Source organism: Emys orbicularis, chromosome 9, assembly GCF_028017835.1.
Source record: "Emys orbicularis isolate rEmyOrb1 chromosome 9, rEmyOrb1.hap1, whole genome shotgun sequence".
NCBI lineage: Eukaryota > Metazoa > Chordata > Testudines > Emydidae > Emys > Emys orbicularis.
Window position 1 is genome coordinate 49942815 of NC_088691.1, and position 278735 is coordinate 50221549.

General features: G+C 46.1%; 6 protein-coding genes across 8 annotated transcripts; 4 read left to right on the forward strand and 2 right to left on the reverse strand.

The window, feature by feature from the left end:
* The first annotated feature begins 698 nt into the window (after window positions 1-698).
* BOK (BCL2 family apoptosis regulator BOK) lies at window positions 699-37086 on the forward strand. 2 transcript variants are annotated; one of them, XM_065410890.1, is made up of 5 exons: window positions 699-915; window positions 1840-2224; window positions 12837-12965; window positions 28172-28335; window positions 35867-37086. In XM_065410890.1, exons 2-5 carry the CDS (start codon window positions 2002-2004, stop codon window positions 35990-35992), a joined length of 642 nt encoding a protein of 213 aa, XP_065266962.1. In that variant the 5' UTR covers window positions 699-915; window positions 1840-2001; the 3' UTR covers window positions 35993-37086. The 2 variants fall into 2 exon arrangements, with proteins under 2 accessions (XP_065266962.1, XP_065266961.1); XM_065410889.1 differs by having other exon boundaries at window positions 1926-2224.
* Window positions 37087-41834: 4748 nt separating this feature from the next.
* On the reverse strand, window positions 41835-103973 carry THAP4 (THAP domain containing 4). Its single transcript, XM_065410902.1, has 6 exons — window positions 103841-103973; window positions 95699-96858; window positions 73780-73939; window positions 71427-71536; window positions 70016-70119; window positions 41835-42126 (listed from the first exon to the last, which is right to left on the reverse strand). The coding sequence occupies exons 1-6, from the start codon at window positions 103915-103917 to the stop codon at window positions 42007-42009; spliced, it is 1731 nt and encodes a 576-aa protein (XP_065266974.1). The 5' UTR covers window positions 103918-103973; the 3' UTR covers window positions 41835-42006.
* Window positions 103974-104643: 670 nt separating this feature from the next.
* On the forward strand, window positions 104644-140419 carry ATG4B (autophagy related 4B cysteine peptidase). Its single transcript, XM_065411136.1, has 13 exons — window positions 104644-104726; window positions 115559-115657; window positions 116277-116348; window positions 125885-125983; window positions 127131-127232; window positions 128430-128502; window positions 129385-129464; window positions 133268-133464; window positions 134622-134700; window positions 135243-135388; window positions 137300-137356; window positions 138673-138766; window positions 140346-140419. Exons 1-13 carry the CDS (start codon window positions 104717-104719, stop codon window positions 140417-140419), a joined length of 1182 nt encoding a protein of 393 aa, XP_065267208.1. The 5' UTR covers window positions 104644-104716.
* A 4404-nt stretch (window positions 140420-144823) lies between these two features.
* DTYMK (deoxythymidylate kinase) lies at window positions 144824-171780 on the reverse strand. The gene is made up of 5 exons (XM_065411137.1): window positions 171567-171780; window positions 170298-170406; window positions 161489-161579; window positions 145991-146188; window positions 144824-145486 (listed from the first exon to the last, which is right to left on the reverse strand). The coding sequence occupies exons 1-5, from the start codon at window positions 171778-171780 to the stop codon at window positions 145376-145378; spliced, it is 723 nt and encodes a 240-aa protein (XP_065267209.1). The 3' UTR covers window positions 144824-145375.
* A 1064-nt stretch (window positions 171781-172844) lies between these two features.
* Window positions 172845-200600, forward strand: ING5 (inhibitor of growth family member 5). Of its 2 annotated transcripts, XM_065410325.1 has the most exons (8): window positions 172845-172943; window positions 186911-186982; window positions 188829-188995; window positions 191382-191493; window positions 192612-192705; window positions 193914-194049; window positions 196026-196087; window positions 197375-200600. In XM_065410325.1, the coding sequence occupies exons 1-8, from the start codon at window positions 172907-172909 to the stop codon at window positions 197415-197417; spliced, it is 723 nt and encodes a 240-aa protein (XP_065266397.1). In that variant the 5' UTR covers window positions 172845-172906; the 3' UTR covers window positions 197418-200600. The 2 variants fall into 2 exon arrangements, with proteins under 2 accessions (XP_065266397.1, XP_065266396.1); XM_065410324.1 differs by lacking the exons at window positions 196026-196087; window positions 197375-200600 and having other exon boundaries at window positions 193914-194199.
* Window positions 200601-207175: 6575 nt separating this feature from the next.
* On the forward strand, window positions 207176-236952 carry D2HGDH (D-2-hydroxyglutarate dehydrogenase). The gene is made up of 10 exons (XM_065410973.1): window positions 207176-207266; window positions 210669-211078; window positions 215841-215898; window positions 217933-218072; window positions 218779-218972; window positions 228886-229054; window positions 229845-229988; window positions 231459-231601; window positions 233546-233711; window positions 236631-236952. The coding sequence occupies exons 2-10, from the start codon at window positions 210676-210678 to the stop codon at window positions 236888-236890; spliced, it is 1677 nt and encodes a 558-aa protein (XP_065267045.1). The 5' UTR covers window positions 207176-207266; window positions 210669-210675; the 3' UTR covers window positions 236891-236952.
* Window positions 236953-278735: the final 41783 nt, after the last annotated feature.

Here is a 278735-nt window from a genome sequence, read left to right on the forward strand (position 1 = left end):
TACCTCAGGCCTTTCACAAAAGCAACCAAACAGCCATCAGATGGTGATAAATACGTCTCTTCTGACCTGGTTTGGACAGACTGTGTCTCAAACAATCCCTGAGCCCAGCCAGTCTCACTGCAAATTCAGTTTTGCTTAGTGGGAGGGAGGAAGAAACCCATTGAATTTCTTGACCAGCTCTACTAATAACCTTTTGGGAATTAAAACTGATCTGGTCTGTTTCACCTCAGTGTTGTTGAGCACCTGTGTTGCTTACAGTTCAACTTTACAACCTGTTCAAAATCTAGCATCACAGTCACCCACTGCAGGTGCTGCCGTTCCATGATTTGGCACTTTGGGGTCTATGGGCAAATAACTATTGCCGATTCTGCAAAAGCGGTCACAGGAATACACCCTTATCAGGGAATAATACTTCTCCTTGGTAGTGTTCTCAGCGGTACATCAGAGCATGCTCTCCCTGGAGCTCAGCCACCTGTTTAAGCAATGTTCTGTTTGGGCTGGAACATCTTGAAAAAAGTCCCTCTTAACCTAGCAGTACAACTGCTTAGAGCCTCCTTAACTGAGGAAGAAAAGGGAGGGGAGATTGTTGCTAGCTGGCTTGCATAACCCCGCCCCTGGTTATTTCATCTTCCTTACAAGGCTAAAGCAAAAGGCTTTCCTTTCTCTGGCTGCCCCAAGCTCTCAAAAACAGCAGAACAAGTGGTAGGATCATACTGGAGTGCAGACGGGATGTGGAGGCTGCCAGAGATGGGGAGAGAATAAAGAACCGAGCAAGCAGTTGCGCTCTAGCTCCAGCAGAGGATAGGAGCAGAGAATCATTATAATCTTTAAAAAGAACCAGTTCTTCCAAAGAAATATGAGAAGCAGCTGAAACCGACAAAAGATCATTGAAAGGAAGGAAATGCAACATGAGAGGTAAATATGTCCTTTGCTTGGAAGTTTTTAAGAATTTGGTGTTGTTTTCTTTATGGTAAAAACTTTCAAATATGGGTTCCTAAAATGAGGGTCTCAAACCCACCTGACTAAAACTTTGGTCTGATTTTTTTTTTTAGGGGTGTTGCTCACCTGCAGCTCCATTGAAGTCAGACCCAAAGCTTTCATTCAGGTCCTTCTAAATGGATTTTAGGTCCCTTACTGTAGGTACTGGCACTTCTGCTTTTCCACTTTGCTGAGACAATTGCAGTTGAAAGGCTTGGGAGAAAAAGCTGGTAGAGTGTATCTCTTAAACAAGTCACAGGAACAAAAACTAATTTAGGATTGCACTAAACAAGAAACTTTTGTCTCTGAGGATAAGGGCTAGTGGGAGATTTGAAAATTGAAACACTATTGTAGCACAGTATTTATGGTGTATAGGTGACCTCCTTCCTTCAACATCCACATTCTGATGATCTGGAATTCTTGTGTGTCTGCCTCTGCTTGAGGTACTGTAGCTGGAATGTGGGACTCTGGTTTGATTTCCTAGATTATTTAATTGAAGCAAGCTGGTCTTGTCTACACATTCTGAAAATTGTTTCCAGATTCTAACTATTTAGTCTCTTTGAAATTAAGATTCAGCAGTTCTGAAATTAAAAGGGGGAAAAGAGAAAATATCTTATTAGCGCAAATCTTGCAGTCCATACTCAGGCAAAACTCCCACACTGCCCTCAGTGGGCACCTAAGGACTGCAAGATTTGGCCTATTCGCTGTAAGATTCAATGGATGTGATCTTCAGCTAGTGTAGATTAGTGTCGCAGCAATGACTTCCATGGCACTATGATTTAGATTGCTAGGGGATCTGGCCCTATGTTCCTTTTTCTTTCCGGGTGAGCTGATGGATTTCCATATGCTCTTATCCACCAGGTAAAGCTAATGAAGGTTAATTCAAGAACTTTGCTGGGAACTGTGACGAATCACGAGCCCAGTGTATTATTTCCCTTAAACAATAGCTACAGATTCCTGTCAAAGGCTTCGGGGCAGACTTCAGATAGGCACACCCTGAGTCGGTGAATTCAGCTGTCAGGGATGGAGGTGCTACGCCGTTCCTCAGTCTTTGCTGCGGAGGTGATGGAGGTTTTTGATCGGTCTCCCACCGACAAGGAGCTGGTGTCCCAGGCTAAGGTGCTCTGCAGAGACTACATACATTCCCGGCTGCTTTGGGCTGGCATTGGCTGGAGCAAACCAGAGCACAGTGCACCCATGCCTGGCGGCAGACTGGCTGAGGTGTCCAGCGTGCTTCTGCGACTAGGTAAGCATCCATGCTGTGGCTGCGGCCAGGGGTCCTGAGGGGGTCCCTTCGGGGCACTTCTGACTAGACCAAGAACGGGTGAAAGGCAGGGACTGCTGAGTGCCAAGAGGGGGTCCCACACAGCCAAGACCTTATTTGCTTAAAGAATGAGGTGTTATTCTCTGCACTTGGAGAATCCAGACTGGTTCCCATTACACCTCCTCATTCTGCCCCTATCTCCCACCTGGAGCAAGGAGCAGCTCCTTGCTCATCCCAGTGATTCTGGAGAGACTGTTTCCTGTAGGTCCCTGGGGAAATATAAGCTTGATCCTGCACCAATTAAAACTTGATAAGAGTTTTGCCTTTGACTTCAGTGGGGGCAGTATCAAGCCCTTTGTCTCTGTGTTCATTCAATCCATGGCTTCCCCAGACTAGCACCCCAACAGAGCTCACAATCTCTTCTGCATTCAGCAGGGTGAATTGGCCTCCATGACAGCCCAATGCTGGACTGCAGTGACAGTCTTATCTGTATAATTCTGCTAGCAGTAAACTTCTGTTTCAATTGCTCACCTAGGAAGGGGGTGACTGAGTTGTAGGGATGCTTCATTGGGGGTCTTCCACTTGGACTGTGTGCATTAGAGAACCTTGTAATGGCTGCATTTCAATAACAAAGTGTGACAGTTAATCCACTGCCATCTGCCTTAGACTGTCTCTCTCTGATTCGCTCAGTTGGACAGGAATCTTCTCTATTACTTCTGGCATTGGGGCCATCCATGCTTGGAGGGGTGTGGCCAAATCACTAGTCCAGGGAGCTTTGCACAACCTGGCTTTGCCTGTGGAGTTGTGCAGGAAGAAAAAAGATGCAAGGGGCAAATATGTGGTGGGGATGGTTAGATGGCATCCAGCTAGCAAAGCACTAAAGGCTGTATCAGCTGAACACCATTACTATGTATAGTTACCAACAGGGCCGGCTCCAGCATTTCTGCCGCCCCAAGCAAAAAAAAAAAAAAAAAAGCCGTGATCGCGATCGGCGGCGGCAATTGGGGGAAAAAAAAAAAAAAAAGCCGCGATCGGCGGTGGCAGTTTGGCGGCAGGTCCTTCGCTCCTAGAGGGAGTGAGGGACCTGCCGCCCCCGAATTGCCGCAGGTGCTGCCCCTCTCCCTTGGCCGCCCCAAGCACCTGCTTGTTAAGCTGGTGCCTGGAGCCAGCCCTGGTTACCAAGATCTGGATGTTGGATTGTAGGAACACGTGGGGGGGGTGGGGGGTGGCCATAGGGGCTAAGGTGTGCGGTGCTGGCATCAAGTGCATATGCTAGATGGCACCACTAAGGCCTTGTCTACACTAGGCAGGTAAGTCCACCTAAGTTACACTACTCCAGCTACATGGATAATGTAACTGGAGTCGACGTAACTTACGTCGACTTACCGCGGTGTCTACACCTAGGATTGCCAACTTTCTAATTGCACAAACCCGAACACTCTTGCCCCGTCCCACCCCTTCCCCAAGGCCTCTCCCCTGCCCTGCCCCTTCTCTAAGGCCCTGCCCTCCACTCACTCCAGCCCCCCTCCCTCTGTCGCTCGCTCTCCCCCACCCTCACTCACTTCCACTGGGCTGGGGCAGGGGTGTGGGAGGGCTCCAGCTGGGGGTGCAGACTCTGGGGTGGGGCTGGGGATGAGAGGCTTGGGGTGCAAGAGGGGGCTCCAAGCTGGAACCAAGGTGTTTGGAATGCGAGAGCGGGCTCAGGGCTGGGGCAGGGTGTTGAGGTGCGGGAGGGGCTGCAGGCTTCGGACGGGGGTGTGGGCTCTGGGGTGGGGCTAGGGATGAGCAGTTTCGGGTGCAGGAGAGGGCTCCGGCCTGGGGCCAAGGGGTTTGGAGTGCGGGAGGGGGCTCAGGGCTGAGGCAGGAGTTGGAGTGTCAGAAGAGGTGCAGGAGGGGGCTCAGGGCTGTGGTAGGGTGTTGGGGTACAGAAGGGGGTGCGGGCTCTGGGAGGGTGTTAGGGTATGGGAGGGGGTTCTGACCTCAGGCAGGGTGTTCAGGGTGTGGGCTCTGGCCGGGTGGTGCTTACCTCAGGCAGCTCCTGGTCAGGACTCCCTGCCTGCCCTGGCTCCGTGCCACTCCTGGAAGCGGCTGCCATGTCCTGCCCCTTGGCCGGAGGCATGGCCAGGCGGCTCTGCGCGCTGCCCCCACAGCTCCTGTTGGTCATGGTTCCCTGCCAATGGGAGCTGCGGAGCCGGTGCTGGGGGTGGGGGCAGTGCATGGAACTTCCCTGATCACTCCTGTGCCTAGGGGCCACAGGGACATGCCGGCTGCTTCTGGGGAGCTGTGCAGAGCCAGGGCAGGCAGGGAGCCTGCCTTAGCCTGACTGTGCCGCCATCTGGACTTTTAATGGCCCAGTCAGCAGTACTGACAGGAGCCACCAGGGTCCCTTTTCGACCAGATGCCTGGCAACCAGCGTTCCCTCTACTTTTTCCCATACATGTGCAGAATGAATTTTGTTATGTGCACCAATATGGTGGTAACACATCACCTCCATATTGGTGCACATAACAAAATTAATGTGATGGGGGGTGGGGCTGAGGGGTTCTGAGTGTGGGAGGGGGCTCAGGGCTGGGGCAGAGGGTTGGGGTGCAGGGAGGTGAGGGCTCTGGTTGGGAGTGCAGGCTCTTGGGTGGGGCCGGGGATGAAGGGATTGGGGTGCAGGATGCCCCAGGGCTACGGTGGGGAGAGAGGACTTCCCCCTCCTCCCCCCCCAGCTCTCTCTCCCTGCAGCAGCTCCAGGGCTGGGGCCACAGGATAGGTGCCTCTCCCCCAGCCGCGGCAGGTCCAGAGCTGAGGTGGAGGCAGGGGAAGGGCGCCTGGCTGCGGCAGGGCTGGGTCCGGGTCGGGGGAGGGGCACCCACCCCCGGCCACAGCAGGTTGGGGGCTGGGCTAGGTTGGGGCCGGGGGAGGGGCGCCCCTCCCCCAGCTGCAGCAGGTTCTGGCTGGGCGGGTTCCCTGAGTGCCTGCGCTGCGCTTAATAGGCTGCTGCTTGGCCACGTGACCATGCAGCTTACAGGGAACATAGCTGGCAACCCTATCTACACTGCGCTGCGTCGATGGGAGACGCTGTCCCGTCGACTTCCCTTTAGGGTTGCCAGGTGTCCAGTTTTCGAGTGGAATGCCCAGTCGAAAAGGGACCCAGGTGGCTCCGGTCAGCACCACTGGCTGGGCTGTTAAAAGTCTGGTCGGCAGCCAGGGGGCTCCACACACTGTTCCCGCCCCAAGCACCAGCTCTGCAGCTCCCATTGGCCGGGAACTGTGGCCAATGGGAGCTGCGGGGGCGGCACCTGCGGACAGGGCAGCGCGCAGAGCCACTTGGCCGCGCCTCCGCCTAGGAGCCGGAGAGGGGACATGCCGCTGCTTCCGGGAGCTGTCTGAGGTAAGTGCCACCCGGAGCCTGCACTCCTGACCCCCTTCCATGCCCCAACCCCCTGTGCCAGCCCTGATCCTCTTCCCGCTCTCCTAACCCCTCGATCCCAGCTCAGAGCACCCTCTTGCACCCCAAACCCCTCATCCCCAGCCCCATCCCATAGCCCATACCCTTAGCTGGAGACGGAGCCCCCTCCCACACCCCAACCCCCTGCCCCAGCCTGGATCCCCCTCCTGCACCCCAAACCTCTCATCCCCAGCCCCACCCTGGAGCCGGCACCCCTAGCCGCAGCCCTCACACCCTCCCGCATCCCAACCCCCTGCTCCAGCCCGGTGAAAATGAGCGAGTGAGTGAGGGTGGAGAGAGCGAGCGACAAAGGGAGGAGGGATGGAGTGAGTGGGGGCGGGGCCTCAGAGGAGGGGCAGGGCAGTGGGGGCCTCGGAGGAGGGGTGGGACAGGGGCGGGGCAACGGTGTTCAGTTTAGTGCGAGCAGAACTTTGGCAACCCTACTTCCTTTACTTTTCTCAATCCAGTGGAATACCGGAGTCGACTGGAGAGCGCTCTGCCGTCGATTTAGCGGGTCTTCACCCGACCCGCTTAATCGACCCCCGCTGCATTGATCACAGGAGCGTTGGCCTCTGGTAAATGTAGACATGGCGTAATTGCCAGCATGTTCTCCTGTGGAGAGGAGTGATAAGAAGGGGAGCATGGTTCATTGGGCCAACCAGTGGCATCCTGCCCTATATCAGTTTGTACTAGATGCACCTCACAGGCATACTGGGGTACCGACAGCTGGCCATGCTGCATGACTTTTTGCCCATCCTATTAAGATTTAGCCTTTGTCTTAAAGTCAGCCAGTTCTCTCCTAGTCTCCTCCTGTCACTGTGGTTGTGGAGAGTATTTTAGTACCTAGTCGCCCTCCTTGTCCAAATGATCTTCAGATCACTTTTGGCCAGAACATTACCAATAAACCAGGGATTCAAAATGCTGCCTGAAGCAAACTTCCTATAAAATAAATCCTGTGGACCTGACCCTCTGCTGGTCTACTTCCATAGACTTCACTGTCAGTCTGCTTGCAGTGTGCTTCGCTGACATACATGTACTGGGAATTTAGTCCAGTATCTCTCCCTCTTTTCCCTTCCCTTTCTATATCTTGGTGACTTTTCTTTGGTCTTTGTTTTACAGGCTGAGATTTTCCCCTCAGATGAATTTTTCATCCTTTTCTATTGTTTCATTTATTTATTTTCCTCTAAGTTCCTCTCTTCCCCAGACATATTCTTCTCTCCTGTTTTGGTTTTTCCTCTCTTTTGCCATCTGTCTTTTCTTTCCTTTTCCTTCCATTCCCTTTCACCTTTTTGGTCTTCTCTCTTTCTCCATCTGCTCAGGTGGGGTCAAATGTAGGTGGCAGAAGTGTTTTGGAGGGTGAGCAGATGGCAGAGTGAATTTGAAGGCGTCTCCTTGACGACTATCCTGACTCTGTTACTGTGCTTATGTTCAGATGGAAGGATTTGGCTGATAGTCCTAAGAACTTGGCTTCTCTAAGCAAACCTGATTGGAATGGAACCACATATAAGGGACACAAGGGGAAAATCATTCTTCATATTGAGCTATACAGTCATTTCCTGATCACTTGTTCAGAAACATTGCTGCCCACATGGCCTTTAGCTCTTCCTTCCCTTTTCCTGTTGTAAATAGCCAACTGCAGCAAAAGGTGTTAAACCACTGTTGTTTCCCAGGCACATGCCAGGAACCTGAGCCCCAAACTTCTGCATCAACTGGTACAGCCAGCTAAACCAGTTCTCGCCCAGTGACAGTTGCTGGGAACACTCTGTATATGTGAAGGAACAGAGCATTCCTAGTGCTTGTGCTTATGCATATGGATGGTAAGGTGAGCCGGCAAGTGAGCATGATGAGCCAGCAAGTAGGCCTGGACACACAGTGGGTAAAGGGAATTCTGTACGGATGCTCTTATTACAGAGCTCACAGCTGAGGAATAGTGGCACTGAGCAATGAGACACTGTGGCTGCTAATAGGACTAACTGGTGACAAACCTTAAAAATAAGTGTTCAGCTTTATTATAAAAAAACTCCTACAAACCAACCATCCACCTATGTCTGGAACAACCACCATCGCTGTATCAGCCTCGCCACCAGCCAGCTGCATGTCCGCCTGGCTCCTGGTGTGAACAGATGAAGGGAAGACCAGCAGTGCTCACGCTGGAGTACGGTCAGTGAAGCCTCTGCTGCCCTTGGGGGCAAGGTCCCCAGCTGCTGTAAACCACCCTGGTGCCATTGATGTCAATGGCATTGCATCAGTTGACACCAGCTGAGAAACTGGCCTTCCTGAGCTTAACTGGAATCAGTGCAGTGCTTTGAGCTAGCCATGCACTGTAAATCCCCTATGTTCTGCTGGCCAACCATTAGTTGTTGTGTCTGTTCTTCCTTGGCAAAGGGAAGATTTTGGGGACCAGCACAGGCCCTTAGAGTTCTCTATCCTACTGGTTCCCCTGCTGCCATCTGTTGTGGCTTCCCTCAGCATTCAGTGCTGTGTAGATGTGCCCATCTACTTTCTCACAGTTTTCTTCTCAAGGCTGCTGGATCATGTTTACTTCAGACCCAGGGGCAATTGACCAGAACAGCTGCTCAAGTGGATAGTCTATTCCAGAATACAGAATTCTGGAATGAGTGTGCTTCCCACTTGTTCCAAAATAAAGTAACTTTTATTCCAGAATAAGAGTGTCTACACCGGAAGCTATTCTGGATAAGCTATTCTGGGCAGTTTCCCCACATAGACAAGCCCTTATTTGTTGGGAATTGCCTCCAGCCTGGGATGAGGGGGGGATGTAGTTCTTCAGCAAGAGAAGAGGAATTTTAGGTCCTCAATTCCCAGCACCAGTTTTGTAACTCAGAGCCCAGTCAGACTCCTAGATCCACAGACAGAGGGTCCTTCCATATGTGGATCTGACTTTACCTCGTGGCAGATTGGGGTCAGCCTCTCCACAGCACACAGTCCTTCACTAGGCCCTAGAGAGGGTGCTTTGTGGGTCCTGGGATCTGTATTTTGGATGAGGGCAGGCGGAGGCAGATACGTCCCCCGCCCCCACTATTAGCACTCTTAAGTACAGGGTGGGCAGATAACACAGCCATAGTCTCTCCTCTGCTCCACAATGGGGTTATGTGTCCTTGGGGCAGCTGTTGACTGCATTGCCAGGGAAAGGGTTGCTGAAGTTGGCTTGACACCTCCCATGGGCTCCATGCACCTGGGAAATGTTTGGACACCCCTTCATCCTGCTGGCATGTGACATTAGTGGTGTATGCTCATTCTCTATGGCCAAGTCTACACTACAGAGCCTATGTTGGCATAGCTAAGCCGGTACAGGCCTATGCCACCAGAAGGAGCTCTGCCAACATAACACCACCTCCCCCAACAACATCAGCTAAGATGAAAGAAGCACTCTTCTCTCCGCACAGCTGCATCTACACGGGGGGTTTTGTCACCATAGATACGTCAGCTAGGGTTTTTTTATTTTTTTTTTCCACACCCCAACTGATGTAGCTATGCTGACAAAATTTAGCTGTGTTGACCTGGCCTAACGCTAGCATGGGCTTTGCAATTCGGGTGAAATATGCTCCTGTATTCAGGAAACTTTTTTATCTTAAAAGGATAAAGGCTAGATTCTAATCTCTGTTAGGCCCATGTGTGTTGGGAGTAAGCCCAGTGATGCCAATAATTATTCCTGATTTGACGTTCATGCGGCTGAGACAAATCTAAGTTAGGTTTCCTCAGTGTATCCTATGACATGGAAGTGCTCTCATCCTGGGGCGTGGGGGGGTGTTCAAGACAATCCCCACTAAATAAAAATCTCAGGCACCAAGATATGCAGCTTTCGGTGTCTCACGCTATGACAGGAGACAATGTGTTTTCACTGAGTTCTTGTTACACTTAACTAGCTAAGGAGTAGTTGCCACCTTTACCTAGGAGTGGAGGAGACATGTCAAGAAGGGTGAAATATTGACCTTGGCAGTGTTTCTTTGAAAACAGCCATTTTAAGGAAACCTTACTTTATGGGGAACAACTTCTCCTGCTTACTAACATTGGCAAATCTGTGCTGAAGGGGGATAGGATAGCCCAGCAATTGGTAATGGGAGATATGGAATCTTTCATCTCTTAGTTACCAATTCAAATCCATCCCCACTCAGAAGTTAGAGTAGAGGGAAGTGAGATGGGACTTCTGTGTCCTTTACCCAGCTTTGCCAATGGCTTCCTCTGTGACTCTGTCAGTCACTTATCCTCCCTGCCTCGGTTTACCCAGCTGTGAAAAGGCTATAATACCTACCTTGTAGGACTGTAGTAAGGCTTATCTAGGCCATGCCATAAAGCACTTTAAGAATCTCAGAGAATAGGCGCAAAGCAGGAGAGGTTGGAAGCCACAATCCATCTGGTAGCAGTTCAGTGACCTAGGGGAACTTCATGGCATTCTTGGTCTAGTTCCATTACACTGGGCACTGGTCCTAGGAAATCTAGTACAGGGGTAGGATCTATATTTATTCAATAAGAATGGCAGCGGAGACTAAATATAGACAAAGCTTAGGCCTGCCAAGGTCATTCAAAGTTACGGCAGTTTAGTTAAACAGGTGCAAGTAGTGATTTGGTTAAAACAGTGTGGACACTCATCATCTGATTTAAACCTGGTTTATATTGGTTTTGCTTACTTCAGTAAGTGATATAAACCACATTTAAATCAGATGATGAGTGTCCATACTGCCTGGCACTAGTTTAAAATAGCTTTCGTTGAACTGGTCCCACACTTAATAGAGCCAAGGCCTCAGAAGGGGCCCCTCTAGGTCTATGTGACGAAGCTGCCATCGCTGCTCTCCATGCTCTTTCACAACTGTGGGGGGAGAAATGCTGACAAGCTGGTCGCTGAGATCACAACACTCCAGCTGAGCATGGAGAGAGAAGGCTCCCTTGCTCTCAGAAGCAGCGTGACCTCGTGGGTAGGAGCAGGCTTGGGAATAAGACGACCAGGGTAATGTCCCCAGCTCTGCCCCTGACTTGATGTGTGACCTTGGGGGAATCGTTCCCCTCTCTGTACCTTTGTTTTCCTTGTCTATTTATTTAGCTCCTCAGGACTGGGACTCTTGCTATGTGCATGTACAGCACCTAGCACCATGGGCACTACCTTTAGGCCCTCCTGTAATAAAACCAATAGTGAGGAATAATAGTGCTCTGCCAAGTGCTTATCCTATTCCCCTCCTCCATCATACAGATATTTCAGCTAGCCCAGGGTGAGGCTATCCCTTTGTTCCTCATGTTCAGAGGGTAAGGCTGTGTAACTCTGAGACAGAGGAACAGTTCTCCCATATCGTATGCAACATTCCCTCTTATCAGCCTCAGCCATGCATTGCAGGGTTTCCTTTGTTAATCAGATTGCATGGAACAATTGAACCTCAGAAGTGTCAAAACACTTTATGGAATACTGTGAAGGTTGCCTGCTTAAATATTTAAAAACTAATGTCAGAGGTTGTATAAATTGGGTAAGGTTTAGTAGCTAATAATGACGCTTCCAGAGTCCTTAATTTGGTCAGGGAAAATCCTGCCTTTTCGATCCCATCTATGCTACAGAACCAGATGTGCAGGAGGATCTGGTCACACCACCATTGTCCCCCAGACAGTTGAGACGTGGTTCTGCCTTGCGGTGTAAATGTGACCTGAACATGTTTTAAGTGTTTGTCCAATGCCATGCACACACAACCCACCCCAAAAGTTTTTTGCACAGTGCTGGAAGTTGAGTAACTCCCACCTAGACTACCAAGGTATGTCCACGCTGCGAGTGAAGATGTGACTGTAGCAAGGGTGGGCACACCTGAGTTAGCCCTAGCACAGGTACCAGTAGCAGTGAAGACATGGCAGCATGGGCTAGCAACCAGAGTACATATGGTCCCCAGTGGACTTGTACACTGGTTGTTAAGCCCATGCTGAAGCTTGTGCCACCACATCTGCACTGCTATTGTTACCCAGGCTAGCTAGATTAAAGGCAGCACAGATATACCTCCCTGTGCTATAGTCAGACCTTCACTTGCAGTGTGGACATGACAGAAACCAGCTTGGGGACCATTTATGTTCTGCAAGGGTCCTACAACACAGTTCATTGACATTTGTAATGGAGACAGGACTTCATTTTCTCTTGGTGGTCTTCATGCCGATACATGCCTCGGGCTCCCATCCTGGAGAACTACCCGGAGGCCTGAGTGTGTTCTGAAGTTTAAGAGTCAGCCATGCAGATGGCAAACCATGTAGCCCTCTGAAGAACACACAGGTCTCCAGATCTTCCTCTGTGCCCATGTTAGTGTAAAATAGTTGAGCTGACACTCTTCGCTCTGCCTTTTGAATGTTTCACAGCCTCAGGCCCGTTCTCAGCTTTCATCAGCTTCCAGGGCTAGTAAGGCCCTTTCCTCCCAAGGCTTTTCTTATTGCGTAGAAAAGGGTGTGCCCCAGGAGAGCTAAAATAAAGGGAGGCACCTGCGCCTCTAGTATAAAAAAATCAAGTTATTTTTGCTTCTGTTGATCCTTCTCCTGCCGCGAGAAGAAACCACAGTCACTGTAGTCAGCACTTGTGCTGCCAGGCAAGAGAAAAGGCGGATGGGGTCCAGTGGCTTAGCAGAGGATTAGGATAGAGTTCCTGAGTTCAAATCCCACCCCAACACTGACTCCCTCTGCGGCCTTGAAAACACCACTTGGGCAGCAATTCTGCAAAGGAACTGGGAAGCCGATGTAGGCCCCTACCCCATGAATACCAGTAGCATGGGGCGGGGGGCTTTCCGCCACATGCAGCACTGGCACCTCTGATTGTGCTACCCCACAGGAGCCTTTGCTGCGCAGGAGGCAGCGGAGGCTTGTGGCGATCAGGAGGAGGTGGGGCTGGCTGTGGCAATACACTCACAGGAGCTACCAGTGCCAATGGCCAAGCGGCCCCAGAAATGTGTGTGCATGCAACCAGCCGCCCCTTGGTCCTTGGCCTGGCCTCAGCACCAGTGTGGGGATGGATTTCCTTTTTCACCCCTGTTCCCTGACTCAGTGTTCCCATCTGCAAAATGGGAGCTGAGGGGGAGGAATATCCTCTCCAGAGGCATGGTGGCCTGGTTGACATCATCTCCCTCAAGGGGACGAGTGAAACGCAGTGTCTGTGCTGGCCACGTGCTGACTCCAAGCCCTTGTTTCCAGGGGACGAGCTGGAATACATCCGACCAAATGTTTACCGGAATATCGCCCGCCAGCTGAACATCTCACTGCACTCTGAGACCGTGGTGACTGACGCCTTCTTGGCAGTAGCGGCCCAGATCTTCACGGCAGGTACAGATGTCTGTCTGGACTGGGGGGGAGCAGGGATGGGGCTGGCTTTGGGTGCAGGGCTAGACCAGAGGGTGGGGGCTGTGTTGCAAATCTGCCAGAGCTGGGCTCTTTTGTAGCACACACTGAACTAGTGATTTAGAAAAGAACTCCTCTGGACTGTCTCTACCTAGCATACCACTGGCTGGGAAATGCCCCATTATCTGGGAGGGCTCTCTCATTCCAGAGGGCCTCTCCCTCTCCTTCCAGGAGGAGCCCATATTGCCTCATCACCCCAGGGAGTCACTCTGATTCCAGGTTCCCCTCCCCACTGCTGGCATCTGGAGCAGCCTCATTACAAGGGAGTCTCCCTCATTCCAGCCCTTGCTCTTCATGCTAGGACCCAGAACTGACCCATTGCAGGTGTCTCCACTTCTCCTGGCTTCCCTTCTCCTAGCTGTAGCCAGCACTTCCTCCTTGCAAGGGAGCCTGCTTCCATCTAGCTTCCTCTGCTCTTGGGAGCAGCCAGAACTGTTCCACCACATGGGAGCCTAAGACACTCTATGGTGCTCCGTCATTTCATTAGATTTGTTCCTGAATGAGTTGGTGTCTGGAGACTTTTGATTAGTCAAATACGAGTTAGTTAGTGACCCGGCCCATGTGGTGTTGACGGAAATGTAGGCACAATCTGTGCTGTGCTCCTTCAAGGGAGCCTCAGTCCCCTCTGAAAACACCCCCTCCTTCACCCCAGTTCCCCTTTGGTGATAGCTGGCTGGTGTGGAGATGGACTTGACAAAGCCTTCTGTCTACTCTCTTTCCAGACGGCCCTGGCATAACCATGGGAAGTCTGCAATGCCCTGCACATTTTGTGAGCAGCCTAGCAATAACTAAGAGGCTGGTGGAAATACTAGCAGTGTATGAAAACAGGGGAGGCTGAAACAAAGCAGGGCTGGCATGCAACTAACCATCAGCAGAGCTGTGTGAAACACTTGCGCGGGGGGCACCTAGGTGTGAGTTGGAGTGGATGGTTCTGCTCCCCAGGCTCCTTTCTTCATGCTTGAGTAGTGGCTTTGAGCTGGTGCTGCTGTGGGGAACCTTGGAAGGGGACAAATAAAGATCCCAGATTTCTAATATGCCCTCAAATAAACTTCCTCCACTACTCCAGAAATCTGTCTTCACCCCCAAACATGCACAGCTGAGTGGGGACCCCAGTGGGGCCACAGTCACCGTGTGAGAACCTGCACTCTGTAACTGAAGCACACCTTGATGCAGTGCACAGACTGATTTCTTCCACAAAACAATACCAGCAATAAATAAGAAAGGGGAATCTCATTCCCAGAGATTCCATCAGGGTGAATCCAAAATAACCTGCAGAGCTCTTGTACTGTTCACCAAGAGGTTTATTCCATTGCTCCGGGAATTAAAAAAAATGGATGAGGTGGATTGCAGTGCTAGCCTGAAAGACTACACGGTGTGCTTGGAATGAAAAGACTTCCTGTGCACAGTGAGGTGGAGCACTGCTGGCTTGGAAAGATGAATGGAGCTGGGCAACTATGACAAAATGTCTGAGTATTGGTGTGGATTGCAGAATAAATTCACCCAGGCCGTGCTCATGCCTCTTTGTGCTCATTTGAGTAGCTGAGCGTTCCTTGCACTGAGGCTCACAGAAAACGAGTGTTGAGCGTGCACGTTCAAGTGTTTGCAGGGGAAGTGGTTATTTTATTAGCTTGGCACTACTTACTACAGCAGGGGAATGGGGGGTCTCATTTTCCCTGCTCCAGAGCTCTGACCCACAGGAAATTAAACAAGCCAGAAGAGAACTTGACTGTGCCTTTGGTAGCTAGGACTGCATGCACACAACTATTTGTGTGACTGTGACAGAGGAGAGAGCCCCAGTCATTGCTGTGGGTCCCAGCATTGCCAATGCTTATGACTTATTGTGAATCTCATGATACTGGGTGATCTTAAAGCCCCAGCTCCTGGAGTCCAGTGACTAGGTGAGAACCTTGGATGGCTTTTTAAATGAGTTTCTAGAAGCTTGAAAATGTGCCCCAGCTTTTCTCCAAAGGCTCAAAACCCAGAAGACAAATAAAAAGGCCCCCAAATTGGTGGTTTTTATCATGACTTTTTAAAGACAATTCCATGATTTTCGGGGGAGGGAGGGAGCTGACTCATGATTTTTGAACAGGGGCTGGCAATACTGGAATCCCCAACTATACAAACTAGGCCCAGCCACTTGGGGAGCAGCCACAAGGCGCATCACCAGGGTTTCCCTAAGCTGTGTGCTTGTGCAGCCACACCGCGCTAGCAGGCACCCCCTATGATTACACACCAGCTGCACAGGGGAGCTGCCCACCATTGGGCTCGCCTTTACCCTGGCTGCTTCCAGTGCCACTGGCAGAACTCAGGAAGGTGCTCCAGGGTTCTACCCTGCCCCTGCCTCAAGTGCTGCAGAGAGGACAGCCTATGAGCAGAAAAAGAAGCCATATTTGTTGAGTGAGTTATGTGCTCCTCTCTGCTACTCACACAGATTTCTGGCTGGGGGAAAGGAGCAGATTCTGCTAGTTCTAACATTCCTGGATTCAAATTACAGTTGCAAGACTTGCTGAATCCAGCAAAATTAAACGTTAAGTCTGTGGCTGCCGGACATTCCATTTTTTGGAATGCAGAGGAAAGAAGCCTTGATTCGCAAAAGACGACAGATCTCAAATATTGTCTGAGTTGTCAGAGCCAATCACTGATGGCTCAGTGCTGGAAACAGACTGAGATATAAACTCTGCTACTTAGCGTTCAGCTTATTAAGAAAACAGTCCAGGTCTGGGACTACAGACCCGCTCAGCTGCCCACTCTCTGTACCTTCCTGCTGGGCAGTTTTTTTCTCCCTTTACCCCTTCTCCTTTCTTACTCCATTCTTACTCCTTCCTCAACCCCTAGTACAGCACCGAACCCCCCCCCCCCCGCCCCTAAAACAAAGCTTGTATATTATAAATAAAATCCCTATAGTCAATATTAGAGAGACAAGGCAGGTGAGGTAATACCTTTTTTTCTTGGACCAACTTATATTGGTGAGCGAGACAAACTTTCGAGCTTATACAGAGAACTTGCTGAGCTTGTTTCTGTATTTGTGATGTGTTGAGGTTTTTGAAAGAACTGCTGAGTTTGGACAATAATGTCTACAGGAGATCAGTAGATACCACAAGATGACCACTGGCAGCCGGGGTGAAATGTGAGAGACTTCCTTAAGGTAACCTCCTGTTACTATGGTGATAAGGTAATATATATGTTAATGAGTATAAGAGAAACTAACCATGAAGAATCGGGCATCCCAAAAGCAGCAGAGTGTGGAAGTTCAAATAAGGGAAAAGGGTTAAAACTTTCATAAATATGTCTGAACCCTGGTAGGTGTCAGCATAACACATTATTTAAGCTGTGTCCTGGCCTGCATGCCTTGGGGGGAGGAAACCAGCATGCTGCTCTTAGTAGTGGGGCGCATGGTGAGGATGGTGACTGACACTTTTTGGGTTTCTCCGCAAGGACCAGTGTGAGTAATGCAAATGCCAGATGTTGTGTATTGTTGTTTCTCTTCTTTACCAGATTGCAGGGTGTGTATTGTCATTGGTTGGTTAATAAAAGTTATTAGTACAGAAAAAGCACCGTGTAAGTCTCTGTTGTGCACCGGGGGGCTCCCTTCTATTGGTAACCTCTCGACTGTAGTTGATTTGGGGGGCTGAACTCTCACAGATTAAAGTAGGTGTGAGCCCTCACCTTGGGTGGGTAATTAGCTAAAGTAACCCAGATCCACAGATACAGCAGTATAAACTATGGCCCAGGGCTAATGCTCCCCCACAAACACACTCTGGTGCTACAGTGGCCCCAGTCCAGCTCTGCAACAGCTTCAGCTCTGAATTTGGGGCTTGACCCAAAGCCCGTTTGGAGTCAGTAGGAGACTTTCCCTTAATTTCAGGGAGCTTTGCATCAGGGCCTGGGTTAGCTTTAGTTTACCTTCAACATTTTTCAGCAAAATAAATCCCAAAAGGAAGGTTTTTTCCATGGGAAACTGAAAGGAAAAATGGAAAAAAAAAAAAACGTGCTTTTTTCCCTCCTAACTGAAACACCTGATGGTCGCTACTGGTGGGGTAGGCAGGGCTGCTGGCCCCTAGAACACAGAACTTTTACTCTCTAAAGGGGCATTATGGGGAGGGATAGCTCAGTGGTTTGAGCATTGGTCTGCTAAACCCAGGGTTGTGAGTTCAGTCTTTGAGGGGGCCATTTAGAGATCTGGGGCAAAAATCTGTCTGGTGATCGGTCCTGCTTTGAGCAGGGGGTTAGACTAGATGACCTTCTGAGGTCCCTTCCAACCCTGATATTCTATGATTCTTGTTCTGTGGCACGTTGTTTCCTGTGGGGTTTTGATCAGGAATCTTTGGGCCTATATGTCCCATTCCCTTAGTCCTGTAGGGTCTGCATGACTTCAGGTTGCCCCCCAAACTGCCAGTGGGGTAAATGCGCACACCTTCTAGTGGGAATGCAGTAAGAAGTGGTTCTCTCTCTGTGCTGTCTCTTGTTTTAGGCCATATGAAACTGAGCCTCCAACCAGAATCCCTTGTGTATTTATTTACTGATCTCCCTCTAGCTGCAATAGACATCACCAGAGAGGACTGTGCTGTGTCCGTACATATTCCCCCAGCTGTTGAAATGTGGCTCATGATAACGTTGCTTTTAGATCTGAATTGGGAGTCCTGCTTTGATGCTAAAGTGGGGAGGTTTATTTAAATAGGCAAAGGAAACACTGCAGAGTGAGCTCTGACACTGACCAGACCCCCATTGTCACGTGGCCTCCCGAGTTCTCTCCAGCAGCAGGGAAGATGGTATGCAGCGGGAGAACTCTCAAAAGCAACCCTTTCTCATTAGTTCATTTTTCCCTTGGCTAGCCAGTATTTACATACCTACAGCTCCACAGCTGGCTGCAAGTCTGCTACTTAAAAAAAGAAAACAAACAAATTCCAGGCAGCTTTTTCATGTCTTCTGTGTCCTTTTGAAGTGGAGTTCTAGTTCCACTCCAAAGGGCAGATGTGTGCAAGTCTCACCTTGGTTCTAGTGCTTTCCTTTTTGGACAGATTTTCCATTCACTTCAGCTCCAAGTCACACTGAAGATACAATCGAACTTGCCTGCGTTTCCCACAGTTGGAGGTTACTGACGATCTGTTTGATTACACTTGTAGATGAGCAGCATGGTCCCCCCCCCAGCATGGATGGGTGCCGTAAACATTCTGTAGGACATGGGGGCCAGAGTGTGTCTGGCTCAGTGGGGTGTGCAGGGGGCAGAGACAGAATGGGAACCTTCTCTGCTCCTGACCAGTGCTCAGATGCAAGCCCAGCTCTTGTACTCGGGAACGTGTGATGGGTCCTGATGAGGTCACAGTGGCTCTAACATAGTGAGAAGGGAGGAGCTGGTAATCTATTACCCTCAATGCCTCCATACTGCCAGCAAAGGCGGTTCCATGCCAGGGGGACTGGATAGTGGATCCTGTGAAGGTGGGGAATAGGTACTTCTGTGACCTCTGCCACACTAGAAATCCTGGAGCAATTGTAAGCCCAAGTCTGCAGCATGGGGCTGCTTGGGAGCTCATGCTGGGAGAGTGAACTTCTCCATATCCCACCTTGCTGCTAGGGCACAATCTAGTCCTTAGTCCTTGGAATGGCCTAGGGTTTGCCAGTCGGGGTGAGGAGCCAAACCCTGTCAGTCCCCACCCCTCTTTCGGCAGGAATTCTTAACTGGAATCAGCAAGGTGGACACAGCACGGGTATTGTAGCTATTTGTACCGCCAGCATTGCTATTGCATATAGTGATGGCTGAACAGATGCCATGTGGCCTGGCTGTGCCTTCACCATGACAGCGGCAAACTGAGCGAGGGGCTGAGTCTACACTTGCAGGCTGTCTGTTGGAGGCATGGGGGAGGTGCGCAGCACAAATACACTTTCACCTGCCTTTGTAACAACTCTTTTCCCCCTGCCTGCAAAAATTCTCAGCCTCTTCCTGGTTTGCTGGTGCTGTCCCGGAACACATCCCTCTGACATCACAGATATGAAAGGCTGGTATTTGAAACAAATAATCTGAATCTAGTATTTGATGTGAGAACATGTTGCAGTCTGGGATATCTTCAGCAAACTAAGAGGTAGCCGAGAATTCCCCAGGGCAGGGAAAACCTGTTTATAAAGGTAGATTTCTGTGATGAATGTCCCTTAGCTGGGAAGGCACTGGGTCCCCGGGACCCCTGTGTAAAGTCAGATGGTTTAGTTCTTTCTCACCTGGGACTAGGCCCCCAGCCTTCCTGTTTATCTGGCAGTCCTACACTGCATCCTGCTAAATAGAGGAGCCAGGTAGAAGGCTGGGGTGCAAGGCAGGGAGATGGCACAATGACAAGCCTGTAGTGTCAGCCTCAGACTGCAGATGGACGACGAAGGAACAAGGACAAAGGCCACGGTGGGCATGGCTGTTCTGTGGCACCTGTTGCTAGAGATGTCCATTGTTCTGGGAGGGCTGAGTGCAGGGCCCAGCGCCCCCATGGCCTGGCTGGCGGAGCATACATCTGTGTGTGTGTTGATGGCAGGGGCTGGGTTGTAACATGTCAGTAACCTGGGTACACTATGCTGTGTAGACATGCCATAAGATGAATTCAGCATGGCTTTGGAGTTCACCTTTAAGTGGGGACTGACTGGCTAAGCAGCAGTTCTGCAGAAAAGGACCTGGGGATTACAGTGGATGAGAAGCTGGATATGAGTCAGCAGTGTGCCCTTGTTGCCAAGAAGGCCAACGGCACATTGGGCTGTATTAGTAGGAGCATTGCCAGTAGATCGAGGGAAGTGATTATTCCCCTCTATTTGGCACTGGTGAGGCCACATCTGGAGTATTGCGTCCAGTTTTGTTCCCCCCACTACAGAAGGGATGTGGACAAATTGGAGAGAGTCCAGTGGAGGGCAACGAAAATGATTAGGGGGCTGGGGCACATGACTTATGAGGAGAGGCTGAGGGAACTAGGGTTATTTAGTCTGCAGAAGAGAAGAATGAGGGGGGATTTGATAGCAGCCTTAAACTACCTGAAGGGGGGTTCCAAAGAGGATGGAGCTGGCTGTTCTCAGTGGTGGCAGATGACAGAACAAGAAACAATGGTCTCAAGTTGCAGTGGAGGAGGTCTAGGTTGGATTTTAGGAAACACTATTTCACTAGGAGGGAGGTGAAGCACTGAAACGGGTTACCTAGGGAGGTGGTGGAATCTCCATCCTTAGAGATTTTTATGGCCTGGCTTGACAAAGCCCTGGCTGGGATGATTTAGTTGGTGTTGGTCCTGCTTTGAGCAGGGAATTGGACTAGATGACCTCCTGAGGTCTCTTCCAACCCTAATATTCTATGATTCTATGAGTCTAATAGCTCTGCATTTCCGGAACAGGGGAATTCTCCTCCTCAAATACGTCATTGATGGATAGCTTTTCAATAACAGGAAAAAGCAGGCTTAAAGATTCAGGCAACATGTACAGCTATTCCCCATAAGGGGCTGCTAGTGTGACTGCAGAGACCTTCAAATTAGTCACTGATCTAACCTCTGTACCAGTCAACAGGTCGTTATCCTTCTGCAACCTATGGAAATGGGTTTGGGCTCTGTCCGTGTCTAGTGGATAAGAGTCCACGTCACAGACCCCATTGCAGCTGGTACTGACTGGCCACCTTGCTGGCAATTGTAGCAGAGCACCCAAGTAGTGAACAGATTTGGAGACTAAACTGTCTTTTCACAGATACCACCCCTCCCCCCACCTCTACAGCAGTTACATAGAGAGGGAAGCTGGTACAGCCACTGCTTTGTTCCGTATTTAGTCTGTGGACAAATAAGAAATTTGGCTCTAGATCTGTCAATTCATCCCCTTTTTATGGGCACTAAGAGCATGATCTGAAGCTTATTAAAGTCGAGGGAAAGACTTGACAAGATATACAGTTTAAAATAAAACTAACCATAACCACAGGCATCATCCTCTACGGGGGTAGCCTAAATTCTCATCTCAGTTACTCCCAGGTAAACCCCTTGCAGCCACTGGATTTACTCCAGATGTACCTGGGTGTAAATGAGAGCAGAATCTGAGTCGGTGTCAGTAAAGGCTTGGAACTGCACCAGTAAATTTGTTCCTATAATTGTGATTGACTACCCATAGAACCAAAAGGAGCCAGATCCCAGTGTGGGAATTAGTATAGTGGAGTTATGCCAACACTATGCATACACTAGCTGAGGTTCTGATCCAAGATGTCATGAATGGGGGAGGATACTGAAGAATTCTGAAGGGCTCATTAGATGGTTAGGGAGTGTATTGAAAAGAGTAGCATTTCCTTCAATATTATAAACACCTACGTGCACCCACTGTCTATAGCTCTTCCTTTCCTGTGATCTTTGTAGCCTCTTCCTGGCTCACCCTTGTGGCTGTCATGGTGACAAATAACACAGATGAGAACAATAGCCAAATGTTGATGAGAGTACCACAGGGATGCTGAAATACACAAGTGAAAGCCATGCAGCAGGGGCTCTCCTGGCCTAATCTGATGAGAACAAAAATGGAATCAAATTGGCTATTAATTTGGAATACCGATATTTCCTTCTGCTCCCAAAGATGCAGGATTGGTGGGGGAAGGAGGCATGCAAGGGGACTCTGAATTGCAGCTAGGTTATCACCACAAGGACTTCTATTCAAGAGCACTTTGTGGTTTTTGACCTCCTATAAGACACGACTGGAACAAACAGCCACTCGTTATCAGATGAAGTATGTTTCACTCATTTTAACCAATTCCACCCCGTCTATCTACATTTGCAGTTTAAAGAGCTGTTTATTTTAATCGTATTTCACTAAAAAAAGGCAACTCCGCAGAATCCACTTGTAGGCAGGGCCGGCCCACAACATTTTGGCACCTGAGGCAGGGAGCTCAAATGACGCCCCTATGCCCCCTCGCTTGGGACAAAACTTTGAAAGGTCTCAATTCTGCCTTCTTCCTGTTCTACTCCTCTCATGGTACTGCTCTGCTACCTACCCCAATAAAGGAGAACTAACAACTTAAAATGCCTTGTTCAAAACTTTTAAGTAACACTTAACTTTCAAACACCTGAACAGCAAATGTAACTTTTCTTGTCTGCATAGTAAACACTGGCATTTTTATCTGTTTGAATAATCAAAGTGGTGCTTTCCGTGTCTTCTTGGTTGCAAAGATTTGAACTGCTTCCTGAAGGCCTACAGTCTGGGCCAGCTCATGCTCTATTGAGATGGTTGCAAGGCCGACCAGCCTCTCTCTCCTGGGTCATTGTGGAGCGTAGATGTGTTTTTATTAACTTCAGTTTGGAGAAGCTATATTCTCCACTGGCAACTGTTACAGGAAGTAGTAGAAGTATGTGCAGAGCAACAAAAGGATTTGGAAAGAGGGTGGTCATCTTACTTGTGCACATATATTCCAGAACAGCCTTTGGAGTTGATCCTGCTGAAATGTATCTTGAAAGGGCTTTCAGTTCATCACCTAAATCACTTGCATCAATATTGCGCATGTCGTCATGTGTCAACACTGTCTCTAGTGCCCTGCATTGCTGATGTAGGTCTTCTTCAGGTATAGTGAGGAGTTTTGGAATATCATACAACATCCCAAATATACTGCTGTGTTCCTTGAGCTGTATGAAACGTTCTTCAACTGACTGTATTGCACAATCTAGCACCTGGTTAAAGAATTCAACTTTGAATTGTTGTTTGGGGTCTCTTATGGGATTATCCCGTGCCTCGTAATCAAAATGTCTTCTTCTTTGGTGATTCTTGAATGGGTGGGAAAATAGCTTCAGTGTGAAGTTCCTCTGCCAACTTCTGTGCACTCTTCAGAACATTTTGAAATCCCTCATCTGACCGGCATGACTGTAGGTATGACTTTGCTTTGTGCAATTGTTCCATTGCTCCAGATATATCAAGGTCAACACCTTGGAGTCTCTTGCTTACAACATTTATTTCAAACAGTATGTCATGCCACAACACTAAGCCACACATAAATTTGAAGTTATGTATGTTTCTGGTGATTCTATTTCCCTCTGCCACTGTTCTCCCACAAACAGTTCCTGTCCTAGCATTATCCTCCATAATGGCAACTATGGCATCATCTATCTTCCCAACTTGGTGTTTGATAGGCTTTATCGCCTCGACTCGACTTTCCCATCGTGTGGTACTCAGTGGTTTCAGTGTCAGAGAGGATGTTCCCAGATGTTGCTTCAAAATTTGCCATCAATGAGCTGATGCAGAGAAAAATACATAGATGCTTTGAATTACATTAAAAAATTCAGCAGCCTCTCTAGAAGCTGATGCTGCATCACTGACCACCAAGTTCAATGAATGAGAACTGCATAGGACAAAAAAAGCTCGAGGGTTTAACTCTCAGATCCGTGTCTGCACTCCTCTGTTCTTTCCTCTCATGTTGGCACCATTATCGTAGCCCTGACCTCTCATGTCAGCTATCGCAATTCCCGTATCTTCCAGCTTTTTAAGAAGCACATTTGTCGTACCAGCTCCTGTAGTATTATCAATGTCAATAAATTCTAGAAAATGCTGACAGTCACCATTGCAGGGACATTTTCACTAGGTTCTGTTGTTGTTACAAAACGCACCATTAAAGTCATTTGTTCCGTATGGCTGATGTCAGGTGTGCAGTCCAGAATAACAGAGTAATATCTTGCTGACTTCAGATCTGCCACAATCTTCTGTTTGACTTTAGTTGCCAGTAACTGTATGATCTCATTTTGAATTGTTTTTCCAAGATAGTGGGGTGTACATTTCTTGGGTGGTGACTCTTCTTAGATGCTCCTGGAATACAGCATCAAACTCAGCCATCAACTCCACAATTTTAAGGAAGTTTCCATTGTTTGGCACATACAGCTGATCTGAAGTGCCACGCAGTGCTAGGTTTTGGGTGGCAAGCATTCGCACAATGGCAATGAGCCTTTTCAGAACATTTTGCCAGTAAAGAGACTCTGATGCAATCTTCTCTTGATGCTGATCATCTATGGTGGCCTTTAACCTTAGTCTCCTCTCAAGCTCTTTCCACCTATGGAATGCTCTCTGGTGATTTGCTGCCTTCTCATGGCATGCCAGATTTCTAGCCAGATTTTTCCAGTCCTTTGTTCCTGTAGAACCCAATGTGGCTGGAACATTAGACTGGAAGAGTTTGCAACAAAAACAGTATGCAGCATTCTGGATTTTTGAGTACATAAGCCATGGCCTCTCCACTTTGTCACCATTGGGGATTTCACGCCAGTAATGTGTTGGATGGAAACTTCTATTTTCATTGTCTTTGGGGAACATGAAGTTTTTCACTTGCTGTGGCCCATGCAGTACAAGGAAGTCCTTCAGGCTACTGCTCAAGTGGGTCCACAGTCCTGGATCATCTAGACTTAAGGAACTAACCTCAGCAGCAGCTGTTTCTTGCGCCTCCACCACACTCTTCTCTGATCTACACTTTTCTTCAGGAATGTGCATGGTTACATCCATTTGAGATGGAGATATGGATGCTGCAGTAGCTGCCAGGTCACCTGCATTCTGACTATCTGGAAGATCAGGCATCTCCTCACCACTCACATCCTCACTGGGGCCGGAAGGCTCACCGTGAACATTTGTGTCTATGTATCTCAGGAGAACTCCTTCCTGCTTAGATAGAAAAGCTTCCTTTGCTTGCTTTCTTTTTCTGAATGCTGCCCCAGAGGGGCGTTTTCTTCTTTCACTCATGACTGCTGTTCTGTGCCAGCTATAGTGGCTCTCAACACTCAATTGAAGGGGACAAATAAGCAGGCTGGTAGCAGGGCCTGAGTGAGGGAAGATATCAGCGTCTTAAGGGCCTAACTGGCTCCTATTACTTCAGTTGACTGCCTGTTCTCCTCAAGTGGGTTCAGGGAAGCAGCAGGAAACGAGAAGTTCCCTGAGAAGCTGGTGTTAATCAGTCCAGGCTCCTGGGGGTGCTAGAGAGGTACATAAGAGGCTCCTCCTCCTCTCTCTCCTTTCAGCTCCTGTTGCTTTCTGTTATTCCCTCTCACCTTTTCTCCTGCCTGCCTGTTATATCTCTTGTGCCCTCCTTCCTCCAGCACAGCACTCCACCATCTCTGTGCATCTAGAGCAGAGAGAATACGTATGCACCAGCAGCAGACACAATTTTCTACATTCTGGGTCCTAGTGGGGCCCCCCCACAGTCTGGCACCTGAGGCGGCCGCCTCAATTCGCCTCATGGTAAGGCCAGCCCTGCTTGTAGGTCCCTTTTGGTCACTGGGTAGAATTATCACGGGAACCCATTGTTGAAATTCACGTGCTGTGTAATGGAGTGGAGTAAATGGAGAGGAGAGAAGAGGAACTCCAATGTAAAAAGCAAGAGAGACTCCTCCTGAATATGTCTCTAGCTCTCCAGTGTCTCAGGTGCTGGTGGCTTTGGAAGTACTCTGAAGGCAAGAGGTGGACTCTCTGCAGCAGAAATGCTGCACCAGCCAACGCGTGTTTCATAAGAAACATAAGAACATTAGAACGGCCGTACAGGGTCAGACCAAAGGTCCATCTAGCCCAGTATCCTGTCTACCGACAGTGGCCAATGCCAGGTGCCCCAGATGGAGTGAACCTAACAGGTAATGATCAAGTGATCTCTCTCCTGCCATCCATCTCCACCCTCTAACAAACAGAGGCTAAGGACACCATTCCTTACCCATCCTGGCTAATAGCCATTAATGGACTTAACCTCCATGAATTTATCCAGTTCTCTTTTAAACGCTGTTATAACCTCCTCAGGCAAGGAGTTCCACACGTTGACTGTGCGCTGTGTGAAGAAGAATTTCCTTGTATTTGTTTTAAACCTGCTGCCCATTAATTTCATTTGGTGGCCCCTAGTTTTTGTATTATGGGAGTAAGTAAATAACTTTTCCTTATCTACTTTCTCCACATCACTCATGATTTTATATACCTCTATCATATCCCCCCTTAGTCTCCTCTTTTCCAAGCTGAAAAGTCCTAGCCTCTTTAATCTCTCCTCATATGGGACCCGTTCCAAATCCCTAATCATTTTAGTTGCCCTTCTCTGAACCTTTTCTAGTGCCAGTATATCTTTTTTGAGATCAGGAGACCACATCTGTACGCAGTATTTGAGATGTGGGCGTATCATCGATTTATATAAGGGCAATAATATATTCTCAGTCTTATTCTCTATCTATGTTAATGATTCCTAACATCCTGTTTGCTTTTCTGACTGCCTCTGCACACTGCATGGATGTCTTCAGAGAACTGCCCACAATGACTCCAAGATATTTTTCCTGATTCATTGTGGCTAAATTAGCCCCCATCATATTGTATGTATAGTTGGGGTTATTTTTCCCAATGTGCATTACTTTACATTTATCCACATTAAATTTCATTTGCCATTTTGTTGCCCAATCACTTAGTTTTGTGAGATCTTTTTGAAGTTCTTCACAGTCTGCTTTGGTCTTAACTATCTTGAGCAGTTTAGTATCGTCTGCAAACTTTGCCACCTCATTTTTTACCCCTTTCTCCAGATCATTTATGAATAAGTTGAATAGGATTGGTCCTAGGACTGAGCCTTGGGGAACACCACTAGTTACCCCTCTCCATTCATAGTTTGCTTTCTTACGAAATGACATTTCCCTGAGCACATCCAATTTCTTGTCCCTGGCTCGTTTCCTTTTCACTCCTGAAATATGTTGAATAAGATAATTCCTCTCCCCTCTTGTATGGCTGTGTTTTCCTTCAGACCACCTTCAGGCAACAGCTTCTCTGCATGGCTTTGCGCTACCGGTGCTTCACATGGGTTCTGCCTGCAGCTGGGAGAGGCCTTGAGCAGGCTACACCGAACTCTAGAACTGTAAAATGTCTCACCGCCTGCTTGTTAACAATTGCTATCTAAAATAATAGAGTAATGGGAAAATGTTCCTCTCATTCGGCTCTGAGGTTTAGTGAGACAACGCCATTGTGCTGTGCTGCTTCTCTTGTATGGCTGGGAGAGGGTCAAGTTTCCGGGTCATAGGTCACCTTAATAGCACTGCAAGGGATCTCTGGCCGTAACTCTTCAGCATTGAGCTGTCCATCGCCGCCCTCTGGCAAAGCACATGGGACTGTGCCCAGTGCTGAGCTCATGGTTGTGGAGTGCTTATCAGTAGCGCTAACAGAACAGGAAGATGAATGCTGCTGGTATGACTTCTAGGGGGCACTTGCTTCTGGCAGGTCAGCCTTGCAGGAAGCTCTGCTGTCAGGGAGATTAGATAACTGACCAACATTCCACTCCCCCAACACACACATGCAGGTCCCTAGGCCGTACAGTGCCATTCAAACTAGATCTAGGCATGGCACCAAAACTTTTGGGGGGTTCATTTAATTTTCAGAATGTGGTATTGTGTGTAGGATATCCATGCCTCCTGGCACATGCTCTAGGCCCTGCATCCTTGCCTCCCTTTCAGATGAATATTGGGCCATAAGTCACTGTGAAGAAGTCCTCCCTCTGCAGTGTGCCAAGTTGTCATTCTGCTGCGACTGCCTGGCTGTGCAGCTTGGTCTAGTGACGTAACAGTAAAGCTGTGTCCACACTGGAGAGGTGTGGAGTACTAGCCAGGGTCTGGGCCCCTTAGGGTGCTGTAACACACTTCACATCACACACATGCTCCCAGCAGGGCACAGAGGATCACACTGCTGTTTGGCTAGGACGTGCATTGAGCATGGCTAACCACCATGTGATCCACTCATGTCGGTTTCCACTGGTGCAGTGTGGGTATGGGTGAGAATCAATGGCATAATAGCCCCACTGGTACAGCTACTCCTCCTACTTCTGTCCCACAGTGCATCAGTCACTGCTTTGGTGGTCTGGTCAGCTTTCTGCACTCTGCTGCACAGGGGTCAAGTGTGCTGGAAGCCATTTAACTGTAGAACTGGGACTGATGTGAGATCAAAGCACATCTAGGAATGGATATGTGTTAAAGTCCCCTGCTTCTGCTCTTGAAGGTGGGGCACCACTTCCCCAATCACTGCACCTTAGTGTAGACTATGCTCTCCAGAGCAGGAAGATGCAGAGCTGCTACTGCACCTGAACTAGGAAAGCTGCACAAACATACAGAGAGAAACTCATCTCGGCTTCTGCCAGCCCCAACTCCGCAGCAAACGTGTGTGAAAATGAATGTTATCCCGTCTTCCTGCAGGCATAACATGGGGCAAGGTCGTGTCTCTCTATGCTGTGGCTGCTGGGCTGGCTGTGGACTGCGTCAGACAGGCCCAGCCAGCAATGGTGCATGCCATTGTGGACTGCCTGGGAGAGTTTGTCCGCAAGACCTTGGTGACGTGGCTGAAGAGGCGAGGAGGCTGGGTAAGAGGTGTTGAATTTCTCATGCTTGCTTTAAATTGTGAATGATTATGGGGATGTTCCCAGTGTTAGTGAAACCAAGAGTGACCCCTTAAGCTATAGCTAGGTTTTTGCAAGCTTCCCTGCCACTGCTCCGCCAACCTACTTCAGTTCTGACCTCCAGTAGTCCTGTTTACACCAGTACTGGCCTCGGCACAGCTTTGTTCCTACATCTCAGTCCTGCCTTGAAACAACTCCGGCTATTCTAATCCTCTACTTCCTGTGCCACTCTGCCAGCCTAACTGCATCCTGCCTGCAAGTACCTTTTCTCTTCCAGTCCTGAGCCTCTTTGGTGCCAGCTGCTAGTGGTCGTGAGAGTGTGCAAACTGCAGGAGTCTTGTAACATGAACAACTGCTGCTGGCCTCTTCGTTCAGTCTCTAGGAAAATTATTTCATCTGTAACCTGCCTGCACAGTTCCAAAGGGGAAGGTTTAGCATGTAAACATCACTTGTTTATGTGGCTATTAAAAACCTCTCACTTCATATCCCGGCCCAGACCCAGCTTTGTGGTGCTACCTGTATAACTAAATGTGTAACTCTCCCTAGTATAGCTGTGGTTGTCGGACCAGTGCTAGCTACCTGCAGTGGATGTGAACAAACCCCTGCCTCTTTTCAATTCCCTGAGCTTAGCAGCCCCCGCATGAGGGGTCAGAGCCCCAGCAGCTGCAATCAGTGGAGTTCCATTGAATTTGTTGAAGCTAGGCTGATTTATACTAGCTGCTGGTCCCTTATTTTAAAAACTAGGAGCTACAAGTCTGACACATCAAACCAATATATTGTATCTGCTGCCTGCACTCTGAGTCGCAGGCTGTCTCTGACATGCGCTTGTCAGCGAGTAGCTGACCCTGGGCTGGAGGAAGGTGACACTTCCCTTTAGAAATGCAGACATGATTTCTTCCGAGCAGTGGACTGCTGCCAATCCTCTCTTCCAGGCTGCACTTGTTTCCCTCAGTGTTCTTCGCCTTGACCTGGGCATTTCTGTGGGAGACGTCCCAGCCCTGCTCACAAACTGGCCAAAACTAAACGGCTGTTCCAGGAGGGCCTTTCGTCTGCTGCCTGCCCTGCCCTGCCATTCATTTGTCTTGGCACTGAATCCGAGTTTCCCCTGTGCACCCGCCTCCTGTCTCATATGCACATACCAGGGATGGGACTGCCAAGAGAGGCCACCGTACTCTGTGCTGATACAGGAAAGCCCGTACGGAGACCTCGGATAGGCAGCTGAAAGACTGCAGCAGGCAGCCAGCTCCCACGCTCCCCCTTCATGGGAGGAAACAGTAATTAACCCGTTAGGGCGTCACCCCACATGGGAGGAGTTCACAGCCTCAGGAATCACCTCCAGCAGGACTCTCTTTACAAAGAAAATCCCCATGGAATATAACAAATTCCAGTTGCTACAAACTAGTAACAGTAAAGAAGAGCAAGTTGCTAAACAATGTTTGCTGAATAGCAGTAAGCCAGCAAAGTGCTGTCACAACGGCTTATCGGAGCCCAGCACGACTGAAATAATGATTTAATTAACAGCTTTGAAACTCTCATTTCCAATGCTTTATCAGGTAAACGCTGGTTAATTTAACACTTGGCTTAAGTACTGTTAACCAAATAATGTTTGGAAAAAGCAGGCACCTTCCAACTTTGAAACATTTGGCTTTCCAATGCTTTGGACTGGGAAAGCAAGTTTTTTCAGGCCAAGCAGGGCTCAGACATGTAGGGGCCCCTGCTGGGAAGAGTTATTAACAAGGGGGTCTGGGAGTGAGGCAATGGTTCCATCCATTGACTGGAGATACAGACCAATGATGTCTCCACCAATGCATTGAGTTGTAGAATAGATGGTATTCTCAGTTAGTTGTGCTGATTGGTACCTTACTCCAAGAGTAACCCTGGCAGAAACAGGCCCTCAGTTGACTTAGAGTATGCAGTGTAGTGTTGGTCCCAAGATGTTAGAGAGACAAGGTGGGTCTGATAAAAGATATTGCCTCACCCACCTTGTCTCTCCAATTCATAGAATCATAGAATATCAGGGTTGGATGGGACCTCAGGAGATCATCTAGTCCAACCCCCTCAAAGCAGGACCAATCCCCAACTAAATCATTCCAGCCAGGGCTTCGTCAAGCCTGACCTTAAAAACCTCTAAGGAAGGAGATTCCACCACCTCCCTAGGTAACCCATTCCAGTGCTTCACCACCCTCCTAGTGAAATAGTTTTTCACAATATCCAACCTAAACCTCCCCCACTGCAACTTGAGACAATTATTCCTTGTTCTGTCATCTGCCACCACTGAGAACAGTCTAGATCCATCCTCTTTGGAACTCCCTTTCAGGTAGTTGAAAGCAGCTATCAAGTCCCCCCTCATTCTTCTCTACTGCAGACTAAACAATCCCAGTTCCCTCAGCTTCTCCTCATAAGTCATGTGCTCCAGCCCCCTAATCATTTTTCAGTGGTAGCCGTGTTAGTCTGTATCAGCAAAAAAAACGAGGTGTCCTTGTGGCACCTCAGAGACTAACAAATTTATTTGGGCATAAGCTTTCGTGGGCTAGAACCCACTTCATCAGATCAGTTTATGCCCAAATAAATTTGTTAGTCTCTAAGGTGCCACAAGGACTCCTCGCTTTTTTTGCTAATCATTTTGTTGCCCTCCACTGGACTCTTTCCAATTTTTCCACATCCTTCTTGTAGTGTGGGGCCCAAAACTGGACAAAGTACTCCAGATGAGGCCTCACCAATGCCGAATAGAGGGGAATGATCATGTCCCTCAATCTGCTGGTAATGCCCCTACTTATACAGCCCAAAATGCCGTTAGCCTTCTTGGCAACAAGGGCACACTGTTGACTCATATCCAGCTTCTCGTCCACTGTAACCCCTAGGTCCTTTTCTGCAGAACTGCTGCCTAGCCACTCGGTCCCTAGTCTGTAGCAGTGCATGGGATTCTTCCGTCCTAAGTGCAGGACTCTGCACTTGTCCTTGTTGAACCTCATCAGATTTCTTTTGGCCCAATCCTCTAATTTGTTTAGGTCCCTCTGTATCCTATCCCTACCCTCCAGTGTATTTACCACTCCTCCCAGTTTAGTGTCATCTGCAAACTTGCTGAGGGTGCAGTCAACGCCATCCTCCAGATCATTAATGAAGATATTGAACAAAACTGGCTTGATACCGGCTGCCAATTAGACATGGAGCCATTGATCACTACCCGTTGAGCCCGATGATCTAGCCAGCTTTCTATCCACCTTATAGTCCATTCATCCAGCCCATATTTCTTTAACTTGCCGGCAAGAATACTGTGGGGACACGATATCAAAAGCTTTGCTAAAGTCAAGGAATAACACATCCACTGCTTTCCCCTCATCCACAGAGCCAGTTATCTCATCATAGAAGGCAATTAGGTTAGTCAGGCATGACTTGCCCTTGGTGAATCCATGCTGACTGTTCCTGATCACTTTCCTCTCCTCTAAGTGCATCAGAATTGATTCCTTGAGGACCTGCTCCATGATTTTTCCAGGGACTGAGGTGAGGCTGACTGGCCTGTAGTTCCCCGGATCCTCCTCCTTCCCTTTTTTAAAGATGGGCACTACATTAGCCTTTTTCCAGTCATCCAGGACCTCCCCTGATCGCCATGAGTTTCCAAAGATAATGGCCAATGGCTCTGCAATCACATCCGCTAATTCCTTTAGCACCCTCGGATGCAGCGCATCCAGCCCCATGGACTTGTGCTCGTCCACCTTTTCTAAATTGTCCTGAACCACTTCTTTCTCCACAGAGGGCTGGTCACCCCTCCCAGTCTGGGAGCTGACTTTGTTTGTGAAGACAGAGGCAAAAAAAGCACTGAGTACATTAGCTTTTTCCACATCCTCTGTCACTAGGTTGCCTCCCTCATTCAGTAAGGGGCCCACACTTTCCTTGACTTTCTTCTTGTTGCTAACGTACCTGAAGAAACCCTTCTTGTTACTCATAACATCTCTTGCTAGCTGCAACTCCAAGTGTGATTTGGCCTTCCTGATTTCACTCCTGCACACCTGAGCAATATTTTTATACTCCTCCCTGGTCATTTGTCCAGTCTTCCACTTCTTGTAAGCTTCTTTTTTGTGTTTAAGGTCAGCAAGGATTCCACTGTTAAGCCAAGCTGGTCGCCTGCCATATTTACTATTCTTTCTAAACATCGGGATGGTTTGTTCCTTCAACCTCAATAAGGATTCTTTAAAATACAGCCAGCTCTCCTGGACTCCTTTCCCCCTCATGTTATTCTCCCTGGGGATCCTGCCCATCAGTTCCCTGAGGGAGTCAAAGTCTGCTTTTCTGAAGTCCAGGGTCCGTATTTTGCTGCTCTCCTTTCTTCCTTGTGTCAGGATCCTGAACTCGACCATCTCATGGTCACTGCCTCCCAGGTTCCCATCCACTTTTGCTTCCCCCCCTAATTCTTCCCTGTTTGTGAGCAGCAGGTCAAGAAGAGCTCTGCCCCTAGTTGGTTCCTCCAGCACTTGCACCAGGAAATTGTCCCCTACACTTTCCAAAAACTTCCTGGATTGTCTGTGCATTGCTGTATTGCTCTCCAAGCAGATATCAGGGTGATTGAAGTCCCCCGTGAGAACCAGGGCCTGTGATCTAGTAACTTCTATTAGTTGCCAGAAGAAAGCCTCGTCCACCTCATCCCCCCTGGTCTGGTGGTCTATAGCAGACTCCCACCATGACATCACTCTTGTTGCTCACACTTCTAAATTTAATCCACAGACTCTCAGGTTTTTCTGCAGTTTCATACTGGAGCTCTGAGCAGTCATACTGCTCTTACATACAATGCAACTCCTCCACCTTTTCTGCCCTGCCAGTCCTTCCTGAACAGTTTATATCCATCCATGACAGTACTCCAGTCATTTGATTTATCCCACCAGGTCTCTGTTATTCCAATCACATCATAATTCATTGACTGTGCCAGTTCTCCCTGCTTGTTTCCCAGGTTTCTTGCATTTGTGTATGGGCACTTAAGATAACTTGCTGATCATCCTGCTTTCTCAGTGTGAGGCAGGAGTCCTCCCCTCTTGCGCTCTCCTGCTCGTGCTTCCTCCTGGCATCCCACTTCCCCACTTACCTCAGGGCTTTGGTCTCCTTCCCCCGGTGAACCTAGTTTACCACTAGTGAACCACTCTAATTGCCTTAGAGTGGCAGATTCAGGCCCTTAGTAATCTAAATTATTCAGATTAATTGCAACAACCTTTCTGCTCCTGACTGATGTTTAAACGTCACCTTGTTGAAGAGTCGTAGATACACACAGGTAGCATTGCTGCATCCAGAGTGATTATATAACAACGAGGGCAGGGCGGCACACACTTCATTGCACACACCAAGGACACCTTACTTCTCTCCCAGTCCCCATAGCAGGGGCTCTGTGTGTGCCCCCCTGCTTTCCCCCTGTGCCAGGGGCTCTGTATGCCCCGCATACCCTCTTATTCCCTCCTTCCTCACCCCTGCCCCATTTTTATTTATTTTCTTTCTGTCAGAGAGAAGTCATTCAGGGTGTCACCATTTTAAATTCAATTGGGGGAATGGACAGAGCTGAGATGGGGGTAGGCATTGCTATACTGGAAGATGTTAATGGTTCCCATCAACTGGTTCTTAGATCTCTAAGCAATTACAGAAGTGGCTGAAGTTGTGCTCTGCTAATCAGATGTCAGGAGCGCCAAGTGTCCCCCATTTCCCCTTTCTGGTTCTTCAATTTCACCAAAATCAATAGACTTCTGCCCATTGATACCAAGACCATTCCATGCAATTTTGAAATTGATGAGATGGAGCATTCAAAAGCTCTCTCTTTAATTTACATCCAGACAAACAAAGAAATGCCATCATCTTGAGTGTAAGACCGCACTTTGCACGGACTATAAGACCCATCTTGGAATGTAGATTTCTCACAATGCTGCACTAAGGTTGCCATTGGCACACTAGCTCTGATTTTCCTAACTCTTATGACATCAGGCACAGATGGCATTAATATAGGGTTTTGCATATACCTTTACATTGTTTGGGATAGTTCATATCACAATTCCCCATGAAGGGCCCAATTCTGCTCCCATTGATGTCAGTGCCTCAACAAGCAGTGCCTTCAATAGGTGCAAACCCTACATCAACCCCTGCTCACCAGAGCTCCCTGTTAAGAGTATTGGAATGCTCTAGGAATGGATTGTTGGGTGTATGAAAAACGGAGGTAATCCTAAACCTGAGAGGCCAGGCTACTGGGAAAGGCAAGGGTGTGGTTATAACATAATACTTTATTTTTCTACACTGCCTTCCATCTAAGAGGCTCAGACAGCTCTTCAAACACTACTGAATTAAACTTCATACTACTTCCATGAGCTCTGTCAGCATTAGCCTCATTTTACAGATGGGGAACTCAAGGCACAGAATAAGGCCCAAACTTCCCACTAGCTTTAGGTGACCAAGTTGAGATGCACATGGGGGCTCATTTTCAAAGGTGCTGAGAGTCTGAAGCCCCCAAAGACTAAGACTGTAGCATTGTGAGAAAATACTGGGCTTGTGTCATAAATTGGGCATCACAAAATCTGTGGCCACTTCCACAACCACTTGGGACATGTTAATTTGCTGAAGGTCACCAGGAAATCTATGGCAGAAGCTGAAAGAGAATCCAGATCTCCTGACTCAGTTTACAAAGCCAGCTATTTTGCATTGCTGGGACAATCTACATTTGAGTTTTTCTCCAAAGATGCAGTTTTCTGTGCAACACAGTCCTGTTCCAGCTCTCTAAAGGTTTTCCACCCTCACCTTTTCAGTGCCAGAAGATTTCCCTTCTAACATGAATTTGCTGTTAGGTTGGTTTCCCCCTCTCTCCCCAGGTCAGCTTACATTCCCCTAACTACTTAAGGATCACTCTGGGCAGCTAGTTTTGAGGTCAGCCCACATGTCTAGGAGGCATCCGTGCCAATGAACACATGTCAACAGACAAAGCTTAAGACGGGGGGGTTGATTTGGCCAACTGAGATCCAAATAAAACATTAAGGCAAGAGAAAAAGTAAAAGCAATCTGAGCTGAAATTAAACAGCCCAATCTTTGCGCAGAATCTGGTTGTTACTAAGGAGGCAGGAAGGTGGGTGAAGAGGGTATTACTGAGGATGTCCTTTTTGAAAGGGGAGAGAGTTTATTTTGCTGTCACATGAACAGAATGTTCAGCAACCCAGTTGGAAGACAGTGTGAATGAAGATGGTGCAGAATGAGATGAATAAATCTTTCAGAGCTCAATAGTGCCTTCAGGCATCATTTAACAGCTTACAGGGGGTGGCAATGCCAGAGATGGTGCTCATAGCACTCATGTTGCTGCAAGGAGGCACCACAGGGGAAATGGTGTTGTATTGCTGGCTGGGGGCAGTGGTGAGCCAGTCCCAGCTTCACCCAGCAGGAGGCATGGTGTAAGACAGTTTCTGAGGCCAGGATATGCTATTGAAGGTGGTAGGGGAGAGTGTGGTTCTGTGTATTCTGATGATCTCTGTTTCCTTCTCCTTAGGCAGACATCACAAAATGTGTGGTGAATACTGATCCCAGCCTTCGCTCCCATTGGCTTGTGGCTGCCATTTGTAGTTTTGGTCACTTCCTGAAGGCCATCTTCTTTGTGCTGTTACCAGAGAGATGATTCCAGTCACCAAATGCGGCCCCAAGCCCCAGCTCCTCCCCCACCCAGAAGCAACAGTAACCATAGACCTGTTTGATGCTGAAGAGGAGGAAGAGAAGAGAGGCTGGGACCAACAGAAACATTTCTCTCCTCTCCCTTCAGCAGGGAGCAGCTACCCAACTGTAAACATCCTTTCCTCTGTGACAGGAGGCTTCTCTCACACTCAGAGTAATCCTTTGCAGCCCTTGTTCTCCTTGGTGACTTCTACATGGCCAGGTCAAAGCCCATCCCAGGGCAGACTGATGGGCTAATCTCTTACTTGTGTGTGGCATGGATATTCATACGTGTATTTATTTTCTGGTCATGTCACACACTTGCACTTCTGTATCAGGGAAACTGGGGGGACATGGAGATTGTATCAGAGGAAAAAAATGTGTCCCTCACTTGAAAGATGGATTGTCCCTTTAATTCCCATAGTCCTCTTTGTTAGGCTCTTCTCAGTATATCAGTGGCTAACGCAGTCTTCACCTTTGTACCCAAGCCTGACCATTGTGCCCTTGTGCATGGTACATTGTGGTTGTGGGGATATCTTTGTAGGCTGTGAAGTGGTGGATTTTTGACTGAGCTGCCCTCTTCAGCTGATGCCCCTGCTAAAGTAATTTACAAACCAGTTGTGACTTTGGGAGTGTAAGGGCTACCAGAACAACTCAATCTGGGGGATACGGCATGCTTTAACTGACCAACTTACTGTATTGTAACAAAGAATTGCAAAGGGGACAGCAGGGGCAGAGACTGTTTAGAAATCAATCAGTGTGATTTACACAGCTGAACAAAATGATAGGAGCAAAGCATCACTTCTCACATGACAGCTTTGTTTGAGCATTATAATGAGGATGAATTTTTTCTCTAGAAGGAGATTCAGATGGAGCCAAAGAACAAGAGCATATAAGTACAATATGGGGTGGGGGGAACGTGGAGAAAAGTCATTTGAGCAGCATGTTGTGAATGGGAAAAACTGTATCAAGAGTGACAAATGTTTCTCCTTTAGCAAATTATAAAGTCTGACTTGCAATTTTATCTTGTGATAGACAATAAAAATAGAAGGAGTTTGGCTTCTGTGAACTAATGTGGTGTTTTTTAAACAAATACAAGAACAGTCTAAAGTGGTGCAGAGAGAGACATACACTCAGGCCAGGTCACTGCTGGTGAAAAAGGGTATTTAACGTGTTAAAACTACAATTTGCCTTGTCTGCACTGGGATTTTATACATTAGCTGGGTGAAGTAAATGCAGAGCTCCCCTCTGTGGTTTACCACAGCCAGCTAACCTGTTAAAACTACAGTTTGCCTGGTTCAACTCACATTAGTTAACACATCTTAAAAAATATCTCTGTCTCCAAAGGTGTAATGGCTGAGTAGCCTCAGCTGAGATGCACTGCCAACAGATTAGTCCTGGGTCAAGATCCTGCCAGCTGCCTTGCTCCTAAGGCTAGAACTATTCAGAAAACCAGTTTCTCTGGAGTAGGAACATGCATGAATATTGGGGAGGTGGATGTCTTTATCCTATATTTATATGGGCAAAACGGCATTTTCCCTTCTGAAGGTGTGAAAACTCATGGAGCTCTGGGCTTGAAGAAAGCAAACAGCATTCTTCTGGCTGCCTCCACATAATAAAAGCAGTAACCCACATCACTCCCCTTCTACTGAATCTGCATGCAGCCGTATGCCTTGTTTACACTGGAAAGGGTTTGCAGGTAGAGCTATACCAGAACCCCTCCCAGTGTAGACATTGCACTCCAGCAAGAGTTCTTTTGCGACTACTCGTTATACCAATTCCCCCCAAAAAGACATGAACAAGAGGACTTTTTTTTTGCTAAAATCACAGCATCTACACTAGGGTTATTGCCAGCACAACTGTGTCAGTTAGGGATGTGATTATTTTTTCACATTCCTAACAGACAGCTATGCCAGCAAAAATTTTAAACGTAGACCCGGCCTAGGATTGTCATAGATTGAGCTAGCTAACATTTAAAGGCTGGTCTAAATGTTGTTTTTGTATTGCTAGAACTGTCTGTTCAGAAGTAGATCTAGTAAAGGCAGTACAATGCCTTAGTGTGAAGACAGTTCTACTGGTATAAAGTGCTTATCAGTACAGTTTATTCCCTTCAATGTACAGTAAACTTTGGTTTCTAAACCAAGAGTTAGAATGGTACAAAATCTGTAGACCAGCTCCACGTCACTAGTAATACCTAGACTACCCACTAGGCTTTAATTCAACTAATTTAGCATGTCGTAAAATACAACCTGCCTTTTTTTGTCTTGACTAGAATTTTAACCGAATCCAGCACTGCACCATTAAATCTTTGTCTAGATTAGGATTTAGAGGCTGCTTTGAATTACAATGCTGCAGGCTACAGATGTGTTGTAAGTAAAGCACTAGCACAAAGGAAAAATGCACTAAATTAAGGCACTTGATGAGTTAAATGCACCAATTAAGGCAGTATAACAAAAAGATAAGAATAATCAAACAAACTAGCATTGCTCAAGAGGAATGTGTGTGGGTGGGAGGGGGAGGTTATATATACAGGCAGCCAGTGATTAAAACAGGAAACACTGCTGATAGTGAAGTGATACAGAGGGGCATTCTACCAATCTTGTTTTGAGAAGAGCTCCAGAAAGGATTTTTTTTAAAATCACCTGTATCTAAAATCTGCCTTCGTGCGTACAATACATCTTCTATTAAAGTCCATGGAGGCGTCCCCCCCCCCCATGGGACTACAGGCAGCACTTGCCCCTGCAAGGGGAGTTTTTTGACAGGGGCAGACATAAGAGGAGCATCCTCACTGAAAAAGCTGTGAAAATTCACTATGGGGAGGAAAATCTGGTTTTGCAGTTAATAGGGAATTTGTAAAGGTGTTTTCCCTGAACTCTAATCCTTGAAGTAGTGGACTGTTACTTTACGATCACACTCTTCTCACATTCCATGGTCCCTGAACCAAGTGCAACAGACCCTCCTGAAAGTGCCAATGTTAGTCTTTCACCTAACATTTTAAGCTAGCATCATAATACTTATAGTCTACTTTGTGCAGCTGCTGCTAAGTTGGGAATCTCTTATCTGGAAAAACTATGCACAATAGGACTCGGTAGAGTTATTTTAACCAACAGCTCTCAGGGAATGGCAGAACATGTTCCACAGCAGACTCTCTTCTCTCTTCCTTCTCTGGGACTGGAGGTTTTGGAGCAGTAATAATGCTTATGCAGCTGCTCCTGAGGCCAATACTGTGCAGCTCTTCATACCCCATGCAGTAATGTATGGACAATAATACTTGTTAGTGAAACAGATGTTATACCTGCAGTAGTGCACAATATGGCAGTTATACTGCAATGCCCTGATACAGCAAGATGCTTAAATCCTACACTGTTCAAAGAATAATATTTAGGTACAGTGGGGTATTCTTCCTTATTTGGGGTGGGAAGAAGTTTACTCCTGGTTTCTTGGTTAAAATTTGTGTATGTGTTTTTAAGTGATTGGTAAGGGTACCTAGAGTGTTGGGTAATTTCTCTAATTTATTCAGCTTAATAAAAAAAGGAGTAAGTTGTATGTATTATTACTATTAATAATTTGCTTTCCATTGAAAACCTGATACTGATGAGTCATCATCCAACTTATTTGTAAATAATAATAAAAAAATTCCATCGTACATTTCTTATCTGTGGTCCTTAGCCAGAAGAGCTTTCTGTGATTCACGAGCTGGTTGGGAAATGCTTATTCTTCCCCATCCCACATGAAAAACTGACAAAAAGTAAAGTTTTGTTTTGTCAATTTTCTGCACTCTTGATGAAAATCCAAACCCCAGTAATTTTAATTTTTGAAGTCTCTTGATGAAACTCCCAATATTTGGCCAAAGGAAATTGTTTTGTAAAAGTGCCATTTTCAGTCCAGCATCTTTCAACAGCAATATTTTGACCAGCTCTCATCTTGAGGTGGATCGAACACCTCAGCAGCTGCACACCACCCCCTAACTAGTACTGTTTGTAGACTCTGTACTCCCAGCTCCATCAAAGCAGCTAAGAGAGCTAAGCTGACCTTACCTTTTCTACACAGGAGAAAGCTGAGATTTGCATTATTTTCCCTATTGTTAATAATTCAGAAAAACTGGAAAGGAATACAGTTATCAAACCTGCATTTTCATTATCTGGATGAAGCATAGCACAATGGGACAAGGGAGAAAGAGTTCAAAGCTCATGTAAAATAAATATGAACTCCAAACTTCCTCATTTTCCATTTTCTTTCTTTCTTTCTTTTAAAGAAACACTGAAAATCTAAATCTAAGTCTACTTTTAAAAATATCCTCATGAGAATGTACAAAGCCAGTAAGGCCAATTAAAATGAATGAAAATTGTGTCCAAATCCCGCCTAGATGACTTTGAGAATCTCAGTCTAACAACATGTTTACTCACCTATCCCAGAGTTTTCTTGACTTATAATTTCTTTAAGTTTTTGTTTTTAAACTAAGTATTTATGATCATTGGTATGTAAAAATTTGCTGTAGATGGGTTAGTTTCTTAGAGATGTGGTATGAAGACTATACATGCTATTCAATTAAACACAATAAACTGTAGTATTCAAATCTAATATGCTTCTGGCAGCATCTGTAACCACCTTGAACCCAAGTGGTTTGGCAGATAGAGCTTAAAACCTCACAAAAGAGTGTAACCTCTTTGAATCCAAACATTGTTCCCCTCCTTCCCACACCCCCGGGCTTAAAAATGCCTGGCACAACTGTACACAAGTCTTTGGTGAACTTTATACAATCCTCCATAACCTGACAGTGTGGTAAATGTTCAAATAAAATGTGTAGGGAATAAATAGCTACTACAACAAACAGACAGACTTACCAAAATTAGGCCCATGCCATATAGCTCATCAAGAAATCTTGAACAAAATTCATTTAAAATGTTTAGGCAAAGTTATAGCTTTCCCTCTCATATAAAGTGAGTTACAATTTTTTCAGTCCCATGTCTCAGAAAACTTTGTCTGATCCCTCTTTCCCACACCAAAAAGGTAGTTGTTTCACTATCTTTCAAACTGCCTCATGTGTATTAAGGCTTTAATTTTAGATCCACATTTATTTCCATTGCACAAAGACCTGCTGATATTTCTAATATTATATATCAGCTAAATCAAAGGCTGAACCATGACACCAAGGTCACTGAAAATGCTGCAGAAATTAGTCCCTCATTATTTAAAGCTTCTGGCGCTTTTCTTTATCATGTGCCTGTCAATGTGAGTTTTATTGTGTTCCGCATTTAAGCTAGAGAAGGTGTGGCTCTTATCTCCAGAGCTCCCTCCATCCTGTACTGGGAGGGGACTTTTTCTGGGACTGACCAAAACCCACTGAGGGCAATGGAATGACTCCTAGTGATTCAGATCAGATCCTCTATGGGCTTCATACTGCTAGCTACTCAGCTCCCTCCACTCCGACTGAAGTAAAGGGGGTGAGGGTATTTGCCACCTCTGGGTGGTTGCTGAGCACCTTGCAAGTTTTGGCCCCAGGGCAGTTCGCTCTGTCCCACAGTAGGAGGTGTTCTCTCCTAATCTTTAGCCTGTATTGCGTTAGATGGAATGGAGAGTTCTGTCTGTCACACCCTGTATTGCTGCTGCTTTTATCTTCCTGTTTTGTTTTTGTGGCGATTCGTTTAGATCATATAAAAGATTAGAAGGCTGAATCTGCCAGCCCTCCTAACTCTCTAGGGAACAGGCCTGAGAAACCCCTTGTTTAATCACTGCCAGAGCAGAGGAATTTACAGCCCGCACAGCAATAAGGTTCAAAGCCACAGCCATAAAAATAAAGGCTTTTTATTTGTTTTTTATATATACCGTTACAGAAACAACTGCGTAACATTCCCAACAGCATGTGTAGCTCACCAGCCTCCCCCTCCTGTAATCAGGTATGAATGTGGGTCACCAAGATAGGCTTCTGTCCTTAGGCTCCAGGCTCCGCCTTTTCTGCGGGGAAACCCTACTCTCCTATTTTTAAGGTGTCACCTTTTTGTAGGTAATGTGAAGGTGCTGAGTCATTGGCTGCGCAGTGGTTGCCATGGAGACGGTCTGTTCTAGTTTCCCATCGGAATTGAGCCTAAATTTTCTGGTAATCTGAGAGGGAAATAAACACACACAGCCCTTTATTTTGTTCTGGTTAGCATTTTTTTTTTAAAAATGAAGTAAACCAACATCTGGGGCTAGAATAAGCTTGGCTCTTATTTCCTTAGTTGAAAGTTACTGGCCCAGCCCTTCTCATGTCTGACAGACTTCCACAGGCAAAATCTTAAGGACTGCTGCAATACTCCCTTCCCTATGCCCCCAAATAGGTTGGTTTGTTACAGGAGCACCTGGCGAAACTAGGAATAATCACTCTGTACCCTCCAATAAAGCAGAGAGCAACTTTCTAAGAGAAAGCACCTCTGTCAGAGTGACGGCTGCTACTGTACTGCACAGCTGAGTCCTACACTGAGAACAGTGTACACTGAGAGGGATGGACTGAAGTACAGTTGACAAAATGTATTAATGCAGATGGAAAATAAGAAAATATGCCAGTCATCAAACGGAAACAAACACACTAATACACAGGCTGTGTGTCAGAGGTTACACACTCTTTAAAAGCATCTCCTGCTGCCAGGGCCAGCTCCAGGGTTTTGGCCGCCCCAAGCAGCCAAAAAACAAAAAACACGCGATCGCAATTGCGATCTGCGGCGGCAATTCGGCGGAAGGTCCTTCGCTCTGAGCGGGAGTGAGGGACCGTCCACCGAATTGCCACCGAATAGCTGGACCTGCCGCCCCTTTCCGGAGTGGCCGCCCCAAGCACCTGCTTGCCAGGCTGGTGCCTGGAGCCGGCCCTGCCTGCTGCAGAATAGCAGCAGCCATTAGGGCTTTGGCCATTCTTACCTCATTTCCAGTTTGCTAAATTTCAAATACAAATCACCGCCTCTGACAGAAAATGAATGCTCACATAAAGCAAAGCCAAATTCCATCTCTGATGATTATTAGCAGCAAACCCCAATGTACTCTGTAACAAGCTGGACCTAAATTCTGCAGCATGTTTCCTCAATTCTGCAGCAACCAGCTGGGGCAGACTGGAAATTATGAAGTAGCTTCATTTAAATGAAAACATTAGGCCTGTAATTAAGTCAATTAATAATACTCAGTACAGCAGCCCCCTAGGTTAGTTATTTTGACATCACATTCACACACTGGCAGCTTTCAGTACGTCCAAAAGTTTTGTGTTGACCATGATTAATTGCACTGAAGAAATCATCAGGGGGAAGCTGGTCGTTTGGGCAGCTGAGGGGGAAGCAGTCTGGCCCAACTCCTCAAAGGTATTTAGAATTTTAAATTAGAAACCTAAATCCCTTTGAGGAGCTGGGCCTTTGGGATTAAACACATTATCTTCCACTAAAATGATCAGCAGTGAAATAGTTAATATTGACACTTCACTCATCTCATTTGTAGTAGTGTCGCTGGTGTAATATGGGGTAAGCCACATCAGTGCAGAGCATATACATGGGGACCTGGCACTGCTGTAGCTACACTGCCACAAGTATCCCTAGTATACACAGGCTTAGATCAGAGATTTAACCCATCAAGATGAACAAGGCAGTTTACATTTCTCAGAGCTATTGTTTCAGACTTCAGAGTAGCAGCCGTGTTAGTCTGTATCTGCAAAAAGAACAGGAGTACCTGTGGCATCATAGAGACTAACAAATTTATTTGAGCATAAACTTTCGTGGGCTACAGCCCACTTCATCGGATGCATGTAGTGGAAAATACAGTAGGAAGATATATATATACACACAGAGAACATGAAACAAAGGGTGTTACCACACACACTATAAGGAGAGTGATCAGTTAAGGTGAGCTATTATCAGCAGGAGAGAAAAAGACCTGTTTGTAGTGGTAATGAAAATGGCCCATTTCCAGCAATTGACAAGGAGATTGAAGTGTATATATGCCATCATGTGCCAGCAATGCCCCTCTGCCATGTACATTGGTCAAACCGGACAGTCTCTACATAAAAGAATAAATGGACACAAATCAGACGTCAAGAATTATAACATTCAAAAACCAGTTGGAGAACACTTCAATCTCCCTGGTCACTCGATTACAGACCTAAAAGTCGCAATATTACAACAAAAAAACTTCAAAAACAGACTCCAACGAGAGACTGCTGAATTGGAATTAATTTGCAAATTGGACACCATTAAATCAGGCTTGAATAAAGACTGTGAGAGGATGGGCCATTACACAAAGTAAAACTATTTCCCCATGCTTATTCCTCCCCCTCCCCCCCACACACACAGTTCCTCACATCTCCTTGTCAATTGCTGGAAATGGGCCATTTTCATTACCACTACAAACAGGTCTTTTTCTCTCCTGCTGATAATAGCTCACCTTAACTGATCACTCTCCTTACAGTGTGTATGGTAACACCCGTTGTTTCATGTTCTCTGTGTATATATATATCTTCCTACTGTATTTTCCACTACATGCATCCGATGAAGTGGGCTGTAGACCACGAAAGCTTATGCTCAAATAAATTTGCTAGTCTCTAAGGTGCCACAAGTACTCCTGTTCTTTTTGTTTCAGGCTGTAAGCAGTCTCAGGAAGATGCACTGTATTGGTTTACATCTTCAAGGTACCGTAAAGGCTTCCTTCAAGTCAAGTGAGCTACACCAGCATAAAACTGGTGCAAGAGAGTGGAGAATCAGGCCCATCATTATGAAAGCTTTGATCCTGGAGAACAATTCTGCAGCAAGAGGTGGAATATATGGAGATGCAGCTGTGGATTATATGGAGCCTTGCATAGAAGTGATCATATGATCACACATATAAGTGCACAGGATTACCCTGAGTGATCAGCAGTGCCTGAAAGTATCTTGGCATAGACTCCACACGCTCAGCAGTTTGGCCCTTTGACTTAATTCAGTGCAGATTTTCTGCACGTCATCCACAAGATTTGTTTATGTTGCTTGGCCCCCTTTGCTCCTTCTCATGGTGAACGCAGTCCCAGAGATTAGCGGAAATGAAGTCTCAGGGACTGAGGGAGCTCAGTCTGATAGCTCTGCCAAGTGGTTATATTTAATGGGATCAACTAGTCAAATTTCAAAATTCATTACATGTGATGCATTCAACTGAAAGGAAGAACTGAAAATGCAAAGGACAGTGTTACAGTCAAAAAGTTTCCCAATGGATCCACAATTTTGGACCATACTGTACAAAATACTTTCCAAAAGATATATATCTTAATGAGATGCTGTTGTCAGCTGTATATATTTATATCTACAGACTCCAAGATTTAGATCAAACTCTTTCTTGCTTTTAAAAACAAACAGCTGAAAAAACGTTTGTCCTTCTTCTAATGGCTTTATTTACATTATCATCTCAGAGTGCTTCAGCATCGGAGACACCAAACAGAACAGGAACATTTGTTATGACGGAGGCGTTGGTTGTGACTCAAGAGTTAGGACTATTTGAGATCTGTAGTTAAAGCAGGATTTAATCCTGCTATTTCTCTCCTTAAGGATTTAACAATGGGTCCCAATTTAATACAATCACTTTACTGAGGACAGTGGAATTTTCCATAATTTTTAGAGTTAAATATTCAGGCTCTTTTGCAGAGGAAAGGTTTTTTAAATGATGCCTTTTGTAAATTTGACTTTTGGCTCTGCCAGTCTCACATTTTTCATCTCCATCTAGCTAAAGAAGCACAGTCCTCTGAAGCTCCAAACTCCACCCATATGCACACTTTCAAAATACCTTGGGCATATGCCACTTTTCAAAAGCGACTCTTTAACACAAACAGTTATTGCCCTAATTTAACAAAATCTTACTTATCTCTACCAAGAAAAGTTCAGACCCATCAGAGAATGGAAGTAGCCAATACTAGAGGGGGCAGCTGCCCCTGCAGCAGAGCTGTATGTTCCATGTTTCTGACAATGTGGGCTTAGGGTGACCAGACAGCAAGTGTGAAAAATCGGGACGGGAGTGGGGAGTAATAGGCTTCTATATAAGAAAAAGCCTCAAATATCAGGACTGTCCCTATAAAGTCGGGACATCTGGTCACCCTATGTGGGCTATAATTCCCTCCTGTCCTGTCCTACTCCCTAGGATTAACAGGGGGCCATAGAGGAGGTGGATTTGGAGGGAGGGTGTCAGGGTTCCCTCCCAACTCTGAACTCTGGGGTACAGATCTGGGGACCCACATGAAAGACCCCCTAAACGTATTTCTACCAGCTTAGGTTAAAACATCCCCAAGGCACAAATCCTTTCCTTGTCCTTGGACGGTATTGCTGCCACCATCAAGTGATTTAGACAAAAATCCAGGAAAAAGGAACACTTGGAGTCCCTGTTTCCCCAAAATATTCCCCCAAGCCACTTCACCCCCTTTCCTGGGGAGGCTTGAGAATAAGAATAAGGAAGAATGAGGCTTTCACAAAAACACTGTCATATTGTTAAGACTGCTTAAATGCATTTCCCATCAACACTATCGCTAAAAAACAAGACATTCACACAACTTGCATCCCTTAGCACACACTCACCTATGCACATACGCAAACACACACAAAGTAACACACCAACACAGCGCAGCAACACAACAAACCCACCTTCAATTCCATCAGAGAACCAATCACAATGCGCACCTCCAGTTCCTGACAATCACTCACAAGCTGAACTCCAACCTCCGCCCTTTTCCTCTAGAGCTAATACACTAGACTTTTCACCAGTACATGTATGTCTATAGGCAATTTATTGTAATCTGTCTGAGGCTGGGGTTTAGCTTGTGCATTTCAGTGTGATTGTGAGGAAGTGGTTCTATGTTAGACTGAAAATGTATCTGTTATGGGGCTGTTTGGGCATTTTGATATCTGGGTGGGATGGCATACAAATTGAGGCTGGATGTGAATGCTGGTTTAAGTGGTGATTTCCTTTATTTTTATTGCCTGAGCAACCTTATCAACACAACTGCATTTCCTAACTGTAAACTAATGACAATTTGGTGGGGTATATGATATAACACAGGTTGTACAGGCTGGGCACCATACTACTTTATCATTCATAATGATCTGTACTTTTCATTGAAAAACCTCAATGCACTTTATTAAGGGCAGGAAGTGTTATCTCCAATTTATGGAAGCTGAAGTACACAAAGGCTTTATGACTTGCCAAGTTCATCAACCAGATCAGTGGCGCAGCAAGGACTAGACCACCCCTTTTTGATACTGCTGGCATACAGGTGTGTCCTGGGATGAATCAATTACGGGAAACATGAGGCTGCAACTGAAAATTCCTATTCTGTTCTAATCTCAAAACTAACTCAATCTGGACCGGTTAGACCATGTGCGATGTGCTTCTCTGCAATAGAAATGGCTGATCTTAATGATTAGTTGGATGTCTAGAAAAAGAAAAGTGATTTATCTCAGCAAATACAAATGAACTGCACCATTTCCTGATAGCCTTACAAGGGCTTATGCTACATTTTGTCTTTCTACACACACTGTATATTTTGTAATTGCACAATGAAAGATTGCAATGTAAGCAACAAAATAAGGTGCGAGAACCTTACTTTAAAATTTCCTGACTTTTGTGTTTAAGCTCTTAAACTTCCTTTTACATTAACAATATTTTTGAAGGAGGTTATTTTGTTTCAGTGTTTATGTCAAGCAATCACCTCTATTTTATCCATAAGAACATAAGAACGGCCATACTGGATCAGACCAAATGTCCATCTAGCCCAGTATCCTGTCTTCTGACAGCGGCCAATGCTAGGTGCTTCAGAGGGAATGCAAAATTGCTAATTCTCATGCATGTATGGTAGGTCTTGTGATATTTGTTTTTTTTAAACCTCCAACTGTTGGAATAATTTTATTACCCAAGAATCTCAGCTTTTTCTTATTTTTTAGTAAGTTTCTAGTGCTCAGATTGTAGCAAAAAGCTTGAAAATGTGAACCCTAAATACTTCAGCATTAGAAGACATATAAAAAGCATACAAACGGTACGATTTTTAAATCTCATGATTTCTAAGACAATCTCACGATTTCAAACCCTGACTCATGATTTTTGAATGCTTTGAGTTGGCAACATTCATATACTTCAAATTTAATCATCCACAAACAATTCTGATCCCATTATCCAAATCCTAAAATATAAGAAGGAATCTTCTACAGACAGGGGAATGAACTGAATGACCTAATCCTTTAGGTCTTTTCCAGCTCTGATTTCTATGGTTCCACAACTGGACATTTCAAACAAGGCAGAGTAGTGAGTCTCTGCATTTGCAGGGTGTGCTATTTCCCGGTATTAGTGCTTTGGGTGCTAAGAAGCTCTTCCCAGAGAGCTGAGTGCTCAGTTATGCCTTTAAGGTGCTGGCCTGTGGTGAGCCACACAGCCCACAAGGAATTCCCAGGGGCATTGCCCCTCATGGTGCACTAGTCTCTGGGAGTTCTCAGGAGTGCAGCCATTGCTGTGTACACTCTCCTCAGCCATGGTCCTTTATGTGTGGCTAGCAAGAGTAAGCCACTGCAGCTGGGGCTGGCTCCTGTGTGAGAGGCACATGAAGGGAAGCTCTCTGTGCCCTCCTTCCTTGAGTGCAGGGGCCAGACGCAATCTGGCTCCAAGGCATTATGTGGCAGGAAAGCCTAATTTCAGGAGAGTTAAGATTAGTTTAAAAAGCTTATGGGAGATGTAGAATCTTGTGTGCACTGAGGAATGGAATTCCAAACTTCACACTGCAGGGGTCTGTCTGGCTTTGTTCTCCCTCAGGTGACCAATGGCCTGAGATCAAAGGATAAACCATGCACAAAGGGAATAAAGCTGGTCAAAGCAAAATGAAAAGTTACTGCCAATCTTGTACTGCACTGAGAGAAAATTAAAGGGCAGTATGATTTTCATATTGTGACAGATCCAGACGAGTGGGGTACAGGAGTCTGGTAGAGGGCAAATATACTGGTCACTGGATGAGTAGTTTTCTGTTCCCTGAGTGACCAGAGCAGGGGCTGCACTAGAGTAATCAGGAACCTGCTAGAACCAGTTAAGGCAGGCAGGCTAATTAGGACACCTGGAGCCAATTAAGAAGAAGCTTCTAGAATCAATTAAGGCAGGCTAATCAGGGCACCTGGGTTTTAAAAAGGAGCTCACTTCAGTTTGTGGTGCGAGTGTGAGGAGCTGGGAGCAAGAGGCGCAAGGAGCTGAGAGGGTGTGCTGCTGGAGGACTAAGGAGCACAAGCATTATCAGACACCAGGAGGAAGGTCCTGTGGTGAGAATAAGGAAGGTGTTTGGAGGAGGCCATGGGGAAGTAGCCCAGGGAGTTGTAGCTGTCATGCAGCTGTTACAGGAGGCACTATAGACAGCTGCAGTCCACAGGGCCCTGGGCTGGAACCTGGAGTAGAGGGCGGGCCCGGGTTCCCCCCAAACCTCCCAATTGACCTGGACTGTGGGTTCTTCCAGAGGGGAAGGTCTCTGGGCTGTTCCCCAACCCACATGGTGAATCTCTGAGGCAAGAATATCCGCCAATAAGCGCAGGACCCACCAAGATAGAGGAGGAACTTTGTCACACTGGTGTCAGGGGTGGGATTTTGGGGTGCACAGCGTGGCGGAAGAAGGAGGGTGATTTAAAAAAACAACAACAAAACAACAACAACAAAACAAAGAAAAAAAAGGGAGAGGGTTTATTTTATTTTTTTTCACCACAATGGATGACGTAGTGCAGGCACTGATACAAGCTACGGCGGCCCAGCAGGAGGCTACCTGTGTCCAGGTAGCCGCCCAACAGGAGGCAGTGCGGCTGCAGCAAGAGACTAATCGCCTGCTGATGGACCAGGCTGCTCAAGACCGAGCTATGTTGCGGGAACTGGTAAACCAGGTAAAGTCCCTTACAGAGCTGAATCGCGGCCATGATGGGACGCGGCTCATACGGGCCAGCCATTGGCTGCAGAAAATGACACGGGAGGATGATGTAGAGGCATACCTTCTGGCCTTTGAGAGGACAGCCCTACGGGAGGCCTGGCCTCGAGATCAGTGGTCTGGCATCCTTGCCCCATTCCTGTGTGGGGAGGCCCAGAAGGCCTACCATGATCTGCCTGAAGAGGCTGCGGCAGACTATCCCCAGCTGAAAGCAGAGATCCTGGCCAGATCTGGGGTAACGACAGCAGTGCGGGCCCAGCAGTATCACGGTTGGAGGTATCAGGAAGACAAAACCCCGCGGTCCCAATTGTATGACCTCATCCATCTCGCACGAAAGTCGTTGCAAACAGAGTCCCGGAGTCCGGAAGAGATACTAGCGGTTCTGGTCATCGACCGATACATGAGAGGACTACCACCAGACCTTCGTGCGTGGGTAAGCCAGAACGAACCCTCCACCTATGATGAGGTTGTCGCCCTGGTAGAGAGGCGAAGGACAGCGAGGGAGCTGACCCGACCAGTTAAGGAAGAGGCACCCCGGGTTAAACTAGCAGCACCAAGCCCTAAAGTTCGGGTGACTGTGCCACCAGGAGGGCCCAGGTGGAAAAAGAGAGAGGCTGAAGGCCCATCAGAGGCCACAAAGAGTCGGAGCACTGAGGGCGAAGAGGATCGTGATGTTAGACTGCCCAAACCAAGAGACCGGGGAACGCCTAGGGCTCCATACAGATGTTATGCCTGCGGGGAGTGGGGACACATAGCTGCACAGTGTCCCAATGCTGAGGAGCCTACGCAGTGTAACCTGGGGAACTGGGCAGATCCATGCTCCCTAATCCACCTTGTGGGGGTCTCACTAACCCCACATATGTATACCAGACCAGTGAAACTAAATGGGGTAGGGACCACGGCACTGGTTGATTCGGGGAGTGCTATCACGCTTATCTCAGGGAAGCTCGTGAAGCGTAGTCAGCTGCAGCAGGCTAAACGTACGGGGATAACGTGTCCATGGGACAGTTAGTTACTACCCCACCATCCCAGTAAAAATCGAGATCCAAGGGAACACTACTGAGGTAGCAGCAGGTGTGGTCCCTAAACTCCCATACCCGGTGCTCATAGGGAGGGACTTCCCAGGGTTTGGAAACTTACTCCCAGTAGGGGGATTGGAGAAAGATGGGGACCCTAAAATTGGTGAGGCATCCACAGCAGACTGTCAACCCCCAATCTGCTCTGAAATATCCCCAGATTTGTTCTCCACTCCCAGACAGGGTAGAAAGACAAAAAGGGAAAGAAGGGCAGCTAAGGCCTTGGGAACCCGAATACTGACCCAAAGCCAGAGGGTCGCTCTTGTAGGTAGGCGGACCCGCGCAGCTGAAAAGGAGGCCACGCAGGAGGGAGAAGCACCTGAGTCTGACCCCCACCCTAATGCTTCTGAACCAGTAGAGGCAACAGAGACTGGGCCCCTAGATCTTGGGCAGATTAGCCCTGGGAGAAGAAATTTTGGACGGGACCAGGCAGAAGACCCAAGGTATGACAACATTAGGAAGGAGGTGACTGAAATAGATGGGGTCCCCGTGGAAGGAAAAACCCAGGGACCAGGACCCTACTTTATAATGAAGAAGGATCTCTTATACCGGGTTGCACCAGTACAGGGGCAGAAGGTACAGCAGATCCTAGTACCTCAAAAACACCAGAATGCTGTATTAAGTCTGGCTCATAGTCATCTTTTGGGGGGGCATTTGGGGGTAGAGAAGACCCTGGCACGAGTCCTACGACGGTTCTTCTGGCCCGGAGTACATGAAGAAGTGCGGAGGTACTGTGCCTCCTGCCCGGAGTGTCAGCTGCACAGTCCCCGTCCCCACTTGAGGGCACCTTTAGTACCCCTTCCCATCATAGAGGTCCCCTTCGAGCAAATAGCCATGGACCTAGTGGGACCCCTGGAGAAGACGGCTCGGGGCCACCAATATATACTTGTTGTTTTGGACTATGCTACTCGCTACCCAGAAGCCGTCCCCCTGCGGAACACGGCCTCTAAAACTATAGCCAAAGAGCTGGTGGGGATCTTTGCCCGAATGGGGCTACCGAAGGAGATATTAACTGACCAAGGAACCCCATTTATGTCGAAGCTAATGAAGGACCTCTGTACGCTGCTCCATATACATACCCTGAGAACTTTGGTCTACCATCCGCAGACTGATGGGTTGGTAGAAAGATTTAACCGAACCCTCAAGGCTATGATAAGGAAGGTGGTAAGTCGGGACGGGAAGGATTGGGACACCCTACTACCCTACCTTATGTTCGCTATCTGGGAGGTACCACAGGCCTCAACTGGGTTTTCCCCCTTCGAGTTATTATACGGGCGTCACCCCCGTGGCATACTAGATATCGCCAAAGAGATCTGGGAAGAGGAACCCAATGAGGGGAGAAATATAATAGAGCATGTAATGCAGATGCGAGACCGGATAGCCCGGGTTACCCCTATTGTACGGGAACATTTGGAGAAGGCACAGGAGCCCCAGCGAACCCATTACAATCGCCAGGCAAAAGTGCGACAGTTCCAACCAGGGGATCGGGTTATGGTGTTGGTACCCACGGCAGAAAGCAAGCTTCTGGCCCAATGGCAGGGGCCCTATGAGGTGGTTGAACCCGTGGGGGAAGTAACCTACAAGGTGCGGCAGCCAGGACGCAGAAAACAAGAACAGATTTATCACGTTAACCTTCTGAAACCCTGGCATGCACAAGAGGCATGCACAACGGTCCAAAAAGACCTAACCCAGGAAAACAAGCCTTCCAAACAGGTGAGAGTGTCTCCCGATTTAACACCAGACCAGAAGAATGAGGTGTCTGAGATGATCTTCCAGAACCAAGATGTGTTCTAGACAAAACCGGGTCGAACAACCGAGACATATCACCACATCATCACGAACCCTGGGGCCAGAGTAACAATGAGGCCCTATCAGGTGCCAGCAGAAAAAAGGGAGGAAATAAAAGCATAAGTAAAAAAAAATGCTGGAGTTGGGGATCATCGAAGAATCCCACAGTCAGTGGTCCAGCCCAATCGTGCTGGTGCCCAAACCTGATGGCACCACAAGATTTTGCAGCGACTTCAGGCGACTAAACGAAGTATCCCAGTTCGACGCGTACCCCATACCTCGCATAGATGAGCTAGTGGACCGTCTGGGTAATGCCCGGTACTTGACTACCCTAGACTTGACAAAGGGGTACTGGCAGATTCCCCTTGCAGAAGGCGCAAAGGAAAAGACTGCGTTCTCTACACCAGAGGGTCTTTTTCAATATACTGTCCTCCCTTTTGGACTACATGGGGCCCCAGCTACCTTCCAGCGCCTCATGGACAAGCTATTACGCCCGCATAACAGTTATGCTACTGCCTACTTGGACGATGTGGTCATTCATACCCCAGACTGGGAAACCCACCTGGAGAAGGTGGAGGCAGTCCTCGATACCTTCAGGCGAGCTGGCCTTACAGCAAACCCTGCCAAGTGCGCTGTAGGGTTTACAGAGGCCAAATACCTTGGCTACATTGTGGGAAAAGGTCTGGTAAAACCCCAAGTGAACAAGTTAGAGGCCATCCAAAATTGGCCCCGACCAAGTCGCAAGAAACAAGTCTGGGCGTTCCTAGGTGTGGTGGGGTATTACAGACGATTTATCCCCCACTTTGCCACAAGGGCAAGCCCCCTGACAGACCTAGTGAAAGCCCGTGGACCTGATCTGGTGAGATGGTCTGACGCAGCAGAGGAAGCATTCACAGACCTACGGACTGCCCTCTGCAGTAACCCCGTACTGATAAACTCCTTGGTGAAATCAGGGGCTATCCTGCAGACGGATGCATCGGAAGTAGGGTTGGGAGCCGTTCTATCACAGATGGTCGGGGAGGATTAACACCCAATTCTATACCTCAGTCGGAAACTCCTTCCAAGGGAACAAAAATATGCAGTGGTGGAGAGAGAATGCCTCGCTGTAAAATGGGCCATGGAAAAATTGCGCTACTATCTTCTCGGGCGCAGATTTGTCCTCATGACCGACCATGCCCCTCTTCAATGGATGCAGCGGAACAAGGAGAAGAACACAGGGGTGACCAGATGGTTCTTATCCCTCCAACCTTTCCAGTTCCGTGTGCAACACAGAGCAGGGAGCCGTCATGGCAATGCCGATGGCTTGTCACCTGTGCACTGTCTGGCGTCCCAAGCTGCCCAACCCCTTGGCGTTGAGCAGGGGGGAGGAATATGTGACAGACCCAGACCAGTGGGGTACAGGAGTCTGGTAGAGGGCAAATATACTGGTCACTGGATGAGTAGTTTTCTGTTCCCTGAGTGACCAGAGCAGAGGCTGCACTAGAGTAATCAGGAACCTGCTAGAACCAGTTAAGGCAGGCAGGCTAATTAGGACACCTGGAGCCAATTAAGAAGAAGCTTCTAGAATCAATTAAGGCAGGCTAATCAGGGCACCTGGGTTTTAAAAAGGAGCTCACTTCAGTTTGTGGTGGGAGTGTGAGGAGCTGGGAGCAAGAGGCACAAGGAGCTGAGAGTGAGAGGGTGTGCTGCTGGAGGACTAAGGAGCACAAGCATTATCAGACACCAGGAGGAAGGTCCTGTGGTGAGAATAAGGAAGGTGTTTGGAGGAGGCCATGGGGAAGTAGCCCAGGGAGTTGTAGCTGTCATGCAGCTGTTACAGGAGGCACTATAGACAGCTGCAGTCCACAGGGCCCTGGGCTGGAATCCGGAGTAGAGGGCGGGCCTGGGTTCCCCCCAAACCTCCCAATTGACCTGGACTGTGGGTTCTTCCAGAGGGGAAGGTCTCCGGGCTGTTCCCCAACCCACATGGTGAATCTCTGAGGCAAGAAAATCCGCCAATAAGCGCAGGACCCACCAAGATAGAGGAGGAACTTTGTCACAATATGAATAAATGTTCCAGTGAATTTCACAGCAACCAGAGGGAGAATAGTTCCAGTAGAACCTGATGGGTTCCTAGAGTTGCAGGTGGGTTTGTACTCAATGTGGGTCAGCCGGGCCTCCGCTGCCGCTATCAGTGCTACTGTGGCTACACTGCTATTTATACTTGCGCTAACTCTTATGTGTATATGAGCAAGAGTCACACCCCTACCTCGAAGTGTAGACACAGCCTTAGTTAGCTGTTCTCTGAGCTACACAGTCTGAGGTGCCCATTGTTACCGTCATCAACTCATCAGTTATTTCCCCTCCTTTGAATGTACTATTCAGGCTTTCTCTGTGCAGCTTTCATCACTTGTCACTCATGTTACCCTGTTTCAAAAGGGAGGTAGCTAGCAAAATGCAAATCTTTTCCTTCTGGGCAGTGTGTGTGTCTATGTTACATATATATGTGGAGGGAAATTGCTTATATATCTGAGGATCTCCTAATCCCCCAAATTTAAGATCTCCCACCTTTAAAGCCCCACAACACAGCTATACTCATTTTAGCTAATGAGGACTGGATAGGATTATTATGATAGCCAGTCAACGGTACCCTGAAAATTAGAGGGAGATGTCACTGTTCAGCAATACAAAGCACTGACTCCTTAAAAATCAGAGAGTATTGCCTCAACAGCAGTCCTGGTCATTGCTGACCCAGGCAACAAAAACTAGGAGCAACCACAAATGGACCCTGAATCAGTCCTACCTACATATGTCTTTCATCCTTCCACACAGCAGTTCTATGGATTCCCATTTCCCCATCTCTCTCCAGTGCTTACCCTATATAGGAAATTGTCTTTTCTGCACAGCTGCTCTGGGGTGGCTGCTTCTTTCCTCTTCCATCAAATATTTTCAGGCAGAAATGGCACAGATCCCGCAAGAACATGGGACATATTGCAAGGACACAGCTCCTTTAAATCTTTAAGAAGCTGCTTTTCCTCTCTGTGGTTACCATCTTTTGCCTTTCTTGTTACCAATGGAATGTGTTTGCTCTGCCGAGTTCCTCTAACTCCAAAGAGAACAAAGGATTCTCTGATGGAGGAACAATTACTTTGAACGTTGTCAACTCTGCCACTGCCCCAACCTAAGTTAAAAGGAATCCTGGGTCTCAGCCATATTTTGCTGTGTAACTGACCTGCTGAAGGGACCCTTGAAGGATGGACTCAGCTCAGAGGGGAAGCAAATTCAGAAGAAAGGGCTGCTCAAAAATGAGAACCTTTCTCCCAGTTTTTCTCAGCGGCTTTTCTGGACACATGGTAACTCCAGAGAGCGAAAGACTCTGAAATCTAGTGTGTAAGAAAGGTTTTATAGAATAATGTTGGTTAGAAAGGACTGTATTGAGACAAGAAGGTTTCTTTCTCCTTCATGATCACAACAGAACAGGTTGGCCACCTGGCTGGTTTTGTGACTGAATCAGTCTTTCTTTAGTTTGACATTAAAGTCAGTTAAAGCAAAGCCAAAGTCATCCTTTTAAAAACATCATTAATATGTATGCAAATAAAAATGAAAGGTTCTCTATGGCTGTGTTTAATGCTTGTGGAAAGAGCCAGAGCCGAGAAATATACCCACAATTTCCAGAAAAAACACCAGCCCATTGATCTAGCAGACATTCAAATAACTACTACCCTGACCAGCCACCACCTTGTAACAGGACTGATAATAGGATACCCTCCCATAAGAGGAGATAAGGGTCATTAATCTTCAAAATGAGTCTGGTTGACTGCTCTCTAACATGGACCCTGCCAAATCACAGAAGGATGCCATGTAGATGCCATGACTGCTGAGGCTTAAAATTGGCAGGTTAAATGGAGCAATATTTACTCCCTGGTGTGCCAGAGTACTCATAACATGGGTTCTGCAGTGCCACTAGAAGAACCTTTATTATATCTCAGCAAAAGCACTGTGACATGCAGTGCTCTGCTTTAGCTTGGGGGTTTTCATCCTATTCAAAAACTAGCCTGTTTAAAAACAAGTACATTCAATAAAACCCATAGTGTTTTCTTATTGTGGGTATTAGACTGTACGCTCTTTAGGGCAGGGTCTTTTTGTTCTGTGTTTGTACAGTGCCTACTGTAATGGGGTTCTGGTCCACAACCGGGGTCCTAGATGCTACCACAATACAAATAATGGATAATGATAGCTGAATGTTGGAAGAAGGAAACAGAGTGAATAATTTGTTACTCCTATGAACTGTAGGTTTTTTTCTTAAATTTAGTTTGATTCAAAAGGAGTTTTGGGTCCCTAATGGAGACAAAAAGCCATTGCACATCATGGAAGCGAGGGAGCTCACTGTTTCTCAAAAAATAAGCAAACAAATATGGAGTGAAGGGAAATGGGCATAGAGAGGAGGAAGTATGCATGGAGGGATGCCTCTTTTGGAGCAGCAGGTACTGTATGTGGGAGGGGTGAAGGTTGGTTGCCTCACATAAAAAGAGTACATGTGGCAGTGAGTTGTGGGTAGGTCTACGACAAAATACATTTATTTCGTGTGGAGTCGTTTGTCACATCTATGGGTGTTGGGGGGCAGCACATGGGAGAAGCATTAGCAGCCTCCCATGAACAATCTTGGTTTTGGAAGTGGGAGTGGGCTACTGGAAGTCTCCAACCCTGCTTCCCATTATCTTGTGTCTAGGGGTATGTCTACACTAAAGTAGCTATAGCAGCACAGATATGGCACTGCAGCTGTGATACAGCAGCTATTGTAGAGGTGTTTCCTACGTTGAAGAAAATGGATTTCTGTTTGTGTAGGTAATCCACCCCTCCGAGAGGCAGTAGCTAGATCAATGGAAGAATTCTTCCGTTGACTGAGCTGCATCTACAGTGAAGGCTAAGTTGAACTAACTCTGTTGCACAGGGCATGACATGTTCACAGCCCTGTGCAATGTAGCTAGAACCATCTAATTTTTAGGTGTACCAGGCCTACGGGATAGGAGAGTGGCCCAGAAGCAGTGATCCCCCCCACAGATCTGTGCTACATGAGCTCCATTTCACGTGCATCACCTTGTTTTATTACTCTTGTACCAAAGCAAGGAAGAGACTGTTGAGCTACTTTACAAACACAATCACCCCCAAAGAATAACACATCTTCAGCATTCTAGGCTCAGTAAATTGGGTTCAGTACATCAGTTTCTCTAGGGCATGCATCCAGGGAAAGTTCTAATGAGCAAGTTTCTTCTTGTGAGCCCCAGCTGTTTACACACAGTATAAAGTAATGATGGATATGTAAAGCCTTTGGCTTAGTAATGCTGTTCTCCATATACAGGATTGTCAAGATTTTGTACGTAGGTTTTAACAAACAGCTTTTAAGAAAAGTAAAAATATTTAGAAATCAATCTTTTCCACAGCCACTCTGAGGAGAATATAAACGTTTTCTTTTTCAGCTTTGGCCCTACCTCTTCTGACAGTTCAGGAATCACTTTGAAATCTCAACTGTTGAAAAATGTGTGTTTTAGCTTTTAAAAAACCTGTAAATATCATTCCCCTCCCCCATTTGGTGTGACTCTCGATATAAAATGTTAATTGTGGCCCAGATAGATTATTGACTTGCTGATGCCCTATGGAAAGTTTGACAGTAATTCTCATCTGACATAATTCTGTTCATGATTCGAGCAAATGAGAAATACAAAAGGTAAAGAACCAGAATCTTTGCTATTTTTGGCTTCTCCAGCCACCTATTTCTCACCTGAAGTCACAATGCAATCATTTGTGACCTCACAATTAGCTACTGTCAAAAGGGTTTTGATGTCAAAGTATACAGATTTCAGATGAGAAATAAGTGGCAGTAGTAGGTGACAAATTAGAGGATTGGGCCAAAAAAAACCTGATGAGGTTCAACAAGGACAAGTGCAGAGTCCTGCACTTAGGACGGAAGAATCCTATGCACTGCTACAGACTAGGGACCGAATGGCTAGGTAGCAGTTCTGCAGAAAAGGACCTAGGGGTCACAGTGGACGAGAAGCTGGATATGAGTCAGCAGTGTGTCCTTGTTGCCAAGAAGGCTAATGGCATTTTAGGCTGAATAAGTAGGGGCATTGCCAGCAGATCGAGGAACGTGATCGTTCCCCTTTATTCGACATTGGTGAGGCCTCATCTGGAGTACTGAGTCCAGTTTTGGGCCCCACACTACAAGAAGGATGTGGAAATATTGGAAAGAGTCCAGCGGAGGGCAACAAAAATGATTAGGGGTCTGGAGCACATGACTTATGAGAAGAGGCTGAGGGAACTGGGATTGTTTAGTCTCCAGTAGAGAAGAATGAGGGGGGATTTGATCGCTGCTTTCAACTACCTGGGGGGGGGGGGTTCCAAAGAGGATGGAGCTCGGCTGTTCTCAGTGTTGGCAGATGACAGAACAAGGAGCAATGGTCTCAAGTTGCAGTGGGGGAGGTCTAGGTTGGATATTAGGAAACACTATTTCACTAGGAGGGTGGTGAAGCACTGGAATGCTTTACCTAGGGAGGTGGTGGAATCTCCTTCCTTGGAGGTTTTTAAGGCCCGGCTTGACAAAGCCCTGGCTGGGATGATTTAGTTGGGAATTGGTCCTGCTTTGAGCAGGGGGTTGGACTAGATGACCTCTTGAGGTCCCTTCCAACCCTGATATTCTATGATTCTATAACTAAGAAGCCTCTACTAATCAAAAGCAGCAGAAAAAATAATGATGCATCAGCAGCACTATTAAACAGAACATTTGTCAGGACTGAGACCTGTACAACCTTTAGAATTGTGGAGTCATTGAAGTGCTGATGATAGTCAGCTATATGTCTCCTTTTCAACACAGTTAGTACAGTGGTCATCACTCCCTGAGTGACTGACCAAGTTGGTGGGGATTGAAATGTTGAAGGTGATTCACTGTACATAAGTGATGCTTCCAAGCTAGAAGAAGCATCTGGAGGAATAAGCAGGAATAAGATCTATGCTGTCAACTGAGGATGAATGCCCTCACTGAAATGGCTCACAGATTTGGGACTATTGCTACCCCAGGGCTCTCTGCAAAGGTGACAGTGATAGAGCAGACAGGCTCCACACTGGCAATGAGAGGGTTAATGAGAGCCTGTGGACCCAATTGGCCCTACCCTATTACACTTGCAGCAGGTATCAGGCATGGAGAGGGGAGTTAAAAGGAGAAGACGTAGGCCCATTCAGGGCAGAGTAGGAAGGAGTGTAGTGCTCTCCTTCTCCTGATATGAGAGATGCCTGGTTGTAGCCCAGAGACTGGGCTAGCTTGCCAGTTGGACAAGGGATGACCAGACCCTGAGGGACCAGCTGAAGTACTGACTGTTTGCAAACAAGCCCTGAATAGAAGGGTGGGGTCTTGCGAAAGCACAGCTACATCGAACCTTGGAAGAGACAGCAACCTACCAGAAGAGGCCCAGGGCTGGGTGAGTTGTGCCCTGATAGGCCACAAGGGAGTGCTACAGAGACAAACCTGGTCACAAGGACTGCAGTGACTTTTATCCTTTGTATCTAGCTAGGAAACTGCAACTGCTCCTCTGTAATGCAGACCTAGTAACAGTCATCAAGTTAAAGTATGGCTTGGATGAATGGACTATAAGGTGGATAGAAAGCTGGCTAGATTGTTGGGCTCAACGGGTAGTGATCAATGGCTTGATATCTAGTTGGCAACTGGTATCAAGCAGAATGCCTCAGGGGTTGGTCCTGGGGCCGGTTTTGTTCAACATCTTTATTAATGATCTGGATGATGGGATTAATTGCACCCTCAGCAAGTTTGCAGATGACACTCAGCTGTGGGGGAGATAGATACGCAGGAGGGTAGGGATAGGGTCCAGAGTGACCTAGACCAGTGTTTTTCAACCACTGTTCCGCGGCACACTAGTGTGCCGCGAGATGTTGCCTGGTGTGCCGTGGGAAAAAAATATTAAACCATGCTTGAATGTCGGAACTGGTTACTAAAATTTTTGAATCCCACCACTGATGTTAAGGACTATAAATAGCTCAGAATATCAGCTTTGTGTTCAGCCAAACAGGCCCAGGTTGCGCACTGAATAAAGTATTTTATAATTTTTCATATTTCTGTTTACTTACTATTTCATAATAAAGTAATTATAAAATACTTTCTTTGTGTTTATTTGATTCCTATTCAAGAGAATTACTTTATATATAGTCAATATAGGCACAGAGTTAAATTTTTTAACATTTTCTAATGGTGGTGTGCCTCGTGATTTTTTTCATGAAACAAGTGTGCCTTTGCCCAAAAAAAGGTTGAAAAACACTGACCTAGACAAATTAGAGGACTGGGCCAAAAGAAATCTGATGAGGATCAACAAGGACGAGTGCAGAGTCCTGCACTTAGGAAGGAAGAATCCCATGTACCGTTACAAGCTGGGGACCAACTGGCTCAGCAGCAGTTCTGTAGAAAAGGACCTGGGGATTACAGTGGATGAGAAGCTGGATATGAGTCAGCAATGTGCCCTTGTTGCCAAGAAGGGCAACAGCATATTGGGCTCTATTAGTAGGAGCATTGCCAGCAGATCGAGGGAAGTGATTATTCCCCTCTATTTGGCACTGGTGAGGCCACACCTGGAGTATTGCATCCAGTTTTGGTCCCCCCACTACAGAAGGGATGTGGACAAATTGTAGAGAGTCCAGCGGAGGGTAACGAAAATGATTAGGGGGCTGGGATACATGACTTACGAGGAGAGGCTGAGGGAACTGGGGTTATTTAGTCTGCAGAAGAGAAGAGTGAGGGGGGATTTGATGGAAGCCTTCAACTAGTTGAAGGGGGGTTCCAAAGAGGATGGAGCTAGACTGTTCTCAGTGGTGACAGATGACAGAACAAGAAGCAATGGTCTCAAGTTGCAGTGGGGGAGGTGTAGGTTGGATATTAGGAAACACTATTTCACTAGGAGAGTGGTGAAGCACTGGAATAGGTTACCTAGGGAGGTGGTGGAATCTCCATCCTTAGAGGTTTTTATGGCCCGGCTTGACAAAGCCCTGGCTGGGATGATTTAGTTGGTGTTGGTCCTGTTTTGAGCAGGGGATTGGACTAGATGATCTCCTGAGGTCTCTTCCAACCCTATTATTCTATGATTCTATGACCTATGCCTTAGTCAGCTTTCTGCGAAACTACAGTAATGAGCTCTACTTAGGACCACTCCTATAACAGAAGCTCCAGCTGGTACAGAATTTAGCCGCCAGCCTCTTGAGTGGAATAAACAGCCAAAAAATACAATGCTCACACCTGTCTTTGCACTGGGCTTCTGTTTGTTTCCAGGTGAAAGTCAAGGTGTTGGTGATCATTTTAAAACTCTGAATGGTCTGGGAGCCAACTACCTGAGGAACCATCTCTTGCCTTAGACCTCAACACGTCAATAAGAGTCTCTCAGCTGATTTTAACTTTCAGAGCTTGGGACTGAACTCTTGTGAACTCTCTTAGCAGAGGGTCCTCACTTCTGGAATTCCTATCCCTTGGCAGAGTTGTACAAACTTCAGGGAATGAAGTAAGACACTTATTTTATTCAGCTGTATGCCAATTTCCCCCCCCCCCCTCCTGACAATATGGCTGCCAATATTTCAGCCAGCAGCAGCGATTGAGTAGTTCTACCTATTTTATTTTAAAATGTTGTAAGCGCTCAGGTGCCATGATGATAAGAGCTCTATAAATCACTAAGAATAAAGAAATCAGATAACTAGAAAGATGACAGCAGCTCTTGAATATCTGCACTGGGGAGATAATTCATAAGAATGGCCACACTGGCTCAGACCAATGGTCTCCCTAGCCCAGTATGTCATCCAACAGTGGTTAATGCCAGATGTTTCAGAGGGAGTGAACAGAACAGGGCAATTATTGAGTGATCCATCCCTTGTCATCCGGTCTCACCTTGTAGCAGTCAGAGGTCTAGGGACACCCAGAGCATTGGGTTGAGTCCCTGACCATCTTGGTTATTAACCATGGATGGTATTATCCACCATGAACTTATCTAATTCTTTTTTGAACTCAGTTATACTTCTGGCCTTCATAACATCCTCTGGCAACAAGTTCCACAGGGTGACTGTGCATTGTGTGAAGAAGTACTTCCTTATGTGGTGGGTTTCTTTGGTGTTTTCCACCCTGCAAGGATGTTAAATTTAATTACATTATGGTCGCTATTACTCAGCAGTTCTGCTATATTCACCTCTTAGACCAGATCCTTAGGACTAAATCAAGAATTGCCTCTCCCCAGGACTACCTGATCCATGAAGCAGTCATTAATGGTTTCTAGAAATTGTTGTTGGGTTTTCTTTTTTTGTAGCCTCTGTAATCTCCCCAAGCATTTCCCAATCACAGTCACCATCCTACTGCCATACTCTTATAGCATGGAATTTCTATCCATAGAGTTTCTATGGTACTGTTTGATTCATTTAAGATTTTTACTATACTTTTATCAGCTTTCTTTCATACTCCCCTGACAGCATGACTTACTCTGTCATTTCTATATATTTTGTATTCTGTATATTACTGTGTCCCATTGATTATCATTGTTCCAAGTTTCTGTGAAGCCTATTATTCTCAATATTCTCATTTAATACTAGGCACTCAAGTTCACTCATCTTAGTATTTAGACTTCTCTCATTTGTATATAAGCACTTATAAAATCTGTCAATATTTAGTTTGTCTGCCTTCATGTGATGTAATTGAATGGGACTCTTTCATCTGACTCACTCTCTCTTCTGCTCCTACCTGTACTTTATCAACTTCTAGCCTCTCCTCTTTACTAGGCTATACAGTATCCCCTTTAATAAATCATCCCCTAAGGGATGTGTCTGTCTGAACTGTGTGCTCCTCCACACCTGTCGGCTTTCTCCCAGCCCTTAGTTTTAAAAACTCCTCTAAACTTTTTAATTTGATGTGATAGCCAAGTCCAGTCTTTCAGACACTGGTCTCCATTTTTGCAGGCCCAAACAATTATGGGTACAATTTTGTGCATGCAAATCAGACCACACACACTAGGACCCAGACTGTGTCTGTGCAAATTTGGGCCCACAGCTATTTGCAACTGCAATTTTTATGCCAGCACTAAGGTGAGATCAGTTAAAGCCAGGCTGCAGGTTTGATCCTTAAAGTCCAGAATAAAATAGCACTGTGTTTTCTGTAGTCAGAGGTGGTCAGTGAGTATTATCAATACTTAACACCCTTTTTCTCTAGCTACATCCAATCTCAAACATTTTAGATACTGAAGTAATTAAACTTTAATATTCAATAGCTCACAGTAAAATACATGCAAGACTGGATTGGTACCTTTTATTATTTTTGGACAGTTTTTAGGTTTGCTTCTTGCTGTTACTCTGCAACTGCGACTTCACAAATAGCAGTTAGGGCTCTTGCTGTGCCCTCAATATGCCAGCACTAACTCCAGCAGTGTAAGCTTCCTCACAGCAGTGTCCTATTAACTACAGCTCTAGGGCTCTGGCAGAGAGTTCCCTCACAGCAGAGCCCAAGTCACAGTACCATATATCCTGCAGTCTAAGCTTCCTCACACAGCAGGGCCAGCTATCATTCTGGCAATTCCAAGCCTCCTTGCTGTAGTGCCTGGCCTATGACATAAGAGATCTCAGTGGTTTGAGCTTTGTTCCCTAGTCAGTTTCTGCTCTGGTCTCATGCTTTGGGTATATCTTCTCTGCACTGTTATACCAATGATCCACACTCGGGTTAGTCAAGCCTGGATGTGAGCAGCCACACTGCAAAGCCAGACCCCTATTACTGGGTCCTCACTGGTGCTGTACTCATGGTGCTGTGGCTAGGACTTCTGGGGGCACATCTCTTGGTTCTTTGTGCTGTAGTGAGCTGAGCTGCTCTATGATTCTTTCCCAGCAAATTGTGGGAGAACTTGCCTTTCTCAGAGTTCCCCCAGGCGCTCAGAAGGAAAGCACTAGAGAACTAAGAGCGCCCAAGTGATTTAGCTTGTGTCCACACTGCAAAGTGGCAGATTACTAGGCCAAGTTGAACCTGCGCTCTAACCCATACCCCTTCCCGCCACCCCCCCACCCCACCAGGCCAGTTAGCCTGGCGTGAAAGCACCACTAAAGTTGAATGAGAGGGTTGTATGTGTAGATGGGAAGGGGGTTAGGGCCAACACCGGAGTAAGAGCCCGGGAACTCTGTAGTGAAGACAGACCCTAACAGAGCGTGGCGGCAAAGTGCAGAGCTAGGCACTGTACTGAAGAATTATTTCCCAGGACTGCTTGTCCTCTTTCTGTTTACTGTTCCTCCTAATCTTCTTTAATCTGAGATGTGAAGCTTAGGTAAGGCTCTGACAGAATAAATGACCTGTGAATAGTGCCCCCGCCCGTGGTATTCTGCAATTGGGACCTTTCCTGCCAAATACCCACACAGACAACTGAAGCCACAACTTCCCAAAATGTTTGTTACTGCAAACCTATTAGAACAGCCAGAGGAACCGTAAGGGCAAACTTTTTCCTGCTATGCCACACTCTTCAAGTCATAGGGGAGGCTGCTTGTTATCTGCCTTATACAGAACACAGAGGAACAGAGACAGGATTGTGCAGCAGCTAAATGGGGAACTTCTAGGCAAGAGAAACTGAACATGCAGTAAAAATGGAAAACCAGACTGCAAACTGGAGCTGGCAAGACCTGTGTGCAGACTTTCAAAGGAAATGAAAAACTCTTTGGATGCTGAGAAAGGAGTCCTGCTTATGAAGTGCCATGGGTCCCATTTACACCACAATTGCAACAGTCTTTGGGAACCCTGTTAAAACACAGCTGTCCCAAGATACATTAAAGCAGTGGTGTCCTGCAATATAAACAGGACCCAACTGTGTTAAGAATCATGCTAAAGTTCTGGACGTGTGTGATAAATGAAGGGGCGGGGGGGAGCTCCCTTTTATGGACACCCAACCAGCAAGTTAGCTATAAAATCCCTCTTAGGCCTTGTCTACACCCAGCCGCTAGTTCGGCGGCTGGGAATCGAAGTTCCGGGTTCGATTTATCGCGTCTGGTCTGGACGCGATAAATCGATCCCGGAAGCGCTCGCCGTCGACTGCGGTACTCCAGCTCGGCAAGAGGAGTACCGCGGAGTCGACGGGGAGCCTGCCTGCCGCGTGTGGACCGCGTCTGAACCGCGGTAAGTTCGAACTAAGGTATGTCGACTTCAGCTACGTTATTCACGTAGCTGAAGTTGCGTACCTTAGTTCGAAGTTGGGGGTTAGTGTAGACCAGGCCTTAGTAGCTGTTCTCTACTTGCTTTACCTGTAAAGGGTTAAAAAGTTCATAGGTAAAAGGAAGGGAGTGGGCACCTGACCAAAAGAGCCAATGGGAAGGTTAAAACTTTTTAAAATTGGGAAAAAACTTCCCCTTTGTCTGTCTGTCTGTTGTTCTCGGGGAAAAGCAAAGACAGGGCTGAAACTATGCTGTAAGAAGCTTGGGGCCAGGTATGAAAATCATCTAAATCATACCCAAAAACTACTCTCGATATGTAAGTAGATCAGAAAATGTCTAGGAAGACGCAATTAGGTTTATTTCTTTTTATTTCTTTATGGCTTGTGGACTCCTCTGTGCTAACCCCAAATGCTTTTGTTTTGCTTGTAACCTTTAAGCTGGACCTCAAAAAGGTTATTCTTGATGCTTAATTTTTGTAAGTGGGTTTTTTAAATCTAGCAATAGCCTGAGTTTTCAAATGTATCTTTTTTTTGTTTTTAATAAAATTTACCTCTTTTACTAATAGGATTGAATTTTGTGTCCTAAAAGGTTTGTGCACATGCTGTTTAATTAGCTGGTGGCAACAGCTAATTTCCTTTGTTTTCTTTATCAGGGTGAAAGGGCTTAAGGGTACTGCACAGGAAGAAATTCCCAAGTGCGCCTTCCTGGGTTCTCAAAGGGGTTTTTGCACTTGGGTGGTGGCAGCATCTACCCATCCAAGGTCAGAAAAAAGCTGTAACCTTGGGAGTTTAATACAAGCCTGGAGTGGCCAGTATTCATTTTTAAAATCCTTGCAGGACCCCAACTTCTACACTCAAAGTGCCAGCATGGGGAATCAGCCTTAACAATGTGTCTTAAGTATGATCCTTAAAATATAGGTAGATTGCACAGATCCTACAAAATGGATCCATGTTTTAACTTTCTGGTGGTATAACTGCATAGTAACTGTTCCTCAACACTGTTTCAAGCATAGACAGGGCCTTACATTCATTTTGGAGCCAGAGTTTCCCTAAAAAACCATTTCCCCAAGTAACATAATGCCTTTATCTGGAAAAACCATTTGCATTAAACATTTTACTGTCTGTGGCCCTGATTTGGTGGGAGCACTAAAGATGGCACTGAAGAGCCAAGGAACATTTACAGTGGTTCCCAAACTATAAGCTCCAGTCACATGATGCTAGTTTTTCTTCTTCCTCCTTCCCAGGTGTTTCTACAGGCATTCAGTCTCCTCATTGCACTAGTAATGTATAATGTGTAGGAGGGAAAGGAAGCAGGCAATATCTTCACCCCCTCTTGTTCACAGTCACACAATCTCTCAACTAAAATGTGGTCCACACCATGACACTGCATCCCATATTCTTCATAGAGATATTATGATATGATTATGGCATAACTATGATGTATTTTATACAAGACAAGTCATGTGAGATATCATTGAAAAAGGTTATGATTTACTGAATATAATTACCCTATTCGTATGCATGTATCATTTTGGTATCTGAAGTTAGGAATATTGTCTATATATCTATTACAAATGCATTTACACCTGGGAAACGCCCACTAGGTAAAAGACTGTCAGTCTAGATGGCTGGCTGGAAATGCAAATCAATGGACCATTAGGGAGAACAATGGGTCCTAGAAGAAGCTAATCTCCCACCCCGGAGCCTTCCCAGGGAGCCTTCCTGAGGACACTACAAACATGGCTGTTATGACACTATGGGGGCATGTGACCAGATCACATGGTACTGGACTCCATCTTGGAATACCAGTGTTTTTCCACTGAAAGCTGTGGGAACCAAGCTTGGAGAAAAAGGGTTCACACCATATGCAAAAGCTTTTAAGGCAGGGGAGTGACATCATTTTCGTTCTTCACTGACTCCCGACCTAAAGAAGATTCTTGGAAACACCTGAGGAACAAGGACTGAACTGGGGGGGGGGGGGGAGTGCTGGACCCAGGCTAGGGGGGTTTCTAGCCTGTGAAAGGAATACCTGGGGTTTTAAGCTGCAAGCAAGTGCAGCTTGCCCCTTAAGAGCATGCAGCTGGCTTAAATCATCATTTAGGGTGAGAATTTGCTACTCATATCCAATCTTTTTAGTATATTAAGCTTAGATTGCATTTTTGTTTACTTGCTAGGTAACCTGCTTTGATCTGTTTGCTATCCCCTATAATCACTTAAAATCTTATAATCACTTAAAATCTACCTTTTGTAGTTAATAAATTTATTTTTGTTTTGTCTAAAACCAGTGTGTGTGGGAGTCATAACTTGAGGCAGAAAGTTGTGTATATTCCTCTCCATATTGAGGGAGGGGGTGAATTTCATGAGCTTACGATGTACAGTTCCCTGTGCAGCACAAGACGGTATAATTTTGGATTTACCCTCCAGAGGGGGGTGTGCACTTGAGTAGCTGGGCAGTTCCTTAGCTGAAGCCTTCCCATGCAGAGCTGATCTCAGCATCTGTATGTAGCTGCAGCTGGGTGTGTCCCTACCTGCATGTGTGCTGGTGGGGGCTTGAGGGCCTGTCATAGCAGTACAGTGTAAAGGTAGCCCAGACTTGTGGGTCAGGCTCAGTGGTACCCCAGTTCCAGGTGGCACAACCCTGATCTAGGTTCATTAGATGCAAGCTCCCGGGGGGAACCCATCACAACCCTGATCTAGGTTTATTAGATGCAAGGTCACTTTGGAAAATGTTGGTTTTTGTTTTTAAATGTAGCTAGTGTTCTATGTATGTTGTTTGTGTGCATGTCTCTGTGGGTCTGATCCAAAGCCCACTGAAGTTGAGAGAGAATCCTATTGACACATAATGGGCATGATCCGAAGCCCATTGGAAAATTTCATAAATACAGAACCAGGGCTCATTCAGGGACTTCCACAACTCCCAGTTGTCCCACATGAGAGTTGTTTGTTTGTCCAGGTACATAATTTGGCCCATCCCAGTACCAAAATGTATTAATTGAAAGTAAACTAAAGTTTCACAGCTTTATTTGAGGAGCAATGAAGGGAATAGCCTACCGAGGATTGGAACGCTAAAGCCCAAGTGAAAGAGAGCAGAACCTGAAATGAAAAAGTTGTGGATCACAAACAAAGCACTTAGACTTCTCTACAGAGTGCCAGTGCAGCTCTACTAAACACCCTAAGGAAATCTGGTGCCAATATATCTCATTTGTGTACTCTCAAATCACAGAGACCAGCAATAAAAAAAAAAACTAATTCTAGGTCCACTCAGCTCTTACAATTTCAAGGCAGATACACTGACTATCATGCATTTTATGATGTTGGGGTCTCTTAGATAAGAGTTTCAAAACAGACCCTGTCTGCTCTGCCTGGAGATCAAAGATTCCAGGGCCGTTTTTCTCACAGTAGGGATATGCCCCAGTGGCAGAAGTTCCTCTGCCTTACTGATGTGCTATGTATGCCACCCAAGTGCCAGCCACTGCTACAGAAGAGTCTGTGCTTCACTGGCACTGCATGTAATAAATAAGTAACTTAGCATTTCTATAGCTCTTCCCTCCAAGTATCTCAGCACACGTCACAACTATCAACTGGATTAAACCTTATAGCACCCTTCAGGTTAGTTTGGGCTCTTTGTAATTGAGTTCTCTCTTATTCCCAAACATACAGGGCCTGATTCTCATTTACCCCAAGGCCCCTTTACTCTGCCAGAGCAATAGAAAGGTGTAAAAGAGGCCTTAGTGTAAATGAGAATCAGGCCCAAGAAAGTATCCTGGAGAGATGTTTAGGGATAACGTTCCCCTTAAGGATTCCTAAAAGCAACGGGAAAAAATAAATACCCTCTGAAGACTACAGAGGAAATGAGAGAGGAAAGAGACTGAAGTATTTCTGTGAACATCCTAAAGTTTGTGTGTGGATTTTTTTTTTGTTTGATTAAAAGGATGTTTTTCAATGCATCTCCTTAACTGGCTGTCTCTGGGGCGATGCGATGTTGGGCAGGTATTCATCACAGCTAACTGAATGGTTGTGTCAAACCCCAGGACACTCACCTGCTCCACATGGGGCTTCTTGGCAAAGGAGATCCTGGCTATAGAGTGAGATGCTATAGACAGCTCCTGTCCGTTCACTTCTCCTTCCTCCACCTCCACAAGACCTGGAGCAAGAAGGGATATTATTAACATCATTATAAGCTACAAAAGGCTAACTATACTGCAACCACACATGTAGGTCTGTATAAGTGTACACAGCTCTCCCTATTGGCATCTACCAGTGCAAACAGCCTAGTTAACAATTTGAAAGACAAACTGGCAAACCTAGTGCTCCCTGCCTACATGATATAGTCACCTGCCAGGATATGCCGTGCCATTACTCATAGTGGAATCAATAACATGAAAGTGCAGTTCAATAGAGAGCTAACAGAGTGCTCAACGGATGACTGCTAGGTAGTTTTAGATGCAATTTGAGAAGCTGACTGGATTTTAAAATTCTTTCACTTCTAATAATTTGGGTGACGTTCTCACCACAGCTCTGTCCCCTTTAAGCAGCCTGGGAAGGCCACTGTAAATTAGGACTGTCTAAATTATGCCAGGGGCACCTGAGCAGCCCAAGATAGAGAGGGTGCAAAGGTGGCTTAAAGCCATGGTGGGCTCTGAGTTCTGTGATGCACCCGAATGAGGTGGACCGCTGGAGTGTTGTTAACACAGGCAAGAACTTTTTTAAAAGAAATGTGACCTGCGGAAGTCTCTAAGGAGTCACCTGGCAATTAGCCAAATAACATGCTAGCTGTAATAGGAAGAGTTGCATCCTCACAATTTCCTGTTTTGAACTGGGGTGTGCGCCTACCTACACCCACAGTGGGATCTACAGTTTCCAGAACACTTGTGTTTCAAGTAGGGAGTAGTGGAGGAGAGAAGGACACCATCAAGGGAATGGAAATGTTACAGCTTACATTTAACTTGGCAGGCTGCTTGTCTTCTGCTATCTTCAAGGCTCCAGACCTGTATTTGATTTTCAGTTTTTTTAGTCATCCTTTGTTTATAAAGCTGTGCGTGGAAATTGGAAGGTATTTTGGGGAGCTTCATCCCCATCCAACTTATTGTTCTATTCAAAAAGAGGACGCCCCCTAACCTAACATAGGACTGGAATGGTATCCTAGTTTAGAATCCTGTGACGCCCTTGGAGAAAGCCGGGGGCCTAGTTCTTCTCCCAAAGCACTACATGAGTCACTGGCAACTCATCACTCACAACAGGTTTCACAGTGCAGGAGCTCATTCATACCAGAGGTAGAAGTACTGCTTCCTGGTGCTGGATTATCAATTAAAACAGATTATAATGAAAACCTCATACAGGTCCAATAATGTTCTGAAGCATGGATGTAGGAGACTGCTGGCCCTTCTTCCCTCCCCCACAGAACCCAAATTTAAAGCAATAGTGCAAACCGGTAGGGTATCGGGCCAGTACCTGTGTTCTGGGCACTGATGAAGGCCACCTTGTTAGTGTCAGGTTTGAGGCGGATGAATCCACATTCTCTGTGCATTGGCTTCCTGGTGTCTGGATGGAAAGCATTAAACCTGTTGGGAAATCAGGATACTAAAACTACCAGATTTCTACTACGGAAGAGTAGCAAAATGCAAGGTGTTCAGCCCAGTCTCATCACCAAGAGAATGATACTTTATTCAATGGTATGGTCACCAGCAGTACCTACATTATGAATAGAAGAATACAAAAAATGTCTCCACACTATGGATGCACCAGTGGTTGGCACAGCAGTAAAGCAGCATTTCAGCAGTGGAAGTTCTAAACCTGTATAAGATATATCATGTTATGCCTAGCTAACATTTACGGAGATACTCTGCTTTTCATGCTCATGCTTGGAATTTTCCACAGCTCATCTGTCTCAATACAAGGACTCGCTGAGAGGGATCCTTGGGAATTCTGCCCTTTCATTGATTGGGGGCCACCATTTACCCTATATACTCCTCCTTACTCAATTAAATATCTGATCTTATACCATCTATCTTCCAGTTTGAAAGGCTAGCTACAAGAGCCATTAAATCATTGCTCTTCCCCACAAAGCACAAATACACCAACTTGGAGACATATGTAGTCTCCATCAGCCCCCGCAATTATGTATTCTGATCAGTCCTACTCTGGGTCTTGTGTGTAACACCACTGGGTCTGCCTGCACTTTTGATTATTAATTAAATACTGTCAGACTAGCCGAGCATACTTTTTCTACTTCTTTCCTATTTCCCATGTCACTAGATGGCATTTCCAACCCCTCATTTGTATAAATGAAATGGGGGTGGTGGGGTTTCCTCTGAGCTAATTCTTGCTAATTCTGCTCCAGGAATTCCCTACTGTGGAAAGTTTTATGTGTTTGCAGTTGCACTCTGATCAATAATCTCCTTTGTTTATGAACATGTTACTTCTCCTGTTTGGCCTTATCTAGACACAAAAGTTGTACTGCTTTAACTATACCGGTATAGTTAAAGAGGTACAATTCTCTTAGTGGAATGCAGTTATACTAGTATGAATGTGCTTCTACCAGTATAGCTTATTCCTGGATGGGAAGGGCAATAAAGCTATACATGTAAGGGGCATAACTGCATCCACACTAGGGGTTATACCAGTAAAATCATATCAGTTAAAAAAAAATCACCCCCAACCAACATATTTATATTATTACAAAAACTGCACGTAGTCTAGGTGTGTGTGTCGTCTTTTGCACTATGTTAAGAGCTTGTAATTATTCCTTTCTCCTGCAGTCAGAGCAATAACCTTTGTAATCCACACCCAAAAATAAGCAGGCAAAAAGCTTATTTTTACTAACATGAATACTGAAATGTTAGCTAAAAGATCTATCTTCCTCCAAATCTTTTTTCCTTGCACACAATTTCTTAAACCTACATGTCCAAAATGGCTAAATAATTAGCTCTTTACCCTATATGCCCTACTAAACACTTCATTTAATCACTCTACTTTTTTTCATTATCTACAATATAGACAAATTGCCAGGATTTAAATGGACAGATCTAGCAGCCTCTTCATAGCTGCTTGTGTGAGGACACATGGACTGTTTGTTAAAATTTATAGCACAAGTTCTACAGTGAAGCAGAGCGAGTAGCTCTAGGGATAATCTTATTAAAGTGCCTATCTCAGCTAAGAACATTGTCTGTCTCGTGCCATAGGCCAGTGTAAATTTGTGGCTATATATGTACACATACACACACACACACACACCAAGTTTAAGTGTCTAGAAAGTTAAAAACCTACTGATATTCAAAATATAATGATTCTTTGGACCACTCTGAAATAAATCTCTCTCATGGAACCACTCTCTTGCCCAGCCTCCCAAGTCCTCTGCTGCTTGGCTCTCAAAACTTTGCACTTTGTGGACCACATGGATGTGCTCTATTAACTGCTTGTGGTCCTTTGGCAACAGGTCACTAGCAAGTGCACACTTAAAATTATTGTCATGCTCCCTGGCCTGCCCACTTATTTCTGCATTTCCATTGAGGTGTGCAGTGATTTGTAAACGTTTAAGTGAACAGAAATGCAGATGAATGTTTAATCAAGAACAGCAATTGCCAGATTTAGGTGTGTAACCCAGGCACATGTTGCAATGGAGCTGTTACTGCACAGCACCTCTAAAAATCAGGCCACCCAGTCAGATCCCATCATATCCTCTTATCTGATGGGTGAATATTTTTACTATACTACTTTTTTTTTAATGTGCAGCCAGTAAACCTGTTGGGGTTTATGCACACTCTATCCAAAGTTATTGCCATGACAAACTAAGTTTTAGACTTACGAAAAGTTCAGCATGGGCTGCCCCACGTGAGAGATGCGCACCTCTTCCAGGTACTGAAAGGGCTTCATCGTAGGGAAGTCACCATCTCCCGGTGGGTCTGACAGCCAGGTGCCCAGCATCCAGGACAGAGGCTCAATCACAGGGTTTAGTTGGGGGGTCTCTGTTGAGAAGGAGGAAAGAATCAGGAACTTTTGACTCAGAGATCTGTTTAAGAGTTCTCTGTCAGCTGTGTTAGAGTTGGGGTGAGTTTGTTATGGAAAAGCATCTCACAGATGTTAGGATACATCATCACTGATTCTTGCTAGATCAGTAAAAAGCAACAGAGCGTGCTGTGGCACCTTTAAGACTAACTGCTGGAAACTCACAGTGAGTTGTTTCCCCACTGCTAGACAGGAAAAAGGGTTAGTCCAGAAGTTGCTTTGCTTATGCTTAAGACCGGGGCTAGGTAAAAGTCAATTAAGACACTATGGCATACAGGTTAAAGTAGAAATGGACTAGAAAGCTGCTCTGTGATGGGAATAGCTCTATTCCATTATTACATTTATATGGAACCTTTGTCTCATGAAACAAAAACGCCTTCTTTAATGAGTCATTGTGAGAGGAACAGCTTTGGTAAACAACAGTTGTGCACTTTTTATTTTGTAATGTGATTTTAATAGGGTGTGCACTGTAAAAAAAAACAAACAAAAAACAAAACAACCTCTCTCCCCCCGAGAAATTAATTGAGATGCACTGACACCATTTCAGGTTCCTGTGAATGGCAAAGCATTTCGTACTGATGATGCAAGTAAGAAAAGGGATACATCACCCCTATTACATCAGGGAAGACCAAAACAAACATAACTGGATATGCCCACTGCACAGTCTAGAGTGGTGACATTAAGCATTGTGAAGCTAGAGATCCAAATTCAGGAGTCACTGTAGGATGTTCCCCTCCCACACACTAGCTAAAAGAGCCCACACACTCAACCCAATGTGAGAAGAGTTTATACACCTACTGCCATCATCACCTGGCAACAAGCAGGAATGTGACACAGGTTTGGCTAGGCTGGAAGGTAGAGACTAAATTATGAAGAAAATTGATGACCTAAAAGGGTGATGTCATAGGTGAAAACTTGCTAGGCCAATGTGAAACTCACTGTGCCTCAATCCCAAATTGCTTGTTAAAAGTACTGGGAAAGGGAGGAGAGAGAGACCATGTTTAGAGGAGCAGACTGAAAGGTACGGGAATGATGCATCCGAGGGTGCTGAGAGAATTGGGAGGGAATGCATCCGAGGGTGGGAATGCATCCAAGGGATGGGAATACATCTGAGGGTGCTGAGGGAATTGGCTGATGTGATTGCAGAGCCATTGGCCATTATCCTTGAAAACTTGTGGTGATCGGGGGAGGTGCCGGACGATTGGAAAACGGCAAATATAGTGCCCATCTTTAAAAAAGGGAAGAAGGAGAATCCGGGGAACTACAGACCGGTCAGCCTCATCTCAGTCCCTGGAAAAATCACGGAGCAGGTCCTCAAGGAAACCATTTTGAAGCACTTGGAGGAGAGGAAGGTGTTCAGGAACAGTCAACATGGATTCACCAAGGGCAAGTCATGCCTGTCCAAACTGATTGCTTTCTATGATGAGATAACTGGCTCTGTGAATATGGGGAAAGCAGTGGACGTGATGTATCTTTAGCAAATCTTTTGATACGGTCTCCCACAGTTTTCTTGCCAGCAAGTGAAAAAAGTATGGATTGGATGAATGGACTATAAAGTGGATAGAAAGCTGACTAGATTGTCGGGCTCAATGGATAGTGATCAACGGCTCAATGTCTAGTTGGCAGCCGGTATCAAGTGGACTACCCCAGGGGTCGGTCCTGGAGCCGGTTTTGTTCAACATCTTTATTAATGATCTGGATGATGGGCTGGATTGCACCTTCAGCAAGATTGCAGATGACACTAAGCTGGGGGGAGAGGTAGATATGCTGGAGGGTAGGGATAGGGTCCAGAGTGACCTAGACAAATTGGAGGATTGGGCCAAAAGAAATCTGATGAGATTCAACAAGGACAAGTGCAGAGTCCTGCACTTAGGACGGAAGAATCCCATGCACTGACTGGCTAAGCAGCATTTCTGCACAAAAGGACCTGGAGATTACAATGGATGAGAACCTGGATATGAGTCAGCAGTGTGCCCTTGTTGCCAAGAAGGCTAACAGCATATTGGGCTGCATTAGGAGGAGCATTGCCAGCAGATTGAGGAAAAATAATAATGATTATTCCCCTCTATTCGGCACTGGTGAGGCCACATCTGAAGTATTGTGTCCAGTTTTGGGCCCCCGACTACAGGAAGGATGTAGACAAATTGTAGAGTGTCCAGCAGAGGGCAATGAAAATGATCAGGGGGCTGGGACACATGACTTACGAGGAGAGGCTGAGGGAACTGGGCTTGTTTAGTCTGCAGAAGAGAAGAGTGAGGGGAGACTTGATAGCCTTCAATTACCTGAAGGGGGATTCCAAAGAGGATGGAACTCGGCTGTTCTCAATGGCGGCAGATGATAGAACAAGGAGCAATGGTCTCAAGTTGCAGTGTGGGAGGTCTAGGTTGGATATTAGGAAACACTATTTCACTAGGAGGGTGGTGAAGCACTGGAATGGGTTACCTAGGGAGGTGGTGGAATCTCCATCCTTAGAGGTTTTTAAGGCCCAGCTTGACAAAGCCCTGGCTGGGATGATTTAGTTGGTGTTGGTCCTGCTTTGAGCAGGGGGTTGGACTAGAGGACCTCCTGTGGTCTCTTCCAACCCTAATCTTCTATGATTTTAATGAGAATTTTCCCCATCAACATAGGATTTTCATTTCTGTCACTTGTGGGGTCTCTCTTCTTGTGGGGTCTCAGCTTCTGTACCAAAAGACTGGAGGATAGCTAATGTGATGCCAATTTTTAAAAAGGGCTCCAGAGGTGATGCCGGCGATTACAGGCCGGTAAGCCTGACTTCGGTACAGGGTAAACTGTTTGAAACTATGGTAAAGAACAAAATTGTCAGACACACAGATGAACATAATTTGTTAGGGAATAGTCAAGGTGGTTTTTCTAAAGGGAAATCATGCCTCACCAATCTACTAAAATTCTTTGAGGGGGTCAACAAGCTTGTGGACAAGGGGGATCCAGTGGATATAGTGTATTTAGATTTTCAGGAAGCCTTTGACAAGGTCCTTCACCAAAGGCTCTTAAGCAAAGTAAGCAGTCATGGGATAAGAGGGAAGGTTCTCTCATGGATTGGTAACTGGTTAAAAGACAGGAAACAAAGGGTAGGAATAAATGGTCAGTTTTCAGAATGGAGAGCGGTAAATAGTGGTATCCCCCAGGGGTCTGTACTGGGATCAGTCCTATTCAACATATTCATAAATGATCTGGAAAAAGGGGTAAACAGTATCATCTGCAAATTTTGCCATGTCACAACACTCAAGATAGTTAAGTCCCGGGAAGACTGTTAAGAGCTACAAAAGGATCTCTTTTGTAGCAGATGAAATTCAGTGTTGATAAATGCAAAGTAATGTACATTGGAAAATATAATCTCAACTATACACATAAAATGATGGGGTCTAAATTAGCTGTTACCACTCAAGAAAGAGAATTTGGAGTCACTGTGGATAATTCTCTGAAAACATCCACTCAACGTGCAGTGGCAGTCAAAAAAGCGAACAGAATGTTGGGAATCATTAAGAAAGGGATAGATAAGACGACAGAAAATATCATATTGCCGCTATATAAATCCATGGTACGCCCACATCTTGAATACTGTGTGCAGATGTGGTCGCCCCATCTCAAAAAAAGATATATTGGAATTGGAAAAGGTTCAGAAAAGGACATATGAGGCGAGATTAATAAGACTGTGACTTTGCAGTTTGGAAAAAAGCCGACTAAGGAGGGATATGCTGGGCCGAAGAGAGGGGGGAGGGGGAGAAGCCGGTACAAATTACCGGGGCCCGGCGGTCTGGAAGGTGGCCCGGGGCCCGGCTTCCCCCCCCTCTCGTCGGCCCTGTTTAGCCGGTCCACCCTTGCTGGGGGGCCCAAAAAAATTCCTGGCCCGGCTTCCCCACCCTCTCATCGGCCCTGGTTAGCCGGTCCGCCCTTGCTGGGGGGCTCGGAATTTTTTTTTCACCGGGGCCCGAACCTGCTCTCGGCGGCCCTGGGGATATGATAGAGGTCTATAAAATCGTGACTGGTGTGGAGAAAGTAAATAAGGAAGTGTTATTTACTCCTTCTCATAACACAAGAACTAAGGGTCACCAAATGAAATTAATAGGCAGCAGGTTTAAAAGAAACAAAAGGAAGTATTTTTTCACACAACGCACAGTCAACCTGTGGAACTCCTCGTCCGAGGATATTGTGAAGGCCAAGACTATAACAAGGTTCAAAAAAGAACTAGATAAATTCATGGAAGACAGGTCCATGAATGGCTATTATCCAGGATGGGCAAGAATGGTGTCCCTAGCCTCTGTTTGCCAGAAGCTGGGAATGGGCGACAGGGGATGGATCACTTGATTACCTGTTCTGTTCATTCCCTCTGGGTCACCTGGCATTGGGCACTGTTGGAAGACAGGATACTGGGCTAGATGGACCTTTGGTTTGACCCAGTATGGCCGTTTTTATGTTCTCTCTCCTCAAGTTTAGCGAGTGTTAAATCAGTTTTAAAACAAATGTAATGTTCCTAATTACATTTCATTCTCCTGAAACACACTGAGATAGAACAAGATATTTGCATATCAGTTTGCACTCTTCACAGCTGACAGTACTATCGATAAGGGGTTCTCAAACAGGGAAACATTAAATGTTTATATTTCACATTTTTAGATACTGACTTTTTACTTTTACAGGGAATAACATCTGCAGGCTCTCCACATTATTTGACATGTTGTAAATAAACATACACACAATCAAAAATTTGTTTAACTTAGATACTATGGTGATGGGTGCTATAGAAAACCCTAAGATCAAAGCCCTCCACGGCAGGACAGCTTTCTAAGATCTTTTCTTTCCACCTTCTCTCTCAGTGCGCAAATTAGTGAGTCAAAAGAGTGCTGATATCCTGCCAAATAGATATTTGCCTCCTGCTCGCTGAAAGTGTATACTGCGCTCCGATCCCTCCTCCCTGTTGAGTGCTCTCTTTGCACTTTGTAACAGGAAAAGACCCAGGTTTAAGTTTAATAGGGAAGCTTTGGGAACCGTTGCCTCTGGTCTGCAGCATAGGCTTTTGCTCCCCACTAGTGGAGCAAGTGATATTGCAGCAATTCAAAGTCCTCTCTTCTGTGCAAAAGATCAAAGCAGGCAGTGAATTTCAGTTTTTGACTGTGTGAAAAGAGATACCTATTTTCTGAAACCGAAAAACATTAACCTGGAATACACTTTGAGCTTCACTGCTATGCAGAGGGGTTTGCAACAGAATAAGTTTAATATTTCTCTGACTCCCCTCCCCAGCATTTCTAGATCAAGAGGCAGACCGTACCTGATGGATGGAAGAAATGGCTTCAGGGAGGAGTCAGGCACAAGGTGCGAGGAGTAATTTTATTGTTCCTAATGACTATTTCTTTAAACATTTACATGCCTGGGAAGAGTACATAGCTTTTCTGGGCAAGCGTCACCAACTTCTGCAGAATGTATTTATTTTTTCAATGGGGTTTTTTAAGTTTGTGAAAATAACTTTCCAGATGTAAACCAAGTACAAATTGATGCAGTCACGTCTTCCTAAGTCTGCAGACAGACAGCTTTAATTGTCTTTGCTGCACCTTGGGAAAGTACCAAGTTGCAGAATAATAACTGCTACTATTCAGAACCCTGTGGACAGCAGTGAAATTGACAAGAATCATTCATGCATTGTGCTGCTTGGGAAAACTAGAAGCCGCTGCAAAGGCAGACAGAGGAGTCACTAATGGGGCATGAAGACTCCAAAACAGAGGCTATAACAGGGAAAAAGCAGTGGAGACCCATCCTCCTCTCAAAAGCTAGAGGCTGAGGAAAGACAGAGCAGCAGATGAACAAAACAACAACACAACACCCCTCCCCCACCCGCTTGTTGTAGCTAGAAGTGAGAGAGGAGGAGCAGATATTTCATCCATCTTTGAAGCAGTCGGCAGATTCTAGGGTGGGAGGTGGAGGTGGTGGGAGAAGCAAAAGAATACTCTTTCTCCTGAGTAGTCAGAAGAGTTTGGGGATTCAAGTTTATCAGGCACCTACTACCCCACAGAGGATTTGAAAGACAAAGCCCCTGAGTAGAGTCCAGGGACAGCATCATTAAGAATTTCAGCACACAAACCTTTCCCAGCAGCTGGGGCACAGGTTTATTTCTCACCTGAATGTTGCCTCTGGGCGATGATGCCCTCACATCTTTTGCATCAGTCTTTTGCATCAAAGTAGGTTTAGTTCCCTGATCGCTGATAAATTTTAAGCCTTGTGTGTGAGTGGATGGAGGTAAATGAGTTGGGCTGGATGTGTAAGGGAGTAGGAGAGAGACAGAGGCTGATGGAATGAATTAGAAAAGAGATGTATGATTTTAAAAGACAGAGATTGAGAAATTGAGAGAGAGGGGGAAGAAATGGGAGAAGAAAGAAGCAACAGAAAATAGAGGCAGCAGCAGAGAACATAATATAGGGAAGTGATATAAAGCGGTGGAGGAAAGAGAGAAAATAAGAAGCTAACTGACAATGAAAACAAAGGAGAAGGGATAAACCATGATCTATGATAGGAAGGAAAGGAAAGTGGAGTGAAGCCAGGATGGAAAAGAGGGTAGGAGAGGAGTAAGAAAGATGCAGTAAGTAGCATTTTAAACAAATGATTAAGATAGAAAGTTGATTGAGAACACCTTAGAATTAAGTACAAGTGCTTTATTCTTTTACATTGCAGAGGGAATGGCTAGCAGACTTCACTCTTCAGCTGAAGAGATGTTGGTAAATTCTTCAACCTTGCTAACAGCTTGCGTTATTTGGTGACAAAACTGATTTAAAAAGCCTGGGAGTTTAATGGAGCTGAAATAAAGTATTTCACTGGAATGTGAATTATTATATATGACTGAACTGGCTTATGCTGGTTTTCTTACCAGCTGATCTGTACTATACTTTGTATAGCAAGTGAAGGCTGGAGTACTTTAAGAGGGAGGCTAACTGTCTGTGGGATCATGGTTAGGGTGAGTAGAGCTAGATGACCGTTGTGGTAGAACATAAAGTGGTGTTTGCAAAGGAAAGGGAAATGTATCTCTGGCATGCTGGGTTGTTTTGTTTTAAATATCAGTGTTAGCAATAGAGGGTCCTGTGGCACCTTTGAGACTAACAGAAGTATTGGGAGCATACTGAAGAAGTGAGGTTCTTACCCACGAAAGCTTATGCTCCCAATACTTCTGTTAGTCTCAAAGGTGCCACAGGACCCTCTGTTGCTTTTTACAGATTCAGACTAACACGGCTACCCCTCTGATACTTGAGTGTTAGCAATGTAATCCTTGTTTAGAGGAATCACTCTAAAGAGGTGATGAATATTTTCCTTATTATGGAGCTAAGCTTCAAGCAGGACTCTTGCAAACATTCTACCAGCTGCATTATCAAAAGGTGCCTCACAGTACTGGGGAATGTGAATTTTAGTTTAAGGACTTTGTTGCATAGAAGAGAACTGCTAACATTCTGGATATCAGACGTGAAACACTGGGATGAAATCCATCAGTAGTATAATCCATAGAGTGTGTGATCATGTGATGCAGTAAAGACATAATAAAACCTATAAACTCACTGTCCTCTCCCAATTGCTTAACCATGACATGCATAGTGGTGGTGAAATAGGCCAGAAAAAGCCAGGAGAAGATAAAATGCTCAGTCTTCTAGCCCCATTCACTCCAACTAGTCAGGGTAATTAACCAGTGGAACAACTTACCAAGGGTCATGGTTGATTCTCCATCACTGGCAATTTTAAAATCAAGACTGGATGTTTCTTCTAAAAGATCTGCTCTAGGAATTATTTTGGGAAGTTGTATGGCCTGCGTTATACAGGTCAGACTAGAGTAACACAATGGTCCCTTCTGAACTTGGAATCTGTGAAAATCATGTCCACTGAAAAAATTAAAGGTGCGTGCATGCATGCATGCACGCTGCAGACTGACCACAGAACACAACCTAAATTTGAAGCTATCCTTCTCTGTTGAAATGACAAGGGAATTCACTGTGATGTTAGTTTAGCTACTATTGACCTTCTCCATACTGCTCCCCCACTGTAGGTATACTTCCCCCCTTGCATATTTTCATCTTCTCCCAGTGTTATTGCCTCTCTTTCCATGCACACTGCTTCTACCCTTCCCTACACACTGTCCCAGCATCCCCTACTTCTCCCCCATGGTGTCCTCTCCTCATGCATGCATCTCCATTGATCAACTCCAGTATTCCTAGCCTGGCTGTTCACCAGATAGACAATTTCTGCTCCTTCCCACTTTGGGGAGCCATGAGGTCCGCAACACTCCTAACCCAATCACCAAATCCACTCCCTATTGACAGACAGGCTATGCCAAGATCTCCTGGTTTCCATTTCCCCTCCCAAATTAAACAAACAAGGTGTTTTATCACCTCACCCCTCAAAATTCACAGACAAACTGTCATCTGATCTTTCTCATTCAAAGACAGGCCTTGATGTCAAATTCCCACCTATACCAAAAACAAGCTTAATAGTAACTCCTTTCGTTTTGCTATAGGAGCCAGTGCTGAGGCAGAGATACAATCAATCCCTATCCTTCTGACTGGTTTCTACTACTCTGTGACTAGTTATTCTCCTTTCCTGCCTCTGCAATGTTGTTTTATAGAACTATCAAACTCCATCCCCATTTTTAAACATTCACAAGATTTGTATTTTGTTCTGAATGAAGATCGCATAACCAGGGTCAGCATGTGCTACAGCATACCATATCAAAATTCTGCAAGAAGACTTTCTGACGTCTGTAGCCTGCTAGTACTAATTCTCTGGCAGCACAGAATATAGAAAAAATGTTAAAATTACATATTTTGGAACTCCCCAACATCCTAAGGCAGAGGTGGGCAAACTTTTTGGCCTGAGGGCCACATCTGGGAATAGAAATTGTATGGCAGGCCATGAATGCTCACAAAATTGGGGTTGGGGTGTGTGAGGGGGTGAGAGCTCTGGTTGGGGGTGTGGGCTCCAGGGTGGGGCCAGAAATGAGGAGTTCAGGGTGCAGTGGGGGCTCCGGGCTGGGGGAGGATGTGGGGGTGGGGAGTAAGGGCTCTGGCTGGGGGTGTGGGCTCTGGGGTGGGGCTGGGGATGAGAGGTTTCGGGTGCAGGAGGGTGCTCTGGGATGAGATCGAGGGGTTTGGAGGGTGGGAGGCGGACAGGGCTGGGTCAGGGGGTTGGGGCGCGGGGGGAGGCTGAGGGGTTCCTCAAGTGGCTCCCAGAAGCAGTGACATGTCCCTTCTCCGGCTCCTACGCGGACGTGTGGCCAGGCAGCTCTGCACGCTGCCCCATCCACAGGCACCGCTCCTGCAGCTCTTGCAGTTCCCGGCCAATGGGAGCTGCGGGGGCGGCGCTTGGGTCGGGAGCAGTGTGCAGAGCAGAGCCCCCTGGCTGCCCCTACATGTAGGAGCCGGAGGGGGGGCCATGCGCTGCTTCTGGGAGCCACAAGGAGTGGTTCCAGACCCCGCTCCCCAGGGGGAGCTCGAGGGACGGATTAAAACGGCTGGCTGGCCAGATTAAAACGGCTGACAGGCTGGATTCGCTCCATGGGTCGTAGTTTGCCCACCCCTGTCCTAAGGAAACTGTGCATTATAAGTGATATAAGCTTTCTTTCAGGTCTTCCTTAATTAACATAGTACAAGCTACGGAATTCAGAGGTTTTGCTGCAAGCTTAGAATCATAGAATATCAGGGTTGGAAGGGACCTCAGGAGGTCATCTAGTCCAACCCCCTGCTCAGAGCAGGAGCAATCCCCAGACAGACTTTTGCCAGAGATCCCTAACTGGCCCCCTCAAGGATTAAACTCACAACCCTGGGTTTAGCAGGCCAATGCTCAAACCACTGAGCTATCCCTCCTCCAAAACTGTACAGTATAGCACTGTTTCTATTTTAATTCATATTATATAGTCTATTATGACAAAGTGTGTGATCTCACCAAGAGAAAGAGGAGAAACAATACAAACAGGGACAAAAAAGGAATGGAAGAAACAGCAGCATCTTTTCTCTTCCTCTCCCCATCTCTTTTTAATTTGGGTGTAATGTGGGAAAAGGGTACCTCCTTTTCTCTCCCATGGCCAAAAGAGTGATTCCTTGGGTGGAATCCTCTGTTCTGGTGGCTAACACAGCAGTAGAGCCATTTCCAATCAAATACTATGGTGATAGACGCAATATAAAAACCTAGACAGTTTAACTAGGGGAAGGAGGACAGGATTATTCATCTGAAGAAAACTGATGATACTCTGTGTGTGTGGATTTTAAATCTTTAAAAGATTCAAAACCATCAACCTGTGCACAAAATTAACCTATGGCCTTGGGTACACTTGTGAGTTACAGCACAATAAAGCCTCTCCCAGTGCTGTAACTCACTCCCCGTCCACACTGGCAAGGCACTTACAGCGCTGTATCTCCGTGGCTGCAGTGCTGCATGTACTCCACCTCCCCGAGAGGAATATCGTGTATTGCGCCGCCGCTGCAGCGCCAGTGTGGCTGCCCAATGCGCTGTGACTGGCCTCCAGAAGTATTCATCAGTATCCCACAATGCCTGTTCTAGCCACTCTGGTCATCAGTTCAAACTCTACTGCCCTGGCCTCAGGTAACCAACCATGTGACCCGCCCTTAAAATTCCCTGGGAATTTTAAAAATCCCCTTCCTGTTTGCTCAGCCAGGCGTGGCGTGGAGTGGAGTGCTATCAGCGAATCTTTCCAGGTGACCATGCCTCCACGCACCAAGTGAGCCCCAGCATGGAGCAATGGCAAGTTGCTGGACCTCATCAGTGTTTGGGGGGAGGAAGCTGTCCAGTCCCAGCTGCGCTCCAGCCGTAGGAATTACGATACCTTCGGGAAGGTATCAAAGGACATAATGGAAAGGGGCCATGACCAGGACGCCCTGCAGTGCAGGACTAAAGTGAAGGAGCTGCGGAGTGCCTACTGCAAAGCCCGCGACGCAAACGGCCGCTCGGGTGCTCCCCCCGCGATCTGCCGATTCTACAAAGAACTGGATGCGATACTTGGGGTTAACCCCACCTCCACTCCGAGCTCCACCATGGACACTTCATAGCCGGTGGGGGGGGGGGGGGGGAGGAGGAGGAAAACGGGACTGAGGGTGGTGGGGCGGATGGAGACACCCCGGAATCCCTGGAGGCATGCAGCCAGGAGCTGTTCTCGAGCCAGAAGGAAGGTAGCCAGTCGCAGCGGCCGGTACTTGGTGGAGGACAAGCAGAAGAGAAGGTTCCCGGTAAGCGGTTTTTTTTTCGGGAAGGAATTTTTTCGGTGCGGGCTCTTTGGGAGAGGAGGGTTAGGCATGCATGCCTAGATGCGGAATAGTGCATTGATGTGGTTTATCACATCGCGGTAATCGGCCTCGGTAATCTCTTCGAATGTCTCATCCAGAATGTGTGCAATGCGCTTGTGCAGGTTTATCGGGAGAGCCACCGTGGTCCTTGTCCCAGCCAGGTTAACGTGTCCGTGCCACTGTGCCGCGAGGGGCGGGGGGACCATTGCAGCACACAGGCAAGCTGCATATGGGCCAGGGCGGCAGCCGCATTGCAGTAGAAGACCCTCCCTTGCTTCCCAGGTCACCCTCAGCAGCAAGATATCGTCCAGGACGAACTCCTGTGGAAAATGTTGGGACAGTGTTCAGTGTAGGTGCCCCCTGCAGCTGTTGGCTCTCCCCAAGGCACAGAAACCCAGAGGACAGTACAGCCCTGAAACAATCAGTCCCCCTTACTCACCATTTTGAGGCTCCCGTGGGTTATGTGTGCTCTGTTTGGGACGGGAAAATTATGCTATTGTGTAGACCCTGTGTGTGCCCTCCTTAAGTGCGGGGGAAATCATTACTCTGTCTGCTATAAACAATGCTGCCTCTATTAAATGTTGCATTTTGCCTATACAGCTGCAACAACCTTGAGACCTCAGCCGTCCCTCTTATCGCCTGCTCAGAGACTGCAAAGACTCAGGAAGAGACCGCGAAAAATCAAAGACATGCTGCAAGAAGTGATGCGGCAATCTATTAAAGAGAATGAAAAAGCACAGAACTGGAGGGAGAGAGAAAGCAGGATCCACCAGGAAAACACAGCGCACCAGCGGCAAAGCACGGAGCACCAGCAGCAAAGCACGGATAGGCTCATAAGCATCCTGGAGCGCCAAGCAGATGCTATCCAGGAGCTCGTAGCCATGCAGAAGGAGCAGTACCGCAAACGCAAATGCCCCCCCCCACAGCCCTTGTCCCAAAACTCTTTCCCTTGTGCCCCACTGTTACCTCCAACCCACTTTCCCCAACTTCCAGGTTCTTCACGCCACCAGCTGCCTCCAACACCAGTATCTTCACCACCCAGCCCTGAAAACCTTGACCCTTACCCTCTGCACTCAACCCCCCATCACCATGCAGTATAGCTATCCTGAAGTGCAGCACTCACTGCACAGCACACCAGACAGGACATACGCGAATCTGTGATTGTACCGTTCCCCACTCCACCCCCTTGCCCTTTCTGATTCCCAAGCAGTTGTGTTTCTTTTCAATAAATAAATGTTCTTTTCAATAAATGGATTTTTTGGCTTTGAAAACATTCTTTATTATTGCATAAAGTAAAAGATTCCTTAGCCCAGGAAATAAACAGGCACTGCAAGTCTGTTTAGCAAACACTGATTCCTAAAGATTGGAACTACTGCACTTCACTCCTGTGCAGGGCACCAGATATCACTGCTGGTTTTCAGCCTCAAATTGCTCCCTCAAGGCATCCCTAATCTTTGCAGCCCCGCGCTGGGCCCCTATAATAGCCCTGCTCTCTGGCTGTGCAAATTCAGCCTCCAGGTGTTCAACCTCGGAGGTCCATGCCTAAGTGAAGCTTTCACCCTTCCCTTCACAAATATTATGGAGGGTACAGCACGCTGATATAACCGCGGGGATGCTGTGTTCGGCCAAGTCCAGCTTCCCATACAGAGATCGCCCGTGGCCCTTTAAATGGCCAAAGGCACACTCCACAGTCATTCGGCACCGGCTCAGCCTGTAGTTGAACCGTTCCTTGCTGCTGTCAAGGCTCCCTGTGTAGGGTTTCATGAGCCACGGCATTAACAGGTAAGCGGGATCTCCAAGGATCACAATGGGCATTTCAACTTCCCCTACTGTGATCTTCCGCTCTGGGAAAAAAGTCCCGTCCTGCAGCTTCCTGAACAGCCAAGTGTTCCGAAAGATGCGTGCGTCATGCACCTTTCCTGGCCAGCCTGTGTTAATGTCAATGAAACGCCCACAGTGATCCACAAGCGCCTGGAGAACCATAGAGAAATACCCCTTCCGATTAACGTACTCGGATCCTAGGTGGGGTGGTGCCAGAATAGGAAAGTGCGTCCCATCTATCGCCCCTCCACAGTTAGGGAAACCCATTTGTGCAAAGCCATCCACTATGTCCTGCACGTTACCCAGAGTCACGGTTCTTCTGAGTAGGATGCGATTAATGGCCTTGCAAACTTGCATCAACACGATTCCAAAGGTCGACTTTCCCACTCCAAACTGGTTTGCGACCGACCAGTAGCTGTCTGGAGTTGCCAGCTTCCAGATTGCAATAGCCACCCACTTCTCCACTGGCAGGGCAGCTCTCAATCTCGTGTGCTTGCGCCACAGAGTGGGGGCGAGCTCCTCACACAGTCCCATGAAAGTGGCTTTTCTCATCCGAAAGTTCTGCAGCCACTGCTCGTCATCCCAGACTTCCATGACGATGTGATCCCACCACTCAGTGCTTGTTTCCCGAGCCCAAAAGCGGCGTTCCATGGTGCTGAGCATGTCAGTGAATGCCACAAGCAATTTCGTGTCGTACGCATTACGCGGCTCGATAGCATCGTCGGACTCCTCACTCTCACTGTCACTTTGGACCTTAAGGAATAGTTCGACAGCCAAACGTGACGTGCTGGCGAGACTCGTCAGCATACACCTCAACAGTTTGGGCTCCATTTCCCGCAGACAGATCGCGCTACACAGAAACCACTGAAAGATGGCGCCAAAGGTGGACGGAAACAAAGGGATTTCTGGGATGTGAAGCGATGCATCACGGGGCATTGGGACAGGACCCAGAATCCCCAGCACCCACGCCCCCTTCCCACAACCCATGGTGCCAGAATGGGAAGAGGTGCTCTGTGGGATAGCTGCCCATAATGCACCGCTCCCAATGGTGCTGCAATTGCCGCAAATGTGGCCACGACAGTGCGCTGGCAACTGTCAATGTGGACAGACTGCAGCGCTTTCCCTACTCAGCTGTACGAAGACAGGTTTAACTCACAGCACTGTACAGCTGCAAGTGTAGCCAAGGCCTATGTTAACACATTCTTATCACTGACACCCTTGTCCTCCTTCTCCCATCCCGCTTAATGTTTGTCACACCCACTTGTTCTATTTATCTTAGAGCTGGTCTACACAGGGAAATTGACCAAAGTAACTATTGCAGAATAGCTCCCCATGTGGATGCTTTATTCCAGATTAATGAGTGTGCTTTCAAAGTGGAGTAATTGCTCAGAAATAAAAATCACTTTTATTCCAAAACAGTGTGTCCACATGGGGAGTTATTCCAGACTTGCTGTTGTGAAATAGGTTATTTCATGATAGAGATTTTGGTAAATTTCCCTGTGTAGACAAGCCCTTGGGTACTTATATGTTCCCCATCACTGTATATCTGAGCACCTCACAATCTTTAATGTATTTATCCTCACTACACCCTTTTCAGGTAGAGAACATAAGAATGGCCATACTGGGTCAGACCAAAGGTCCATCTAGCCCAGTATCCTGTCTATCGACAGTGGCCAATGCCAGGTGCCCCAGAGGGAATGAACAGAACAGATAATCATCAAGGGATCCATTCCCTGTCTCCCAGTCCCAGTTTCTGGCAAACAGAGACACCATCCCTGCCCATCCTGGCTAATAGCCATTGATGGACCTATCCTCCATGAATTTATCTAATTCTTTTTTAAACCCTGTTATAGTCTTGAACTGAACAAATTCACTGAACAAATCCCCCCTCCTAAACATTTGCTAAACTGCCCCCCTCAGCTATTAGGGTGTCTCAACACCAGCACACAGTGTGAGGGATTTTCAAATCTTTCCCTAGTTTCATACACGTTAAGGCGAGAAGAGTCCATTATGATCATCTAGTCTGTCCTGCTGCATAACATAGGCTATCAAATTTCACCCAGGAATTCCTGCATCAAGCTCATAGCTTCTGGCTGAGCTAGTGAAAGGAAGGGGAGGTTTCACATTGGATATAATTGTCTGATATCCCTCCCATCCAACTCCTAACACACATTCCTACATTAAAGAAGCAAGATCACAAAAAGTGATGTCCGATTTTGCTACCTCCTGAGACTATCGGGTCAGAGATTGATGCTAAAATGAGCTGAAAATTAATCTATCTGGAGCCCTGCATTCTGTTTTTTTAAATTAAATTAATTTTTAAATTAATTTAGTGCTGATGGCAGGTTTATGCCAGACAGCCTCAGAGACTGAGACCCTCCCTTTGTCCATAGAACAGGTATTGCAGAGGAATCAGCAGGGCAACATCCCGCCACTGCCCCAGCAATGTGCTACTGCCCTGATTTGGAGCAACCACTTAAAGGGATGAGAGTATTCAGCCTCCAGGATTGTTCAACTCTTGGCCTCTGACACCATCAATAAAGGCATGATTTTGCTGACTGGCTTTGTAATGCTAACCCAGTCTGGATTGGGAACACCTGCTCACTTCACACAGACCACTGAAGAGGTGTCAGATTCAACTAGTGCACAAAAATAAAAGCCCCATGTTTATATCCTATTAGTATTACCAATCTCAAAAGCCATCCAATTCACCCAAAATTGTTTTCATTCAAGTGCAAGAATTATGAACACCAATGTATGTATATTAGGTTTAGTAAGACTTCTAAAACAAACCTAATTTTGGGGAAGTCTAAATGTTATACTGATTTTTCAAATAATTCAGGTAGCTTCAGATGTGAATCAATTCTTCCCTGTTTTTGTTTTTAATAACACAGCCTTCACAAAAGCAGACACTAGATTAAAAAGGGATTCCAGTGAAGCAAAAACCTTTGAATGATAGAATTTTAACCCTTTGACTAATAAATACAGCATTTAACCATACCTGTGGTTGCTGCACTGCTGGCCATATTCTCCAGGGTTATTTTTAGATTGCTCACCTTAGCTCCCTAATCTTTCCTTGTTCACCAGGAAATGTTTTGGACTTGGTTGACAAGATGGTAATATAGGAAATGATCTCATGATTAGGTGAGAATGTTATTCCAGTGTCTGCTGGGAGTTGTAGTTCAATTTAAAACAGGCTCTTACAAAAGTAACTGACCTGATACACAGCAGTTGCACAATTAGCATGACCCAACCTTCAAAACAGAAAACCTGGACTGCTCTAAATATAGTCAAAGGGGGTGAGGTGTGGAAGGATTTGGTAGTTAAGAGAAGCCTTAAAGCAGGACAAGAGGATTTGGCAGTAATTGTCTCCAATCAGAGCAGGCTGTTCATAACATTCTCCTACTCTCCTGACCCTCCACTGCTTTTCAGGAGCATTTCCCCCATGCTTTAGATCTTTATTTCTTCCCCCCAATATCTTTACTCTCCCTCCGGAGATGAATTTTGGTCCCAGCTGCCTTTTTCTAGGACTCTGGCACCTATCAAATGATTTACTGCACGCTCTGACATACAGTAAAATCTTTAACACTTCAGATCCCAGACTCTCACACTGGCACGCTCTGGGCTATGAGCAACCCCAGACTCCAATACATGTCAGAATATATGACAATTCAATAGGGAGACTCCGTGTTGGGGGCCAGTTGCAGATGGGTGTAAGGTTCATCTTGGCACCAGCAGTTTTAGTGGGGTGGCAGAGTGCCAGGGAACAGGGGAGGTCAGCCAAATGGCTTGCTGTACTGGAACCAGGGCATAAAATAATTAGCATCATCAACCTCCAAAGTCAGTCTATCTAGTCACCTTACATACACCCTCATAGGCCATATATTTAGAAAAGAAACATGCAAGTTTGGCTGTACATTTTCACTGGAAATATACCACATTCTGGCTGAGATGCAAACTGATAAAACTGCCGTGGTAAGGGAGACATGCCCTTCCCAACTCAGAGTTCAGACAAAACAAAGCAACGTTTCAGCCTTAACTGCTTGTTTCCCAAGCTGTCATTCATGGCCACACAGACCTGAAGAACTCTGGATAGCTCAAAAACTTGTCTCTTCCACCCCCAGCAGGTGTACAATAAAAGATATTACCTCATTCACCTTCTCTCTTCCAATAGTATTATTATTTAACTGATAAATTATGGAGTCTCTGTTATGTGATTCTCAGGAAATGAAAAGCACTCTCAATTTAGCTTTGTGTATCAATCTACCCTTAGCACTCATACAAAATATAAACTGCCCAACTCAACAGTTGGCTGCAGTTTTATTAGGGTTTTTTTAATACTACACCTCTACCCCGATATAACGCTGTCCTTGGGAGCCAAAAAAACTTACTGTGTTATAGGGGAAACCACGTTATATTGAACTTGCTTTGATCTGCCAGAGTGCGCAGCCCCGCCCCACCGGAGCACTGCTTTACCGCGTTATATCCGAATTTGTGTTATATCAGGTCACGTTATATCGGGGTAGAGGTGTATATAAACAAGAAGACGGAAGCGTGAGTAGGTGGTACATGCCAACAGAATGCTAAGATTAAAATAAACTCTTCTTTAAGATTTATGGACAGCAGTTAAAACTTTACCAATGTAAACTTTATGCATTAAACAATTTATAATCACTTAGAATTTGTTTGATTATCTACATATTGCTTTCTATCTTGGAAAAAATATTAGATCTGGCAATTTTCAGAACTCCTATTAAAAAGGTTTGATTCTTGTCCTCCAACATACAGCACATGTATTTCAGAAAAATCAGTCATGGTGCTTACGAAATTAGGGCAAAGCATCTTTCAAAGGACCAATTTTATAAGAAGCTAATTTGTAGGAGTTCCAACAAATGTGAACTTATTAAAAATATATTAAGACAAATTATGTAAACCTAAAAAAATTGTCTAGCAGTTTAAATTAAGGTAATTATTTTATATTGACACACAAAGAGTAAAAAAATATGCACCAAAAGGTACCAATCACAAGCCTGTTGCAGGGTTTTAGTGACTTGTACTACTAGCTATTTAAGCTTTGATTTTGTGGTTTATAGTATTGTTGGAAACCCTGGATGAAGTTACAAATTTTGAACGGATTCACTTCTACTATGTAATCCTGCAGGGACAAACAAACAAAAAACACACAACCTTGACATCACTTTAGTGATATTTTTTCCATCTACATTAAAATGTGGGATTTTTCCATGGGAAAGACCTATTAAAATTGGGACCTTCTCATGGAAAAATAAGGTTGGGTGGCAACCCTAAATATAAGCAGGTAGTTTATATTATCTTAGTTGAGCTTAAAGATAGGAATTGCCACACCAGATCAGAGCAGTTGTCCATTTACACCAGTAGCCTGTCTCTGACACTGGCTAGTACTAGAAGCTTCAGAGAAAGAGGTAAAAAACCTCATAATGGAATACCCCTAGGGAAAGTTTTTCTTCCCAACACTGTCAGTTGGGGGCTGGCTTACGCTCTGAAGAATGAGGGTTTATATTCTTTATATTATGTATCCTTTGTAACATAATTCTGGATGTTCTCTGTATTCATCTAAAGGTCTAGAGGTCTACTCCTCTTTTGAATCCTACTAAATATTTGGCCTAAATGATATTTTGTGACAATGAGTTCCACAAGTTAATTATTCATTATGTAAAAGTTTATCAGTTTTAAAGTTGTGACCCAATTTTATGTCTCCTTGTTCTTGTATAATAAAAAGGAATAAATAGAAAATGTTGATTTACCTTCTCCACAGCATTCATTATTTCATATATCTCTATCTTATACCCCTCCTTATTCATCTCCTCTAAACAGTCCTAGTCTTCTCACTCTCTTCTCATACAGAAGCCTCTCCATATCATAAGAATGTCCATACTGGGTCAGACCAAAGGTCCATCAACCCAGTATCCTGTTTTCTGACAGTGGCCAATGCCAGGTGCCCCAGAGGGAATGAATAGAACAGATAATCATCAAGTGATCCATTCCCTGTCTCCCATTCCCAGCTTCTGGCAAACAGAGGTTAGGGACACCATCGCTGCCCATCCTGGCTAATAATATAATAATATATCCTCCATGAATATATCTAGTTCTTTTTTGAACCTTGTTATAGTCTTGGCCTTCACAACATCCACTGGCAAAGAGTTCCACAGGTTGACTGTGCATTGTGTGAAGAAATACTTCCTTTTGTTTGTTTTAAACCTGCTGCCTATTAATTTCATTTGGTGACCCTGAGTTCTTGTGTTATGAGAAGGAGTAAATAACACTTATTTACTTTCTCCACACCAGTCATGATTTTATAGACCTCTATGATATCCTCCCTTAGTAGTCTCTTTTCCAAGCTGAAAAGTCCCAATTTTATTAATCTCTCCTCATATGGAAGCTGTTCCCTACCCCTAATCATTTTTGTTTCTGAACCTTTTCCAATTCCAATACATCTTTTTTGAGATGGGGTGACCACATCTGCACACAGTATTCAAGATGTGGGCGTACCATGGATTTATATAGAGGCAATATGATATTTTCTGTCTTACTATCTATCCCTTTCTTAATGATGCTTCTGTTCGCTTTTTTGACTGCCGCTGCACATTCTGTGGATGTTTTCAGAGAACTATCCACAATGATTCCAAGTTCTCTTTCTTGAGTGGCAACAGCTATTTTAGAGTAACTATTATCCACATTTTATGGTGAGGGAACTGAGGCGCAGGAAGACTAAGGCTATGTCTACACTATGGGTGCTAATTCTGTGGAGGTTTTCTACAGTGACAGAAGGAGCTTTTCTGTTGCTGTAGTTAATCCACCTCCCACAGCAGCGGTAGCTAGGTCGACGGAAGAATTTTTCTGTTGATCTAGCTGTGCTTATACTGGGGGTTAGGTCGGCAGAGCTATGGCACTCAGGAGTATGAATTTTTCATACCCCTGAGCACCATAGTTCTGCTGACCCAACTTTTAAGTGCAGACCAGGCCTGAGTGACTTGCCCAAGATCACACTGGAAGTCTGTGACAGCATAGCCTTAATCAGTTTAGTCACCTGTCTCTGGCCCCTGCAATTTCTGCTATAGCTTTTTGGAGATGAGCTAAATACAGCATTCCAGGTAAGAGCATGCCATTGATTTATATAACAGCATTATAATATTTTGAGTATTATGTTCTATCCTATTCTTATCCTAAGAACTCTTTGCAATGCAATTATTAAGAGGCAAGAACTAAACTACTTCTTAAATCAAGATAAAAGGCTATTGGGGGCTTCTCAAGCACCTAGGATCTGTGCCAGTCCACTTACAGATTATCAGATTGTGAAAACATGGTTCAAAGAGAGTCAAATAAGATGGTGCTGGGAGGCTCGGCTTCATTGAATGCAGCCCACTGCACTCCATACAACCAGGTACTGCACAATGAGTATCTAGTGAATTGCTAATGACAGTGGCTAGTAAGTCACACACAAACTCTGACTGCAGAGAACAGGTTCCTTATAGAGGCTTGCAACTTGACCCAAGCCTGACAGGACCCAACTACAAGTGTCAGGTTTGTGTTGGATATGAAAATAACTCGACTCTTTCGGGCTTGGGACAGATTCCAGCTACGAGGGAGCTAGGCTGGCACCAGGCTGAAGGGAGAGACGGAAGGATCCCTGTCCCCAGAGCCCAGTGGAGGTGGCGGCGGCTGGTTGGAGAAGTTGACAATACCAGGCATTCTGGGAGAGCTGCATGGGAAGGGGCCTTTGTAATCCCAAACAGGAGGCCACAGCGGTGCCAGGATGCAGAGAGGAGGCTTGGAGTGTTCCAGGTGTCCACTCTGCACTGCCTTGCAGGTCAGGGTGGGGCACCTGCACACACACGGCAACATGGCAAGAGAGAGACGATGCTGACTTGGCTGGCCTGATGCGTGGGCTGGCTGGGCGGGCTCAATGCTTGCCCCCAGCCTGGGCAGAGGCGCTGGAGATGTCCAGAGCCACTGCCAGGTGGCCAAGATCCTGGAGGAGCGCTTCTAGGACTGCCACCCCAGTGCTGCAGGAAGGAGCCCTGATGGAGTATGATGTATCACGTAGTGTCTGCACCCAGCAGTGCCACTACTAGAGCCTCCCACAGGATAAGCAGAGTGTGAGGTTGGGGTGAGGGATCCAGGGCTCCTGAGCCCAAAGTCCAGCACAACAGGGATAGGGAGCAATGGGCTGGGTGGAGACAGCATTGTCAGGTAGATGCTTGCAACACTACCCAAACCCAATGGGACCCACCTGACCACAAGTGTCAAATTTGGGTCATTATGAAACAACTCAATGAGCTAGGGTTGGGCTCAGATTTGCTGTGGTCTAGTTGGGCTTTAAAATTAGGCCCTAGCATACTTCTAGCTCCTTAAACATGACGAATAAATCCTTATGGCCTTTATGATCAGCTTCAAGTAGAAATTAAACTAGTTAAAAATGGCCGGGGAAGGGAAAGTAGAGACTAATTGGAGTACTTTCTATTTAGAAGCAAGGCAAAATACACTACCCTAGATGAGAGATGACCGTAAAGTCTTACAAAAGAGGTGCACTTTAACTAGATATTCTGCCCCAATTACAAAGGCACTGAGGGTACTGACCACAGTCCTGGGACAGCAGACTGTTCAAGTATGGGAAACTGATCTTCTCTAGTTCATCCAGCTTCTCCTTCAGCTTCTTGACTTGACTGTCAGAGCGGCTGATTCTCTGCCTCAACAGCTTCAGCTCTCCATTCTTTTTCTCCACCTGCTCCCGTAGGCAGCACACTTCGTTTTTGCTTTGCCTAGAGGAGAAACAGTATGAATGGAGGGAGTCAATGAGCTTGCAAGCTCCTGAGGCCGAGATGATGACCTCATTGATTGACATGGGGTTGGCATCTGTCTCTCCTTTCTGCCCTACCACAGCCTCTGTTGCTGGCTGAGGGGTAAGGTCTGCAGGGGATGCTGACAAACTTTGTGAAGGTTTCTGAGGGGTTGCAGTAAGTGATGAATTAGGGGAGCTTTCTGCTAAGGTCTTATTGTGCCCCATGATACTGCTGCTGCAGCTTGGTTCCACATCTCTCTTTGGCCTTTTCTTCTCAAGTTGCTCTTTTGGGAAAGATGGCTTCTCTCTGGTGTGCTTAGAGGAAAAGCTGTAAGAGTGGAGAGAGCCAATAAATTTGCAAGCCCCAGATACTGGAGGTGTGAAGTCATCAATTGATATTCCACTTCTATCTGTTATCCAACTCTCAGTATGGACAGCGCTTTCAGAACAATCATCCACAGATGGTCTTTCTGGCTTTTTCTGGACTCCTGTCTTTGTGACTAAATTATCGACTAACATCCTTCTCAGAGGCCCTTCCAACTGCCCACAGACATTCTCTCCTTGCTCAGACATTGACCCAATTTCAGCTTGCAGAGTCACTTGCTCCATCTCTTTAGTCCTTTGCATTACCATAAAGTCTTGGTCAGAATATGAGGTTCTCTCAACTACCTCACAGCCTCCTTCCCTTGGTTGATCTCCATCCCTTACAGGTATTTGGCTTGCTATTTTAACTCTAGTTTTGACATAATCCTGATTGTCGTCTTTCTTCTCTGTGAGCTGAAAGATGGTTGGCACAGCTGTCGGCTTGAGTAGCCGATGCTGATCTTCCAGCCGTTTGGAGAAACTATCTTTGGTGAAATGCTCGCTGCAGAGAAAGGAGTACTTGGTGGGAGTCCAGTTGTCCCTTTGAACTGCTTTTAACCACTGGATCAGACGTTTTGAGTCCTTTAGAGGGAATCTGCAAACAAGAAGCATAAAAAGGGTAAAATAAATGGATATTTCTATAATCAAAGAAGCTTAGTGTTAGCGGACCAAAATTATCTAGAAAGCAGTATAGTACTGGGTATGCCTGGTTGATGATTGATTATTGAAAGTTTCAGTGGAATGCTAAATATTCATTTCCTTGGCTGGCAGTTAAATTCCCCAGAGAGGACATAATCAGTTAGCTCTGTGCTCCCATCTATTAAAATCAGTTAGCAAGCAACTGACTACTCCACTATGTATTTATACCAGTCAGAGACCATGACTCTACTTGTAAGTGAGGAAAGACAAGATGTGAACAATGAAACCCTCTGCCCCGAACAACAATCTAATTCATCTACAATCTTCAGGGACTGACTGGTGTTTATACTGAGTAATGAAGGGATATTAAACAAGAGATAAAACATCCTACATTCAGGCCTCAATGCCAAGAAATCATAGCATTTAGACACACTGTATTTCTTATAGTTGACACAAATGCTTGTTTTAGACTGTTAACGGCACCTCTCCAGAAAAAACAAAAACATAGCCAGGGACTTCACACACAATCATTTTCAGAGAGGAATTCAGTAGATTTTCATATCCCATGAGGGAAGAAAAATTAAAAATTTAACTAGGCATACAAGATACAGTTTGAAATGGGCTCGCAAAAGTCATCTTAATTTTGAATTTTTGCTTAGCATTACCAATGCTAAGGTTACATTTGGATCTAGGCAGATGGACCCCTGCACCTACACAGAGACCATGGGCTGAATGCAAGTACAGGCATCTGCCTGCATAGTTCCATTTGCATGTTTGCGTCTTTGGACCACATGGCCCACTATTTTAAGAGAGCGTCCGAGGTGAATGTGTTCAGGCAGGAATACCAATATTACCCAAACCAACTATGATTACTCAGCAACCTTACAAACCAAAAATAATCAGAAGAACTTTCTGAAATGTCAAAAGATGGCAAAACAAATCACAAAATTCATTCAATAAAGCATAATGGATATAATTATTAACAGCTCTGCATAATAAAAAAAAGAGACAGCTTACTGTATTTGCAGATTTTAAGTAAGAGACATACAGAACAGAATCAGCATAGTTAGTATTACTATGTTAGTATTACTCATTTCGTGCACAGGAAACATGATTACCTCAATTTCATTACAAACAAGTGTTGTATATAATTTGCTCTTGAATTGTCTTCAGTTTCTAACTACAAGAGGAAAGCAATATTTTTATCCTGGTTTTTTTGGAAGAGAAAAAGACTACTACTACAGAGCATTTCTTTAATGGAGTTTCTCTTGTATGCCACCTGCAGTAATAGAATATGTCCCAGAAAGAAAGCTGTTTGTATGTAACTCATGGAACCTCTTTCCCTACTGTTCATTCTGGGTCAAGCTGTCTTATTGTTCAGCAAAGACATAAGAGGAGGGCAAGATTGTGTGCATCCCACATCACCAGCATGACGGTACATGACAACAAGACTATTACACATGCTAGCCGAGACATGCAATGGGGGAAATGTGCATGTGTACAGCCCTTAATGCCAGCCTTGGGCTATAACAAGACTAAGCTGAAGTTTCCTTAGCCAGTGGAGAGCTTGGATGGGGGAAATCCAAGTGTGTGTTCCTCATCAATAGCATAAGCAGAGTTACTATGGGCAGGTCTACACTAGAAACTTTTTCTAGAATAGCAATGTGAGAGAGGGGTGTGATTTTTTTTGTACAACATTTTTATACCAACAAAAGCCTTAATGTAGACATAATTATACCAGCAAAAAAGTGCTTTTGTCAGTATAACTTATACTAGCTCCCTGAACAAAATAAACTATACCAGTAAAAGCATTCTTGATGGTATAAGCTGCATCTTAACTAGGAGAGTTTGCCAGTGTAGTTATATCAGCAAAGTTTTTATAATGTAGATTGGACATATGTCTAGGGGGAGACCTGCAGGGAAGAAAACGCATTGGAGAGTGGGAGGGGAATGCATTTTAGGTCTTGTTTATATTAACAAATGTTATTGTGTTTAATCATGATTTTTAACAACACAGTTAGCCAACATAGACTAACCAGGGCTTTGTGGTTAGTGCAGACAAGTCATGTTCAACATGCTGTCAGCTAGACTGCATGATTAACTCTCTCTCATCATATCAAACACGACTTGTCCTAGTCTATGCTGACCGCAGTCATGGTCAGCTAACTCAACTGTTTAAAATGATGAAATGCTTAAACACCATACTTTCTAATGTAGACAAGGCCAAAGGGGTAAAGAGTGAGAACATAAGGACAGTGGGGAAGGGAAGCATGCATCCCTCATTCATCAACAGCTTAAGAACATAACAGTTAGGATGTCTGCTATAGGAAAATCTGCAGGGGTGGGGATATTGGGAAGTGTGTGTGTCTGGGGGAAGGAGAAAAGTAGAGTGCCGGGGACAATAAGTAGGGAAGGGAGATGTGAGAGACAGAGATGCGTGTTCTGTCCCCCATATCAACAACTTTGAGCGCACAGCAGGGCTAAGCAGTTACACTGGCTGGTGGCAGACATAAGCGGAGCAATGTGTATCAGGGAATCAGGGAAGAATGTTTATGTCCCCCATCATGGCCCTAAAGGTACAGCAAGATTAAACATTTATATGCTGACCAGTTGGAGATTTGTCGGGGTGCAGGAAATACATGTGCTGGGGCAGGAGAGAAAGGGGAGGATAAATATGTGCATCTGACAGGAGAGGAAGAAACATGAGAGTCCCTCATCAACCATCTAAGAATGTTGCAGGACTAAACAATTACACTGATCAGTAGGAAACCTGCAAAGAGTGGAAGGCAGGGGTAGGTGAGTACCTGGCAGTCTGAGTAGGGGGAAATGAGAAGGTGTATGTGCATCTGGGGATGGAGATAGCTGTGACTCTCCATCTTAGGAGGATGGAGGACAGATGCAGCTCTGTGTATTTATGTTGCAGAAATAGGACAGAAGTTTGGCATGTGTCTAACTGCCTGTCTGGTTGGGGATAGACGTAGCTGGCCTTACTATGAGGCGAACTGAGGCGGCCGCCTCAGGTGCCAGACTGTGGGGGGGCCCCACTAAAACCCAAAGTGTAGAAAATTATGTCTGCTGCTGGTGCATATGTATTCTCTCTGCTCTAGATGCACAGAGATGGTGGAGTGCTGTGCTGAAGGGAGGAGGGCACAAGATACATAACAGGCAGGCAGGAGAAAAGGTGAAAGGGAATAACAGAAAGCAGCAGGAGCTGCAGGGAGAGAGGAGGAGGAGCCTCTTATGTACCTCTCTAGCACATCCAGGAGCCTGGACTGATTAACACCAGCTTCTCAGGGAGCTTCCTGTTTCCTGCTGCTTCCCTGAACCCACTTGAGGAGAGCAGACAGTCAACTGAAGTAGTAGGAGCCAGTTAGGCCCTTAAGACGCTGATATCTTCCCTCACTCAGGCCCTGCTACCAGCCTGCTTATTTGTCCCCTTCAATTGAGTGTTGAGAGCCACTATAGCTGGCACAGAACAGCAGTCATGAGTGAAAGAAGAAAACGCCCCTCTGGGGCAGCATTCAGAAAAAGAAAGAAAGCAAAGGAAGCTTTTCTATCTAAGCAGGAAGGAGCTCTCCTGAGATACATAGACACAAATGTTCACGGTGAGCCTTCCGGCCCCAGTGAGGATGTGAGCGGTGAGGAGATGCCTGATCTTCCAGTTAGTCAGAGTGCAGGTGACCTGGCAGCTACTGCAACATCCATATCTCCATCTCAAATGGATGTAACCATGCACACTCCTGAAGAAAAGTGTAGATCAGAGAAGAGTGTGATGGAGGCGCAAGAAACAGCTGCTGCTGAGGTTAGTTCCTTAAGTCTAGATGATCCAGGACTGTGGACCACTTGAGCAGTACCCTGAGGGACTTCCTTGTACTGCATGGGCCACAGCAAGTGAAAAACTTCATGTTCCCGAAAGACAATGAAAATAGAAGTTTCCATCCAACACATTACTGGCGTGAAATCCCTAATGGTGACAAAGTGGAGAGGCCATGGCTTATGTACTCAAAAATCCAGAATGCTGCATACTGTTTTTGTTGCAAACTCTTCCAGTCTAATGTTCCAGCCACATTGGGTTCTACAGGAACAAAGGACTGGAAAAATCTGGCTAGAAATCTGGCATGCCATGAGAAGGCAGCAAATCACCAGAGAGCATTCCATAGGTGGAAAGAGCTTGAGAGGAGACTAAGGTTAAAGGCCACCATAGATGATCAGCATCAAGAGAAGATTGCATCAGAGTCTCTTTACTGGCAAAATGTTCTGAAAAGGCTCATTGCCATTGTGAGAATGCATGCTACCCAAAACCTAGGACTGCGTGGCACTTCAGATCAGCTGTATGTGCCAAACAATGGAAACTTCCTTAAAATTGTGGAGCTGATGGCTGAGTTTGATGCTGTACTCCAGGAGCATCTAAGAAGAGTCACCACCCAAGAAATGTACACACACCACTATCTTGGAAAAACAATTCAAAATGAGATCATACAGTTACTGGCAACTAAAGTCAAACAGAAGACTGTGGTAGATCTGAAGTCAGCAAGATATTACTCTGTTATTCTGGACTGCACACCTGACATCAGCCATACGGAACAAATGACTTTAATGGTGCGTTTTGTAACAACAACAGAACCTAGTGAAAATGTCCAAGCAATGGTGACTGTCAGAGAGCATTTTCTAGAATTTATTGACATTGATGATACTACAGGAGCTGGTATGACAAATGTGCTTCTTAAAAGGCTGGAAGATACAGGAATTGCGATAGCTGACACGAGAGGTCAGGGCTACGATAATGATGCCAACATGAGAGGAAAGAACAGAGGAGTGCAGACACGGATCTGAGAGTTAAACCCTCGAGCTTTTTTTGTCCCATGCAGTTCTCATTCATCTGGGAACATCCTCTCTGACACTGAAACCACTGAGTGCCACATGATGGGAAAGTAGAGTCAAGGCGATAAAGCCTATCAAACACCAAGTTGGGAAGATAGATGATGCCATAGTTGCCATTATGGAGGATAATGCTAGGACAGTAACTGTTCATGGGAGAACAGTGGCAGAGGGAAATGGAATCACCAGAAACATACATAACTTCAAATTTCTGTGTGGCTTAGTGTTGTGGCATGACATACTGTTTGAAATAAATGTTGTAAGCAAGAGACTCCAAGGTGTTGACCTTGATATCTCTGGAGCAATGGAACAATTGGACAAAGCAAAGTCATACCTACAGTCTTACCGGTCAGATGAGGGATTTCAAAACGTTCTGAAGAGTGCACAGAAGTTGGCAGAGGAACTTCACACTGAAGCTATTTTCCCACCCATTCAAGAATCACCAAAGAAGAAGACATTTTGATTACGAGGCACGGGATAATCCCATAAGAGACCCCAAACAACAATTCAAAGTTGAATTCTTTAACCAGGTGCTAGATTGTGCAATACAATCAGTTGAAGAATGTTTCATGCAGCTCAAGGAACACAGCAGTATATTTGGGATGTTGTATGATATTCCAAAACTCCTCACTATACCTGAAGAAGACCTACACCAGCAATGCAGGGCACTAGAGACAGTGTTGACACATGATGACATGCGCGATATTGATGCGAGTGATTTAGGTGAGGAACTGAAAGCCCTTTCAAGATACATTTCTTGTATCTTGAAAGGGCTGTTCTGGAATATATGTGCACAAATAAGATGACCACCCTCTTTCCAAATGCTTTTGTTGCTCTGCGCATACTTCTACCACTTTCTGTAACAGTTGCCAGTGGAGAATATAGCTTCTCCAAGCTGAAGTTAATAAAAACATATCTACCCTCCACAATGACACATGAGACGCTGGTCGGCCCTGCAACCATCTCAATAGAGCATGAGCTGGCCCAAACTGTGGACCTTCAGGAAGCAGTTCAAATTTTTGCAACCAAGAAGGCATGGAAAGCACCACTTTGATTATTCAAACAGATAAAAATGCCAGTGTTTACTATGCAGACAGGAAAAGTTACATTTGCTGTTCAGGCATTTGAAAGTTAAGTGTTACTTAAAATTTTTGAACAAGGCATTTTAAATTGTTTGTTCTCCTTTATTGGGGTAGGTAGCAGAGCAGTACCATGAGAGGAGTAGAACAGGAAGAAGGCAGAATTGAGACCTTTCAAAGTTTTGGCCCAAGTGAGGGGGCATGGGGGTGTCATTTGAGCTTCCTGCCTCAGGTGCCAAAATGTTGTGGCCCGGCCCTCGGGATAGAAAAACAGGGCATGTGTCTAGTGGAGGAGAAAGTTGTGAGTTTGTCTATCTGTGTGACATTGGGGGTGAACATGTGTCTGTGTGCAGGGGCCAGAAAGGAATGGAGGTAGGTACATTTGTGTCTGTCTATGACAACGGGGAGGTAGAGGTGTGGTGTTGGTTCGGGGGGCGGGGGTATACCTAGAAGTAAGTATGTCAGACTGTGGGAGATACATGTGTTCCTGTTAGGAGGCAGATGAACCTATGTGTGAGAGGGTGGAGCGACAGGTGGACACCAGGTGTAGCTCTGCAAGGGGACAGAGAGGAGGTAGGTGAGTGTCTGTCCGCGGGGGGACAGAGAGTGGTTCGGTGGAGTGGGGAGGTGCTTGTCAATCTGTGGAAGTAGGAAGGCACGGGAGGGGTGTGTGGTGGGGGAAAGGGAAGATGGATAGCTGCCTGTCCGGGGGGTGGGTGGGTAGATGGCTCTACCTGTGAGGGATAAGCAGGTGTGTGTCTGTCAGTCTGTGAAGGCAGGTGTGGGTAGATGTCTGTCTGTCTGTCGGGGAGATCTCTCAAGTTGGGACCAGAAGGGGGATCAGTCGGTGTCTGTCTGTACAGTCTGTCACTCAGTCAGGGGGTGGGGGAGGGGCGGGTCTGTGCCCCGCGATTCCAGCGGGAGCCGGGCTTTGACGGTCGGGGCGGGGGTACCTGGGCCGGCTTCAGCGGCCGCTGTTACCTGTGGAAGGAGACGGCTCCTCTATGCACCTTCCCCTGCCGGTTAGAGCAATTCACCGCCGCGCAGCAGATCACCATCTCCGGCCGGTTGGCCCTTCCCCCCAGCCCCCTCACCCCTCCCAACACAGGGGCCGAGGCCAGCCGTACAACAAGATGGCGGAGCCAGGTCACCTCAGCTGCCCCCCTTCCCTGGGGAAGGGGTTTCTGTACGACGGTGCCGTCAACGAAGATGGCGACCACCATATGGCCGCCGCCATTTTGGTCGAGGCACCGCCGTACAGCACTATCTCCCGCGGAAGGGGACCTCATAACACCCCTCTCTGTGCCCTCACTGGAATTTTCTTTGAGGCGAGGTTTGGACTTGTGGGGAGCGGATAGGAATGGGAGACTCAAGGGGTTCAAATGAAGCTCAACTGAGGCAGCCATATTGGAAACAGGGGGCGGGGCTTTCCTGATCCGTACTACAGGATGGCGGCGCCCACGTATAAGACCTGCCTCCAGTAGTAGATAGGGGTGGGGTTGGGCACAGGGCTGAGATCCGGTAATGGCAAAGTATTTAAATATCATCCCCTGCTCATTCCCCGACCCTAGCTTCTGCCTGGTACCACATGACTCCACCTCACCTGAGCCCTTCGTTCCGTACAGTAAAATGGCGGCCCCCGTTTAGATGAGGAAGCGGTGCGGCGCAGCTGAATGCGGCGGGCTCCCCTCTTGACCTATCCCGACTGAGAAGCGCTGTGAGTCGCTCTCTGATTGGGCGCGCAGGGCTACTCGTCAGCAGCGGACGGGGTAGGTTGCGGTCTGTGTGTGTATGTGGAGGAGGCAGTAGCCGCAGCCCACCTGGCCCGGAGGCTGGTCAGGAGGTAGGAGTCGCAGGATGGACGCAGGTGAGCGGCGGCGGGACCCCTGCCAGAGCGCTGAGCCAGCCCCGCCCCGCCACTCGGCGTGTCGGGCTGGCTGTGCCCCCGCTGCCCTGAGCACCGGTGTTCTCTCCCCCCACCGGCACGGGGGAGAAGGGGTGGCGGTGTATGTGTGGGAAGGAGGCCCTGGGATGGGATGGGGTCAATCTCCCTTGGTGGTTCCCTCGTTAGGAGGGATTGTGGGGAAGGTCGTGTAGGGATCTATGGGGTGGGGCTGGTGGCTGGCTGGGGATCCCCAAGGCAGCGGGTAGGGGTATTAGTGGGTAGGGGCTTGGGATCCCCAAGGTAGGGGTGCAGTAGGGGATGTATAGGTGGGTCCCAAACTGTGGTCCATTGGTCATGCAGGGCTAGCTGATCCCAAAGTGATGCTTTCTCACATCTTGCTGCTAACTCACATTGAAAGTTAAAAATACACTTGGTCACACACTTTACTTCTCTTCTATATAGGTTCTTATACCACACTCATCACTGTAGTAGCTGTAGGCCAAGCTTACTACACACACTACTAAGGCTCTTTGCATTCCTTTCTCTCCTATAAGCTGTCTGTATTTCATCCTCCCATCCCCTTTTATTTCAGGAACTCTTTGGGAATGGGTCAGGTTACAATGTCAGGGGTTCTCTGTGACCCCCATTCCAACAGAAACCCTGGTTCTTTGTGTACCCTACTTTTCCAGGACTCCCTGTTTTCTTTCTCTCTCACAACATCAATATTTTAAGCTCAGTGGAGACATGGGCAAAGCTAAAATGAGGGCTATTGTTATGCTAGAATGTGTTCATCTCTGCCATCAACCTAGTATGCTCACATGGGGAGAGATGTCCACAGGACAGTCTCTATTAAAATGTGGTCCATGTTATGAAAAAGTTTTACAGAACTTGGCATAGGAGGTACCAAGCATAATATGTGTAAGATACCCCCTCAACCATGCACACTCCCTGGGCTCCCCCTGGCAATTAGAGGAAGGGGTGTGGCTTGCATTAGGAAGGACACAAGACTTTCTCTTCAAGTGATGAGGAAAATGTAACTGTAGGAGAAAGACATGAGGGATAGCATGTTATCACGTAGCACACTGACAACAAATCAGCAATGGACACTGTTATAACTTAAAAAACTCTGTAGATCCTTGATGCATTGTCTGTTTCTGACAGAGTCCTAAGGTTTGGCTTTTATATTTGGCAACACATAACGTTTTATGCCAACAAAGTGCCTTGAATTGAAACAGAATGCTGTCCATCTTCCTCCCCAACCTCACATTATGCATGGCAGTTTGGGAAAGGCTGAGTGTATGTATGGAGTGGAAATAGTCTGCTCCTGTTAGGGGTGGTTCAGCATTTGAAATTAACTTGGTCAATCAACAGTACCACTCCCTGGATGCAGAATTTCTTGTTCCACAGGACACCCTCCTTTCTTCTGCAGCTTGGGGTGTGTGTGTGTGGCCTGATGCATACCATATGGAGTATACTAGTTTACAGACTTTAGAAAAAAATTAGGAGGAGGAAACTTTTCTGGTTTCTTTTGTAATTGGGGTAATGGAAAAGGGCACCTCACTGCTTCAGTGATGCTGGCTTGACTGCCCTGGGTATGGAAATTCATTGTAGAGCAAGAACAGTTGGCTGTACAGTCTTTCTCCACTGTCCTGGTAGTATTTTGCAGCCCTTCCAGAGTGAGATGGTTAGTTGCTCTCCATGACTGTTCATGTCTTGCCTTCTCTGCTCAGAATGCCAACAAGGGAGGCAATTAAGGCCAATTGCAGTAGTGTTTTTTGATATGGACAAGTGTCCATTAGGAAATGGACTGAGACCAACTCTTTGCAAACAATCATCTGACCGCTATCATAGGGTGGTAATTTTGATCCCTTCTTTCCAAGGCCACATGTAAGCCACTGAACCATGGGTGAAGGACTCCATATCCAACTCTGATTAATACTCTCCTTAGACATTCAACCCCTGCTTGTTTTCCACCTTGGACCCAGAACTCCTGTGCTCCAGGGCTGCTGCCTTTATTTTTCTTCCTCAATGCTAGTATTATTATAACCAGAGTTCTGCAGCTGTGGGTATCAAACTGGCTCCCTGACTGCACAATATTTGGTTGCATTTAGCCTAATGTGCCTGTTGACTGGAAATAAGATGAATGATACAGCAAGTGAATCGTATGAGGAGCATATCTAGCAGTTTAGATGCTCTCTTATGTGATACAAGGTTTATCAAGGGAAGAAAATCTTGGTGTGATGTACAGTAGATCCTCAGCTGAGCCTCACTTATCCAAATGAGGGTTGTCTCCTACAGTTTTCCTCTGTTGCAGTGCTCAGGAACTCCGCAGCAATGGAATTTCAGGACCCTGGTGGCCCTCTTCTCCAGCAACTCTGCTTAGCCAGTTAGATTTGGGGGGGAGGAAGCAATCTGCTTCCACTGGGGAACTAGTCAGCAGATTTTGAACTGTTTTCACTTATAGCCATGGGCCACTGAGAGAAGAGGAGTTACCCTGCTGTCTAATTTCCTTCCCTGACTGTCTGAAGTACTTAGCTGTTCATTTGACATCTTTGGATCGTCAGGGCCCTTCTCTTCTCTTTTGCCTCTTAAACATGACAAGGGTTTAATTTTATTTAAGGCTTTTTGTGAGGGGCGAGTGCTTCTTCTGTTAAAGTGGGGAAGCTTCAAACCTTTTCATTGGATATTTTAACTAGGCATTTTTCAGCTACTAACTTATCTCTTTAATCTTGTTTCTGATATTTCCCCCTAGTTTATCTCTGTAATGTACCCCCATAAGAACAAAGATTATCACTTGATGCATTCGCACATATCCTGCTGCACAGTGATGCTATTCCTGGCATCTATAGATTGAAACAGACTAGGCTCGGGGAAGCTGTTTTTAAACAGCTGCTGGCACTGCCTGGAAAATGCTACTGTGCAGAACAAGAGGCAAGATTGCCACAGAATTAGAGCTTTCTCCCACTGGTGATTTCAGAAAAATTCCCAGAGGATATTGAAAAGCATGGGTTTCTTGCACTCTCACCTTACTTACATGCCTTCCAGAGAGTGCTGGTAATCTAAATGTGTTTTGTAGAAATATCTTTTTATTGTTCCTGTACAACTTATTCAGATCACCTATGCTTAAGTGAGCATCAGCTGTTCCACTTAGTGCACACAAGCAAAATAATCACTTGCTGCACGCATAGGTCATGTTTCTGTTGAGTCATCAAAGCTTTGATTTCTTATTAATTTTTAGGTAGATACAAGGAGAAGTATTACAATGACTTACTGTTTTACCTTTTATAGAACTAAAGTTAATATGGCTGGTAAGACTGGCTTACGGTAGTAAGAGTGAAAGTCCTTGCATTTACTAATTTAGTGTGATGGTTGCAATTTGACATGATGTGCAAGTCAGGAAATTCAAAGCCTGGTTCCTATAATGACTAACTCTCTGCCGGTTTGTGAGCACTTGTGATAATGTAATTCAGTTTTAGCGCACTGAAAAGTTAATTTTTCATGTTTAAACTTTAGAAGTACAGAAGATCTCTAAGTTTTCACCCACAATGTTAACTTCATACCTTATGCACTAAAATAGTCTTTGATTATCACATAATATTTCTGAAATAGTGAAATATCATACAGTTGTTTTACAACCTTCCATGCATCCACGTGTAGGATCTCCTACCAGTTTATGCCAGATAAACTGACGCTAAGTCATTTATATACAAGATGCACACCGACAGATAAGGGCTCATTCACTGCACACCATACAAGACTGTAAGAGATGCCTGGTATTATGAGAGGAAGCAGGTTATATAATTAGTCTTAAATGCCTGTGTAAAAGGGAGCAGTTGTAGGTTGTGTTCAGTCTTATTGGTATTAGTATTTCCTCACTTGAGTGCTGAACTGTGCAACCCTAACTATTCTCAATGTAATTTTTTAATGGCTTGTTCTAGGTCAAGTTAAAAGGGAAAAGAAATTCCATAATCAGTGATTCTTTGGGGGGATGCTGCTGGAATGCTATGGTATGTCCTGTGCAAGATGTGCACTCACTAAGGCAAGGACTCTACAGCCTTGCTTTGTTCACAACATGCCTGGATTCATGAGACAAGACAGCTCTGCCTTCTTGAGTGTGTGCTTTGCATAGTTGAAAACTTTGTAGTGGGCACATTTGGTCCCCTTAGCTGCATAGGCAATAAATATGCACTGAATGAAAGTGGGCTGACCTATTCAATGTGCACTTGTTATCTGCACACATGTATCCATTGCAACTTATCTCCCTTTCTGAATGCTCATAGATTATTGTTAAAATATACATTCAAAACTTGAGGTGCAAAACCTCATAACTGACAAATCCCAACTGACTTTCAGGTGAACATCCAAAAGACTTTTTGCCTGCCTAATTTCCACCTATTATTTCCAGCCATTTTGACTGTAAAGCTTTCAAGGACACAATTACCAAAAAAAACCCAAAACAAAACTAGAATGGAGAAAATACACTCATGTATGTTTTCCCACTCTTCTCATACTCAAAAATAGCAGAACTCTTTTGTTCAAATGTGTCTAGATATTTGCCTTTAGGTGTAAACCAGGTCTGGAGAATTTCAGCCCAATGGGTGGAACTTTTGGAAAGTTATGATCACCTGAAAATGGGGTTTATAGTGAAAATGCTCTGGTAACCTTAAATATACCTGGAGCACTAGCAATCCCATTATAATGTACAATGTGTCATAATTATACTCACTAGGAAACATAACTTTGACTGTCTTGACTCTTTTGCATGTAAATTCTTGACTATGCTGTTGAATGGATGTCGCGTCTCACATTTGATTACCTGCGTTTTCTTTTTTAATAAGCAAGAGATGTGCTGGTGTATCTGACTGACATCTGTTGAGTGTGCAGTCTGAGGTTCCAGTTGTGCAGCTGGATCTCCATGGGTGAACCCCTGCATCTTCAGGGAGCCCAGTGGGGGCTCCACGCCGACACAGGGAACTGTGCACAGATCCAGTTGCGGGAGTGGGGCCTTGGAGCTCTCATCCTGGGTGTGCATAGTGACTGTGTTCAAATAAAATGTTGCGTGCTCTGAGGCTTTGGATTCCCTGAGCACACTGTGTTCTGTAGTGTGCAGCTTCTTCCCATGGCAGCTTTCATTGAATCGGAGCAGCAGGTCCCTCACTCACCAGTCTGACAGCTTCAAATCACGTGACCCTTGTGCCCTTGTAGAATAGAAAGTTGCAGAACATGTGAAATTTAAATTGAATGCTATTAATTGGAAATTCAAATAAATGTGGGGGTGGTGGGGAGGGGGATGGCTTGCCAGGGTGCAGGTTGGTTCCAGAGCAGCCCTGAGTAAGAGAGACTCTCTAGGCAAAGTTTAACTTGGCCATCTGAACCAGCTCACATGCTTTTAGTGTGCAGTGTTCGAGATATATGGGAAGAGATGTATATTGCTGAATGAAAGGGGGGAAAAGTGGAGAGTCATGTATTATGTAAATGCAGTCCCCATCTTTCTAATTTACTTAAACAAGTATTTTCACTGAGCGCTTGATCCATGGCAAGTTTGAAAATCTAAAAATAAGCCCTCTGAGTAATGAACTCTAAAACTAGTCTAACATGTATGTTAAAACACTTTTCAGACAATCTCAAGTGACCATACAGAGTTTTGCGAAACTTAATAATAAATCCACCTTTGGGTTGCAAATAAGCCTGTGAATCGGGGTCGGGTGGGGGAGAAACAGAGGGAGAAGGTTATTTTTGACTTGAAAATACAGGCTTAGGAAAATACCATCTGTCAGAAATAGCACCAAACATACAGGGACTTTGTGCTATCAATGCTTGTCTGTCTACACAATTACACTGCTCTACAGCCAAAATGCTTCTGAAATAAATGTAGTCAAACTTTACTAATTCTGGGTCACTGAGAACGAAAATGATGCTTAAAATTGTTGATTGGCTCTAGTTTTCAAGATATGCTATTGGGTCAGTATATACGACCCTTGACTTGGGAATGGCGGAGGATAAGTGAGTTATAAAGGGAAGGGATCTCAATTTAAACCAGAAATGACTAAAATACATCTTTGACTGGATCTATGAATAAATCTATGACTGGGTTTGGACAGTACTTGCTTTTTAGGCAAAACAATGAATGATGCAATGTGAAGCTGGTATTGCGTCATACATGATATGAATTGCATCATGTTATTCCTAGAAGTCATGGATGGTGCAATCATAACGAAGCTTACATCACTCTGCTGAACAAATTGCCCTATATCAGCTCTAGAAATCATACAGTGTCGTGCTCTCTTATTTGTCAGTGTTTGATTTTGCAAAGGGACACATTTCTGTTTAGCCAAAGTGAGCAGAGATGCCTCGTACTTGTGTGGACAGTGCAGATAACTTCTGCTATGTTTGTGGTGAAGTGACTTTTGCATCACAAAAGCGCAGTATAACCACTATGGTTAAGAAAGCCTATCACCTTTATTTTGGCTGCAAAATTGGAGCTCAGGACAAGAGGTGGGCCTCACACATATGCTGCAACACTTGTGCAACAAATCTTGGCCAGTGGTTGAACAGGAAAAGGAAATCTATGCCTTTTGCAGTGCCAATGATTTGGAGAGAGCCAACAGATCATACCAGCACTTGTTACTTCTGCATGGTGCCTCCAGTTGGGAAAGGCGTGTCAAAGAAGAAAAAGTGGACTGTGCATTATCCAAACATTCCATCAGCTATACGCCCAGTACCCCACGGAGAAGGACTGCCGGTTCCTGATGCATCAGAATCATTCTCACTTGAGTCAGACGAGGAAGAGGATGAAACTTCTGGTCCTGAACCATCAATGTCACAGGACCCACATTTTCTCCCATCCTCCTCCTCTGAACCACACCTCATAACACAAGGTGAACTGAATGACCTTGTCAGGGATTTGGAACTACCCAAGAGTAAGGCAGAGCTGTTGGGCTCCAGACTACAGCAGTGGAATCTCCTGGCAGGTGATGTTAGGGTTTCCATGTTCCGTGACCGTCAAAAGGATCTTGTCCCATTCTTCTTCATGGAAGGTGATCTTGTAGCCTGCAACAACATGGGTGGTGTGATGGCAGCCCTCAACATCGTTCACGATCCAGATGAGTGGAGACTGTTCATTGATTCATCGAAGACGAGTCTTAAAGCTGTTTTACTGCATAATGGCAATGTTTTGCCATCAATTCCAGTTGGTCATGCAGTCCATATGAAGGAAACCTATGACAACATGAAACAACTTTTGAGGTGCATGAACTATGACCAACATCAGTGGCAGCTTTGTGGCGATTTGAAGGTTGTTGCTCTCTTGCTTGGTCTGCAGACTGGATACACAAAGTACTGCTGTTTTCTCTGCGAATGGGATAGTCGTGCAAGAGATTCCCACTACATCAAGAAAGATTGACCACTCCGACAGTCATTGGAGCCTGGGAGGAAAAGTGTTCAGCATCCACCACTTGTTGAATCAAGGAAGATTTTGTTACCACCTTTACACATCAAGCTGGGTCTGATGAAGAACTTTGTCAAGGCCATTGACAAAACACAAGCAGCTTTCAAGTACCTCCGTGGAAAATTTCCAAGTTTAAGTGAAGCTAAGATAAAGGAAGGTGTCTTTGTTGGTCCTCAGATTCGTGAACTTCTTCGAGATGATCCATTTGACCATGCACTGCGTGGCAAGGAAAAGATGGCATGGAAAGCCTTCCAGTTAGTGGCAATAAATTTTCTCGGAAACAACAAGGCAGACAACTACAGGTTGTTGGTGGAAAACCTCCTCAAGGCATACAAAAGCCTTGGTTGCAACATGTCACTAAAGATACATTTTTTGCACTCTCATCTAGATTTTTTTCCACCGAACTGCAGAGCAGTGAGCGACGAGCATGGCGAGCGATTTCACCAGGACATTGCAACAATGGAGAAACGCTATCAGGGCAAATGGAGCTCATCAATGCTTGCAGACTATTGCTGGACAGTGACAAGAGATGCTCCATTTAATGAATACAAGAGACAAGCCAAGAAGCGCCGAGTAGACACTGAATAGGACTAAACTATGTACATAATAGTTTTTTGCCTTTTGTTTCATAATAAATTTTATTTATATAACCCTTTGGCTGATTTTTAAAGTGTTACATAAACAGGACAGGTGAAATATTATCCTGTAAAGCAACCATAAACACATGAAAAGACCTAGGTTTACAATTTATGATTAAAACTCTACTATCTACACAATATACATAGACATAAAATGTAAAAACTTAAATATCTTAGAAACAGTAGCCAATCAGTTGTTTTAATTGTCATATTTGAATTCAGCACATGAAAATACATAATAAATAGCACATTTTATCTCTGAAGCAGACGACTTCTCAAAAATTGTAGACCAGTGTTATCAATCAGTTGTAGTAAGGAGAAGGTGAAAGAAGATAAACCAAAGTGTGGCCTGTTGACTGTTGGTCCTTGAAAACCTGGCTTGTTACATGGGTCTGGCTCTAATCCTTTTTTCTGGCTGCTACATCATAGGAAAATATTAATATGTAAAGAATTGCTGTGCTTGCAGGGGAGCTGTAGCCCATGGGAAGAGAGGACCATTATCTTTATTAAGATGTGGTCCATACTGTGAAAAAGTTTGAGAACTTTGGTACAGGTAATCTACTTGCTTGTCTGGCCAATCAGGTGTTAATTTGGAATTAGTCCCCCATTTAGGTAGATAGGGCCCCATTCCTCAAAGAAAACTACAGTTTAACCCAGTGATGGCAGTTTTCTGCTGCTTTTGTTTTCCCCTTGACACTCAGATCATGATATTCCAGGTTAGAAAGACCAGGGGGCAGAAGATCCAAGTGAGACCTGTGGGGTTTCATTGACAAAAACATCTTGTTTGTCTTGTTTTCTGAATGTAATATAGATTAACATATATGGCTAAAAGGAGGAGTAGAATCTCTTTGTGACCCTCTATGCACTATTATATTTTCTTAGCATAAACTGTAGAGGAGTTATTGACCACACCTGTAAAACTGGGGTAACATTTAGCAAGGCTGAGGGCTTGTCTAAACAGTGTTGTTCACAAATATCGTTTTAAATTCATAATCTAACTTAATCCAAACTAACCTTCAAGTGTAGGCAAGCCCTAAATGCAATGGTGATAAACCACCAATTTCTAAGATCAGGGAAAACTGAATTTGAGTATATTGAATTCTACTCATAAAATTAAAATGAAGGACAGTGAAATCAGCAGCACAGGTGGCAACTGAGAAATGGCCACTGAGTCACACCAGAAAGCTAAGAGGTTACACCCCCAGTTACAGAGGGAAATGGAGTGTTCTGTGTGGTGTTCATGTCAGGTGTATCACTGGGTAATTTATTGAATCTTGTGTCAGCTAAAATAGCTGCTGAGACTATCTTGTCTGTACAGTAGAACTAAGTAAAGCTGTTACAATTTGATGTGTAGCTTGCTCAAGCTTATTCAAGAATAACACGTGCAAGTAAAAAGTGATTTGAACTGAATCTTCTGACACACTTTTATTAGGAGCATTTTCCTTGAAGCTCAGATCAACTGTTCCCAAGGCACGTAGTGGAGCCCTGTTTCCACTAAAACATTGTTCAGAAGCTCCCAACAGCTTGTTTGGTCACTCCTGTGGAGAGGACCACAGCCCTGATTGGGAATGCCTTGCAATAGACTGCACTGCTGGATTGTTTTGTAATGCGCAATCAGAGTTGGATACTTACGTTAGAAAAGACGGATGTTTAAGTACTGAGCAAGGTCATGTTTTGAAGGAAACTAGTAGAATGGATCATATACAAGCCTGCAACCTCTAGATTGGATGCCTCAGCATAGCTCCCATTGTTTCCCATGACTTATCGTGTGACATGGATAAAGAACATCGTCTCACCTTTTCCCCACCCTGCAGACTTTTTTTTTTTTTTAAGAAAATGACCTTTGCATGTTTGATTCTAACAAAGGGGCAATTTTTAGAACCCTTAGAAGGGACTGATCATCTTTGAGAGGGATATTTAGTACTTCTCGGCTCTCTGTGAGCTGAGGGGTGAAAACATTATCTACTATCTATGTTCATTTAATCCTAGGCTTCTCAGTGCACCACCAAAAAGCATTTACTCAGGGAAGAAGGGACTTGTTAATTAACAAACCTGGAAATTCCAGAAGGATATTAAACCTTCTGCTTCAGGGTTTAAACCAATCTCCTATTATTAGAGACCAGGTTGAGACCTATGTCGGGAAGGGGCAGATTATCCCACATCTGCCTGTTGCAGGGTTCTTACCCCTTCCTCTGAAGCAGCTGATACTGGCCACTGTCAGAGACAGGGTACTGGGCTAGATGGAACTTGGGTCTGATCAAGTTTGGCAATTCCTGTGTTTTGGTTCAATCCTGAGCTTTTCCTCATTGATGTAGTAATTTTTCATAGCTTGCTGATTTCATCAAAGCACTGTTGTCTAATGGGTAGAGCACAGGAGAGAGACCTGTGTTCTGTTCCTGACTCTATTAATAGCCCGACTGGGTGACATTGGCAACTCATTTCCCCAATCCGTGCCTCAGTTTCCCCATTTGTAAAATGGGAATGATACTTAGCACCTTTATAAAGTGCTTTGAGATCGACTGATGAAACGCATTATATAAGAGCTAGGTGGTATTTATTATTGTGATCGATAGAGCTCTTACCAGAGCTCAGACCAGCTGCTCAACATGTATGCATGTTACTATAACATTAGAATTGTGAAGTGATCCATCCTGTATTACTATATCTTACATTTATTTTAAACCAGAAAAAAACAAACCACAGTGCATGTGATTTCTGTTTCTCACCAGCTACTCTGACCTATGATACTCTCAGGTTTGAGTATGAAGACTTCCCTGAGACCAAAGAGCCTGTTTGGATACTGGGGAGAACATACAGTGTGTTCACAGGTAATTCACTCACATGCTAGTACTTAAGCAGTGCTTTTCAGGGCATGAGGGCTTTACATACATCTAACCATCCCATGTAGTGTTTTGAACTTTTACGTAATCCCAGCTTTTTCTAAGTAGCATCCTGAAGAAGTGCAGCCCCTGCTTGGTAGTTTATAGGCATTCTGCTTACAGTACATGCAGTTATGTGTTCCCCTGCATGTTGTCAGGATAGCCTTTCCTGCTGCCTTCAGACACTCCTGCTGCATTTTTGGAGAAAATTGTCGTCTTTTTTTTTTTTTTTTTTTGGCTACAGGGGTTGTAGAATACCCTCTCCTTCCACGTTCCTGGCTGGAGATACAGGGTCGTGATGCTTAAAACTAGGGAAGACTAACACTGGAAAGGAGAGACTGAAGTAGTAAAGACTGTTTTTCCCCAAACATGGCCCTGTTTTTTCTTCCCAGGCCTCTCCTGCCCTGTAGGCTGGATCTTTGACTGGTCCATCCTTCATGCAATAGTCCCCCTGCTCCTGTCAAGCCAGGCACTTTCATCAGTGAAAGTTATTAAGTGATGGGGATTTAGGTAGGGTTGATGCCTTTCTCAGGGATGTTACATGTGTTTATTTCTGAAAATTCTTCAGAGAAAGAGGAGATCCTGTTGGATGTGACATCTCGGCTTTGGTTCACATATAGAAAGAACTTTCCTGCCATTGGTAAGTAGCACAGATAGTTAATAAAATAACTATACTGTAAAGGAGTCTGGCTTGTCTCTTAGGGCCTGACCCAATGGGAGCATTTCCATTGACCTCACTAGGCTTTGGATCTGGAATGTGTACAGAGTGCTATCTCATGAGAAATAAGCATCTGAAGTGCAGTGGAGTAGCAGTAAAATACTGGAGTGCTTTCAGAAAACACCGTTTTAAAGAGACCTGAACTGTGAACAACAACCAAATGCAGTGCTAAGGTAACTTCCCAAGGGGTGAGGAGAGCACCTGTTAAAGCCACCGCATTTAGCACCTATCCCTGGCCTCTTATTAACATTTGGTTACATCTTGGGCAGTGATGGATGTGGAGGAAGTGTACTACTTTGCCGTAAGAGGGAAGTGGAAGGTCCAGTGGTTAGGGTGCTAGCTTGGGACTCGGGAGATACAGGTTCAATTCCTTGCTCTTCCACAGACTCCCTGTGTTTCCTTGGCCACCTCAGCCGCTCTCTGCCTCAGTTCCCTACCTGTACAAAGTTGAGAATAGCACTGCTCTCCCTCACCGGGATGTTGTGAGGATAATTCCATTAATGACTGAGGTGCTCAGATACTCCATTAACAGAGGCCAGATAAACGCCACAGAGGAGAGGTGCAGAAGAGCACAAACTGGAGACTAGCCCTTTTTTTAGAGAGGAAGGATGTTGCCTCTCATTTCTCCTATCTGGAAAACTTTATACTCCCAGGCATCTTTAGCTGTGATGTGCATGCTGAAAGCTGCCTGCTGTTGTGAAATATGCTGTGCTTTTTTTCTTGGTGGGCTTTTCTTTCCCGATAGTTCTGAGTATCCCCGAATCTTCTTTGTCCATAAATTTCCTTTTGGTCTCATCCTCTTGACCAAGTAGGACTGGATAGGACTCCTTTAAAATGTACTAATATTTTTCTAAATTAATTTTTTCAAGTAAGGCAGGCTTTTATTAGGGCATGAAGGGAATATCTGAAACTAGAACAACTATGCTAGAAAAACTACAAAAAGTACTGAACAGTTTATCCTTTCTGGAGAAACAATGTTTAAAATAAATATGCTATCACACTTCCTATCTCTGGCCCAGGTGATCACATATAACTTGTAGAGCTCCTGTTAAAAATATTAGCTCTCAATGTTCTTGTTTTTCTCTGGGGTCATAAACAACATGATATCTGCATGCTGGACTCTCCTAATTATTGCTGGGCCAGCAGGCCCCACTGGACACTACAACTAGTTCAGAAATAGTCTCAGCTGGCTAAGAGCTCTGGAATAATTAAGTTATATTAAAAACAGAGGTGGACTCAGAAGATTCTACAAAACCGTCTATGTGCTTAGGCACTTCTTAGCAGTTTGGAAAAACATTCAACACCCTAGGCAATGCCAAATTGGTGTCCTGAGCCCCTTTTGTGAGGCAACCCTGCAGTGTTGCTTCTAAATGGTAATCCAGACTTCCAGAAAGGGCAGGTAGCTAACATTAATTTTGTAGGTGATCTTTCTGAATCAAATTATCTTAAATCCTTCTAATAACTGAACCAGTTTTCTTTTCTTCATAAGCAGGGTGGATTTGATTTAAATCACTAGTCAGGAAGACTCGATTTAATCATGGATTTCTACATAAAAATGCATTCTTGTTGGTTGTTATAACCTTAATACATATTCTTCACAACTCAGAGATAGATGTAGGTTTCATTTTTAGAAGGTACACACTATACATTTTTAAGTGATTTATTTTTGAAAACTTCAGATTAATTTTACAGCTATATCAGAAAATGAATGATTGTTTGGTTATTTTATTTACCAAAGGTAATTGAAAAAGATATTTATGAAGTCATTGGGAGGTTAACTATCTCCAGTTTAACAGGTTAATCATTAATATTTGGAGGATTTTCTTGCTATGCTGTATTAGGAGGAGAACATCACCAGACAGACATTTAAATTGTTTTATTTAACTAAAACAACAACGTTATGTGTTCTGGTTTTTTTTTCTTCAACAGCAAACATCTAATAGTTTAACAAAACAAGCATATGGATTTTTGAATTTAGTTAAACATTCAGGTTTTTTAAATTCAGGTTTGTTTTTGTTAAAATTGTTTTGAACTAAAATAGTTTAATTTATTTTATTTATTTTTAAATATTTCATCGACTATGTCAGCCAGGTCAACATGAGAAACTTAAAAGATTGGCTTCTGTAGCTAACTCAGTCGTCTTCACCTTCATTTTCCTGTTTTGTTCATAATCTCGAAAAGAAAAACTAGCTTTCCTGCTTTTTCAGGTCCCAAATGATTTCTCAATTTGGAATGAATTAGTCCAATGGAAAAAAATATTCTTTCTACACCGGCAGAAGATGCTACTGCTGTTAAAAGTGAGATTATCACTTCAACAGTCTCTGAATCCAAATGCTTAAGTCACTGGTATGACTTTCTTTAAAACATCATCAGCAAACATATTTTTTTTTGAATGGTTCACCCTTAGCTCTGAAGTTTATTATAGTTGGCATTATGGAGGGATGATTGCTGGATGTCCATGTCATAGCTAACTCCTCTTCTTCAGCAGTTAAGGTTTGACCCTGGTACCAAGTATTAAGAATATTTGCAAGAAAATGAGCTGGATATAGTGTTTGTCCCATTCGTTTTTTTAATGCTTGTAATTTAACTCTGTCATTGCATATTTCTCTTTTTAAGATCTCACTCAGTTCCTTCCAAATTTCAACAGCGTCAGCAGTAAAACATCTATTTCCCTGCATTTTGTTCAAGCCTACAGAAATAGGCTTCAGGGTACTCAGCATGTGTTCAACATTTCTCTTAAGCCCAATGTTGAGAACTTTGGCTGTGACAGTGCCATCTATTTTTTTCACGATATTGTTCACAAACTGTCATCCGATTAGGCCAGTTCTTGATATAGTGCTCAAAACAGTCCACTACTGGGTACCATCACACGTCTTGTGGGAGAGTTAGCTTGGTTCCTCCCACTTTTTTCAGAGCAGCGGCTGCAAAGTGGTTGTTACGGAAGTATTTTGCAATTTCAACAACATTAGCCTTTATTTCTGAAACACTGAAGTCTTTGGCTAGGAGGTGCATCAAATGAGCACTGCAACCATATGTTTATTAGCTTGGGACTCTCTTCTAATAATTTTTTCTCGGATACATTTGCAGCATTTTCTGTGACCAAGCTGCATACTAGACATTTTGAATTTTTTTTTCTACAGTTTGTTACAGCTTTTACTGCTGCTACTTGTAAGTATTCTGTTGTGTGCGCATTTCCTGATGTATCAATTGTTTTCTGTAAGGAAGACATTCCTTTCTTCTGTTGTATGTGCTTGTGTGATATCATATCATTGTGGATATTGCTCCACCCATACACACTCAGGTTAACAATTTCACCCTCTAGACCTTTTGCACACTGCTCAATTTCTCTTTCATACACTTTATCCAGCAATTTGCCTACAACCTCTGCTCTGTTGGGTGGACTGTATCCTGGTCTTAATGACTGAACCGTTAATGAAGTGTGGGTTCTCAATCATACAGAAAGGAGAGTTTGTTGCATAAACAAACCGGGCAATTTTTTCATCAATTACCTCTTTTTGTAATCTGCTGGGTCTTATCACAAACTTATCTATGGTTGTTTCTGGATGATGGAGATTTTGTTTTTTTGTTTTGCTACAGGTGATATACTGTGGCTATGTGCCATACATGATGTGACTGAAACACTATAATTGGCAGATAACTCTGAAACTATAGAAAATGGTGGTGATCTTGAAGGTGGATAGTCTTCAGAATCCTGTATATTGAGGATGGATTCTCCTAAACAAAATAAGTCAATGCAGTTATTTAATTATTATTACCATACTGCTCATTTAGTATTTCTCATTGCATTCACAGTCAGTACTACTTTAAAGGTGAAATTGTAAAAGGAAGATCTGCCTATTTCAGCTATTTTTTTTATCACCACTGCATCTAAAATGATAGTACCATAGAGTAACAACTATATATATATATATATATATATATATATATATAATTTTTTTTTTTTTTGCTCAAATATGAGAATTCAAGAATAGTCCATAAGGAACACTGGCAGTCCTTAAGAAAGAAGTATGAAATAAAAAAGTTGACCAACCTGAAGATCCTGCGTGTTCAGACATGTTGCTTTCATCATCTTCAACTCAGCTTCCTCCTGAGAAGGAACACTTCTCATGATGTTGTTTCATTTGGGCAACCAGGCCTTGCATTTCTTTGTTGCACTGTTTGCATTTTGCACACATATCTGTCTTACCCACAGGTAGAGGAACTTCATTTAAAATATTCCCAAACTGGGTCTCTTTTACAACCTGCTGCCATTAAAGGTTTTCCCTTCTAGTGAGAGAATGGTATGGTAGATCTCAAATCAATGAAGGCTACACTCAGAAAGACCTCAAGACTTCTGGAATATGCTGCTCAAACAGTTTCACTTTTGTTTCTACTGCCCGTCCCTCCCTTCTCACATTTATCTCCAGACGTCTTCTCCTTGTCCAGATCTATTCCATCCCCCAACAATCTTCTATTCATTGAACTTTTTGAAATTTTTCACTTTTAGAGAAAGGTAAGGGATTGACTCTATGTACACAAATTTGCAGAGGGACAATAGGGTTGAGGTCTGTTATTTCTCACCTCTATTTATTTATTTATTTATTTATTTATTTATTTAAAACATTTTTGCTGTTAACAAGCATGTTATCTCTGGAGACACAAATCCACAGTTTGAGAACTGCAAAACTAAGTATCTCTGATATCTTCTAGACTGAGCACTGAGTCCCATTGGATAGATAGAAAGATTAACCTAAATAATCTATACAAAAGCCCCTGGAACCCCATAAAATTGGGTCCCTAATCTGTGAACTATCGGAACTCATTTACAAAACTTTTATTAAACATTAATAAAATCTGTATGTGATTTGTATTGTACTTAAACTGAAGCAAAGAGCTGAGATAAAAGCTAGAGGTGGAATAAAGAAATTGCACCTTAAAGCATCTACCATGGAATTGTGTATAACATATTAGGAATATGTGCAAACGGGATGAACTGTAGTGATAGAATGAAAATTCTCCTCTGGATCAATGGCTAGTTTTCATGGGTCCTCATCCTGAAGATGATTCTGTTGTTTTCTTCTTGTGCAATTTTATTTATAAAAATGGGATGGAAATCAGAGGAGGTCCTAATAGTGTGCAAATGGAATTATATATCTGTGCCCTTCCAATGGAATAGTGGTTTATTGACTCAGAAATAAGACTTCTCAAAACATCTGGAATTTTGAGCTAGATACAATGGTACAGAATGGTCTACTCTTCCAATTCTTTAAAATCAATTATCTAATGGGATTTGAAACCTCCCTTAACACCTACTGCAGACACAATTTAATATAGGCTAGCTGGTTGCACTGAAGCTTAGACTGATTCCTGGGGTTAACATTGACTGAGTACAGAGGTTAACCCCTTTCACTTCTATGTCTACACTAGTGAAAAGGTTGAGGTTAGATCAGGGTTAGCTAATGTTTTAGCAAGTCTCAATCTGATCTCAACCTCTCTGTGTAAATTAAATAAACCCTAGATGAACTTAACTTGTTCCCCTGAACGCAGCATAGTTGTAGCTGTGTCAGTCCCAAGATATTAGAGACACAAGGGGTGTGAGGTAATATCTGTTATTGGACCAACTTCTGTTGGGGGGGAGAGACAAGCTTTCGAGCCACACAGAGCTCTTTTGCAGGTCGGGGAAAGGTACTCCACATGTCGCAGCTAAATGCAAGGTGGAACAGATCGTTTTAGTGTAAGTAGTTAGCACGTTCTAAGGGACCATTTTAAAGTAGAGTGGCCTGTTAACACCTCTGCAGTCATAGGACAAAAAGAGGGGATTAGTGGGTTACAGATTGTTGTAATAAACCATAAATCCAGTTTGTCTGTTCAGTCCATGATTTTCAGTGTTTAGCAGAGTAATGAATTTAAGATCCCAGGCTCATCTTTTGCAAGTGTTTGTGCAGGTTTCGTTTGAGGATGAGGACTGATAGGTCAGATATAGTGATTGATCGCATTGTGAAAAGCAGGGCTTTGGAGCTGTGCTCCAGCTCCAGGCAAAAACCTGCAGCTCCACTGCTCCGGAGCTGCTCCGGGCTCCGCTCCAAAGCCCGGGTGAAAAGTGTCCACCCACAGGTGATAGGGTGTTTTGTCTTATCATTTTCCTGTGTGAGTTCATTCAAGAGCGTAGTGATTGGTTTCACCCACATGGTGGTGGTTGGAGCATTTAGTGCACTGGATGAGGTATACCACATATTGTGATAGGCATGTGTAGGGTCCATGGGTCTTGAAAGATATGTTGGGGGGTAGGTGTTGATCATTTTAGCTGTGGAGCTATGTCTGCAGATTTTGCATCTGTTCTGGCAGGGGATGGTGCTGCTTTGAGTTGGTATGTTTTGGTCTGTGGGGAATTTGTTTCTGATGATGAGCTTGGAGAGTTTGGGGGGCTGTTTGAATGCTAAAAGTACGGGTTCAGGACAGGTGTTTCAGGATGGGATCCCCATTGAGTATGGATTGTAGTATGATGATACCCCATATGGGTTTCAGTATGAGGTGGTAGGTGATGACTAGGGGGGTTTATTTCTGTATTGAAGCAGGTTCTCTCCTGGGTATTTGCCATGATGCGATCTACTTCTCTGGTGGAATGTCCTTGTTTGGTGAAGGCAGTTTTAAGTGTGTTAAGGTGTATATCCCCGACTTTCTCCTCCGAGCACATTCTGTGGTATCTGAGTGTCTGGCTGTAGATAACAGATTTCTTGGTGTATTAAGGGTGGTCATTGGATCTATGAAGGTAGGTGTGGTGGTCTGTGGGTTTCTGGTGTGGTTGTCTGCAGGATTCCATTGCTGAAGCTGGTTGCTATCCAGGAAGTTGATACTCATGTGGGATTGTTCCAGAAAGAGTTTAATGGACGTGTAGTGGTTGTTGAAGTTGTGGTGGAAATCTATAAGGGAGTTTAAGCCATCTGTCCAGAAGATGAAAAGATCATCAATTTTTGTGTCATTGGTTTTGTCGTACATTTGTCCAGACATTTTTCTTCAAGGTAGCCCGTGAAGGGGTTGGCATATTGGGGAGCCATCCTAGTACCCAGGGCTGTTCCCATGGTTTGGAGAAAGTGTGTGTTTGTTGAATGTAAAATTGTTGTGGGTGAGGATGGAATGAATGAGTTTGGCAATGTGTTTGGGGTGGATATCTGAGGGTTGTCCATTGTCTTGTGAATATTTGAGGTAGGCAGCTATGCTATCATTGTGAGGGATGTTGTATAGGGAAGTGTCATCCATGGTGGCGAGGATGGTGTTCCGAGGGCGGTTGTTAATGTTGTGGAGTTTGTGGAGGAAGTCTGTGTGTCCTCAAGGAAGCTGGTCTTTTGTTTGGTGAGTGATTTCCAATATTCCTTCAGTAAGAGTGTTGTGGCCAGATATGATGGATCTGTCTGGGTTCCCTTGTTTGTGTATTCTTGGAAAGAATGTAGAAGGTCCCTGGGGTGGGTTCCTGGGGGACGAAGTTGTAGAGTTTCTCTTGAAGTTGTTTGGGGAAGGATTTGATGAGATCCCTAAGTTCCTGGGTAAATTGTGGTGTGCGGTTGTCTTTCAGTTCTTTATAGTAGGTGGTGTTGGAGAGTTGTCAGTTGGCCTTATCAGTGACATCACGGTTGAGGACTACCGTGGCTTGATCTGCTGGCTTGATCATTATCTTGTGGTTAGATTTCACGGACTGTATGGATGTCCTCTTAGTAGTAGAGAGATTACGGTGGATGTGATATTTAAGGATTTTGCAGTCAGTTTTTCCCCTGAAGCAGTCAATGTAATGATCATGAGTGCAGTTTCATCCGCTCTGTGGTGCCCAATCAGATGATTATTTTTTTCTTATGGTTGTTGGTGGGGATGTGGTCATTGTGAGTGGTGTCATCATTGTTGTGAAAATTCTTTGAGGCAGGGATGGCAGAAGAAGAGGACCTGAAGAAGTGCTCTGCGTGGCTCGACAGTTGTCTCTCACCAACAGAAGTTGGTCCAATAAAAAAAATTACCTCACCCACCTTGTGTCTCTGTTCCCCTGAATATCAGTTAACTTAAACTTCTACAGGCTTAATTTATGAACTTGATTAATGCTATCCCAGTTTACAGTAGACAGTAGCAAGACCACAGATGCAAACTTCCTCCTCTATTAGTGAAACAGCAGGGACCCCCCAAAAAGTACTAGGGGAAGCACGAGATAAAGTGCCTGTGGCCCAACAAGCTTCCACAGCTCTTTAAATGTATGCTTCAACAGCCCTTTCGCTCTTTTCCATTCCCATCTCTGCACCTTTTTCTGTGCTGCTTCCATGCAAGCAATGACTTTCCAAGGAAGCCCCAAGACGTGCCCATGCTATAATCAAGTAACCATTTGATCTTATTACTGCTGTAAACCTTGTTCTCACCCCATCTCCCCACTACCCCCTCCATTGTTGGCTGCTCCCATCCATTGTGACATTTAAAATTTGATTGCAAATTTTTGAAGACAAGGGCAATGCATTTGTTCTGTACACCACCTAGCATGTTTTTGAGTCCTCTGTAAGTGACAAACCACCAGCCTGGTTAAAGGAGAGCTCTGCTGACCAAATAGGAGAAATTGATCTAACATATTGGCATGAGTCTGGGTGGTGATCTCCTCTTTTGGCTTTTTTACTTTCTATCTCCCTACACCCTGGATATAAAGTGACCAGAGAGAAGAAAAAATAGTTGCAAAAAATTTCATGCTATCAGTGTATTAAGGAGCAGCTGAGTCTGTAAAACCAGCCCACTAGTTCTGGTCACTCTCAGCGTTCTAAACTTTATCTTAACAGCTGGCCGTGCAATGGCCTAGCCTGGGAGGGGAAGTGGCAGCTTTCTTTGAAGTTCTGCCATAGGATGTGCTTTTAAAGTCTTTTGGCTTTTAGCCTCTGCATGCCGATAACACGAACCAACAGCCTAATTACCCTTTGTCTTTTGGCTTATTTCTATATTCACTTGGGAACCTTGTCTAGCCATCAGCAGCTGGGTAGAGTCCTCGCCTTGTTTTCATGGCGAAGTGCCTTAGCAGGTGTAAGATCTAGGTGAAGATTATGGGGAGAATAGTCCATAAAACACCTTTATCTGAAATAAATAAATAAATAGGTGTCTGGTAGCTTGAGCTGGAGATTTGTTCACAGACCCATGCCTGAGGGCTGGTGTGATCCCATGTCTCATTCCTCAGTCTGAATTGGATATTTACTTGAAACTCACCCGTCTTCTGTAAATGCCTGGCTTTATTTTTCTTAAAGGTCTGGTGGTAGGGTTTGCCTCTTAAATCTATATTTATTCCTCAGCATCATTGTCTGACAGATGAGTCTCTGTTGTCATAACGCCCACCTTGCATACCTAGAGAGCTCCAAGTTCTCCCTCCCTCACCTGCCATTGTATTGCACTGTGACTAGACAACTGGTCTAACCCTTACATTCTGTTCTGATTGTTTTGCTTGGCTACAGGAGGAACAGGCCCCACGTCTGATACCGGCTGGGGCTGCATGTTGAGGTGTGGTCAGATGATCTTCGCTCAGGCATTGGTCTGCCGGCACTTAGGCAGAGGTAAATCAATGCATCTTTAAGGGAGGTGTCCAGAGCCAGTCCAAATGATGGTGCACTTGTTAGGGCAACAAAGAGAGAGGGCACAACTTGAAATTGCTGTGGGCTCCATGTAAAGTTTCCCTAGCTCTTCTCACCTGAAGAGCTAGATGATGAAGCAGCCCCAATGGAAACATCCCAGTGAGTTTCACTAGCATCTCTTCCTTCCAAATCAACATCAATAAATCTGTATGGACAATTGGCAAAGGCTGTGCTAGCCAGTAAAAAATGTTCTTGTAAATTCCTCTGCACCAGTGGAGCAGCTTGCTTTCCCTTGTACCAGTGGGTGTTTGGAGACAAGATCATGTCATTCCTGGGTGGAAAAGACCCTAGCATTTGGATTTATTGATATGGCAGCCTGCAGATATTCTGCTGACTGTTAGACTGTGGTTTTGTTTGCTGAGCTTTTTTAAATTACTGCAAACTCTCTTCCCCATCCCCCAAGATGAGTAGAATGCCATTTCATGTTTGAGACCCCCGAAAGGGCTAGCCAAGAGAGCCCCAAACTTCCCAGGTTTGTATGCCTGAAACGTTTACGCTGGTTAAAATTGCTGTACGATAAGCAGCTGTTAGTTTTATTTTTAACCTTCTGCTGAGATGCCTTCAGGTCTCTCCCTGAATCCCACCTTTCTAGAAGTGACACCTGTAGCCAGCTGACACTTTGTGATACATGGTCTCTTCTGTGGCTGCTGCTGCTAAAGTTCTGTGGATTGGCAGGAGACGTCTTGTGGCACTGGCATCCTGTCCTTCCCAAACCAACTGCCCCACTTCTGCAATGACTTTCTGGGCACTAGAAATTCCAATGTTTTTTCACGCTTGCAGGATTTTAGGGGTGTGTGAGATTTTTCACATTGGTATTCCCTCTCCTTGGGAGCCAATGCATCCTGACAGAGAAGGGTCAATGCATGTCCTGGAATTGATTTTTACAATGTCTTCAATTCCCACCTCTGAAAAGACCCTTTTACTTGTTAAATGTGGTCCTTTTTTGGGATCTTCACAGGTCCCTAGTAATAAGACTTCTGACTCATAGCTTTAAGGAAATCCTACTAAGCAGTGACATGTGGAGAAGTATACCAGTAAGTAACCTATTTTTTCCCCCTGTATCTCTTAGATTGGAGGTGGGTGAAAGGGAAGAGGCAGACGGATAATTACTTCAACATACTTAATGCCTTCATTGACAAAAAAGACAGCTACTACTCCATCCACCAGATAGGTAAGAGGAAGTTGTAGATAGGAGTGTCCTGCCCTGGGCTTCCCTGAATGTTACAGAACAGCAACAGATTCTTCAGGTTTATTTTAGTAGCACAGCAATTTCAGAAGTAACCTACTTGTGAGTGAGTGATGTACAAATAATTTGCTAAGGGCTGTGGTAAAGTGTGTTCAGATCAGCTTCTATGTATTTGTGTTGCTGTGTATGAATGAAATCTATACAGTACTGCTTCCTATGTGGTGTTGCCTAAAATTAAGGTTATTGATTTAAGGGTTGAAGGATTTGTGACATGAAAATCCTGTCAGCCAGTATCCTTATCTCCCTTGTACTTGCCGTCTCAAGACGGGAGAGAGAATATGACGAGTCATGCCCACAGCAGCTACATAGGAATCTTGCAAGCAAGAAGATTGCATCAGGTGGGGAAATGAGTAGGAGGTGCTCATGAACTCCACAAAGATCCTGTCTGGGCGCAAGTGTTCTAAGGATGAAGGAAAAGCAAAGCAAAAATGGCAATGGGCCTGTTTTTTTGGGAGGAGCTAAGCACCTGCACTCCTAGTTAGAAAGCAGGAACAGTGGGTGCTCAGCACCTCTGAAAAATCAGGCGTTGTTTAAATAGAATTGCTTCTAAATAGCATTTCCTCTGAAGCATCTGCAGTTCTTAGCCTTTTTAGGAATTCCCTTTGTCTCGTTCCTGAGCCCTGAACCCATCTTGCTTCCAGCAGAGTATGGCTGAGACTCCTTTTTGGAGCCTATTAATATGGCTTCTTAAATGACTGGGAGGGCTGTTGTTATAGTCACATGAGGTGCTATGATCTTGTCACACCCCAGGCAAGATGGCATGATCTGACTCCAAAGCATGTCTAAGGGCTTGTCTACACTTGCAATGCTACAGCGGTAGTGCTGCAGTGTAGTCACTACCTATGTGAAAAGGTAGTGAAAAGGTAGCCTCTCCACTTCCCCGAGAGGCATTAGCTAGGCTGATGGAAGAATTCTTCTGTTGACGTAGTGCTGTCGACACTGGGGATAGGTCAGTTTAACTGCATCGCTCAGGGGTGTGGAATTTTCACACCCCTGATAGACGTTGCTGGGTTCACCTAACCTTTTAGTGTAGCCCAGACCCAAGCTGTAGCTTTTCCCATAAAATCCTTTTTATAACCGATAGAGGCTGCTGACTAATTTGGTTGTGTCTACTTGGTGCAGCCCAGATGGGAGTTGGAGAGGGCAAATCGATAGGCCAGTGGTACGGACCAAACACAGTTGCACAAGTGCTCAAGTAAGTGCTGGGCTTTACCTTTTGTTCATTCTGTGCAATGCGATGGGGTAGTTTTTTACTTTTCAGTCAAACTGCCCATCGCCCAAGTCTCTGGATGCAGTGTGCCGTATAAAAGCAATCATGCTGAATAGTGTGGTGTCCCAACCAAATCGTCTCCCAACTCCCTGTGAAATCAATCCCAGTGGGGCAAAACCTTGAGAGAGGAGATAGACTTTACCCCTTGCTCCCAGGCTTGGTGGACCAAAAAGACAAGTGAACTCCAGTTGAGGACAGTCCTCCAAGAATCTGTCTCTAGGCCCGGCAAGGTATTGGGCTTGCTGCTGGAATCTCTGCTTGTGTTGTACAGGACTAGATAAGGTCTCTTCTGGCTTTAACATCTCTGAATCTGTGTTCTCATCTGAGGACTGCCTTTGCAGACCTTGACAGCAGTGGTATTCCCTAAGAGTCAAGGACAGAGGCAGTCTCGCCATTTGAGTGACTAATGCAGTGGCAGAATAAAGCGTAAACCTTAATTTTTTTTTTTTTTAATTATTTCCCACTGGGGCTTTGTGGTGGTGAGCCCAGGGAGAGAGTTGTGTGGGAGTACACTGTTATCTGCAGGAATTGGACATGATAATAGTGCACTGTTGTTCAATCACCAGTGTAGGTTAGAGGCATTTTCTCTCCCTACAGCATTTCCCTCACTGCTTTGACTGGATAAGTTATGAATTCTGAGAGGAGGTAGGACTGGCACAAACTGTGAAAGTCAGTATCTTCTCTAGTTCAGTATCTCGTTTTATGAAAACTATAAGGGAAATAGTGAAAGTTCTTCTCTGCTAGAACCATGCCTTTGCTTAGTGCCTTGTAATTAGTCCTCGATTTACTTCTCTCTCTTTCCTGTAGAAAACTTGCCACTTTTGATACATGGAGCTCATTGGCAGTGCACATAGCCATGGACAACACTGTAGTGATGGAAGAAATCAGTAAGTATAACAGATGGAGTCAAAGTTGTGTGCCCTGGCTGCAAGACGTATGGAAGGAACCAGAAGAGCAATTGCAGTATAACACAACCAAACTTACAGTAAATGCCCTGTCCAAAACCGCGGCCAGGTGGGTTAGAACCAAAGGGTATGCCTACACAGCAAAGAAAAACCCACGGCTAGCCTGTGCCAGCCAACTCGGGTGTGCAGGTCTTGGGGTGCCGGACTGTTTCATTGCTGTGTAGACTTCTGGGCTTGGGCTGGAGCCCGGGCTCTAGGACCCTGCAGGGTGGGAGGGTCCCAGAGCTCGGGCCAAGCCTGGAAGCCTATACAGCCTTATTGGAAAACCTGGGAGGTTGTTCCCACCCACTTCTAAAGGCCCCTCCCCAAGCCTAGTGGGAGGGACCACTGGACCCAGGAACCAAATGAATACAGGGGACAACTAATGGAACATGCTATGAGTAAATCACTTAAACCCAAAGCACTGTTAGGAAGATTCAGTTTAAAGGAGGCTGGGACATAAGGAGCACACGAGATCAAAGATAAAGAATTTCAGAACTATACATGGGATGAAAGCACAGAATGGTTGCAAATAGCTAAATCCAGGTAGTGATTTGTAATGCAACAGAGCAAATAGCTGCAATAAGAGTGACAAGATTTTTCAGACTGCTGGCAGGAAAGTCTTGGAAGGAAAACCAAATAATGCTTCCGAGGGTATGGAATAAATACAAAAAGTTTTACAGGATGGCCAGATCAGTCCACTAACCCAGTGATGGCAAATGAAAAAATAAATGGACTCAGATAGGAGAAGTACCTTTAGAGAAGGGTCTGCAAATAGCCCAAACAAAAAGCTGTATTGCCCAGTCATTCATATACCTAGTATGACACAAACAAATGCCTCCAAATGTTTCCGTTTCATAGAATATCAGGGTTGGAAGGGACCTCAGGAGGTCATCTAGTCCAACCCCCTGCTCAAAGCAGGACCAATCTCCAACTAAATCATCCCAGCCAGGGCTTTGTCAAGCCGGGCCTTAAAAACCTCCAAGGAAGGAGACTCCACCACCTCCCTAGGTAACCCATTCCAGTGCTTCACCACCCTCCTAGTGAAAAAGATTTTCCTAATATCCAACCTAAACCTCCCCCACTGCAACTTGAGACCATTACTCCTTGTTCTGTCATCTGCTACCACTGAGAACGGTCTAGATCCATCCTCTTTGGAACCCCCTTTCAGGTAGTTGAAAGCAGCTAGCAAATCCCCCCTCATTCTTCTCTTCTGCAGACTAAATAATCCCAGTTCCCTCAGCCTCTCCTCATAAGTCATGTGCTCCAGCCCCCTAATCATTTTTGTTGTCCTCCGCTGGACTCTTTCCAATTTTTCCACATCCTTCTTGTAGTGTGGGGCCCAAAACGGGACACAGTACTCCAGATGAGGCCTCACCAATGCCAAATAGAGGGGAATGATCATGTCCCTCGATCTGCTGGCAATGCTCCTACTTATACAGCCCAAAATGCCATTAGCCTTTTTGGCAACAAAGGCACACTGTTTACTCATATCCAGCTTCTCATCCACTGTTACCCCTAGGTCCTTTTCTGCAGAACTGCTGCCTAGCCACTCGGTCCCTAGTCTGTAGCAGTGCATGGGATTCTTCCGTCCTAAGTGCAGGACTCTGCACTTGTCCTTGTTGAACCTCATCAGATTTCTTTTGGCCCAATCCTCTAATTTGTCTAGGTGTCCCTCTGTATCCTGTCCCTACCTTCCAGTGTGTCTACCACTCCTCCTAGTTTAGTGTCATCTGCAAACTTGCTGAGGGTGCAATCCACGCCATCTTCCTGATCATTAATGAAGATATTGAACAAAACCGGCCCCAGGACCAACCCTTGGGGCACTCTGCTTGATACCGGCTGCCAACTAGACATTTATGCATTGCGAATGCTTTGTGTCCTTATAGCACCTTCTCTTGGTCTAGTTGGATATAGGTCTGGCAAACAAGTGCCCTGCTTGAACTGCAGATGCCTGGAAGTACTTACACATGTTGTGCCATACATGGCTGCAGCTTCTTGTTTGGGCCACCTTTTCTGTTTGCTTTGCAATTGTTAATCTGCATCACTTTAGTATAAAATAACACCACAGTTTTCTATGGAGCGGTAGACTTGGCAAGTGAGGTAGTAAGGCCTAGAGAAGTGTAATTGGGGGTAGGGGTCAGAAACTCCCATGTAATGGGAAAATCTGTTTGTCACTGAGTTGCTGGGTGGCCTTCAGCAACCTGGCTAAACTTTCTGCCTCAGTTTCCCCATCTGTAAAATGGGGGTACTCAGTGCTCACCTCACAGGTGTGCTGTGAGGATCAGTATTTGTACAGTACTCTAAATGGACAGCTGTTTGTTCTAAGTGTCACTGTTAAAACACGAAGCCACCTTGAAATGTAAAGTACCTCCCAATTATAATAATGTTTTCCCTCCTCCACTCCCCTTAGGGCTCTTAAAGTAGCTTCTGAATGATCCCTGACTTCACAGCATGCATTGTGTTGATAGTATCCCTCACATTACCCTCCTAGGCAGACTCCACTTGTCAATATCCTCACTGGTATGGTGCAAGCTGGAAGGTCTCATGGAGTGGAAAATTTGGGATTGCTTGGAAGCTATTTTGTGGAACCAGACAACCAAAAAAAGGTATTAGAACTGAAAGCTTTCTTGAAATACCCCTAATCGTAGTCAACTCTGCTGCTTGTAAAGACGCTGTCATGGTTTGTCAGAGCTGATGCAGATGTGTTTTGTTTTAAGGGATCTTAGTTAACTGAGGTTCCAGAATTTTTGAACACTCCAACTTTGGATACCCCTGGAATTGTCTCTTGGACTCCTTTCATTTGACCTGCCTGACCTTGGCAAGAATACTTGTCAGAAATCCTATGTTGTCTGTCTTTGAAGACTTAAGTACCATGAAGGGTCCCCGTAAGACTCTTAGTGTGGCTATTTAGTGCTCCGTTTGTATCTTATTACAGATGAAGACCTCCTGTGTTCAGCCCCAGTGTCCTGACCAAATTACAACTCAAGCACTTACATTCTTTCTACCTAAATTCTCCCTGTGACTTCAATTGCATAGTTGTTTTGCCTCTTCTCACAAGTGTACTGTTTAATCTTGCTGGCACAGGGCAGTTGCTGGTTCTTGCATTGCTGCCCTAAAGATGGCTGCTTTTTAATGGTGCCCCACGTGATCCCTGTGGGTATGTCTACACAGCAATAAAACACCTGCAGCTGGCCTGTGTCAGCTGACTTGGGCTCAGACTGTGAGACTCTAAAATTGCAATGTAGATGTTCGGGCTCGGACTGGAGTCGGGGCTCTGGAACCCTCCCTCGCATGGGGTCCCAGAGCCCTGGCTCCAGCCTAAGTCTGAATATCTACACTGCAGTTGTATAGCCCTGCACCCCGAGCGCCGGAAGCCCAAGTCATCTGACACAGGCCAGCCACGGGTGTTTTATTGATGTGTAGACATACCATGAGTGTTTTAAGTGCTTTGGTGTAAAAGGCTTGATGTACAGTATTTCTAAAATAAGTTTACATCAATGTGAACTTTACCAGAGGGTTCTGGAGAGAATATATAACTCAAGCAAAGCGCTTGCTCTTTAAACCAGCTGCTTATTTAAGTGTCATGTAGCTCTGAGAAATTAGATGGCAGTTTCTGTTGAGCACTGAGGCGGCAGTGGGGGGGAAAGGGGGGAAGAGTTAGGGGAGAAGTATTCAAGGACTAGAAGCTGTTTGATGCTTTTCCTGAAATCATTTCTGCTTGTGTGTGTGCTCCCTTTCTGTAGGACGGTTATGCAAGTCCAATTTCTTGTGTGCTGGGGCTGCAGCGTTCCCTGCTGCAGAGTCAGACCTGCTCTATAATGGGTTCCCGGATGGAGCAGAGGTTACAGATAGGTTGTCGCAATGGAAACCATTGGTGCTCCTGATACCTCTTCGCCTTGGGCTCACGGATATCAATGAAGCTTATATTGAAACACTAAAGGTAGGGGAATTAGTGCTGTTTGGCATGGCCATGGGTGAGCTGACTTTCCAGTGTTTTACTGCTGAGAGCCAAGGAATAAGTCTTGATTAGGTCAGGTGTAAAACTGGTTCTGGGGCAAAATGTTCATAAGTGCCCAAGTTCCAGTTGCAAGAGAGACATTGGTGTTTAGGTGCCTAAGTCTCCTTGACAGTCAATGGGACTTAAGAGCCAAAGTGGTTAAGTCACTCTTGAAAATGAGATTTTTAGGTGCTTCTGAGAATTTTACCCATGGTCTAATGTCAGTCCCTAGCTGTGTCTGTACCCAACCCAAGCCACCAGAGCATTCAGCATGACTGCCAGTCTCTGCTTGGCAGCAGCCTGAGCTTTAAGTGCTGTGTGCTGCAAGTCCACATCTGGCTATGGTGTCAGAGCTGTGTGTGCTGCAAATCAGAACTTAGGTGAGCAGAACTCTGGGGTTCCAGACCAGCCCTTGGAGCAGCCGAGGCTGGCAGAGATCAGGTTCTGAGGGGCACACGTTAACTTTGTGAAGAAGGTTGCACAGTGTCTTGCTCTAACAGTGGTGTGAGTCCCTCAGCTATGTGAGTATGGGCACTCTGAATTCAGGCTGGATACTTGGCCTGAATTCACTGAATTGTGCTTGGATTCAGCAACGTGGATGCTAAATTCTCTCATCCATTTCCCAAGAACATTCGGAACAATGTAATTCCCTTGGGAGTGCTATTGCAGATCCATTGACAAAAGATTTAGGGTAAAATCCTGACACTACTAAAGTCAATGGGAGCTTAGTCATTGACTGAGTGGAGTGAGGGTTTTGCTCAGTTGCTCGTGGAATTTGTGACCATAGTGCAGATTGCACCATGCAATGTCTGGAGTTTCATCTCTTCTTCCTCCTCCTGCCCCTTTTTCTTCTTGGTCTACTTCTCCAGGGCTCTAAGGCTTCTCTGAGCCTCTTTCCCTTGAAGGCTCCATGTTGCAGCATCCTTCCACCCTGGCAGAGACCTTCTACCATAAACCGTTGCTTCTGCTGCTGGGCTTGCTCACGGTTCAGAAGCCCAGCATGTGCCACTATCACAGTGATTGCCTTTGAGTTTGATTTCTGATTACTTGCTCTAGTTGCTGCTGCCTGCCATCTGCCCATGTTCTCTCTTGCTTTCCAGCACTGCTTCATGATGCCTCAGTCCCTGGGAGTGATTGGAGGGAAACCCAACAGTGCTCATTACTTCATTGGCTATGTAGGTGAGTGACTAACCAGCCTAGCTTTGTGCCATGTTAGGGAGGTGTCCAGTCTGTCTTGAGATGTCTGCCCACAGATAGGGGAGTGACTGTGGAGCAGTGCAGCCCTCCCCCAACTCGCCCTCACCTTCCCCAGAGTGTTATTCCCTTTACTTTAGAACAGCTTGAGGGTGCTGTGAGATAAACCTCCTTGTGAGCGAGGATCCAGGGTGACTGCAGCCATGGGTATAGACTCTCTTACACAAACCCTAAAGTGCTATTCCTTGTGGAACATTCCTCTCATAGAATTAAATTGCAGCAGATGGGTCTGTCTGACCTTGTCCTAGATCCAGAGCTGACTCCCCTTCATGGGTTTGTGTAACTTGTTTATCCTCTCCTCCCTCTTTTCCTTTGTGAGCACCTGTCTGTTTTCCTCTTCTTTCTGTTTTCCAAATCATGAACCGATTATGAAGGGACAAAAGATGTGTTAGTGACCTTTATCCACTCACTCACAAGGTGCTCATCTGGTGCGACATACCCTGTTAATTTCTCCTCTATTTGTCCAGGTGAGGAGCTAATTTACTTGGACCCCCACACTACACAACCTGCAATGGAACCCAGTGACAACGGCTGTATCCCTGATGAGAGCTTCCACTGTCAGCACCCCCCCTGCCGAATGAGCATTGCTGAACTTGACCCATCCATCGCAGTGGTGTGTACCTGTGACTTGTTTCTGTGCCAGCTGTTGAGAGCTTGACCCTGTCTTTGCAGTCGTGCCACTGTAGCAGTTGGAACCGTCTTTTTCAGCCTTCCCTTCTTTTCTGGCTGTTTCCTCTCCCTACAAGTCTGCTGATGCAGATGCTATTTACTTGCCAGTCCTATTGGCAAACTCTTCCATACCCTGACTTAAATTAAAACTTTGGTCAAAAATAACTCTTCTGCATGAAACAATTCAGTAGAGGGGAAAAAAAACCCTTACACTGCTACATCTACACAGTGACTAATTGCTAAGGGTCTGTCATGCAGTGTGGCAAGTGCTGCAGGCAAGTCCGAAATAAAGTGAATGCATCGACCCATGGAGATCATAAACAGTCCCAGAATTCACTCCAGCCCCAGGGTATAGTGAAGGGTACCTAGAGAGACGTTGCCTCTTCTGTACCCCTGACTTTATCTGACAGCAGCCTAATAATTCTGAGGTTCTGCCACCTCTGAATTGCAGTCTGGATTTGCAACCTGCCTTTTGGTGAAGTAGATGACCCAAGCATAGGCGCTGGCTTCGTGGGTGTTCCAGGGCTGGATCACCCACGGGGAAAAAATGGTGGGTGCTGAGCACCCACCGATCAGCACTTCCCCCTCCCTCCCAGCGCCTCCTGCCGCTGCGGATCAGCTGTTCCGTGGCATGCAGGAAGCGCTGGAGTGAGGGACAGGAGCGATGGCGGGGCATGCTCGGGAGAGGGAAGAGGCAGGGTGGAGCGGGGATGGGAAGAGGGGTGAGGGTGGAGGCTTGGGGGAAGGGGTGGAGTGGGGCAGGGCCTGGGGCAGAGCCATTAGAAAGCTGGCACCTCTGGACCCAAGTACAATTGTGACACTCTGTTTTCAGGTAAATTTGAAATGTCTGAACTGTGTGTCCAATTGGGCTGGCTCTGTCCCCATGTCACTTCCATCATAGACGATTAGGGTTGGAAGAGACCGCAGGAGGTCATCTAGTTCAACCCCCTGCTCAAAGCAGGACCAATCTCCAACTAAATCATCCCAGCCAGGGCTTTGTCAAGCTGGCCTTAAAAGCCTCCAAGGATGGAGATTCCACCACCTCCCTAGGTAACCCATTCCAGTGCTTCACCACCCTCCTAGTGAAATAGTTTTTCCTAATATCCAACCTAGACCTCCCCCACTGCAACTTGAGACCATTGCTTCTTGTTCTGTCATCTGCCGCCTAGAGGATTCAGGGGGCCTGGGGTCTTCGGCGGGGGGCCCCCGACGCCGAATTGCCGCCGAAGACCCGGAGCGGAAGAAGCTCCGGGGCCCCGGGCCCCGCAAGAGTTTTCCGGGGCCCCCGGAGCGAGTAAAGGACCCTGCTCCAGGGGCCCCGAAAAACTCTCGTGGGGGCCCCTGCGGGGCCTGGGGCAAATTGCCCCACTTGCCGCCCCCCCCCCCCCCCCCCCCCGGGCGGCCCTGCTGCTACCACTCAGAACAGCCAAGCTCCATCCTCTTTGGAAGCCCCTTTCAGGTAGTTGAAGGCTGCTATCAAATTCCCCCTCACTCTTCTCTTCTGCAGACTAAATAAGCCCAGTTCCCTCAGCCTCTCCTTGTAAGTCATGTGCCCCAGTTGAGACCATAGTCAGTGTTTTCAGCATTGGAAGAGACTGGCCTAAGTCCATGAAAAGTAGCCAGTTTTGCTCCATCTGAATTGCAGTTTAAAGCCAGGTGGCTAGAACTACAAAAACATTCTCAAATTTTTGGCTCTGTCACTACATGAAAAGCAAACATTTTTATTGGCATAGCCAACGTTCAGAATGTATATTTCATATAATTGCTTGGCATTTCTCTGTGTGCCTTTGGCAGTATCCACACTTTTTTTGTTTTTATTCTAAGCTAATAAAGATTGTATAAAATTTCTTTTCAGGGCTTTTTCTGCAACACAGAGGAAGACTTTAATAACTGGTGCCAGCAAATCAAAAAGGTTTGTGTTCAGCCATGTCACTGGTAAAGGGCATTGTCTACATTATTTTCCAACTTCTGCAAATGCATCCAGCACACTCTGCAGGGTGACCACCTTTTAAAGAGTACACAACTAGTTGTTAATTAAAACCAAAAAGAACTCAGCCCCCCACATTTAACTAGCAAATAGAAATGCAATGCCTGAGAGGTGATCTTCTATGCCTTGCCTTGAAGGCTGCAGATTGACCGGTATGGGGGGACTAGCTCAATTATGATCTCTAAGCACCTTACAACCATTCATGTGTGAAGCTCTTCAAGGCTGAAAATAGGAGTTATCACTTTACAAAAAAATTATAATCACTTTTAGAAAAATTAGACAGGTCTGTGAGTGAGATTCGTGTCTTGTCCGGCATGTCACCGGAAGTCTGCCAGAGACTGGGAAAGACCCCTGGTTTCCTCAGTCAGTCCCCGCAGCAGCAGTTTAACAAAGTAGCAATGAGAAAAGGAATTGAAGTGCACCGCAACCTTCTGAAATTGCATAAGGAATTTGGGTGAGCAAAATAGAATTACCCACCTTGGAACTGTTGAGGACAATGAGGCTAACACCTCTGCTAAAACAGGGCACTGTGGGATCTCTGTGGAATACAAGGAACACCCTTTGTTTATTTCTTGGAAATATGTGAGAAGGGGGGTTGATGGGAGTCTCAGGTCCATATAGTAACCATGCCCCATCCTTGCCTAATTTGAGGTTTGGTGGCTTTAACAGTCCCAGGTTGTAGAGATACAGTTAAGCTGTGGTTTGGTTAGTTTGGGGCTTAGAAGCTGAACCCTCAGAACTAATAACTCATTTAGCTTGAAGAACAAATATAACCACTCCCTGATAATGCCTTGAGTATTTCCCAAGGCTAGCCCTGCTGTTTGCCTTGGATGCTGTGAGGCTCTAGTTACCCTTCTTGGTGCTTGTGTGTATTTGGTGCTCCTAGGATAGGGCTGCTCTCAATCTCTACACCAGGAAATCTCTACACATGAACTCCCTTTTAAAATAAGTATTCTGATGTACTGCTCTTCCAGGATCTTTCCTTACGAACTGGGAGGAGGGCCAAAGGCAGCATGGATCCTCTTTGCCATCCCTTGCTGTCTAGTGATAGAAACCAGCTAGCTGAATGCTCCCTTCCAGAAAAGGCAGGGGTTTAAAGGTAGAGAAGAGGAACATATTAGTCAGTTTTTCTGTCAGATTCTTCACCTTTCTTCCAGCTCCTGAGTGAAGAGGCTGTCACTATTATCCTTGATTGGGAGCATATTTGTGCTAATAGGCTGGCTTCTGTGTTCACTCCACAGCTGTCCCTGCTAAGAGGAGCTCTGCCAATGTTTGAACTGGTAGAACATCAGCCATCACACTTTTCCAGCCCTGATGTTCTGAATCTCACACCAGGTAAGGCCCAGCCATCGGGAATATCTGTGGACAAACATCTCTGTAGTTACCAGGAACTGGATGTGTCTTGTCATTTATACCATGTACTCTTATCTATTTCTCCCTGCTGTGACACTCAGTTCTATCACTGCCTTTCTCACAGTCTCCCTTATCTCACACTCTGTCCATTCCTCCAAGAAAGCTTTTCCTTTCCCTTATTCTTAATCCTTCTCAGTTCAATTTTTTCCTATTTCCCATCTCTTGTTCCTCCCTATAATGTTGGAATGGGCTGTTCACCTTCAGTTCGCCCTCCCCTTACCAATCCATTTTTTTTCTGCTCATCTTATTGCCATGGCCCTCATTAGAATTACTGATGATTGTGATTAATTCAGTCTCACTTTGGTCTTACTGCAATTGTTGTCCTCCTTGAGATATTGGCTGCTTTTTCCCTTATTGCATCAGTTGAGAGTACTTCCCCTTGGGTGTTTTCTGTATAGATACATCCATGCTCTTGGTGCACATGTGGGCCCTCAATCTAGTTGGAACACTGGAAAGCAGTAACCATTGGGCTTTTGCATGTGCTCCCTCATCCAACCGAATGAGCCCCAACCCGGAGCCCTGCCAATTCTTAGCTGACTAGTCTCCTCTGTTCCTGCTGTGCAGTCAGCATTTCACTAGCTGTTGGTTACTCTGGTAAAACCTAAAACACACATTCTTGTTGCTTTAGCTAGTGTTGGTCTCTGCTAGGTCTCCTCTGTTCCACTTCTTTCCCCTCTCTGTTGAGTTTTCCTCTATGGGCAGCTCCAAATTTGGAGGGTTCCGTTGGCATGTCTGCTGTAATGGTAAAACTATCATAGACCAACACAGCAGCACTGAAGGCAGTGTGTGTGCTGGGCATTCACCAATGCCTGCTCCATCGGCGTGGCCTGCACTCTTCAAATCAGTAGGAAACATGACTCTGCATCAGTGTCACCTCCCTGCTAGAGCTGGCCTCAGCTGAGTCAGTAACATCTGGGTTGTGGTGTTGCCCTTTCCTAGTGTTCTGGATCAAAGGCATTAATAAAAGGAAATGTTCCTTCAACTCGTGTTGGGATGTGTGACATCTCCCAATACTAGCAACAGAGGATTGAGTATGGTCCATATAAAGCCTCAAGACAGCACTGGTCCACTCTTTCCAAAGATATAGTTGAACCAAGCCTCTCTTTAATCAGAACTCTCTCTATATAGTGTACAGCATATATATTTATGGGTGTATAGAGTCTGTGCATTTGACACTTCTACATACAGCCTCCAGACTTTAGAACACAAGGTTGTGCCACATTAAGGCTGTGACACAAACTGTCCAGTGCTGAGGAACATACCATTTAGGGATAGCTGATATATCCTGTGCCACACATAGTGTAGGTGTAATGTGGATTGTCCATTGTTACTTGCTATTAAAGCATGCTCTGTCCTCTTCTCTCCCTTCCCTACAAATCCCTCAGCCAATCATGCCCCCCTCTTCCTCTCATACAGCTTGGGCTGGTGAATGGCTTTGGTGTAAATCTGTTTTAAGCAATGGGCACATTAAACAGAGGTGGTTTTGTCTCTTGTCTTTCAGACTCTTCTGATGCAGACAGGTTGGAAAGATTCTTTGACTCGGAGGATGAAGACTTTGAAATCTTATCTCTTTGAAAATAGATAGGAAACTGACTGCACGTCTATGTTGTGTGTGGGGAGGGGGGGAAGAAGTTCCTTCGAGCACCTGGGCCCTTACTGGTTTTCATAGGTGCTTGGTGACCTCCCTGCCTCCCATCCATCCCAGCATTCTGTGCAGTCTCAAGCACAGTGTGCACTGTCTGCATTGGGATCAAGAAACAAGTCATCATTAAGGTTTCAGTGGCCAGAGTCAGGATTTCTCAGCACAAAACACGTGCAAGAAGTGGATGCAGTGGTGCCTAGGAGTTCAAAGTTTTGTTTGTTGCAGCAGCACCTCAGCTGCCCCTACAAGAGTAACAGCAGAAATCCCCCATGGAGCTAAACCCTTATGCGTATTTCCGAGTGATATTTAATCAGAGCTATTCCTCTTTTGGGGGGTCAAAACCTATACTGTTGCTAGTTCCTTCCACAGCTTTCCTGCTTATGGCTGACTCGGGCTAAACTTAGATTTATGGAAAGCAATGTAAATTAATACCAGGCATGTCCCATATGGAGTCTCCAGCCCAGTAGTATGTGAGCTAGTCACTTGGATGGTCACGTTTTCCCTAGTAATAGGCCATGCGCTGCTGCTCATGCTTAATAATAGTTGCAGTGCTTTCTCACAAACACAGTGCTATCTGTCTTCACCATACCCAGAAGCTGCCTGCTCTTATAAAGGGCAACCTGCTCTCAGAGGTGAAGCACTTCCTCTCTGGACATTACCCTGAGGTTTTCCACAAGGTCTGAAGATGACAACCAAAAGGGGAGGAGAATGCTGGTTTAAATAAAAGGAGGAAGGAAGAAAATATGTATGTGAGGGCCATAGTCTCACTGGCTGAGTCATCGAAACACCAAGGCTCTGAAAAAGATGGATTGACAAATACAGCAGTGAGGTGTCTTCATTAAAGTGTCTGTTAAGAGAGCTAGACAGAGTCCTGTGAGAGGTTGAGATGTTTATAAATCTTAAGAGCCTGATATTGCTTTTAGTTAAAAATGGCTGAGGGGGGCCTGAGGCAGAACAGGAAGACCGGACATGGTAGATTCTCATTCTCATACCTAAACCCTTTCCTGACTCCATAGGCTGCCTGGTGTTGGTATGTAAGGTTTCACCTTTGTGAATTAATCCTTAACCCAACAGTTTTTGGTGCCACAAAGCATCCTGTGTAGCACCACTCCTCCTGGGTTGATAGAATAGTTCCAGCTACTGCTCCTATTGGACTCTGTGTGCTTTCAAAATGATGTACAAGGGGGCTTGAAATTTAATTGGACATAGAATATATATTTGTTTGGTACCATTTCAGATGCTATTCTGCAGCTTCCCTCTATATGATCCTTCTAGCACAGTGTGGCAAACGCATACTGTAGAAGCTAGGCCAAAGAAACCTATTTTAAGTGATCATCTGAAGAGGTCAGGAAAAAAAATGGTTGCCTAGAAAAGTTGATAGTTAAACATCAAACACAATTGTACTGGAAACCTTGGAGTTACTTTAATAACTTTACATGATCTTGCCTGTGGCCCATAATATCTATTTAGTAAAAATGAGCTGGATCAAAAACAGATGCATAGGAGAACTGTGTCTTGGTGTGAGCCACCATAGAAGTGAAGTCTTCTCCTTTCTCCAGGACTTCTACAGCTGGCAAATCCATGTTTGCAATGCATTTTCCTGCATTTGGGAACAGCACTTGTCAGTTGATGCTTTTGTGCCCAGAAGGTACATAAACTGGCCATAAATGCTCTCCTCCATGACAAGGCTGACTGACATATTGATGCTAATCTCATTATCTACCCTTAATCTCCCAGAGATTTTAACTCTTGAGCCATGATGCTTCTGTCACTAAATTACTTGCTGCTTTCTCTCTGCTGCTGTTCTTCCTCATCTCTTGCATTAATTTTAAGGGGGGGCGGGGAGATAGTGGAGGAAGTGGGGCTGTGCTCCATTCATCAACTGCTTTCAATTTATATCTGAATAAACAAACTTAAAATCTTTGGGGTTTTTTAGTACTTATTTCTAAGGAGCAGCCCTTGCTGTTAGGGATGGGGGGAGGTGTATTTTACCCTTTACTCCTTGTCCAGAGATGCTTATGCCATAGTATGGAAAACCATCTTGAAGCAGTTCTAGGGCATCTAGTTTTAACCAGGCTTTGGGTGGCAAAGGTGGATGTGGCTAACCTGTTAAGAGAATTCAGGTGGTGCAAAGGGTGTCTGATAGTCCACAGTGGATGCTTGGAACTGGAGCTAGGCCTAACTAAGCTAAGCTGCCATGCCTCAATGTAGTTGAGAGTCCTGGACCAGTTGGCTTGAATCCTTCTGTCAGGCTCAAGATAATTTAGCAATTTCCTGTATGCTTGCTTGGAAAGGTTATTTTGTTTTTGTTTGTTTTTTTAAAAGGGATGGGGTGAAAGAGACAGGAGAACACTAGTGCGTTCTTCTCAACCTCAGGAGTCCCCTTCCCTTATTGCAGTGCTAATGCCAGTCTCTTTCCCTCCCAAAGTTATTGTAAGCTCCTGTAGGAATATAGGGCCTAGTCCTGGACTGCTAGAGCTTCTTAAAGAGAAACAAGTTGGTGAAAAATTCACCATCCTCCAGTAAATGTTAAAGGCAGATAATTAACATGGGAAAGATGAAAGCATCCAGTGTAAGGACAAAATAATGACCAGTTTATGTGCTTTTAAACTGCTCCAACACATGCATTGCTTTCCTAAACACCTGCCACTATGCTTATTTGCAATACCAACAGCAAAGCTAGACTATCAGCTACAGTCAGGATCCCATGGGTGCTAGCTATAGAACTGTTCTAGAATATGTTTTCATTTATAAAAAATTAGGTTGCTAACCCTCATGCCTACAAAGATAACTTTAAAAATATGAAGTGTCAAAACTAGTCAGATGTGAAGTGTCCCATTTATCTCTCTAGGTATTTAACTTTGAAGCCTAAAGATGACAATATCAGCACTTGACTATTTTACTGCTAATGATGATAGAGCTGCTCTTCCCTTTAAAAAGGATCCCTGTCAGCATCTGAATCCAGCTATGAGAGTGAGGGATATGAAATCATTTTTTTCCAGCTAGGTTTGTGTAGAGTCAGGCTGAGGAAGTACTGCTCCTGTTTTGCAGACAGGAAACTAAGGCAGAGAACAATAAAGTAACATGCCTGAGGTCACACTAAGTTTGCAGAAGGGCTGGGACCCTAGGTCTCTGCTTCCCAGTCCCGTACCTCAGCCACATAGGCCCTCCTTTCTCAACAAACTTTATGGTAAAAGTAAGTCTACTGCAGCAGTTACGCTCAATGACACAGCTAAATTAAAGTCTGTTTATAACAGTTATCAAAAAGAGAAGTCTGCAATAGCCTCATACTTAAAGAAACAGTTCCAGTAAAACAAGAGTTTACCCAATTTCTTTCCATCATATTGGATCTTGTTAGCATAGCCTCATCTAAACTTTAGAACTCCATAGCTGAATTTCTGTCTGCGCTGGGCCAAGGAGTTCAACCCTATTTTCCAGCTAGCAGAAGGGAAATCTTTAGTGCCGGACATAACTAAGAGCTGCAGTGTTGACCTCTCATCAAATGAGGTGAGCTGTTTCCAAGGTATGTTATACTAGTGTTCAACCTATCAAAAAGCCAACAGTTGTCTAATAGAAATGCAACATAAAATATAAACTGCTGACTTTGACAGATTTTTTTTGAAAGTGACCCCATAGATACAGAAATTAAAACCCTGCCAACATTTTAATTTTACATCCAATCAAGCCTCCTGCTTGATGTAAGAACACAGACAACGCTATTCTAGAAATATCACCATGAAATCTGGTTTCAGCCAGGAAGGAGCTGAGAGAGTCAGGTAAGACCACAGTCCCTAGCAGGTGTGACATGGTGGGGTATGCTGGGACATTACCACAAAACAAGGTCCAGCAACTGGACATCAGGATCCATAAAACAAGAAAGCTTAACTTTAAGCTGCTGACACATTATCCTGGCTATGTGAGGAACTCAACTCAGTTTAAAGATAATTATAGTTTCAGTATGCAGATCACCTTTCAAACCAGTCCCATGCTATAGCAACCTATCTAGCCAAGGTTCTTACTGGCAAGCTCATCTGAGCACCTCACAATCTCTAATGTATTTATCCTCACAACAACCCTATGCAATAGGAGTGATAGGGAGGTACTATTTTATAGCTGGGGAACTGAGGCCCAGAGACACTAATTGACTTGGTCCCAATGAAAGTCTATAGCAGAGCAGGAAATTGAACCTAGGTGTCCCACATCCCAGGCTGGTGTTTGAAACACTGGATCACCTTTCATCTAAGGAAGTGTACAGGCTTGGGTTGATACTTTTCCAAAAGTGATTTCAAACCAGCTTACTTAAATATTTGTTGCTGTCACAAAAAAGGACACTAAAATAAAAGGCACTAATTTATTAGCAAGACTTCCACAAATTAAGAGTTTGAGTTAGTATGTTAAGTAAGTTATGGGAAGGGGAATCCCACAGGCATATGATTATGGAAAATGACAGTTCTCTAAGTACAAATGTAGAAAAACCCCTTTCCCCTTCTCTTGATTCACAACCCAATCTCCCCCACCTGAAGTCCCACTACCATAACTCATTGTGGTAATTAGCCAAAAGTTCCACTTACAATTACTTGTTTTATACATTTTGTCATTGCTCCTGCACAAGGTTTGTGCTTGGATTATAGGAAGATTTACAATAAAGTCTGCATTTATAAAATACATCAGGAAGATGGCTTGTAAGATCCAATTTACAGAGGAGGAGTTAGATAAAACCAGAGGTCTCCAAGGTATTTTTGGTTTATAAAAACAAAGCTCTGTGATCTAAACTGCAGCTATTAAAGGTGAAGGAGTCTGTCTGAGGAAGATCTGAGAGATGCCAGTTCCCCTTCAATCAGATCTGGAGCAGAATATGCTGCAGGAAGAGGGTGGAGTAAAAGCCAATTCTATTTCCAGAGTGCTCCTATGGGCTTATTCTGAACCTCCTGCATAGCCTCCTCAGTGAAAGACTTAATTTCATTATGCAACTCTTCAATGCTCTTCGAAGCATCAATTGTCTGTTTCCAAAATAAAAGCATTACATTTAAAACATTTCTCAGTGCCCAACGCTTTCATTAGAGGAGAAAATAAGACAGTAGATCTAGACCACGGAAATGCAGGTCACCATCTGCATGAATGGGAAGTCAGGTTTTCAATGCAGTTGTACATAAATTCTGTATTTTTAAAAATGTGGTTAATTAACAGTTTAATATCTGCTGAAGTGATCACTTACTTTCTTGATCTAGTTTTATATCAAGCTTGATATCTTATTGTTCTAGTCATTCAAATGGTGAGTTGCAATTCCTGCATCCTACCTATATAAGAAGGTCAAGATGGCACCTCCCTGTGACTGTGCTACATTGTAGCAGTTTTGTCTTCACTGTTTAATTTCAAGGATTAGAAAACCCTTTATATTATACAACAGTTTTTCTTTGAAGGGGGCTCCAAAGGATAAAGTCTTGAGAAGTTTAGTTTTAATTCATTGACCCATCTAGAGCCTTCCTGGAAGGTTATTCCCTTACCTTCCAGTTTAAAGTCTTGTCCTTTATCAGATGGTAGTAGTTCTGTAGAACTTTCTCCTGGAAGGAGCTATTCTCATAGCGTTCATTTCCAAAGTCCCCTCGTTTTGCTGCCTCCAACGTGCTCAACTGAAGAAATAGGATCAAATCTGGCTTTGGAAGCCCTACATCAGGCTGTTTGCACCAGTCCAAGGAGAAATTCTGTCCAAAGTGAGAAGGAGAAATAAATCGGAGGTGGAAGAAAAAATCAATGAAAATGAGAGAGCAGATCAACAAGAGACCAGCAGGAAAAAGACTTGGGGAAAATGAACATCCACTGAAGAACTACTACTAACAAGTGGACCAGATTCTCATTTGGTGTAAATCTATGTAGCTCTATTGACTTCAAAGGAGCTATGACAATTTACACCAGCTGACAACAGCCCAGTTTATGTATACTGGAAAAGACACCCCAAATACTTATGGCCTGATCTTCAGAGGTGCTGTGCACCTGTAGCTCTCACTGAAGTCAACATGAACTACAGGTGCTTAGCACCTTGGCAAATGAGATCACAGACATTTAAACACGGAGTCACTTTTTCGAATAATAGAATATCAGGGTTGGAAGGGACCTCAGAAGGTCATCTAGTCCAACCCCCTGCTCAAAGCAGGATCGATCCCTAAATGGCCCCTCAAGGATTGAACTCACAACCCTGGGTGTAGCAGGCCAATGCTCAAACCACTGAGAGAGAGAGAGAGAGAGAGAGAAGGGCTACATGGAGGATCATAGTGAGCCTGTGAGACTAGTGAAATCCGCCAGGAAACGCGGGACCCACAGAGACAAGGACAGAGCTTTGTCACAACTGGTTTCAGGAGCGGGATCATCGTTCACAGCGTGGTGGTAGAGAGGTTAAAAAAAATATGCACTGGGGTTTTGGATTTTTTTGTTTGTTTGCTTTGTACCACAATGGAGGAGGTGGTAAGAGCTCTGGTACAAGCCATGGCAGCCCAGCAGCAGGCCACCCGGGTTCAGGCAATGGTGCAACAGGAGTCTATGCGGCAACAGCAGGAAACCATTCAATTATTAATGGGTCAGGCAGCCCAAGATCATGCCCTCTTGCGAGAGGTAGTGGACCAGCTGAAGATCCTCACCACCCAGGCCCGGGGGTCCGACGGGACGCGAACCTTGAGGGCCACTGGTTGTCTGCCAAAGATGACATTGGAAGTTGACGTAGAGGCATATCTCCTCTCATTCAAAAGAGCTGCTCAGCGTGAGATGTGGCCCCAGGAGCAGTGGACCAGCATTCTTGCCCCCTTTTTGTGCAGAGAGGCCCAGAAGGCCTACTTTGACTTGCCTGCCATGGACGCCACTGACTATACCCGGCTGAAGGCAGAGATCCTAGCATGATCAGGGGTGTTGGCAGCGGTACGGGCCCAGAGGTCCAGTGAGTGGAAGTATCAGGAGAACAAACCCCTGAGGTCCCAGCTATTCGACCTCATACACCTCACGCAGAAGTGGTTACAGCCCGCGGTGTGCAGCCCGGAGGAGATTTTGGAGGAGATCCTGGTCATGGATCATTACATGCGAGGACTGCCAGCAGATCTCCACAAATGGGTAGGCCAGAATGATCCGTCCACCTATGACGAGATGATCACGCTGGTAGAAAGACGCATGACAACCAGGGAATTGACCCAACTACCCAAGGAAGGCCCCTTTCGAAGCAAGCATCCGACCCCAACCCTGGAAGGTTGGGCAGCCAAACCCCTGGGGAGTCCTAGGTGGAAGAAGGGGGGGCCAAAAACCAGCAGGGACCCCAGAAGGAAGGGATTGGCCTGAGTGGGGGGAACCCTGGGATTAAACCCCCTAACTCCCGTGATAGGGGAATGATTAGATGCAATTTATAGATGTTATGCATATGGGGAATGGGGACACATAGTAGCAGAGTGTCCCAGCACCGAGGAGCCTATGCAATGTAACTTGGGGGGATTAGGAGGTCCTGTGCTCCCTTATCCACCTTGCATGCGTCACATTAGCCCCGCATAACTACACCAGGCCGGTGAAGATAAACGGAGCAGAGACTACAGTGCTTGTGGACTCTGGGAGTGCTATCACCCTTATATCGGGTACGCTGGTAAAAAGTAGCCAGCTGCTACAAGCCAAACGCGTAGCAGTGACGTGTGTGCAGGGGGCCGTGAGCCATTACCTCACCATCCCGGTGGAGATAGAGGTTCAGGGGAACCCCATTGAGGTGACAGTGGGCGTAGTTCCTAAACTCCCATATCCTGTAGTCATTGGGAGTGACTATCCACGGTTTGATAATTTACTCCCCCCGGAGAGGCTGGAGGGAGGTGGAGACCCTGAGGGCAGCGACTCGTCGCCGGGGGAATGTCAACCCCGATGTTTGCTGAGATTTCTCAGTATCTGTTCTCAGCTCCCCCAAAGACCTGGAAGACAAAAAAAAGAGAGGAAGGCTGCGAAAGCTTTGGGAACCTGGATCCTGACCCAGGGCCAGAAGACCACCCTAGTAGGCAGATGGACACGAGCAGCCATCAGAGAAACTACCACCACGGAAAGTGAGCCAGAGGCTGGCCCCAGCCGTGACGGTGGCAAGCCGTTGGAAGAAGCAGAAGCCGGCCCCTGGGAGCTCGGGCAGGTTAGTTCCAGGAGAGAGACTTTCGAGCGGGACCAGGCAGAGGACCCTAGATATGATAATGCTAGGAAAGAGGTGGCCAAGATAGATGGAATCCCCATGGATGGGAAGGTCCGGGGTCCAGGACCTTACTTTATAGTGAAGAAAGATCTCCTGTACCGCGTGGTGCAAATGCAGGAGCAAGAGATACATCAACTTCTGGTGCCATGAAAACATCAAAAAGCCATATTGAGCCTCGCCCACAGTCACCTATTTGGAGGACACCTAGGGGTAGAGAAAACCCAGGCACGGATCCTGCGGAGCTTCTTCTGGCCAGGAGTACACGAAGATGTCCGGTGATACTGCATCTCTTGTCCAGAGTGTCAGCTACATAGCTCATGTCCACACTTGTGGGCCCCTTTGATACCTTGTCCAATAATAGAGGTACTATTTGAATGTATAGCCATGGATCTGGTTGGGCCCCTAGAGAAGACAGCTCGGGGCCACCAACATGTGCTTGTTGTACTAAACTATGCAACCCGATACCCGGAAGCCGTCCCCCTATGCAACACGGCTTCCAAGACAATAGCTAAGGAGCTAGTACAGATCTTTGCCCGGGTTGGGCTACCCAAGGAGATATTGACTGATCAGGGGACATCTTTCGTGTCCAAGTTGATGAAAGATCTCTGTTCGCTGCTCCACATACAAGCCCTACGGCCCTCTGTATACCACCTGCAAACAGATGGCCTTGTGGAAAGGTTCAATAGGACCTTTAAGGCCATGATCAGGAAAGTGGTGAGCTGGGATGGGAAAGATTGGGATACCCTATTGCCTTACCTCATGTTGCCATCTGGGAGGTTCTGCAAGCCTCCACGGGTTTCTCTCCGTTCGAACTACTATACGGGAGCCACCCCCAGGGCATATTGGATATAGCCAGAGAAACCTGGGAAGAGGAGCCAAATCCCGGAAGGAACATAGTCGAGCATGTACTGCAGATAAGGGATCGGATAGCCCGAGTTAAGCCCATTATATGGGAATACTTGGAGAGAGCACAGGAGACCCAACAAACCCATTATAACCACCAAGCAAAGCTTTGACGGTTCCAACCAGGGGAACGAGTGATGGTCCTGGTGCCCATAGCAGAAAGTGAACTGTTGGCCTAGTGGCAGGGACCCTACAAAGTGATCGAAGCCATGGGAGAGGTGAACTATAAGGTGCGGCAGCCAGGCCGCAGGAAACCAGAGCAAATTTACCACATCAATCTTCTAAAACTATGGCACGATCGAGAGGCATGCTTAGTCACCCAGGAGACCCTTCCCCAGGAGGATAACTTACACGAGCAAGTGAGGATATCACCCGACTTGACGCCGATCCAAAAGATCGAGGCAACCGACATGATTAATCGCAACCGAGATGTGTTCTCTACAAAACCAGGGCAGACGACTGAGACCTATCACCATATCCGCACGATCCCCAGAGCCAAGGTAACATTGAGACCCTACCAAATCCCAGCAGCCAAAAGAGAAGAAATCAAGGCCGAAGTAAAGAAAATGTTAGAATAAGGGGTTACTGAAGAATCTTACAGTCAGTGGTCCAGTCCAATCATTCTAGTGCCTAAACCTGACGGTACCATGAGATTCTTTAATGACTTTCGCCGACTGAATGAAGTATCCCAATTCGATGCATACCCCATACCACACATTGACGAACTGGTTGACCGACTGGGTAGTGCCCGATTCTTGACTACACTGGATCTGACAAAAGTGTAGTGGCAGATTCCCCTGACCAAAGAAGCTTAAAAAAAAGACAGCATTCTCCATCCCGGACAGGCTATTCCAGTACACTGTCCTCCTTTTCAGGCTACATGGAGCCCCAGCCACATTCCAGCGCCTCATGGTTAAACTGCTGCGCCCCCATACTAGTTATGCAGCCGCGTACCTAGATGATGTCATCATCCATACGCCAGACTGGGGAACCCACTTGGAGAAAGTTGAGGCAGTACTGCGCACATTAAGGCGGGCTGGCCTCACCGCTAAATGCGCCATAGGGCTAGCAGAGGCTAGGTACCTGGGATATATTGTAGGAAGGGGCATAGTGAAGCCCCAAACGAATAAGCAAGAGGCGATTCAAAACTGGCCCCAGATGACCCAAAAGAAGCAGGTCCACACGTTCCTAGGTGTGGTAGGCTATTACAGACGTTTTATTCCCCACTTCACCACTAGGGCAAGTCCTCTAACGGACCTGGTGAAGGCCCGAGGTCCAGACATGGTGAAGTGAACCAATGCAGCAGAGGGGGCATTCATAGACCTTTGGACGGCCCTCTATAATGACCCCATACTCATAGCCCCGGACTTTAACAAGGAATTTCTTTTACAAACAGATGCTTCCGAGGTGGGGTTGGGGGCGGTTCTGTCACAACTGGTTGGAGAAGAACACCCGATCCTCTACCTAAGCAGAAAGCTGCTCCCAAGAGAACAGAGGTACGCAGTAGTCAAGAGAGAATGCCTTGCTGTCAAATAGGCTATGGAGACACTGCGTTGTTACCTCTTAGGCTGGCGATTTACTCTTGTGACGGACCATGTGAATGCAACTGCATAAGGAAAAGAATGCAAAGGTCACAAAGTGGTTCTTATCCCTCCAACCATTCCAGTTCCGCATACGGCACAGGGCTGGATGCCACCACGGCAACGCTGATGGTCTGTCCCAAGTTGCCCAACTCTATGGTGTTGAGCGGGGGGGAAATATGTGACGAGGCAAGGCTAGATGGCTATAGTAAAGTAATGGGAGACAGATATATTAGCCACAGGCTAAACGAATCCCTGTTACCAGGATAAGCAAATAGCAGCTGCTCCAGGTCAATTCATAGATTCATAGATTCTAGGACTGGAAGGGACCTCGAAAGGTCATCGAGTCCAGTCCCCTGCCCGCATGGCAGGACCAAATACTGTCTAGACCATCCCTGATAGACATTTATCTAACCTACTCTTAAATATCTCTAGAGATGGAAGAACAGGAGTACTTGTGGCACCTTAGAGACTAACAAATTTATTAGAGCATAAGCTTTCGTGGGCTATAACCCACTTCTTCGGATGCATATAGAGTGAAACATATATTGAGGAGATGTATATACACACATATAGAGAGCATGAACAGGTGGGAGTTGTCTTACCAACTCTGAGAGGCCAATTAAGTAGGAGAAAAAAAACTTCAAAAGTTTTTTTTCTCCTACTTAATTGGCCTCTCAGAGTTGGTAAGACAACTCCCACCTGTTCATGCTCTCTATATGTGTGTATATACATCTCCTCAATATATGTTTCACTCTATATGCATCCGAAGAAGTGGGTTGTAGCCCACGAAAGCTTATGCTCTAATAAATTTGTTAGTCTCTAAGGTGCCACAAGTACTCCTGTTCTTTTTGCGGATACAGACTAACACGGCTGCTACTCTGAATCCAGAGATGGAGATTCCACAACCTCCTTAGGCAATTTATTCCAGTGTTTAGGAAAAAGTTCCTAACTGTGAGGGTGGTTAATGTCCAACTATAACCCCTAGATCCCTTTCTGCCGTACTCCTTCCTAGACAGTCTCTTCCCATTCTGTATGTGTGAAACTGATTTTTTCTTCCTAAGTGGAGCACTTTGCATTTGTCTTTGTTAAACTTCATCCTGTTTAACTCAGACCATTTCTCCAATTTGTCCAGATCATTTTGAATTATGACCCTGTCCTCCAAAGCAGTTGCAATCCCTCCCAGTTTGGTATCATCCGCAAACTTAATAAGCGTACTTTCTATGCCAATATCTAAGTCGTTAATGAAGATATTGAACAGAGCCGGTCCCAAAACAGACCCCTGCGGAACCCCACTCGTTATGCCTTTCCAGCAGGATTGGGAACCATTAATAACAACTCTCTGAGTATGGTTATCCAGCCAGTTATGCACCCACCTTATAGTAGCCCCATCTAAATTGTATTTGCCTAGTTTGTCGATAAGAATATCATGCGAGACCGTATCAAATGCCTTACTAAAGTCTAGGTATACCACATCCACAGCTTCTCCCTTATCCACAAGACTCGTTATCCTATCAAAGAAAGCTATCAGATTGGTTTGACATGATTTGTTCTTTACAAATCTATGCTGGCTGTTCCCTATCACCTTACCACCTTCCAAGTGTTTGCAGATGATTTCCTTAATTACTTGCTCCATTATCTTCCCTGGCACAGAAGTTAAACTAACTGGTCTGTAGTTTCCTGGGTTGTTTTTATTCCCCTTTTTATAGATGGGCACTATATTTTCCCTTTTCCAGTCTTCTGGAATCTCTCCCGTCTCCCATGATTTTCCAAAGATAATAGCTAGAGGCTCAGATACCTCCTCTATTAGCTCCTTGAGTATTCTAGGATGCATTTCATCAGGCCCTGGTGACTTGCAGGCATCTAACTTTTCTAAGTGATTTTTAACTTGTTCTTTTTTTTATTTTATCTGCTAAACCTACCCCCTTCCCATTAGCATTCACTATGTTAGGCATTCCTTCAGACTTCTCGGTGAAGACCGAATCGAAGAAGTCATTAAGCATCTCTGCCATTTCCAAGTTTCCTGTTACTGTTTCTCCCTCTTCACTAAGCAGTGGGCCTACCCTGTCTTTGGTCTTCCTCTTGCTTCTAATGTATTGATAAAAAGTCGTCTTGTTTCCCTTTATTCCTGTAGCTAGTTTGAGTTCATTTTGTGCCTTTGCCTTTCTAATCTTGCCCCTGTATTCCTGTGTTGTTTGCCTATATTCATCCTTAGTAATCTGTCCTAGTTTCCATTTTTTATATGACTCCTTTTTATTTTTTAGTTCATGCAAGATCTCGTGGTTAAGCCAAGGTGGTCTTTTGCCACATTTTCTATCTTTCCTAACCAGCGGAATAGCTTGCTTTTGGGCCCTTAATAGTGTCCCTTTGAAAAACTGACAACTCTCCTCAGTTGTTTTTCCCCTCAGTCTTGATTCCCATGGGACCTTACCTATCAGCTCTCTGAGCTTACCAAAATCTGCCTTCCTGAAATCCATTGTCTCTATTTTGCTGTTCTCCCTTCTACCCTTCCTTAGAATTGCAAACTCTATGATTTCATGATCACTTTCACCCAAGCTGCCTTCTACTTTCAAATTCTCAACGAGTTCCTCCCTATTTGTTAAAATCAAGTCTAGAACAGCTTCCCCCCTAGTAGCTTTTTCAACCTTCTGAAATAAAAAGTTGTCTGCAATGCAGTCCAAGAATTTGTTGGATAGTCTGTGCCCCGCTGTGTTAATTAAGACACCTGGGGCAAATTAAGATCTTTCCAGAAGGCAGGGAGGTCAGCTAGGTTGATTGGAACACCTGAAGCCAATCAGGGGCTGGCTGAAACTAGTTAAAAGCCTCCCAGTTAGTCAGGTGGGGCCATGTGTCAGGAGCTGTAGGAGGAAGCGGCACTGTTGGAGAGAGTGAGCAGTATAAACCATATCAGGCACAAAGAAGGAGGCCCTGAGGTAAGGGTGAAGTGGATATTGAGGAAGTGGCCCAGGGAATTGTACGCATTCTGTTTCTAAATAGTCAGCTACCATAGCTGATACTATTAGGGTCCCTGGGCTGGAGCCCGGAGTAGAGGGTGGGCCCGGGCTCCCCCCTTTTGCCCCCGATTAATCACTGAGACTGGGAGACAACAGAGACTGTGCAAGGGAGGGTAGCTTCTCCTCACCTCCCTTACTGGCTTATGATGAAAATGGCTCAGTAGGCTGTGACCCTTGCCTCTCTCGAGAGAAGGGCTACGTGGAGGGTCACAGTGAGCCTCTGCGGCTAGCGAAATCCACCAGGAAACACGGGACCCACAGAGACAAGGACAGAGCTTTGTCATAACATGTAATCTACCACTTCAGTAAGCTATTTGATACAGTTCCACATGGGAAATTATTAGTTACATTAGAGAAGATGGGGATTAATACAAGAATCAAAAGGTGGGTAAGGAACTGGTTAAAGGAGAGACTACAACACGTCATACTGACAGGTGAACAGTCAGACTGGAGGGAGGTTACTAATGGAGTTCCTCAGGGATCGGTCCTGGGACCAATCTTATTCAACATTTTCGTTCATGACCACAGCACAAAAAATGTGAGTGTGGTAATAAAATTTCCAGATGACACAAAGTTGAGAGGTACTGCCAATATAGAGGAGGACTGGAATATCATACAAGAAGATTTGGATGATCCTGAAAACTGTAGTAATAAAAATGGGATGAAATTTAATAGTGCAAAGTCATGCACTTAGGAACTATCAATAGGAATTTTTGCTATATGCTGGGGACTTATCAGTTGGAAGCAATAGGAGGAGGAGAAAGGTCTGTGTGTATTAGTTGATCAAAGGATGACTATGAGCAGCCAATGTGATGTGACTATGAAAAAAAGCTAGTGCATCAGGCAAGGTATTTCCAGTAGAGAGAGAGCAGTGTTAGTACCATTATACAAGGCACCGGTGAGACCTCATCTAGAATACTGTGTGCAATTCTGGTCTCCCATGTGTAAGAAAGATGAATTCAAACTGGAACAGGTACAGAGAAAGGCTACTAGGGTAATCAGAGGAATGGAGAACATACCTTACAGAGGAGACTTAAGGAGCTTGGCTTGTTTAGCATAACCAAACAAAGGCTATGGGGAGATATGATTGCTCTCTCTAAATCCATCAGAGGGATAAACACCAGGAAGGGAGAGGAGTTATTTAAGTTAAAGGCCAATGTGGACACAAGAATATGTGGCTATAAACGGCCATCAACAAGTTTAGGCTTGAAATATGCGAAAGTTTCTAACCATCAGAGGAGAGAAGTTCTGGAACAGCCTTCCAAGGGAGCAGTAGGGGCAAAATCCTAACTGGTGTCAAGACTGAACTTGATAAGTTTATGGAAGGAGTGGTATGTTGAGGTTGCCTATAATGGCATGTAGCTGTTCTGCGACTGCTAGTAACAAATATCTCCCAAGGCTGGAGATGGGACACTATGAGATAGGAAGGGCTCTGAGTTACTACAGTGAATTCTTTCTCAGGAGACTGGCTGGTGGGTCTTACCCACATGCTCAGGGTCTAACCGATTGCCATGTTTCGGGTCAGGAAAGAATTTCCCCCCTGGTCAGATATGCAGAGACTCTGGGGATTTTTCACCTTCCTTTGAAGCATGGGTCACAGGTGACTTGCAGGTGTAAACTAGAGTAAATGGTGTATTTTCTGTAACTTGAAGTCTTTAAATCATGATTTGAAAACTTCAGGACCTCAGTCAGACATTATGGTTCTGTTATAGGAGTGAGTGGGTAAGGTTCTGTGATCTATGATGTGCAGGAGGTCAGACTAGCTGATTGCAATGGTCCATTCTGGCCTTCAAGTCTGAGTCGCTAAAGATGGTAGAAAGCCAATTTGTTAAACCTACAAAGCTTTTGCCACTCACTTAGAAATATAAATCCTTTCATTAATTTCCTATAAGTTTCCAGGGCTAGAGGCAAATTCTTAAATGGCCTCCAATTTCTCTGGGCTAGCAGAGCAGATGAAGGTCTTGAATGAACCAATCTTCTAAGCAGAAGTGAGTAGTAATTACCATAAATTAGGGCTGTCAAGCAATTAAAAAAAATTAATCGCGATTAATCATGTGATTAATCACACTGTTAAACAACAGAATACCATTTATTTAAATATTTTTGGGTGTTTTCTACATTTTCAAATATACTGATTTCAATTACAACAAAGAATACAAAGTGTACAGTGCTCACTTTATATTTATTTTTGATTACAAATATTTGCACTGTAAAAAAACAAAAATTGTATTTTCAATTCACCTAATATAAGTACTGTAGTGCAATCTCTTTATCATGATAGCTGAACTTACAAATGTCAAATTACGTACAAAAAATAACAGCATTCAAAACTAAAACAATGTAAAACTTTAGAGCCTACAAGTCCACTCAGTCAGACTTAAGCCAATCGCTCAGACAAACAAGTTGGATTAGAATCATAGAATATTAGGGTTGTAAGAGACGTCAGGAGGTCATCTAGTTAAATCCCCTGCTCAAAGCAGGACCAAAACTAACTAAATCATCCCAGCCAGGGCTTTGTCAAGCCAGGCCTTAAAAACCTCTAAGGATGGAGATTCCACCACCTCCCTAGATAGCCCATTCCAGCGCTTCACCACCCTCCTTGTGAAATAGTTTCCTAATATCCAACCTAGACCTAGACCTCCCCCAATGCAACTTGAGACCACTGCTTCTTGTTCTGTCATCTGCCACCACTGAGAACAGCCTAGCTCCATCCTCTTTGGAACCCTCCTTCAGGTCGTTGAAGGCTGCTATCAAATCGCCCTTCACTCTTCTCTTCTGCAGACTAAATAACCCCAGTTCCCTCAGCCTCTCCGCATAAGTCATGTGTCCCAGCCCCCTAATCATTTTCGCTGCCCTCCGCTGGACTCTCTCCAGTTTGGTCCCTTCAGTAGTGGGGGGACCAAAACTGGACACAATACTCCAGGTGTGCCTCACCAGTGCCGAATAGAGGGGAATAATCACTTCCCTCGATCTGCTGGCAATGCTCCTACTAATACAGCCCAATATGCCGTTGGCCTTCTTGGCAACAAGGGCACACTGCTGACTTGTATCCAGCTTCTCGTCCACTGTAATTCCCAGGTCCTTTTCTGCAGAACTGCTGCTTAGCCAGTCATTCCCCAGCCTGTAGTGGTGCATGGGATTCTTCCTTTCTAAGGTTATATTTGCAGGAGACAATGTCACCTGAAAGTGAGAACAGGCATTCGCATGGCACTGTTGTAACTGGTGTTGCAAGATATTTACGTGCCAGATGTGATAAAGATTCATATGTCCCTTCATGCTTTAACCACCATTCCAGAGGGAAGCAAAAGTGGATGGGAACCTGGGAGGCAGTGACCATGAGATGGTAGAGTTCAGGATCCTGACACAAGGAAGAAAGGAGAGCAGCAGAATACGGACCCTGGACTTCAGAAAAGCAGACTTTGACTCCCTCAGGGAACTGACGAGCAGGATCCCTGGGAGAATAACATGAGGGGGAAAGGAGTCCAGGAGAGCTGGCTGTATTTTAAAGAATCCTTACTGAGGTTGCAGGAACAAACCATCCTGATGTTTAGAAAGAATAGTAAATATGGCAGGCAACCAGCTTGGCTTAACAGTGAAATCCTTGCTGATCTTAAACACAAAAAAGAAGCTTACAAGAAGTGGAAGATTGGACAAATGACCAGGGAGGAGTATAAAAATATTGCTCAGGCGTGCAGGAGTGAAATCAGGAAGGCCAAATCAAACTTGGAGTTGCAGCTAGCAAGAGATGTTAAGAGTAACAAGAAGGGTTTCTTCAGGTATGTTAGCAACAAGAAGGTGGTCAAGGAAAGTGTGGGCCCCTTACTGAATGAGGGAGGCAACCTAGTGACAGAGGATGTGGAAAAAGCTAATGTACTCAATGCTTTTTTTTGGCCTTTGTCTTCATGAACAAGGTCAGCTCCCAGACTAATGCACTGGGCAGCACAGCATGGGGAGGAGGTGACCAGCCCTCTGTGGAGAAAGAAGTGGTTCAGGACTATTTAGAAAAGCTGGACGAGCACAAGTCCATGGGGCCGGATGCGCTGCATCCAAGGGTGCTAAACGAGTTGGCAGATGTGATTGCAGAGCCATTGGCCATTATCTTTGAAAACTCATGGCGATCGAGAGAGGTCCCAGATGACTGGAAAATGGCTAATATAGTGCCCATCTTTAAAAAAGGGAAGAAGGAGGATCCGGGGAACTACAGGCCAGTCAGCCTCACCTCAGTCCCTGGAAAAATCATGGAGCAGGTCCTCAAGGAATCAATTCTGATGCACTTAGAGGAGAGCAAAGTGATCAGGAACAGTCATCATGGATTCACCAAGGGCAACTCATGCCTGACTAACCTAATTGCCTTCTATGACGAGATAACTGGCTCTGCGGATGAGGGGAAAGCAGTGGACGTGTTATTCCTTGACTTTAGCAAAGCTTTTGATATGGTTTCCCACAGTATTCTTGATGGCAAGTTAAAGAAGTATGAGCTGGATGGACTATAAGATGGATAGAAAGCTGGCTAGATCGTCGGGCTCAACAGGTAGTGATCAATGGCTCCATGTCTAGTTGGCAGCCGGTATCAAGCGGAGTGCCCCAAGGGTCGGTCCTGGGGCCGCTTTTGTTCAATATCTTCATTAATGATCTTGAGGATGGCGTGGATTGCACCCTCAGCAAGTTTGCAGATGACACTAAACTGGGAGGAGTGGTAGATATGCTGGAGGGTAGGGATAGGATACAGAGGGATCTAGACAAATTAGAGGATTGGGCCAAAAGAAATCTGATGAGGTTCAACAAGGACAAGTGCAGAGTCCTGCGCTTAGGACAGAAGAATCCCATGCACTGCTACAGACTAGGGACCGAATGGCTAGGCAGCAGTTCTGCAGAAAAGGACCTAGGGGTTACAGTGGACGAGAAGCTGGATATGAGTCGACAGTGTGCCCTTGTTGCCAAGAAGGCTAACGACATTTTGGGCTGTATAAGTAGGGGCATTGCCAGCAGATCGAGGGATGTGATCATTCCCCTCTATTCGACATTGGTGAGGCCTTATCTGGAGTACTGTGTCTGGTTTTGGGCCCCACACTGTCACAGGCCCAAGGACTCCCTCCCTCGGGGTCCAATGGGGAGGCAAATCAGCACTGAATGTTGCTAACGTGGTTGCAAGCATCGCAAGGCATTTCGGGGGAGGGTCAAAGGTGAGAGTGTGAAATGGAAGATTCCTTTGCAGGTTGCAAGAGGCCAAGAGGGGGAAGGAGGAAGAGGGCAGAGAACGGGTTAACTCGACACTTTAGCTAGCTCCGTGTGAAGATAAGACGCTGGCCCCGATCCAAGGTCATGGGCTCGACGAGAAAACTGCAGCTGCCCAGCTGTGAGAAGAGGAGAACTAAGTTGAGCAGGGCTGCAGAGACAGAAGTGAGAACAGTGAGAGCAAATGAGATGGCAAAGGCCAACGGGGGAAAACAAAGTCTCTGGAGCCCGGTGTGTTTTGAGAAGCCGAGGAGGCCACAGCGAGCCGGTTTGGACTGGTACAAAGAGCACCAGGAACAGAGGGCTCTAAAACGAAAACACCCCCAAAAGAACCCAGGACTTAAAAACCCTCCCGAGAGCCAAAGCAAGTCAGAGATCACAGCAGACCCTGGACGACCCGTGCACAGTACAAGAACTCCCGTCCACCCCTCCCCTTCTTCTTCTTATGTTACACCTAGGCTTGGCCAGCCTCGGGTCATGTGTGTGTGAGTATGAAAGTGGGTTAGGGCTGAGCTACTAACGCTTTCTTTCTTCCTTTGAGTGACGTGGGAGCAGTCCCAACACTCACCGCTGTTGTTTTATTATTTTATTAATAAAGCTTTAAAACTTAGACCCTTGGTGTGCTCCGTCATCTCCTCCCCTAAAGCTCCTGCGGCCTCAGCCTGATCACCTGATGCCCCGGACAGACTGGTAACAGAAATCTGTCACAACACTACAAGAAGGATGTGGAAAAATTGGAAAGAGTCCAGTGGAGGGCAACAAAAATTATTAGGGGGCTGGAGCACATGACTTATGAGGAGAGGCTGAGGGAACTGGGATTGTTTAGTCTGCAGAAGAGAAGAATGAGGGGGGATTTGATAGCTGCTTTCAACTACCTGAAAGGGGGTTCCAACGAGGATGGATCTAGACTGTTCTCAGTGGTCCCAGATGACAGAACAAGGAGTAATGGTCTCAAGTTGCAGTGGGGGAGGTTTAGGTTGGATATTAGGAAAAACTTTTTCATTAGGAGGGTGGTGAAGCACAAAAATGGGTTACCTAGGGAGGAGGTGGAATCTCGTTCCTTAGAGGTTTTTAAGGTCAAGCTTGACAAAGCCCTGGCTGGGATGATTTAGTTGGGGATTGGTCCTGCTTTGAGCAGGGGGTTGGACTAGATGACCTCCTGAGGTCCCTTCCAACCCTGATATTCTATGATTCTATGATATGCATCCATGCTGATGATGGGTTCTGCTCGATAACGATCCAAAGCAGAGTGGACCGATGCATGTTCATTTTCATCATCTGAGTCAGATGCCACCAGCAGAAGGTTGATTTTCTTTTTTGGTGGTTCGGGTTCTGTAGTTTCCGCATCTGAGTGTTGCTCTCTTAAGACTTCTGAAAGCATGCTCCACACCTCATCCCTCTCAGATTTTGGACGGCACTTCGGATTCTTAAACCTTGGGTCGAGTGCTGTAGCTATTTTTAGAAATCTCACATTGGTACCTTCTTTGCATTTTGTCAAATCTGCAGTGACAGTGTTCGTAAATCAAACGTGCTGGGTCATCATCAGAGACTGCTATAACATGAAATATATGGCAGAATGCAGGTAAAACAGAGCAGGGGACATACAATTCTCCCCCAAGGAGTTCAGTCACAAATTTAAATGAGCATCATCAACATGGAATGGTGGCTGAAGCATGATGGGGCATACGAATGTTTAGCATATCTGGCACTTAAATACCTTGCAATACCAGCTACAACAGTGCCATGAGAACGCCTGTTCTCACTTTCAGGTGACAGTGTAAATAAGAAGCAGGCAGCAGTATCGCCTGTAAATGTAAACAAACTTGTTTGTCTTACCAACTGGCTGAACAAGAAGTAGGACTGAGTGGACTTGTAGGCTCTAAAGTTTTACATTGTTTTGTTTTTGAGTGCAGATATGTAACAAAAAAAAATCTGCGTTTGTAAGTTACACTTTCAGGCTAGAGATTGCACTACAGTACTTGTATGAGGTGAATTGAAAAATACTATTTCTTTTGTTTATCATTTTTACAGTGCCCTCCCAATTAGACGCAGACACTGCCTTTCTGTTCATTCACTCACCTCTTTGGCACTTGTGAAGGCCACCCCGGAAAAGGCGTATCTGTCCACCACTAAAGTGATGCCTTGATTTAACTTCTCTTTAATCAACGGCCTGAACAACAGAAAGAAAAGACACATCATACTCCATTGTACCCAGGCAGAAATGATAAGAATTCAACACAGAGGACACAGCAGGTGGGCTCTTTTCAATTAGTTGATGCACTTGGCTATAGTGATCTCCAGCAACTGTGGGGTTACAGTACTTTGTCAGTCGAGGCTGTGATTTTTGTTTATAAGCTCTGTCCCCCGCAGTCTCTCAACGCTCTGAAAATCAACCCCAACCTTATTCATCACTATCCTTCCAGCCAAGGAGGAATGGATGGGACTCTTTTCAGAGACAAACAGTGCTGCAAGAAGGATGCTTGCTATGGCTGCTGCTGCCTGAAATAGTGCTACTTTCATCCTGCCCTTTATTAGGGGCTGAGCAAATAACCTCCCATCGCCCAGCATAAAAAGCAAATTCCAGAGCCACTAATCCCAAGTCTACTGCATGGTAATGCAGAGCACTAGTTCATCCAGTTAAATGACCTATGGACAAAGTCACAGCCAAGCTGAAAGTATCTACAGTTGGGACCAAACGAGTGGTTTAGTTCAATTTTTTTATTTAGTGTAGCAGATACAATAAGGACTATGTGTCTCTTGGGCAAGAAATCACTTGAACTTCAACCAAAATGGACAATAATGTGTCAAGACTCATGCATCTGTCTTCCATGCTGAGAATTCATGCATGTTCTCTATCTGCTTGGCATTAGATACGAATGAGCTACCACCAGCCTCAGCAGGATCAGATAAGCCTTTGGAAAATGCAGCTTTTAAAAAGTGAAACATATTTTCTATTTTACAGATTTCCAGCTAACAGCACTACTTTTCACAAATTTAAACCATTACCCTTGTAAAAGTCTGGTTTGACTAAAACCCTACATCATTCTACCACTTATTGCACAAAAGTAGTAGCATCCAGGTTGAACTGTCAATAGATCATATTAAAGGCAGTACCCACTCTCTGTAATAAATAGTGTAGTGCATACTTCATCATAAAGCAAGAGAGCTGAAGCTTAACTTGAAAAATGAAGGGAAGAACACCAGTTCTTTAAGAGCATCTCAGCAGCAAGAGTTTTAGTGAGACTACACTTTAAGGCCTCAATTCTGCAATTGATCCATGTGAGAGCAGGAACTAAGAATGTTTCACCCTCTGATGCCAGGAAGCAGATATGGGGGTTGATTTTGAGAGTTCTCACACTACATTAATTTCAAGGGGAGTTAAGGGGCCTCAATGTGACGGGTTGGGTCACAGAAACCTTGGGACTGCCACCTGATGTGCTGGGACTACCTCTAAGCCCGTTTTCCCTGGCAGCTTAGGACTTCAGTACCTTGCCTGGTGGTGCCAGACACGATAGCCTGCTACAAACACAGACCCAGGTCTGAACCACGTCCCCCAGAAGCTGCAGGCTTAACTGAAAACAGCTTAAGAAGTGCTCCTGTCTCCAGCACCCAGATACCCAGCTCCCAATGGGGTCCAAACCTCAAATAAATCCATTTTACCCTTTATAAAGCTTATACAGGGTAAACCCATAAATTGTGTATCTTCTATAACACTCATAGAGAGATATGCACAGCTGTTTGCTCCCCCAGGTATTAATCACTTACTCTGGGTTAATTAATAAGTAAAAAGTGGTTTTATTAAATATAAAAAGTAGGATTTAAGTGGTTCCAAGTAATAACAGACAGAACAAAGTAAATTACCAAACAAAATAAAACAAAACACACAAGTCTAAGCCTAATACAGTAGGAAACTAAATGCAGGTAAATCTCACCCTCAGAGATGTTCCAATAAACTTCTTTTACAGACTAAACTTCCTCCTAGTCTGGGTCCAGCAATTGCTCACACCCCTGTAATTATTGTCCTTTGTTCCAGTTTCTTTCAGGTATCCTTTGGGGTGGAGAGGCTCTCTCTTGAGCCAGCTGAAGACAAAATAGAGGGGTTTCCAGGGGCTTATATAGTCTCTCTCTTGTGGGTGGAAACCCCTCTCTCACCACTTTAGAATCACAGCTACAAGATGGAGTTTTGGAGTCACATGGGCAAGTCACATGTCCATGCATGACTCAGTTCTCTACAGGCTGACGACATTGCCCATGTTAGCCCGAATGTTCCCAGGAAAGCTCAGATGTGGATTGGCATCTATCAAGGGCCACTGTTAGGTAAGTGCTCCCAATTACTTGAATAACCCCTTCACACTATATTGACCAAATCTGCCTTAGGTGCTTCCTACAGCAAACTTTAAATACAAGCATAGAGCCAACGCTCATAACTTCAGATATAAAAATGATACTTGCATACGAATAGGATGAATACACTCAGTAGAACATAACCTTTGCAAAGATATGTTACATGGCATATCTAGCATAAAACATTCCAGTTATGTCATATTTACACTCATAAGCATATTTCTATAAAGCATTATGGGGTGCAACGTCACACTCAGCACATAGAAAATCAGGTCAGATCCTGTAACAAGCTCTCCACTGATGGACCCAATGCATGCCCAGAGACACACTGCAATCAACGGGCCTCCACACAAGTGCCAGTGTCTGCCTGCGTAGAGCTCATTGCAGCCTTGGGGCCTTATTTCAGTGCAAATGTAGGCACCAAAGTTTGGAAGTTTTAGCCTGGGGGAGTTTGTTCCAGAGAGGTGTTAAGCACCTGCTACTCTCACTGAAGTTCTAATGAGAGAGGCTCAGCATCAAGCCATAAGCTTGCAATAGCATTTGTTAGGTGGGAGAGCAGTGAACTGCTCACAAATGAGCAGTTCTTACATTTTCTTCTTATATATGGATGTTGAAGTAGAAAGCCTGGGCCACTCCCACCCCTCTTAAATCACTTAGAAGTTTCATCACAATTTCCCTTGATTAAAGTTTAGGGAGTATGACTCAATCAGAGGTCCTAGGGACTGGTCAGAATCATGTTGAATGTTGTTAACCATGTATTTTGAATTTTATCATCATACAGGACAGTAGCATAATACATGATTTAGAAGGTAAATGCCATTTTTTAATTGTATGAAAAACACAGAATCCATGCCCTAGCGCAGGGGTCAGCAACATTCGGCACGCAGCTCGCCAGGGTAAGCACCCTGGCGGGCCGGGCCAGTTTTATTTACCTGCTGACGCGGCAGGTTCGGCCGATCGCTTGCCCGCGCCGCTTCTCACCGCCCCCATTGGCCCGGGACGGCGAACCGCGGCCAGTGGGGGCCGCGATCGGCCGAACCTGCCGCGTCAGCAGGTAAATAAAACTGGCCCGGCCCGCCGGGCTGCTTACCCTGGCGAGCCGCGTGCCGAACGTTGCCGACCCCTGCCCTAGCGCCTTACAAATACGCCACTTTTGCCAAGCTCCACTGGGAGAAGCTGTGGTTCTCTGTTGCTACCATAGAGTCACATTTACTCACTCAGTGCTCTCCTCTGAGCTCAATCCACCCTGTGATTGTTGCTGTTCCCTCTACTTAAGACCAGGAAGAGGAAATTCAAAAATAGACCTGGTAACATTGAAGAAATATTCCCACACCATAGGCAGGTATCTGCCCCCCCAAAAAATTAACAGACTAGATCAGGGATTCAGAACAGATGCTCTGCTCAGAACACAGGCAAGTTATCCCTATAGTTTAGAGGGCTATATACATAAACTACAAATCAAGAAATTATGTGAACCCAAGATTAAGAATACTGTGTGAGAAATCTAAATCAGTCTTGTTGGTATGGCAAATTCAGAGCTGGAGAAAGGCGTTCCACATCAGTCTCTGTGCCTTCAGCTACAACATTAGGAAAAGCATGAAGACTTTATCTTAATTTTAGCATTAATTAATTTAGTGCTCATAAAGTGATGGATTTCTAGTTCTAGCCTAATTCAAGATGATGCTAGCAGATGCTTCAATCCTAACCTAAGGCACTCTTAATTCTATTCCAGGCTGCTCTTAAGAATGCCAATCAGATCATATCGGGAGGTGACTTTGTGATACACACAGAAGTGGTAGGAAGAGGAGACTACCAAATTCACTTTCACTTATAGTCGAGCTTTTAATTAAGATTTCAAGAGATTACCAAGGTAACAGGTTAATCCACTGTGTGATGGAGTCTCCTAAAACCTCATGTAAGGTCTGAGGCCTTTTTCTGCAGCCATGTAAGGAGAGCAGTAGCTATGAGCCAAGAAGCAGAAAGTCACATCCTCACCTTCCTTTTAAGTTATATCAAAACAACGTAATATTGGGCTGTTAAGAAGGCACCCCTACTAATAGTACCCATCATACCAGATAAGCAAGGAATCTCTTAAGATGTTTAAAGAAAATGTTGTTTGACAGCATTCTGTCTGGCAAAAAAACACTTATCAACAGTTTGGGTGCGAAATCTCTACTTCTTTATTGTTTTGCCTTTATGATCCCTACTTCTCTATTGTTTATCTGTATGGTTTCTGTCTGTTACATAACTAATTTTGCTAGATGTAAATCAACTATGGTGGTGGGGTGTGATTGATTAAAGATTTTTTTCATAATGGGCTAGGATTGGTGAAAGATATGGTTTTATAGTACTTTAGTTTAAAATGATTGGTTAAGGCACAGCTAAGCAGGACTCAAGTTTCACTATATAAACTGGGGTCCAAAAGGAAGTTCTTTGGAACCAACTCCAGGACACAGTCCCAAGATCATAGCTGCCAGATCTCAACAGCCTGCCAATCACACCATGCAGAAGCTGGAGTCAGGATGACCTGATCCTGACTGGCCCTCAGGAAAATTTCATCTTCCTTCTTGGGAGTGGTAAGCATTGTATTCATAGCACGTGCATTCTGTTTTGGTGGTTGTTAATAAATAGAGGTTACGGATATTACTGTGTAAGGCTCTTTCACTGGTAAAAGACCACCCAAATCCACAGAAGAGTATGCCCTAAGCCCTAGGAATTGGGTATGGGTGGCCCTGAGCCTTAGGAACTGGCTAAAGGTAGGTGCCTTTTGCCTGGAGCTCTAGGAACTGGGAAAGGGTGGAGGTGCCTAAATCAATCGGATTATGCCTTGAGCCCTAGGAACTGGGTAAAGGTGGGTGCCCTAGAGTGTGCAGGTAACAAATTTGGTGGAGAATGTGGGCAGCCTATGGTCATTTGGACTGAACTGATAGAGCTTCACACAGTGAATAATTGTAGAAAAGTAATAGCAGCAGAATACCTGTGCATTTTGTCAATAAGGGCCACTACCTACTTGACAGAATGACCATTCTGAAGCTTCAGGAGGGAACAAAGAAAAGGAGCAGGAGGGATGAGGGTTAGCTGAAGAGCCCACCTTCCTTGCTAAATGGGTAGCAGAACAAGGTCCATGCCCATGGGGATAAGATTCTTTCCAGGGGAGGGATGTCCTTGAGTCTGCTTGTAAGGGGTTTAAAGTAGGGCTGTTGATTAATCACAGTTAACTCACATGATTAACTAAAAAAAATAAATCGCGATGAATTGCACTGTTAAACAATAGAATACCAATTGAAATGTATTAAATATTTTTGGATTTTTTTTACATTTTCAAATATGTAATTGAAATAGATAACACAGAATACAAGTGTACTCACTTTATATTTTTTATTATAAATATTTGCACTGTAAAAAACAAAAATAATATTTTTCAATTCACCTCATACAAGTACTGTAGTGCAATCTTTTTATCATGAAAGTGCAACTTACAAATGTAGGGCTTTTTTGTTACGTAACTGCACTCAAAAACAAAACAATGTAAAACTTTAGAGCCTATTAGTCCACTCAGTCATACTTTTGGGCAGCCAATTGCTAAGACAAACAAGTTTGTTTACATTTACGGGAGATAATGCTACCCACTTCTTAATTACAATGTCACCTGAAAGTGAGAACAGGCTGTCGCATGGCACTGTTGTAGCTGGCACTGCAAGATATTTATGTGTCAGATGTGCTAAAGATACATATGCCTCTTCATGCTTTGGCCATCATTCCAGGGGACATGCTTCCATGCTGATGACGCCCGTTAAAAAAATGTGTTAATTAAATTTGTGACTGAACTCCTTGGGGAAGAATTGTATGTTTCCTGCTCTGTTTTACCCACATTCCGCCATATATTTCATGTTATAGCAGTCTCGGATGATGACCCAGCACATTTTGTTAGTTTTAAAAACACTTTCACTGCAAATTTGATAAAATGCAAAAGAAGATACGAATGTGAAATTTCTAAAGATAGCTACAGCACTGGACCCAAGATTAAAGAATCTGAAGTGCCTTCCAAAAATCTGAGAGGGATGAGGTGTGGAGCATGCTCTCAGAAGTCTTAAAAGAGCAACACTCTGATGTGGAAACTACAGAACCCCCCAAAAAAGAAAATCAACCTTCTGCTAGTGGCATCTGACTCAGATGATGTAAATGAACATGCATCTGTCCGCACTTCTTTGGATCGTTATCGAGAACCCATCATCAGCATGTCCTCTGGAATGGTAGTTGAAGCATCAAAGGACAAATGAATCTTTAGTGCATCTGGCATGTAAATATCTTGTGACTCCAGCTACATCAGTGCCATTCAAACACCTGTTCTCACTTTCAGGTGACATTGTAAACAAGAAGCAGGCAGCATTATCTTCTGCAAATGTAAACAGACTTGTTTGTCTGAGCAACTGGCTGAACAAGAAGTAGGACTGAGTAGACTTGTAGACTCTAAAGTTTTACGTTGTTTTATTTTTGAATGCAGGTTTTTTTATACATAATTCTACATTTGTAGATTCAACTTTCATGATAAAGAGATTGCACTACAGTACTTGTATTAGGTGAATTGAAAAATACTATATATTTTGTTTTTTTAACGGTGCAAATACTTGTAGTCAAAAATAAATATAAAGAGATCACTGTACACTTTGTATTCTGTGTTGTAATTGAAATCAATCTATCTGCAAATGTAGAAAACAACCAAAATATTTAAATAAATAGCATTCTATTCTTGTTTAATTGCACATTTAATCACTTGACAGCCCTAGTTTAAAGCATTCTGTAAACGCATAAAGCAAAAAACAAAGAAAAATGCTAGCAAAGCAGCAGCAGCATGGGCTTTATGGAAAGCTGTCACTAATCTTTCAGCCTGGTAGCACTCCAGGAAAGACAACTGAAGGATTACAAATTAGAGTTGGATATAGTTAAGGATAATTTGGCTCAGTATAAGGCACCGCAGGGCGCCAGTGAAGCTTCAGCATTACAGAATGCAACAGCCTTATAGGCAAAAACAGGAGAGTGTGAACATTTAAAACTGAAAGTAGAAAACCTGATTGGAGAAGTATCTACATTGCAAATGAAACTAGGGGATGCTCAGGCAGCTGTCAGAACAGTGTTATAAGAAAATAAGGCTTGGGCCCAGACAAACAGTGACCAGGTATGGGCAGCTGCACAGTTATTGGGACCCCTAGAAAGGAACATGTGTCTGGACTGGATGGTGAAGGTGTTGGCACAATCTGGATGGAGGCCAGCAGATTATGAGGTCTTAGCCCAGGCCTGTACTAGTGCTTCTGACTGCGCAGTAATACGGACTGCTGAGGAGCGGTTAGGTGCAAACGGTGTTCTTGCTACCAGATGGGACTGGGTGAAGGAAGTAAGTAATGTTGGTCCGACAACACTGGAAATTGTTCCATGTAAAAGTACAGGGCCCCTGTGAGTCCCCAGAATTGTATGCCATTAAAAAGGAGATACTGGCCATAGCTGCCAGGGTTGTGCCAATAGTAACTGGAACCCAACTGGATTTCAATGCTTTAGCTTTTAAGACTGCATTGTTAGACGGTTTGAATTAAAAAATGAAGGTGAATTTAGGATCCATAGATCCAGCTAGTGGGTACCCCGAGTTAAAACAGGACATTTTTCAAGCAGCTATAGTTTTTCAAGACACGCTGGGACAGAAGAAGGAACTGACAGGAGAATGGAACCCATCCAGGCGGTAACTTTTGCCAACAACGGGCCCCCAGATTTCCAAGGGGAACCAGGGGAAAAGGGGCACGATGCACCATGGCATGTTGGAGGAAGAGAACAGGGAGGTGCAAGGGACAGCATAGGAGCAAGAGGAAGACATGGATATGGGTATCAGATGCAGAATAGAGAAAGAAGATGCACACAGGGAATGAAGGCATGGAGGAAGCTCATAATGGCAGGAGAACCAAAAGAGACATGGAAGGGGAAGCCCACAAGTGAGTTACTGCAGAGGGTTGTCCAGTTAGAAAGGCAAGAGGAATTGACTGACAGGGCTCCTGTAACTCCCATAACGGACTCTATCGTTGGTGCCACTCCAACAGTGGTGCCCGCCTCCTCGGACTTCCCCTGAGGTAGTGGCCCAACTACAGTATGACAAATGGGGGCGTCCCATTGTAGGGGCAACAAAGGGGAGATCTGGGAAACAAACATGCCCCACAATGTTAATTGACACAGGTGCATCAGTATGTGTGCTTGGAGAGCAGTGGCTTCCCAGGGATGCTTTGGAAACCGAAAATTCAACACAACTAATATCATATACAGGAGAGACAATGAAAGCATTTATCACAAGACCAATCCTGACCTGTATAGGAAATCAGGAGTCATGCGTAAAATATTGTTTTCAGAAGCAGGATCAAATTGGGAATGGGCCTGCCTAAATCAACCGGGTTATGCCTTGAGCTCTAGGAACTGGGTTAAGGTGGGTGCCCTAAAGTGGGCAGGTAATACTTAGGATTCAAAGCTGTGCACATTACTTTAAAACTCAAAAAAGAATTATATTTACACTTGTTCCCAGCGGTTAGCAGAGAAAAGCAGATGCACTGTGTGGTCTTCCAAATTGCTCTTGTTCTCCAAGTAGGAGCTAATTAGCTGCCCAATTTCTGTTGTTCTGTCTGTTAGAAAGAGTACAAGAACAAGTCTGGTGAGTTATGCAGTCTCTTGCTTCAGTTACTGTGCAATATGACTTAAGATTTATGCCATGTACAAATTCCATGGAACAAATATTTTAAACCCCAAACTAAAACCAGTCATGCTTGGACATACATGTTCTGAAAATCCAACTGTTCCATTTTTAAAAATTGCTACACAAAGAGAATTTTCAAGTTGCAATGTAAACAAACCAAAAACCAGGAGGTGCCATAATATGGGAAGCACAACCTCAACGGCAGAGTAAAAATAAAAGGAGTAAATGCACTAAATGTAGGGAAATGTGACAGAAAAGCTGTGTGTCCTGGCCTTTCTAGTGTGGCAATACATTCCCACCACAAAGGGTTCACTGTGACAGCCAAGGGACCATGCGACACCACAGCTGAGAATGCAGCTACAGGTATCAGTGTTACATTCCCCAATGTTTTCAGAGGCCTCTCCCCAAGTGGAGGGGGGGGGGGGGGGGGCAGGCATGCCCCAGGGCAAAGCAAACACTAGCTATGAAGACGTATACCTTTATGATTAGACCTCTAACTGTACATGGCAGGCATGAAAAGGAGGGCAAGACACAGCACCATTGGTTTTATTTTCCTGAAGGGATACCTAGCTTTCAAACTTTGGGGGACACTGCTTACTGGAAAGCCACAGCAATCACCAGCCCTTGGTGTGCAACCCTCAGGGCCCCCCACTGGGGGCTAAATGGGGCTGCCCCACCCTGCATCAGTGGAATTAACGGTGCTAAGCCTCCCCCAACTTCCCCAACCCCGTCAGTGAGGTTAGTGGTGTCTCCCCCCTCCATGCCACAGGGGTTAGCAATGTCCCCTGTCCCCTCCATGTCACTGGGGTTGGCAGTGACCCCTATGTCATGGCGGTAACGGTGCCCCACCCTTCCCTCCATGTTATGGGGGTTGGCAGCATTCCCGCAATTACAGGGGTTAGCATTACCCCCCACTTCCCCTTCATGTCACTTGGTTTGGCGGTGCCCACCCACCTGTAGTACCCCCCATATCACGGGGGTTGGTGGTGCTCCCCACCTACCCTCCCATGTCCATATCACGGGGGTTGGGGACGGCAGGGCGCGGGGGGGCGCACAGGAAAGGTGGGAAGGGCCAGACTCCCCCCGTACCCGGGAATCGCAGGAGCTCGGCGAGGTGCCCAGATGCCTGCAGCGCTTCCACCAGCCTCCGGCTCTGCGTGGTCTTCCCGGTCCGGTCCACACCCTCCAGCACCACCAGCGCCCCGCGTCTGCACGCCATGGCCTGGACGGCACGCGCCACAACCGTTACCACTCTTAGAGAGACAGGCGCGGGAAGGAGGAGCGTCTGCTTCCGGAGAACCATAGAGAGCCACGCGGGGACAGTTTGGACAGAAGGGGCTGCCCCAGGCCTCCAAGGCGGAGCCCCACCCCATCTGCCTAGCCCCGCCGGGGGGCAAAAGCACACGGACGGGGCCCAGGGTTTGCCTAGAGCACCTGCCTATCGGCAGCTACACAAGGGGCGCCCCACTGGCGCCGGGGGCCCTATCCTTAGACGAGGGGCTGTGGGGGAGACACTGCTGCGGCCCCGGGCTCGGCTGTGGGGGTGACAGCTACCCTTGCCCTAGACGGGGGTGGGGGAAGAGTTACTGGCTGTCACTGTCCCGGGCTGGAGGGCAGTTATAGGGCTGTCACTGCCCCGGGCTTGGGGGAGAGAGAGGCTGTCACTATCCCGGACTGGGGGAGGAGGGGGAGAGGCTGTCACTGCCCCCGGGGTGGGGAAAGGAGAGGCTATCACTGCTTCGAAGGGGGGGCGGGTTACACGTTGTCGGGGGGGGGTGTGATTACAGGCGGTCACTGCCCCAGGCAGGGGGCGAGTTACAGGTTGTCGTTGTCCCGGGCTGGGAAGAGCGGAGGTTGTCACTGCCACGGGGTGGGTGGGGACGAGAGCCTGTCACTGGTCCGGGGGGAGAGAGGGTTACAGGCGGTCACTGCCCCAGGCTGTGTGTGTGTGTGAGAGAGAGAGGTTGTCACTGCCCCCGGGGTGGGGAGAGGAGAAGTTGTCACTGCTGCGGACGTGGTGGCGGTGGTGTTACAGGCGGTCACTGCTCCGGGCTGGGGGCTAGTTCCACGTTGTCATTGCCCGGGGCTAGGGAGAGGGAAGGCTGTCACTGCCACGGCAGGGCGGGCTACAGGCTGTCACTGCTCCGGGCTGGGGCGGAGGAGAGGCTGAAGGGAAGGTGTGTCTGCATGGAGGAAGGCGGGTGGCGCGCGCATGCCGGGACCACCTCCCAATCCTTGGGTGACACCTGCCCCTTCCCCCTTTGGCGCCTGTGCCGTTGCCCCGCCTCCTTATTGATATACAGCTGGCGGTGTCCCGGGCGGCCAATCAGCGGCGGCAGCTCCTGAATATGGAATGAGGCCGGGGCTGCGGCCCTTGTCATGCGGGCCCGAGCGACGAGGGAACAGCGCGGCAGGGAGCGGGGCACAAGATGGCGACAGCCATGTACCTGGAGCACTATCTGGACAGTGAGTGGCGGGCCCGGCGCGGGGAGCGGGGCGCCACACCACCTGTGGAGTGAGGGGGAACGGGGACAGGCGCCAGGGAGGGGGCGCCTGCGGGGGGGGAGAGTCCCCACGGCGGGGCGGCCGGGGGTGCGGCGGGGGGAGCGGGGGCGGTGACACCGCCCAGATCGGGAGGGGGCGGAGCTTGGCGCGAACGCTGTTGTTACTGCAGCTGACTGCGGGAATTACAACTGCGTCACTTACCGCGGGGGTGTGGTCTCTTGTGCGTCATCAACCGCGTCTCTTGCGCGAGAGGCGCGTGCTTGTGTCATCATTACCTGCCGAAGGCGGAAGCAGTTCAACCTCTTCTCTTTAGTGCCCCTCCCTTGTTCCTGGGACAGCTGTTGTTCTCCGGGCTGCCCCCACCCCATTGCCTGCCTCTGCTCTTCCTCCCCTCCCCAGGGGCGGCTCCAGGAACCAGCGCACCAAGCGCGTGCCTGGGGTGGCAAGCCGAGGGGGCGGCCTGCCTGTTGCTGTGAGGGCTGCAGTCAGGCTGCCTTCGGCAGCTTGTCTGCAGGAGGTCCGCTGGTCCTAGGGTGACCAGATCACCCAGGTTAAATATTGGGACGTGGGGGTGGCGGGCAGAGCACAAAAAAAAAAAAAAACAGAGGCAGAGCAAAAAAACAACCCCCCCCCCCTTCCTCCTCCTTCCGCAAGCGCTGGAGGGAGGCCCCAGAGACGAAGGGGGAGCCCGGGGCCGGGGTGAGTGAGAGTCCGGCCTGGCCCCGAGCGCAGGCAGGACTCAGTCGGGCGGTACCTGGAGGGAGAGTAGGGGGGCGGCCCGCAGGGCCAGGCGGCAGCTGTTCTCCCCACCTGGGCAGCGGGACTCGAGAGCAGCCGCTGCGGCAGCTCCTACTGCCGGGGCCGGAGGAAGCTTCCATGGCGCTCGGCGGCTGCGGCTCTGGTGCCCGGGCCTGTTGCGGGGACCCAGCAGCGCACGCTGCGCGCGCCCAGTCCCTGGCCAGTCGTGTCTGGGCTGGCTGCCCAGCTGGTGCAATCCCGCGGGCGGCCCCGGAGTGGGGGCAGCAGGCCCCAGCCCCCCTGTCCCGCTCGGGTCCCGCAGGGGAACGAACGGGGCTGGGCTGCCGATGCCTCCGCCCCGGGGCCGCCCGCGGGATTGCACCAGCTGGGCTGCCAGCCCAGACGCGACTGGTCAGGGACTGGGCGCGCGCAGCGTGCGCGCTGCTGGGTCCCCGCAACAGGCCCGGGCACCAGAGCCGCAGCCGCCGAGAGCCATGGCCGCTTCCTCCGGCCGCGGCAGTAGGAGCTGCAGCAGCGGCTGCTCTCGAGTGCCGCTGCCCAGGTGGGGAGAACAGCCGCCGCCTGGCCCTGCGGGCCGCCCCCCTACTCTCCCTCCAGGTACCGCCCGACTGAGTCCTGCCTGCGCTCGGGGCCAAGCCAGACTCTCACTCACCCCGGCCCCGCGCTCCCCCTGCGTCTCCGGGGCCTCCCTCCAGAGCTTGTGGAGGGAGGAGGAATGGCGTGCTTGGGGAAGAGGCAGGGATTTGGGGAGGAAGCCAATGGGGGAAGAAGGGGGCGGAGTCGGAGCGGGGGGGGGCACGAGCCCTGCTGGGCTCCGGAGCCTTTGCTTGTTTGTCCAGTGTCCCGACCTAACATTGGTCGGGATGCGGGACAAACAAGCAAATATCAGGACAGTCCTGATAAAATCAGGATGTCTGGTCACCCTAGCTGGTCCCACAGTTTCGGCAGCAATTCAGCGGTGGGACGCCGAAGGCGCAGGACCGATGGACCTCCTGCAGGCATGCCGCCGAATCCGCATTACCAGCGGACCTCCCGCAGGCATGCCGCCGAAGGCTGCCTGACTGCCGTGCTTGGGGCGGCAAAATACATAGAGCTGCCCCTGCTGACACCCACCTCCTGCCTGCCTGCCTGCCTGCCTGCCTGCCTCAGCTCCCCTTCCCTTCCTTATGGGTGGGGCCTACCAAATTAATGGCCATGAGAGGTGCATCACAGGCCATGAAAAATGCATCACAGACCATGAAATCTGATCTTTTGTGTCCTTTTACCCTACACTATACAGATTTAATGGGGTAGACCAGCGGTTCTCAAATTGCAGGCCCTGACCCAAAAGGGAGTTGCAAGGGGGGTCACAGTATTGCCATTCTTACTTCTGCGCTGCCTTCAGACCTGGGCAACCAGAGAGCGGCAGCTGTTGGCTGGGTGACCAGCTCTGAAGGCAACACCCTGCCAGCAGCAGCACAGAAGTAAGGGTGGCAATACCATGCCATGCCATCCTTATTTCTTTGCTGCTGCTGGCGGAGGTGCTGCCTTCACAGCTGGGCTCCCAACCAGTGGCCACCGCTCTCCAACTGCCCAGCTCTGAAGGCAGCGCCACCGCCAGCAGCAGTGCAGAAGTAAGGGTAGCAGTACTGCAACCCCCCTACAATAATCTTATGACCCCCCCCCCCCACACAACTCCTTTTTGGATCAGGATCCTTACAATTACAACACTGTGAAATTCAGATTTAAATAGCTGAAATCATGACATTTATGATTTTTAAAATCCTATGACCATGAAATTGATGAAAATGGACTGATTTTGGTAGGGTCCTGCTCATGGGGGCTGCCCTTGTTCCCCAGCTCCCCCTCCCCATGGGGGCAGCCGCAGCTTCCCCAGCCTATGCAGGGGCTTGTTATGTTGTAGTATGCAGTCCAGACCAGTGAAGAGTTGTCACCTCTTATTCTAAAACCTTAAGTGCCTTAAAGGTTTGCCACTGTAGCTTTCTGGCTGGGATACCCACAGTCAGCAACAAGCATGCTCCCTGTGTCTGCATGTTGCGCAGTCCTGGTCCAATGCTTTGAATCCAGGAGTCTGCCTACAATACCATACTTCCACCAAAAAGAACTAACACGGCTGCTACTCTGAAACCTGTCATTATGCAAGGCACTGCATTTAGCCGTATGGAGTGGAATGTTCTTTTTGCGGATACAGACTAACACGGCTGCTACTCTGATACTTCCACCAGTATTGGTTAACACCTGGTAAGGTGATGCCACACTCTCCCCAGCCCCAAATTTCTCCAGAAATATGTGTTCTGAAATGTCCAATCCTGACCTGGAATAATCGAAGGAATGGTCAGGTTTGTTGCTCTTTTGAAGAGTCAGTATCCAATAGTTTGTTACTTTAAGTAGTTACTAAACAGTTCAGTTCAACAGCAATGGGTTGATTTAGATTAAAAATAAAACAAGTATAAGAATGCAAGTATAAGAACTAAAGTCAGAAATAGTTACACAAGAAATAAAGATAAAACACTTTCTAGTAACTAAAATCTAACTAGCTTGGTTCAAGGTAAAATCCTCACCACGTTTCCATCAAGATGGCTGACCAAACCCCTGCGTCAGAATCTATCCCCAAAAGTCAAAGGGCTGGTATCTTTGGGCAAGTCCACACTAAAAATTAAGTTGACCGAAGTTATGTTGATGTATAGCCACAACAGGAATTGAATCAGTTTTACACATCCACACTTTCACTCTATGCATCCGAAGAAGTGAGGTCTTTACCCACGAAAGCTTATGCCCAAATAAATCTGTTAGTCTTTAAGGTGCCACCAGACTCCTTGTTGTTTTTGTAGATACAGACTAACACGGCTACCCCCTGATACTTGACATCCACACTGTGTTCCTTGTGTGAGCGGTGCGTGTCCTCACCAGGAGCGCTTGCGCTGATTTAACTGCCAGTGTGGGGCATTGTGGGATGATTTCTGAAAGGCAGCAACAGTCAATGTAAGCAACGCAGTGTCTACGCTGATACTGCATCGATATAACTACATTGACTTAAGCACTATACTTCTCACAGAGGTGGAGTTATTAAGTTGGGCAAGTTACATTGTTGGGAGCTACATTTTAGTGTAGACGCTTAGAGTTAGGTTGACGTAAGCTGCCTGAGTCGTCTTTGGTGAAAGATAGATAACTTGTGGGTTGTTCCTCTTTTATAGTTTAGTGAACCTTTGAAATAGATTCTTCTGAGGGGAACCCCTATATAAAGCTCATTCAAGCTGTGAGGAAGGCAACATGCAGTCTCCTGTGATTGGGTGCATGCAGGGCCGTCCATAGCAATTCTGGGGCCCTACACAACCCCACCATGGGGAGGTGGGGGGCAGGCCTCTGTGGGGAGGAGTGGGGGGGCTGGCCCCAGGCCTCCGCAGTGGGGGACAGGCCCCAGGCCTCCCTGGGGGGGACGGGGCTGGCTTGGGAGGCAGGGGGGAACCACCCCCCAGCACTCACCAGCGGCGGGGAAGGGGCGGGGGCGGAGCAGGGCTGGGGCCCTGGGGAAGAGCCGGAGCAGAGGCTGGAGTAGCATGCAGCTGTGCAGGGCACCAGGAAATGTGGTGCATCCGAAGAAGTGGGTTGTAGCCCACGAAATATGCATCCGAAGAAGTGGGTTGTAGCCCACGAAAGCTTATGCTCTAATAAATTTGTTAGTCTCTAAGGTGCCACAAGTACTCCTGTTATTTTTGCGTATATAAGCTGTGGGAACTAGGACTGCTACTGTAGGGGGAGTGTAGCCCTGTGACATTAAGAACCCAAGAGCAAAGGGGCACCCAGATAGCTGGTAATGAACTGCAGCTGGCTTAACCAGTTCTACTGTAACAATTGTTCAATGTCATGAACTATATCTGGTAAGTGTCATGCAAGTTGACAATGAAAAGCTCATGACTCACTGATTAATATCATTGTGTAAGATAGGTGCAAGCAAGTGATGCAAAATTATGGACATAAACTGAAATTACAATTCTTAAATTGTGTTTGCCAGCCAAGCAGGAGATACTCCACCCTAGACAAAAGACTGTAGTTTTTCCACCTGGTAGGGAGTCACTGCCTAAGTACTTTGTATTTACATTATCACATAAACAGACCCATCAGGTTAACAAGGGGTAGAGGCAAACCTCACACTATCACAGTGGGGAAGGAGATAGACAAGTACATGTTTCATGCTCATCCAATTACATTGGAGGGGGAAGGAACTAAATAATTTCAGCAGACAACCCAAGCAAGAAATTTCCCTCACCAGGAGACTGCATTTTTTGGGGGGAGGGGAAATTTTTTTTTTTAAATAGCTTCTAAATTCTATGGCTTAAAGGAAGCAGAGAAATTTAAATGCCAGTTCTGCACTCCTTTTTTAAAAAGTTGTAATTAAACTTGCAAAGGAACAAAACTTCTGCTTTGGAGCTACACAGGTACAATATCTTTGTATTTGGACTCATTTCTGTAATATGAATAAGTCTCCTCATGTCATGCTGCCACTCCCAGCTCAGCCAGACCCATGGACTGAAAGTTACATATGACAGAAAGGAAGTTTCAGAAGATAAGACTTGGGCAAACTCCCTTGAATCCTTCCCTTTTGTTTTATTTCCTCTTAAACTTCCAATAGGTGTGTTTGAAAAAACACATGGCAAAATACTCACATGCACCCAGGGCCGTCCTTACCCATATGCAAAGTACGCAGCTGCGTAGGGCACCAGGAAATTTGCATATATTATGCATATAGCATCCGAAGAAGTGGGTTGTAGCCCACGAAAGCTTATGCTCTAATAAATTTGTTAGTCTCTAAGGTGCCACAAGTACTCCTGTTATTTTTGCGGATACAGACTAACACGGCTGCTACTCTGAAACAGCTTATATAGGGGCTGCATAATAGCAGTCTTCAGATACTTGCAAGGCTGTCATAAAAAGATGCAGAAAAGTTCTTCTCTTTTGCCACAGAGGGCAGGACAAGAGGCAGTGGGTTCAAACTACAGCATAGCAGATTTAGATTAAATCTCAGGAAAAACTTCTTAACTGTAAAAACAGTAGGACAATGGATCAGACTGTCTCAGGAAGTCTGGGAAGCCCCTTTACTGGAGGTTTTCAAAAGGAGGCTGGATAGCCATCTGTCTTGGATGGTTTAAACACAACAAATCCTTCATCTTGGCAGGGGGGTTACTCCGGGGGGGAATATTTGAAAATTCTGCGTATTCTATTTGTCATGCCAGTTACAATTATTTTAGTAATTTATTTCAAAATATTTGTCAGCAAGTATGTCTGTAACAATACAGACAAAAACAAATTCTGGTAATTTTTTTTGACAGATCCCTTACTAGGCATATTAATACACAATTTTGTGTAATTCATTTAAATTACAAAACAGACCTGTATTTCCTGCACCTGTCAGAAGCAGTGCAAAGGCTTGAGGGAGGCAGGGGTAACTGAGGAGCTGAAGGAAAGGGAAGGAGCCTGGGAGTGAACCTGGAGGGGGCTGGGTGTGAGTGGGAGGTTTTTCTTTGGGGTTGGGGTGGTATTGTTAGGGTGTTGGGAAACCTCCCCCATGCAGTCCCTGGCTGACCCCACGCCTCTCCCATTCAGTCAGGCACGTCTGCCCCTGTCCATGCACCCCCCCATCCCCATGGATCTCTGCAGCCACCCTCCCCTGTCCCCAGGCTCAATGCTGTCACTCCACTAGGTGCTGAGCTCATACTCCAGTCTGTCCCCCCACTAGCCATTCTGAACATCAGTCTGTGACACCCCTCCCCCCATCAGCCCTGTGTGCCCCACTCTGTCCTAATGTGGCTCCGTGGGCAGAGTGCTGTGATGAACTCTACTCCTGGGGGAATTCTGCCACACTGGGCATAGAATTTTGTATTTTCCCACATTAAATACATTTTGCCTAAGAAGTGTTGCAGTTCCGCGTTTTGCTCACCAGAGGCCACTGTGGCGCTAGAACAGCGGGCATGAATGCAGCTGGCTGTTCTGGTGCCACAGCGGTCTCTGGTGGGCAAAAGGCAGGACTGCAGCACTTAGGCCAATGTTTTGTATGCGGGAAAATACAAAATTATGTGAGACAAATTAATTCTGCGTGTCCGCAGATGAGCAGAATTCCCCCAGGAGTAGGGATTAGACTAGATGACCCTTGTGGTCCCTTCTAACCATATGATTCTAAGATAACAGAAAGTTATAAATAAGTTTGTGTAACAAAGAGTGGTGGAAGCCATATTATCCAGTGCTGGAGGGGACTGTGATGAAATCCTCCCGATGAGCTTCCCACTTGCAATTGATCACAACTTGCTGAGTGTTTTGCCTAATAAAAATGTGGTAGACCCATCTGTTGAGTAAATGGATTTCAATCCAATAAGGGGTTGTTTCTACATCCCCAGTTCTTTACAGACTCTCTCTCCACCCCTCTTTATAAAAGTGTTCCTTTCCTGGTGTAGCTGTTTCTCATAGATTGCAGGGCCAGAAGGAACCCCTGTGATCATGTATTCTGACCCACTGTATGACACAGGCCATAGAACTTCCCCAAAATAATTCCTAGAGCAGATCTTTTAGAGAAACATCCAATCCTGATTTACAAATTGTCAGTGATGGAGAATCTACCATAACCCTTGGTAAGTTATTCCAGAAGTTAATTACTCTCACTGTTAAAAACGTATGCCTTATTATCAGGCTGAATTTGTCTAGATTCAACTTCTAGACGCTGGATCCTGTTACACCTTTGTCTGCTTGCTTGAGGAGCCAATTGTTAAATATTTGTTCCCCGAATAGGTTCTTATAAACTGTAATCAAGACACCACTTAACCTTCTCTTTGTTAATGTAAACTGATAATGTAATGTAAACTCAAGGAGCTCACTCACTAGAAGGCACATTGTCTAATCCTTTAATCATTCTTGTGACTCTTTTCTGAATCCTCTCCAATTTATCTTCTTTCTTGAACTGTGGGCATCTGAACTGGATACCTCCAACAGCGGTTGCACCAGTGTCAGCTACAGAGGTAAAATAACACCTCTGCTCCTACTCAAGATTCCCCTGTTTTTGCATCCAATGATCACATTAGCTCTTTTGGCCACAGCATTGCACTGGGAGCTCATGTTTAGCTGATTATCCACCTCTGACCCCAAATCTTATTCAGAATCCCTGCTTCCCATGATAGTCCACAATCACCCAAATTCATATTGTGTGCTGGCACCTGGCATACCAAATGATCCAGATTGCTCTATATCTTTATGGTTTACCATGCCCCCATTATTGTGGGTCTGTGACCAGGGTTCAAGGGGGGGGGGTCACACTGAGGTTACTCAAGTAGGGCAAACTGCAAAGAATGGGGCAGACAATCCCCAAAGCTGGTGGTTATTTTAATACTTAGATTCACCAAGATAGCAACAAAACATTTTCCACAGTAGCTTACTGGTTACACAGAAGCCAAAACACAGTTCCCTGAAAAGCAACCCAGCAGTTGGGCTCCCTCCCAGACAGCCAAGTCAAATATGAAGGTTCTATCAATCACAAACGATTGGACACATTACCTCCCAGGTTAATATTTCAGATCTTACACAAATACACACTTACAGCCAATTCTTACTAACTAAATTAAAATTTATTAATAAAAGAAAAGAGAGTATTGGTTAAAAGATCATTATACATACAGACACGATTACAGTTCTATCAGTTTCATAGTGAGCTTTGGAGTTGCAAAGAGTTCTTAGAATAAGTCCATAGGTTCAGTCCAATGTTCCATACCAGAGTGATCCAAATTAAATTGGAAACCTCATCTTGTAGCTCAATGCTTCCCCTGATAAAGCATAAGCAGATTTGAGATAAAAAGGATCAGGACCCAAGAGTCCTTTATACAGGCCTCCTCTTGACATCACGGTATCCTCAGGTGAACAACAGGCAATCATCGCAACTTTGAAGTAGATCTATTTCCTAAGCATCACTAGTAATGAGCTACACGGATTAATATAAGGCAATTGCCTATCTTCCACCATTTGCAGGTGATACGCTATATAATTCAAAGAGAAATCAATACAGTGATATCACTATATTTACAGTTCATTTAAATGTTAAGATCTTTTGATCTCAGAATTAACAGAATACATACAGCATAGTCAGGAACTGTTAGATTACATTGTCAACCTCTAACAATATGTATGTAAACACACAAATTATCTACCAATATGTCTCTAAAGGTTGAATCTGGGTCAATTAGCCTGCAAGCTGCTCCTTCCTGGCCATGTGTCAGAGTTATCTGCAACTTTTATTAGTGATAATTTTATGTTTTCTTCCAGGTCATTGATAAAAATGTTAAATATGATGAACAGATTCCTGGGGGACCATACTAGAAACACACCCGCTTGATGATTCCCCATTTATAATGACATTTTGAGATGTAGTAGTTAGGCATTATTTAATCCATTTAATGTGTGCCATGTTAATTGATATCATTCTAGTTTTTTAATCAAAATGTTGTGCGATACCAAATTAGATGCCTTCCAGAAGTATGTTACATCAGCACTGTTTCCTTTAGCAACCAAACTTGTAATCTCATTAAAAAAGATATCAAATTAGTTTGACAGGATCTGTTTTTCATTAACCCATGTCCACTAGCATTAATTATATTATCCTCTTTTAATTATTTATTAATCAAGTGCTATATCAGCCACTCCATTATTTTGCTTAGGTCCAATGTCAGACTGACAGGCCTATATTATCCTGGGTATCCTTTTAAAATATTTTGCCCAAAATTAGCTTTCTTTCAGCATTCTGCAACTTTCCCAGTGTTCCAAGATGTATTGAAAATTAAAAATAATGGTCCAGCGAGCTCCTCAGCCAGCTCTTTAAAATTCCTGGGTACAAGTTATCCAGAGATGCTGATTTTAAAATGTCTAACTTTAGTAGCTGTTTATCATCCTACTGAGATGCTAGTTTATTGAACACTTCTGCCTTTTCTGCATTATTATTGATAATTTTAACATTTCCATCTAGTAATGGATCTGTACCATTGTTAGGATTTCTTTTGTACCCAATACACTTGAAAAACTCCTCCTTTTCCTCAACTCTGCTGACTGTAGATTTCTCCTTCTGTCCCTTTTTGTTTCCTTTATAAACCTTCTATAATTCTTAGCTTCTGATTTACATTTACATTCATTATTATCAGATTCACCTTACTTCAGTTTGTTCCATTTAAAAAAAAAATTATATAGATGCCTTCACTTCTCTGTAAACCTGCCTTAGTCTGGATTCAGCCCTTGCCTTTCCCTCAGCTCAGTTCCTTTGTCTCTTCAGGTACTTTCAGCAGTCTTTCTTCTTGGGCAGGAAGGCATTGGAGAAGAGTCCTGTTTGCCTTACTCCCCAGCCTTAAATAGAATTTACATAAGGCAGGAAGCCTTTGTCTCCAGTGGAAAAGTACCAGCAGTGTCCAAGGTGGTACTTTGTACCAGGTGACATTATCACCTGACCTTGTAGTGTCAAAGCAACCATGAAACCAGGTTTATTTGCAATGTCCACAAGAAGGAACTGCCCTGAAGATGGGAGATCCACATCTTCGAAGACTCATTGTCTTTCCCTAATGGCCCATTAAGGCTGATTGCTTACTGTCTGGTGGATGTTTACTGTGACGGGTTGGATCACAGAAACCCCCTTGGGAGCTGCCACCCGATGTGCAAAGACTACCCCTGCTTCTGTTTTCCCTGCCAGCTCAGGACTCCAGCACCCTGTCTTGCTGAATTAGACACTCCAGTCCACTTCAACACAGACCCAGGGTCCGAATCACTTGTCCCAAAGCTGCAAGTTTACCTGAAAACAGCTCATAGAAGTGTGCTTGTCTTTAGCACTCAGATGCCCAACTCCCAATGGGGTCTAAACCCAGATAAATCCGTTTTACCCTGCATAAAGCTTATGCAGGGCAAACTCATAAATTGTTCGCCCTCTATAACACTGATAGAGAGATATGCACAGTTGTTTGCTCCCCCAGGTATTAATACATACTCTAAGTAAATTACTAAATAAAAAGTGATTTTATTAAATACAGACAGTAGGATTTAAGTGGTTCAAAGTAGTAACAGACAGAACAAAGTAAGTCACAAGCAAAATAAAATAAAATGCGCAAATCTATGCCTAATCAAACTAAATACAGATAAGTTCCTCACCAGTTCCAGAATGCTCCCTTTTACAGGCTAATCTCCCTTTAGCCTGGGTCCAGCAATCTCTCACAACCCCTGTAGTCACTGTCTTTTGTTTCAGTTTCTTTCAAGTATCCTGGGGGGGTGGAGAGGCTCCTTCTTTAGCCAGCTGAAGACAAAATGGAGGGGCCTCCCCCCAGGTTTAAATAGACTCTCTCTTGTGGGTGGAGACCTCCCTCCTCCCTCCTATGCAAAGTCCAGCTCCAAGATGGAGTTCTGGAGTCACATGGGCAAGTCACATGTCCCTGCATGACTCAGTCTTTACAGGCTGAAGCCATTGTCCACATGGTATCTTGCATGTCTCCAGGAAGACTTCTTATGTGGATTGGAGCATTCCAAGATGCATTGTTCCCCAAGTGTTTCCTGATCAGGTACTTAACCTGGCGAATTCCTTCCTAAAGAAGCTGACCAAATGCCTCCCAAAGCTTACTTAGAAACCAAGCAAGCATACAGCCCATATTCTTAACCTCAAGTAGAAAATGATATATATATGTACAAATAGGATGAATAGATATAGTAGACCATAACCTTTACGGAGATATGTTACCTGGCACAGGCAGCACAAAACATATTCCAGTTATGTCATACATACATTTATAAGCACCCCCTCCCCATAAAGCCTTATGGGGTACACCGTCACAGTTTCCCAAGCACATACCCACACGGTTGTAATTGTTACATAGACAATATTCCTAACTTTAGATGCAGAAATGATACATGCATACTATTTGGATAAAAGAACAGGAGTACTTGTGGCACCTTAGATACTAACAAATTTATTAGAGCATAAGCTTTCGTGGGCTACAACCCACTTCTTTGGATGCATATAGAGTGAAACATATATTGAGGAGATATATATACACACACATACAGAGAGCATGAACAGGTGGGAGTTGTCTTACCAACTCTGAGAGGCCAATTAAGTAAGAGAAAAAAAAACTTTTGAAGTGATAATCAAGATGGCTCAGTACAGACAGTTTGATAAGAAGCAAGTGTGAAAATACTTACAAGGGGAGATAGATTCAATGTTTGTAATGGCTCAGCCATTCCCAGTCTTTATTTAATCCTGTGTTGATTGTGTCTAGTTTGCATATCAATTCCAGCTCAGCAGTCTCTCGTTGGAGTCTGTTTTTGAAGTTTTTCTGTTTTAAGATAGCCACCCGCAGGTCTGTCATAGAATGGCCAGACAGGTTAAAGTGTTCTCCCACTGGTTTTTGAGTATTATGATTCCTGATGTCAGATTTGTGTCCATTAATTCTTTTGCGTAGAGACTGTCCGGTTTGGCCAATGTGCCCCTCTGCCATGTACATTGGCCAAACCGGACAGTCTCTACGCAAAAGAATTAATGGACACAAATCTGACATCAGGAATCATAATACTCAAAAACCAGTGGGAGAACACTTTAACCTGTCTGGCCATTCTATGACAGACCTGCGGGTGGCTATCTTAAAACAGAAAAACTTCAAAAACAGACTCCAACGAGAGACTGCTGAGCTGGAATTGATATGCAAACTAGACACAATCAACACAGGATTAAATAAAGACTGGGAATGGCTGAGCCATTACAAACATTGAATCTATCTCCCCTTGTAAGTATTTTCACACTTGCTTCTTATCAAACTGTCTGTACTGAGCCATCTTGATTATCACTTCAAAAGTTTTTTTTTCTTTTACTTAATTGGCCTCTCAGAGTTGGTAAGACAACTCCCACCTGTTCATGCTCTCTGTATGTGTGTGTATATATATCTCCTCAATATATGTTTCACTCTATATGCATCCGAAGAAGTGGGTTGTAGCCCACGAAAGCTTATGCTCTAATAAATTTGTTAGTCTCTAAGGTGCCACAAGTACTCCTGTTCTTTTTGCGGATACAGACTAACACGGCTGCTACTCTGAAACCTATTTGGATAAACACATTCAGTAAATCATAACCTTCCAATGATACCTCACTTGACCCATCTTGCATAAAACATAACTTAGTTATGCCATATTCATATCATAACAACATTTCAATGAAGAATATGGAGTGTAACGTCACAAGTGGAGCTCATCTTCTCGCCACCCTTCCCTGGACAGACAAAAGTATAGTCAAATTCTTGGCTGCATCAAAGGCTTGGGGTGTCAAGATTGAGCAAGAGTTATGTTTCCCAATCCAGTTGGCAATTTCAGATTGCAGTTCCACTTATCCAGGTGAATTTTAGGATTTTCTAGTAGTATAAATGTAATCCATTTGACCATTTTCAAAAGTGGCCTATGATTTTGGTTACCTCTATCTTTAGGTACCCACCTCGAACTTGACTTTCAGAAGTGCTGAACACTCCCCATTTTCTCCAGTTAAGTCAGTGGGAACTTTGGATGCTCAGTGTCTCTTAAAATTGGGCCTAAATTTTCACAAGTTGGGTAGCCAAAAATTGAGGCACCCTGAATCATGGCATTACTATTCTTGATGCATGGGGGAGTGCCCACTTTCCTTGTGTCTACGTAATCTTATGCCAAAAAGACTGAAATGAAATAGACATGTTACTGATTATAACCACTGTCCCCAATCCTGCAGAGATTTACTCACATGCTTAATTTTGTGCACTATAAGTAGCTCTGTTGATTTCAGTGGGACTCTTCATAGTGTGTAAAGTTATGCATGTGTTAATCATTGCAGGATCAGGGCCTTCACATTGTCAAGGCTTTCTTTGCAATAGGAAGGGTTAGAATCTTCATTTTATTTATGTTTATTTTAACCAAAATCTTAGATTCTTGAGAGCACAGCAAGCTCCATAGAAACTTCTGTATCTCAGTGAACATATATGGTTATTGTCATAATTGTGGCTAGTTATCTTCATAACTGTATATCACTAGGTGGTGGGTGTAGCTCCTTTTTGTTATACATGATGGGCATCGATCAATGTTCTGTATCAGAGATGACAATTCATACTTTAATGGAGGGGAGGATGGACTGCAATCTCTGTGCCTTTTTGTTTCAGGTATTGAAAACCTGCCCTGTGATTTGCGAAGGAACTTCCAGCTGATGCGTGAACTGGATCAGAGAACAGAAGGTATGCTAAGGTATTCCAGTAAGCAGTCAGAATAGAGATCCTTCATCTGAAGGATCATAACAATCCCACTGGGGCTTGGCATGACTATGAGGTATGGAAGAGCAAAGCTTTGGCTTTGGAGACAAGATTTACCTATGCTGTAAAGGTACAAATGCTAATGTACTCACATAGTAAATGTGAGAACTTATACTCTCCTTCTTTCCAAGCTCTAGTCAATAAATCAAACCAATGGACTTTTATTATAGATTGATTTTTTTTGACCAGTTATATCCGTGTTTATTATCAAATTGTTCCAGTAGCAATGCCTCACTACATATAGGTGGAGAGTCTTTCTTAATCTTTATTCTACAACATTTTATTTTGTGATAGATTCAGGTGGCAGCATTTATACTTTTGGAGGTCACATATAAGTATATACTCGATCATAAGCCGGTTCATTTGTAAGCCGACCCTCCCAAGATGGATAAGTAAAAATGGAAAAAATGTTATGACCCGTTCATAAGCCGACCCTATAATTCAGGGGTCAGCAAACTTTGGCTCCTGGGCCATCAGGATAAGCTGCTGGTGGGCCGAGATCGTTTGTTTACCTCGTGTCTGCAGGTGTGGAGGTAAACCTAAGTAAACAGTGTCCCAGCACACCAGCTGTTTACCCTGACGGGCCGGGACAGCAACTGGTGGGGAAATTTTTTGGGGGGGAGAAGCTGGGGGTCAAGGAAGTAACCCCTGTGACTACCCCCCACATGACCCCACCCCTAGCCCGGGACCCCCACACTCTCCCCATCCCATCCCTTCCCACCTTATCTGGGGAGGGCCAGGGGAGGATGTCTCTGGCCTGGCTGGAGCTGCTCCGGCAGGGTGGGCAGCACGGCCACAGCCTGCTCCGGCGGGCAAGACCGGGCAGCGCGGCCGCAGCATGTTCCAGCGGGCTGGGCCAGGTGACACGGCCGCAGCGTGCTCTGGTGGGCCAGGTGGTGCGGCCGCAGCCTGCTCTGGGGGGCCGGACGGGGGGCGGCGAGCGGCACAGCTGCAACCTGCCAGCCCCAGAGCTGCAGCTGCTTCGGAGGCCGGGGGGAGAGCAGCATGGCCAGAAGCGGAGAGACTCTGGCCCTGCCTCTTCCCTTCTGGCTGTGCTGCCTCTGTTGGGGGGAGTGGCTGTGTCCCACCTCTCCCTCGCTATACCGGTTCATAAGCCGATCTCCTTCTTTGGTGCTTCCCTTTTTTACTAAAAAAATTCAGCTTATGAACAAGTATATACGGTAGCTTCTTCTAGTGTCTGTCCATATATAAATACACCCTATAAAACTGACGTGAACACTGCATGGATGTCATCATAACAGAGGAGGGAAAGTATGTGTAACCTGATGGCAAAGTAGTAGAATATTGCATATCTTTTGAGACATTCGTGTTTAATTTTTGGATCTGAGCTTTCAAACAGTGTATGGCTGTTATTGCCAAATGGGTTTCCTTTCTGTTGAAATGGCACTGGAAGGAAAGGGAGATGGCAGCACAGAAGTTGGAAATTCTCATACTCCGAATGAAGCTGAAGAAATGTTGAAACCCATGAACTGGAGTCAGTGAGTTCAGTTCTGATCTCACACAGTGTAAATCAAGAGTAGCTCCACTGAGGTCAGTGGAATTGCACTGGTGAAAACTGCTGAGTGCAGTATCGGATCTGGGTAGGGTGAATCCTTTTTGTGATTTCCTAAAAAGGATACATACATTAGTTTTTGAAGGGGTTCAGGCACTATGGTAATTGGGATCATAAGGTAAGTACAATCGCTAGCTAGAAAGTATTTCATTTATTAAATTAATTCTCATGTAATTGTACTGTCTGTTTTCTTTTCAGATAAGAAAGCAGAAATTGACAGCCTTGCAGCAGAGTACATTTCAACAGTGAAGCACTTGTTGCCAGAGCAGCGTGTGGAATACCTCCAGAAGATTCAGAACGCTTATTGTAAATGTAAAGAGTACAGTGATGACAAAGTGCAGCTAGCCATGCAGACCTATGAGATGGTGAGAATTAAGTGCACATGTGCTGTGATTGTGTGGTCAGTGAGATTCTTGCAAGTGTAATCATAAACTAAGAAGGAGCTTTTGGGTTTTTTGCTGAAGTATCTATATTTGGGTTGACTCTGTTACTGACAGAGCAGTAGTTCCCTTAAGACACGTTCTTTTCTGTTTTACCATTGTCTTACCAAGAAAACTCCAGTTTTCCTTTTGTTCTGTTAGGTTGTGTGTCAAACAAACTTCCATTGTGAGTACCCCACAGCTATATGGTTTGTTAGTCGCTGCTGTGATTTGTACTGCCCATCTACAGTGTAATATAGCACCAGCAACTTGAAATTGCTCCCATTCTTTGCTGTTTCCCATTGCATTTGTTGAGTTGACATCAAAGATGCTGTTGGTAAAGTCCAGGGAATATGAAGGATTATGGGAAAGAGTCTGTCATTACTTTAGTATCTAGATGAGTCCATAGGACAGATATGCACAGGGAGCATGAATGTAAGCTTTCCTGCACTATCCCAGCCATCTGCCTCAACCTTGACCTGGCGGGTGAGATAGGAAAGTAGTTAATTCTTAATCTTTGTCCCAAGGACTGGCTTAGACTGCCAAACACGATGTCAGTTGAGATGGTGGTTCTTGAAGTATGTTCACTAGTTTTGGAATCAAGCCAGAACTCATTTCAGGCTGATTAATAGTAACAGCTTCTGATCCTTGCTGACTTCATTCAGTTTTGAATTAATAAACAAGAATCGAAAGACTCTGTCCCATTACAAAACCCCTGAGCTGTGCAGTCCCCCAGTATTAGTGATGTAGTATTCTTGGGGTTTTTAAATAAGTGCTGTTGAAAGATTCCAGATTGATGGCATTGGAGTCCTCTCTTTATCCACAGCACAGGCAGAGTTTTCTCTTGTCACTCCAATATTATGCCTTAGCCCTGACATTAGAATGATCATCCCTAAAGGCAAGCAAGTTGTTCACCAGCCCATTTGACTCTGACCTCTTTTCAGAAATTGCTACCACTGTCTCTTGTGATGAAGACACCTGCCCATAGGGACTGGAGTGAGACCAGCCCAATTTCACATAGACCGCAGAACAGGTGTCAGTACTAACTTTCAAACGCTATCATCTTGGCAAGTTTGATTCCAATCCATCATGCCATTCAATCCTCCTCTAGTAGTAATATTTTATTAGGTGATTATTTTTATTTAAAGACTGTTATCACACTCTGTATTGATGCTTCATTTATAAATAGTTCATAAAGAGTTAGTACATGATTATTAAATGTTTAATTGTTTGCTTTTAACTGGGGCTTACAGCCATCTGTGATAACCATCTATAACGTGCTTTGAACCATCTATAACACATACTACTCATGTCTGCAACATGTTTATAACATCTATTAATACTTTATTAACCTATTATAAATAACTTATAACATACCCTTTATTGTAAAGTGTAACCGCATATCGATCCAAGGAATCATAGAATCTCAGGGTTGGAAGGGACCTCAGGAGGTCATCTAGTCCAACCCCCTGCTCAAAGCAGGACCAATCCCCAACTAAATCATCCCAGCCAGGGCTTTGTCAAGCCTGACCTTAAAAACCTCTAAGGAAGGAGATTCCACCACCTCCCTAGGTAACCCACTCCAGTGCTTCACCACCCTCCTAGTGAAAAAGTTTTTCCTAATATCCAACCTAAACCTCCCCCACTATAACTTGAGACCATTACTCCTTGTTCTGTCATCTGCTACCACTGAGAACAGTCTAGATCCATCCTCTTTGGAACCCCCTTTCAGGTAGTTGAAAGCAGCTATCAAATCCCCCCTCATTCTTCTCTTCTGCAGACTAAACAATCCCAGTTCCCTCATCCTCTCTTCATAAGTCATGTGCTCCAGCCCCCTAATCATTTTTGTTGCCCTCCACTGGACTCTTTCCAATTTTTCCACATCCTTCTTGTAGTGTGGGGCCCCAAACTGGACACAGTACTCAAGATGAGGCCTAATGAAAGTCGAATAGAGAGGAATAATCATGTCCCTCCATCTGCTGGCAATGCCCCTACTTATGCAGCCCAAAATGCCGTTAGCCTTCTTGGCAACAAAGGAACACTGTCGACTCATATCCAGCTTCTCGTCCACTGTAAACCCTAGGTCCTTATCTACAGAGCTGCTGCCTAGTCATTCAGTCCCTAGTCTGTAGCAGTGCATGGGATTCTTCCATCCTAAGTGCAGGTCTCTGCAATTGTCCTTGTTGAACCTCATCAGGAAGGGCATGCTTAGTAAGGGTGAGTTGTCTCAGTGTGCCCTGAACTGTTAGAGTCCCACCTTCTAGAATAGCTGGGATTTTTTTGGTGGGTTGGTTGAAGTTTTTTTCAGCCGTGTAGTTTCTCTCCCATGCAGGTGGATAAACACATCCGACGGCTGGATGCAGACTTGGCACGATTTGAAGCAGATCTGAAGGATAAGTTGGAAGGCAGTGACTTTGAAAGCCCTGGAGGTCGAGGCCTGAAAAGTGCGTGAGTTATTTTTAATGTGACCACACCATCTCGCTCAGTGCTGGAAAACCTTGCTGTAAATATGCATATCCAGTGTAGGGCAGAAGGGCTGTGATGGAGCATACATTACTTTTTTTTGAAGCTTTGGTGTGTGGTTTTTTTTATTTTATTTTATTTAATGCTTTTAAAAGGTTTAGGTAATTTTGACAAGGTGCCACCATTTGGTGGGCATAGGAAGAAAGAATCTAGTTTAGAGCCCTCTTAACCATTCTTGCTGGAAGCTGGTCCCTTGCCTCGCTGAGTCAGCACATCCTGAAATAGTCCTTTCTCTAAGTCACTGGTTATAAGCACTGCTACAAATGAAGCTGAGTGTGGTGGCAAGAGTCGTATCCACAGTCTGTAGCTCTTAAAACTTTGAAACTAAAGAATCTACTCTGAGTTGAGCAAACTTTGCCTCAGCTGTGCCTTGCCATGAGAAGTAAAAGACATTGTGGTGGGAGAGGATGATTTTCTCATTAAGAAAAAATATTAATTAAAATAAAGTTAGGATTTTATTTCTAACTTAAGAGTCCAATTTAAAATTTAAAAGTAACCTGATGACAATAGGACATTTTAAGAGTTAAAGGAAAATGCCTGTTTCTTTAATATAGATTAGAAATTTTAAATGGCAAAAAGCCAAATTAAATACTGTAAACAATGACCGCTGTACAACTGTTCTTTCCTTTAAATTGCTGAGGACATGGTTTTGAGGTGTGTTTGGTGGGTGCTGGTGATGGCATGTATATGTTGCACCCTGATTAATAATGCACAGTCCTTGGATGGGAAGATGTTGAGTGTATTTTTAAAGCACTCTTTTACTAAACGGTTTGTTGAATATACAGTACCAGGCCAAGTTCCAGGTGACTCCTGTGCAACTCTACTGACTTGTGTTATGGGGCTGAACAAGTGGCAAACCAGAACAGAAGTTGGTACTGTTTGTGATATAGTATGTGTAAATCATACATATGTTTAGTATCCAAAGAGCCTTGTACATAAAGAGCCTGCAAAACAGAAGTTTAAAATAATAGGAGCACAAATAAAAGCATCCGATGCTTTTTCAGGGGTGCCCTTAATTTGAAATAATGTTGGCTTTCAGAGGGACGAAGTCAAAAGGACAAGAGAGGCTCCCGAGGTCGAGGCAGGCGAACATCTGAAGAAGATACTCCAAAGAAGAAAAAACTAAAAGGAGGGTAAGAGACAAACAGTCACAGCTTTTGTGGCTTTATGGAAAAGCTTTGTAAATTTATAAAATACTAAGCCAAACCTTCCTGGCCCTTTTGATGACACTTCCAGCTGAACAGTGTGTATTCCTAGACCATTCTTCTACTCAGACTCCATTTTAAATATGTCCTCTCTTCATGCTTTCCCCTGGCACCAGTGTCAAGATATCTTTGCATTATTAAGTTCTCATACACTGAGCAAGGAGTTAATATGGCTGGAACAGTATCTGTATCTGAGGTGGCAGGAATGCAGTCTCTGTTGCTTTCTGCAAACGTAAAGAACTGAGTTGGCTTGCAGATAATGGTGACCTGCTCATTCTGAGGTATATTGTGATGTTGCATCACTCTCCCAGAAATCCTGGGGCATTCTTGGAATCATTTCCTGGTATTCTACATCATAGGGTAGGTATCCTAAATAATCTTGAGTCACCTAATCCAGTCCCTTGAAGCAAGCAGGAAAGAATCTCAAATCTATTTTTCATATGCTGTAATTAACAGGACATTGTCAATTTGAATATTTTGAAAGTGATGACAAAAATAATTCCAGTTTCTTATAAGGCATCCTTAAATAGCATTGCATGGTATCATAAAAATATTATTTAAAAAAATTATAAGGCTTGTATTGCTCCTGTTAATGTCTATAATGGTCTTTTCAGCAAGGAAGAAACTGATTATATGCAAAGTGCTGCCAAATGCATGAATAAATGAACTGGAAAATAGAGGAATATTACATTCTTTCAGTTGTAGCAATCTTGGCTGTTACTTGAAACCAGAGTTCAAAATTTTCTGATAGAATATGATTTTTAAGCTCCTACTGAAAAGGATCGATTCTTGTCACATTCCTGTTGTTTCTAGTTGTTCATCAACTCAATTTTGCTATGCTTATTATTGCTATCTAAATAGTACTCCCTTTATTTGTATGTATTGCATGCTGCAAATTATTCTTCCAGTTCTTTACATTAAACCTCATATAATTTTGTTTTGACCAATGCTCAAAATTATCCAAATCTATTTATATTTTTAATATATTTTCTAAACCTTCATAATTGATTTTAAGCTTAAGATGTATTTAAAGCTAAATTTTCAACTGAAACGAGTTATCTATGAAATATACAGTTTTTAATGAGCAAAAGTAATTTGCTCTCACTTAACATTCAGTAGTATTGTTTCCTCCACAGTTCTGAGTTTGCTGATACCATCCTGTCTGTTCACCCCTCGGATGTCCTAGACATGCCAGTGGATCCCAATGAGCCCACCTATTGCTTGTGCCACCAGGTGTCCTACGGAGAAATGATTGGCTGTGACAATCCCGATGTAAGTGCCCAAGATGAGTTATACCTCGCAAAGGACATAAAATGCAATAAGAAGAGGTTCTGTAAATACTTTAGGAGCAAGGGAAAGAAAAAGGAAAGTGTAGGTCCTCTACTTAGCAGGGAAAGGAAACTAATAACTGATGACATCTAGAAAGCTGAGGTGCTTAATGCCTATTTTGCTTTATTCTTCACTAAAAAGGTTGATGACCAGATACTCAACACAATTAATATTGACAACCAAGGAGAAGGCATGCAGGGCAAAATAGGGACAGAACAGGTTAAAGACTATTTAGATAAGTTGGATGTATTCAGGTCACCAAAGCCTGATGAAATTCATCCTAGGGTACTTAAGGAACTAGCTGAAGCAATCTCAGAGCTGTTATCAATTATGTTTGAGAACTCCTGGAGGATGGGAAAGGTCCCAGAAGACTGGAGAAGGGCAAACATAGTACCTATTTTTAAAAAGAGGAACGAGGACCCAGAGAATTATAGACCAGTTAGCCTAACTGCAGTATCTGAAAAGATACTGGAGCAAATTATTAAACAATCAGTTTGTAATCACCTGGTGTATAATAGGATTATAAAAAATAGTCAGCATGGATTTGTCAAGAACAAATCATGCCAAACCAACTTAATTTCCTTCTTTGATAGGATTGCTGACATAGTGGATGGGGGGAAGCAGAAGATGTGATATATCTTAATTTTAGTAAGGCTTTTGTACAGTTCCACACGTCATTCTCATAAGCAAACTAAGGATATGTGGTCTAGATGAAATTACTATAAGGTGGATGCACAACTGGTTGAAAGACCATATTCAAAGAGTAGTTATCGGTGGTTTGCTGTCAAATGGGAGGGTGAATCTAATGGGGTCCAGCAGATGTCCATCCTGGTCTGGTTCTCTTCAATATTTTCATTAATGACTTGGGTAATGGAGTGGAGGGTATGCTTATAATATTTGCAGATGACACCAAGTTTGGAGGGAGGTGGGTTTGTAATCATTTTGGAAGACAGGTTTAAAATTCAAAATGACTTTCACAAATTGGAGAATTATTGAATTGCATCTTGTTGAATTCAAACCAAAGACAAATGCAAAATACTTCACTTCAGAAGGAAAAATAAAATGCACAACTACAAAATGGGGAATAACTGGCTAGGTGGTAGTACTGCTGAAAAAAATCAGGGGGTTATAGTGGATCGCAAATTGAATATGAGTCAACAGTGTGATGCAGTTGTGAAAAAGGCTAATATTCTGGGCTGTTTTAACAGTAGTGTTGTATGTAAGACATGGGAGGTAATTGTCATACTCTACTTGGCATTGGTGAGATCGCAGATGCAGTACTGTGTCCAGCTGTGGGCCCCACACCTTCGGAAAGAAGAGGACAAACTGGAGAGAGTCCAGAGGAGAGCAACAAAAATAAGAGGTTTAGAAAACCTGGACTATGAGGAAAGGTTAAAAAAACTGGGCATGTTTAGTTTTGAGTAAAGAAGACTGAGGGGGGATCTGATAACAGTCTTCAAATATGTGAAGGGCTGTTAGAAAGAGGACAGAGATCAATTGTTCTCCATCTCCACTGAAGGTAGGAAAAAAGTAATAGGCTTAATCTGCAGCAAGGGAGATTTAGGTTAGATATTAGGAAAAACTTTCTAACTGTAAAAGTTGTTAAGCTCTGGAATAGGCTTCCAAGGGAGGTCATGGAGTCCCCATTATTGGAAGCTTTTAAAAACAAGTTAGACAAACACCTGTCACGGATGGTTTAGGTTTATTTGGTCCTGCCACGATGTGGGGATTGGATTTTAATTTCTTAAGGTCCCTTTCAGCCCTGGCTTATATTTTTTGAAGGTACACTCTGGATATCTGTTCTTACAGTGCCCTGCATAACTTCACAGCACAAATACATCTGATGAGATAACCTGCATTAGTAGGCCATCCTTTCCTAGTTTTATAAGTGTCTCTCTTTCTTTTTTCCTGAACTGCAGTGTCCAATTGAGTGGTTTCACTTCGCTTGTGTGGACCTCACCACAAAACCAAAAGGAAAATGGTAAGTAGGAGGCACAGGTTCTGTTTGTTGAGTCTCTTCTTGACTGCCTCTCTCCAATCATGAAGAAAATTAAATTCTGACATCTTAACCAATCTTGGTGCATGAATTTTGCTCTCACTAATATAGAAACCATAGAATCATAGAACTGGAACGGACCTCGAGAGGTCATCTAGTCCAGTTCCCTGCACTGGACTAGATGCAGGCTTGTAACATATGTGGTTAGAGAATTGTATTTGTGTGGATGTGCACGATACATTAGGAAATGTCTATTCTCATCTCTAAAGGCTGCTTCCATTGAAGTCTGTGGCAAAACTCCCATAGATTTTAATAGGCTTAGGCCATGTCTGTTCTACCGGCTAAATCAGCACCACTGCGATAGATGCAGCAGTGTCAATTTAGCAGGTCTAGTGAAGACGCACTAAGTTGATGGGAGAGCACTCTCCCGTCGACATCTGTACTAAACCTCCCCCTGAGGTGGAAGCTGTGTCGCCGGGAGAGTGTCTGCCATGGACATAGCGTGGTGTAAACGCCGCTGTAAGTCTACCTAAGTTACGTGGACTTTGGTCACGTGATTTACGTAATTGAACTAGTGTAACTTAGCTCAACTTACAGCGTTAGTGTAGACCAGCCATTAGAATAAGGCCTTAACAGGATATTTCAGGTTGCAAGCATTTACAAGATATCAGCCTAATCAGAACAGTTTACAAAAAACAACATGTGTTTGCAGAGCTGTATGTACATCACATTCCTGCATGGCATATTTACTATATAATTGAGGAGCAACTGCAGTGCTATTGTTAAAATTGGGCGAGTATGTTTGTACTTTCCCCCTGTCTTTGGGAGCTTGTAACTTTTATGAGATTTTTTTCCTTCAGGCTATTTTTTTCCATGTGTGGTCTCATCTCAAAGTGAAGGGGTAATTTATCTGGTTCATCTATTTTTAAGAACATACAAGTTACGGCAAGGAGGTGTCTTTCACACTTTAAAAAATTCAGTTTTTTTCTGTTCAGATAACTAAAACCAGCTTTGTTTTAAAATGGGGCTGAGGACCCCCCCTTCTGCCACTTTCACCCTCCAAACACCACAGCTCCTTTGCTAGTTGTTCTAATTTCCTGGACCCATCTCAATGAAATGTCTTTCCCCCATATTTGTGCTCTGTAATATTACAGCATCAACAAAAGAAATTGACGTCCATATAGTGGATTTTCTTCTCCTCAAAAATAGTGAAGAGCTCCCAGGCAAAATATTTATCTGTTGAACCTTAATACTATTCTTTTCTGTCCCTAGGTTCTGTCCCCGTTGTGTTCAGGAAAGGAAGAAAAAGAAGTAAGGAAGGGAAATGTACACTGAATCCAGAAGGAGTTTAATAGATTCTTTCTTACATGTTGCAATATTATCTTTGTTTTTGACCTACCTTCCTTCTTGTTTTGATTTGATATTTAATTGTCCAACAGCCAGTTGTAATTCTTATTTAAAAAGATGACGACGACTTGGTGAGGGAGGGTAGGATTTTTGAGAAAGTTGCCACAGGCATTTTATTTAAGTTATTTTCACACAGCACTGACAGCTGTTACTATGAAATACTTGGAGCAGCCCACAGCTGGAATTTTTGCTAATGCATTGGAATCTGTGAAACCGCCTAAGGCATTTCAGGGGAATGAGAAAACTACATTTTCAGCATGGGGGATTGCCACTACCTAAATAGTGTAGGCATGAAGCTATGCATAATGTATATGAAGGATCTCTATATAACTGCAACCTGCATGAAGTACATTCATACATTTAGGAGTGAAGTCCATTTTTTGTGTGTGTACAGTCCTGTAGCACTGAAGGCAACACGCAGGCCAGTATCTTATTTCCCCAAAGCGCAGTATTATATGTAATTTTGGTGAAGCATGCTCTGTGTATCTGAAGTTACACATCTCTTCTTATTGGGAATTATTTCTGTTTAATTTTGCATTGCTGCCTTTGGACTTGATCCGGCTCCCACATCCAGACCCCTCTTTTGAATTCCTTTCTTCTCTCATAAACATTTGTCCATTCTGGAGGAAAATTGTTTTTAAGTAGCAAGAGATCTGCCCTGGATTGTGTCATAGTGACAGTGGTAGCAAGAGCGAGTGCAGACCTTCCTGCCAACATCGCATTTCTCTGGAAATGCTTTAAGTTCTTTACAGTGAAGACAAAAACCTAGTGTGGTGTTATGAAGATAGTGGGGTCAGATTTACTCATGAAATAAAATTAAGGCCTGTTTACATTACTTATCTCTATGTTGCACTTTGGTAAATAATCAGGAAAACAAGTTTTAGGAGGAGAATAATATTGTAATAAGATATAGATTCTTGTGATAATGCATCAAACCTGAGATGAAGGCATTGACTTTAACCCTATTGCAGTTTTTCTGATTTTAATCAGCATCCATCATGAACCACTGCTAATAAACAGAAGTCCACACAGCAGGAATGTTTTAAAAGGGACATCTTGCTTGTTTGGTGAGAAATCTGCATGCTTTTGATTTGAGTTGCCTTTCAGGTTGACAGATAAAATGTGAATCTTGCTATCATTAGAGTCTCATACCCTACAGTGGAAGGAAGACAGAAATCCAAGAGGAGGAAAAGAAAATATTCCATATAAGTCCCTTATTCTCTTCCCCTCCTCCCTGACCTCTCCCTCAGTACTGAGCTACGCTTGGTGTAGGAACTGAGAAGAGAGATAAAGATGGGTTTGTTGCTTTTGTACTTCCCATATTCTGGGATTCCACTACCTATGGCCACAAGTGGCTGTAATGGTGTAGCCCACTGTATAGACCATTGGAGTGTCAGAAAGGGGCTGCAGTATAACAGAAGCAGGCCCACAGCATTACAACAAAACAGAACAATTAATTCAAAAGACAGGCTAATATAGCACAATTCTAGTTGAAAAAACAAAAAAGATAGTCTTTGTTACAGGAGGACCATTGAATGGTGCCCTTTGTGTGCATTTTGTGATGCAAGAATGCATCACAACTCCTGCTAAGTCTCCTTTCTTGCAGTCACGCTATTTGCATTTGGCTTTATAGGAGATAGCAGTTAAACAAAAATGTCATAGAAAACCCCTCTTGGTATCAGTGTAGTTATCTGTGAATGTAATTTGATTGTCACATCAGCTGTGGAAAAAAGTGTCTCCAGAGTTCTGTAGTTTAAAATGTGATGTACATATCCCTATTATCACATCACTCCATATGGTATATATGAAGTTTTCATGTTCACAGGACTATGTTTTTTTGCCATTTTAAAACAAACACACCAAAAATATGTGCACAGAACTTAGCAGCAGATTGTTGGAGGGAAGTGGGGAGAAAGCACAATTGCACAAAGCTGGATCTGGGAATGTAGTCAGCCCTTTTTTATGTCTCATCACAGAGTGTAAGAAGTGGCTCTACCTCTGTCTGGAGAGTAAACCTTTTCGCAAATCAGCATGTAGTAAAGTAGCCAGTGAAAAACCCATACCTCATTATCCTGTTACACTGGATTACAAGTAGGAGTGTCACTGTCTTGAAGATTGTAATATTAATGAAGATTCAGGCTCCATTTCCCCATCCATCCAATGATACAATATTGTAGGCAACACTTATTTTTAAAAAATACTTTGTGAAATAACTACCATAAATTGTAATTGTTTGGTTAAACTGATTCTCAAAAGCCAACACATCTCTTTGGAGGTGTTGCTGCATAACCAAGAAGTTACAGATCTATCAATGCAAAGCTGATTACCATAAACTTAGATATAGTTGCTTAGGGCAGCAAATTATTTAGTGATTTTTGTCTGGGTGGTTGTAGCCTGGAAGAATGGATGCTTTCTATTTTAACCAGGGAAGCTAAAGACCTAGAGATAGCACTATATCAGTCCTAAGAAAGAAAGGTATCTATGGGGACCACAAACACTCGGTAAGATGACAGATGTACTTTGGCGCGCAACCTCTCAAATGTATCAGATCATCTGAGTTGGAACAGAGTTTGAGCAATAAAGCTGTCCCATATGGAACACACCCTAACAAACAGAGGTTCTAATAGTTAGTTATCACAGACTTAATAGTATCTGTTTGCCCATTCATTTCTAGGTTTAGGGTTTTTTGCTCCTCTTCAGACAGGAAGATCAGTAGCCTTGATCTTGGTCATTAAAGAATTTTAAAGTCCTGTATTTTGAATGTGCGGTGTTAAATATACATTACCTTTGTGGAGAGGGATGGACAGAACTGTGAGAGATTTAAAAGGAACGTTCCACTAAAGATTATCAAGAAAAGCTTTTTCAGACACCTGTATATTTTGTGGTATTCAGCTTTATCACAATTCATCCAAATTGGAGATGATGTAACTTTAACCTGAATGTTATATGTTTTATTCTCAAAGGAATTAGATATGTTCCCTTTGTAAATGGAAGAGAATATTATAAATCTTTTTATTAAAAAATGTAAAAATGTATAGCAGTATTTTTGGATTATGTTATAGATAATGGATATATTGTTATAAATAAAGTATTTTTGGGAATAAAAGTCTGAAGTCACATTGTTTCAGGATTACCAGCTAGAGCTTCAAATCCTTGCACAAAGGGAATGTACACAGATATACATCCATGCCATGATTTATGTATCTCAAACTCACATCTTGGTCCCAAGACTAATGACTATTATTAGCTCTGTTAACTTTGAATTTAACAAAGGGTTTTATGGCAGGAGTGGGACCCATTTCATACACTTAAAACCTGGGTGGCAAATTCTCTAAATCTTATCCATTCTCTGCATGGTGGTGATGGAGTGAGGATTATACTGCTACTCATAGGCTCCAACTGTTGTAGCCAATGTGCTGCCAGTCCCAGTTAAGCAAGGTCTCTGTGGCTGCAGCACTTGCCCCTAGAGGCTAGTAGTGTAGGGTTGCCACTGGTCCAGATTTTCCCAAGATTGATCCTATTTTTGAGGTGGCTGTCCTGGGGAATCTTGTAAGGGTTCTCCATATACATTGCCAGCTGTCCAGTATTATGGGCTCAGGATCATCCCGGATGTCCTGAGGTTTTTTTTGTACTTCAGAGGTGGCAACCCAAAGTGATTCTGCCAATGTTCAAACTTAAAATATATACGCCTTGTGCAACAACATTTGGCTCTCCCCATGCTCACGTCTCTTGCCAGCTATTTTATGGCACCTGTTCAAGGATAGGGACTGCAGCTTCTGTGAGTAAGGCCTTTTACCCAAGTAGTTACCTACTTCTTTCTGTCTCCTTTGTCAGGTCACGGTACTTTGTGGGCACATTAGTTATAAACTACCCCAAATCAGTTTTCAAAGTGCAAGGTAAGTATAATATGGTACCAAGTCAAAACAGTGGCATTTTGTACGTGTCAACAACTAAAAGTGCAAAGCAGAGGAGAATCAGGCCCATCGTAGACCCAATACTATCCATTATGCCTGTAATTACTGTGTTTGGAGGGGGGTACTGGCTGGATGCTACTTTTTGAGAAGGAGATCAGATCAAATTCTGAAGCCTGAAATCAGGCAGAATCTTTGGTATGTTTTTTTGGCTGGGCTTGATTCGGTGTAAACCAGTGTATTTGTGGGGAAACTCTGAGTGACTGGGTCACAGAGGCAGAGAGCTGGGAAGTTGGGAAGGAGCCTAGCATTTATTTGGGGGTTGAAAGGGAAGCAGCAATGGGATATGAGAAAGGGAACTGACCTTTATAAATAGTGTTTGTAATATTAAAGCCTAATAGAAGAAAAATGCACATTCAAAAAAGTAGTAGTATTTAAGTCCTGAGAGTGTCATAGAAACCAGAAAGAGACTCTATCCCTATTCCATGGAGCTTACACTATTAATTACTAAACAGAACAAATGCATAATAAATCAAAATGTTGATGAATGTACTACAGTTCAAATCTCTGAAAGCACAATGGTTCTCCCATAGCTGAAGAAAAGAGTTCTCATAGGGGGTCAAGAAGACTTCAGCACACTGATGACTTCATGTTGGGGAACACAACGATGCAAACACACTGTATAATTTTCATAACTATACATGCAAATCAGATTTCACTTGTATAGTGTCAATGAGGATGTTAGTAAAGGGAAATACAATGTTTTTAAATTGAACCTTTAATCATCAATAGTGCAATCCCTTGCAGGGTTGTGGTTTGGGTTTTTTGGGTAGTGTTTTGGTTATTTTAGTTTATACTGACTTGTGCATACATACCAATTGTCCTAAATTATAGGCAGGGTTGTTCGCACCACCTATTATGTAGGTTGCCTGACACTTCTCATTCAAAGACAGACCCTGTTTTCAGTTATTTATGACTTTCCCAAACTTAATCCATTTGGCTTGGAATTTGCCACACTGGGTGTCTGCCTCAGACTAAATGTTTTTTTGAAAATTTTAGCCAAAGCAGCCGTTTCCAAGAATGAGACTATGGAATAATGTTTTGCCTGTGTTCAAAAATGCTGTTGACCTTTTGAGCAGGAATTTGAAATTAGGCAGGGACATGGCCTTTGTGTCAGGTAAGCACCCCCCTGTGCCCCAGGGCCCCTAGCCCTGAGCCCCCTCCCACACACCCAAACTGCTGCTGCTGGTCCCCAGCACCAGTCATGGAAAGTCACAGAACCCGTGACAGATTCGCAGCCTTACTTATAATCACTTAAAATTTACCTTTTATAGTTAATAAACTTGTTTTGTTTATTCCAAAACCCAGTTTGTGCAATTCATGGGGAGGGAGGAGGGGGGGCAAAAAGCTGGCATATCTCCCTCCACATTCAGGGAGGGGGCAATTTTTATGAGGGTATATTGTACAGATCTCTCTATACAGGGCAAGACATTGCTGACACACACTGAGCTTCGTACGCAGCAGACGCTGCAGCAGTGACTCAAGACAGGCTTCGCACCGTCACATGGAGGCTGCATCTTGCCAGAGCTCACGGCCCTCCGTCAGCCCCTAGCTACTCTTGGCTCACCACGAGCATTCTGACAGGAAGTACCAAGCAGTAATAACAACAATAATAATACGTGTGTGTGTGCGTGAGAGAGAGCCAAGGCATGTGAGAGAGACATGTTAATTACACTCCTGCCAAATTCTTGGGGGAAGGCACACACCCAGTTGGATTTTAGGGCATTGTTGATTAGGTGGCCATCTTGGTCTGGATGAGAACAAGGTGACCTCCATGTTGTGACAGTTTCTTGTTCCCCTATTCTGGGCAAAAGGCAGGAAAGTGAAAAGAGCGGGAATCAGTTGTTGCTAAGTAACCGGTTTCTATATAAACAAACAAAGGGAGGGGCCAGGGGCTCTTGAGCGCTGGAATCCTTGGGGCTCAGGTTTCAAAAAGCTCTCTCTCTGTGATGTGGTATAGCTTCCACATTGGCTACTGCAGGCCAATAACCACTCACTGAACGAAGTTGTCATCTTGGGGTTAATTAGTTATTTTCTTTTGGGAAGCAGACGTGCACTCTCGGACTAGATCTGGTTAGTTAGATCTGACACTCACCCATAGATGACGCAAAGAGGGATAGGGTGGGTCTGAAATAGGGTTACTTACCTGTCTAGAAAAACATCTTTGCTTTATTGAGTGTGTGTGTGCGCATGTGTATGCTTATATTCCAAATCTCCAGTGTCCTTAGTCCATCCCCCTCCCCTTCCTTCCTTCTCCTTTAGTAAATAAAGTGTTGTTGTAAGTTCATATCAATCTGGTGGTTTCTTTTATTCTAACTCTGATAGATGGGCTTAAGGGGGGACCCTGCGGGAGGTATACTGTAAGGTCCCCAAAGTCTTCTGGTCAGATAGGCTCCCTAAAAAATCCTTACAGAGAGAGACACTGTGTATATGTGTGGGGGGTGGGACTGTGTGACAGTGTGTGTGTGACAGAGAGAGAGATCAGTGGTTTGAGCATTGGCCTGCTAAACCCAAGGTTGTGAGCTCAATCCTTGAGGGGGCCATTTGGGGATTTAGTTGGGGATTGGTCCTGCTTTGAGCAGGGGGTTGGACTAGATGACCTCCTGAGGTCCCTTCCAACCCTGATATTCTATGATTCTATGACAATCTGTATTGGGGGACTAACTGTGAGAGGCAGTGTATGTGTATGTGGGTGTGAGAGCCAGTCTGTGTGTGTGTTAGGGAAGTCTGAGAGACAATGAGCGCACTGTCACTTTAAGTTCCCTCCTTCCCCCCACTCACATGGAAGTTTCGCTCCTCCTGTCCTGACCGAGCAGTGCAGGCAGGCAGGGTCCAGGGAGGAACTCCACTGCGGGCAGCACCACTCTGGGCTCCCTGAGGCTGGGTCAGCAGAGCTGGAGGCTGGAGTCCTCAGCCAACCAGCTGAGGAGGAAGGGGGCAGGGAGAAGCCCCCCAGCACCCCCAGAGAAGAGAGGATTCCAGCCGTGGCCAGCCTAGACCATGCCCCAAATTTCCGGGTGCCCTCCGCAGCCGTATATGCCTAGGGATGGTCCTGTGTGCACGTGAGTGCTGGGTGAATCATAGATTAGGGTTGGAAGAGACCTCAGGAGGCCACCTAGTCCAACCTCCTGCTCAAAGCAGGACCAATCCCCAACTAAATCATCCCAGCCAGGGCTTTATCAAGCTGGGCCTTAAAAACCTCTAAAGAATGGAGATTCCACCACCACCCTAGGTAACCCTTTCCAGTGCTTCACCACTCTCCTAGTGAAATAGTGTTTCCTAATATCCAACCTAGACCTACCCCACTGCAACTTGAGACCATTGCTCCTTGTTCTGTCATCTGCCACCATTGAGAACAGCCTAGCTCCATCCCCTTTGGAACCCCCCTTCAGGTAGTTGAAGGCTGCTATCAAATCCCTCCTCACTCCTCTCTTCTGCAGACTAAGTAAGACCAGTTCCCTCAGCCTCTCCTCATAAGTCATGTGCCCCACCTTATAGTCCATTCACCCACTCCATACTTTTTTAACTTGCTGGCAAGAAAACTGTGGGAGACCGTATCAAAAGCTTTGCTAAAGTCAAGATATATCACGTCCACTGCTTTCCTCCAATTCAGAGCCACTTATCTCAACATAGAAGGCAATCAGGTTGGTCAGGCATGACTTGCCCTTGGTGAATCCATGTTGACTGTTCCTGATCACCTTCCTCTCCTGCAAGTGCTTTAAAATGGTTTCCTTGAGGACCTGCTCCATGATTTTGCCAGGGACTGAGGTGAGGCTGACCTCTGTAGTTCCCCAGGTTCTCCTTCTTCCCTTTTTTAAAGATGGGCACTATATTTTCCTTTTTCCAATCGTCAGGGACCTCCCCCGATCGCCACGAGTTTTCAAAGATAATGGCCAATGGCTCTGCAATCACATCAGTCAATTCCCTCGGCACCCTTGGATACATTAGATCTGGACCCATGGACTAGTGCATGTCCAGCTTTTCTAAATAGTTCCTAAACTGTTTTTTCACCACTGAGGGCTGCTTGCCTTCTCCCCATACTGTGTTGCCCAGGACAGCAGTGTGGGAGCTGACCTTGTCTGTGAAGACCGAGGGAAAAAAAGCATTGAGTACTTCAGCTTTTTCCACATCATCTGTCACTAGGTTGCCTCCCCCATTCATTAAGGGTCCCACACTTTCCCTGACTTTTTTCTCATTGCTAACATACCTGTAGAAACCCTTCTTGTTATCCTTCACATCCCTTGCTAGTTGCAACTGCAGTTGTGTTTTGGCCTTCCAGATTACACCCCGGCATGCTCAAGCAATATTTTTATACTCCTCCCTACTCATCTGAACAAGTTGCCACTTCTTGTAAGCTTCCTTTTTGCATTTAAGCTCACCGAAGATTTCACTGTTAAGCCAAGCTGGTTGCCTGCCACATTTGCTATTCTTTCTGCACATCGGTATGGTTTGTTCCTGCGCCCTCAATAAGGCTTCTTTAAAATACAGTCAGCTTTCCTGGACTCTTTCCACCCTCATATTAGCCTCCCAGGCGATCCTGCCCATCAGTTCCCTGAGGGAGTCAAAGTCTGCTTTTCTGAAGTCCAGGGTCCGTATTTTGCTACTCTCCTTTCTTCCTTTTGTGAGGACCCTGAACTCAACCATCTCATGGTCACTACTGCCCAGGCTGCCACCCACTTCTACTTCCTCTACCAATTCTTCCGTTTGTAAGCAGAGAGTGGCCCCTGGTTGGTTCCTCCAGTAGTTGTACCGGGAAGTTGTCCCCAACACTCTCCAAAAACTTCCTGGATTGTCTGTGCACTGCTGTATCGCTCTCCCAGCAGATGTCAGGATGATTGAAGTCCCCCACTAGAACCAGGGCCTGTGCTCTGCAAACTTCAGTTAATTGTCCGAAAAAAGCCTCATCTACCTCAGCCTCCTGGTCTGGTGGTCTATAGCACACACCCACCACGACATCACTCTTGTTGCTCTCACTTCTAAACTTAACCCACAGACTCTCAACAGGCTTTTCTGCAGTTTCATACTGCTCTCTTACATACAGTACAACTCCTCGACCTTTCCTCCCTTGCCTGTCCTTCCCGAACAGTTTATACCCATCGATGACAGTTCTCCAGGCATGTGAGTTACCCCACCAGGTCTGTTATTCCAATCACATCATAGTTCTTTGACTGTGCCAGGACTTCCAATTCTTCCTGCTTGTTTCCTAGGCTTCTTGCATTCGTGTACATGCACCTAAGATAACTAGCCAATTGCCCTGCATTCTCAGTCTGAATCAGGAGGGGCCCCCATGTTGCACCCTCCTCCTCTCACACAGAGATGACTTCCGTCTGTGCCTGTAGCTGAGTGTGGCCCTACCTATGTGTGTGCGCCAGAGGAGGCTTGAGGGCAGCATCAGCAGGCCAGGGGAGGAAGCCCAGGCTGGTAGAATGGGTGGAACCAGTAGGACCCCAATATATCAGGTGGCACCTTGGATGGGGCGGTCTAACCCATCCACCCTCTGCCCCTTCACCCACCTACCGACACCCGGTATATGCCTGGGGGAGGGGGTGCGCTGGAGCAGTTGTGCGCATTTGTAGCACTTTGCGTCACAGCTCCGGGCCTCACCCCCTTCGCTCTGACTCCTGGCTCCGCCCCGTGATTCCCACTCTAATGAGGCGGCCTGGGGGGAGGGACGTTCTCAGAGGACTTCGCGCGGGAGACGCCCGGTTTCTGGTCGGCTGGACGCAAAGCGGCTGGGGGCGCCTTTGTGTGACGTGGCGGGCGAGGCGGCCGCAGTCCCGGGCTCGGTAATATAACGAGTGGCAGGCGTCGCGCGAGCACTAAGGGCGGGCGACGTACTACAGCCCCGGGCGGGCAGCAGCTGCTGGCCCACCCCGCCACCCTTGTAGTGTGGCCCCCAACGCCCTGGCAGTGTGTAGCGTGACCCCCGCTGAGGCAGTGTGCAATGTCCCCCATCCCCCCCAATGTCTTGGCAGTGGTCGTCCTTGTCCCTTGCCGGTGAGGCAGTGTGCAGTGCTCCCCCCCGCCCGCCCCCCCTGTCTTGGCAGTGTTCGTTCCCCCCCCCCCGCCCCCCGGCTGAGGCAGTGTGCAATGCTCCCTCTGCCTCCCAGTGTCTTGGCAGTGTGATAGTCATGGTCCACTCCGGTTGGCTGGGAATGCTGCCCACGACACACACTCCCCTACAGCACACACAAACAGACCTGTCTTGCACGCCAAGCTGCATGCTTGCTGCCATGCCCCTGCCAGATGGTAGACCAGTGCAATGAGTATCTACCTATGGCAGGACTCCACTGTAGGAAATAAGGATGTATCCCGTGTGACCATTTAATAAAAAGGAGAGATTCTTAGCGTGAAAGTGTTTCTCACCTGTATGCTCCATGTTGCCATCTCTCCAAACACACATACAAAAGAGATTCCCAGTGGCAGCTGGGCACATCCTGAAACAGCTGCCTCTGAACATAGGGATCCCAACGGGAAAGCTCAGCTTTTCCAAAATCCCCTCGTGTGTCCTGTGTGAAAGGCTGAGTATCTGAGCAGACAGATGCTTTGGGGTTGGTAGCAAGGTTACTGGAGTAGCAGGTTCTTACTCACACCAAAGTAAGTAGAATAGAAGATGGGTCAGGTTTTATATATATATATATATATATATTACTGTTTAAACCTTGTTTTAAAAAGTAGCAAACTTGTTAATTTTATTCTGTTACGTGCCACACACATTTTTGTCCTGCTGTCCAATTCAGTGTCTATTACCATTCACTTTTTGGGGGGTTCTTTTCTCAGCATAACCATATGGGCATAATGTGGCAATAATTGGCAGTGGTACATGCTGATTGGGCCTGAATCAACATAGGAACTCTGTTTTCTCACAAGTTTTCTGTGGGCAGTGGAGCCAGACCCCTTGTAAATGCTGCGTTTTGACATTGGCTTGTGGGCATTTAGCTATATGTTGGAAGTGGGAGGAGGAATGCAAACTTGTCAGCAATAAATGCCATGGACAAATGAGTATACTCTTGATGTGTCCTATTTCCCTATAAAAGCCTTATTATTTGATCTAGAAGGAGCAGATAGGGAGGCAATAATTTTGTTTATATATAACCAAAGTTTTACCTTGCTTCTGAAACTGATTGGATATAGTCAATAATTCTATCTACTTATTCCACAGAGAATCCAAGCACTTTCACTGGTTTATTCACATCACATCCAGCACTCCAGTATATTATTGAAACTTGCTGATTGTACAAAGAAAGATGATGGTTGACATTTTAATCAGTGTTCAATACTATTATCGTAAAAAATGGTGGTGAAAGCAGAGAGGATTTCTTTGTTTGACTTATCAGTTTGCACTAAGTCTTTAGTTCTTCCACACCCACACCCTTTCACTGGTCACTGGAGTAGTTAACATCTGCTCCTTGTTGGGGGGGGGGGGGTACCTGAATTGTAATTTCTACCCAGACAGCCCCCAAATGGTGTTGATTGGTCAGATATGTGTTCTTTGGATTCTTACAGATTAATAAGTATCCCAGTTTATAGATTCTTGCAAATGTACCCAGTGTTATGGGAAACACACAGACAAGGGTCTGATTCTCAACTGCATTGTGCCTTGGAGTGGAGAATCAGGCTTCAGGAGTTTATATATGAGTACCTTCTCAAGGGCAAGATGCAGGGGAAAAGCAGGCTTGAGCTATGGGTAGAATTTGTGAAAAAGACCAGTCATGTCATGTGCAGCATAAGGGCTGAGGGCGTATGTTCTCAGGAAGCAGCACATGAGTAGGTGTATTAAATATGAAGCTCTATCCTTCAGTGAAAACCGTTTTGAAGGACCTTTACAGCACATTATAATACATGCATTTCTCAATGAAAGACATGATATATCATGTATATTTCATCGGGAATTTTCAGTAATACTAGAAGCTTTGGTTTCCCTCTGCTTCCCATATATGATCCTACTTCAGTCTGGATTTTCCTAGGTAAGAGATGGGTTGATTGTGTACAATAATATAATGATGATCCTGAAACTCTCCTATCTGCAAATATGAACAACCTTTTACTCCCTACAGGAGCTAGGTTTTCCCTATAGTTCTGCCTCCATAAAGAACAGTAGCAAGTCAGTTAGTTGAAAAATCTAGTATCAGAGGGGTAGCCGTGTTAGTCTGAATCTGTAAAAAGCAACAGAGGGTCCTGTGGCACCTTTAAGACTAACAGAAGTATTGGGAGCATAAGCTTTCGTGGGTAAGAACCTCACTTCTTCAGATGCAAGTAATGGAAATCTCCAGAGGCAGGTATAAATCAGTATGGAGATAACGAGGTTAGTTCAGTCAAGGAGGGTGAGGTGCTCTGCTAGCAGTTGAGGTGTGAACACCAAGGGAGGAGAAACTGTTTCTGTAGTTGGATAGCCATTCACAGTCTTTGTTTAATCCTGATCTGATGGTGTCAAATTTGCAAATGAACTGGAGCTCAGCAGTTTCTCTTTGGAGTCTGGTCCTGAAGTTTTTTTGCTGTAAGATGGCTACCTTTACATCAGCTATTGTGTGTCCAGGGAGGTTGAAGTGTTCTCCTACAGGTTTTTGTATATTGCCATTCCTGATATCTGACTTGTGTCCATTTATCCTCTTGCGTAGTGACTGTCCAGTTTGGCCAATGTACATAGCAGAGGGGCATTGCTGGCACATGATGGCATATATAACATTGGTGGACGTGCAGGTGAATGAGCCGGTGATGTTGTAGCTGATCTGGTTAGGTCCTGTGATGGTGTTGCTGGTGTAGCTATGTGGGCAGAGTTGGCATCGAGGTTTGTTGCATGGGTTGGTTCCTGAGTTAGAGTTGTTATGGTGCGGTGCGTGGTTGCTGGTGAGAATATGCTTAAGGTTGGCGGGTTGTCTGTGGGCGAGGACCCCCACAGTTGAGGTGTTCACACCTCAACTGCTAGCAGAGCACCTCACCCTCCTTGACTGAACTAACCTCGTTATCTCCATACTGATTTATACCTGCCTCTGGAGATTTCCATTACTTGCATCTGAAGAAGTGAGGTTCTTACCCACGAAAGCTTATGCTCCCAATACTTCTGTTAGTCTTAAAGGTGCCACAGGACCCTCTATTGCTTTTGAAAAATCTAGTTTTTTATGCATACAGGACCTGGAGAGCAGCAGGAAGAATCAAAACTGGGTGTTAATCCTCTGTTTGCATTTCAGGGCAACCATGACAGTTTCCTCTCTCGTCCAGCTTCGTTTGGTTTGGTGCTGTTGGACCCTACCAAGATGGCAGATGAACGGCCATAAGAGACCCTTGGCAGTGTGGACCAGTGCTACTGCTCAGTGGACACTTAAGCAGAAGAAACCAGCAGAGCTATACAGAATACCAGTATCCAGGCCACCCATCTTATCAGGCACCAGTCTACTGGGCAAGGGAGCTCTCTCTACAACCTCCATCAGCCCCAAGGAAGTCATGCTGACTAGTGAGCGGTATGGTGTGCAGAGGCTGCCCTTCTCTCATGTTTCTGATAGTGATTTAGCTTTTTTTGAGCACCTTATACCTGGTAGAGTCATCACAGACCCAGATGAATTGAGACCGTTTAATGTGGACTGGCTGCAGTCAGTCCGAGGTAGGTGTTTTAACATTTTGACACACCCTACCCCCTTTTCACCATGATTAGCAGCATGAAAAATCTGCAGGCAAAAACATCAACTCTGGTGCCAAGTTTGTGCTGCTGCTTATTTATACAAATCCTACAAAATCAAGTTTGGTTACACTGCTCTACAGCCAAAATGCTTCTGAAATAAATGTAGTCAAACTTTACTAATTCTGGGTCACTGAGAACGAAAATGATGCTTAAAATTGTTGATTGGCTCTAGTTTTCAAGATATGCTATTGGGTCAGTATATATGACCCTTGACTTGGGAATGGCGGAGGATAAGTGAGTTATAAAGGGAAGGGATCTCAATTTAAACCAGAAATGACTAAAATACATCTTTGACTGGATCTATGAATAAATCTATGACTGGGTTTGGACAGTACTTGCTTTTTAGGCAAAACAATGAATGATGCAATCTGAAGCTGGTATTGCGTCATACATGATATGAATTGCATCATGTTATTCCTAGAAGTCATGGATGATGCAATCATAACGAAGCTTACATCACTCTGCTGAACAAATTGCCCTATATCAGCTCTAGAAATCATACAGTGTCGTGCTCTCTTATTTGTCAGTGTTTGATTTTGCAAAGGGACACATTTCTGTTTAGCCAAAGTGAGCAGAGATGCCTCGTACTTGTGTGAACAGTGCAGATAACTTCTGCTATGTTTGTGGTGAAGTGACTTTTGCATCACAAAAGCGCAGTATAACCACTATGGTTAAGAAAGCCTATCACCTTTATTTTGGCTGCCAAATTGGAGCTCAGGACAAGAGGTGGGCCCCACACATATGCTGCAACACTTGTGCAACAAATCTTGGCCAGTGGTTGAACAGGAAAAGGAAATCTATGCCTTTTGCAGTGCCAATGATTTGGAGAGAGCCAACAGATCATACCAGCAATTGTTACTTCTGCATGGTGCCTCCAGTTGGGAAAGGCGTGTCCAAGAAGAAAAAGTGGACTGTGCATTATCCAAACATTCCATCAGCTATACGCCCAGTACCCCACGGAGAAGGACTGCCGGTTCCTGATGCACCAGAATCATTCTCACTTGAGTCAGACGAGGAAGAGGAAGAGGATGAAACTTCTGGTCCTGAACCATCAATGCCACAGGACCCACATTTTCTCCCATCCTCCTCCTCTGAACCACACCTCATAACACAAGGTGAACTGAATGACCTTGTCAGGGATTTGGAACTACCCAAGAGTAAGGCAGAGCTGTTGGGCTCCAGACTACAGCAGTGGAATCTCCTGGCAGGTGATGTTAGGGTTTCCATGTTCCGTGACCGTCAAAAGGATCTTGTCCCATTCTTCTTCATGGAAGGTGATCTTGTAGCCTGCAACAACATGGATGGTGTGATGGCAGCCCTCAACATCGTTCACGATCCAGATGAGTGGAGACTGTTCATTGATTCATCGAAGACGAGTCTTAAAGCTGTTTTACTGCATAATGGCAATGTTTTGTCGTCAATTCCAGTTGGTCATGCAGTCCATATGAAGGAAACCTATGACAACATGAAACAACTTTTGAGGTGCATGAACTATGACCAACATCAGTGGCAGCTTTGTGGCGATTTGAAGGTTGTTGCTCTCTTGCTTGGTCTGCAGACTGGATACACAAAGTACTGCTGTTTTCTCTGCGAATGGGATAGTCGTGCAAGAGATTCCCACTACATCAAGAAAGATTGACCACTCCGACAGTCATTGGAGCCTGGGAGGAAAAGTGTTCAGCATCCACCACTTGTTGAATCAAGGAAGATTTTGTTACCACCCTTACACATCAAGCTGGGTCTGATGAAGAACTTTGTCAAGGCCATTGACAAAACACAAGCAGCTTTCAAGTACCTCCGTGGAAAATTTCCAAGGTTAAGTGAAGCTAAGATAAAGGAAGGTGTCTTTGTTGGTCCTCAGATTCGTGAACTTCTTCGAGATGATCCATTTGACCATGCACTGCGTGGCAAGGAAAAGACGGCATGGAAAGCCTTCCAGTTAGTGGCAATAAATTTTCTCGGAAACAACAAGGCAGACAACTACAGGTTGTTGGTGGAAAACCTCCTCAAGGCATACAAAAGCCTTGGTTGCAACATGTCACTAAAGATACATTTTTTGCACTCTCATCTAGATTTTTTTCCCACCGAACTGCGGAGCAGTGAGCGACGAGCACGGCGAGCGATTTCACCAGGACATTGCAACAATGGAGAAACGCTATCAGGGCAAATGGAGCTCATCAATGCTTGCAGACTATTGCTGGACAGTGACAAGAGATGCTCCATTTAATGAATACAAGAGACAAGCCAAGAAGCGCCGAGTAGACACTGAATAGGACTAAACTATGTACATAATAGTTTTTTGCCTTTTGTTTCATAATAAATTTTATTTATATAACCCTTTGGCTGATTTTTAAAGTGTTACATAAACAAGACAGGTGAAATATTATCCTGTAAAGCAACCATAAACACATGAAAAGACCTAGGTTTACAATTTATGATTAAAACTCTACTATCTACACAATATACATAGACATAAAATGTAAAAACTTAAATATCTTAGAAACAGTAGCCAATCAGTTGTTTTAATTGTCATATTTGAATTCAGCACATCAAAATACATAATAAATAGCACATTTTATCTCTGAAGCAGACGACTTCTCAAAAATTGTAGACCAGTGATAGAGCTGGTGGAAATTTTTCATTCAAAAAATACTTTCCTATTTTTTTGGTCAAAACTCTCATTTTTGTCAGTATTTTTCATTGGAACAAAAATATTTCCCAATCAGCTCTTTTGGTTAACTGTTAAATTATGTTTTTGTTTACATATACCCAAAGTTTTACCTTGCTTTTGAAATGGTTCATTTTATAGTGAAATTCATACACTAAGCGGTCAATTATGTTTTAATTGATTCTTTTAGAGTATGATATCTACCTTAAAAATAAGAGTGTTCATTTGAAATCTTCAAATAGTCAAATCTTTCTTTGATTATCCTAAAGATGGAGCTATTGGATGCTGTCCCTGAAAATTAGTCTAAAAATGCAAGAGTGCCTGTAGATTTGTGAGAGCTCTATAAAGTACTTGCCTTGTATCATCATTAAACTCACTGACCCAGTGAGTATTTAGAACAAGGTGTTAAAATACCTTACAGTAGGGTATGATTCTTCAGTCTTCAACACAGCTGACTTATTTTTTAGAAGGTGATTGTTATTGCAGTTTTCTTCTCTCCACTTATTTATTCTCTTAGCATGGAAAATGGCATACGTTTTCCATGGTTGCCAATGCCAAGCCAGTGAAGCAGAAGGCCCGACTGAGCAGAGCTAATTTAGGAAATTTAAAATTTGTCTCTGTGGACCAATGATTAGGGCCCTAGCAAATTCATGATCCATTTTGGTCAATTTCACGGTCATTGGATTTTTAAAATCATAAGTTTCATGATTTCAGCTATTTTAATCTAAAATTTAACGGTGTTGTAATTGTAGGCATCCTGACCCAAAAAGGAGTTGGAGGGGGGGTATTGCAAGATTATTGTAGGGGGTGTTGCGGTATTGCTACCCTTACTTCTGTGCTGCTGCTGGTGGCAGCGCTGCCTTCAGAGCTGGGGAGCTGGAGAGTGGCGGCTGCTGGCCGGGATCCCAACTCTGAAGGCAGAGCTGCCATCAGCAGCAGCGCAGAAGTAAGGATGGCATGGTATGGTATGGCCACCCTTCTTCTGCTCTGCTGCCTGCAGCGCTGAGCCCTCAGTCAGCAGCCGCCACTCTCTGGCCTCCCAGCTCTGAAGGCTGCAGCGCAGAAGGGTGGCATGGTATGGTATTGCCACTCTTACTTCTGCACTGCTGTTGGCAGGGCATTGCCTTCAGAGCTGGGCACCCAGCCAACAGCTGCCACTCTGCAGCCACTCAGCTCTGAAGGCAGCACAGAAGTAAGGGTGGCAATACTGTGACCCCCTCCCCCTAAAATAATCTTCCAACCCCCAGCAACTCCCTTTTGGGTCAGGACCCCCAATTTGAGAAACACTGGTCTCCCCCCCGTGAAATCTGTATAGTATAGGGTAAAAGCACACACAAGACCAGATTTCACAGAAGGAGACCAGATTTCACGGCCCGTGATGCGTTTTTGATGGCCGTGAATTTGGTAGGGCCCTACCAATGATTTACCTAGTTTGGTACCCTGCTTTTTCTGGTAGACTATGTGTACAGTACTTCCGGGAGAGGTGAAAGTCATCCATTATTACATCTGGCCAGTTATCCAAGTTCTGTGGGGAAAATTCCAATCACATGAGAGCTGGTATTTGCCAAAACTATTGCCATTTAATCTCTTTTATTTTCTGACCATCTCATGTCCTCACCATAGCAACATACTCTGACTAATTGTAAAATGAGAATAATGATACTTACCTTTTTAGTAAAGTGCTTGGAGAGCTATAGATAAAAAGCACTATATAAGAGCCAGTATTATTCCTGTTATTATAGGACACTGCTCCCTTTGCAGCCCATCAATGTCATTTCTGATCACTGAGTTTGGTTACTATTGGAGCATTGCAGGAACGTGTTTCTTCCATGATTTTCCCTGTGCTGCTAGACCAGGGAACAAGTAACCTCCCCTCATAATTGAAGCTCATGGTGCAGATGACCCTGGCATATTCTGTTGCCACTAGTGTCAGAAATACCAAAAGATGTCGGGTTTTTCTTTTTGGCCACAATCTTTGCTTCAGATTGATTTTACCATACCTTGCTTTCATTGCAGGCTGCAGTAAGATGTTACTGAGGCCACGGACAGCAGCAGAGGTATCTGAGATTCTCAGGTAATTTACATCTTTTTAACTGATCTTTGCTACTTAGTGCTTCTATTTTGCTATCTCTGAATTCTGTCTTTGCTCTACTCTAACAACTTCCTCATTATATCATTTGACATTGCTACCAGATTTAATCAAGAAACCAGGTAATGTGCATGAATGAGCAAAATCCAGTCTAACTGTGAAAGCTAGACCAAGAGAGCTTTCAGATGGTTAGGGAAAGTAATGGGTTCCTAACTAGCAATGTGATCACTGAGAACAACTAACAAATGTTATAAATGCCAAATGGGAAACATCTGGCTCCTCAGATCCCACACACCTGTGGTCCTGATTAGAAAATCCTTAGTAGTAGTGTGTGGGGGTGTGTGTAGGGGGCGACATCTCATCATTAGTGATTTCTCTGCTCCACTGAACTGACCTAATTGGAAACAGTGCCAGTAGCAGAAAGGGACAACCCTCAGAAGGTTACAACAGGCTCAGGCTGAAGGAGAAAAATAGCCAAAGGGGAAAAAGGAGATTAGGAGAACAAAAGGAAAATAAAATAAGAGATTCAAAATAAATCCTATGAGAGAAACCTTGGGCCTGATCCCAGCTTCAAAGAGCTCCTGAACCTGAAGGTCTGATCCTGTATCCATTGAAGTCAATGACAATACTCCCCTCGGTGTCACTGGGTGTAGAATCGAGCCCTAATTTAGCAGCAGTACACAGGCTCACCACTTGGTGGTTCAGACAATTAAAGGTTGATCACATTTTACAACAGTGTATGAACCCAATACCAGGTGTGTTACAACAAAGTGTAAAGTGATCCTAAAACCTTCTACCATCAAGGTCTGCATTTATGAAATATTTCCTAGTACACTGCAGCTTTGTACACTTAATACAACTGGAACTTACAGGATTCAGGATGTCTCTTGGTTCAGCAACAAAAGAACAGCATTATTTTCCTAGTTCTAAAAGGTTTTAGAGGAGATTTTTAAAGTGCATTAGTTACAACAAGAGAAACTAAAAATATTTTCACATAACTAGATAGTACTTATCCTGAGATGCATTCCAGCTCTGTAAGAACTGATTGTGGCACTTTACCTTCTTGAAGGCCCCTTGCTAGTAAACAGCTGTTCCTGATAGTATCCTGTATTCCCTCTAAGAGCCTGAATTGGCCTTCTGTTCTTAGTCCTTCCTTAATCCTCCACCCTGTGCATGTGTATGAGGTCTAAGCAGGGAATTAACTTAGACTGCAATTTTGGAATTCGATTGTAAACTCTGTGGGGCAGAGACCTGTCTTTTTACTTGTTCTGTAAGATGCCCTGCATGCACCCATAGTTCTCTATAAATAAGGCTACGATGAGTTCACGGAAATCACGGATTCCGTGACTTCCATAGATCTTTGTGACATTTTCTAACCTGGGGCTGGAGCTCCCAGCCAGCCCCGCCCCCACAGCTCCCAGCCCTCACCCTGGTGGGGGGACCCCACAGCTGCCCAACCATTTTGCACAGCGGGGGAACTCCCCGCAGCTGCCCAGCGGGTGGCCGACAGACGCTGCAGTTGCCCAGCGGCTGGGGAACTCCCTGCTGCTGCCCAGTCCCACAGGCAGGGGGACCCTGGAGCTCCCACACACCGCTGCGCTGAGGGACCCAGGAGCCCCATCAAAACCAAAGAAACCAAAATCCCATGCAATGAGGTGGAAAGAACACACAGCAGCGTGATAAAGATGTGCTAACAAAGGCAGTCACGTGAACAATTAGTTTCTGTTTGGAGTAAAAATATTGTATTGTACAACTGAAACTGCAAAAAGAGGGATGGTCCTACATTTATATTCCTTTATCCAAGGCCTATTGGCATCAGCAGGATTTGTGCTTTCTCACTCTCTATCTGAAACCAGCCATTCATCTCAAATTCAGCTTTTAGGACTGAAACAATTAGCTTTAATGAGGACAACCGATTCATCCAACTGCATGTGAGAACAAATCTCCCAGAGGCATGAAGAAGGGAAGTGGGGCATGGCTCTGAGCAGTGTGACTGTTGAACAATGTGTTCCCTTTCAGGTATTGTAACAAAAGGAAGTTGGCAGTAAACCCCCAGGGAGGTAACACTGGCCTTGTGGGGGGCAGTGTTCCTGTCTTTGATGAGATTATTATCTCCACAGCTCTAATGAACCAGGTCATCAGCTTCAACAATGTGTCTGGTAAATATATTTCTTCTAATGTAAAAGGGCTCATCTTTTAGTCCTCTGAAAGCTGCCCTCCTTCTGAGATGTGCTTAGTATAGTATCAGCAGGGATTCAGACCAGCAGCACCACGAGGAGGCAGCAGGGGCTTCCTGAATCCTGGATTCTTCTGATGTTGTTTCTGATAGTACATGGAGACTGAGGGAAGGGAGAGGAGTACCTGCACTCATTCCAGTATCTGTTTAAGAAATCCAGATGGGATACTATCTGGATCTGATAGTAAAGGGTAGGACATAAATTACAGTGGTATTGAAGAAAGAATCTGCCAGGTTTATGGCCAGTCTGCACTGGCATTTGTGGAGGAGAGAAATGGGAAAAGTATGCATATGTGGTTGGACTTGGGGAATGAGAAAACCTTTGGTTGATTTGAACATTTAAGTTCTTAAAAAGTTGAGGTAAGGGAAAATTAAAGGGAGAAAAATATTTGGTACCCCTGTGTTCCAGATACCAATCCAGGGCTTTCTCCTCCTGAAGTCAGTGTCAAAACTCCCATAGACTTCAGTAGGAGGGAGATAGAGCCATGAGAAGAGTTGTTTTGGATTTGAATTGTACCATCAGGGTAGAAGTTTTGGAGAAAGGGAAGGTCCTAGTTGCTTACAGTTGTCCTGCATCTTTAGGAGACCATTTCTGTGTGTCAAATTGTAGCTTGATTCTTGTGTTTCAGGAGTCCTTGTTTGCCAGGCTGGCTGTATTTTAGAGAACCTGAACCAGTATCTTGAGGAGCTGGACTTCATCATGCCACTTGACCTTGGAGCCAAGGGCAGCTGCCACATTGGTGGTAATGTGGCAACAAATGCAGGCGGCCTGAGGCTGTTGAGGTACGGCTCTCTTCGAGGGACAGTTCTGGGACTGGAAGTGGTAAGATGAGTGTCTTGTAGCTGCTTTCTGTATCTGAACTATTTTCCATTCTGTATCCTGCTGCCATCCTGTTTTTGTATTCCTGTTGTTCTAGAAATGTACATCATGACACCAAGCTGGGAGGGGTTGTGCAAGCACTTTGAAGGGTGGGATTAAAATTCAAATTAACCTTGACAAATGAGAGAATTGGTCAGAAATCAACAAGATGAAGTTTAATAAAGAGAAGTACAAAGTACTACACTTAGGAAGGAAAAATCAAATGCACAACTACAAAATAGGGCATAACTAGCTAGGTGGTAGTACTGCTGAATAGAATCAGGGGTTATAGTGGATCACTAATTGCATACGAGTTAACAGTGTGATGCAGTTGTGAAAAAGGCTAATGTAATTCTAGGGTGTATTAACAGGAGTGTGGTATGTAAGACAGGGGAAATAGTTGTCCTGCTCTATTCAGCACTGGTGAGGCCTCAGCTGGAGTACTGTGTGTCCAGTTGTAGGCTCACACTTTAAGAGAGATGTGAGCAAATTGGAGAGAGTTCAGAGCTAAGTTCCCTGTAAGGTGTGTGGCTGCGCTGCAGGCTATCAAGGGCTGTACAGGCGGGGAGAGGCGCCCCTCCCCCAGTCCAGGCCCTCTGGAACTGCCGCGGCTGGGAAGAGGAGCCCTTCCCCTGGCCCAGCCCAGGTCCGCCGGAGCTGCCGAGGAGAGGAGCCCTTCGCCCAGCCCAGGCCCACCAGAACTGCCACAGCCGGGGAGAGGAGTCCCTCCCCGGCCCAGCCCAGGCCTGCCGGAGCTGCTAGGGAGAGGAGCCCCTCCCCCGGCCCAGCCCAGAGCTGCCAGGGAGAAGAGCCCCTCCCCCAGCCCAGGCCTGCCAGAGCTGCCGCAGCCGTGGAGAGGTGCCTCTCACCTGGCCCTGAGCTGCGGTGGGAAGAGAGGGCTGGGGGAGACCTCTCTCCCCGCTGCAGCCCCAGGGCAGTCTGAACCCCAAACTCTTCATCCCCAGCCCCTTCCCAGAACCTTCATCCCTAACCGGAGCCATCACCCCCTGCACCCAACCCTCTGCCCCAGCTCTGAGCTCCCCTCCCGAACCCCTCATCCCCAGCCGCACCCCAGAGCCTGCACCCCCTGCCAGAGCCCTCACACCCCAATCCTCTGCCCTAGCCCTGAGCCCCTTCCTGCACCCCAACCCCCTCATCCCTGGCCCCACCCCAGAGCCCTCACCCCCAGCCAGAACTCTCACCCCACCGTACCCCAACCCTCTGTCCCAGCCCTGAGCCGCCTCCCAGATTCCGAACCCCTCAACCCCACCACACATCACCTCCATATTGGTGCACATAACAAAATTCATTCTTCACATGGATCTAAAAAATTAGAGAGAACACTGGTCCAGAGGAGAGCAACAAAAATGATAAAAGGTTTAGATAACCCAGACTATGAGAAAAGGTTAAAAAAAACTGGGCATGTTTAGTCTTGAGAAGAAGAGGCTGAGAGGAGGACCTGATAAGTCTTCCAGTATGTGAAGAGCTGTTATAAAGGGGACTGTGATCAATTCCCCATGTCCACTGAAAGGAGGACAAGAAGTAATGGGTGTGTCAGATTTAGGTCTGGTCTACACTAGTCTGTTATTTCAGAATTAGCCGAGTTAATTCGGAAAAAAAAATGATTCCATCCACACGACCAAACCGGTTTTTTCGATTTAAAGGGCTCTTTAATCCGATTTCTGTACTCCACCTCAGCAAGTGGAGTAGCGCTTAAATAGAGATCGCAATCCCGGGTTAAAGGTATTGTGGACGCAATTCGACGTTATTGGCCTCTGGGAGCTATCCCAGAATGCTCCCTTGTGACCGCTCTGGACAACACTCTCAACTCCGATGCACTAGCCAGGTGGGCAGGAAAAGCCCTGGGAACTTTTGAATTTCATTTCCTGTTTGGTCACCATCAGCACAGGTGACTGTCAGCACAGTCCACCATCACAGGCAACCATGCAGAGTCCACCATCACAAGAGATCACGCAGTCCCGGATTCGCAAACGAGCTCCAGCCTGGTCCGAATGGGAGGTACTGGATCTCATTGCATATTGGGGAGACGAGTCTGTTATGGCAGAACTACATTCCAAAAAAAAAAAGGAACGCAAATACGTATGCTAAAGTCTCCAGGGCCATGACGGAAAGAGGCTACTCCAGGGACACAGAGCAGTGTCGTACAAAAATCCAGGAGCTCAGGCAAGCTTACCAAAAAGCCAGGGAGGCGAACGGGCACTCTGGGTCACAGCCCCATACATTACGCTTCTACCGTGAGCTGCATGCAATTATGGGGGGTGACGCCACCACTACCCCACCACTGTCCGTGGACACCTGCAAGGGCGGAGTTGCACGGAGCGAGGAGGAAGAGTCATTGGAGGACGAAGAGGAGGAGGACAGTGCACAGGCGGCAAGTGGGGAATGTGTTTTCCCCCCTAGCCAGGAACTATTCTTAACGCTGGAGTCAATAGCCTCCCCCCACTCCCAAGGTGGGCTCCCGGACCATGACCCTGGAGAAGGTACTTCTGGTGAGTGAGAGCCTGATCGGAGCCACGTGGTGGGGGGCGGGGGGGAAACCCAGCTGCGCTGGGCTGTTCGCGTTTAGTTTAAAGGGCTCATCCCTGCTCAGAGCCTCATCGGAGCCGTGCAGGGGGGAGAGGGGGCGTTGTGTGAAGCGATCATCCCAGAGAGCCTGCAGGCCCTCCTTTTATATGGCAAACCCACCAGGCATTGCTTGCTATGGGAAAGGGGGCCCAGCAGTTTGAAAGCATTGAAATGAATGTAGAAGAAGCAGAACCCCACGTGCCCCCAGGCTGCCTGCAAGCTGAATTCTGTTTCCCGGCCATGTGTGATGGCTTACTCACACCAAAGTGTCCCCTTTGTTCTCTGAAATGTATCTTTTAAAATACTACCCTCCCTTTTTCTCCTCCCGCAGGTGCAAATGTTTCAACGCGGCTCCTATCTACTCCATCCCAGAGGCTGGTCCAGATTAGAAGGCGGAAAAAATGAACTCGGGACAACATGTTCGCCGAGCTCATGCAGTCCTCTCGCACTGATAGGGCCCAGCTGAATGCGTGGAGGCAAACAATTGCGGAGTCCCATAAAGCATTACAGGAACATGAAGAGAGGAGGGACACGCGCAATGAGAGCAGGCAGGACGCTATGGTCAAGCTCATGGGGGAGCAAACTGACATGCTCCGCTGTATGGTGGATCTAATGCGGGAAAGGCAGCAAGACCACAGACTGCCGCTGCAGCCCCTGCATAACCTCCCTACCTCCTCCCCAAGTTCCATAGCCTCCTCACCCAGACGCCCAAGAACACGAGGGGGGAGGCTACGGGGACGCACACACTCAACCCCAGAGGATCGCCCAAGCAGCAGAAAGCTGGCATATGCGAACTTTTGATTTGGTTTCTGGACTTGTCCTTCCCTCCTCCTCCACCCCCCTAACCCAATACCGCCCTTCCCCTCCTCCCCGGTCTACCTTCTGATTTCTCTCAATGTGTTGTGCAACAAATAATAAAGAACAGTTTTTAAACAATTTTGACTTTATTTCCTTTCATATATATAGGGGGCGGGTAACTTCAAGAGAAATAAACACAACTGTCACACCGTACCCTGGCCAGTCATGAAACTGGCTTTCAAAGCTTCTCTGATGCACAGCGTGCCCTGCTGCGCTCTTCTAATTGCCCTGTTGTCTGGCTGTGCGAAATTGGCTGCCAGGCAAGTTGCCTCAACCTCCCACCCCGCCATAAACGTCTCCTCCTTACTCTCACAGATATTGTGGAGCACACAACAAGCAGCAATTACAATTGGAATATTGGTTGTGCTGAGATCTAACCGAGTCAGTAAACTGCACCAGCGCGCTTTCAAACGTCCAAAAGCACATTCTACCACCATTCTGCACTTGCTCAGCCTATAGTTGAACTGCTCCTTACTACTGTCCAGGGTGCCTGTGTATGGCTTCATGAGTCATGGCATTAAGGGGTAGGCTGGGTCCCCGAGGATAACTATAGGCATTTCAACATCTCCAACACTAATTTTCTGGTCTGGGAAGTAAGTTGTTCAAACAGACCAGAGTTCCTGAAGATGCGAGCGTCATTCACCTCTCCCGGCCATCCCACGTTGATGTCAGTGAAACGTCCCTTGTGATCCACCAGTGCTTGCAGAACCATGGAAAAGTACCCCTTGCGGTTTATGTACTGGCCGCCCTGTTGTGCCGGGGCCAAGATAGGGATATGCGTTCCGTCTATCGCCCCGCCGCAGTTAGGGAACCCCAGTGCATTAAAGCCATCCACAATGGTCTGCACATTTCCCAAAGTCACTACCCTTGATAGCAGCTGGTCAATGATTGTGTTGGCTACTTGCAGCACAGCAGCCCCTACAGTAGATTTGCCCACACCAAACTGATTCCCGACTGACCGGTAGCTGTTGGGCGTTGCAAACTTACACAGTGCTATGGCCACTCGCTTCTCAACTATGAGGGCTGCTCTCATTTTGGTGTCTTTGCGCTTCAGGGCAGGGGACAGCAAGTCACAAAGGTCCATGAAAGTGGCCCTACGCATACGAAAGTTTCGCAGCCACTGGGAATCATCCCAGACCTGCAACATTATGCGGTCCCACCAGTCTGTGCTTGTTTCCCGGGCCCAGACTCGGCGTTCCACGGCACGAACCTGGCCCAATGCCACCATGATCTCCCAATCGCCACATGCCGTGCTTCTAGGAACGTCTGTGTCCATGTCCTTATCAGTATAGTAATCGCACTGTCGTCGCTTCCTCGCCCGGTTTTGCAGGTACTGCACATACTGCTGGATAATGCGCGAGGTATTTACAATGGTCAAAACTGCAGCGGAGATCTGAGTGGGTTCTATGCTTGCCGCGCTATGGCGCCTGCACGGGTAATCCTGGAAAAAGTGCACGAAACGTAGGAGAGCTGTTCAGTTCAAGATGGCTGATAAAAGGCGGTGTAGTGAGGCGGCCTGGCTCCCGACGGCCCCAAAGGGAGAGGAGCCAGAACAGCCACCCCAGTGGGCGGAGCCAACCCCAGAGAGGGAGGGATTAGAACCGCCACTCAAGTGGGCGGAGCCACCACCACCTGTTCCCGCCCCCCGGAAGTCAAGGGGCGGGACAGGAAGTATAAAAGCCCGGCCCCAACACTCAGTTGGAGCCGAGCGGCCGGAGAGGACAGACGCTCCTGCTCGGGCTCCTGCGAAACGGAGCCTACCCCGAGCCCGGTACTTGGATGCCGACGGACCGAGCCTGCCCAAAACCAGGCACCCAAACACCCAGCGCCGCTCAAACCTCCCGCTCGGCAGGTACCCCGAGGTGGACTGGCCCAGCCTGCCCCGAGCGTGGTACCCCGAGGTGGACTGGCCGAGATTGCCCCGAGGAAGGTACCCCGAGGTGGACTGGCCGAGCCTGCCCCGAGCACGGTACCCCGAGGGGCCACCCGAACCTGAGCCGGACCCGAGACCGGAGGAGCGGCCCGACCTAGACAGCCCCCAGCAACCCGAGGAGCCCATGGTGTGGGACCCCGCTGCCGAGCCCAGCGAGGAGCAGGTACCCATGGAGGAGGAGATGGAAAGTAGCCCGGGGATAGCAGACCCTGAGCCTATGTCAGTGTGTTGCGGGCAGGATCCCCACTGACCCCGCGGCAGACGAACTGCTGCGGATAGGGCCCCGGGCTGGAACACAGTGAAGTGGGTGGGCCTGTGTTCCCCCCTGCCACCCCCATGCCGGGTGGCAGTCTCTCCTCCTCCCTATCTGAGGGTGTGAGCCCTGAAAAACTGCTGTTTGCCGCCCCGCCCTGATTGAGGGCCTGGGCTTAAACCACTGACTTTGTTACCGTGTGCTTGCTCAGCCCCTATCTGAGGGCCTGAGCCTAGAACTGCTGTTTGCTGCCCCGCCCTAATTGAGGGCCTGGGCTTAGACTACTGACTTTGTTACTGTGTGCTTGCTCAGCCCCCACCTGAGGGCCTAAGCCTAGAACTGCTGTTTGCCGCCCCGCCCTAATTAAGGGCCTGGGCTTAAACTACTGACTTTGTTGCTCAGCCCTGCCTGAGGGCCTGAGCCTAGGCTAATTGCTTACTTCCCCGCCCTGACCTAGGGCCTGGGCTGCCACCAATTGACCCAGTCCCTGGTTAAGGGCCTGGGCCCCAAAAAGACGAATTGTTTGCAGCCCGCCCTGACCCAGGGCCGGGGCTGCCGTTACTTGTCTGCTCACTCCCTGGCTAAGGAACTAAGCTTACTGACTTTGGGGTTCTCCGCTCCTGCTGTAAGGAGCTGAGCCCCCCTGGACTGTTGTGCGTTGCCCCGCCCCGACTAAGGGCCTGGGGCTTCCTGACTTTGTAAGTGCTCCGCTCCCGCTACCAGGACCGAAGCCCCTTAAACCCTGGGGTATTACCCCGCCCTGAGCTAGCATACGGGCTTATTCAACTTGGGCAAGTGCTCAGCTCCGGCTGCCTGAACCGAAGTTTAGGACTAATATACTGCCCAGCCCCAACTGAGGGCTGGAGCTCCTTGCAGCGGCAGGGAGCCTTTTGTTTAGCCCCTGCCTAAGGGGAGAAACCCCGAAACCTCCCGCACCGAGGTCTAATTCGGCCGTGTAGTAAGGCGGCCTGGCGCCCGACGGCCCTTAAAAGGGCGCAAACCCCCTCACCGGACTATTACAGGCGGTAAATGGTTGTCTTCTGTAGCTTTCACGGAGTCGGGAAGCTCGCTAGAGCTGCAAGAGCGGGAGAGCAGAGTTTGCGGTGGAAGCTGTGCGGCTCAGTTCACGATGGCCGAAAAATGGTGGGGAATTGTTGCCTTCTGTAGCTTCCACGCGAGCCCAGGACAGACAACATGGAAAAATTAGCTAGCGATGCAAGAGCGGGAGAGCAGAGTTTGCGGCGGAAGCTGTGCTGCTCTGTTCACAGTAGCCGAAAAGAGGGAAATGGTTAGATAAAAGAGTAGATAGAAAGACGAGAGGACATGCAAGGTGGATTCATAGTACCAGGAGACAGGCGGTGCACCGTACTGCACCGTCTGCTGGCAGTATGGTGTCTGCTGTAGCTTTCACGGAGGGAGGAGCGAGTGACAGCACATACCCAGAAACACTCGCGAGAATGTTTTTGCCCCATCATGCACTGGGAGCTTAACCCACAATTCCAATGGGCGGCGGGGACTGCGGGAACTGTGGGATAGCTTCCCACAGTGCACCGCTCCGACATTCGATGCTAGCCTTGGTACTGTGGACGCACTCCGCCGAATTCATGCGCTTTAGTGGGAACACACAACACCGAATGTATAAAATCGCTTCCGAAAATTCGAATAGAATAAGTTTGAATTAATTTCGTACTATAGACGTACCCTTAGGTTGGAGTTAGAAAGTTTTTCCTCTTCTCTAAGGCTTGGTCTACACTTACCCCCCAAGTCGAAGTAAGGTACGCAAATTCAGCTACGTGAATAACGTAGCTGAATTCGACATACCTTACTTCGAACTTACCGCGGTTCAGACGCGGTCTACAAGCGGCAGGCAGGCTCCCCCGTCGACTCCGCGGTACTCCTCTCGTCTAGCTGGAGTACCGCAGTCGACGGCGAGCACTTCCTGGTTCGATTTATCGCATCCACACCAGACGCGATAAATCGAACCCGGAACTTCGATCCCCAGCCGCCGAACTAGCGCGGCAGTGTAGACATACCCTAAGAGTAGTTAAGCACTGGAAAAGGCTTCCAAGAGAGGTTATGGAATCTCCATCATTGTCCTACCTGTTCTTAAAACCCTTCAAACACCTGTCAGGTATAGTCTAGGTTTACTTGTCTGATGGGTTGCCCCTGGGGGGCTGCCTGGAACTGGGGTACCACTGAGCCCTCTGACCCACCAGCCTGGGCTTCCTCTCACACTTAGCTGCTGTGACAAGCTGCAAAGCCCTCCAGCCTGCACTTTCACCAGCATTCACACAGGTAGGGACACACCCAGCTTCAGTTACATGCAGGCTCTTGAACCACCAGCTTCACAGCCTAGTACCCCAGAACAGTACCGTCCTGCCCTGGTCAAATCTGGCCAGTATATGGGTTTAATGCCCAGTCCGTCTCTCCCTCAGTGTGAAGAGCACCATGCACACTTGTGGTAACCAAGCTGAGATTTTCCCCAGACACCTTAGTCAAATGCACTCTGTTTTGGATTAAAACATAAAACAAGTTTATTAACTACAAAAGATAGATTTTAAGTGATAGCAAACAGATCAAAGCAGATTACCTACTAAATAAACAAAAACGCAAGCTGAGTTTAACATACTAGATAGGTAGGATATGAATTGGCAAATTCTCACCCTAAGTGATAAACAGGCTGGCAGATTCTTAAGGCACAAGCTGCCTTTGCTTAGCGGCTTCGGTTTCCCAGGTTTTTATACACAGGCTAGAAATCCCTTAACCTGGGACCATCACTTCCGCTAGTTCAGTCCAAGTATTACGTCCAATTTTGGGCCCCCAGTTACAGAAAGGATGTGGACAAATTGGAGAGAATCCAGCGGAGGGCAGCAAAAATGATTACGGGGCTGGGGCACATGACTTATGACGAGAGGCTGAGGGAACTGGAGTTATTTAGTCTGCAGAAGAGAAGAGTGAGGGGGGATTTGATAACAGCCTTCAACTACCTGAAGGGGGATTCCAAAGAGGATGGAGCTAGGCTGTTCTCAGTGGTGGCAGATGACAGAACAAGAAGCAATGGTCTCAAGTTTCAGTGGGGGAGGTCTAGGTTGGATATTAGGAAAAACTATTTCACTAGGAGGGTGGTGAAGCACTGGTTACCTAGGTTACCTAGGGAAGTGGTGAAATCTCCATCTTTAGAGGTTTTTAAGGCCCAGCTTGACAAAGCCCTGGTTGGGATTATTTAGTTGGTGTTGGTCCTGCTTTGAGCAGGGGGTTGGACTAGATGACCTCCTGAGGTCTCTTCCAACCCTAATCTTCTATGATTCTATGATATAGGGCTGAGGCAGACACCGTGCATGGAAAATGTCAGCACAAACCATTAAGGTTTGTCAAAATAGGTGGTGCTACCAGCCTATTAGTGAAGTTCAGTTAAAACACAGAAAAGTCTTGGCTGAATGTCTTGTAGTTCTATTAGGCTGTAAAATAGTCTGCTTACTTCTGGAAGTCCTGGTGTTTGGAACATTTAAAGATAGACTGAAAAATTCACTAGTACGTTTATTGTAAAGAACAGTATTGGCGAGGGAAAGGATTACATGACCCAGGTGGTCTTTTTCATCTCTAATGTGTCTAAGAAGTCAAGGCAATCTTTAACTAGAGCATATCTGTTAGAAACCCATCCAATCTTGGTTTAAGGGCTCAAATGATGGAGAACTTACTACTTCTGATGATTAATTACCCTCGCTGTTTCAAAATTGGCACTTTACTTTCATTGGTTGCATCAGCTGTCCTAAGCTAAAAACTATGTACAATGGCTGATCATGTCCATTGGAGAAAGATCACTGATTGGTATGAAAAACAATCTGTTCTTATTAGTGTAACTGTTCCTTGCTTTTCATGCGACACATGAGCAGAGCATGTACCACTAAGGAAGAGAGGAATTTGGTGGAGCAAAATGGGCACCATGTAGATGGGAGAAAGCTCTCCCTGTCCAAGGCTATGTGGAAGAAGTGATAGGGAAAAAGGGTGGGGAGGGACAACAATTAGAGAAGGAAAAAAGAATATAACCACGTTGCAGCACTGAAAGATAGAGCCCTGCAAATTCCGTGGACCATTTTTGTGGATCGGATGTATCCGTGCAGGGCTCTCTTGAGAGGTTTGCTGCAGCTTCTTATCATCTTGTCTCTTCACACCAGCTCATCACCTGTGTGTATTTGCGTAATTGGAAATGAAGGGTTTATCAGTATTGTTTCTTTGTCCTCTGCCAGGTCCTGGCTGATGGCTCCATTCTGAACTGCTTGGCTTCTCTGCAGAAGGATAATACTGGCTATGATTTGAAGCAGCTTTTCATTGGATCAGAGGGGACTTTGGGGGTCATTACTGCTGTCTCTATCCTCTGTCCACGGAAACCCAAGTCTGTGAATCTGGTCTTCTTAGGTAGGCTCTGTCCCTCTCTCATTCTCCAGCAGTGGTGTTGGTAACCAGAAACAATATACAATGGTGTTCATACAGTATCAGAGGACCAAGAGACTGATTTGGGGTATATTATTGGAGATGAAGCTGCCCTGTGATCCTGGGGGCTGGTTTTTAATAACTTGACTGCTGAAACCAGTGACAGAAGAAGCCGGGAAAGAATGAGAATTGAGAGAGAAGGCACAAGTCAGTAAACTGCTGTAAACCACCAACTTGATTTTATTTCTAATAACAAAATGTTTGAGAGAGTTTGGTGGTATGCATTAAAATACTTGTGGTCACTGGGATTTAGCAAAACTCTCTTATCTGTGGTATTCCTGTCACCATGCCATTTGAGCTTTAGCTTAGCTCTGGCAGGCAAAATGTCATTCACAGGTAGAAAAATGGTAGGTAGAAGTGGAGAAGGGAAGGGACCCAGTGCTTAGCTGTACTGGTTATATTTTGCCTCACCACCCTTCTGGCCCAGACAGATAAGTGGGGAATAGGGACACGGTGCCCTAAACATCTTGATAGGATCCAAGGTGTCCTGTTTTCTAAAAATCATTGGCATGAAAAAGACCAGTCAGGTAAGAGTTGCACCTGCATGGTCTATGCTAAACATTTATCATCACAAACATTTCTAACAGCGTTCTATGTAGCACACATCATTAATTATTATTTACTGGACCCTGGACAAACTATTTTGAGCCAGGTAGTATTTTTTAGTATGTTAGCAGTTTTAATTTTCTCTGTGCTATTTGTTGTCTGTGGAAAGGTTGTCAGAGTTTCTCTCAGGTTCTTGGAACTTTCACTACCTGCAAAGGCATGCTGGGAGAGATCCTGTCTGCATACGAATTCATGGATGACAAGTGCATGAAATTGGTTGAGAACCACCTCAAACTGTCCAAACCAGTGACAGGTACTAGAATTAATGTACTGTGCATAGACAGGTGATCTGGAGTATAAGGCTGTGCTATGAACCCAGGTATCTAGATGTTTTATTGTGCTGTGGAAAAAGACCTAATATCTTCTGGGGATTTCTTTTGGGAGGAGGTAGGGAATGCTGGGATAAATACTTAGCTGATCTAAAGAAAGGTCTCTCCAAAGGTGAGAAGGGAGTCCAGTATCCAGGTTCACTGAAGCCTGGACTTCCCCACACTGTTCCACCACTGCACTCCAAGCCTACCATGGAGCAGCTAGTCTCCTGCCTAGGGCAAGAGAAGTGTTCAGCCTACATGTTCAGTTATTAAGGGGGTCTCTCCAGAGATAGCAAAAAGACAGCTTTTCATAGGGACTATGTCTGGTCCCTTGGAGTAGGAATCATAGAATACCAGGATTGGAAGGGACCTCAGGAGGTCATCTAGTCCAACCCCCTGCTCAAAGCAGGACCAATCCCCAGACAGATTTTTGCCCCAGATCCCTAAATGGCCCCCTCAAGGATTGAACTCACAACCCTGGGTTTAGCAGGCCAAGGCTCAAACCACTGAGCTATCCCTCCCCCCCTGTTGTTGGAATTTATTCAGCCTATTTATTAGGAGACAGCAACCTAATAAATAGACTGAATAAATTCCAATAACATTGTAACATAATTTATCACTGAGCAAACTTCCCTGTCTCCCCAGCTTAGTCACCCTGAGACATTCAAACAAACATCACATGAAACATATTTTTTTTCTATTATTTGGGGGGGGGGGTTATTTTAAGTTATTGGCCCCATCTCAACAGCAGCTGCTACAATAAAGAGTGATTAAAACAAGGGCAGTGCATAGAGCATCTGATGTAGCATCAAGGCTATAGAGTAGCAGAGAGGGATTCCTCAGAGGGAATCTATGTGAAATGCAGCAGGAAAGGGCAATTTCCAGAATTTTGGACTTTATTTACATTGGTTAACTTGAAGGAAGCAGAGATAAGCTGCATGCCTTGTAGCAGAGTTTATTTCCATACAGATGGAAAGTATCACTCTGAAACACTCACTCTCAAACACAAAGCAGATACTTTGACAAGATCAAAAATATTTGCAGAATTTCCAACTCTCGAGGACATCACATCCATTGTGCTCTGTCTAGAGCTCGCTGCACTCTAGCCAATGCAGAGTGCAGAGCAGCTGTTCATGAGGGAGTCTTCCCACATATCCCAGCTCTGGAGGCATTCCCAGCTATTTCAGTCCTGCCTTGGCCAGCAGAATTCCTATAGGGAATGGTGAAAGGATGCTGAAGGTTGGGAAGATAAGTTATCTCAGCCCTCTACCTTATACAAAAGGAGTCACTGTAGAGAATGTTGCTTTATTTTTAACCCAGTGACTTCTCAAGATGACCTTTTAATCGTCTGAATTAAATCCTTATTTTTCTACTACTGGCTGTTCTCTTGTTCTGTCCCCTCTCGTTTCCAGGAAGCCCCTTTTATATTTTAATTGAAACATCAGGCTCCAATTCTGCCCATGATGAAGAAAAGCTGACCAACTTCTTGGAACATGTCATGGCCTCTGGTTTGGTGACCGATGGGACTGTGGCCACAGAGGATAAGAAAATAAAGGTGATTCCCCCTCCAACACAAACACTCACGGAATAATTCTCTATTTGGGTTTGTACTTTACATTGATGAATGGTTAAACAGTTTGTTCTGTGGCTTAGGAGTTCCCAAGTCACCTGACATCAGGAGGAAAAGTTGTAGCTTGTTTATATGGTGAAACATGTGCCAATATTTTTTTTGGCTGTTTTCAAATGTTCTACCAACATTTTCCTTATGGCCCTCTCTTATGGTGTTAATGAGGAGGTGCTGAATTTTCTTTCTCTAGACATGCAATTTTGCTTGAGCACAAAGTAGTAGAGAAATTCCTCATTTTCTTAGCCAGCAAAACATAAGAACATAACATAAGAACATAAGAACGGCCGTACCAGGTCAGACCCAAGGTCCATCTAGCCCGGTATCCTGTCTACCGACAGTGGCCAATGCCAGGTGCCCCAGAGGGAGTGAACCTAACAGGCAATGATCAAGTGATCTCTCTCCTGCCATCCTTCTCCACCCTCTGACAAACAGAGGCTAGGGACACCATTCCTTACCCATCCTGGCTAATAGCCATTAATGGACTTAACCATCATGAATTTATCCAGTTCTCTTTTAAACGCTGTTATAGTCCTAGCCTTCACAACCTCCTCAGGTAAGGAGTTCCACAAGTTGACTGTGCACTGCGTGAAGAAGAACTTCCTTTTATTTGTTTTAAACCTGCTGCCTATTAATTTCATTTGGTGACCCCTAGTTCTTGTATTATGGGAATAAGTAAATAACTTTTCCTTATCCACTTTCTCCACATCACTCATGATTTAAAACAAAACAATAGAGAGAGGCTGACAGGTGATGGAGCTAGAATAACCCTATTCCTCTGTAGAAGTGGGAAGATTTGCAGTGCTGGACTACACCCTGACCCTCACTTCCTTGGAATATGTTACAGTGGTGTGTATAGTGGAAGATCTTGTGTTGGACTGGACCACCTGTCTCTCAGTCTCAGCAGCATGTTGCACTCATGTATGGGAAGCAAATTTTGGGTACTAGCATGGAGCTGAGATGATTATTATTTACATTACAGGAACCCCTAGGGTCCTGTATTAGGGCCCTATTGTGCCAAGCACTGTATCAGCACATAACAGAGATGCCGCCATCCCAAGGAGTTTACAATTTAAATACAAGACAAGAGACAACAGATAGATACAGCAAAAACAGGAGAGTACAAGGAAACAATGAGACACTCCTGGTCAGTGTGAGAAGCAGTGGTCATTGCACACCAGTTGCCTGACCACTATGATTTTTTGTTGCCTTGTTGGCAGTGGAGAGTTTTAAAGAGGACAGTGAGGTGGCTTTGTGGATGTTTATGGGGAGATGCTTTCATAGTCTTCCCCTTCCCTTGCAGCCAATGCACTGGCAGGAGATCTGAGTATTGACTCTAGACAGAAAATTAGCCATTCTAAAATATCCAGGAAAATGAAATTATATGTTTTCTCCTTTCTCTGAGACAGGAACTAAACACACTCAAAGTTGGATGAGAGCCCCGTATTTAGAGCCAGAGGCTGCTGTGGGTCAAGGCTGAGATGGTTTGTATGGGGCTGAGATAGCAGGGTGCTGGTAAGGCAGGACTGAGGTGCGTGGGAACCAAAGACTGCAGTAGCAGGGTACTGAGCAAGTCAGTTATTTTAACCAGTACTGCTTTATCTGAAATTGCTGAATGTAGAGACCTCATACATAGTTCCACCATATGATGGTGCCAATTCGCCAAACAAATATAAATGGATGTTTCCGAGAGCTGTAAGATAATACATGTGCAGAGGGAGGACATAAGGCCATCACAGTAGCTCAAATAGTTGGATAACAGGTCCCTGCCCCCTCCCCCCCGTCCTCAAACTCCATGAAGAGTGAAATCTGATGTATTTGGTTCATTTTAATTTTCTCTCTCCACTTTATCCTGTTTGATCCAATGAACCACAGATGTTGTGGTCTCTGAGGGAGCGGATCACGGAGGCCCTAACTCATGATGGCTGTGTTTACAAATATGACCTCTCACTCCCTGTGGAGAGACTGTATGACCTTGTGATTGATACCAGGGCTCGACTGGGCAAGACTGCCAAGAATGTGGTTGGCTATGGCCATCTAGGTAAGTTGGGGAACATTACAGATTTCCTTTTGTAGCTTAGCTTCTAAGAAACGGAAACTAGATGGTATTGGCTGACAGAGCTATAGCTCTAGTCGGAGCTGTGAGGATTTGTTGGAATCCACTAATTTCAGACATGATCCCTATGCTAATGGAAAAATTGATTTAATAACATTAACAATCTGTAGCACAGTATAAGAAGTTATTCAAAGAGATGTTGCCTTGTAGCTCTTTATCCAGTGTTTTGGGTAGATTTAATTGGGCAATAAGTTTGATCTGCAACTTAGAAAAGTTAGATGCCTGCAAGTCACCAGGGCCTGATGAAATGCATCCTAGAATACTCAAGGAGCTAATAGAGGAGGTATCTGAGCCTCTAGCTATTATCTTTGGAAAATCATGGGAGACGGGAGAGATTCCAGAAGACTGGAAAAGGGCAAATATAGTGCCCATCTATAAAAAGGGAAATAAAAACAACCCAGGAAACTACAGACCAGTTAGTTTAACTTCTGTGCCAGGGAAGATAATGGAGCAAGTAATTAAGGAAATCATCTGCAAACACTTGGAAGGTGGTAAGGTGATAGGGAACAGCCAGCATGGATTTGTAAAGAACAAATCATGTCAAACCAATCTGATAGCTTTCTTTGATAGGATAACGAGTCTTGTGGATAAGGGAGAAGCTGTGGATGTGGTATACCTAGACTTTAGTAAGGCATTTGATACGGTCTCGCATGATATTCTTATCGACAAACTAGGCAAATACAATTTAGATGGGGCTACTATAAGGTGGGTGCATAACTGGCTGGATAACCGTACTCAGAGAGTTGTTATTAATGGTTCCCAATCCTGCTGGAAAGGCATAACGAGTGGGGTTCCGCAGGGGTCTGTTTTGGGACCAGCTCTGTTCAATATCTTCATTAACGACTTAGATATTGGCATAGAAAGTACGCTTATTAAGTTTGCGGATGATACCAAACTGGGAGGGATTGCAACTGCTTTGGAGGACAGGGTCATAATTCAAAATGATCTGGACAAATTGGAGAAATGGTCTGAGTTAAACAGGATGAAGTTTAACAAAGACAAATGCAAAGGAAGAAAAAATCAGTTTCACACATACAGAATGGGAAGAGACTGTCTAGGAAGGAGTACGGCAGAAAGGGATCTAGGGGTTATAGTGGACCACAAGCTAAATATGAGTCAACAGTGTGATGCTGTTGCAAAAAAAGCAAACATGATTCTGGGATGTATTAACAGGTGTGTTGTGAGCAAGACACGAGAAGTCATTCTTCCGCTCTACTCTGCTCTGGTTAGGCCTCAGCTGGAGTATTGTGTCCAGTTCTGGGCACCGCATTTCAAGAAAGATGTGGAGAAATTGGAAAGGGTCCAGAGAAGAGCAACAAGAATGATTAAAGGTCTTGAGAACATGACCTATGAAGGAAGGCTGAAAGAATTGGGTTTGTTTAGTTTGGAAAAGAGAAGACTGAGAGGGGACATGATAGCAGTTTTCAGGTATCTAAAAGGGTGTCATAAGGAGGAGGGAGAAAACTTGTTCACCTTAGCCTCTGAGGATAGAACAAGAAGCAATGGGCTTAAACTGCAGCAAGGGAGGTCTAGGTTGGACATTAGGAAAAAGTTCCTAACTGTCAGGGTGGTTAAACACTGGAATAAATTGCCTAGGGAGGTTGTGGAATCTCCATCTCTGGAGATATTTAAGAGTAGGTTAGATAAATGTCTATCAGGGATGGTCTAGACAGTATTTGGTCCTGCCATGCGGGCAGGGGACTGGACTCGATGACCTCTCGAGGTCCCTTCCAGTCCTAGAATCTATGAATCTATGCAGTCAAATAATAAATGTAAATGTTTGGTAGGAACCACTGTCCTCATTAGAGGGAGTAGCAATATTTGTAAACCAATTATGGCCAAGCCATTAACCACCAGAAAAAAGTGATTAAAATAATGCAATTGAGAAAAAAAGGCTTTGGAATTTGCAAAGGGATATTTTGAAATTTATGTAGTGAAACTTGACTTCAGCGACTCCGGAGACAGACAAATGGATTGCTTAACAGAGCTGAGCTGTCATTAGAAGTGGAGCAGTGTTAAGCACTCTCTGTTTGAAGCTATTTCAGAGCAGTGTCTTTAAACAGGAGGTTGCTTAATAAAGGTTGTCTTTTGTACACATTTGACTATATTGATGATTTAGTTGGTGTTGGTCCTGCTTTGAGCAGGGGATTAGACTAGATGACCTCCTGAGGTCTCTTCCAACCCTAATATTCTATGATTCTATGATATAACAAATAGGATTATTATTTTTAATTCTACTTATTAATGTCAAGAGTCATGTCCCTTTTGGGAGAGTTCTTTTCTTCCAAAGTGAACATGAATCACTAAAAACTTTAGATTTATCTTGACTTCCAAATAGTCAATAGATATTTAGATGTTAATCAAAGATCATTATTCAGAGGCAGTCCAAAAGAAAACATAACTCTATTAATGATGTACATTTAAATGGTTGCAAAAATATAATTGGAAGAGATTGAATAATGTGGTATGGGTAAATTAAAATGTCACAGTCCTAATGAAGTAACTTTAGATAAATCTTTGCCACAAGAAATATTATGGCTGAAGTTCTAAAAGCACAAAATCAGGAAATGGAAAGTTTTTACTCTACATTGTGAGGGCTTTCTGATGGACTGTACTTCTTAGAGATGGCACAAGAGCTAGGAAACTTTGAGTTATTCAAGCACATAACTGTCTGAAGAGAGGAACCACTGTTCGTAGAATCCTAATGGACAGCTGCTCTCAGGACATAACATAGACTCTGCTGTTTTGTTACACAGCAGAGCCAATGATAAATTTCCATAGCAGGGTCATTCCGTTTCTCTATCAGAACCATCTCAGACCCAGCTCTGTTATGCTTTCTTCCAGGAGATGGAAACCTGCACTTGAACATCACAGCTGAGTCCTACAGCCATTCCCTGCTGAATGCCATTGAGCCATTTGTGTACGAGTGGACTGCACAGTATAATGGCAGTATCAGTGCAGAGCATGGACTGGGCTTCAAGAAGAAGCATTACATTCAATACAGTAAGCCACAGGAGGCAGTCCTTCTGATGCAGCAGGTCAAAGCCATGTTGGACCCCAAAGGGATTCTGAACCCTTACAAGACACTGCCAGCTACTTCCTGAGTGCTTCGTGCTGCTGAGAAACAGGTGTATATCCTATTGTATCGACTGTATCTCTATCTCATAACTGCACTTTAGACACTGACAGACTGAACAACAATTTTCAAAGCTGCTTTGCTCACTTTATGATTGTAATGAAATGGTAAAGGACTGCAATTCCTCCTCCCAGTATTGTCCATCATTGCACGAGCTCTTACTGTCCAGAAAGCAGAGATCAGTAGCAGCCAAAACCACACAGGCTTCCTCATGGCTCTGAAAGTTCAGACTGAGTATACATATATAAGGGGCCTACCTGCCAGTCCCTCCCATGCTGCAGTGCTTAGAACTATCTCCCATCCCAGTCCAGCTGGTGGAACCCTTGAAAAGCCTTAACTCTCTAATGCTCTGTTGATGGCTTTTCCTCTCTACTTTAGATTGCTTCTGTTATTTCATTTATAGTCCATGCTTGTGGATGTTAGAGCTACATGCAGCAAGAAGAAAGTGTAAGCAGCATCTAGATTTGCTAGACCATCTGCGCTTTCTATCACTTTCTGCCAGTGGGGCAGTTTAAAAATCTCTGTTCTTCTTACTCTATATAGCAAGACAATTTATAGCCTATTTTCAAACACAGGCCTACAACTTTGCACATGCAAATTATTACACCTGCAGCTTAGTCCTCTTCGATCTAGGTATGTGATTTGTGGGTGCAGTCAGCTGTGGAAATGGAAGATTAAATTCTGGTGGATCTCAGGGGTGTAAATGGCAGGATTATGGCAGTGATGTTCCTGATCCTGGATTATAGGTATTTGCCCCTCACTTGCTCATAGTTGTATGTATGTGGGGTAATCTTGGCACAGTTGGTAAATTCATGGCAGTAGTAATAATTTGCTAAGCTCCACTAGGTGTCCAACAGGCAGCTCTTAGTGGGCATCATGACCATATCTTTGTCCCTATAGCTCCCAGCTGAGATCAGCCATGTTTAGAGCTTCTTTATAGCATTTGCCTCACTAGCACCAAGCCAGAGTTAACAATTTGTGCTGACACTTGAATACTACAGTTATAGGCACGCTAGAAATACTGTAGTTGGTACCCAGAGTAGGGTTTCCAGTAATGTCAACCCCTCAGTAATCTTTCCTTTCCCACAGATAGTACAAACCTGAGATCAGAGGTATAAACAGCATCCCATCAACAAGACCCTGAGCCAAAGACAGCTTTGGGCTAACCAGGCGGAAGGCCTGGAGATGCCATGAAAGCGCTGCCTTTACCAGGACAGAATTTTGCCCCTTCCATTCGCAGTGCCCTTGATTGGTTTAAAAGAGAATGTAATCATCCTGTGCACAGATCTTGTAAAGTCATAGAAGTAGACTGCAGTCTTATATTAGATTTTGGCTAAACTGGTGATTATGTATCAAACTAGACTGTTTTGATGGGAAAGATGGTATTGTGGCACCACGGAATAGAAGAGGCCAGTTTATAAAGACAGCATCTGGTTATGCTTGCATTTTGGTAATCCACAAGGAAGAGAAAGGAGAAAATATACATGTTAACTAGGGTACATACATTAATTTTCAAAATTTTCTTTGTGGATTGGGGCTATTAGCAGCTTGACAGACATCTCTGCTCCCTTCCCCTGTGTTGCACAGCAGAGAGAGAAATGTAGGTGCATTGATTGTACAGAAATAGGAGTTAAGAAGCTGGGCAGCAGGAAAGGTGACTACACATCGGTAGCATGATTCCATACCTCTTAGTCACTGGCAGCTCCTCAGCACCAAAAATATGCAAGTAAAACCCCATTTGAAATGGGGGGCTTGGCCTGCTGAAGGGCCGTGGAATTGGGGAACAGATTGTATGCATGGCCTAAGCCCATAGGATCCCAGTGTAACAACCGTGAACTCCTCCCCCTCTGGCCACAATACACCAATAGGCAGAGCGCAACCAATGGCAGTGTTACGTGGGAAGTAGTCATGCTGGCCAGAGGCCCAAGAGAAGTGCAGAAGGGCATGTGTATACCAGGCCAGGTTTGTGGGATTTCACTGTTCTAACTGAAAACAAGTCTGAGATGAACCTTTTCTGGCTCAGGACAAACATTTACATTTAATGAGAATCATACATGCAATGGAAAATGTTATCTGGCAGGGACTTGGGGTTTGACTACTTAAAACTTGATCAGAATTTAAAAAAAAAATTGCACTATTTTAATTCACAAAATCTTGTATAATGTTTTGCCAGTATTATACCCTAGTCTAAATGGAGACCTCAATCTTTCTTAGGAAAACAGCTGGAGAACCTTGGTGTTATTTCCAGTGATCTTCTAATGAACATATGGTTTTTTATGACTGTATAAGAAACTTGATAAAACATAAGAGTTATTAAAAACAAATCAGTCTTTATTTTCATTATGATTGCACCAGTCAGGTTTCATTTCTTGTATCCTTAGTGTAAGCAGGAGCTCCTCTTATGCTCTGAACAAAACCTATACAACCTGGTCTGATGCAGCCCCTTTGCACTGCTCAGAGGCACAGAGGCTGTAACTCAAACAGAACTGGTCCTGCAGGAATTCCTCTGGCTGAGTGAGTTTCCCTACCCCAGGGGATATATAGTGGGCATGGCCAGAGTACTGCTGTGTTCTGACTATTTCCAACTGCTTCAATGGCTCTTTGGGGGCAGAAGAGTGCAGTTTAGAGGAGCCAAGAGCTGGGACGCACAAAGGTAGCATACAGCCTCCTTTGTCCCCCTTTGTATGGGTCCTGCATCAAGCACAACTTGGCCACTCCCACAATCTGAGCAACTGTATTTAGTCCAAACATATACCTCTTCCTGGGAATTGGCTTTATTAGTAACATGAATCTACGTTTTCTTCCCAAGTTTGACTGCTCCTAGGGTTTCCATGCACACACTTCTCTGTTCTAGACCCCAGTTCTCACTTCTAAAAAGAGCAACTTCCACCTCCCTCGTAACCAGGGTGGAATTAGCAAGCCACACCTGCCAGTGAGATTCCATCCCCTTATCCATTCTCTCAGGGCAGGAAAGCAGTCAGGCTGTCCATAGCTTGGAAACCAAACTTGGTGAAACAAAATCCTGTGCATGAGTTCTTCATGAGGGCTAAGGTGTTGATCCATTTTGCACAGCAAGGTCTTTGACTTAAAAGTGAATGAGAAATGGTTGGACCAGTCTTGGAAAATGAGCAGTTACTCCGAGTCACATACCTCAGAAATGGCTTGGCTGGATAACTTCCAACTTAGATAGAATTCCACAGGAGCTTCAGACAGGGCAGGAGAGACATCAGGTGGAAAGAATTTATCAGGATAGCTAGTGTGTCTCAATTCAGGCTTAGAATGGAAATACTTTCAGATTTTGCCATAAAGTCACTATTATTACTCCATAATAACCAATGTATCCTAAAAAGATCTAAAAATTGAAAACAATTTCGGTACTTATTGAATGGGAAGAGATTGGCACTAAACAATTGTAAGTCCATGGTAAGTATAAAATGCTACATTTCCATTTAATTAAGGTTCATATTTTACACTGGAGAAGAGGAATCAAAGAAATAGATAATTCTAGGGAATGCGAGTTATGCATTCAGTAGCACGTTGTGTGTAGACTGTTTCACTGCTTCCCCTAGTCGAGTTGCAGAGGGGCTATGTAAGGGGATTGTAAAACCACACATGTTGGCACAGGGCTTCTGGGGTAAGGTTAGCGCTGAAACTGCTTTTAAATCCTTTTGTGAAACTAACTAGCTTTTCAGCTGGGAATCCCTTTAAGAATGGATCCCTACCAAATGAAGATGTGGGTATTACTGTCTAGGACCCCCATTATCATATGGTTAGAGCACGTCAGTGTTTCGATGTATTCATCACCACAATACCCCTGTGGGATACTGTTACTCCCATTGTACAGTTGGGGAGTTGAGGCCTAGAGACATGGAGAGCTAGATCCACCTAACTGCCGCGTTAGATGCCGAAGTCCAATGTTCAGGCCCTATTGCTCGCCTCAAACTCCTGCTCAGCTGCTTCCTCACCCTGTGGGCTCCTAAAGTCCCTACATTTCTGCTTGTAAAGTCCCCAGCTGCCTAAAAATCTGCCGGGGAGCATGTGCACAGCTATTAACACATTCAGGCACCTATCACATTGCTTATTGTAGCCACACTACAAATCAAAGCTGTTTGGGCCATCCCCTGGAGTTGAGTGACAGAGTACCCAGAGGGGCCCTCCTCCCGCGTTCTTGGGCATCTGGGTGAGGAGGATATGGAACTTGGCGAGGAGGGCAGGCGGTTACACACTGGATGCAGTGGGGTCTGTACTCTAGTTGCCTTTCTTGCAGCTCCACCAGACGCCTCATCATGTCCTCCTGCGTGTTCCGATCATACTCACTGTATGCTTTCCTGGCCTCTGCCACCGAATGCCTCCATGCATTCAGCTGTGCCCTATCAGTGCAGGAGGACTGAATGAGCTCTGAAAACATGTCATCGTGAGTGCGTTTTTTTCCGCCTTCTAATCTGCAATAATCTCAGGGATGGAATTGATGCAGAGAGCATAGAAGCATTTGCAGCTGCAGGAGGGAGAAAGGGAAAGTAGATTTTAAGATACATTTCTGAAAACAAAAGAGAGACTCTTTCACAGTGAATCAAGCAATTCACAGCAGACAGCACATGTGTTTTAGGTATAATGTCGCATTTTGCCTTTTATATTGAGCGCCTGCCGATATGGTGACACATCACACATGGCTGGGCAACAGAATTCGGTTTGCAGGCAGTCATGGTAAGCCAAAGGGTATGTGGGGTTGGCTTCTTCCGTGCTCATAACATGTGGGAATGGTTTCAAACTGCAACGCCCTCCTTTCCCATAGCAACAAATGCCGGTTGGGTTTGCCATTTAAGAGGAGGGGCTGCGGTTGCCATTTAAAAGGAGGGGTGCGGTTTTGGGGTGGATGTGCAGCACACCCATTTCCCCCTCTCCCCCCCCCCCCCCCCGCATGGCTATTCTCCAGGATGATCCCTTTTAGCCAAGCGTAAACAGCCCAGCATGACCGGGGTCTAATGTGTCGGGATCACCAAACAGAGGGGATTACTGTTCCCTTACAAAAATTCCCCTATTTCAACCAGGTGACCATGAATGATATCACTCTCCCGAGCTGACACAGAAAGATAAAGACCAAAATGTTGCATGAATGCAACCAAAACCCAGGACCATTCGCTGCCATACTTTGTGCTGCAATGATTCCAGACCACTTGCTACTGGATTGGCGTGGTAAAGTGTCCTACCGTGGAGGACGAAATAAGGCAGCCCTCCCCAGAAACCTTCTGTAAAGGCTTTCAGAGTACCTCCAGGAGAGCTTCATGGAGATGTCTCTGGAGGATTCCTGCTCCATCCCCAGACATGTTAACAGACTTTTCCAGTAGCTTTACTGGCCGTGAAGACATCCCAATTGTTTGGGCAAATCAAACATTAAACACAATTGCTTTTAACCCCTGTAGTGTTGTTACAAATATGCACTCACCAGAGGTGCCTTCTCCGCCTTCAGGGTCCGGGAACAATATGCCCTGTGAGGATATTGGCTCCAGGGTGAGGAAAAGGTCCTGGCTGCCGGGAAGAATGGATTCTCCACTTGCCTGCTGCGCATTCTCCTCCTCCTCCTCCTCTTCGTCATCCACAAAATCCTCATCCATGTTGCGTGAGGCTGCCACCTTGCAGGTGTCCACGGAGAGTGTTGGGGTGCTGGTAGGGTCCTCCCCTCGAATCGCATGCAGCTGATCATAGAAGCGGCATGTCTGGGGCTCTGACCCGGAGCGATCGTTTGCCTCCTTGTCTTTTGGTAGGCTTGCCTGAGCTCCTTAATTTTCATGCGGCACTGCTGTGTGTCCCTGGTGTAGCCTCTGTCCACCATGCCCTGTGTGATTTTGGCATATATATCAGCATTTCTTCTGCTGGATCAGAGTTCTGCCTGGACAGATTCTTCTCCCCATACAGCAACCAGATCCAGTGTCTCCCGTTCGCTCCATGCGGGAGCTCGTTTGCGATTCTGGGACTGCATGGTCACCTGTTCTGCTAGGATCACCACGCTGACCAAACAGGAAATGAAATTCAAAAGTTCCTGATGCTTTTCCTGTGTACCTGGCTAGTGCATCGGAGTTGAAAGTGCTATCCAGAGTGGTCACATTGGAGCACTCCTGGGTTAGCTCCCAGAGGCCAATACCATCAGATTGCACAGCGCTGCGTCTACAGTACCCCAAATTTGACCCAGGAAGGTCGATTTTAGCGCTACTCCCCTTGTCGGGGAGGAGTACAGCAGTCAATTTTAAGAGCCCTTTAGGTTGGCAGAACGGGGTTGGTTGTGTAGACGCAGTCATTATAAAATCGACCTAACGCAGCTAAATTCAACCTAACCTCATAGTGTAGACCAGGCCTTAGGTTCCCATCCCCTTTTTTTCTAATGCATAGTTAATTATTTGTAATCTAGATGAAGAGGAGAAGGAGTGAGAGTAGAGCCAAAAAAGCCCTAGTGAGATGCAGCCACCACACCAAAGTGCAGCATGGAGACAATGAAAGGAACAGAAAGAGAGGCAGAACCTACGAGTGAGCAGGTGGAGGAAGAAATAGGGGTGCTTCCAACTGGTGGGGACCTCCAGCTCATAACCTGATTGGTCTCACACTCTTTAGAGATGTCACTGCTATAGATTTCTTATGATCTTCCCTTAACACTATGGCAGTGATTTAACGCACTGTCATGTGAAAAAGAGACATAGCTGAGACTGGACAAAGAGGAGGAACTCTTACCAGGTTGCAATCTAGTCTGGATGCAGTGCCATAAAATACTGACCAGCTGCAAGAAAACTAATTGAAGACCATGAGCCTGATTGCCACTGTCTTACTCAATTTACACCAAAGTAACTCCATTGATTGGAGGGTAGTATAAAGCCTGTGTGCCCCACCTCTGTATTGCCCAAGCTAAGTAGTCTGTTGCCATATGATTATTGCCTGATCTATTTTCTTGCTTCCATCTTAAGATTTTTTTAATTGCTGTTTGCAAAATAAATCAGAGGCACCCATTTTATTGTATTTACATATGTAAGCGGGGGAATGGTCCCGCTATTGTGGGGGACTTTTCTGGCTTAAAAATTACCCTGGTGAAATGGGCTAGCGGAAGGATCTGAGGGTATGTCTACACTACGAAATTAGGTCGAATTTATAGAAGCCGGTTTTATAGATATCGGTTTTATACAGTCGATTGTATGTGTCCCCACTTAAAATGCTCTAAGTGCATTAAGTCGGCGGACCGCGTCCACAGTACCGAGGCTAGCGTCGACTTCCGGAGCGTTGCACTGTGGGTAGCTATCCCACAGTTCCCGCAGTCTCCGCCGCCCATTGGAATTCTGGGTTGAGATCCCAATGCCTGATGATGCAAAAACAGTGTCGCGGGGGGTTCTGGGTACATGTCGTCAGGCCCCTCCCCCTCCGTCAGAGCAACGGCAGACAATCGATTCGCGCCTTTTTACCTGGGTTACCTGTGCAGACAACATACCACGGCAAGCATGGAGCCCGCTCAGCTCAGCTCAGCTCACCGTCACCATATGTCATCTGGGTGCCGGCAGACGTGGTACTGCATTGCTACACAGCAGCAGCTAATTGCCTTTTGGCAGTGGATGGTGTATTACGACTGGTATCCGTCATTGTCGTATTCCTCAGTGAGTTCAATCAGAGGCACCTGGGCAGACATGTTTTGTCTCCTGGAGACTCAGTCCTGCCAGCAGTCCTATTGAACCGTCTTGACGATGATGGCTAGCAGTCGTAGTACAGTATCTTCTGCCAAGCACCCAGAAGATGCCGATGGCTATCAGTCATGCTGCACTGTCTGCTGCCAGCTTAAGATGTAAAAAATAGATGGACCAGATTTGTTCTGTATTCATTTGCTTCCCCTTCCCTCCGTGAAATCAACGGCCTGCTAAACCCAGGGTTTTGAGTTCAATCTTTGGGGGGGGCCATTCTGTGTGACAGTTGTTTGTGTTTCTCCCTGATGCACAGCCACCTTTGTTGATTTTAATTCCCTGTACCTGTAAGCCATGTCGTCATTCGCCCCTCCCTCCCTCCGTCAGACACCAGTTTCACGCCTTTTTTCAGCCCAGACGCCATAGCACTGGGATCATGGAGCCCGCTCAGATCACCGCAGCAATTATGAGCACTATGAACACCATGCGCATTGTCCTGGAGTATATGCAGAGCCAGGACATGCCAAAGCAAAACCAAGACCAGCCAAGGAGGCGATTGCAGCGCGGCGACGAGAGTGATGAGGAAATTGACATGGACATAGACCTCTCACAAAGTACAGGCCCCAGCAATGTGCAAATCATGGTGTTACTGGGGCAGGTTCATGGCATGGAACGCCGATTCTGGGCCCGGGAAACAAGCACAGACTGGTGGGACCGCATCGTGTTGCAGGTGTGGGACGATTCCCAGTGGCTGCGAAACTTTCGCATGCGTAAGGGCACTTTCATGGAACTTTGTGACTTGCTTTCCCCTGCCCTGAAGCGCCAGAATACCAGGATGAGAGCAGCCCTCACAGTTGAGAAGCGAGTGGCGATAGCCCTGTGGAAGCTTGCAACGCCAGACAGCTACCGGTCAGTCGGGAATCAATTTGGAGTGGGCAAATCTACTGTGGGGGCTGCTGTGATCCAAGTTGCCAGGGCAATCAAAGACCTGCTGATAACAAGGGTAGTGACTCTGGGAAACGTGCAGGTCATAGTGGATGGCTTTGCTGCAATGGGATTCCCAAACTGTGGTGGGGCGATAGACGGAACCCATATCCCTATCTTGTCACCGGAGCACCAAGCGACCGAGTACATAAACCGCAAGGGGTACTTTTCCATGGTTCTGCAAGCCCTGGTGGATCACAAGGGACGTTTCACCAACATCAACGTGGGATGGCCGGGAAAGATACATGATGCTCGCGTCTTCAGGCACTCTGGTCTGTTTCGAAAGCTGGAGGAAGGGACTTTCTTCCCGGACCAGAAAATAACCGTTGGGGATGTTGAAATGCCCATCGTTATCCTTGGGGACCCAGCCTACCCCTTAATGCCATGGCTCATGAAACCGTACACAGGCAGCCTGGACAGTAGTCAGGACTTGTTCAACTATAGGCTGAGCAAGTGCCGAATGGTGGTGGAATGTGCATTTGGACATTTAAAAGCGCGCTGGCGCAGCTTACTGACTCGGATAGACCTCAGCGAAACCAATATCCCCATTGTTATTGCTGCTTGCTGTGCGCTCCACAATATCTGTGAGAGTAAGGGGGAGACATTTATGGCAGGGTGGGAGGTTGAGGCAAATCGCTTGGCCGCTGATTACGCGCAGCCAGATACCAGGGTGGTTAGAAGAGTACAGCAGGGCGCGGTGCGCATCAGAGAAGCTTTGAAAACGAGTTTTGTGACTGGCCAGGCTACGGTGTGAAACTTCTGTTTGTTTCTCCTTGATGAACCCTCCGCCCCCCGGTTCACTCTACTTCCCTGTAAACCAACCACCCCACCCTCCCCTCCCCTCCCCTCCCCCCTTCGAGCACCGCTTGCAGAGGCAATAAAGTCATTGTTACTTCTCATTCATGCATTCTTTATTAATTCATCACACAACTAGGGGGATAATTGCCAAGGTAGCCCGGGATGGGTGGGGGAGGAGGGAAGGAAAAGGACACACTGCAGTTTAAAACTTTAAAACTTTAACACTTAGGGTATGTCTACACTACGAGAGTAGTTCGATTTTACTTAAAGCAAATTTGTGGAACCGATATTACAAAGTCGAACGTGTGTATCCACACTAAGGACAGTAATTCGACTTTGTGAGTCCACACTAACGGGGCAAGCGTCGACATTGGAAGCGGTGCACTGTGGGCAGCTATCCCACAGTTCCTGCAGTCCCCGCTGCCCATTGGAATTCTGGGTCGAGCCCCCAATGCCTGCTGGGGCAAAAAATGTGTTGAGGGTGGTTTTAGGTAACTGTCGTCATTCAACCGTCACTCCCGCCCTCCCTCCGTGAAAGTGCCGGCGGGCAATCAGTTTGCGCACTTTTCTGGTGATTGACAGCGCGGACGCCAAAGCACTGCGAGCATGGAGCCCGCTGCGACCATCGCTGCAGTTATGGCCGTTGTCAACACCTCGCACCTTATCATCCACCTTTTTCAGAGGCAGATGCTGAGAAATCGGGCGAGGAGGCTACGGCAGCGCGGTGAGGACATTAAGTCTGAGAGGGGCACAGACCTCTCGCAAAGCACCGGACCCCGCGCCGTGGACATCATGGTGGCAATGGGTCATGTTGATGGTGTGGAACGGCGATTCTGGGCCCGGGAAACAAGCACGGACTGGTGGGACCGCATAGTGCTGCAGGTCTGGGATGAATCACAGTGGCTGCAAAACTTTCAGATGTGTAAGGGAACTTTCCTGGAACTTTGTGAGTTGCTGTCCCCTGCCCTGAAGCGCAAGGACACCCGGATGCGAGCAGCCCTGACTGTCCAGAAGCGAGTGGCCATAGCCCTCTGGAAGCTTGCAACGCCAGACAGCTACCGGTCAGTCGTGAATCACTTTGGAGTGGGCAAATCTACCGTGGGGGTTGCTGTGATGCAAGTAGCCAACGCAATCGTTGAGCTACTGCTCTCAAAGGTAGTGACCCTGGGAAACGTGCAGGTGATCATAGATGGCTTCGCTGCGATGGGATTCCCAAACTGCGGTGGGGCTATAGATGGAACCCACATCCCTATCCTGGGACTGGCCCACCAGGCCAGCCAGTACATTAACCGAAAGGGCTACTTTTCAATGGTGCTGCAAGCACTGGTGGACCATAGGGGACGTTTTACCAACATCAACGTCGGATGGCCGGGCAAGGTTCATGATGCTCGCGTTTTCAGGAACTCTGGTCTGTTTAGACGGCTGCAGGAAGGTATTTACTTCCCGGACCACAAAATAACTGTTGGGGATGTGGAGATGCCTATAGTCATCCTCGGGGACCCAGCCTACCCGCTAATGCCCTGGCTCATGAAGCCCTATACAGGCGCCCTGGACAGTGAAAAAGAACTCTTCAACTACCGGCTGAGCAAGTGCAGAATGGTGGTGGAGTGTGCTTTTGGACGTCTGAAGAGGAGATGGAGAAGCTTACTGACTCGCTCTGATCTCAGCGAAACCAATATCCCCATTGTTATTGCAGCTTGCTGTGTGCTCCACAATCTCTGTGAGAGCAAGGGGGAGACGTTTATGGCGGGGTGGGAGGTTGAGGCAAATCGCCTGGCTGCTGATTACGCCCAGCCAGACAGCCGGGCGATTAGAAGAGCCCAGCGGGACGCGCTGTGCATCCGGGAAGCTTTGAAAGCTAGGTTCCAGAGTGAGCAGGGTAACCTGTGACTATTAAGTTTGTTTAAAGAGAAGCTGAACCCTGCCCCCGTTTCTTTACCCAGTTAATGTTGACTATCCTCTCTAGTTACCAACCCCCTTCCCCCCCCTTCCAACACACCTTTAAAAATAAAATAAATGGAACTTTGTTAATGAACACCGTTTTCTTTATTAAGGATTTCGTGGTAAAGTGTTGAAACTGGGACGCAGACTGTGGTGGGGAGCGGGTGTAGTGATGGAAAGGATGCTTCTAAACTCGAGGAATGACAGGCTCCTGCTCCTAGAGCGGTCCACAGTGGTGGACTGGTTGTTTCAACGGAGCCTGCCACCCCTCCTTTTCGGGACTCTGTGTGTGGGGGCTATGTGACTTTGTGGCAGGGGAGGGCGGTTACAGATCCCCTGCTGCGTGGCTCTGTCATCCAGGCTACGGACCGCTGCATAAGATCTGTAACCGCCCTCCCCCGCCACAAACTCACATAGCCCCCCCCCCACAGAACATGAAAATCACCTCCCAGACTGACCAGGGTGCCTAGTGACTGCAATGTGTGTGTGACCTTCTGCTGAACCTGCCCCCGTGTCTGTACCCTGGTAAAGGTGACTGTGCTCTCCAATTACCAACCCCCTTCCCCCCCTTCAAACACACTGTCCTCTAAAAGAACATGACAGAAACAGTAATTAACAGAAACATATTTTTTATTAAGAACTACACAGTTAGGGGATGAAATTGGGACGGGGGCTTGGGTGAGGTGCATTTGGTGGGAAGGAAAGGACTTATCAAATCTTTGGGAATGAGAGCCTTCTGTTACTTGAGCAGTCTGCAGGGGTGGAGTGACTGTTTTCACGGCCCCTGCCGCCCCTCCTTCTTGGGACTTTGGGTGAGGGGGGGGATGGGACTTTGTGGCGGGGGAGGGCGGTTAGAGATAGACTGCAGCGGGGCTCTGTCCTCCTGTCTCCGGTCCAGCAGAACATCTACAAGGCGCCGGAGCATGTCCATTTGCTCCCTCATTAGTCCAAGCAGCGTTTGAGTCGCCTGCTGGTCTTCCTGCCGCCACCTGTCCTCCCATTCGCTGTGTGATCGTTGGTATTGCGACATGTTCTCCCTCCACTGGGTCTGCTGTGCCGCCTCGGCTCGGGAGCAGCCCATAAGTTCTAAGAACATCTCATCCCATGTCCTTCTCTTTCGTCGCCTGATCTGCGCCAGCCTCTGGGAGGGGGATGCCGGGGTAGCTCGGGAGACACTCGCAGCTGTGGGATGGGAAAAAGGGAGTGAATTCCTCAGAAAGATACAGTTTTGCGAACAATGAATATAGTCTTTCTCTGTGAACAAGACCATGCACAGCACCTATCACATGCGCACTCAGTACAAGGTCGAATTTTCGGCCTTCCCATTGAGTGCCTGGGGTCTTGCTGTACAGATCACACAAGCGGGGCCGGACAACGGAATTCGTCTAGCAGGCGGACATGGTAAGCCGTAGACTTTTGGCTGCTTAAAGCTTAATTTATAGCAGTGCCCTGCTTTCACGTTGCAAGCAATGCTCCTAGAGTTGGCCAGTTCCTGCTGCCGGCAATCCGGCCAGCATGAACTCTGCCCCATCCCACCCCCCTCGCGGCTGTCCCCGGGAAAGATCCCTCCATGCTGCCCCTGTCACGCCTCCACCGCGTGGCTGTAAACAGCCGGTTACAGTTATGTAAAGGAACAGGCAATCAGTCCCAATACTAACATTCCCCTAATTCAAAGCAGGTCACCATGAGCGACATCACTCTGATGAGGATTTCGGAGACAGAGAAAGACTGCATGCTGTGTGAATGCCAGCAAGCACCAGGGCCGTATGCCGCCATGCTTTGCGAGGCAATGATCCCGGAGTACTTGCTGCTAGCCTGGCGCGGAAAAGTTTCCTACCATGGAGGACGCAATAAGGCCGCTCTCCCCAGGAACCTGATGCAAAGGCTTTCACAATACCTCCAGGAGAGCTTCGTGGAGATGTCCCAGGAGGATTGCTGCTCTATCCCCGGACATATTGACAGAATTTTCCAGTAGCTGCACTGGAAAGGACTAAAAACTAAAGCGCCTAGGTCAAACTAATCATGAAAAACCGGACATGTTGACAAACTTTTCCAGTAGCTGCACTGGCAAGGACTAGAAACTAAAGCGCCTAGGGCAAACTAATCATGAAAAACCCATTGTTAAGATACCATTCCTATTCTGTTCAAAATAAATGTTTAACACACTTACCTACTGCTGTTTCCCCTGGTTCACGGTCTGGGTTACCGCCTTGGTAGGGTTGGTAGAGGATCTCCGTGAGGGTGATGAAGAGATCCTGGCTGTTGGGGAAATCAGCGTTGAAAGCGCTGTCGACTGCCTCGTCCTCCTCATCTCCTTCCTCATCTTCCCCGTCAGCGAACATCTCTGAGGAAGCGGCCGTGGACAATACCCCATCGTCAGAGTCCACGGACAGTGGTGGGGTAGTGGTGGCGGCCACACCTAGAATGGAATGCAGTGCCTCGTAGAAACAGCATGTGTGGGGCTGGGATCCGGAGCGTCCGTTTGACTCTTTGGTCTTCTGGTACCCTTGTCTCAGCTCCTTAATTTTCACGCAGCACTGCGTTGCATCCCGGCTGTATCCTCTCTCCGTCATGGCTTTGGAGATCTTCTCGTAGATCTTCGCATTCCGTTTTTTCGATCGCAGCTCCGAAAGCATGGACTCATCACCCCACACAGCGATCAGATCCAAGACTTCCCGATCAGTCCATGCTGGGGCCCTCTTTCTATTCTGAGATTGCATGGTCACCTCTGCTGGAGAGCTCTGCAGTGCTGCTGAGCTCGCCACGATGTCCAAACAGGAAATGAGATTCAAACTGCCCAGACAGGAAAAGGAATTCAAATTTTCCCGGGGCTTTTCCTGTGTGGCTGGTCAGAGCATCCGAGCTCGGACTGCTGTCAAGAGCGTCAACAGAGCGGTGCACTGTTGGATAGCTCCCGGAGCTATTAGCGTCAAATTCCATCCACACCTACCCTAATTCGACATGGCCATGTCGAATTTAGCGCTACTCCCCTCGTCGGGGAGGAGTACAGAAATCGATTTAAAGAGACCTCTATGTCAAAATAAATAGCTTTGTTGTGTGGACGGGTGCAGGGTTAATTCGAGTTAACGGTGATAAATTCGACATAACCTCCTAGTGTAGACCAGGCCTTATTGAAGGCCAGCCTTCCAATGCTCGGGCAATCATCTGGGGTGGAGTGACTGGGTGGCCGGAGGCCCCCTCACCGTGTTCTTGGGCGTCTGGGTGAGGAGGCAATGGGACTTGGGGAGGAGGGCTGTTGGTTACACAGGGGCTGTAGCGGCGGTCTCTGCTCCTGCTGCCTTTCCTGCACCTCAACCATACGCTGGAGCATATCAGTTTGATGCTCCAGCAGCCGGAGCATCGACTCTTGCCTTCTGTCTGCAAGCTGACACCACCTATCATCTTCAGCCCGCCACTTGCTCTGTTCAGCCCGTGATTCAGCCCGCCACCTCTCCTCTCGTTCATATTGTGCTTTTTTGCACTCTGACATTGACTGCCTCCACGCATTCTGCTGTGCTCTTTCAGCATGGGAGGACATCTGGAGCTCCGTGAACATATCATCCCGAGTCCGCTGTTTTCTCCTTCTAATCTTCGCTAGCCTCTGCGAAGGAGAAACATTTGCAGCTGGTGGAGGAGAAGGGAGAGGTGGTTAAAAAAGACACATTTTAGAGAACAATGGGTACACTCTTTCACATTAAATTTTGCTGTTCACATTACACAGCACATGTGCTTTCGTTACAAGGTCGCATTTTGCCTCTTATATTGAGGGCCTGCCGGTTTGGTGTGAGAGATCACTCACGCAGTGCCAGGCAACAGAATTCGGCTTGCAGGCAGCCATGGTAAGCCACAGTCTTTTGGCTTTTTTAACCTTCATAACATGTGGGAATGGTTTCAGACAGCAGCGCCCTCATTTCCCATACCAAGCATCCATTGGGTTGGCCATTTAAAATGGGTTTGCAATGTAAAAGGAGGGGCTGGGGTTTCCGGGTTAACATGCAGCACAAACCCAACTACCCGCCCCCCCCCCCCCCCACCCAATTCTCTGGGATGATCACTTCACCCCTTCCCCCACCGCGTGGCTAACAGCGGGGAACATTTCTGTTCAGCCTAGCAGGAACGGGCACCTCTGAATGTCCCCTTAATAAAATCACCCCATTTCAACCAGGTGACCGTGAATGATATCACTCTCCTGAGGATAACAAAGAGAGATAAGGAATGGATGTTGTCTGCATGCCAGCAAACACCGGGACCATACGCTGCCATGCTTTGTTATGCAGTGATTCCAGACTACGTGATACTGGCCTGGCGTGGTAAAGTGTCCTACCATGGCGGATGGGATAAGGCAGCCCTCCCCAGAAATCTTTTGCAAAGGCTTTGGGAGTACATGAAGGAGAGCTTTCTGGAGATGTCCCTTGGAGGATTTCCGCTCCATCCCCATACACGTTAACAGACTTTTCCAGTAGCTGTACTGGTCACGATTGCCAGGGCAAATTAATCATTAATCATTAAACACGCTTGCTTTTAAACCATGTGTAATATTTACAAAGGTACACTCACCAGAGGTCCCTTGTGTGCCCTCAGGGTCTGGGAGCACACCTTGGGTGAGTTCGGGGGTTACTGGTTCCAGGTCCAGGGTGATAAACATATCCTGGCTGTTGGGGAAACCAGTTTCTCCGCTTGCTTGCTGTGAGCTCTCTTCATTGTCTTCATCATCATCTTCCTCGTACCCCGAACCCGCTTCCCTGTTGCGTGTTTCTCCATTGACGGAGTCAAAGCACACGGTTGGGGTAGTGGTGGCTGCACCCCCTAGCATCGCATGCAGCTCCGCGTAGAAGCGGCATGTTTGCGGCTCTGCCCCAGACCTTCCGTTTGCCTCTCTGGCTTTGTGGTAGGCTTGCCTTAGCTCCTTAATTTTCACGCGGCACTGCTGTGCGTCCCTGTTATGGCCTCTGTCCTTCATCGCCTTTGAGACCTTTTCTAATATTTTGCCATTTCGTTTACTGCTACGGAGTTCAGCTAGCACGGATTCGTCTCCCCATATGGCGAGCAGATCCCGTACCTCCCGTTCTGTCCATGCTGGAGCTCTTTTGCGATCCTGGGACTCCATCATGGTTACCTGTGCTGATGAGCTCTGCGTGGTCACCTGTGCTCTCCATGCTGGGCAAACAGGAAATGAAATTCAAAAGTTCGCGGGGCTTTTCCTGTCTACCTGGTCAGTGCATCTGAGTTGAGAGTGTTGTCCAGAGCGGTCACAATGGAGCACTGTGGGATAGCTCCCGGAGGCCAATAACGTCGAATTCCGTCCACACTACCCCAAATCCGACCCGCAAAGGCCGATTTTAGCGCTAATCCCCTCGTCGGAGGTGGAGTAAAGAAACCGGTTTAAAGGGCCCTTTAAGTTGAAAAAAAGGGCTTCGTCATGTGGACGTGTCCAGGCTTAATTCGATTTAATGCTGCTAAAGTCGACCTAAACTCGTAGTGTAGACCAGGCCTGAGTCCTTGCTCCCACTTCTTTTCACCCAGAGGCCTACCTGACCTTGAGGGCTCCCCTTCCACTCTCCTGTGTGGCAGAGTCCTTGTAACCCCAACAAGGCTGGGCTCAGGATTCCTGGAGGGCTCAATCCCCAACCTTGTCGTGGTCACTTAGGGCAGGGGCTAGGATGTCCCCAGTGCGGGGTGCTCTCTCTGCACTGGTTGCTTCCCTGACCCACTGATCATTGCATATAGTTCAAGCAAACACAATTTATGAAACAGCAATCAATTTTAAAAATAAGGAAAAAATGGGAAAGGTTAAAGGAAAACCAGTCACCCTGCTCTGTGGGCATGAGGACACCACAAACAGTCATCGCTGGAATGTAAGGGAAGTTCACAGTCTGTTCCTCACACATCCCAGGCCTCCTGCCCAGGCCCTGGCTGTGCTGCAGGGATCCTGTGGGTCGATCACTTGCGGTGGCCACGTGCCTTCAGGCTGTAGGTGGCAGGACCCTTCTTCCTGTTGGGGTTACGATTCCCCTCCTAAGTCTGGCCTGTAAGGCCTTTTGGCTGGGGGTGTCTCCCTGCACTGGGCCTGCTGCCCAGGGTCCCCCCTCACTTTCCCCAGCTGCTCACCGCACCCAGCTCCGGACTGCTCCAGCTCCACTCTGTCTCAGCACTGCGGCTCTGCCTCCAGCGTGGCTCCCTGGGCTGCTTCTCTGGCCCCTCTGGCTCTGGTTGCTGCAGCTCTCCTCCCAGCACAGATCTGTTCCCTGGGCTTCTTCTGTGGCTCTGCTCCCAGCACTGACCTGCTCCCTGGGCTGCTTCTTTGGTTCTCGCTAACAGAATTTTCCAGATCACAGGCCCTGGTTCTCATGGGGGACTTCAAGCACCCTGACATCTGCTGGGAGAGCAATATAGCAGTGCAGACAATCCAGGAAGTTTTTGGAGAGTGTTGAGGATAACTTCCTGGTGCAAGTGCTGGAGGAACCAATGAGGGGCCATGCTCCTCTTGACCTGCTGCTCAAACAGGAAAGAATTGGTAGGAGAAGTAGAAGTGGGTGGCAACCTGGGCAGCAGTGACCATGAGATGGTCGAGTTCAGGATCCTGACAAAAGGAGGAAAGGAGAGCAGCAAAATACGGACCCTGGACTTCAGAAAAGCAGACTTCGAATCCCTCAGGGAACTGATGGACAGGATCCCCTGGGAAACTAATATAAGGGGGAAAGGTGTCCAGGAGAGCTGGCTGTATTTCAAAGAAGACTTATTGAGGCAGGGCGCAGGAACAAACCATCCCGATGTGCAGAAAGTGAATATGGCAGGCGACCAGCTTGGCTTAACAGAGAAATCTTTGGTGAGCTTAAACACAAAAAGGAAGCTTACAAGAAGTGAAAACTTGGACAGATGACTAGGGACGAATATAAAAATATTGCTCAGGTGTAATCAGGAAGGCCAAAGCACAATTGGAGTTGCAGCTAGCAAGGGATGTGAAGGGTAAGAAGAAGGGTTTCTACAGGTTTGTTAGCAACAAGAAGAAGGTCAGGGCAAGTGTGGGACCCTTATTGAATGGGGGAGGCAACCTAGTGAGAGATGATGTGGAAAAAGCTGAAGCATTCAATGTTTTCTTTGCCTCGGTCTTCATAGACAAGGTCAGCTCCCAGAGTGCTGCACTAGGCAGCACAGTACGGGGAGGTGGTGAGCAGCCCTCAGTAGTGAAAGAACAGGTTAAGGACTATTTAGAAAAGCTGGACATACACAAGTCCATGGGGCTGGATACAATGCATCCGAGGGTGCTGAGGGAGTTGGCAGATGCAATTGCAGAGCCATTGGCCATTATCTTTGAAAACTCGTGGCAATTGGGGGAGGTCCCTGACGATTGGAAAAAGGCAAATATAGTGCCCATCTTTAAAAAATGGAAGAAGGAGAACCCGGGGAACTACAGACTGACTCTCGTCAGTCCCTGGAAAAATCATGGAGCAGGTCCTCAAAGAATCTATTTTGAAGCACTTGGAGGAGAGGAAGGTGATCAGGAACAGTCAACATGGATTCACCAAGGGCAAGTCATGCTTGACCAACCCGATTGCCTTCTATGATGAGATAACTGGCTCTGTGAATATGGGGAAAGCAGTGGACGAGATATACTTTGACTTTAGCAAACTTTTGATACGGTCTCCCACAGTATTCTTGCCAGCAAGTTAAAGAAGTATGGATTGGATGAATGGACCATAAGGTGGATAGAAAGCTGTTTAGATCATCGGGCTCAATGGGTAGTGATCAATGGCTCGATGTCTAGTTGGCAGCCGGTATCAAGCGGAGTGCCCCAGGGGTCACTCCTGGGGCCAGTTTTGTTCAACATCTTCATTAATGATCTGGTGATGGGATGATTGCACCCTCAGAAAGTTCATGGATGACACTAAGCTAGGGGGAGAGGTAGATATGCTGGAGGGTAGGGATAGGGTCCACAGTGACCTAGACAAATTGGAGGATTGGGCCAAAAGAAATCGGGCCATTATCTTTGAAAACTCGTGGTGATCAGGGGAGGTCACGGATGATTGGAAAAAGGCAAATATAGTGCCCATCTTTAAAAAAGGGAAGAAGGAGAATTTGTGGAACTACAGACTGGTCAGCCTCACCTCAGTCCCCGGAAAAATCATGGAGCAGGTTCTCAAGGAATCCATTTTGAAGCACTTGGAGGAGAGGAAGGTTATCAGGAGCAGTCAACATGGATTCACCAAGGGCAAGTCATGCCTGACCAACCTGATTGCCTTCTATGATGAGATAACTGGCTCTATAGATATGGGGAAAGTTGTGGACATGATACACCTTGGCTTTGGGAAAGCTTTTGATATGGTCTCCAACAGTATTCTTTCCAGCAAGTTAAAGAAGTATAGATTGGATGAATGGATTATAAGACTAGAAAGCTGGCTAGATCATCGGATTCAACGGGTAGTGATCAACGGCTCAATGTCTAGACTGGCTCTGCTTGCATCCTGGGCAGCAGGGAGGCCTGGCCAGTGCTACCACTGGAAGATGAGCTCGGTTTCATCTTGTTTAAGCAGGTGGCATAAAGCATGTGCATTTCCGATAAATGGGAGAACATCCCTGCACATAACAGAAATGCAGAAATGCAGAGCTGGTTCTGGCCATGCTGGGAACTTTGGCTATTTGGTTAATAATCAGTGGGCACATTCCTGAAAAGTCAGTGCCTATTTTCAAAATGTCATTGTACATCCATGAACCATGTTTTTTTTTTCTTTTTCCCCAAGAGCCAGACGCAATGGGTTTGTGAACTCTTTCAAAGGAGTATAGCAGGGGCGTATTCACCAGTCTGAATCTTTGTGAACAACTCAGCTTTTATCCACATGAGTGAATTTATCACCTCAGATTTTTTTGCTAACTTGAAGTGCCATCTATCGCCCCACCACAGTTAGGGAATCCCATTGCAGCAAAGCCATCCACTATGACCTGCACATTTCCCAGAGTCACTACCTTTCGTAGCAGCAGCTCAGTGATTGCTTTGGCTACTTGCATCACAGCAGCCCCCACAGTAGATTTGCCCACTCCAAATTGATGCCCGACTGACCGGTAGCTGTCTGGCGTTGCAAGCTTCCACAGGGCTATCGCCACTCGCTTCTCAACTGTGAGGGCTGCTCTCATCTTGGTATTCTGGCGCTTCAGGGCAGGGGAAAGCAAGTCACAAAGTTCCATGAAAGTGCCCTTACTCATGGAAAAGTTTCGCAGCCACTGGGAATCGTCCCACACCTGCAACACTATGCGGTCCCACCAGTCTGTGCTTGTTTCCCGGGCCCAGAATCGGCGTTCCATGGCTATAACCTGCCCCATTAACAGCATGATCTCCAAAGCACCGGGGCCCGCGGTTTGATAGAATTCCATGTCCATGTCCTCATCACTCTCGCCGCCGCACTGCCGTAGCCTACTCCTCGCCGCCTGGTTTTGCAGGTTCTGGTTCAGCATAAACTGCACGATAACGCGCGAAGTGTTTACAATGTTCATGACTGTTGTCTTGAGCTGAGCGGGCTCCATGCTTGCCGTGGTATGGCGTCTACACTGTTCACCCAGGAAAAAGGCGCGAAACGGTTGTCTGCCATTGCTTCCCTGGAGAGGGGGGAGGATGTACCCAGAACCACCCGTGACAATGTTTTTGGCCCCATCAGGCATTGGGATCTCAACCCAGAATTCCAATGGGTGGAGGAGACTGCGGGAACTATGGGATAGCTACCCACAGTGCAACGCTCCGGAAATCGACGCTAGCCCCGGTACATGGACACACACTGCCGAATTAATGTGCTTAGTGTGGCCGCATACATTCGACTTTATACAATCTGTTTCCAAAATTCGAATTATATAAATTTGGATTAATCCCGTAGTGTAGACATACCCTTAGTTCTGATTTCAATCTTCTGCTGCACACAGTTTTCCTTAGGGGGTTCGAGCACCATTGACAAAAGTTGGGTGAAATATTTTACACAATTCATTTGGCTGAAGAGTGCAGATTTTGGAGAACTGAAACATTTTGCAAATTTATGCAGAATTCACCAAATCATTTTGGTTGGGGAAACCAAACTCCAAAAAGATCAAAGTTTTGTTCTCAACATTTTCTAAACAGTGTTTCAACGCAAAACAACTTTTACTTTCCAATTTTACTTCAATGTTATTGTTAAAGAAGGTTTAAAAACACCTTGACAATTAAATGAAATGTTTCCTTTCAGGCTGAACACAGCATTTTGAAATTAAATTTTTTCAACTTTTTTGGTTCACCAAAAGTTTTTTAAAAAAATTGTTTCAGGTGAGCCACAAACTAATTTTTTTTCCTATTTTTTTATTTGTCCGGCAAACCTTAAGACTAAATGTGCTTGCTTAAAAGGACCAGTGTGGTTACTATCTGTGGATTATTACACAGTTTATAGCCACTGAGCAGAAAGGCAAAGCGGCACCATCCCATCATCCAGATCATTAATGAAGATGTTTTCGGGCTATCAAAATGTATCTTTAAATAGAATCCTCTGGAGCAGGACGGACTGAACGATGTTGCACAATAATTTGTAAGATCAGAATTCATCATAGTAAAGGAAACTAAGATGTTCTGAACACTGCACTCATATGTTTAATATAATATTACCTATTTTAGTTTCTGAAGATTGTACTTACATTGATTAGGATCCTTGTATTTTTTTTGTTGCCAATCTTAGTCTAATTTTTTCCTCCTTCAGCTTTTGCTGCCTATCTATTCCAGTGTGCATTACCTTACATTTATTTCTTCAAGCAAAATGTAATCCACCATCAAAACTACCTAACTTTCCAATGTGTCGAAATGTGTAGGATTCCTACATTGCCCTATAGTTTTGCTGACTCGAGCATTTTAGTGTCATCAGCAAACTTCACTGATTTCTGCACTTCCTCCTTCACATCGTGAATATGGTTATTAAATAATAACTTGTCCCAATATCAACCACCTAACTGGTATTTACTTCTCTTCACTCTGTGGAGCAGTTCTGATGAATGCAACTCTTGGCTTCTGTGGCGGGGCGATGACTCACCGGCGCGGCGCCTCCTGCTGGTCGTCCCGGGAATTAGCTCTTCCAGCCTCTGGAGCACCCTCTGCAGGCCGGTGTCTCGCCTGCCGCTGGCCCCGTGTCCCTCCGGGACCTCAGTGCCCTTTACATCAGGGTTCTGCCCCCGCAGTAACCCACAATCTGGGTCTCCCCGTCCGCGGGAAACCCCAACCCCCTATCCCCACCTTGCCTCAGTGGCTACTGCCAGTCACCATCTAGCCCCCGCTCCCTGGGGCAGACTGCAGTCTGTAAAGCACTCAACATCGGCGAGGGGGGGGTTGGACCAGCTGCCTCTGCCTATTCCTGGGCTGCCCCTCTGCAGCCCTAGTACCCTTTTGTGGGCCCTTAACTTGGCCTGTAGCCTGGGGCTTTGCTAGGCTGGAGCTCCCTGGCTCCCTCTGCCCTTCCCCAGCACTGCTCTGCCCTAGGTCCCCTCCTCAGCTTCCCAGGCAGCCAGGTCCTTCTCTCTCTAGGAAGCTAGAGAGAGTGTCTCTTTCAGTCTCTGGCCCTCAGCCCTCTTATAGGGCCAGCTGTGGCCTGATTGGAGCCTGGCCCCACCTGTGTCAGCTTCCCCCAATCAGCCCAGCTTTTCCCCCACCGCATCCCTCTCCCCGGGCTGTTTTAAGCTCTTTGGGGCAGGAGTGGGGTGACCACCCCGCTACAGCTTCCCATGATTTATCTTCCCATCACTTAATTAATTTGTCATCCTCTACATGCTCTGGCCAAGTGGCTCTTTATTTTACAAAGTAGTCTATTATAGGACTGGAGCCACAACAAGGAACTAGAATCTCTGCTTACCAGCACTCTTTAGGTCAGTGTACAGCCCTGTCAAAAGAGTGGTCACAGGGAAAAGGAGTGTGATCAGAAGAATGAACGCTGCACTGTATATTTGCCTTACAAGGCATGTTCAGTAGCAGCACTGAGCAAAATGAAAGGTGCTTCAAACAGGTTAAACAATGTAGGGGACAGACTACATTGGAGTCCCTCTGTTTCTTCTCTTTAGTAGAAAGTGGAGAATGGAGGGAGCTGGTGCATGTTCTGCTCTTTCTGTGTAGGTACAGCAATGTTAGCCTTATGGTCTGCTGGCTGGATCCACCATATAATGTGTGTGGGAGATGGGTATGAAATGGAAGGCCTCCTCAGGTCACGCGCATGTGCTGTATGGTCTAACAATTTGTCTTGCTTCCTTGCTTCCTCCACCATGCCTGTGGTGTCTCTCTTCCTTCACTCTTGGCCTGGGGATGTTGATGTTTTATGGCTCTGGTGTTCGTTGGTTACCATTCTGCCCACTTGTTGCAGCTGTGTGGTCTTTGCATGGAGAGAAGTGACTTATGCGATGGCACCTATGCTACGAAGCACTCCATGTCCTCGATCTTTTTATAATGATGGTTACTGCCCTCCCTGAGCTGTTTGCACCTAGCTTTGTCCTTGCACTGCTTTTAAAGGAAATAAAGTCACTATCGTTTAAAAATCATGTATTCTTTATTAATTGATTATAAACATAGGGAGAGAACTGACAAGGTAACCTGGGTGAGGTTTGGGAGGAGGATAGGAGGGAAGTAAAAGGCCACTGAAAAAATTCAATATAATGACAGCCTTTTGGTTAGGCTATCCACTGGGATGGAGTGGGAGGGTGCACGGAGCCTCCCCCCCCGCGTTCTTACACGTCTGGGTGAGGAGGCTATGGAACATGGTGAAGGGGAAGGGAGGTTATACAGCGGCTGCAGCGGCAGTCTGTTATCCTGCTGCCGTTCCTGAAGCTCCACCAGACGCCGGAGCATGTCCATTTGATCACGCAGCAGCCCCAGCGTTGCAGCCTGCCACCTCTCATCTCGAGCATCCCTCATGACCTCACGTTCACTGGCATCTTTCCTGTACTTAGATACCGTGTCCTTCCACTCATTCAAATGAGCTCTTTCATTGCGGGTGCATTCCATTATTTCCGAGAACATCTCATCTCGCGTCCTCTTTCTCCACCGCCTTATCTGAGATAGCCTTCGGGACGGAGGAGGGAGGCTTGAAAAATTTGCAGCTGCTGGAGGGATGAAAAAAAGGAGAGAAGTTTTTAAAATGATACATTTTACAGAACAATGCTTATACTCTTTCATGGTGAACAACACTATTCACATTACATAGCACATGTGATTTCAATACAAGGTCGCATTTTCCATCTTAATATTGAGTGCCTGTGGCTTTGGTGTTAGAGATCACAGACGCAGGTCCGGGCAACAGAATTCGGCTTGCATGCGGCCATGGTAAGCCATTGTCTTTCGGCTTCTGCGCCCTCCTTTCCCACATACCAAGCAAAGCCCATTGACTGCTGCGGTTTTCCTGTTAACCTTCAGCAGCAGAAAACAAACTAAACCTCCCCCCCCTGCATCCAATTCTCTAGGATGATCGCTTTATCCCTCCCCCCACCGCGTGGCTGGTATCAGGGAAGATCCCTGCTAGCCAAAGGCGAAAAGCTCAGCACCAATTCCCCCCCACCCCCACCCCGTGCGCTTGGCTAACTGCAGGGAAGGATTTCTTTTCAGCCACAGGCAAACAGCCCAGTAGGAACGGCCACCTCTGTCCCTTTAATTAAATTCCCGTATTTCAATCAGGTTACCATGAATGATATCACTCTCCTGAGGATTACACAGCGAGATAAAGAACGGATGTTGCTTGAATGCCAGCAAACACCGGGACCATACGCTGCCAGACTTTGTCATGCAATGATACCAGATTACTTGCTACTATCATGGCGTGGTCAAGTGTCCTACCATGGAGGACGGAATAAGGCTGCACTGCCCAGAAACCTTCTGCAAAGGCTTTTGGAGTACCTCCAGGAGAGCTTCATGGAGATGTCCCTGGAGGATTTCCGCTCCATCCCCAGACACGTTAACAGACTTTTCCAGTAGCTGTACTGGCCGCGAATGCATCCCAAGTCCTCAGGGCAAATTAATCATTAAAAAACACTTGCTTTTAAACCATGTTTTATATTTTAAAAGGTAAACTCACCTGAGGTCCCTTCCATGGGGTCAGGGTCTTGGGTACGGGCTTGGGAGGGTACTTCAGTCAGGCTGAGAAAAAGATCCTGGCTGTTGGGGAGAATGGAGTGCTGTGTGCTCTCCGCAAGCTCGTCCTCCTCCTCCTCCTCTTCCCCGTCCGCAGAATCCTCAGGTGTGGCTGATGAGATTACCCCCGCCTCGGAATCCACGGTCAGAGGTGGGATAGTGGTGGCGGCCCCCCCCCCCAGAATTGCATGCAGCTCAGCGTAGAAGCGGCATGTCTGCGGCTCTGACCCGGAGCGACCATTTGCCTCCTTTGTTTTCTGATAGGCTTGTCTGAGCTCCTTGACTTTCACGCGGCACTGCTCTGAGTCCCTATTGTGGCCTCTCTCCATCATGCCCTTGGAGATTTTTTCAGAAGTTTTGGCATTTCGTCTTTTCGAACGAAGTTCTGCTAGCACTGAATCCTCTCCCCATATAGCGATCAGATCCAGTACCTCCCGTACGGTCCATGCTGGTGCTCTTTTTCGATTATCGGCCTGCATGGTTATCTGTGCTGATGAGCTCTCTGTGGTCACCTATGCTCTCCTGTGCTGGGCAAACAGGAAATGAAATTCAAAAGTTTGCGGGGCTTTTCCTGTCTACCTGGCCAGTGCATCTGAGTTCAGATTGCTGTCCAGAGCGGTCACAATGGTGCACTGTGGGATAGCTCCCAGAGGCCAATACCATCGAATTGCGGCCACACTAACCCTAATTCGAAATGACAATATCGATTTTGGCGCTACTCCGCTCGTTGGGGAGGAGTACAGAAATCGATTTTAAGAGCCCTTTATTTAGAAATAAATGGCTTCGTTGTGTGGACGGGTGCAGGGTTAATTCAATTTAACTCTGCTAAATTCGAATTAAACTCATAGTGTAGACCAGGCCTAAGTCTATTAGGGAGCAGATGTTATCTAAAAGGTGTATGCACATGTCATCTCATTGGGTCTTAATAGCCCCAGGCCTTTGGGGGCCTGTGTATAAAGTATCTGTGCCAAGTACATGGAAAATCAGCAGCTACAGCATGTGCCTACAGGACAGTTGAGGAGTTCGGGGGTGCCCAGGGATGGGGATGTATTCAAGTCATTCTATCACTACATCACTTTTAAACGCAGTCTTCTGCTGATCAGTGTCCTTTGGCCTCTTGATAGGCTGTATTTTAAGCTCACAACCTTGATTCAAACTGGAGCAGAGATGATCTGAGAGCAGTGATTTCCCTACACCCCCCCAAGTTTTGTGAACTAGTTACATGCCAATTTAGTGACTGTTTGGAAATTTGAATTGAAATTGAAATATTAATACACACTTTAAAAGCATATTGTGACAAAGCTCTGTCCTGGTCTCCGTGGGTCCTGTGTTTCCTGATGGATTTCGCTAGCCTCAGAGGCTCACTGTGACCCTGTGACTTAACCCTTCTCTCTCTACAGACAAGGGTCACAGTCTACAGAGCCATTTTCATCATAAGCCAGCAAGGGAGGTGAGGAGAAACTAGTCTCCCTTGCACAGTCTCTGTTGTCTCCCAGTCTCAGTGATTAATCAGGGGGGCAATGGGGGGGGGGGGGGAGCCCAGGTCCGCCCTCTACTCAGGGCTGCATCCCAGGGACCCTAATAGTATCAGCTATGGTAGCTGACCTTTTAGAAACAGGACACGTACAATTCCCTGGGCTACTTCCCCACAGCAGCCCCCACTTCCTCAAGCTCCACTTCACCCTTACCTCAGGGCCTCCTTCCTTGTGCCTGATATGGTGTATACAGCTCCGCCTCTCCAACAGCACAACTTCTCACAGCTCCTGACATGCACGCCCACCTGACTAACTGGGAGGTTTTTAACTAGTTTCAGCCAGCCCCTGATTGGCTTCAGGTGTCCCAATCAACCTAGCATCCTCCCTGACTTCTGGAAAGCTCTTCATTTGCCCCAGGTGTCTTAATTGACCTGGAGCAGCTGCCATTTACTTATCCTGTGTGGCAAACCCAGGACAAACAGCTACAAAGGGGGGTGGGTAGTAATTAGTCCCAGGGGGTAAAAAGGCCTCTCCCAATCCACTGAGGGGAGATAACCATGGGGAAATAAGGTGCAGCTGGAAAAGGGGTTACCAGGGAACTAATTAGGTTCAGCTGTCTCCAACTGCTTGAGACCTTTTTAAACCCTCCCTGGCATGGAAGGGGGGGGCGGGGGAAAGAGAGTGAGAGAAGCAGGGAAGGTGCCAGTAAGCTAGGTGCAGCAAGGCTCTGAACCCTTCCAGCAAGGAAGGCTGCACTCTGTCCCCAGAAGGGAAGAAAAACAAGCACAAGGGACTGACTGAGGGAAGGTATAGCCAGACCTTGTGCTACCTACGAGGATTTGCTTTGCCCAAGCCTGAGTCTCCAAGGCTAAAAAGGACGGAGCCTGCTGAGGAGAAGAAGGTACTTTGCCACACGTGGTGTCAGGGGCGGGATGTAAGTGCGGCTCTGTGGCAAGCCATCTCAGGCAAGGTAAATCACACACACACACACACACACACACACACACACACACACACACACACACACACACAGGATGTAGTGAAGGCGTTGATACAGGCCACTGCGGCCCAACAAGAGGCTACCAGAGTACAGATGGCGGCCCAGCAAGAGTCAGTATGTGTCCAACAGGAGACAAACCAATTGCTGATGAACCAGGCGGCCCAAGATCGAGCCACCCTGAATGAAGTAGTGAACCAGTTGAAAGCCCTGACCATGCTCACGCATGGGCCCCAGGGGACCCGGCCACTACGGGCAAGCAACTATTTACAGAAGATGACAACGGAGGATGATATAGAGGCATATCTCCTTGCATTCGAGAGGACGGCACTGTGGGAGGCCTGGCCCCAAGACCAGTGGGCAGGCATCCTGGCTCCATTTCTGTGTGGGGAGGCTCAGAAGGCCTATTTTGACATGACCACAGAAGCAGCTATGGATTACCCCCAGCTGAAGGCGGAAATCCTGGTGAGGTCAGGTGTGACGCCGGCCATAAGGGCCCAGCGCTTCCACGAGTGGAAGTACCGGGATGACAAAGCGCCAAGGTCCCAGCTATTTGACTTGATCCACCTCGCCCAGAAGTGGCTCCGCCCCGAGATCCATGGGCCAGAGAAGGTAGTGGAAATCCTGGTGTTCGACAGGTACATGAGGGGGTTGCCGCCGGACATACGAGGGTGGGTCTGCCAAAATGATCCCTCCTCTTATGATGAACTAGTTGCCCGAGTAGAGAGACACTTAGCAGTCCAAGAACTTTCTTGGATCACCGGGGAAGGAAGGCGCCAGAATCGGAGACCAGTCTCTGCGCCGAGGCCCCGGTTTGCCCTAGCGCCAGGCCGGACAATGGAGGGGAGGAAGGAGGCGGAAGAGCAGCTGGTGGTCCTGGAGAGACTTGAGGACTGGGGGAGAAAGACTCGGGAGATAAAGCCCAGCAGCCCGAAAAATAGGGGGCTGCCCTGAGCGGGGTACCGATGTTATGCCTGTGGCGAATTGGGGCATATCGCTGCCCAATGCCCGAATCTAGGAGAGCCTATGCAATGCAAATTGGGAGATATAGGGGGACCATGTGATCTAATAAGTCTAGTCGGGGTTGCGATGGTCCCTCATAGATACACTAGGCCCGTTAAGATGAATGGTATAAAGACCACAGCATTAGTAGACTCGGGAAGTGCAATCACGTTAGTCTCGGGGAAGCTGGTCAGGCAGGACCAACTATCCCGGGCCAAACGCTCGGGAATATCCTATGTGCATGGGGATGTCAACTATTATCCAACCATCCCCGTAAAAATAGAAGTTCTTGGAAACCCCACTAAGTTGACAGTGGGAGTAGTTCCGAAACTCCCCTATCCTGTCCTTATCGGACGAGACTTCCCGGGGTTTGATAGCCTACTCCCCGGGGAGGAGGTAGAAGAAAATAATGACCCTGGGACCCAGGGGGTAGCCCAGATGGTTAACCCTCCCCCGGCCTTCCATGAATTTAGCCAGGATTTGTTCTCCCCGCCGAGGAAGTCCAGGAAGACTCGGAGGGAACGGAGGGCGGATAAAAGGAGGGGGACGAGGATCCTGACTCAGTACCAGAGGTCTACGCTTGTAGGAGAAAGAAGGGGCTCAACTGACAGCGGGACTGGGTCGGCGATCAACAACCCTATCATCGGACCTGGTTCCCCAGGGGCTTTCCCCAAGGGGGAAACGGAGGTAGACCCCCCCCCCCGAATTTGGACAAATGGGGACCGCACTCGGGAATTTTGGTTAGGATCAAGCCAAAGATCCCATATACCACAATATTCGTAAAGAAGTAGTCGAGGTAAATGGGGTCCCCGTGGAGGGGAGAGTTAAGGGAACTGGGGACATATTATATGATTAAGAACAATCTGCTATACAGAGTAGTCTGGGTCCAAGAGCAAGTCCTAGAACAACTCTTGGTCCCACGGAAGCATCAGAGGGCGGTAATGGATCTGGCCCACAGCCATCTGTTCGGGGGCCATCTAGGGGTAGATAAGACCCTTAATCAGATTCTACAGAGATTTTTTTGGCCCGGCATTTATGCGGCGGTCCGGCGATATTGTACATCCTGTCCAGAATGCCAGATACATGGGCCCCGACCACACTTAAGGGCCCCTCAGGTACCTCTGCCAATTATCGAGATCCCACTTGAGTGAATAGCTATGGACATAGTAGGGCCATTGGAGAAGTCAGCCCGGGGCCATCAATACATTCTCGTAGTACTAGATTATGCCACCTGATACCCCAAGGCCGTACCCCTATGGAATACCATGTCCAAGACCATAGCGAAAGAATTAGTCCAGATTTTTTCCAGAGTAGGAATACCTAAGGAGATCCTGACGGACCAAGGGACCCCCTTTGTGTCTAAGCTGATGAAGGACCTATGTACAATGCTCCACATACGGACCCTTAGAACATCAGTCTACCATCCCCAGACCGATGGCCTTGTCAAATGCTTTAATAGGACATTGAAGAACCTGTTATGGAAAGTGATTAGTCATAACGGGAAAGACTGGGATGCCCTGCTGCCTTACTTGCTGTTTGCCGTACGGGAGGTTCCTCAGGCTTCCACTGGATTCTCCCCCTTCGAGCTGTAATATGGTCGCCACCCCCCGGGCATACTGGACCTGGCTAAAGAAGACTGGGAAGAACAGCCAAACCCTGGGAGAAACGTGGTTGAACATGTGCTGCAGATGAAAGACAGAATAGCCCAAGTCGCCCCCCTTGTGCACGAACACATGGAGAAGGCCCAAGGGGCACAACGGACAAACTACAACCGCCAAGCAACGACCCGGAAGTTCCAGGTGGGGGACCGGGTGATGGTGCTCATACCCATGGCCGAGCGCAAGCTCCTGGCCAGGTGGCAGGGGCCGTATGAGGTAATAGAAGCTGTAGGAGAAGTCGACTACAAGGTCCGACAGCCGGGTCGCCGGAAGCTGGAGCAGATCAGGGCCGGCTTTAGGCCGATTCAGCCAATTTGGGTGAATCAGGCCCCGCGCCTAAAAGGGCCCCGCAGCTGTTCACCCCTCCCCCAGCTCACTTCCCCTTCTCCCCTCCCATGAACGCTCCGCCCCCCTGCTCCTCCCCCTCCTCTGCTTCCCACGAATCAGATGTTCGCGGGAAGTCTGAAAACAAGCAGGGGCAGGCGGGCAGCAGCAGGTAAGCTGGGGCAGAGGGGAACGCGAGGAGGAGGGCTCCGGGGAGGCGCGGAGCGGCCCAGTCCGGCCCTGGCCAAGTGGCTCCCTCCAGCCCTGGCCCGGCCAAGTGGCTCCGGCCCCGGCCCAGGCCTGGGCCCCAGGGCACCGGCACCGGTTCCAGCGGAGTGCACCAGCCCCGGTTCCGGCCGAGCGCGCCGGCTGAGCACCCCCGGCCCCTCTGGCCCGGCTCGGCTCGGGCCCAGGGGCCCAGGCCCTGGCTGAGCAGCGCCGGCCGAGCACCCCCGGCCCCGGCGGCTCCAGCCCCGGCCCCAGCGGCTCCGGCCTGGCTTGGGCCCCGGGGCGCAGGCCCCGGTTCCGGCCGAGCCCGCCGGCCCTGGCCCCAGCGGCTCCGTCCCGACCTCAAGCCCTGCGACTGCGGCCGGAGCTCCGGCCGGAGCGCAGCCTGATTCCTGGGGGCGGGGCTTGCCTTCTGGCAAGCCCCGCCCCCAAGAATCGGGCCCCACTCTTGCTAAAGCCGGCCCTGGAGCAGATCTACCATATAAATCTGCTGAAACCTTGGCAGGATAGAGAAGCTCCAGTGGTTGCACTGGGGGCACCATCTCCTAAAAGCAACCAGCCCGACCAGGTGGGAATACCTCCAGAGTTGACTCCGGAACAACGATCAGAAGTGATCAGCCTGATCAAATGCAACCAGGATGTGTTCTCGGAAAAGCCAGGCAGGACTACGGAGGTTCACCATCACAGCCTCACAGAGCCTGAGGTGAAGGTGAACGTCAAGCCATACCAAATCCCGGAGGCCAAGAGAGAAGAGATTAGGACAGAGGTCAGGAAAATGCTGGCCTTAGGAGTCATCGAAGAATCTCATAGCCAATGGTCCAGTCCCGTGCTTTTAGTGCCTAAGCCTGACGGCAGTATGAAGTACTGCAATGACTTCTGCAAGCTCAATGAGGTGTCCCAATTTGATGCATACCCTATACCCAGGATAGATGAGCTGATTGACAGATTGGGAAAGGCACGGTTTATGTCTATCCTTGACCTTACCAAGGGCTATTGGCAGATCCCCCCTGGCCAAGGCCGACAAGGAGATGACAGCCTTTGCAACTCCAGAAGGACTATATCAGTACACTGTTCTCCCCTTTGGGTTGCATGGGGCGTCCGCTACTTTCCAACAGCTAATAGACAAACTGTTGCGACCCCATGGAAAGTACGCGGCAGCCTATCTCGACGACGTAATCATATATAGCCCCGATTGGGAGACGCACCTGGAGAAGGTGGAAGTGGTCCTGGACACCCTGAGGAAGGCAGGGCTGACTGCCAATCCCTCCAAATGTTCGATCGGGTTAGCTGAGGCCAAGTACCTTGGGTATATAGTGGAGAGGGGCATGGTGAAGCCCCAGCTCAACAAGTTAGAAGCTATACAGAAGTGGCCCCGACCACTCCGGAAAAAACAGGTCAGAGCATTCCTGGGACTAGTGGGGTACTATAGGCGGGTCATTCCCCACTTCGCCACCAGGGCATGCCCATTAACGGACCTAACAAAAGCTCGGGGCCCAGACATGGTAAAATGGTCTGCTGCAGCCGAAGGCGCTTTTGCAGATCTGAGGATGACCCTCTGCACAGACCCCATACTAGCAGCCCCAGACTGGGGGAAGGAGTTTATCCTACAAACCGATGCCTCTGAAGTAGGGCTGGGAGCAGTGCTTTCACAAATGGTCAGAGATGACGAACACCCCGTCCTCTTCCTCAGTAGGAAGCTCCTACCTAGGGAACAGAAATACGTCGTAGTGGAGAAGGAATGCCTGGCGGTAAAATGGGGCATAGAAAACCTCTGCTATTATCTACTTGACGGAGGTTTACCCTTGTCACGGACCATGCCCCTTTGCAGTGGATGCACCAAAACAAGGACAAGAATGCGAGAGTAACAAGATGGTTCCTGTCACTTCAACCCTTCCACTTCACAGTACGACATAGGTCTGGAACCCAACATGGCAATGCGGATGGCCTGTCGAGAGTGCACTGCTTTCCGACGCAAGTAGCCCAACCCCGTAGTGTTGAGTGGGGGGGATGGGGGATATGTGGCAAACCCAGGACAAACAGCTACAAAGGGGTGGGGTAGTAATTAGTCCCAGGGGGTTAAAAGGCCTCTCCCAATCCACTGAGGGGAGATAACCATGGGGAAATAAGGTACAGCTGGAAAAGGGGTTACCAGGGAACTAATTAGGTTCAGCTGTCTCCAACTGCTTGAGACCTTTTAAAACCCTCCCCGGTGTGGAAGGGGGGGGGGGGAAGAGAGTGAGAGAAGCAGGGAGGCTGCCAGTAGGCTGGGTGCAGCAAGGCTCTGAACCCTTCCAGCAAGGAAGGCTGCACTCTGTCCCCAGAAGGGAAGAAAAACAAGCACAAGGGACTGACTGAGGGAAGGAATAGCCAGACCCTGTGCTACCTACGAGGATTTGCTTTGCCCAAGCCTGAGTCTCCAAGGCTAAAAAGGACTGAGCCTGCTGAGGAGAAGAAGGTACTTTGCCACACCTGGTACCAGGGATTTGTTTAACCTGGGGCTAATATATCTATCTCCCACTACTTTTCTATAGCCATCTGGCCTTGCCCTGTCACAATATACAGTGTATGATAAAATACGTGTATCTGAAAAAGTATAATAGATTTGAAAAGTATGAACATAGACTAGCTTCCTTATACAGCTGTTGTTTTTTATGACAATGTCAGTGCATTCATTTCGGTGATGTTGGCCAACCTAATAATTTCAAATTATGATTTGTAAGCAAAGTCTAAATGAGCTCTCCCTGACAGCTAGTGATGAGCTGGGGCTGGGGGGAAAGGCTTCAGGACCAGATTGTATTTACATTCACACCTAATCTACCTAGGTATCCAGCAAACAGAGCTATGTTGCCCAAGTGATAGATTTTGGCTGGGGTTGGGTTATAAATCCACTTGAATGTGGGGGGTGGGGGGCAGGGGAGAGAAGGGAAATGTTGTTGTTCTTATTGTATGAGTAAAGGGCAGTAGAACTGTACTTAGCCTGTGCTGATTGAGGGCATCAAGAGAGAGGGTGGGGACCTGTCCCTCTCCACTGTTTAAAGACAGAGCTGATTAGACTCCATAGATAGTCTTTTGTTCTGTTAAGTGACCACTGCAGCTGAAATCACTGATAATCAGGTCTAAGTGCTTAGTCCTGCTATGGGGACAGTGTTTCTGGGGAAGAGACAGTCCAGACTGCACTAACAGCGAGGTTCCCCCACTGAGAGCTCAGCTGAAATCACTGAGAGCTGGGTGGAACCTCAAGAGACCAACTCACAGAGGTCACAGTGGCAGGTGGCAGCAGAAGGTGACTGCGCAGGGTCATTGGCAACAGAGTGGTGGCACAATGAACAGCAGTGGCCAAAGCGAACAGTGAACAGCTGGAGGAACAAGCAAGGTGCCTTCTTGCCCCCCACCTGGGAGGTGTACTCCGTCTCCACTGACCAAGGACAACACTGGTGAGTGCGGTGCGGTGGAGGGAAAAGTGAGCGGCATGTTAAATAAACGTTTGTTTGTTGGACTATATTTTAGTGACTTTGCTCCAGAATGCTAGATTTGTGACTGGGAATGGAAACTTATATAAATATGTTTCCTAGTAGGCCAAGATTTTTAAAATGCATTATTTGCCAAGGTTGTTATCTCACATCGTTGATATCTTGAGAGGTCATTATGTTGGGGAGTTTCTGTACTAAACATTTTTATTATAATTAATTTTTACATAAGAATGGTCATACTGGGTCAGACCAATGGTCCATATAGCCCAGTATCCTGTCTTCCGACAGTGGTCAAGGCCAGGTGCTTCAGAGGGAATGAACAGAACAGGTAATCATCAAGTGATCCATCCCCTGTTGCCCATTCCCAGCTTCTGGCAAACAGGCTAGGGACACTCAGAGCATGGTGTTGCATCCCTCCCCGTCCTGGCTAATAGCCACTGATGGACCTATTCTCCAGGAATTTATCTAGTTCTTTTTTTAATCCTGTTATAGTTTTGGTCTTCACAGCATCCCCTAGCAAAGAGTTCCATGGGTTGACTTTATGTTGTGTGAAGAAGTACTTCCTTTTGTTTTTTTAAAACCTGCTGCCTATTCATTTCATTGGGTGACTACTAGTTCTTGTGTTATGTGAAGGATTAAATAACATTTCCTTATTCACTTTCTTCACACCAGTCAAGATTTTATAGACCTCTATCATATCCCCCCTTAGTCATCTCTTTTCTAAGCTGAAAATTCCAGTCATTTTAATTTCTCCTCCTGTTTCATACCCCTAATCATCATTTTAGTTGCCCATCTCTATACCTTTTCCAATTCCAATATATCTTTTTTGGGATGGGGTGACCAGATCTGCACACAGTATTCAGGTGTGTACATACCATGGATTTATATAGAGGCAATATGATATTTTCTGTTTTATTATCTATCCCTTTCTTAATGATTCCCAACATTCTGTTTGCTTTTTTGATTGCCACTGCACATTGAGTGGATCTTTTCAGAGAACTATCCACAATGACTCCAAGATCTCTTTCTTGAGCGTTAACAGCTAATTCAGACTCCATCATTTTGTATGTATAGTTGAGATTGTTTTCCAATGTGCATTACTTTGCATTTATCAACATTGAATTTCATCTGTCATTTTGTTGCCCAGTCACCCAGTTTTGTGCGATCCCTTTGTAACTCTTCGCAGTCTGCCTGGGACTTCACTATCTTGAATAGTTTTGTATCATCTGCAAATTTTGCCACCTCACTGTTTACCCATTTTTCCAGATCATTTATGAATATGTTGAACAGTAATGGTCTCAGTACCGACCCCTCAGGGATACCACTATTTATCTCTCTCCATTCTGAAAACTGATAATTTATTCCTACCCTTTGTTTCCCATCTTTTAACCAGTTACTGATCCATGAGAGGACTTCCCTCTTATTCCATGATGGCTTACTTTTCAAAAGTCAATTTAAATTAAATACATTTTTTTTAATTATATATTTTTAGAAATCTAGACCTGTTATGTGTTTTGGTGTAACTTGCATTATCCTTATGTTAAATTTGCATTATCCTAACAAAACATTTACTTTATTCATATCTCTTTTATATATCTCATCGGCCCTGACACCCTACCCTGTAAATTCGAACACCCCCCCCTAATTTCAATTCCTGGGGAAACCACTGTCTGAGAGCTTGAAAAACAATGGTCTGTCATGCTCTGGAAACCATGTTCTCCCTCTGCCACCTGGTAATAATTCAGAGAATTTTAATGTTTGCTTTTTATATTTCAGTCATAAACAGTCCTACAAACATCCTCCCATGCTGGCCCCTGTGGGTATGTGTACACAGCCCTGGGCAGCAGTCCCCTCCCTAGGCGTCACAGCCTCAGCTCCAGCCCAAGCCGCAACTTTAAAGTGCCGTGTACACAGCTGTTTTGGGAGCGCTAGTGCAAGCCCCGCTAACCCGAGTCGGTTGCCCCAGGCTGGGAGGCTCACTGCCATGGGCTGGGCAGACATTCCCAGAGTCAGACATTCCCAGGGAGGCAAACAGATACACGGCCCTCCTGTTAGCCTGTTTCTGTGATGCACATTGTGCCTCTGCAAGAGTGGGACATCTTACCCTTGTACCCCCAAAGCCTGGGGAGCTCCCTGAAGGCTGCCAGGAATCCCTGTCAACGCCTATAGACCTGCCTCAGCCACTCCCAAACCCCGGTTTGAGACCTGGCATAGCTAGATCAATGGACTGATGTTTGTTCGTCTCTCAGGGGAGGACAAGACTTGCTCCCCTGGGATGGAAGGAGGGTCCAGTGGTTAGGGCCTTGGCCTGGGGCTTGGGAAACATGGGGCCCGTCTACACGGCGCTTTACTCCACACCAGAGGGGTGTACATTTAGTCTGCACTAGTGTGTATCACACCAACGGGCCCACTTGGCCCTTGCTGGCGTGTCCCAGAACTTCCCTGGTGCACGTTAGCGTCACACTGTTTGAAATGGCTCCACCATGGAGCTGTGCTGACTGGGCCCAGCGAAGGGTCTGGCCACCTTGTACTCGTTGTCTGTAGAGTACCAATTCTGCTGCAAACAGGGCCTTTGGGACAAATGGGCCGGCTAAGGAATTTGGGGTCTGTGAAATGCCATAATTAAACGGACTAGATGCAGTGACTCTATGGTAAAGAGGGAAACAACCAGATGAGATTATCAGAGGGGTAGCCGTGTTAGTCTGGATCTGTAAAAGCAGCAAAGAGTCCTGTGGCACCTTATAGACTAACAGATGTATTGGAGCATGAGCTTTCGTGGGTGAATACCGATGAAGTCTGTTAGTCTATAAGGTGCCACAGGACTCTTTGCTGCAACCAGGTGAGAGGTTGGTGGATCATAGCGTGCATTTGCCTGAGTTCCCAGAGCCATCACAGCCACTAATACATAATGCAGAGTTGTGAAACGGCCGTGACAGGGCAATTTCCTGCAATATCCTGAGCAAACCTTATTGAATTGAGTTTCTGTCATCATTGTGGGCTGGGATTGTATACACTCCATGGGGGAGGGGAAGCACAGCCCTCCAGACACTAACAACAGTGTGTGTGTGTGGGGGGGGGGGGGGGGGGGGGGGAATTAGGTAAAGTCACGCAGTTGTAACACCTCCAGAGAGCCCTCATCCCCTAGAGAGAGGCTCATAGCAACTGGTTCAAACTGAAGTCTCCAGGCACTAACAGACACAAAGGATTTTTGGATAAATAGCCTGAGTTTACACTGACTCAGGGCCTGCTTTCGGCTCCAGCAAACGGACAGACCCTTCTGTCCAAGGGGCCCCCCTCATCCTTAGGGAAAGCTTGGAAGGTCTGACACTGACCAGAGTCCTGGTGGAGATGGGGGGTGGGGGGGTGATCTCTGGCAAACTGATTAACAAGCATGTAGGCTCTTTTATTTTCTCTCTGTAATACTTGTACTTTAAGAATCAATGTGCTTGCCTAGAAAGAGCTGGGTGGTAGTTCAACTGTGGCAGTGTCCAGAGCTGTAATGAGGCATTTTAGTGCCCTGGGCGAGCAAGCATATTTGCACCTCCTACTGTTTTTCCCCATCATTTTTCCTCCCCATTTTTCTGCCCCTATGGTTTTGTGCCCTGGGTAGCTGCCCACCTGCCCCACTCCCTGCACCCTGGTTATGGCCCTGGCAATGGCACTGTTTGCTGTCTCGGAGAAGAAAAGCAAAGCCAGCCTGCTGATGCAGTCTGACTTTGCTGGGGAATTCACAGTGTAGGCAGAGAGCTGTGCAGCCTGGAAATACCCAGATCAGGTGGAGAGAGATGTGTGTTTCTGACCAAGAGAGGTGAGGGCTGGGGAGCCAGGAGCCTGGGAGTGGGTGCCATGGATGGACACCTGAAGGGGAAAACAGGTGCAGTTGCCGTGAACTCTGACAGTTGCAATGGCAATAAGCCACCCTACTTTGCTTTCTGCAAGCTGGATAGTTCTCTCTTCTTTCCAGAGCAGATTTTTTTTGTTTTCTCCACTCACTCCCAGCTCCCTTTTTACCACACTGGGAGAATTAAGATTTAAAATTCTGCTTTGTAGCCTTATTAAAAGAGATCAATGCCTGATGTAGGGAATTGCGATTCAGAAATAGCTTGTCATGCTGATCGCTCTTTACACACAAAGCCCTTAGAGAAAGAAGAGGGGAAAACTGTGCCTGGCAGAGCCCCACCACAGACGTAGAGGCTGCAGGAACTTTGCACAGCCTTAGCTAGTAGTAATTGCAAGGCTAATGGTGGGTGTGGTGAGCAGTGCTTTTCTGACCGTGCCTTACTGTAGAGCTGTACCTCTTAGCTCAGTGGCAGAATGAATGTATAGCTTGCTCTGGGCTACGGAGAGAGAGAGGAAAGCGTTGCCAGAGGATTAAGATTCAGGAATTCAGCCCCATTTTATCTTCCTAATAAAAACTTTTGTCAGCACTTCCAAATACAGTGTTGTGTCATTATATTGATAGTGTTTTCAATATACCACCCTTAGTTAACAGGATAGAACACGTCCTGCTCTGTGGAAGCCACATGTGCAGCCTCTGCCACCTTGTAATGACTCCAATAGTTTAAATGGCTGATTTTTATATTTCAGTCATAACCGTTTCTACAAACATCCTCCCACGGTACGTGCTGGCCCCTGTGAGTTGGGCGTAGACGTTCCCAGGGAGGCAAACAGATACGCAGCCCTCCCTTTAGCCTGTTTCTGTGACACCCTCTGTGCCTCTGCATAAGAACAGCCATACTGAGGCAGACCAAAGGTTCATCTAGCCCAGTATCCTGTCTTCCGACAGTGGCCAATGCCAGGCGCCCCAGAGGGAATGAACAGAACAGGTAATCATCAAGTGATCCATCCCATCGCCCATTCCCAGCTTCTGGCAAACAGAGGCTAGGGACACCATACAAGAGTGGTACATCTTATCCTCATACCACCAAAGCCTGGGGGCTCCCTGCAGGCTGGAAGGAACCTCTGTCAATGCCCTATAACCCTACCTCAGCCTCTCCCAAACCCCAGTTTGGGACCTAGCACCGCTAGATCAGTGGACTGTTGGTTGTTCTCCCCTCAGGGTAGGACAATATTGGTCCCCTGGGATGGCAGGATGGTCCAGTGGTTAGGGCCTGGGATTTGGGGGACTTGGGGCTTGTCTACACACAGGGGTGAAAGTGGTCTGGTACAGCGTACCGGTAAAAAGTGGCCTCCGGTACCGGCCTGTACTCAGCCGACGTTAAAGTGCTGCAGTGGCAAAGGACCCTGCTTAAAGTGCTGCCGTGGCAGCACTGTAACATCGTTGCCCCTTTTGCCCCACCCTGGGCCGCCGACAAAGTGGGGGCAAAAGGGGCAGCTGCCCCGGGGCCGGCGATTTAAAAGGGAGAGCAGGAGCCGGAGCCCCGGGCACTTTAAATCCCCACCGGAGCCCTGGGCACCTTGGGCCAGGCAGCGTGGATGGGCTGGCTGGCTGGCGGAGGCTGACCCCCAGCCCCGCCCCTTCCACTTGAGGCCCTGCCCCTTCCGGGGGCCCAGAGCCAGGCCCCTGAACCAGTAAGTGCTTAATGTTACTTTCACCCCTGTCTACACCCAGAGGGGTGTAAGTTTAGTCTGCACTAGCATGTCTCTCACCAATGGGCCCATGTGGCCCCTGCTGGCACGCACCAGAACTTCCCTGGTGCATGTTAGAGTCACACTGTTTGAAATGGGCCATAAGTTCACAGGAAGTGAACACAATTGAATCCAAGTCTGATTTGAATGAATGGATGGAGGATGTTTTCACTCTTTGCTCAGTTAGTACTTGGAGATTTCTTTAAGATGCCAGTTCACCCTTTTGAGCGTCCAGGGCAGGGGACTCAAAGGGCGGCTTGTCTCAGATAACACTGCTCTACAGCCAAAATGCTTCTGAAATAAATGTAGTCAAACTTTACTAATTCTGGGTCACTGAGAACGAAAATGATGCTTAAAATTGTTGATTGGCTCTAGTTTTCAAGATATGCTATTGGGTCAGTGTATACGACCCTTGACTTGGGAATGGCGGAGGATAAGTGAGTTATAAAGGGAAGGGATCTCAATTTAAACCAGAAATGACTAAAATACATCTTTGACTGGATCTATGAATAAATCTATGACTGGGTTTGGACAGTACTTGCTTTTTAGGCAAAACAATGAATGATGCAATCTGAAGCTGGTATTGCATCATACATGATATGAATTGCATCATGTTATTCCTAGAAGTCATGGATGATGCAATCATAACGAAGCTTACATCACTCTGCTGAACAAATTGCCCTATATCAGCTCTAGAAATCATACAGTGTCGTGCTCTCTTATTTGTCAGTGTTTGATTTTGCAAAGGGACACATTTCTGTTTAGCCAAAGTGAGCAGAGATGCCTCGTACTTGTGTGAACAGTGCAGATAACTTCTGCTATGTTTATGGTGAAGTGACTTTTGCATCACAAAAGCGCAGTATAACCACTATGGTTAAGAAAGCCTATCACCTTTATTTTGGCTGCCAAATTGGAGATCAGGACAAGAGGTGGGCCCCACACATATGCTGCAACACTTGTGCAACAAATCTTGGCCAGTGGTTGAATAGGAAAAGGAAATCTATGCCTTTTGCAGTGCCAATGATTTGGAGAGAGCCAACAGATCATACCAGCAATTGTTACTTCTGCATGGTGCCTCCAGTTGGGAAAGGTGTGTCAAAGAAGAAAAAGTGGACTGTGCATTATCCAAACATTCCATCAGCTATACGCCCAGTACCCCACGGAGAAGGACTGCCTGTTCCTGATGCACCAGAATCATTCTCACCTGAGTCAGATGAGGAAGAGGATGAAACTTCTGGTCCTGAACCATCAATGTCACAGGACCCACATTTTCTCCCATCCTCCTCCTCTGAACCACACCTCATAACACAAGGTGAACTGAATGACCTTGTCAGGGATTTGGAACTACCCAAGAGTAAGGCAGAGCTGTTGGGCTCCAGACTACAGCAGTGGAATCTCCTGGCAGGTGATGTTAGGGTTTCCACGTTCCGTGACCGTCAAAAGGATCTTGTCCCATTCTTCTTCATGGAAGGTGATCTTGTAGCCTGCAACAACATGGATGGTGTGATGGCAGCCCTCAACATCGTTCACGATCCAGATGAGTGGAGACTGTTCATTGATTCATCGAAGACGAGTCTTAAAGCTGTTTTACTGCATA

What these genes read in the sequence shown, in the direction of transcription:
- BOK (XM_065410890.1), top strand. Translation starts at nt 2,002, where the DNA reads ATGGAGGTGCTACGCCGTTCCTCAGTCTTTGCTGCGGAGGTGATGGAG. An exon ending in GGCCCAGATCTTCACGGCAG is followed by an intron (nt 12,966 to 28,171) that starts GTACAGATGTCT and finishes GTCTTCCTGCAG; the next exon opens with GCATAACATGGGGCAAGGTC. An exon ending in TGAAGAGGCGAGGAGGCTGG is followed by an intron (nt 28,336 to 35,866) that starts GTAAGAGGTGTT and finishes CCTTCTCCTTAG; the next exon opens with GCAGACATCACAAAATGTGT.
- THAP4 (XM_065410902.1), bottom strand. Translation starts at nt 103,917, where the DNA reads ATGGTGATCTGCTGCGCGGCGGTGAATTGCTCTAACCGGCAGGGGAAG. An exon ending in TCTGCTGTCCCAGGACTGTG is followed by an intron (nt 73,940 to 95,698) that starts GTCAGTACCCTC and finishes CCTTCTCAACAG; the next exon opens with AGACCCCCCAACTAAACCCT. An exon ending in CAGCCCATGCTGAACTTTTC is followed by an intron (nt 71,537 to 73,779) that starts GTAAGTCTAAAA and finishes ATTTCCCAACAG; the next exon opens with GTTTAATGCTTTCCATCCAG.
- ATG4B (XM_065411136.1), top strand. An exon ending in ACAGTTGCACAAGTGCTCAA is followed by an intron (nt 128,503 to 129,384) that starts GTAAGTGCTGGG and finishes TCTTTCCTGTAG; the next exon opens with AAAACTTGCCACTTTTGATA. An exon ending in TGTTCTGAATCTCACACCAG is followed by an intron (nt 138,767 to 140,345) that starts GTAAGGCCCAGC and finishes CTTGTCTTTCAG; the next exon opens with ACTCTTCTGATGCAGACAGG.
- DTYMK (XM_065411137.1), bottom strand. Translation starts at nt 171,780, where the DNA reads ATGGTTCTCCGGAAGCAGACGCTCCTCCTTCCCGCGCCTGTCTCTCTA. An exon ending in CCTTCACAAGTGCCAAAGAG is followed by an intron (nt 146,189 to 161,488) that starts GTGAGTGAATGA and finishes CACTTTGGACAG; the next exon opens with AATTTCTCCTTGGACTGGTG. An exon ending in ACAAGACTTTAAACTGGAAG is followed by an intron (nt 145,487 to 145,990) that starts GTAAGGGAATAA and finishes TTTTGGAAACAG; the next exon opens with ACAATTGATGCTTCGAAGAG.
- ING5 (XM_065410324.1), top strand. Translation starts at nt 172,907, where the DNA reads ATGGCGACAGCCATGTACCTGGAGCACTATCTGGACA. An exon ending in ACTGGATCAGAGAACAGAAG is followed by an intron (nt 186,983 to 188,828) that starts GTATGCTAAGGT and finishes TTTTCTTTTCAG; the next exon opens with ATAAGAAAGCAGAAATTGAC. An exon ending in CCATGCAGACCTATGAGATG is followed by an intron (nt 188,996 to 191,381) that starts GTGAGAATTAAG and finishes TCTCCCATGCAG; the next exon opens with GTGGATAAACACATCCGACG.
- D2HGDH (XM_065410973.1), top strand. Translation starts at nt 210,676, where the DNA reads ATGACAGTTTCCTCTCTCGTCCAGCTTCGTTTGGTTTGGTGCTGTTGG. An exon ending in CAGCTTCAACAATGTGTCTG is followed by an intron (nt 218,073 to 218,778) that starts GTAAATATATTT and finishes CTTGTGTTTCAG; the next exon opens with GAGTCCTTGTTTGCCAGGCT. An exon ending in TGTGAATCTGGTCTTCTTAG is followed by an intron (nt 229,055 to 229,844) that starts GTAGGCTCTGTC and finishes GTCTGTGGAAAG; the next exon opens with GTTGTCAGAGTTTCTCTCAG.